At 41.4% G+C, this 221,041-nt stretch overlaps 1 protein-coding gene across 1 annotated transcript; it reads left to right on the top strand.

Annotated features, from left to right (window-relative positions):
* Positions 1–4,144: 4,144 nt before the first annotated feature.
* On the top strand, positions 4,145–148,530 carry LOC119654261 (sortilin-related receptor-like). Its single transcript, XM_038059526.1, has 9 exons — positions 4,145–4,643; positions 73,047–73,602; positions 94,002–94,398; positions 94,461–94,739; positions 94,802–95,940; positions 95,998–98,390; positions 98,445–98,922; positions 98,978–99,509; positions 147,591–148,530. The coding sequence occupies exons 1-9, from the start codon at positions 4,353–4,355 to the stop codon at positions 148,084–148,086; spliced, it is 6,561 nt and encodes a 2,186-aa protein (XP_037915454.1). The 5' UTR covers positions 4,145–4,352; the 3' UTR covers positions 148,087–148,530.
* The last annotated feature ends 72,511 nt before the right edge of the window (positions 148,531–221,041 follow it).

Below are 221,041 nucleotides of genomic sequence, written 5' to 3'. Positions count from 1 at the left end.
TGGCTGTGTCGGCTCCCGGAAGGCATCCAAGCGGTCCTCGCGTGTGTCTCAGGTTCCTTGGAGGCACTGGCAGCTGCGGCCGACAAAGTGCACGAGGTGCACGTACGCCCGACCATAGCGGCCAATTTAAGAACTTGTATTCTTTTCATCATCATCAACGCCGCAACAACCGGTATCCGGTCTAGGCCTGCCTTATTAAGGAACTCCAGACACTCCAGACTCCGGTTTTGCGCCGAGGTCCACCAATTCGATATCCCTAAAAGCTGTCTGGCGTTCTGACCTACGCAATCGCCCCATCTCAGGCAGGGTATGCCTCGTCTTCTTTTTCTACCATAGATATTGCCCTTATAGACTTTCCGGGTGGGATCATCCTCATCCATACGGATTAAGTGACCTGCCCACCGTAACCTATTGAGCCGGATTTTATCCACAACCTGACGGTCATGCTATCGCTCATAGATTTCGTCGTTATGTAGTCTGCGGAATCGTTCATCCTCATATAGGGGGTCAAAAATTCTTCGGAAGATTCTTCTCTCGAACGCGGCCAAGAGTTCGCAATTTTTCTTGCTAAGAACCCAAGTTTCCGAGGAATACATGAGGACTGGCAAGATCATTGTCTTGTACAGTAAGAGCTTTGACCCTATGGTGAGACGTTTCGAGCGGAACAGTTTTTTTAAGCTGAAATAGGCTTTGTTGGCTGACAACAACCGTACGCGGATTTCATCATGGTAGCTGTTATTGATTGTGATTTTCGACCCTAGATAGGAGAAATTATCAACGGTCTCAAAGTTGTATTCTCCTATCCTTATATATAAGGAACCGATTTGCAGATCCTAAATGTGGGTAATGGACCCACTGTCTTCAACATGGTCAGGCGAGAGGTCATCGACATCACGGTGGCATCTCCTGACATCGCGGCTCTGATCGGGGAGTGGAGAATATCAAACGATATCATACTCTCGGATCACAGACGCATCGATTTCGTTATGGGCATGGATCCACCTCCACCCACTCCATTTCGGAATCGGAAGACAGATTGGGTGATGTATCAAATAGAATTGAAATTGAAAATCAAATAGAAGACAACCCAGATGATCACAACTAGCACTCAAGATGCCAAAGAAGAGTAAAACACCATGGTGGAACTTGGATTTGGCAAAACAGAGGAGAACGACAAGGATGCTCCTTAATCGTGCTCTGAAGGGTGAATCAAGCACTAGCTGGAATCGCTATAAAGAGGCACAGAAGGCTCTAAAGAAGAGCATAAGATCGGCTAAGAGATGCTTTTGCGAAGAGACTAACTCTCTTGAGGCAACCGCAAAGCTGAAGCGGATTCTGGCCAAAGAACCTAGCCAGAAACTGGGCTATTTACGTTTACAGAATGGGAAGTACACAAAAAGCGATGAAGAAACGGCAAATCATTTGCTTGAAGTACACTTCCCAGGCAGCATCCAAAATCTAATCTCGGGGCCAACAGGTACATACAGCCCTCAACCGAGAAACCGGAATCTGGCATGCAAAGTAGTATCACTGGAGCGAGTGAAATGGGCATTTAACTCGTTCCATAGATACAAGTCTGCAGGTCCGGATGGCATCATCCCTGCGCTAGTAATAGAAAGAATGGATGCCCTGAGTCTACACATTCGGAACATATATCGTGTATGCCTAGCACACGTTTATATTCCAATTAAATGGCGGGATGTGAAGGCGTTGTTCATTCCCAAACCAGGAAAACCTTCCTACACAGACGCAAAAAGCTTTCGACCGATCAGCCTAACGTCCTTTCTGCTAAAAGGACTAGAAAGACTAGTAGATCGGTTCATAAGGGATACACACATTCCTAAGTGGCAACTTCACCAAGGACAACACGCCTACCAGAAAGGCAAATTCACGGAGACAGCACTCCATGAACTTACGGCAAAAATTGAAAAGGCGATGTCCGAAAAAAAATACGCTTTAGGAGCATTAATGGACATCGACGGTGCCTTCAATTATGCCTCATTTGCGGCAATTTGTGATGCGGCAAGACAGCATGGAATCGAACCGCTGCTAATCAGTTGGATCCTTCACATGCTAGAGTAGAGAAATATCCACATATCGGTCGGCCAGAAGTCTATTCAAGCAAGATGTCTCAGACACAGTATGTGACCGCTTGAATGCAACTCTGCATGTAATCCACAGCTGGTGCCTCCGCAATGGACTCACGGTGAACGCTAGGAAGATTGGACTAGTTATGTTCACTAGGAACGTCAGGTGGGGCAGCTATACGCTACTCACCTTAGCAGGGGCGGAAATCCAGCTGGCACAAACAGTCAAGTACTTAAGAGTACATTTTGACTCCAAATTAACGTGGAAGTATCATATCAAGGAACAATATCAGAAATCCTACAGATTGCTCTGGTGTTGTAGGAATGCGATAGGTAAGGCCTGGGGACTTTCACCTAAATGGATATACTGTATGTATGCATCCATAATAAAACCCATTTTGATGTATGCATGCATCGTCTGGTGGCCAAGGCTGAACTTTTCTAACAGCAGGAAGCTGCTAACGCAGATTCAGAGACTTGGTTACCTAAGTATTACTGGAGCAATGAGTACTACGCCGACTTCAGCACTTGAAGCCATCCTAAATTTACCCCCCATCCACTTGGAGGTGAAACGGAAAGCAGCCAACGACGCATATAGGCTCGATACCACTGGGGCGTGGAAAGACGGCCAATCAAACGGTCATGCGTCTATATAGAAATTCCTTGAAAAACATCCGGTAGCCCTGATGCCGACCGATCATATGGTTTCCAGATTCGTCTTTGAAAAGACATACACTGTCGTAATCACCGAAAGAGAAGAATGGTCGACAAGTGGCCATGAGTCTTTTCAGATTACAGACCTAATAATCTTCACCGACGGGTCAGTCACGGAGAATGGATCGGGTGCAGGCGTGTTCTCGGAGAATCTGATTATAGAACTGGCCCGACTCCTCGGAAAAATGACGACCACATTCCAGGCGGAGATACATGCCATTTCATTGGCATCAGAAGAATGTCTGCGACAGAAATGGAGGGGTCGTACCATTCGAATCTGTCCGACAGTCGGGTGGCATTATTAGCACTAAATGGCAACAACATATCAAGCCGGTTGGTATGGAGTTGTCATCAGGTGCTGCTGAAACTTGGCCGACTGAACGAAACATTCCTGATATGGGTGCCGGGGCACTCTAACATCGCCGGTAATGAGGAGGCTGACAGACTGGCGCGCCGAGGGTCTGGATCCACAATGGTGGGGCCAGAACCAGCTCTTGGAATTCGACCATCTACTGTCAAGTCGACTCTGAAGGGTGAAATTGCAAGGATTCACACAACCGAGTGGAGAAATTTGGACTCTTGCCGGCAAGCGAAAATCCTTGTATAGGAGCCTAGGGCTACTAGAGTGGCATTTTTGTTGTCCCTTAAGAAGTGGGACATGAAAACCCTAGTAGGGCTTTTGACGGGACACTGTCCCTTAAACTACCATATGGAAAAGATTGGGGTAGTGGTTTGGGCTGTGTGCAGCCAATATGAGGAGGAGGAGACGGCCCTGCACTTTTTATGCAGCTGCCCGGCATCCTCAGATCTCAGACGAAGACACCTTGGCAAGGGAAGGCGGGAAGCCATTGAATAGGTAACTTACGGCGATAGTACAACGGGGCTAACAATGGCATACGTGCTCGGAGCTGCGGCTCCCCCCAGTTAACTAAACTAACTAATTACAAATTGGCTTAAATCGACATATTTCGACTTAAGAAATAATTTTAAGTAGGGGTAAATCGATTTCAAATGATTTTTTTTTGTAATAATTTTTGATAAAATTGATTAAAATGTCCGTTCACATTTCTTTCAATTCGTTGTCATTTACACTATAATTTTCAATGCTCCCCGTCAAGTTTGAAACAAATATTTTCCTTATAAATTACGGAAAATCATGGTGTAATTTAGAATTATATGAAAATCGGCGTATTTTCGCGTGACTCGCGAGTGCCGTACGGAACGCAGTTTATGTAAATAAGTGCGGCTAGTTGCCATTCGGCTGCATCTAGTCATGATTTTGTTGTATGCGGTGATTACCGAACGCTGCCTAAGTAGGGTGGTTGAGAGAAAGTGGATTTCAATTGAAACTGTCAGTAAGTTCGCGACGTATGCTATCGGGGAAGTACAGCTGGTGGAGTAAATTAGTTGGTTAGCGATAACAAAGAATTGATTATAATTTCCCGTAGATTCCAATTCTTTAGTCATCCTTATAATTAATCGGGTCGAAAAGTGACGATTCAATATAGTAGTCGCAGTATTTATTTCGGCTACTATTCACGGAAATAAAAAATGTGTAGTCGGGCTGGATGCATTATTTTAGTATTTATATACTTTTGTGTGGTTGAATCAGAATCAAGCATTCGGTATGGCTTTCCATCAGATTATCTACATGTGAATTTAGAAATTGCGGATAAATTGCGGCAACCGAAAATCTTTAATCTTCATACTTCTGATTTGAACCGGCGGAGCCACATAGCTTCATCGCGACATAAAAGACATTTGAATATAACAACAAATTCGTTTCCAAAAGAAAGAAGCAAATCGGTAAATGATGACCAATCAACAAATATCACCGTAAAGGTAAAGGAGAAATGAGTTTTTTTTACTTAAATGCTTGTGTACTTCACATGAGTATTAATTTATATTTAAACTAATGCGCAAATCACCTCAAAACAAAGAGAGGAAAAATCGATACTTGGAGTTGTTGGTTTTTTCGAGCTTCAGATACATACATATTTATGTACTGAACTGCCATAGGAAAATACCGACTTGATATCGGGTGCATTATTTTGAATTGAATTGCGGGCATCTATATATATATATATATCGGAGCTTTTATTGAAAGTTTGAACGTGTATTTAGCGTTACTTTGCATATGAATTAGCCCAATTGTCATAAAGTAATCAACAATCCTTGCGGTACTAAGAACATTGTTTCATTATCTGCGGTTCTCGTTCCAAGTTAACGCTAATTCGAACATCTTTACTAAGGGTGAAGTGCCAAATGAACAAATCGGCAATATCCGCATTATATTTAGGTTTTGAGCTTTCTGATTCACACTTCAAATGGAATGACGCTGCGGGTTGAACAGTCAAGGCATGCTCACAAACTATAATCACTTCTATAATTTCGTCTCTTCCACAATCAGCCCTGAATTTTCACTCAAGACCATTTTCTTGACTCGCAATAAAACTTAGAGCGACGAATCAACAGCAAATTGCGAGCGAAGAACATTCATCAAATGGAACGCTGTTGAAGCCACGGTGAACGTTAAATGGGACGCAGGGTAATAGCCGCCTATTTAGCACTCACTACATCTCCGGGATCGTTCCACTTGACGATTGGGACTAGCCTCGGGTGCAGGTATATACTATGTAGCTACTTGGAATTCAAAACAATAAAAATCAAAGTATGCACGATTTCGGTATGTAATGCATGATCTACACGTTTGCGGAACCGCAACAAATCGTCGTAAATTCAAACATGTGGAGTCGATCCGATCGACTGCCGGATTTTTCGCACAAATCAAAGGATATTTTCCGCAACACTTGCCTGTCCGTCTTGCTTCCCTGTTCAGAGCACATTAGTTGTGAGGGGGGAAGTGTTTTACCCCTCAAATCCAGCCAAACTTTGTGAAGTTTTAAAGCAAAGTATATCTAATAGGCAGTGCTCACACTAAATGCTACGGACTTATGGCTTAATTAAAGAAGCTTATCAGTATACATCATAGACCTATACATCTAGCAGTATCTACATGTGATTTAGTGCCTGTGATGTATACGGATAAATTTCCCTAACACATTCGCCAGTGCGGCCTATTTAGATGGTCCTGTTCATAGAAGATCTAATAAATAGTACCCCCAGTTAATGGACGGGACTTGCGAACGTATTAGACAAACTTTTCCGTACACATTATAAGTATTAAACCACATGTAGATACTCCCAGATGTTGAGGGGTTATGATGTATATGGATAAGTTTCCTCAATACATTCCCATGTCCGGTGCATTGAGTGTGAGTACTGCCTATTAGATATACTGTGGTTTGAAGCACAGTGCATTTAATATGCAGGTCAGGTATTTTTAAGGTTTTGTGTGAAACAAAACCTTATTAGAATGATGACGGTGTCTGTCTGTCCGTCTGTCTGTCTGTCTGTCCGTCTGTCTGTCTGTCTGTCACACCCGATTTATTCGGAAACGGCTAGACCGATTGTCACGAAAATTGGGGAGAGTATGTAATCTGGTGATCCCTTTACATGCAGTAAGTGGCGCCATCTTGCGTTAAGTTTAAGGGGGGGCTCTCCGTACATGTGAATGGAGGGTGCAAATTTTTTTTTCACAGAATGTAGCCAAGTAGGGTATCAAATGAAAGGTCTCAATTAGTACTTTTCGAATCTGGTTCAATATTTGATATTAGATGAAACATAGGGGAGTAAGGGTTGAAAATATGACCCACAAAAAGTGTAACAGGTCTCGTTCTCAGAACCTATCCAACCGAAAAATCTGGAAAAAATCACAGCGGTGCATCTCTACGAAATCTAGGCCTCAAAATATATCCGGTTCCGATATCTGCACAAATAAAGTTAATAATAGTATATTTCCACATTTTAGAAATTTACCCGGCACCCCCCCCTTATGTTCATCCCAGAAATACAAAATTTGGCATGAGTGTAACGAAGAATATAATGCACAGTTTGGTCAAGTTTGAAGAAAATCCAACTATTATTAACAAAGTTATAGGGGGTTGAAACTTTACAATTTTTTGTGAATTTCGTGCACTCTACAACCCGCATGACGTCATCATCACATATCAATTCGTCAATACCACAACGAAATGAATTCTTATGAATTGGGTCGCAGACAATTATTTTCTTTTAGTTTTTTAGTTATTTGTCAACCAGACATGTGTATATATAGGTATATAATATATGCGTGCTAATGAACTTTGCGGGTAGTGCCCAATTCAGATAGATATAAGACGTAAATCGGAAATATGGGTACGATAAATTTAGATACGTGCATATATGTGTACAGCAGGTAATAGGCAGTTTGTTTGTTTAGGGTGAGCGTGATATCTATGGCTCTAATATGTACGTATGTCTCGTAGTTTGGAAAAATATGAAGGATTATGTTGGATTTGTAGCTATATACGGACAGAAAAATGTGCGTCTCTTACATAAGATGAACACAAAACCTTTATACCCAAAGCGCGAGCTTCCGGTATTCCGACTTGTTTTAATTTTTTTTGCCTAGTAGTGAGACTTTTGGCACAGTACACCAAGCAGCCAGTATCCACATATAATCCGTACATATCATATGTTTTATGGCTTTTGGTTCAGGTATTTAGTTTTCTTTTAATTTAACCTACTAGATCCACCACAAAATCAGTACCTAGCATATGATGATTTTAACGAAATTTCGCACAAAATATCGCAGAAAAAGGGAGATTTTTTATGTGTCCGGATAGTTGAGCGGTTAGAGCATAAAGCAGTCGTACGGAAGATCGCGATTCAAACCTCACTGGTGTCAGTGGGATTTGTATCGTGATATGACGTCGGATACTAGTCGACTCTGCTGTGAATGAGCACTTGAGGTTAATCAGAGTAATAATTTCGGGCGAACGGAATACTGACCACATTTCTTCCTATAGGGTGCTGTAACCCATTAGTGTACGGTTACAGTCTTCAATAAAGTGCTTTAAGGGGGCCATCCCGTTTTTTTTTGTTTAGAAATTTTTTGTGAAGAACTGAATAAAGATACAAGATTTTTCACCATAGATTTATCAATATCATGGGCGTACATAGTAATTTTTCCAGCCCGACCGCATAGTTGGTTATTGAAATAGAGAGCAATTTATACACCCATCTTCAAAAAAAGTGTTTTTATGTTGCCACGCTAGAGGCACTGTGATAATTATAAAGAAAAAAATAAACAGCATTTTAACGTACAGACTTAAATACAATCTTTGTTCTAATATGACCTGATTGTTTTAGATTAACTTTACGCGGTAATTAATGAATGCACTTTCGAATACTGAAGTACCGCGAGAATGTTAGAAGAAAGCAAAAAGACATCACACTAGAAACACACTTTTATTTTTAACATTGCATCAATATTAGAACTATTTTTAACATTGCATTAAAATTAGAATCTTTATTTTTTTTACATTTCATCAAAATTAGAACCTTTTTCATTGAAAAATTTTATGTCAAATCTAATTTCCTAACTTCAATTATTTTTTCTAACAAATCCAGGCCTATTCCGCCACGGAGAACCCTGGTGGTGGCAACTGTCAATCGAATTAACAACATTCGAAATAAATAAATTGTTAACCCCGCTGTGCCCTTGGTGAAACTGTGTTTCCCATCATTCGGCGAAGCGAACGCGACGTTGATTTAGGGCGCAAACGGGCCTGGATAAGGAAGCAGCCTTTTTATGTCCATCGATCTCGAGCTGGGAGATATGCTCTCTCCGCGGGGCGTGTGGCTTTAATGCGGCGAAGGTTGTCTTTCAGCAGGCGCAGCAATCCCGAATCTGTGAGATCCGATCTCTTGTCGAAGACCGGATCACTTGGGAGCCTTGGGTTCTCCTTGTGAACCAGCTCCGCGGGGTTAGCGGCAAATTTCTCCCGGCGAGTTGCTCGTAACCCGACTAGGACCAGAGGGAAGACTTGAGCCCAGGATGGATTGTCGCGTGCCATAATGGCGGCTTTTAGGACCCGGTGCCAACGTTCTAGCATCCTATTGAATTGCGGGTGGTAAGCCGTAGTTCGTTGGCGTTTGAATCCCAGGAGTTTGCCTAACTCCGAGAAAAGAGTGGACTCAAATAGCATTCCCTGGTCAGTGATGGTCACTGCAGGGACGCCAAGCCAAGGTATCCACTCTCGACAGAGGGCTTCTGCACAAGATTGCGCCGTAATGTCCTTCAGAGGTATTGCCTCAGGCCACCGCGTAAACCTGTCGATGATTGTAAGGCAATACTTGTAACCGTGCGAGTCTCGCAAAGGGCCTACGATGTCGAGGTGTATGGTGTGAAATCGTTTTGATAGTACGGGGAAATGAGCTCACTTCTTTTCTTACATGCCTGGTGACCTTACAGTTCTGGCATGCGATGCACTCTCTGGCCTACGAGCTGATGTTCTTCAGAAGTATTTCTCGGTGACTAACCGATTTGATGTTAACCTCGGAGACAGGAGACAAAGCGTAAGCAACTATGTTGTCCTTGCCGGACACGTGCTGTATGTCGGACGTGAATTGGCTTATAAAGCTCATGTGTAGAAGTTGACGAGGGGACGCTTTGTCGGGCTTCTGTTTCAAAGCATACGTTAGAGGCTTATGGTCCGTGAACACTGTGAATGGCCTGCCTTCTAAGGAGAAGTGGAAGTATCATACTTAATGCTCCAGTACTCGGCGAGCAGTTCTCGATCGTAGGTGCTGCTGTTCCGTGAACAGGGTTTAACTGTTTGGAGGAGAAGATCAACGGCTGCCAGACTTGATTCACTTTTTAGTGAAAAGCAGCACATACTGCGATGTCAGAGGCATCAACCAAAACGGCTAGGGGTGCATCTTGTCGAGGAAATGCCAAGAGTGTAACATCAGCCAGTTGTTGTCGGGATTTATCAAACGCGCGGACAGGCTCTTCAGACCACATAATCTCTCGGTCCTTTGTTTTGGGGCCTGACAAGTACGCGTTCAAAACGGACAGGTTTTGGGCGGCTTTGGGCAGGAAACGACGATAGAAGTTTAGCATGCCCAAGAACCTCCGCAAATCCTTCACAGTTTTCGGACGCGGAAAGCTTGTAATTGTTGGACCTTATCTGGGTCGAGTTGTATTCCGCCAGGGGAAATGAATTGGCCGAGGAATCTCACCTGTGTTTGGAGAAACTTGCATTTATCAACGTTTAGGACTAAATTAGCCTCAAGGAGACGTTGAAAAATGCACTCGAGATGGGCCAAGTGCTCAGACTGTGAGAAAGAAGCGACCAAAACATCATCCAAATATACAAAACAGAAGTCGAGGTATCGCAGCACCCAGTGGATGAACCTTTACAAGGTTTGCGCCGCATTGCGCAACCCGAAAGTCATCCGTGTGAACTCGAAGAGTAAAAAGGGTGTGCATATTGCCGTCTTTGGAATGTCTTCTGGAGCTACAGGGATTTGGTGATACACCTTGGTTAAATCCAAGGTCGAAAAGATGTAATTCCCACAGGGGCGCCATTCGCCATTTGTCTTAGGGACCATATAGAGTGAGGAAGACCAACAGCTCTCCGAAGGTCTGCAGATACCCTTTTGCATAAGTTGTTCAAACTCTTTCAGTGTAATAGCCAGCTTCTGGGGTGGTAGGGGATGCACTTTCGAGGCTGAATTTTTGGAGAAGTGCCGGAACACGAGAGTCAGTAATGTCCTCCAAAAGTACGGAAGAGATGAGATTTGGCCTGACGAATTAAGGTTAGTTGTGAAGTCTATAAGGGACCTGTTCTGCAAGTCCACCAGCAACCCATAGTGACACGAGAAGTCTGCGCTTAAAGTGGGGAAGCTGACATCCGCCCGGATCAATCGCCACGGGAACGTCCTACGCAAGCCAAGACTCACGCCCACTTGCCTGCACCCGTAGGTGTTAATGCGCGAGGAAATTGCTGCCGCCAGTTTCAACGGATGAGGAAATAGCCGATGGTGTCGGGGTACAGGAAGAACCTAAACCTCTGTACCAGTATCTACAAGATAACTGCGCCTAAATTGTTAGGAGACGTGGCGCTGCGTTCTGGATAGTCGTCGCCAGGACCCCCCGCGGACCTAGTTTTTTGAGGTTTAACTCGAAATCACACGGGATAGTAGATCTGGTGGCTTTTTCGCCAAATCTGCGATGGTACCAACAAATACTTCGGTCCGTAGGTTGTCATGACGAACTGCTATTCGATCGCACTTTTCGAGCAGAAGACCGCGAGCGAGCTCGCGACCTGGCGCCTGAACGCTGAGCATCCAGAGTCGCCCTCATTTCAGCCATACTGGCCACAAGCCTGGCCACCTCGCGCTTCAGTTCGCCAACTTCATCAGAAGGCTACTGAATGGCCGCTATTGTTGGACACGCGTGCACCTCATGCACCTTATCGGCCGCAGCCGCCACCGCCTCCAAAGAACTAGAGACGCACGCGAGGACCGCCTGGGTGCTCTTCGGAAGTTGTCGCAGCCAGAGCGACTTCCACAGATCGTCGTCGATCTTGCTCCCAACCAATTGCCTCATTTCGCGAAGCAATTGGCTGGGAGTTCGCTCGCCCAACGTCAAACGTGCCAGCAAGTGATCCAGCTTAGCTGATTCACTTACTTGATCAACTCTGTTTTCAATACCATGTAGGAGGTCGATTTTACTATGTCGGCCACCAGAAGAATGGATTCATCACCCAGGTCCACAATGGCGTAGTTAAATTTAGTCACGTTTGGATTTGCGTCTCCAGATGGACGGACCGCAATGCATTTACGCACACAGTGTTGGACTCCCGGTTCCGCACGTCGTCGGACTACCAACTAAACACCTCCCCATCACTTACTTCGGGCTAGTCCCCGAACTCTCCCGCCTTGCGGAGCATTCAAATCAGGGAATTCATTTCACCAACGGAAGGGGAGAGGAGGAAGGGAACTGTCAGTTCAAGGAACCCCCTGCCATTCAGTTCCTCCACCGGTCGAGCTCTATCTTCTTAGCAACGAGAAGGGCCTGAACGTAATGGGCAACACGGCTCCTTCGACAATGTGCTTAAATACAATTGCTGACGAACCCCATCCCACTTGCCACAAGAAAAAAAAAAGTGTGGTGGGCGTCGGCCACAACTCTATTGCAAAACACAATCCGGAGATCGCGCCTTTCCAATCTTCTACACGTAAGATTGAAAACTTCCATGCCCACTTAAAAATTGGGTAAGGAAATAGACAGTCTCATCATGTTTCCGATTCAGTCACGCACCTAAGTTGCCGATGAGCCGCGCAGTCCATCTGCCTCTAGTTTCATTCGAGCTGCCACTCGTCTAGAGTGCGTTGCCGTTCTTCGCGAGCAACCACCTCCCTTGTCTCATCTCCCTTGCGCTTGTATATGGCTTGACGCTTCCTAGCAAGAAGGGCAAGGGGATCATTCCTGCGATCACCATCACGATAGGTTCAGAGACAGTGCAGTACGAAGACTCCACCCGCAAAGCTCCTCGTCTCTGTACTTGCGCGAGGCATTTGCAACATACCTCCTTGTTAAGAGCGGCAGCCCATACCTCTGCGCTGTAGAGCAGCACAGACTGCGTTGAACTCATCAGGAGACGTCGCCTGCTAGACGTAGGACACCCAATGTTTGCCATTAGCCTAGTTAACGCCGAAACTCCAGCACCAGCCTTGTTCGCTGCTGCTTTAATTTGCTCAGAAAAGCTCATCTTTGAATCAAGAGTCAACCCGAGGTACTTTATCGCTGATTTTGACTCGATTATCGACTCACCGAACAATATGGGACGCAGGGTCGGAATTCTCTTTTTAGTTAGGATGACTATTTCGGTTTTTTCCAATGCAAGGTTGAAACCATGAGTAGTCATCCATCCGCTTACCCGTCGTTTGCGCCTGTTCGACAGTGCGTCCAGTAACAAGCGCTGCGACATCATCTGCATAGCCGACCAGGCGCGATTCTTCTGGCATGTCGAGTTTAAGTAGACTTTCATAGGTAGCGTTCCAGAGGTCCGGCCCTAGGATGGATCCCTGTTCTACCCCCGACGTGACCTCCATCCTCCTTGGACCCTTTAGTGCTTCATAGAGCAGGCAGCGGTTCCTCAGATAGTCCCCCAATATCCGCAAGAGATAGCTCGTCACGTTGAAAGTATTGTCTAATGTGCCTAGAATGTCTTCCTATCTTACGAAATTAAAGGCGATTCTGACGTCCCACCCGTCGAGTTCGGTGGCTATGTGCCTCTGCTCGTCGAACAGCGTCCACGGCTTGCATGACAGCATCTATTGTGGATCTCCCTGCTCTAAAACCAAACTGCCGGGGAGATAAATCTCCGGCAGCGCGTATCGCTTCAGCGAGTCTACTTCTGATGAGCTTTTCGTGCACTTTCCCAGCAGTGTCAAGCATACATAGTGGGCGGTATGCAGACGGCAATTCGGGGTCGCCTTTCTCTTTATGGATCAGCGCAAGCCTCGCCACCTTTCAGCGAGTAGTGAAAATGCCCTTTTTCAGGCAAGCGTTGAATGCGCCGAGCAGTGTGTCTCGCCGGTGTTGGAATACCAGTTTGTATACCTCTGCTGGAATACCATCGGGTTGTGGCGCCTGCTCGCTTAGAGAGGACTGCTTGTTCGAACACTTTTATAGAGAAAAGTGTCCTCTGCGTTCTATGCGCCTTACAATGCGGTCCATCTGTTCGGCTTTAAGTGAACAGGGTTTCCGCAGAGCCCCGATTTTTCGGGTTACCAGTTTGTAACCGAGTCCCTACAGATCCCCATTCACCTCATCGACCAGATCTTGCCAGCAGCGAGCTTTGCTCTTGTTTATTGCACTGTGGAGTCTCCTTTTGGCTGATTTGTACTCCGACATTATGGTACATGCCTCTTCCCGGTCGCCTAGACGTTGTGTTAAGCGGCGGAGCCTGTGACACTCCTTCCGAAGCTCTGCGGATTTCACTGTCCACCAATACATGGAAAGTTTGCCGCGCCTCGGTGCTTTCCTGGGCATGGAGGCTCCGCAGGTCGTCGTCATCAGGTTCATAACTGAATTTACGACAGTGTCAGCTGCGGCGCCACCACCCCCGGGAATACCCTCCAGCGTGGCCCCACCTGTTCCCAGAGTTTCGACAAACTTCCCGGTGTTCACTTTCGCGACGTTCCATGCACAGAAAGATCGCCGGGGTGGCGCACATAGAGAGTTTGTGTCCACCACTTCGAAACCAATGTATTGTTGGTCACTTGTCGAGAAGTCTTCCAGCACTCGCCACCCGTCCACCAGCGACACCAGTGATTCCGACGCGAAGGTTATGTCTGGAATGCTTCCCTCGCAGCCCGGGCGCCGGAACGTTGGGGTGGATCCGGTGTTTATAACTACCAGTCTTGTTCTCGCCGCCATTTCCAGAATTCGTTTTTCTTCGGAGTCTGTTTGGGTCATGCCTCATTCAAGTGCCCTAGCATTGAAGTCACCCCCGACCAGGATCCGCCCATCCGTGCCTAAGATAACGTCCTCCAAAGCATCAAGCCTCCGACAAGTCTGGCATCGTCTCATTCGGCTTAAGATAGACACTAAAAAAACGTTATCCCTGAACACCGAATCAAGACAAAGCGTCCCCTCGGCCTTGGGCAAGAATCCTCAGAAGGGTGCCGTCCCGAACCCAGATGGCAGCGGTAGCTGATATGTCAGGGTGCCATGAAACTGGGCCCTTGTTTTGATACTGCTCACTGATGAGTATTAAATCAGCTTTGGTCTCCACAGTGAAGTGCGCTAGCAACTCGTGAGCGGTTGCACTCCGGTGCATATTGATTTGCAGGATGCGAATCAGGCTGACCGTGTCCTAGCTCTTTCCAGTTCTGCTTTGAAAACTGGACACCGCCCCGATCCCGCAGTGTGCGCAACGCTCTCATCAGTCACGCCACGGCCCCTGCATAGGACCTTTGCTTTCCTTTTCAGTGTTCGCTTTATGGCCTGCCTGGCTACATTTAAGGCATGTTGGCCTTCTGTCAGGTCCCCGACAATTTGCAGATATGTGCCCATAATCCAAACATCTGTAACATTTGGTTGGGGCGACCCGGATTCGTATCCTACACACTACCCAACCAATTCTTATTTTCCCGCTGTTTAGAAGTTTCCTCGCGGATTGCTCGGCAACTTCCACCACAGCGAGTTTTTAGCATTGGGAGTTCGCAGAGTTGATAGCAATCCGGACATTCGCGTTTGATGGCCTCTTCTACCTCGTTCTTTTCTGTGAGACAATGAACAGTGACGTGGGTTCCAGGCTGGAAACCAAAGCTTTTTCTCCCAGAAGCCCCTTGACTGCTTCACAGAACGTGACTTTATTTATAGTCTTCGGGCCTAGAATTTCTGGCATAAGAAATTTACCAGCGTACACAGTCGGTTGGCACACAATATAAATAAGGTCATGAGTCGATCGAGGGAATTTCGACTCTTTCTCACTGCGGGAATTACCTACCTTATTCCTAAGAAGGACACGGTGCAGGACCCCTCAGACACAAGACCGATTACTTCCTTACCAACCCTCTACAAATTCATAATGTCCATTATTAGTGGAAGGGTCAATGCGCACCTCGAGACCAACAACATTCTGTTCGAGGAGCAGAAGGGCTGCCGAGTTGGGTCAAGGGCTTGCAAAGAGGAACTCATTATCGATTCGGTAACTAGAAGCCAAAGAAACCTCTTTAGTTCCTATATCGATTATGCCAAGGCTTTTGATAGTGTTCCGCATACCTGGCTCATCGATATCCTACATCTGTATCGCATTGATCCGAAACTAATAAAGTTTTTGGCGACAGTCATGGAAGGGTGGCTTACCACCTTTGTCGTGACCTCCACTTTCACTGTCCACTTCTTTTTAACACCCAAACTCTTTATTTCCGTTTCTAATGAAATTTTATTATTTATTACACTTAATTTCTTATTCATTACACTTAATTTACACTTTACACTTACATTTACGTTCCTTTACATTACTTGAACTTTTCCTACCTTGCGGGTTCGCTTTTAACATTTCCTTATGCTTATTCTAGACCTACCTTAACCTACTTTCCTATTCTCATTTGCCGACGCACGGTTACCTCAAAACATGTTTAAGAGGTCATTGCTGTTATGCAAACACTCAGCATTCTACAACACAATACTGACCGACAAGTATGTTCCGCATATTGTAATACGCACTTTCCAACACAATATCGGTTACACACTTCCAGGTCGTGCCCAATGAGTCACCTCATCCCTCCCACCTTAGATGAAGCTATCCCTGAGAGCGACCTCACAATTGCTCCGAGTTTTTCCCTGATAAAGCCTGGCTCGATGATGCTAACCCCTCTTGTTGTATGGTGCCTGTGTGTGTGTCCAACGGCAAAGGTGGTGGAATCGGAATTTTCACTGGACGGCTCCTTGACAGGTTGCTGCTCGATAAGGGTGTTTCTTTTCTTAATATATGTGCTTGCTGGCTGTCGGCCGAAGACGTCAATCGATTGATCTCGTCCTGCTGTTCTCCTCCACCTGACATATGCCATCAACGCCACTGCAGTGATAATAACGAACATAATGCCTAGTGTACCTGCTGATGTGTACATATGCAGTCTTCCCGCTGCCTGATGTTGTCGAACGAATTCCTCCTCCTCCTTAACTCGTCTTTCTAGCTCCTCCACCGCCCGACCTTCGCTGCGCCATCGCTCACCTAATACTTCAGCGCTCAGTACGTGCAAGGGCCTTGTTTCATTAAATGGCACGAGCTCACGAATCTCTTCTGGTAACGGTTGAACCACATCACAGCATTGACCTGTGTGAATGAAGACCTCTTTCTTTACCACATCTTGCGTCGTCAAGCGAAACCTGTCCGCCCGCAAAACGCACCGCTCTCCAAGTACCAACACTCCCATTCTGCTGAGGGTACTGTCGTCTCCTTGCCCATCTGAGCAGAGGAGCGTAACTGCCACTACCTTCCTCAGGATAAAGAGCCAGTAATTACGGCAGCCCTTATTACCAATTTTGGCAAAAATTCTGGTCACACACATCCTTTCAGCCGACACAATGATAGGCTCTTTCTTTTTACATGCGAAGCGTGTCTCATCAGCTGCCAACAACATCGGGGTACATTCGCTAATTCCCTTTTCACTCATCAGGGCGAAATGTTGGGCGGCACTACTAACAGCCAAATAGTCGGCTTCCAAATGGTAGTAATGAAACCCTCCATCCAGGGCCGCCGGAATAGCATACGCTCGGAAGATTTGAAACAATCGCTTCTCTAGCCATGGCACATCAAGTCGGAACAGCAGCTCGCGACCACTTTGCACCATTCGAACCTTCATCAATTGATCCAGCAATTGATGATCCAGACTCGAAGTCTCCACATTCAGAGGATCCCGATTTGGTAGCTGTTTCAAGAGTGCTAGGAGGTCCTGATTATGAAGTAGACCTGGGTGTAGCCTTCCATATTTCGCGCTCTCAATGATCCCTCTTAGAGTTCGTTACGGTCAAATCTGAATTTCCAACTGCGCTAATAAAAAGAGCTCGATTACATCACTCCGTCGCTCCTCGAAGTTCACCGCACTCGCTGTTGAATTCAAAGCTGCTGCTAAAGATGCATAGAGCAACACGATTCACTTTCGTTCTTTCGCTTCCTGCCCGCTCGTCTCGTCGTATAATTCGTAATTGGACTTCATCACGCTCACTTGTTCCTCTAGTAAATGGAAAGTCCGATTCTCCTTGGCATTCAACTCCCCCAGCCCGTCATTAATTCGCTTCTCATCTGTGGAATCCATAGTACCAAAGAGAGTCTTGCTAAGCCTCCCAATACCATCAAAGAAAGACCGCTTTCCACGCCGAGGGGTTTCTGTTACCACGTTTAGAAGCTGCCTCCTTTCGCTTTCCCCTGCATCCAGGGAGCAATTTATGGTTGCTGCCAGAGCTCCACACCTCGTTTCAATTCCATTCAGCTGTGCACATAGCCTGTCTGCATTCTTAGAGATGTTTGCCACCATTTCCCATGATTCGCTTGTATCTCCTAGTTGGATTTTCGTCAAGATAGACCATCGGTACGCGAAAAAATGCAAGCGCCCTATCTCTCAAAATAGGGCTCCTGTAGGTTCGACCTACTTCACCTGTAGCATTCCGCCGCAAACCAATGTCCACCACCACGGAACTAGCAGCAATGTGCATGTCGCCTTATTTCTAACAGTTGTTATTCCTAATTTTACAAATTTCATATTCTTCCCCACTACCATCTACCACTAACTATTATATAATTTTTTTTTTCTTTTCTTTTCCCTACTTATCTACTACTAACTACTGCAAATCTTACACTAATGGTGGGAGTAGCAGCAGCTGATGCCTGCAAAGAGAGAAAGAAACTCAATTCGGGCGCCTAAAGAGGGATTTATACAAATGGGAAACGATTATACTTATTCACCGCAATTACAGCACCCGTCGCCAGTCCACTTGCTTGCCTAGTTGAGAAAACTGTCCGTTCACCTAGTCAAGAAAACCACATTACTCATTTGACCTTCTAGGCATTAAAAATTCTCACTCTGTTCACGTGAACTCTTCGCAACTTCCCATTCACTAGAATTCACTAGATGAGAAAGGACATTGATAACCTTGTACGTGCCTCGGAAGATAGAATCCAGTTTACTAGATCTTCGCGTATCTTTCAGTAGGACACTATCAGCAATGTGTACCTGAATAGAATTCATCTTCCTATCGTACCCCCTCTTAGATACCCGCAGTTTCCTACGGAGCTGCTTATGGTACAGTTGGTCATTGTAAACCGGCTCAGGGGTTTTCTTGAGACTACTCGGTATATCTGACACAAACCCGAAAAGAGTTTCCATCGAATACAGCCCCGTTCCAGAGTGGGGCGTGTTATTGTAGGCGTAAGCTGCCGTCCTGAGGTATTCATCTCAATCTCCAGGTGCATCATCCACGAAACATCTCAAATAGTTCCCCAAGGTCGAATGCTGCCTTTCTACAGCATTAGACTGCGGATGATATGATGTCGTTTGCAACTTCTTCACATTCAAAAGTTTACATAAAGACTTGAAATCCTCACCTGTGAAATTTGCCCCTTGATCCGTCACAATGGACCGTGGTAAAGAATAGCGACTAATTATTTCATTAAATAACACCTTGGTCACTGTATTAGCTTCCTGGTCGGGCAGTGCAGCGAAATCCATAAACCTTGTCAAGTCGTCCACCATCGACAAAATGTACTTGTGACCCCTCGGGGTCTCAGGCAACGGTCCCACCAAATCGATATATATCTTATCGAATGGCCTATCCGATACCGAAGTAACCACCAACGGCATCCTCGTTTGCCGATGATTCTTGTTCTTCTGGCATTTGATACACTTGGCCACATGTCGCTGGAAGTCTTTTTTCATCCCTTTCCACCTGAAAAACCTTCTAGCGAAAGTTTTATTGGCCCCAAAGTGGCCTTCGAACCGTGAGTGATGATAGTCTGTAAGGACTAGCCGTACTTCCTCTGGACTCTTTTATTTCTTGCACGTCTTGCCTCTCTCGGACCTTAGGCTGCCCTAACTCTTCCTTACAAGTGCGCCTTTCATTTTCTACTTGCACCTGTCCTTTTGAACGCGTTACCACTAAGCAATCAGACCCCGGCTCTGCTGAGGCTTCTCGCTGTACCACCTTACTCAAAGCATCTGCATTGTCCATAGTACGGCCCGGCTTATATAGCAATTCGTAATCATACTCAGAAGTGTCCGGATAGCTGAGTGGTTAGAGCGCAAGGCTGTCGTGCGGAAGGTCGCGGTTCAAATCTCACTGGTGGCAGTGGAATTTGTATCGTGATTTGACGTCGGATACCAGTCGACTCAGCTGTGAATGAGTACCTGAGTCAAATCAGGGTAATAATCTCGGGCGAGCGCAATGCTGACCACATTGCCTCCTAGTGTACCGTTACGGTCTTGAATGAAGTGCTCTAACACACTTCAAGGCCCTGATCCAATATGGATTGTTGCGCCAACGATTATTATTATTATAATCATACTCAGAAAACTTCTGTTGAAGCCGAAGCATCCGGCTAGTGGTGTCTCAAGCCTTTAGCATTCCCTTCAACGGCTTGTGATCCGTGAATATTTTAAATGGCCTCCCCAGGAGGTAACAACCATAATTTTTTGTCACCCATGTCAGTGCCAAAAGTTCTCGCTCAAAAGTTGAGTAATTCCTCTCCGTTGGGTTCAGCATACGACTCACATACCCCACTGGCCGTCCCTCCTGTTCCAGTACCGCACCCAGAGCTTCTCCACTAGCATTTGTCACCAATGTAAATTCCTTATCGAATTGCGGATACACCAAGACGGGCGGCGAGATTAGTTCTTTCTTCAACCTCTCAAAAGCTTTCTCGCACCCTTCATCCCATTTAAATTACACGTTTTTCCTCACCAGGCGATTAAAAGGCGCCGCAATATTCGCAAAACCGGGTACAAATCTTCTATAGTAATTGGCCAACCCAAGGAAGGATTTTATCTGCTTGGGGGTTTTCGGCCGCGGAAAATCCCTGACTTTCTCTGTTAGTTTGGGATCGGGTCTAATTCCATCTTCTGAGCAAACGTGCCCCAAGTGTACTGACACTTCGCAGGCTGCAGCCTCAGCCTGGCTTCACGGAATCGTTGAAATATCGCCCTCAATTTTCGGTTGTGCTCGTCCAGGTTTTTGGCAAACACGACTACATCATACATACATACATACATATCAAGCATTTTATACCCTGTAAGCCTGACAAAACCTGGTTCAGCAAAGACTGGAAAAGTGCAGGAGCAGTTTTAATACCAAAAGGTACCCTCTTAAACTGCAGGTGCTGGTACAAGAAACTGAATGCAGTTTTACACCTATCCTCCTCACCGATAAGCACTTGGTGGTACCCTTGCGCCAAATCGAGTGTAGAGAAGCATTTTGAGTTCCCAAGTTCATCCAAGATATCCTCAATCCGTGGCAATGGATATGACATAGGTACCACTTTAGTGTTAAGGTCACGGAAATCTATACATAGGCGAAAAGTTTTTTCCCCGCCCTTTAGCTGCTTCTTCGGTACCAGAATGAATGGAGAGTTGTGCGGACTATTACTTGGCTCAATTATATCGTCCTCCAAAAGTTTATTTATCTGCCGATTACATTCATCCCGATGAGCCGGCGGTATCCGATACTGTGGCTTATTTGCAGGCACCGCGCCCGGCAACAGGTCCCTAGGCACAACTGAGTAATGCTATCTCTCTCTTCCTGATTAAAATTGTCCGATAACTCCAGTATCTCCTTTAACTGCTTAAGTCTATCGGTGTTCAGATGTCGGCTCGGTCCTTCCTCCGACCGCCAGAGTTTACAGTCAGACAAATACCCGAACTCAGGCCTAAGGTCCCTAAGCTTCACTTCCTTCTCATTCACGTTGATGAGCCCAATGAAAACCGTCCCATTTCGAGGTTTCACTACGGCATTACTTATAAATACACCCGGCACTACTTCCTGACGAAGACAAATTCGGGTCTCTTCAAATTCTACTCAACGATCCTTTCCTCCCTAGGACCTACCCTAATATTTTCTAGCTCTGCTTCCTCTCGTGTGGAACCTTTCCAGTGTTCAAGCTCCGACGCTACGCTGTTGCTGCTTTTTTCCGCCCTCTGCAGCTCTTCCATTGTTATTCCTGTATCCTCCGTCACAGCTTCCGCACTCCTACCGTGCAGCTGCTTCGAGTCTACTTGAACGTCCTCATTCCTTATTTCGCCACTTTGTACCGACGCAAAATTCCTTTCACAGTCTTCATCCAACAATGACCGAACTACTCTCCCCTCCAGTTCGTACTCGTCGGTTTCCTCGGTATATTTCTTCGTCCTCTGAGAAGAATCATGTGCTCCACGATGCGTATTAACCTGTCCGTAAGCCTTCCTTGGATACCGCTAAAATCCCTGAAATACAATCAATGATGGCGCGCCCCTGCAAGAAGTCCCTCCCCAAAATTCCATCATATAAGAGGGACTCCTGGTTCTCAACCACATTCAAATCACAATTGTGCCATTCCGAACCCAGTTTCACCCGACCTTTACATCTGCCAAGTGTTTTCCTTTCTTCCCCAAACAGTCGACTAATCCTAATTTGTTCTGTTATATCTAAACCTACTCCTTTTCTCACTACTGAATTTTTTATTAAGTTACACGCCGTTGTTCTAATTCCTATATCAACGGGGAGTTCAATCACTCCATCACAGTACACTTCAACTTCTGAAAAGTCCCCTTCCTGTACCTCACTCTTCGTCTCATCACCCCCAAGGACGGCTTCTACTCGTTTTTTGATTGGTTCTGTTCCGCCAGGTACTTGCACAAGCATTTCGAAGGGTCGTGATCCCGCGTAGCGCAAAAGTCGCAATACTGTGGCAACCCCTGCTCGCTAATATGTTGCGCCCTCTCATCGTCCTGTAATCCTACAAAGTTTACGCTATGTCGATCCTGCTGGGAAGACCGGGGAGATTTCTGTCGAGAGCATTGTATGTACGTACTTCCGGCAGTGAACGCAAAAAGGCTCAACCTATCTCTACACTCCCTTGCCCGGTGCTCCAATTTCCCACAATTGAAACAATCTACAATTTTCCCTTTCCTGCCAAGGGGTGGTCCTGAATTCGACGAAGGACATTGCCGGGGATCCTGTCCAGCCGAGGAGGAAGAAGTGTTATTGTGACTGCTGACATTATTAGAGACCGGCGGGTACTATGCAGATTCCAAAGGTGGCTTGTAGTTTCCCCCGGTCGTATATGACATAATCCCCAAAGGAACCCTGTAATGCCAAGAGTGGAAATAGGAGATCAGGTCGATCATCCTGAGTGGCCGATAACGACCTAGAGGGCAGAACTATCCCAAAAATCGAAACAAATTGGCTAAATTGACCGTGAAGGTCCGCCCACAAAGATTGAAGCTCCATCAAAGTGCTCGGTCGACACGTTCTCGCACGCCTGTGTGTCCTTTGAGCGCTTTGATCCCTCACGCTTCATTACTCAAAACAACGTGTCTATTCCGATGCGTGGGTCCGCACCGGATTCTAAAATAGATGTTCATTAGGATTTCGCGACGGCCTATCGAATGATAACCAGAACGCGAACTAAATCGGAAAATAGAAAAGAGAAAAAAAAACCGGCTTGACCGCGCGCGTGCAGCCGTAAGTCTCCGGACCCGAGTGCCGCGATCAAGGAGGGGAAGATCCACGACGGATCACCGTCTCAATTATCGTCTCTTCCGCCTCAGATCTTGTATGAGGCACGGCTTCTGAGGTTCCCACCCTTCCTCGACATCCTCAGGCCAGTTATTCACTTTGAGGATGTCCCTTATTAGAAATTCCGCGGGAAAAAGAAGGATACGAAAGGGAGGAAGTCCTCAAACTACGATTTGACTATTCACGTATCATTGTTCAGCCAACTTCATAACAATAATTATAACAAAAAATGAAAATAAAAATAAAGAATATATATAATTCAAAGAAGGAAAATAATAAAAAAAAAAAAAAATAGAAAAAATAAAAAAAAGAAAATAAAAACAATGATTCACCCAGGTCGTCACTCCGAGCTCAGATTGGCGTGTAGTTTGGCTTGACTCATTTTACTCCTTAAATATTTGAGTACTCAATGTAATAATTGCTTAATTAATTTCTTTATTATTTGTCGATATTCTTAAATTTATTTATTCAGAATGCAAAATGCATTCAATCAAATTTATATGGTACCGCCGTTTTTCCTCGAACAGCGACAGTATCCGATTCTACTACTCCAACGATATTGCAACGAAATGAAAGTGAACGAGTCAAATGAAAAATTAGTAACCGTTTTCTCAAATTTCATAATGCAGCAATCTAATCCATCCGCCCTTTATGATGAAGAAAAACGAAACGATCTCCTCTAACACGATTACGAAGTGAAATTAACCATTGTTAAAAAATAGAATAAAATTTCATTCCGTGATTGAAACCATGGGGTTCTGGTTTTCGATTCGCACATTTTTTTGTTAATCACTGTTAATTACAGCAGTTTTCGACCGTTGTAGAGATAATATTAAGAAATTCCCAAATGTAGTCCATTTTAATTAATGTAAACTCATTTGCATAGTTAAATCTTCCAGGAGTTTACTAGAACCGTCAGTCCTCTTCCACAGTCTCACTTCGCGGTTGTTCCCGGTGCTCATCCAACCTTCCACTCCTCCACCTTCCAAGCAAGCCAAACCAAAACTCCCCGTTCTTTTTTCCTGCATCGCTTCACTTCCCGCTACATAGCCTTTCTCACTCCTAGGCAATGTTGCGACAACATTCGCATGCGCCTGCGGATGCGGCAAATCATTCGCCTCTTGTCAAGATCAATTCGCCCGAATGCATTCAATAATGTGCAATCTGCGGCGAACATTAAGGCAATTGCACACTATTAAATGCATTGTTTAAGCAAATTAATTAAGAAAGAGCCGAATGAGATTCCGCTCCCGTCGCGCAGCCGCGGTCACTACAACCCTGCTGGTAGCCTCAAAGCTACTTCTCGGAAACTGTCGGAAGGGGCGATCACTGAAACGCGAATAACCTAAAAGCCTTCGGCAGTCGTCCTCATAACAAATGGCATCTGCTTTAGCTTGTTCCAATGTCGTGAAACTTCTACCCACCAGATGCCCTCTTGTACCATCATTCAATACACCTACCTTAAAAGCACCGATACAATCGCGCTCAAATTCTTTTTTAAGACCTTCATCACCCCCAGGATACGTTTTAGCAATAAGCTAACTCCCTCCGCATATTCCTCCAGTTCCTCTTCGGGCCGCTGTCTGCAGATTCTAAGTTCATCTCGAAGCTCATCTAATGATCTCTTTGGAACGTACGCATTGCTCAGAGTCAATTCCAAATCTCTGATTGTTCTACAGTCCGCCGTGGATATCAAATAATAGGCATCCAATGTCAGCCTGTATTTGATGCAACTAAACAGAACAACCTTTTGCTCTTCTGGTAATCGCTCATAAAGCTCCGTCACGCAGTCTCAAAATTTGGATAGTTCCGAAACGAAGAAGGGTGATCTTTCCCCCGAAAAAGAAGGAATAAACTTTATGACCATATCCATGACCCTATGATAGATATCATTCGCTACTGGAGCCATTTTGTTAATTTCGTTTCTGGACCTAGACGGCGTGGTCGCCACTCGAGCTTATAAAAAGCTCATCATGGAAGAACGGGTGGAGAACGACCAGTGCAGAATGTGTGGTTCTGCGTTAGAGACGTTGAACCATCTCATTTCTGGTTGTACTGTTATGGCACCGGCGCAATACATCACCAGGCATAATGCTGTATGTAAGGCTATCCATCAAAATGAAATCACGGGAACATGTCTGATTTATCGATATGAGCCGTAACCAGTACTTGATAGTTTTGCTTACAGCATGTATTGGGATCGGCAAGTTCTGACTGATTGCCATACTCTACATAACAAGCCTGACGTACTGTTAGTTGACAAGACGGGTCGCTCCGCGTATATAATTGATGTTGCTATCCCCCATAACAGCAAGAGTGAATGGAAATACGTGAAGAAAGTGAAGTATGAGCCACTGGCTCGGGAAATCAAAGAAATTTGGCAACTTGAGCGGGTGGTTGTAGCTCCCATAATATTGTCAGCTACAGGTATTGCACCTAAATCCCTCACGGCTTCCCTTGATGTCCTGGGACTTTCGCACAGTTTGGTTCAAACCATGCAGAAGTACACCATTCTGCATACGTGCTGGATGTTGCGGGGAGTACTCTCCCATTGACCTACCACCGGCCACTAACACCAGTGCTCCTTTAGTTTTTAAGTAGCTAGGATCGTCCGCGGCTAAATGCCTGGCACTTAGTGCTAGTATTAGGTAAAATCCGGCATCTGCCGAGATTGTGATAATTCGGATAATAACAATAAGTACTCAAAACTTGAGTTTTTCCTGCGGCGGCTTGCAGTGGCAGCGTTTTTCTTTTTTGAGGTTGGGGCTCCTGAGCGTGCGATTGATCCTTGACGGCGGCTCCGGCTCCATGCGGCGACGTCGTGGAAGTCAGTTTTCGCTTGTTAGAGGCTGGCGGCTCAATGGTCTGGAGAATGATTTCAGCACTAGACATCGAAGGCACACAAAAATCTACAGAATTTTTTGCGTCTCCCAGCGAAATAAACGGCACGATTTTTTCAGTCGGCGCTGTTACGGGACGTCCTCGGCAGAATTCAACTACGGGGCGGTCATGTCCCCGAAATTAGCGCCGCGCTTTGTTCCTTATGGGGCACGATTGTGTAAACACAAAACCTTATTAAAATCGGTTTACTGTCTTTCTGTCTGTCCGTCACACGCATTTTTCTCGGAGACGGTTATAGCGATTGACACCAAATTTAGAAAGGTGGGAACTGTGAACGCTCACGCATATAGTGAGTTACATCCTTTTATGACGAATACATGCAAAAGGGTGGTGTACATTTTTTTTCATCAAATATAGTCATGTGGGATATCAAGGTCTCGGTTAGTACTTTTCGAAGCCGGTCTTAGTTTTGAATTTCGTTGAAAAGGTGGGGAGTGCGGGGGGTTGAAAGTGGCCATTTGTTTAACGAATCCATTCTCAGGAACTGCCAAACCGAAAAATCTGAAAAAAATTAGGCGACTGCTACTATATGGTGCCTGGCCTCCGAAATACCCTCCATATCGATACCTGTTCAAATTAAGTTAATAGTATATTACTATAATTTTTAGTAATTGACAGGAAAACCCCCCTTAAGTTCACCCTAGAATCACAAAATTTTGCAGCAATGTAGGCTGTACAGTATAGAGCATGATCTTAACAAATTTGGTGAAAATCGCACTATTACTAACAAAGTTATACTAGGTTAAAGCTGTCGCTCCTCTGCAATTTCAAGACTATGAATGTCAATATCACTTGAAAGTGGCTATTTTCACATAATATATGCATATTTTACGTGCTACATGCTAATGGGACAAATACATATTCAAATCTCTTTATAAAAGAAATACACAAAACCTTTCATACCTGAAGCGTCTAGCTTCCGGTGTCCCGACTTGTTCCGCGTTCAAATCGGGCGGGTTCCTCGGGGTCACCACTTTGGTCTAATATGACCTGATTGTCCTAGATTCACTTTACGCGGTAATTAATGAATGCACTTTCGAATACTGAAGTACCGCGAGAATAGAAGAAAGCAAAAAGACATCGCACTATAAACACACTTTTATTTTTAACATTGCATCAATATTAGAACTTTTATTTTTAACATTGCATCAAAATTAGAATCTTTATTTTTTTTACATTGCATCAAAATTAGAATCTTTTTCATCGAAAAATTTTATTCCAAATCTAATTTCCTAACTTCAATTATTTTTTCGACCAAATCCAGGCCTACTCCGCCACGGAGAACACTGGCGGTGGCAACTGCCAATCGAATGTTAACCCCGCTGCACCACAAGTCCGCAAACTAGGATTATTAAAAAATATTAAAAGCCAAATTTTTAGTGCCGTGTTAAACTTTTTTTTGTGAATTTTGTAGTTTTTTCGCGGCTTCTTCAATGAATATAAAAAACTACTGAATGAATCACAATTATCCTAGTTTTCGGACCGTAGAAACATGTTCTGAATAAGTCGTGAAAATTTTTGTGTGAAACAAAACCTTATTAAAATCGGTTAGATGTCTGTCTATCTGTCTGTCACACTTGATTTACTCGGAAACCTTCCCTTTTTTGGCTTGTTTTAGTTATTTGCATAGTAGTGGCAATTATTCAATGTATACATGTGTATGTGCTAATCAACCTTGCGGGTAGTAACCAATCTAATAGACTTGCATGTACCTTGTTACCAGCGTATTTTTGTATTGTATTGTTTGTTTTTTTTCTCTGCGAAGTAAAGTGGAAATGCGTGAAGATGCGTGAGTTCAATTTAGATGGGCACATATATATAGTTAAAAAAGCCCACGGACCCTCTTCGCGCCCAACCGGACCGAGGGGCGACCAACCTAAGGATGGGCTGAAGGCAACATCCAAAGGCCCGCATCACAGCGATGATGCGTTTTAACGCAAAGTGTGTGCGACCATGCGAAAATGTATTACTACATCCCGATTGTCGCAAACACTTCAGCCAATGACGCGGAGGTTCTACACTACAGAGACATGGATCTTATATTGAAGACAGTGCGGATCAAGAGTGAAACCCATTAGGTCAGATTGTTACCGGACAGGACTCTTCGGACTATACCACAGGTTGCAAAGATAACTGCTTTTTGCATCTCCATGTATAGTCCAGCCCTAAGATCGAGCGTTTTCAGCACTTTATGTAAGTTCTGCGGGACTAATCCCGTCGCTGAAATTATTACTGGGATTACTTGGATCTTTTGTAGTCTCCAAGTCTGCTTCATATCGTCTGCCAAGGGGCCGTAGTTCCGGATTTTTTCGTGCTGTTTTTCAACAGTGTTCCGGTCCAACGGTACGGCTACATCGATTATAAAGCACGCTCGTTCTTCCTTCAGAAGCAGAACTAGATCGGGTCTGTTATGATTAACACTGTGGTCAGTGGCAATAGTGTTATCCCACAGTAGTTTGATCCGATCATTTTCCAAGATTCTCTGCGGAGTATACTTATAGTAAAGATGGTAGATTGCTACTAAGTTATACTTCAACGCAAGGTTTTGATGGAGAATCTTGGAGACGTAGTTATGACAATTGGTGTACTACAAATTTTTGATATGACCTCCGTGAATGGGTTTCTCTTTCCACATGTCGATCTTCTGTTGGACTGAAGTAACATTCGACATGGGATCCCATTCTCTGCTTCTCAAGTTCAAAGGAGATAATTTATTATCTGCTATGACGGTAGCCGGTATTTGGCTAGAGGATTGTTTCTCATAGAAAAACTCACGAAGAGAATGCCCTTGATTGTAGTGCAAAGTTTTTAAATCAAGTACCCCCCTTCCTCCCTGACGACGTGGGATAGTGATCCTGAATTTTTCGGCAGCTCTATTTGCATGTTGTTGTTTGCAAGAACTACCCTTACCCGTTTATTGACAGATTCTAAATCAGTATTATTCCACTGTATCACACCGAAAGTGTATAGAAGGACGGGAATGGCGAAGGTGTTGATTGCCATGATTTTATTTTTCCCGTACAGCTCCGTTTTAAGGACAAGATCCAGACGCCGTTCAAATTCCTCCAGCAACTTAGATTTAATTATTGCCACTGCAGGTATTGTTGCTTGCAATATGCCGAGGTATTTGTAGACGTCCGAATCCATACCCTCAATTTCCCCGAACAATTGTTTTTCCCGCCACATTTTTCCAAACCCAGCTGCATGCCGATATCCCTGTTGAACTGGATGGTGATGTCCAGCAAGGAGCGAAGTTGGTTCTCGTCTTTGGCATACAATTTGATGTCGTCAATGTACATTAAATGGCTTAATATACATTTCGACAATATGCCATGCTTGACGTGGAACCCATATTTGCTTTCATGCAAAAGAAGGGATAGCGGATTCAAAGCCAAACAAAACCACAGTGGGCTTAGAGAGTCGTCTTTGAAAATGTCACGCCTGATTGGTATCTCTCCTGATGTTTGTGAGGATAAAGATAGCTTCGTGCTCCAATTCTTCATTACTGTTCTCAGAAGAAGAACGACATTCGGGTTGATTTTATACAAGCGTAACACTTGTAGTAACCACGAATGTGATGTGGAGTCAAAGGCTGATTTATAATCGATGTAGGTTGTCGAGATATTTCGTTTCTGATGGACAGCCTGCTTTACAGCTACCGTATCGATTATAAGCTGTTCTTTGCAGCCTCGGGAGCCTTTTGCGCATCCTTTTTGCTCCTCAGCTATCAATTTATGAACATCAAGATGTTTTGAGATGTTCGCGCACAGAACTGAAGTGAAGACCTTGTAGATGGTAGGAAGACAAGTAATTGGTCGACATTTTGAAGGGCAAGAGGCACCCTGTTCCTTAGGGATGAGGAAAGTTATCCGCTTGGTGAAAAATTGTGGAACTAAATCAGGATCGGCAATCATCTCATTAAATTGATTTGCCAATATCCTGTGAGTGCTCTTGATCCGCTTCAGCCAGAAGTTGTGAATCTTATCAACTTCTGGCGCTTTCCAATTACCTGTCTTTTCAAGGGCTGTTTAGAAACACGACGACTTCAGTTACGTCAGGCATGGTCATTTCGGGGAGGGCTTCGCATGAACGTATAAGGTGTGGGAGCCACGCTGCTTCTAAATTGCAACGGCTGGATTCGCTCCAAACACTTCTCCAGAAGTCTTCTGCCTGATCCAGATTGAGGTTACTTTCCCTATCTGAGTTGGTGAGATTTTTGTAGAATCCCCGTTGGTTGGAAGAACAAGGTGTTGTCTGTCCTTCGCTGAAAGCTTTTCTGATACCTAAGGATGCGATTGGAGCATACCGCAAGTTTCTGCTTCAGCACCTCGAGGATTTCTTCTATTGGCATACCATTGGACAGATGGTAGTTTCCAATGATGTTCGTAATGCATCTGTGCACCCTTGGTGATGGATTTCCAAGGAGTGCTTGCGTGAAACGACCAATCTCCTTTCTCAAATTTTCGACTCCCAGAACGGTAAAGTCCTTCTGCGCATACCTCTGTTATTTGCTGTAAGATGTTGATTATGGAGACGAATAACCGTTGCAGCTGCAACGTAGGTCAGGCTGTGAACCTCTGTAGCAGTAATCTCGCTAGCCAAACGATCAGCCAAAATTCTGTCAACGGCAGCAATGATGTTAGTAGTTGCCGAAGTAAACTTCAGTTTTGGGATCTTTGGCCTAGCGTCTGGGAGAATTTCAGCATACTCTGTGAATGCGGTCAAAGCCTCATTATAAATTGGGTCGACATCCCCAGTTACTAAGCTTCCCCTGACTATTGGATTCATGGAGTGCCTTACAGGTGGAGTACTTGTGTTACTCCTTTGACTAGTCTGGTAATTTGATGACTCCAGTCCGAGCTCAAGTGAAACCTCTTGGAAGATTTGTTGCCTAGTTGGTAAGGCAACTCGGTTGTTATTCACTATCACCCGGTATTGATTGACAACGTTCTGCTCCGGAACATGACTGCGATAATGAATATTTGCTTATTTAGGATGAATGTAGTATTTATGTCGTTGATATGTATGTACATATGTGCATCTTGGAGTTTGGTAAAGTATAACGGAATATTTTGTGTTCTTAGCTATGTACGAATGGGAAATCGTGCATAGGGAGTTTCTCACGCAAAATGAACACAAAACCTTTACCCCTAAGCGCCCGGTATCCCGATTTGTCTACAGTTTTGGTGTTGCCGCAGAACAAAGCAGATGAGTTTGTGTGGCACACGGTTAAACACTGTCTCCAGATCCAGAAAGACCATATAAAGAGGACGATGTTTCTCTATGTGTAACCGTGCAGTGTGCATTTTCTCAGTAGTTCCGCAGTTCTTAAGGGGGTCATCCCGTGTGAAGGCCGTTTTTTTCGCCTTTTTTTTAGAAAATATACAAATACAAATTTTTCACCATACATTTATTAATATCTTGAGCGTGCATAGTAATGATGATAATGACCATTAATCTGCTATACCTAGTCCATAAACCTTCTGTAAGAAACGCATGTGCCGCCTTGGCTTCAATTCTTGTCCTTTTAGCGAAGTCATTCCAATATCATTCGAACCAATAAATACGAGCTTTTACGGGGATCGACATAAATCTGGCGTGTGACTGATCACGTGTTTAACACTATAATTTCCGAACGACTCCGAATATAAAAAAAATCACTTTGTCCATGTATTCTACAATATATCTAGATACAATTGTTGCCAAAAAAAAAGTTCGATTCCGCGGATCCGACACACGGGATGACCCCCTTAACAACTTGTGGAAGTTAAAGATGATTCTCGCCATCTCTCAGTCGGTAAGCAAAGTTGCGTTCTTGTCCGTAACGCAACAGAAGTATTGGTTATCCTGTGTGCGTTGGTGTCTCGTGGTACATCTTGAATGTTTAACGAATACCCAATTTCTCCACGCTGACATGAGGAGGAGGGTCAAATTTTTTTTTAACGAATATAGTCATGTTGGATATCAAATGAAAGCTCTCCATTAGTACTTAGATACCACTCTTAGTTTTGACATTCTTTGGAAAGGCGGGGAGTGTTGGGTGTCGGAAGTGATGATTTCTTGAACAGACCCTTTCGCAGAAACTACCCAACCGAAAAATCTGAAAAAAATCATGAAGCCTCTATGGACACTGTATATGTATATGTATGTATACTCTTCATATCGATATCTGGTCAAATTAAGTTAATAATAGTATATTACTATATTTTTGGAGAAATTGTGTCCTAGGGTTATACAACAGCAATATAGACTGTAGTATGATCAAAATCGTACTATTACTAAACAAAGTTACAGCAGCTCAACTTGGTCTTTACTATGTAATCTCATATTTGTCTTTGCCGTGTAAGGACTCCCGCAGTGGGACGTCGCCGTACAACCAACTAAACACCTCTCCATCGTGAGAGAGCTAGCCTGGAACCATTTCTCACATTACTTCCGACTAGCCCCTGAACTTTCCCGCCTTGCGGAGCATTCAAATCAGGGAATTCCTTTCGCCAACGGGAGAGAAGGAAGGGAACTGTCAGCAGCCATCCGGCTCCTTCATCGGTGGAGCTCTATTTTCTTTTCAACGAGAAGGACCCGAACGTAATGGGCAATACAAAACAAACAAACTGCCTATTTCCGAATACTGTACACATATATGCACGTATATAAATTCATCGTACCCATATTTCCGATTTACTTCGTGCACAAAAGCGTTCATATGTGCATATATAGTACGTATATTAAATACCGCTGGTTTAATGTACAAATATCTGAATTAGATACTACCCGCAAACTTCATTAGCACGCATATACTATATACCTACATACATACATCTCTGTTTGAAGTAATTGTGACCAAAAAACTAAAACAAGATAATTCTTTGCGATTCCATTCATAAAATGAATTGATATGTAATGATGACATCATACAGGTTGTAGAGTGCAAGAAATTCGCAAAAAATAGCAAAGTTTCACACCCTACAACTTTGTTAAGAATAGTTTGATTTTCTTCAAACTTGACCAAATTGTGCATTATGGTCTTCATTATAACCATGCCAAATTTTATAATTCTGGGATGAACATAAGGGGGGTTCCGGGTAAATTTCTAAACTGTGGAAATATACTATTATTAACTTTATTTGTGCAGATATTGGAACCGGATATATTTTGGGGCCTAGATTTCATAGAGATGTACCACTGTGATTTTTTTCAGATTTTTCGGTTGGATAGGTTCTGAGAACGAGACCTGTTTAACCTTTTTGGGGTCACATTTTGAACCCTCACTCCCCTATGTTTCACCTAATATCAAATATACAGTCAGTTTTGAAAAGTACTAATTGAGCCCTTTAATTTGATACTCCACATGCCCACATTTTATGAAAAAAATTTTGCTTTCTCCATTCACATGTATGGAGAGCCCCCCTTAAACTTAACACAAAATGGCGCCACATGCTGCATGTAAAGAGAACAACAGATCACACACACTTACTAATTTTCGTGACAATCGGTCCAGCCGTTTCCGAATAAATTGGCTGTGACAGACAGACAGACAGACATCGAATCGATTCTAACTAATAAGATTTTGTTTCACACAAAACCTTAAAAATATGATGTGTATCGTCCACAAAACACACAATCCAGAGATCGCGCCTTTCCAATCCTGTGCAGTTAAGACTGAAAACCTCCATGCCCGCTTAGAATTTGTGTATTCCAACGTGCGTTTGGTTCAGCCCCGGGTTTAAATTGTCTATGAACGCCGCAGTCCATTTGCCCCTCGGCTCACTTTGCCAAGAGAGTTACAACTCCATAAGTATGCGTTGCCCTTCTTCGCGAATAACCACCTCCCTTGGTTCTGCTCTAAAACCGAACTGCCGTCGAGATAAGTCTCCGGCAGCGCGTATCGCTTCAGCGAGTCTACGTCTGATGACCTTTTCGTGCACTTTTCCAGCAGTGTCAGGCGTTCTTCGCGGGGTGCCGGAGTGAGTGACGCATTTTCGTGGTGCGTATAAACGCAGCTAGCTCACTCTCCATTTCCACTATCTTCTCGTTCGAACCGAACTGCCGTCGAGATAAGTCCCCGACAGCGCGTATCGCTTCAGCGAGTCTACTTCTGATGAGCTTTTCGAGCACTTTTCCAGCAGTGTCAGGCGTCCTTCGCGAGGTGCCGGAGTGAGTGACGCATTTTCATGCTGCGTATAAACGCAGCTAGTTCACTCTCCATTTCCACTATCTCCTCGTTCTCTTTGTTTTTGCTCGCCATTTAAGTTTTTTACCAAAGCATAGTGTGCAAGAGAGCGGGTCGTAATAGTCAGGAACGGGTATACCCTCGGAGCAAAGCTCCTACCCCAGTTCCCTGAGGCCTGATCTAAGATTAGCTAATCTCGGAACTCATGGACGGATCAGCGCTCGCTCGGGCCACGCGGTCTACTATTACCGGTTCAATGCAAACTACCCGACCAGGGTCGTGAAGGGGTTGGCTCCTGATACACGCCACAACTACCACCTTGGCAAAGCTAGGCTCACATCACTCCATCGACGTCAACAAGGAGTTGTCGACGGCTCCGGGGACTCCCAGTGTGCCCCGGCGTGTATGGGTTACTAGCAGTTCGCTCTCCACCGAGAAACTTTCTCGAGGCTACTACCTACGACGCAAGTATTATGCCAGCTAGGGAGATCAAAACTAATTGCTCAGGTATCCCCCATATCGTACCCGACCCGTTAAGGATCGTTGTCGAGCCTGAGGCGAAGTGTGAAAGTGAAACAATAGACTCCCCGCGTTAGAAAATGACCATTTGTTTTTTTACTCCGAAATAGTAGTTTCACCTACCAAAATAACATGTCCGTTAAAAAAACCAATCCGGAACGCTCATTTGTTAATTATAATGTTTTAAAAATTAAATTCTCACAAGGCGGAAAAGAAAACTCGGTGACGTCATCGAGCGAGCAATATGAATATCTTCTATAATACGTGAAGGAAAGTGCAAAATGGATGCGTGAATAGACACTCCTTCAAGTTACTTTACGTTTTTGCAGTAATAGTAACAAGCTATATAACAAATTCTGACATTTTTACTTGATCCTACATTTCTGGAAGATTTACAGGCCACAACAAATGGAATTGAACTGAGCGGGACTAGAGCCTTGGGCACGTTGAATATTCGACGGTATCTCTTCTCTTGTGACTTGATTTGAATTTGAATAATGGTTTGTACCGTGTAACGCAATCGTATATTATCAATTAAGATTGGAGTTAAAGTTTAAGAAATGTTAATTCACATTGAAAGGATCCCCAGTATTTTAACCAGACTCCCAAGAAGCTGGATTCCGTCGGACGATGGCGATCCATTTCTTCCGAGAATCTCTTTTCGGAACAGCCAAAAAGCTTTCTGCGGGGTTTCTGTGAAGTTATTTGTGCAGCAAGGCACGAAACAATATTTCATCGTCCTCCTTAGCATTTCAGGCGGGAAATTAATTTTAACAGTAGTGAGTACCTGCCAGTTGCCGAGCTAGTGAAGTTTCTCGACTCGAGTTGTGACGTCAAACATAGTGCTGACTTTTCACTTAGTTTGAATTTTGTTTGAAATTTCAAATGCTGATTATTTCAAAAACAGTCTGAGATTGCACCATAGAAGTGATTTCCGTCATAAGTGAAAAAAGGCGGGCATTCTATTCTCGTTCTCAAAACCTATCCAACCGAAAAATTTGAAAAAACACAGTGGTACATCAATACCATAATACAGGCCTGAAAATAAATCCCATTCCTATATCTGCTCAAATAAAATTAACAATGCTTTGTTACTACTCTTCAAAAATTTACATGTAAAGTTCATCTTAGAAGTAAAAATTTTGACATCAATGTAGGGCATAAAGAGGTTTGAAGGACCCAATTATCATTAATAAAGGTATACAAGGTGAAAGTTTTCCATCTTATGTGAATTTATTGCATCCTAAGACATGTGTGACATCATCATATGTCAATTCATCAATACCACAATAAAGTGAGCTCATATGAGCAATTGGAACACTGCATTTCACCTTTTTAAAAACAAAACATTAGAATCAATTCGGTGTCTGTTTGTCTGTCACACCCGATTTATTTGAAAACGGCTTGACCGATTGGCACGAAAGTGGGTAAGAGTATGTGAGCTGTTGTTCATTTTACATACAACAAGCGGCTCCATTTTGTGTTAAGTTTAAAGGCGGGGCTCCCCATACATGTGGATGGAGGATGCAACATTTTTTTTCATAAAGTGTGGGCACTTGGGGTATCAAATTAAAGGGTTCATTAGTACTGGTTCGATATTTGATATTGGGGGAAACATAGGGGAGTGAGGGCTCAAAATATGACCCACATAAAAGTGTAATAGGTCTCGCTCTCAGAACCTATCCAACCGAAAAATCCAAAAAAATCACAGTGGTGCGTCTCTACGAAATCTAGGCCTCAAAATGCATTCGGTTCCGATATCTGTAAAAATCAATTGAATAATAGTATATTCCCACATTTTAGAAATTTATCCGGCAACCCCCTTATGTCCATTCTGGAAGTACAACATTTTGCATGGGTGTTAAATAAAATATTATTAACAAAATTATAAGGGGTGAAACTTTGCCATTTTTTGTGAATTTCGTGCATTCTACTACCTGTATGAGGTGGTGCGAAATGCAGTTTGTGAACGAATCATACTGACTTGAACGAACTTAGCCGACGTAGAATGTTCATTGAGTGGCAACTCACACCGCACTTTTCTAGGAGTTTGGAGTTTCCCAGCAGCAAAAAAAACAAGTCGGAATACCGGAAGCTCGCGCTTCGGGTATAAAGGTTTTGTGTTCATCATATGTAAGAAACTTCAACGCACATTTTTCTATCCCTATATAGCTACAAATCCAACCTATTCCTTCATATTTTTCCAAACTACAAGCAATACATACATATTACAGACATAGATACAATATTATCCTCGCCCTAAACAAACAAACTGCCTACTTCCGAATACTGTACATATATATAAATTGATACTGTACACGTATGATCGTATCCATATTACCGATGCACTTCGTGCACAAAAGCATAAATACACATATAGTACGTATATTAGATACGGCTGGTTTAAAGTACAGATATATCTATCTGAATTAGACACTACCCGCAAACTTCATTAGCACGCATATACTATATACCTACATATACACACGTCTGTTTGAAGTAATTGATATTCATATACAAATGACTAAAAAACTAAAACAAAATAATTCTTTGGGATTCCATTCATAAGAACTCATTTCGTTATGGTATTGATGAATTGAAATGTAATGGTGACGTCACACAGGTTGTAGAATGCTCGAAATTCACAAAAAATGACAAAGTTTAACCCCTTATAAATTTGTTAATAATAATTGGATTTTCTTCAAACTCGACCAACATGTGCAGTATGTTATTCGTTACAACTGCCAAATTTTTTACTTCTGTGATGAACATAAGGGGGGTTGCCGGGTAAATTTCTAATATATGGAAATATACTATTATTAATTTTATTTGCGCAGATATCGGCGCCGGATGTATTTTGAGACCTAGATCTAATAGAGATGCATTACTGAGTTTTTTTTTCAGATTTTTCGGTTGGGTCGGTTTTGGTCGGTTTCACACAAAACCCTAAAAATCTGCGCGGGGTTAAAAAACAATGCTTCGCTTAATTGCTTTAAAATTGAAATAATACAGATATACTTGTAAAATATAATATTTCCACTTACCCAATGAAGTCTATATTGATAATACCGCACTGTTGTACTTAGAACTTTCATTGGTTGCCACTACCCTTGAGTAAGTGGCTTAGATCAATCATCAATTTTCCAAAAAGTTCATGAGTGTAAAACAAAAACAAAAGAATGAAAATGTATATGCGCGTGTACTTCTACCAAGCTTCCTATAGAGGAGTTCTGAATCATCATTCGCTTGCAGATTCCTGGGTTGCGGCAAGCGGCAACCGTGTTGAGCCGGCTTAATACTAGCCACGTATGAGCAAACAAGTCGTCAAATAAGTTGTTGGTTGCAAGTTTTTACAGAAGTTGCGGTTTCAGCGAGATTGCACCTGTGTAGTTAAGTTGTTGTTGATCGATCAGGTTGCGGTAACCGCAACTTGCCCACACACATGCAATCTCGCGCTAACCAACAACTTCCTTGACAATTTGGTTGGACGTCTGTGGCTACGATGACGATGTTTATATGCAAAATCAAGGTAAATATCTGTTGAAGGTTTGGTGTTTACGGCAAGTAGTAAATGTCTGGACGCGGCATTATATTCTGAAAATTTATTACGAGCTCCCCTTAAGTTTATCCTAGATCTGTAAGATAGACTTTAATACGACTACTTTCTAAACTTTAGTAGGAAGCATCATACTGAAAAGTTTCGAGTAGAACATTTTTTGTAAGCTGAAATAGATTCTGTTGGCTGCCAGCAACCTTGCGCTAATTTCGTCATCGTAGCTGTTATCGATTGTGATTTTGGACCCTCGATATGAGAAGTTGTCAAGGGTCTCAAAGTTTTAGTCTCCTATCCTTATTATTCTCGTTAGACCAGTGCGATTTGATGTTGTTAGTTGGTTGGTATTTGGTGGTGCCTTCATTGAGGTGCAGCTCAAACTCTCGCCTGTTCGATCTGGGTGAAGGCAGTTTTTACGTCTCGGATCGTTCTTCCCATGATTTTGATATCTTCAGCATAGGCTAGTAGTTGGGTGGACTTAAAGAGGATGGTGCCTCTTGCATTCACCTCAACATCACGGATCACTTTTTCCAGGGCCAAGTTAAAAAGGATGCACGGTAGAGTATGCCCTTGTCTTAGATCGTTGTTGATGTTGAATGGTCTCGAGAGTGACCCTGGTGCTTTTATCTGGCCTCGAACATAGGTCAGGGTCAGTCTTATCAGTTTCATCGCTATATCGAATTATCTCATGGACTTCTGCAGTTTTACTCTGTCTATGCTATCATAGGCGGCATTAAAGTCGATGAAAAGATGGTGCAACTGATGTCCATGTTCCAACAGTTTTTCCATCGACTGCCGCAGAAAGAAAATCTGATCTGTTGCTAATTTGCCTCCAGCCTTTTTGGCATGGGTTAATAATGTTCTGGGCGTATGGGGCTATCGGACTTAGTAAGATAGTGGAGAATATCTTATAGATGGTGCTCCGCAACGTGATACCTCTATAATTGCTGCACTATATGATATATCCCTATTTATGTATAGGACAGATAATGCCTCGTTGCCAGTAGTCAGGCGCGTAGTCAACAGAGGACCTGGAGATGAAGCATCAACAAATGATCTTCACAACCACCTGAAGAACATTATCATTGATACGGGCCACAAACATACTTGGCCCCAGCCGCAAAAGGAGTCGGAGCGGCTGGTTTGACGATGAATGAAAGCTAGCAACGGAACGGAAGAATGCTGCATACGAGTAATGTTGCATTCTCAAAGAACGCGGGCACGCGCAGAGACTTATCACGAACTCTGGCGAGCGGAGAAGCGACTTCACAGACAAAAAAAGGAAGCCTGGGAGAACCAACAGGTCTGTGAACTCGAAAAGTACAGGGAGCAACCGCACCAGGCGCGGAAATTTTATCAACAATTCAGCAGAATGAAGCCTTATACACCTCGATGCTCATCCTGTCGAGACAAAGAAGCAAATCTGATTTGCGACAGAAACGGTATATTGGAGCGATGGGTTGAGTACTTTGATGCGCTACTAAACAACCAGAATATCGGCGAGTTGGAGGTCCCGCCAACTGGAGACGACGGACAAATACTGCCACCACCAAGTATAGGAGAAACAGTCCGGACAATTCATCGGCTACAAAATCATAAGTCGCCAGGAACCGATGGAATTACAGCCGAATTGGTTAAATATGGAGGCGAGCAGTTACACCAAGTGGTTCATCAAGTTGTGCTCAAGGTATTGGACAGCGAATCAATGCCTGACGATTGGCAACGAGGCATTATCTATCTATATATCACACAGTGCAGCAATTATGGAGGTATCACGTTGCTGAGTACCATCTATAAGATATTCTCCGCTATCTTGCTAGGCCGGATAGCCCCAGACGCCCAGAACATCTTTGGCCTATACCAAAGAGGCTTCACTCCAGGCAAATCAGCAACAGATCAGATTTTCTCTCTGCGGCAAACGATGGAAAAACTGTTGGAATATGGACAACAGTTGTACCATTTATTCATCGACTTTAAAGCCGCCTATGATATCATAGCCAGGGTGAAACTGTACACGGCCATGAGAGAATTCAGTATCCCGACGAAGTTAATAAGACTGACTAGGCTGACCCTGACCAATGTGCGAGGCGAGATAAGCAGCAGCAGGATCACTCTCAAAACCATTCGACCTCAACAACGGTCTACAACAAGGGGACGCCCCGGAGAAAGTGATCCGTGATGATGAGGTAAATCCAAGAGGTACGATCCTCTTTAAGTCTACCCAACTACTGGAAGAACCACCCGAGATGCACAAACTGCCTTCATCCAGATCGAGCAGGCGGCGCGAGATTTTGGGCTGCACATCATTGAAGGCAAAACAGAAAATTTAAAAAAATTCTTGCTTAATGTCTGCAGATGAGGAAACTTGTTAGCACTGATGAAGGGAACAAGTGGTTCCCGAAATATCGGTATTTGCATTTATTCTTGCACATCCACACCAACGAAAAAGAAACAACAAGTTTTTATTATTTAAATATCTGGCTGGTTAGCCGAATCATTTTTCAATCGATCATCGGCCGAACAGTCAAAATGAACAGAGCAAATGAATCCCTTTCACGTTACAGCCGCCGATCAAATGCCGACTATTGAGGCGTAACTAACCGATCGAACTGTATGTGGATGGCGGGATAAGTTTCGCCGTCCGCTTCAGTTGTCCTCCAGTTTTTAAGGTTTTGTATGAAACAAATGGCTGAATGGCTTGTAACGAAATTTGGTGTGAGTATGTGATCTGTGTGTTCCTTTATATGGTGCCATTTTGTGTTGAGTTTGAAGGGGCCTTCCCATCCAATCGAATGGGGGTGTAATTTTTTTTTTTACTGAATTTGTTCATGAGGGAATCAAATGAGGGTTCGATTAGTACATTCCGAAACTGATCTTATTTCTGATATTACATGAACCATTGGCGAGTGAGAGTTAAAATGTGATGATATAGGACAGAATTCTGGCAAAGTCACTTTATTGCATTTCATGTAAATTTATTTCATTCTGTGACGTGCATTACGTTGTGATGTTGTCAGTCCACTGATAGTTCCTCTTTACCTTACTTTCTTTCTAAATGAGTTCATGGAAAGTCGGAGCAGCTAAAATGCCAAACTCCAGACAAACGGGCTATGGGAGCAGCAATTGCTTGGACTCCACAGAATAAAACACGTACTGTGATTTTTGGAGCAGCAATTGCTTAAACTCCACAAGAAACACGTAGTGTGATCCTGGGAGCAGCAATTGCTGAACTCCACAAGAATTAAAACACGTCGTGATTACTTTTGATAGTTCTAACAAACTATGTATTTCTCAATTCGTGTTTCCTATTTTATACATAATTTACATATACTTAGTAGACCTGTACTTTTAGATACATATGAATATACAGTATATGGGAGAAAATATTACGTACTAAGCAATGATAATTTGGATAAGTTTTACAATATTTTACAACGTCATCATCACATGTATAAAGTGAACTTATATGAAAGGTGTGGCAGTGCAGCGGAGGCGCGAACCTGGGCGCCATTGTAAATTGGCCTCCGCCGCTGTGTTAATGGCCGCAGCAAAATCGATAGGTGGCGGTAAGCTAGCGGCTGGAAGAAATGTCAATTATGAGATATGTCAAAAGAAGAAAAGAAGTTCAGTTTATGTCCGTCGACCCGAGGAAACGACAAAGGCAAAACATGTGATATGTAAAAAATATGGAAGTGAAGAAAATAAAGTAAACATTGGAGTCTAGATAATTATGATTAGAGATAGACCTGTGGTGACGCCGAACGAAGGTGCTTACGGAAAGTAAAAGTGACATCATTCACCTCGAGCCGTTGTATAGTAACTATTTCAAAATCCGTGAGCAACAACAGTTCGTTCTCAAAAGCGCATAACCGAAGTGTCTTAAGATTCGAGAAGTCGGGCGTGCAATTTCCTCGGATTGTCTTTTTGTGGTGAAGTGAAACATGGTAATACGGTGCCAACGACGCTCATGCATATAGTGAGTTACACTATTCTACGTAAAATTTAGGGGGGGGGGGGGGGGGGGGGGTCCCATACATGGAAGAGGAGTGTCAATTTTTTTCACCAAATATAGTCATCAGGGGTATCAAATGAAAGGTGTCGATTAGTACTTTCCGCCGGTATTAGTTTTGAAATTTTTGGAAAGGTGGGGAGCGCGGAGGGTCAAAAGTAATCATTTCTTTAACAGGCCCATTTCCAGAAACTACCCAACCGAAAAATGTGAGAAAAATTACAAGGCTGCCACTATTTGGTGCCTAGGCTCCGAAAGATCCTCCATACCGATATCCTTTCAATGAAAGTTAATAATAGTATATTACTATATCTTTTAGTAATTGGCTGCAAAAACCCTCCTTAAGTTCATCCTAGCACAACAATGTAGTAATGGAGGCTATAATATGGAGCATGATCCTACCAAGTTTGATAGAAGGGGATACTCTCACATAATGGGACAAATGCACACTCAAATAATTTTAAATAAGAAATACACAAAACCTTTCATACCTGAAGCGTCCAGTTTCCCGACTTGTTTCATTTCATTTCCTTTATTTGTTATATATTATGTCAGTTGCTACGAGAAAGGAAGCAGCTGGGTGTGGATGAGGTCAGCTCTGGCTGCAACGACTCTTGGAGTGTACTTGCGGCAGCTTGGACTGCGCGGACTCGGGATTGTTGGAGGTGTTGTTCGCCACTGCCGACAAAGTACACGAAGTGTACACGTGCCCCATGGTCGCGGAAATTTCCCGAGACAACTCGGGAAATCGATGGTGACGACATTGGCCGACGCGGGCACCAAGCTCGCTGCGACGGTAGGTAGGTAGGTACGTTCGGGAGGAAGTCTCGGTCGCAATCACGGTCAAGGTCTGCTTTCCGAAAGGAGCGTTCGGGTAGTCGTACGCTGCGACCCTCATCGGCCTCGACGGTTTGCTGGTACCGTCGGAAATACGGAGCTCAAGCGACTAAATGTACCACCAGATGCACGTTTAGCGCACCAAAAAACTAAGCTCGCTGGGTGCCTCGACGACGTCTACCCGAAGCGCAGTACTACGTCGTCTTACAATCTTAAACCCCCTAAGCAGACGTTGCTTTCTGGTCAACACAGGCACTGAGGTGTCGGTTCTTCCTATACCTCGTCCGAACACGCTTATTCCACAAAATTTACGTTTTACGGCCGCGAACTCATCTCCCATCAGCAACTTTGGCTATAGGCAGGTGAACGTGAGTCTCGAACTCTGCCGAACGTTCTCGTGGCGTTTCATTTGAGCGGACACCAACATCCCCATATTAGTCGCAGACTTCCTGTGTCATTATGGGCTGCTGGTTGACTTTTAGAATAAGACCTTAATAGACCCCGCAACCTCGTTACAGGCGTCAGGGAAGATTTCCACCTGCCGACGTGACACTCTCTCGATAATTGTGGAGGATGTTGCGGATCATCGCATTCGCGCACTCCTCCGAAAGTTTTGCAACATCACTACGACAAGTAGTTTCCCCAAGTCAGTGAAGCACGATGCGGACTACCATATCAATACCACCAGCTCCAATCTTCTCAAAAGTGCATCCTCTTTCACCCAAAAGGCACACTGTTGCGAAGAGAGAGTTTGAAAATTTGATGAAACAGGGTATCGGGAGACTATCAAACAGTTGTTGGTCTGAACGCACATACCACTCATCCATGATTTCATGCACTCCCTATCGATTTGCCGTGTTTTTACGACCTTGGGTCTAACCAAGGCGTACCACTAAATCCCTGTAGTTCTCGAAAACATTCTGAAGGCGACTATTTGCACACCTTTCGGGTTTCGCCGACTTTCGACAGGTGCGAAGGTTCTTGGGCATATTAAATTTCTATCGTCGTTTCTTGGCCAGGGCCGCTCATCATCAAGTGATCCTGAACGCCTATTTGACTGGCCCTAAAACTAAAGACTTCAGGGAGGTTGCGTGGTCTGCAGAGGCCGTCCATGTGTTTGAGACAGTCAAACAACAGCTTGTTGAGGCAATCCTGCTGCCAATTCCTCAGCCAGATGCTCTCCCAGCTGTGTTCTTCGATGCCTCAGATACTGCGGTAAGCGCCGCACTTCACCAACGGGTGAATCAAATCTGGCAATCGTTGAGCTTCTTTTCAAAACAGCTCAACGCAACTAAAGCCCCTACGATCGTAAACTACTTGCCGTGTACCTCGCTATAAAATACTTCCGTTTCTCCCTTGAGGGCGGGTCGCTCACTGTGTTCACACAAACCCCTTACATTCGCGCTTAGACAAAAGCGCGGCAAAGCCCCTCCCCTCGTCAACTTAGGCACTTGGGTTACATCAGCCAATTTACTTCTGATATTCAACATGTGTTTGGTGAAGACAATGTCGTTGAAGACGATTTGTCTCGAATTTCGGAGGTCACAGGTTCGTCTCGGTCGAGACGACGCGGAGTTTCAGAGCTTGAAGGCAATTCCAAATATAAATTCAAGGAGTTTCCGATTTTCGGCTCAAACTCTTACTTTCTCTGCGAGACCTCAAATAAAGAACCCAGGCCATTCATTCCGACCAATTTTCGTAGGGAAGTATTCCACGCAATTCACGATCTTGCACACCCAGGCATCAGGACGACGAACCGGTTAGTCACTGAAAAATATTTATTTTAATATTAATTCAGCGGAGATAGTTTACGGGCAGAATCTACGCCTCCACGCCGATCCTGTTCTGGACATCAGAGCAGGGTTAAACGGCTCGGAAATACTTTGTCTGCTTAGGGAAGCGAGTTCGAAGATGCGACCGACTCCACCGTCCCGGCACGCGACATCGGAGATCAACACCTCCAGGGATCTCAAGACGTGTGACCAGGTCCTCATCAAGGTGAACGCCCCTCGGAAGCCGCTGCAACCACCATACGAGGGCCTGCTTTAAGGTACTTGATCGAAGCAAGCACTCATTCAAGCTCAACGTGCGGGGCTGGCCCAAGTGGGTCTCCCTGTTGAGGCTGAAGGCTTTCGTCGGACCAGCGACCGCTCCGAAAAAGCGCTCGCAAAGCGTCAGGTTCGCCCAGTGATTCCCATTGGCGGGATCGCGCGGACGGCTAGCTGCACTGAAACCGCGTGACACCATTGTGAATTGGCCTCCGCGGCTGTATTAATGGCCGAAGCAAAATCGATAGGTGGCCTGGTAGCGACTGGAAGAAAGCTCAGTTCACGTCCGCCGACCCGAGGAAATGGGAATGCAAAACATGTGATATGTAAAAAATAAGGAAGCGAAGATTAGAACACCCCAAACAGACGTGTGTGTATACGTATATGCTAGCAAAATTTGCGGGTAGTGTTCAATAATATGGTCGTGTGTGTACGTATGTATACTTTCGTGCACAGTGTAAAGTGGGAAAGTGAAGATGCGTTAGATAAATTTTGTGCACAATATATATGTGCATGCCTATTTTGTTTAGCAATATATGACGGAATATTTTGCACTTTTGTATGTATGTATGAATTGGAAAAGTTTCATAAAGAGTTTCTCACATTATATAAACGCGAAACCTTAATACCCGAACCGCCAAGCTTCAATGTCTGACTGTCCGGATCGTGCAACTCTGTCAGTTAGTTTTTTGAACCAGTAAAGGATGACATTTCCGTAGCCCTTTTTCAAGAACTAGGATCAACTTAACATCTCCTGGTTCGTTGAAGTATGGATCTGCAAGTTCTAATGACCGAATTGGACTAAGGTCATTCACAAAAATGGTTTCATCGGGCAGTGTTGAAGTCAGATTTGAAATAACCAAAGTTGCAACGAAAAGAGTGGGCCTTGAGGGGAACTTTGAAGTAATACGACTCGACGGCAATCTTGTATTGCAGCCGATTTAATAGCTCCAGCCACTAAGCTTATTGTAAGTGGGTGAAGCCTGTTGTTGTTTGATTGGAATAGAATCTGATGCAAATATCCCACGACCATTCCAGTTGATGATGGAAAGGGGTTTTGATATTCTCAATGGTTGTAGAAATCAGATTTTGGGGAAAAAGTTTGAGTTGAGAGGCAATTGTCAAAAAACACGGTTACTGATTGGCTGCAATGTTTATTTAAAATCATCATCATAATCATCAACGGCGCAACAACCGGTATCCGGTCTAGGCCTGCCTTAATAAGGAACTCCAGACATCTCGGTTTTGCGCTGAGGTCCACAAATTCGATATCCCTAAAAGCTGTCTGGCGTCCTGGCCTACGCCATCGCTCCATCTTAGGCAGGGTCTGTCTCGTTTTCTTTTTGTAACATAGATATTACCCTCATAGACTTTCCGGGTGGGACCATTCTCATCCATACGGATTAAGTGACCCGCCCACCGTAACCTATTGAGCCGGATTTTATCCGCAACCGGACGGTCATGATATCGCTTATAGATTTCGTCATTGCGTAGGCTACGGAATCGTCCATCATTATTTAAATAATACAAAATTCCTCATGAATCATATTCATGAGCAATTTTGTATTATTAATCCATTGCTATTTCAATTGTTCACGCATCATATTCCTAATGTAATTAATTTATAACGCAATTTATAGCAAAGAAATGTGTATTGACAATAATTGATTTTTCATTATTAATTGGTTACTTGTGTGTGTATGTGTCCGGATAGCTGAGTGGTTAGAGCACAAGGCTGATCTCACTGGCGGCAATGGAATTTGTATCTTGATTTGACGTCAGATACCAGTCCACTCAGCTGAGTCAAATCAGGGTAATAATCTCGTGCAAACGGAATGCTGACCACATTGCCTCCTACAGTGTACTGTAGTGTATCGTTACGGTCTTGAATGAAGTGTTCTAACACACTTCAAGGCCTTGATCCATTCGGATTGTTGCGCCAACGATTATTATTATAATTCCTTACTTGTGGAGAAAATATGTGATCGAATGCAACCGCAGGTGGTTGATTGATCTGCGGAAACAATGATGAGGTCACATATTTTGCTACACGGTCTCAGATTAAATCTGAATAAAACATGAAACAGGCACCGTCAATGGCAGTGATCTGCCCAGCACTGAACGATTTAGATAGCGCTCTCCAATGCAATGGAGAAGTCGGTTATAAAATTGCTTCACGCATTAGCGCAACACGATGGTTAAGCCGAAGGTTAAGGTCGAAACAATGGTGGCTTGGTATGCTGGACGGTGATTTGAAAGCCTCGCAACTGCATCTAGATACAAACTTTAATAGAACGAAATGGTGCAACCGATTACGACGAGCCAACCCCGCTTGTAAACGGGACAAAAGCCAAAAATCAAAACAAGTCGGCAAATAGGAAGTTCTGCGCTTCAGCTATGAAAAATTTTGTTAATTTTTTATGTAAGAATATTTGGCTGCGTTGAATATACTCGATATTCAATTTGATTTGATATTGATATTTTATCACTTAGGGAGTAGTAATTTGATGCGAAAGGGGTAAATTTGGCCTAATATGACTTTGTTAGCAATAGTATAATTTCCATCAAATTTTCCAGTATAATGGCTCTTATCAAAATCGATCTTATTGCAAAATTTTACGGATCTAGGATGAGCTCCTTTTAATTTCGCAGTACATTCCTAAAATATAATAATATATGTACGAGGTGGGCTGAAAAGTTCGTAAACTAACAGAAAATCATTTTTTTTTTTATAAAATTTGATTTTATTATCAAATCATATATAATATAGGTGCCTTGGCGAGCGATACAACGGTTGTAACGGTCTTACAACTTTTCGAAACCATTTCTATAGTACATTCTGTCTTCATCCTCAAAATGGGGCAATTATCTCTTCATCGGCGCTAAATTTCTTTTCAGCGAGCATCATCTTGAGGTTTGTGAACAAGTCGCTGGGGCTTCATGCAGTGTTGCCATTTGGTATATGAGAGATCCTAAGTCCACATCCACTTGATGCTGGACCGGACCAAAAGGAGAGTAACTTACTCCCACGTTTATTGGTTCACGGATCTTTCGTTTGGGACATAGCACCCAGGTATACAAAAGGAAAGATTAACGGTTTCGTCATTTATGTAAGTAAATGTAAGTAGTAATAAGGTAGATGTAAGTAAGTAAAACAAAACCTTCTCGCGTCATTAGTGCGGACGCAGTTTTGAAAATAGGTTAAGTAATGTTTTAATTAAATACAAAGTCAAGGAACGTTGTAAATTACAGTTTGTTTTTACACAATAAAGTTAATTACAGAGAAGGTCGGGTAGGCCAAACAATGTATAGCCACCCATTGTAATAATTCTAAGCTAGCTAAGCTAATTCGAAGCTACTTTTAAGCAAAATGTATCAGATGTAAGACATTAATTAGAAATAAATAAAATGAAAATGAAAACGGTTTCGTCCAGGAGTCCGTGGACCAAAAAAGGTGGGGGTAAATTCCGTTCTATTTGGTCCGATCCAATATAAAGTGGATGTGTACTTAGGATCCCTCATATCATGTAGGCTGTATGTAGATGTTACGGATGATATACACCAAAAAGATTTTATAAGTTGTACTACCACAGGTGCAGTCCTTAGGGAAGTAATTGACCTAACAATCTGCACTTCCAAAGTTGTTAGAGTTGATTAGAAAGGGTTGGGTGCTAGACAAAGTCTCACTGCAAGGAGTATTGGTTCACTGTGAGGGCGGCGGTTACCAATGAAAAAGTGAGACCTGTTATATTGTCCTTTGAACAAAAGCACCTGACATGGATGGCGTCTATCCAGGTATAGAGCAAATTCTGCGAAACATTAAAACTTTCAACTTCCGAACTCTTTCAGTCAAAGTCGATTGACAAGAAATTTGTAGTGGGGGTGGTATAAGAGACAAAAGTTATATAGGTGTGAATTTTTTTTGGAAATAATCACAGAAATCGATTAAATAGTCGATTCTTAGCAAAAAAATGTTTATTGAAAATTATTTGTACAAGTTTTAGTTTTTGAGTTGTTCATGTTCACACGTGTCGCTTTTTAATCGAAAAAAATGCATATTTTTCAATGGTTTTTCGCAAATCACTCGAAAACTATATATTTTATGTACAACTGATATGAAGCAGAAACAAAGCATATTAGATAAAAAAGAGAAAGGATCTTTTTATTTATTTTTTTCAGGTACAATATGGAGTTATGTTTCATCAAACGTAAATTCGTAATGTCTATAAAAAAAGTTAATATTTTCAAAGTCAAATAACACAAAATTAGTAACTTTTGGTTGATCTGAAGCTCTTTTAACGTGTTTAAGAAGGCCTGTAAAATAAGATAAGATAGAAGTTAGTGGAATAAATAATAACGGAGCTATGATCAAAACCAAAAATAACACTTTTTCCTCATTAGGCGGCTGGAGCGGCCTCCGAGGGGCAATCGTCCTAATTAGGACATGCGTAAAGGATTTGAGATCCTTGGGTACGTCAACCACGGTTTTCGCATGGTTGGTGGGTGATGGAGGCTTCAGCTTTGGCATTGTGTCGTTGAGCGGACGCAACAGACCGACAGCGTTGAGTCCCGACCTGGTATCGAGAACAGGGTCGCTGGGGAGTCTCAGGTTCTCTCCGTATACCAGCCCCGCGGGATTTATAGCAAATTCTTCTCGATTGGCTGTTCGGAGACCAAGTAGAACGAGTGGCAGGGCCTGCGACCAAGAAAGGTTATCTTGGGCCATTCTAGCCGCCTTAAGCGTCCTGTGCCGCCTTTCGTGCATCGCATTGGACTGCGGGTGGTACGCGGTTGTTCGGTGGCTTTTAAGGCCGAGAAGTTTGCCCAACTCTGAGACAGAGGGCCTCTGCACAAAATTGTGCAGTCTCGTAAAGGGCTAACGATGCCGAGGTGGATTGTGTGGAAACGCTTGGTAGACTGAGGGAACATTCCTACCTCTTTCCTCTCATACTTTGTAGTCTCGTACTTCTGGCACGCGATGCACTGTCTGGCCCAAAAATTAATGTCCTTGTTCATGGAAGGCTACAAATAATTCGCGGTAACTACCCGATTCGTTTTCCGAATGCCTGGGTGAGCCAGATCGTGAACGGCGCGGAATACTTCCTTTCGGAAATCGGCTGAAAAATATGGCGTTGGCCCCTTCTCTAAGGCTTCGCAGTAAATACTGGATGTTGAGCTGTGTATTTGTGTCGTCCTTCTGCACCTCAGCAATTGCCGGAAAATAGACGGTGGCAGGGATCGCTTGCACTTTGACTGGGCCTGGTTGGATTTCTTCAGAGGTAATCAGGTGGGTCACGAATCTCACCTGCGATTGTGGGAATTTGTATTTTTCAACGCTAAGTACTAGAACAAACTTAAAGACACGTTGGAAAATGTACTCGTGGTGTTCTAAACGCTCGGACTCAGAGGAAGTCGCGACGTCATTTAAACATACGAAACAGAAGTGGAGGTTTCGCAGCACATAGCAGATAAATCTCTGAAAGGTTTGCGTTTGCGCTGCACGGTCTGAAAGTCATCCTACTGAACTCGAAGACTCCGAAAGGTGTTCATATTGCCCTTTTCGAAATGACTTCGGGGGGTACAGGGATCCTTGTCTAAGTCCAAGGTCGCGATGAGTGGACAGGGGTTCCGGTATGGAACCATTTGAGCATTTAGACGTCTGTAGTTACACAAAGTCTCCATTCGCTCTTGAATTTAGGGACCATGTTAAGTGACGACCAACAACTGTCTGAGGGTCTGCAAATGTTCTGCTTAGGCAGCGGATTTCCTTCAAACTCCCCAGAGTTATGGCTTATCCCTTACACCATTACCAAATTCCGTACTTCTAGCCTGAACTTAAGGGGAGTTTTCGGCTATATATCTAAAATATGCTAATATATTATTATTATCTTTATTTGTGCAGATTTCGAGACGGAATTTATTTTGAGGACTAGATTTCGTTTGGATACACCACTGTGATTTTTTTCACAAGGTTCCGGTATTCCGAAGATGAACACAAAACTTTTATACCTGAAGCGCAAGGTTCCGGTATTCCGACTTGTTTCTTGGTGGCAATTATTTGTGCTCCTGTTCAAGTGCTGCCCATTTTTAATGCAGTTGTAGAAGATTGCAAGAAGGAACTTCATTGATGCCCTGGGAAGGTTTTTGATAACAATATTTGCTATGTCATCTGGCTCGGTCGATATTTTACCGGTAAGGTTTTTAGTTATGGCTGCGAGTTAAGTTAATTGGGTTTAGAATGATTCCGTGAGTACTCGCATTTTCCTAGCGTCGCTGCCGATTTTTTTTAAGGTTTTGTGTGAAACAAAACCTTATTAGAATCGAGACGGTGTCTGTCTGTTCGTCTGTCTGTCTGTCTGTCTGGCTGTCTGTCACACCCGATTTATTCGGAAACGACTAGACCGATTGTCACGAAAATTGGTGAGAGTATGTAATCTGGTGATCCCTTTACATGCAGTAAGTGGCGCCATCTTGTGTTAAGTTTAAGGGGGGGCTCCCCATACATGTGAATGGAGGGTGCAAATTTTTTTTTCACAGAATGTAGCCGTGTAGGGTATCAAATGAAAGGTCTCAATTAGTACTTTTCGAATCTGGTTCAATATTTGATATTAGATGAAACATAGGGGAGTGAGGGTTCAAAATATGACCCGCAAAAAGTGTAACAGGTCTCGTTCTCCGAACCTATCCAACCGAAAAATCTGAAAAAAATGACAGTGGTGCATCTCTACGAAGTCTAGGCCTCAAAATATATCCGGTTCCGATATCTGCACAAATAAAGTTAATAATAGTATATTTCCACATTTTAGAAATTTACCCGGCACCCCCCCTTATGTTCGTCCCGGAAGTACAAAATTTGGCATGCGTGTAATGAAGAACATAGTGCACAGTTTGGTCAAGTTTGAAGAAAATCCAACTATTACTAACAAAGTTATAGGGGGTGAAACTTTACAATTTTTTGTGAATTTCGTGGACTCTACGACCTGCATGACGTCATCGTCACATATCAATTCGTCAATACCACAACGAAATGAGTTCTTATGAATTGAGTCGCAGAGAATTATTTTGTTTTAGTTTTTTAGTTATTTGTCAGCCAGACATGTGTGTATGTAGGTATATAATATATGCGTGCTAATGAACTTTGCGGGTAGTGCCTAATTCAAATAGATATAAGAAGTAAATCGGAAATATGGGGACGATCAATTTATATACGTGCATATATGTGTACAGTATTCGGTAATAGGCAGTTTGTTTGTTTAGGGTGAGTGTGATATCTATGGCTGTAATATGTACGTATGTCTCGTAGTTTGGAAAAATATGAAGGATTATGTTGAATTTGTAGCTATATACGGACAGAAAAATGTGCGTTGAAGTTTCTCACATAAGATGAACACAAAACCTTTATACCCGAAGCGTGAGCTTCCGGTATTCCGACTTGTTTCAGATTTAGCTTTGGTAGTAATTCTAACCTGAGCTTATCCCAGTTAGTGCGGCCGAAGGATCTAATTTTATTTGTTGCTCGAATTTGCAACTACGAGGATAAAGAAAGTTTAAGCTCCACTGCAAAGTGTGGTCGAACATGCCTGCAGTGTTGCACGTTAATACCTGTAATGTGAGTCTGGTTTCTGCAGATAGCAGGAAGTAGTCAAGTATGGGTTGACTTTGAGTCCTTGTGGATGAATCAGGCAAGGACATCTTAAGCTGGTTTAATGGGTCTTGGTTTCTGATCCATTTGTCTGGGAAGTCGCTTCTTAGCTCGTCAAAATTCATGATAAGACTCCACGCTTGGCCATGTTCTTTGAAAATGAAACATTACCCGATACACAGCATTCTTCCTTCCCGTTACTAGCTTACATTTATCATCGAACCAGCCGTCCGTTTTTTTGCGACTGGGGCCAAGTATGTTTGTCGCCATATCAATGGTAACGTTCTTCAGGTGATTGTAAAGATCATTTGTTGATGCATCATCTTGAGGATCTCTGTTGACTATAGTTATTGCGGCATTCATTTCCCCCTTATAGGTGTTACGGAGGGCTGTGCTCTGGATGGATTCAATGTTAACACTCACTTGATTGTCAGAAGGGAATCTAAGCGGTGTTGTTATTCGAGTTCGTAGCACCATGCCAACGAGATAATAATTCGGGTCTATATTAGCAACCCCTATATGTTCTGACATTTAAAGTTGGTGGCGTTCATCAGCATAAATCAGGTACTTCCAACAATCACTTCGTGTGACACTGCTAATTGCATAATCTGCAGTCCGTGTAAGCTGTGGAAGCTAACATATCGCCTGAATATGGGCTCCGTCCCTACTTGGCTGTTAAAATCTCCAAGTATTATTTTGGTATCATATCTGGGACAGGGTTCGTTCTACTACGTCGTAGAAGGCATCCTTCTTCGATTCTGCACTCTCCTCTCTGGGGCGTCAACGTTAATGAGGCTTATATTTCTAAATTTGAATCACAAGCATAGAGCCCATAGCCTATTGTTTATGTTTTCGAAGCCGATAACAGCAAATTTCTTTTTTTGGCTGACTAGGAAACGTACTCTAAGCACATAGTTTACTGGATGGCCACTATAATATGTGGTGTAGTGCCACTTCATCAGGAAATCCATCTCTGTCCAGCGCATCTCTTGTAAGGCAGTTATATCAGCCTTATATTGGGACAGGGTATCGGCTAGCTGCTGGGCAGCATTCATTTGTAAATGGAGCGCACATCCCATAAGAAAATGCACAAATCGTTAGTCCGTTTCCGTTGTGTTGCCAGTCCATTCCGAGGCTCCTTTTGCGGCTTCGTAATCACTCTTGAGGACCAGTTGGCATAATTAGTCCCGTGTTTGTCACGAAATTTGGTGAGACGGTGTGGTCTTTGAATTCTTTACATATAGCAAGTGACGTCATTTTGTGTTGAGTTTAAGGGGGAGCTAACCATAAGCGTAAGTAAGGGGGTCTACATTTTTTGTCACAGAGTATGGTCGTGTGGGATATCAAATGAAAGGGATCAGTTAGAACTTTCCGAAATTGATGATATTTTTGACACTGGGTGAAACATAGTAGAGTGAAGGCTAAAAATGTCTGCCCTAAAAGTGAAACAGGTCTGGTTCTCAGAACCTACCCACAGAAAAATCATTCTGATGCAGCCATTTGAAATCTAGGCCTCAAAACCGATCCTATTCCGATATCTGCTTAAATAAAGTTAATAGCAGTATATTATCATAGTTTAAAAATATATACTCCACCCTCACGGAATTTCAACTCGTTATTGTGAGGTTAGGGGCTTTATTTGTAACTAAATAATGCTGTACAGCTTATCACTTGTTCAAACAATGACTATGAGAATTATTTTTTCTATCTGAATAGTGATAGGGAAATATTATGGAAAAAGAACAGTTTTTGGCTTGGTGCAAAATTGAGTCGATGTAGGTTCTAGTGTTCTGGAAGAAAGGGGGAGAGAAAGAAGGAAAGGCCTAGTTTTAAACCGAATGTGATGCTCCCACCTTATTAAATATGATAATAAACAAACTTTTCTGCTAACTTCAACACATGTACTATAATGAGGTGATCGTTATATTTTCAAACAGCATTGATTCATTTTGGCACCACACTATATGTATATATAATAATAATAATAACCGTTGACGGAACAATCCAATTGGAGCAGGGCCTTTTGGTAAGCATTGTGCTCGCCCAAGATTATTACCCTGACTCAGGTACTCATTTACCGCTGAGTCGACTGATATCTGACATCAAATCACGATACCAACCAATCCCACTGCCACCAGTGAGATATGAACCGCGACCTTCCGTAAGACAGCCTTGTGCTCTAACCACTCAGCTATCCGGACAAGGATAAATTAAACACACGGAATATGTTTTGTAGAAATCCCACTCATGTCCAAATAAATAATAATTGCCGACAATGACAACGAATTTGATGATAACGATAACCTTCATGACACATACCTCACAAAAATTTCGTTGAATACACATGGGAACCCCAACAACTTTAACATAAACAGTTGATAATTTTTACATAATCATATTCCCGTTTTGCAATATGGATAATTAAGGGGTTATGTATGCTTGGAATTTTCTCTATTTTTTTATTGGCTTGAAATACACTGAAACAAATACATAATCAAAGACGTTCTTGCATCATAACTACTTAAATGCTTACTAAATATTTTTAAAATTAATTTTTCTTGGATAACTCTAAAGAAGAAAACCGCATCCAAACCGCTAAAGATTTCCGCTATAGCAAAGAGGCTCGACGCAGCATTACATTGACCAGGAAAGTGCTGCTGGAACAAAACATCGCTGGGCTTGACCCCAATCCAATTGGAAAATCCTCTCTCAGATGATGATTATTAAGAGTCCAAAGAAAGGCATCCGTTTTGAGTGTGATAATTGGAGGGTACCTGCGTTGCAAAAATAATGGCTAAAACAATCCTGGAAAGCATCAAAGAACCTTTCGAAAGCTTAATCGAAAGAGAGTGGTCTCCTTTCCACTTGGGATCCTCCAGCATTGACCACATCGGATTTTGAAAAACAGCAAGTAGAGTTGCAATAAAGAATAAAAAAATAAGAAGAATAAAACCAAGGTCCTCCTCCTCCACCTCCTCAGGGGCCATCGTAACCTCCCTATTTGCGCATCAGCATCTGCTGACTATGACATCGAACAGTATATTGCTCGACGCAGTAATAGCGCTAAATTCGCTTTCCGTACCTTGTTTAAAATTTGGAAATGTGGTTATCTCAACCCCAAGACCAAGTCGAGTCTGTTCTGTACTAGTGTTCTTTCTGTGTTGCTATATGGAAGTCGCACTTGGAAAGTGACCACCACTCGAAAGCTCCAAGCCTTCGTGAACACCGACCTGCTACGTATCATCAGAATGCGCAGTCCACACAGTCGTGTGATAGTATTTTTTCTGTGTTGCTCAATGGGAGTAGCAAATGAAATGTGACCACAACTGTCACTCGAAAGCTCCAAATCTTAGTGGACGCCAGTCTACGACGCATCATTAGAATGAAAAACTTGGTCCGCGCATAGGCCTGGCACCGCTACGCCATGTGATGGGAAGCGGCAGTGGATAGGTAAAAAATTCCAGTGTCCAGATAGCTGAGTGGTTAGAGCACAAGGCTGTTGTACGGAAGGTCGCGGTTCAAATATCACTGGTAGCAGTGGAATTTGTATCGTGATTTGACGTCGGAAACCAGTCGACTTTTCAAGGAAATCTTGAGCTTTCCGCAAGTCTTTAATGCAACTCAATTCGTCAAACCGTTTCCTCAGGAGTACAGCTTGGTAGCGATAAATATGCCTTCGTTAGGACCACGCTTCTAGATTTCGCAAAAGCCCTTCTATAAAGTCTACAAACTACTGAAACGCAGAAGGAAATCAATCATAGAAACTTTATTCAATTTTATAATTTAAACAACTTTATTACATATAAAGTGGACGAGAAACTAAAAATTTTGTATATATTCTTTTCTTAATTGACATGTCAAAATTCATTCATTCATTCATTTAATCCAGGCTTAGCACTAGGCTGTCATACGGAAGGTCGCGGTTCAAATCTCACTGGTGGCAGTGGAATTTGCATCGTGATTTGACGTCGGATACCAGTCGACTCAGCTGTGAATGAGTAGCTGAGTCAAATCAGGGTAATAATCTCGGGCGAGCGCTATGCTGACCACATTGCCTCCTAGTGTACCGTTACGGTACGATTATTATTATTACGTTACGGTACGATTATTATTATTACTACTCCGGCACGGAGAACACCGGTGGTGGCAACTGTCAATCAAATTAACAACATTCGAAATAACGCCGTGCGCCACATCACTCCGCTCCCAGATGAAACCTAGGGGTTTCAGCGACTGAACTCGGAACTGCGTTCCCCATCATACGGCGAAGCGAACGCGACGTTGATTTGGGGCTCGAGCGGCCTGGATAAGGAGGCAGCCTTTCTATGTCCACCGATCTCGAGCTGGAAGAAATGCTCTCCCTGCTTGAGAACACGATATGGGCCTTCGTATGGAGGCTGCAGCGGCTTCCGGACAGCATCCGTCCTGACCAGGACGTGCGTGCACGTGTCCAGCTCCTTGGACGCGCAGGCAAATGCGGATGAGTGTCGTGTGGGAGGTGCTGCTTTAATGTAGCGAAAGTAGTGTTTCAGCAGGCGTAGCAATCCCGAATCTGTGAGACCCAATCTCTTGCCGAAGACCGGATCACTTGGGAGTCTTGGGTTCTCCCCGTATATCAGCTCCACGGGGCTAGCAGCAAATTCCTCTCGGCGGGTTGTTCGTAGGCCGAGTAGGACGAGAGGCAAGACCTGAGTCCAGGACGGATTATCGCCAGCCATAATAGCGGCTTTCAGCGTCCGGTGCCAACGCTCTAGGATCCCGGTAGTTCGCTGGCATTTGAATCCCAGGAGTTTGCCTAACTCCGAGAAAAGATTGGACTCAAATTGCATTCCCTGGTCAGTGATGGTCACTGCAGGGACACCAAAGCGAGGGATCCACTCTCGACATAGGGCTTCGGCACAAGATTGCGCTGCAATGTCCTTCAGAGGTATTGCCTCAGGCCACCGCGTAAACCTGCCGATCATTGTAAGGCAATACTACTCTTCAGACCACACAATCTCTTGTGTCCTTTGTTTTGGGGCCAGACAAGTACGCGTTCAAAACGGACTGGTGTTGGGCGGCCTTGGGCAGGAAACGACGATAGAAGTTTAACATGCCCAAGAACCTCCGCAAATCCTTCACAGTTTTCGGACGCGGAAAGCTAGTAATTGCTTGTACCTTGTCTGGGTCGGGCTGTATTCCGTCAGGGGAAATGAATTGGCCGAGGAATCTCACCTGTGTTTGGAGAAACTTGCATTTATCAACGTTTAGGACTAAATCAGCCTCAAGGAGACGTTGAGAAATGCACTCGAGATGGGCCAAGTGCTCAGACTGTGAAAAAGAAGCGACCAAAACATCATCCAAATATACAAAACAGAAGTCGAGATTTCGCAGCACCCAGTGAATGAACCTTTAAAAGCTTTGCCCCGCATTGCACAACCCGAAAGTCGTCCGTGTTAACTCGAAGAGTCCAAAGGGTGTGCATATTACCGTCTTTGGAATGTCTTCAGGAGCTACAGGAATTTGGTGATACGCCTTGGTTAAATCCAAGGTCGAAAAGATGCGGCAGTGTGCGAGATGACGCCCAAAGTCGTGGATGAGAGGAATAGGATATCGGTCTGGAACAGTTTGCGCGTTTAGCCTTCTGTAATCCCCACAGGGGCGCTGTTCGCCATTTGGCTTAGGGACGATATGGAATGGGGAAGACCCACAATGTCCGGAGGTGTGCAGATACTCTGTTGCATAAGTTGTTCAAATTCTTTCCGTGCAATAGCCAGCTTCTGGGGTGGTAGGGGACGCACCTTCGAGAAGATAGGGGAACCAGTAGTATTAATGTGGTGCTGCACATTGTGCTTCATGGCTTTAGAGAGACTACATTCGGTAGTAATCTGGCTGAATTTTTGGAAGAGTTGTTGTTGGGAAGAGATGAGATTTGGCCTGAGGAATTAAGGTTTGTTATGGAGTCTATAAGGAACCTGTTCTGCAAGTCCACCAGCAACCCATAGTGACACAAGTCTGCGCCTAGTATGGGGAAGCTGACATCCGCCAGGATGAATCGCCACGGGAACGTCCTACGCAAGCCAAGACTCACGTCCACTTGCCTGCACCCGTAGGTGTTAATGCGCGAACGGTTGAGGAAATAGCCGATGGTGTCGGGGTACAGGAACAACCGAAACGTCTGCACCAGTATCTACAAGATAATTGCGCCTGCTGAGAGGGCTATAAATTGTTAAGCGACGTGGCGCTGCGTTCTAGGTGGCCGTCGCCAGGACCCCCCGTACACCTAGTTTTTGAGGTTTTGTGTAAACACAAAGCCTTATTAAAATCGGTTTACTGTCTGTCTATCTGTCCGTCTGTCTGTCTGTCTGCCTGTCCGTCACACGCAGTTTTCTCGGAGACGGTTATAGCGATTGACACCAAATTTGGTAGAAAGATGGGAACTATGAACGCTCACGTACTTTTCGAAGCCGGTCTTAGTTTTGCCTTTTGTTGAAAAAGTGGGGAGTGCCGTGGGTTGAAAGATGTCATTTTTTTAACGAACCCATTGTCAGGAACTACCCAACCGAAATATCTGAAAAGAATCAGAGGGCTGCCACTATATAATGCCTAGACTCCGAAATACCCTCCATACCGATACCTGTTCAAATAAAGTTAATAATAGTATATTACTATAATTTTTAGTAATTGACAGGAAAACCCCCCTTAGGTTCACCCTAGAATCACAAAATTTTGCAGCAATGTAGGCCACGGTATAGAGCATGATCCTGCCAATTCTAGTGAAAATCGCACTATTACTAACAAACTTATACCAGGTCAAAACTGTCGCCCCTCTGCAAATTCAAGACTATGAATGTCAATATCACTTGAAAGTGGCTATTTTCACATAATATATGCATATTTTACGTGCTACATGCTAATGGGACAAACGCACATGCAAATCTATAAAAGAAATACACAAAACCTTTCATACCTGAAGCGTCTAGCTTCCGGTTTCTCAACTTGTTTCAGTTAGACGCGGAATGACACGGGATCGTACATCTGGTGGCTTTTTCGCCGAATACTTCGGTCCGTAGGTTGTCCTGACGAACTGATACTCGATCGCCCTTTTCGAGCAGAAGACCGCGAGCGATCTCGCGACCAGGCGCCTGAACGCTGAGCATCCAGCGTCGCCCTCATTTTAGCCATACTGGCCACTAGCGCGACTATTTAACGCTTCAGCTCGCCAACTTCATCAGAAGGCTGGTGAACGGCCGCTATTGTTGGACGCGCCTCCAAAGAACCGGAGACGCACGCGAGGACCCCCTGGGTGCTCTCCGGGTGTCATCGCAGCCAGAGTGATTTCAACAAGTCGTCGTCAATCTTGCTCCCACCCAATTACCTCATTTCGCGAAGCAATTGGCTGGCTGATCCAGCTTAGCTGACTCACTTACCGAGAGGCGCCTGATCAACTCGGTCTTCAACAGTGTGTAGGAGGCCGATTTCACAATGTCGGCTACTAGGAGGATGGATTCCTCATCCAAGCTTACAATCGCGTGGTTAAATTTGATCGCGTCTGCCGTTATTCCGGACATCTGGAACTGCGCTTCCAGATGGACGAACCACAGCTCCGGATTCCGTCGCCAAAATGGAAGGACGCGGACAGCGAGGGCAGTCACCTGAGGGTCCGATGGCAGACCGCACCCACAAATGCCCGCACGAGTGAAACGAAGACAATACAACGCACCCCGAAGCGGATGCGCAGACCAAAATGAAATCAAACTCGCCACAAGGGGGAAACTCCGCCGATGAATTTCTAAAAACGAATCAATGATGTGTCTTGCGGCAGTTTAAAATTATTTGTATAAAAAAAATAATGAAGGAACATAAATAACTTGTATAATAATAATAGTAATAAGCAAATGAAGTAATAAATACTCATATAAATATAATAGTAGAAATACTCAAAACTTAAATTTTTCTTTCGGTCACTTGCACTTAATCCGTATGGATGGGGATGATCCCAACCGGAAAGTCTATAAAGCAATATCTATGGTAGAAAAAGAAGACGAGGCAAACCCTGCCTAAGATGGAGCGATGGCGTAGGCCAGGACGCCAGACAGCTTTTAGGGATATCGAATTGGTGAACCTCGGCGCAAAACCGGTATCGAATGGTAGACCTTGGCGCAAAATCGGGATGTCTGAAGTTCCTTATTAAGGCAGGCCTAGACCGGATACCGGTTGTTGCGCCGTTGATGATGGTGACGACCGGACAGTCGTTCGAAATAAATTTCGAATGTTGTTAACCCCGCTGCGCCACAGTCTCCGCTGTGAATGAGTACCTGTGTCAAATCAGGGTAATAATCTCGGGCGAGCGCAATGCTAACCACATTGCCTCTTTCAGGGTACTGTAATCGTGTAGTGTACCGTTACGGTCTTGAATGAAGTGCTCTAACGCGCTTCAAGGCCCTGATTCAATTGGATTGTTGCGCCAACGATTATTATTATTAAACAAATCGGGAAACCGGAACCTTGACGTTTCAGGTATAAAAAGTTCTCCATTCTTCTTTTTCTTCAGCCTTTGTCCCGTTCCCAAGCGGGGTCGGCTCGTCGTCAAAAAGGATAAAATAAAACCCTTGCCGAGGGCGAAAATCAAAAGCTCTATTTTTCTACACAAAATTGAAATCCAGCCAGATATATAATATCGTAATATTGACATTAAAAACCCGAAAATATTTCAATACTCCATATGGAAACTATTAGCATCATGTTAGTTAGTTTAGTTAAATGGGGGGAGCCGCAGCTCCGAGCACTCAGGCCATTATTAGGCCCATTGTACTATCCCCGTAAGTTGCCTATTCAATGGCTTCCCGCCTACGGTGTTCACAGGCTTTAGCGAATCTGAGAACTTTCTCAAGAGGCAGAGAGTGTGCAGATTCTTCATTGAAGAAAACCTTGCCAAGGTGTCTTCGTCTGAGATCTGAGGATGCCGGGCAGCTGCATAAAAAGTGCAGGGCTGTCTCCTCCTCCTCCTCACATTGGCTGCACACAGGCGAAACCACTACCCCAATCTTTTCCATATGGTAGTTTAAGGGACAGTGTCCCGTCAAAAGCCCTACTAGGGTTTTCATGTCCCACTTCTTAAGGGACAACAAAAATGCCGCTCTAGTGGCCCTAGGCTCCTTCACAAGGATTTTCGTTTGCCGGCAAGAGTCCAAATTTCTCCACTCGGTTGCGTGAATCCTTGCAATTTCACCCTTCAGAGTAGACTTGACAGTAGATGGTCGAATTCCAAGAGCTGGTTCTGGGCCCACCATTGTGGATCCAGACCCTCGGCGGGCTAGTCTATCAGCCCCCTCATTACCGGCGATGTTAGAGTGCCCCGGCACCCATATCAGGAATGTTTCGTTCAGTCGGCCAAGTTTCAGCAGCACCTAATGACAACTCCACACCAACTGGCTTGATATGTTGTTGCCATTTAGTCCTGATAATGCCGCCTGAATGAAATGGCATATATCTCCGCCTGGAATATGGTCGTCATTTTTCCGAGGGCTCGGGCCAGTTCTATAATCGGATTCTCCGAGAACACGCCTGCACCCGATCCATTCTCCGTGACTGATCCGTCGGTGAAGATTATTAGGTCTGTAATCTGAAAAGACTCATGACCACTTGTCGACCATTCTTCTCTTTTGGTGATTACGACAGTGTATGTCTTTTCAAAGACGAATCTGGAAACCATATGATCGGTCGGCATCAGGGCTACCGGATGTTTTTCAAGGAATTTCCATATAGACGCATGCCCGTTGGATTGGCCGCTTTTCCACGCCCCAATGGTATCGAGCCTATATGCGTCGTTGGCTGCTTTCCGTTTCACCTCCAAGTGGATGGGGGGTAAATTTAGGATTCAAGTGCTGCAGTCGGCGTAGTACTCATTGCTCCAGTAATACTTAGGCAACCAAATCTCTGAATCAGCTTCCTGCTGTTAGCAAAATTCAGTCTTGGCCACCAGACGATGCATGCATACATCAAAATGGGTTTTAATATGGATGTACACATCCAATATATCCGTTTAGGTGAAAGTCCCCAGGTCTTACCTATCGCATTCCTACAGCACCAGAGCAATCTGTAGGATTTCTGGTATTGTTCCTGGATATGATGCTTCCACGTTAACTTGGAGTCGAAATGTACTCCTAAGTACTTGACTGTTTGTGCCAGCTGGATTTCCGCCCCTGCTAAGGTGGGTAGCGTATAGCTGCCCCACCTGACGTTCCTAGTGAACATAACTAGTCCAGTCTTCCTAGCGTTCACCGTGAGTCCATTGCGGAGGCACCAGCTGTGGATTACATGCAGAGTTGCATTCAAGGGGTCACATACTGTGTCCGCAAACTTGCCGGTAATTATTACGGCTAGGTCGTCCGCAAATGCTTGCGCGAAGACTTTTTTGTCCTCCAGCAGCCACAGCAGGGTATCCATCACCAAGAGCCATAACAGTGGAGAGAGAACCCCTCCCTGTGGGCAGCCCCTGAGACATCCTGCTTCAATAGACTTCTGGCCGACCGATATGTGGATTTTTCTCCACTCTAGCATGTGAAGGATCCAACTGATTAGCAGCGGTTCGATTCCATGCTGTCTTGCCGCATCACAAATTGCCGCAAATGAGGCGTAATTGAAGGCACCTTCGATGTCCATGAATACGCCTAAAGCGTATTTTTTTTCGGACATCGTCTTTTCAATTTTTGCCGTAAGTTCATGGAGTGCTGTCTCCGTGGATTTGCCTTTCTGGTAGGCGTGTTGCCTATGGTGAAGTGGCCATTTAGGAATGTGTGTATCCCTTATGAACCGATCTACTAATCTTTCTAGTCCTTTTAGCAGAAAGGACGTTAGGCTGATCGGTCGAAAGCTTTTTGCGTCTGTGTAGGTAGGTTTTCCTGGTTTGGGAATGAACAACACCTTCACATCCCGCCATTTAATTGGAATATAAACGTGTACTAGGCATGCACGATATATATTCCGAATGTGTAGACTCAAGGCATCCATTCCTTCTATTACTAGCGCAGGGATGATGCCATCCGGACCTGCATACTTATATCTATGGAACGAATTAAATGCCCATTTCACTCGCTCCAGTGATACTACTTTGCATGCCAGATTCGAATCTCTCGGTTGAGGGCTGTATGCACCTGTTGGCCCCGAGATTAGATTTTGGATGCTGCCTGGGAAGTGTTCTTCAAGCAAATGATTTGCCGTTTCTTTATCGCTTTATGTGTACTTCCCATTCTGTAAACGTAAGTAACCCAGTTTCTGGCTACGTTCTTTGACCAGAATCCGCTTCAGCTTTGCGGTTGCCTCAAGAGAGTTAGTCTCTTCGCAAAAGCATCTCCAAGATGATCGTTTAGCCGATCTTATGCTCTTCTTTAGAGCCTTCTGTGCCTCTTTATAGCGATTCCAGCTAGTGCTTGATTCACCCTTCAGAGCACGATTAAGGAGCATCCTTGTCGTTCTCCTCTGTTTTGCCAAATCCGAGTTCCACCATGGTGTTTTACCCTTCTTTGGCATCTTGAGTGGATAGCTTTCTTCGAAAGCTTCTCTCATGCTAGTTGTGATCATCTGGGTTGTCTTCTCAATTCCAGCAATGGATTTGATGCGCCTCCCAGGGATCGTGACTCGGGCGTTCAATTCTGTTTGATACATTACCCAATCTGTCTTCCTCGGATTCCGAGATGGAGTGGGTGGAGGTAGATCCATGCCTATAACGAAATCAATGCGTCTGTGATCCGAGAGTGTGTGAAATCCAGCCAGATATATAATATCGTAATATTGACATTAAAAACCCGAAAATATTTCAATACCCCATATGGAAACTATTAGCATCATGTAAATCGATTGGAGTATTCGGCTGGAATTTTTCTCCATTGTCCGAGAAACGTTCCATCAAGGATTTTTTGCTCGAAATGGCACCTTCGCCAAGTTTAGGGCCGAGATAATTCCGCAAGCTCTCACTAATATTGCAGTCCGGGGATTGTGGAGAGATTTTGAGTAGCTTCAGGCAATTACCCACACCGCTCCGTAACAGCCCCACACCATAATACTTCCCATTTTACTTTTCAGATTTTTCAGCTCCAATTTTGTGTTAGGTTTTCTCTACGCTACTTTTCCATCGGTAGAGAATACGTTAAATTTAGATTTGCGGGGGAGAGTACATGACCCCAAAACGTTTGATCTTTAAAAATAGCTTTACTTGACTGACTCGTTTAACAGAAGTTTTATTCTGTGCGATACGTGAAATGCATGGTGAGGGAAGTGTTATGGTGGGGTGACTGTTACGGGACGGACGGCGCGGGAAATGTGGTATTCATTCAGGGGAGTATAAATGCGAATACCGAAATTTAATAAAAACAAGTCGGAATACCGGAAGCTCGCGCTTCGGGTATAAAGGTTTTTTGTTCATCTTATGTAAGAGACGCACGTTTTTCTGTCCGTATGTAGCTACAAATCCAACATAATCTTTCATATTTTTCCAAACTACGAGACATACGTACATATTAGAGCCATAGATATCACGCTCACCCTAAACAAACAAACTGCCTATTACCTACTGTACACATATACGCACGTATCTAAATTTATCGTACCCATATTTCCGATTTACGTCTTATATCTATCTGAATTGGGCACTACCCGCAAAGTTCATTAGCACGCATATATTATATACCTACATACACACATGTCTGGTTGACAAATAACTAAAAAACTAAAAGAAAATAATTGTCTGCGACCCAATTCATAAGAATTCATTTCGTTGTGGTATTGACGAATTGATATGTGATGATGACGTCATGCGGGTTGTAGAGTGCACGAAATTCACAAAAAATTGTAAAGTTTCACCCCCTATAACTTTGTTAGTAATAGTTGGATTTTCTTCAAACTTGACCAAACTGTGCATTATATTCTTCATTACACGCATGCTTCTGGGATGAACATAAGGGGGGTTGCCGGGTAAATTTCTAAAATGTGGAAATATACTATTATTAACATTATTTATGCAGATATCGGAACCGGATATATTTTGAAGCCTAGATTTCGTAGAGATGCACCACTGTGATTTTTTTCAGATTTTTCGGTTGCATTGGTTCTGAGAACGAGACCTGTTACACTTTTTGCGGGTCATATTTTGAACCCTCACTCCCCTATGTTTCATCTAATGTCAAATACTGAACCAGATTCGAAAAGTAATAATTGAGACCTTTCATTTGATACCCTACTTGGCTACATTCTGTGAAAAAAAAATTTGCACCCTCCATTCACATGTACGGGGAGCCCCCCCTTAAACTTAACACAAGATGGCGCCAGTTACTGCATGTAAAGGGAACACCAGATTACATACTCTCACCAATTTTCGTGAAAATCGGTCTAGCCGTTTCCGAATAAATCGGGTGTGACAGACAGACAGACAGACGGACAGACAGACACCGTCTCGATTCTAATAAGGTTTTGTTTCACACAAAGCCTTAAAAAAGGCATTTAATCGCCGAGAGATTGGGTATTTGTCAAACATTTAAGTTATGTCGACACAGGGACGTCAAATCGCGATACAAATTTCACTGCAACCAGTGAGACTTTAACCGCAACCTTCCGTGCGATAGCCTTGCGTTCCAACTACTCGGCTATACGCAATAAGGTTCCTTCTCCCGTGGATGATGGTTAGTTGCCGTACCATGCGGATATGGTTTGTTTCTCCAATCAGAAGAGAAATCATTTCGGCAATCATCATCAGTGCACCCAAACGGAGTAAAGTCGCTGGACTTGACGGTCTCTCCGCAAAGTTATTTATTGCTACATTTGCAGATACTGTAGGCCTGCTGCTTCCACTCGTACGGAAATCTTGGGAAGCCGAGACCTTTTCCCGAAAGTAGAAGAAGGAGATAATCATTAAGATTGACAATTGGAGGAGGATCCGCATGCTCCCTGTTGTCGGAAAAATAGTGGCTAAAATAATCCCGGAACGCATAAAAGAACGTCTCGAAAGCTTGATCGAGAGAGAGCAGGCTGGTGTCTGCTTTGGATCCTCCTGCATTGACTACATCAACACCGTTTGGATCATTTAGGTACAGTGCGGGGAGTTTAGATCTTCGTTGCACCTGCTCTTCGTCAATTTCGAGGAAACTCTCGATAGAACAGACAGTGTACCCTCAGTTCTCTACGAAGCAGGGGCATTCCGGAGAAACTAAGTCATTATTAGAGCGACATATGATGGTGCAAAATGTCACGTGCTGCACCGAGGTAAAATTTCAGAGGAGGTTCAAAGCGAAGTTCGTCAGGGTTACATCTTGTCACCGATATTATTTCTTCTTGTTATCGATGACGTTCTTCATGCTACCTTGTCGAGAGGATGTCATCTGTTTGCTCTCTCATCACATCATGGGCCTTGACCAAATGGCTCTGAATTTGGAAAGAGAGGTAAGTAGAGTTGGACTGAAGATAAACACCAACAAAACCAAGATTCGAGCTGGATGTTATCCGACGCATTCACAGTACTAGATTCACTTTCGTTGCCCTATCTAAAATCTGGAAATGCAGTTATCTCAACACCAAGATCAAGTTGAGACTGTTCTGCTGTTATATGGGAGCAGCACACGAAAAGTGAATTCCTCTGTTACTCAAAAGCTCCAAACCTTCGTCAACAACTGTCTCCGTCGTATCATCGTAATACATTGGCCCAGCATTCGCATATCTCACCCAAGAACATGGTCGGCGCACAGGCCTGGCACTCGTATGCACTGTGATCGGAAGACAGAAGTCACACTTAGATGGAAGCTAAGTAAAATGCGAGAGTAATCCAAGCTCTGGGGTAACCTCTACTATTTTTGAAAACTGTATATGAAACTGGGAACTCTAGAAATATATAGGAAAAAATCTTACTATTAGTCAATATAAGCGATCTGAACGCAATTCAACTGGAATTTTTGCGACCAAATACAGGATCTCTCTAACAGTGCGTATCAGCATGCAGAACTTTAAGAGAACTTCGCAATATCAAGCTAGAAAATCAATACACAGATGTATGTAAATATGAGAAAAGCAGTCACATTTTTTAAGTCATAAATGAAATATTTAAATAATAACATTTAAAATTGTTTAATCGCTGCGATATTAAATGAAGTCTATTTGAATCTTAAATTTGAACACACCAAGTAAAGCGGCGTATCGTCCTGTCTGTCTTGTCTTTACATATTTTAGTCTGTAGAAGTCCAGTTTGAGCGTCATTATGTATTTCAGTCGTAGTAAGCTGTGGTGAATGATACACGTTTAACTAATGCTACACTGTTCGTTATTTGGCCCAATGTCTCTTTCAATGTTTGTAATCTAAAAATCTGATCTAGATGTATGTTGTTGTAAAATGATTTTTTTTTTCATTTGATGTAACTTATCCATAGGTTTTGCTTATTTGGTTTCTATCAGCTTATTATTATTTTTAGATGGTTTGTAGTGTCAATAATGTGGAAATTTTTTGTTTGTTTATTAATGTTATTGATCGCTTTTTCTTGATTTTTCTCTAAAATATCTGTGTGATCTTATTTTCTTTCTCTTTTCTTGGTTATGCCAATGATATTAAATAGTCTTCTTTCATGTCTAGGGTTCGGTTCTATTGTCTGCAATTTTGCATGAATATTTTCCAATTCTTTTAAAATTATTAGGTGATTTCTAATATTTGGTCTATTAATGTTGTCTTCTATTGCGTCAAGTCTTAATTTGAATTTCCGGGTATTGATTATGTGTAATATTGTTCTTGTGTCTCGTATTATTTTCAGTAGTATTGTATTGTCAATTTCGCTCACGCTGGCTGCATAAATTGCAATATTAGTATTAGATAGCTACCTGTAAAATTTATAGTATTGTTACATACTTGCTCTACGTAGATCCGTAGACAAAAATCGATCCTATAACTTCAATATAAACATTTACTTTATACTAAATTATACAACAGTATTGGTGTCCTTTATTACGATTTAAATTGACGTCACACATATTTTTCCCAAAGTAATTTTTGTCACATTACCCACAGCCTAAATTTGTTCGTCCCGACAAGAATTATCGCTATCTCCCTGGTGTTCGAATTGTGCCCATCTCTCCAGGTACTCCAATTTCACTTTCGTCCGGCTTTATCCACTTTGTCTAATCTAGTTACCGTCATATTTAATTTCCTTAATTTTCCAGCGACATTCTTCCGATTTCGATTGCAACTTTAGTGTTTTTCCCTTTTTGTACTGTAAACTCTGGAGCAATACCAAGTGTTCCTCAATGGAGCCAGCAGAACTAATTCTTATGTTGGATCTTGCTTGTCTCCTATTGCTTGAGAAGTGTAATTTTTCCTTAACATTCGCTAATAACGGCTTTGCCTCAACCATAAAATTCCGTTCTAATGTAGTCCTAATTTCACATATTAGCACACTTCTTCCACCTCGTACATTCAACTATTTTGTGAAGCCATGTTGTTCATATAACCTTACCGAATTGTATACAAAACATCTAGTCCAATAGAGCTGCCGCTTGGCCTTCGTTATAATTTCGGTGGCAACCTTGCTGTTTGCTTCGTCATGATGTCCCAAAATAATACTACGTGTCTTTGCTCGTAACACAACAATGAACATTTTACGACCTCACGACCTTCATTTTGCAAAACTTGGAACATGTATCTATTTACTAACTCAAGATTTCGCCGTCTTGATCCATAAACCTTAGCTCTCAAACTTTTGATCGTTAATTGACCCCAGTTTCGCCTTTGGTTCTGCTCCTCGAAATTAATCGTTACCTTCACCATTACCATTTTTCCAGAGCCTTGCCATACTTGCTCCAAAGTCATCTCTTCCTTCGCCTTAGCACTTAGACCACTCTTGGAAAGTGAATTCCCGTTGGCACGAATTACCTGACAATACCACCGAAGACGCCTCTCTCGCAATTTTTCCACGATCGGTGCAACCCCATATCGATCGCGGATATCCTCATTTCGGATGTGATCAAAACGTGTCACGCCACTAGTCCAACGCAACATCTTCGTCTCCACTACCGTAAGACGTCGTTCATTGTCTTTTATATTTGGTCAACACTCAGAACCATAGAGAGTGACAGGACCGACGACATTGCGGTAAATTTTAGATTTGAGACCTTGATATGAAAGAACACCAGGTGTGTAACCCCACTTCATCCAGGTTGCGTTAATGTGTGAAAAAAATCTCATAACGCAGTTCTCCATTGACTGATAGCATTGACCCGAGATATTTAAATCGCTAACGATAGGCCCACAGAGTCTATTTCAGCTTACAAAAACAGTTTCGCTCGAAGCATCTCACCATAGGGTTAAAGCTCTTACTGTACAAGGGCAGTCCTTCTGTATTCCTTAGAAACCTGGGCTCTTAGGAAAAAAAATTGGGAACTTATCACCGCGCTCGAGAGAAGAATCCTCCGAAGAATTTTTTGTCCCCTACACGAAGATGGACGATTCCGTAGCCTACATAACGACGAAATCTATGTGCGATACCACGACCGTCTGGTTGTGGATAAAATCGGGCTCAACAGATTGCGGTGGGCAGGTCATTTAATCCATGTGGATGAGGATGATCCAGCCCGGAAAGTCTATATCTATGGTACAAAAAGAAGACGAGGCAGACCCTGTCTGAGATGGACTGATGACGTAGGTCAGGACACCAGACAGCTGTTAGGAATATCGAATTGGTGGACCTCGCCGCAAAATGGAAGGGTCAGGAATTCCTTAATAAGGCAGGCCTAGACCAGATATCGGTTGTTGCGCCGTTGATGATGATGATTTACATAAATCGCTCAGTTCTGGGCAGGTCACTGCCACTGACAGTGATTGTGCCTATTACATGGCGATCGGTCGTCAAAAATTCAGTTTTATTCAGATTCAATCTGAGACCGTGTTGCATGAGGGAACATTCCATTTTTGGACAAGTTACTCTAAGAAAACCTCATCTGCCTAAAAGAGTGTGTAGGGCGTTGGGCGTTGGATATCCTGTGCGACAGTGTCCATAACAAAAACAAAGAGGATTGGTGAGCAGGCGCTTCGTTGATGAACACCAACAGAGACACGAGGCGATTTTGATACACCTACAAGACTTCGAACTTTACTTTTGGGAGCGCGGTAGATCAATTCAACCCAGTGCACGAGTTTTTGTGGCACTAAGTGTTGTTGTAGAGCATACTAGATGAGTTCGTGTGGTACACGGTCATATGCGTTCTCCAGATCCAGAAATGCAATGTAAAGAGGTCGATGCTTCTCATGCTGTTCTACTGACGCGGTTACAGTAATTTTAGAGTTCTTGACAAATTCGGCTTGATTCATGGTTATTTCAACGATTTCACGAATACGGTTGTCAAGAATGCGTTCAAAAATCTTCATGGAATGGGAAAGTAATCGGATCGGACGGTAATTTGAACACTCTGCTGGACTATCTTTCTGTTTCCATATTGGAACTGTGCTACTTTCTTGCCAGTCAGATGGTGTTCTGACTTCCTGAATGATCTGATTAAAGAATTCACTAAGCAGCTCCTCTCTTTCCAGGGCTCAGATACGATGTCATCAGGGCGTATGGCTTTCCCCGATTTCATTCGTTTTGTTGCTTCCTCGACTTCATTTGCGCAGATAGGCGTTCGTTTCGGCTTTTGACAAATCAATACAGGTCTCACTCGCAATCCCGAGTGTCCAGTTTGTCGTAAAAATTTTTGTAATGGGCTGCTCGGATGACAGCGATTGCTTTCTTTTCTTCACGGTTGGAGTTTTTCAAAATTAGCCAATTGAAGAGCGTTTTATCATCGAAAAACTTGTGATAAACGCGTTTCTTTTCAAGGACTTTCATTTCAACATCATCATTCCAAAGCCAATTATTTCAGTTGATGTATCGCTGACCTGGCTTGGTGATTCCGAGGGTTGCAGAGGCCACTTTGTGGATCGTGTCTTTCATTTGGTTCCACGATTCTTCCACATTCCTAATGGTTGGTAATCGCGTAAGTGAGATGATTTCTTCTTTATTCTCACGGCATCGCCACCAGGCGCGGCGGGCCAGTACGTTCCTCACACTGTTTTATCGGTGGCTTAATTTGCAGGACGGCAATCAAGGGGCGATGTTGAGGTTCGATGGTCTCATAGGGAATGGCTTCGCAATCAGTGACGGTGGTAAAGTGTGGACGTCTTATAAGAATATCGTCGATTTGCAGTAAAACACTGTTCCCACTATAAAATGTAGGAAAATGAGACAATCGTTTGATGAACCATTTATTCATAAGTTCAATGTCAGGGGTGTTCGCAAAATCGATTATACACTCGCCACCCTCATTGGGCGCTCCGAACCCCTTTCCCTCATGACACCTGTTATCGTCTTCACCCACATGACCATTAAGGTTGCCGGCAATGATGATATAGTCGTCAGCAGGCACGTGACAATTTTTTTTCATCGAGAAGTTGCCAGAAGACATCTTTCTCGGCATCAGGTCGACCTGTCTGTGGTGCGTATGCGGTGAAGAAGTGAGTAATGCGATGAGTTGATACAATGGTAAGCTTCATCAGTCGATCACCAAACCGTTCGCATCACGTAAACTCTCTGAGATGGCAATGCCAACACTATATTTAGCGTACCGAAATAAAGAAGTTTATAGCCATTTTTACCGCGTTCGCGTTCAATGTCGCAGCTTTTGACACCAGACCATCGGGTTTCTTGTAGAGCGCAGATATCAATGCGCCTTTTACGAAGGGCTCTTGCGAGTTCCTCGATCTTTCCAGTAAGGGCATTAACATTTAGCGCACAGACCCGTATTTGTTTTGTTCGGGCTGACGCCGTCCATGCGTCGAGAGCCCTTGCTCATTTCTTGGCAGGACCGGGCCCGTCCTGCCGCGTCGACTCAGGTGGACGCCCTAGCATTTCTCCGAGACTTGTGACTCAATCCAATGATCATGTTTGTAACGACATTGAATGGATTTTCTTGGTCCTCCTGTCGTGGTACCTGTCACTAAGAGAAATCATGTAGGATTTAGCATAGAGGAATAACTCCAACTGTACTTTATTTATCTCTTGCCCTGGTATCAGCATTTTATTTTTGTTTTTCCGGATTATAGTACAAAGTACGTTGCCTCAAACCCTCCTCCTTTATCGGGGCTTCGGACCAGCATAATATGTTAACAGCATGACGGAGTTCTAGGTCACAAATCTCTACCCCTTTTAATTGCCTTTTAGGGCGAACAGGGAATACTTTGACTGAATTCTAAACCTCGCGAGATGTTATATGGTCATTCAGAATATAGTGACTTTTCCCTTCTCCTCTCTCAAACTGACCGCCTATTACGAAGTACATTAATTGACATGTCTAAACAAAATTAATTGACATAACGGTAATCCAATAATATCTTTACTAATTTTTCTTTCTTGCAGGTGAATGCCTTGAATGATTCGCACGCCCAGCTGATGGTACACTGGCTCGGAGATGGGTCTGATATTATGATTTGCCTTGCACGTGATCCTCCACTTGGTCCACATGATGATGCTCAGAAACTACCAGAAGTGTCGCCATCATCCGTATATTTTTCATATGATTACGGCGATACATTTATAAATAAAACACATTTATTTAAAGTCCTCATAAACGGAACAGAATATAATTCAACTCTTGATCAATTTATGACTCATCCTAAATTCGATACAATAATTTTTACGGATTCTCGAAATAGAGCCATATTCTATGTACCAGACAAAGGGGAAATTATCGATAGGCACATGCTAGATTTCACTCCATCAGATGTATCATTCTATGAGAATGATGCTAAAACATTCCTGGTCTTAGATAAAGAGGACCTTGAACATAAGTTGTATTATACAACTGATGCTGGAGTTTCATTCATTTTATTAGAAACTCATGTAAAGTCTTATTCATGGAGTTCCGGCGAAGGATTGCCAACTCATCTATATGTAGAACGAAGGGAACCAACCAGTAAGTTTTTTGTTATGATTTTACTTTTAATTTCTTTATTGCTACGATGATGATACATTGGACTTGGGGTATTTTACCGGTCTAGCCGATCAAGGATCAATTTCTAAAAATTTATTAAATTTAAAAAGAAACTGGTTATATCGTTGTTAACTGGGCACGAAACAATAGGCAGCCGTTACCGGTTTCTTTTCGACTGCGTCGGCATGTTGGAACTTCACGATCCCTCAAGTGTACTTATACAGGGTGCGGCAGCATAACTTCCTTTTTGAAAATGCGCGCCACTCAGTTATTTGATGTCATAGCGGAGCGCTAGTGGTCTCGTTCAAGAGGGGATACTGTAAAGTTTTGTCCCGACACGGTTCAGTCGCCATCATGCGCCAGCGTGCATTTCGGAAACAAAACAAAACATGCGCTACTGGGCTGACAACAACCCTCGAGAGTCACAGTGTGGTGTGCCATTTCCTTAGCTGGAATTATTGGTCCCTGGTTTTTTGAGGAAAATGAGGTTACAGTGACAGTGGATTCGGACCGGTATGTAAACATGCTACAGAATTTTTTTTTCCCACGGCTAGAAAATTTGGATTTGGGGGACACTTGGTTCCAACAAGACGGTGTAACAGCACACACTTCAAGAGCATCGATGGCTGTTTTTAGAGAACACTTTCCAGAGCGCCTTATCTCAATTAGAGGCGATTTGGAATGGCCGGCACGCTCTCCCGATCTGTCCCCTTGTGATTTTTTTCTATGGGGTTTTTTGTAATCCCGTGTTTATGTGAACCGTCCAAGAACCCTACAAGATTTGAAGACCAACATCCAAGAAGAAATTGCCAACATAACACCTGCTATGCTAACAAGGGTCATGACAAAGGCCAGAAATCGGTTTACGCAATGTATGGAGAATGGGGGACGTCACCTAACAGATTTGATCTTCAAAACAATGTAAATAAAAACTTTAGACATGTACCTACATTATAAAAGATAAATAAATATTTTCCGATGCATACAATAGTTTTTATTGAGTTTTGAAAAAAGGAAGTTATGCTGCCGCACCCTGTATTTCTCGGTTCCCGAAATGTGATTGCAAATGCGTTCATTTATTTTATTTTTGTTTTTATAATTAAATTTAAGAACTCAAGAGTAATCCTTATAATAATTAATTTTTTAATTTAGTTAAAACTTCTAATAATTAATTCTTGTTCGTCCAGATTAAATTTTTTTTTTCATTATTGAAAATGACCTCAAACAATTTTTTTACTTATTTAACTTTCATTCTTTCGATAAATGAGTAAAGTTCTTTTTACATTACTTCAGTTTGGACTAATGTAAAAAGCACCAAATTGCCTGTAGTTGCCAGAAACCCCTTTGTGGGTCATAGCTCGTTAACCACACCTACGCGTCTTCGTTGATAGTTTCTGGAAATATATTTCTGTCACTCTCCCGGCGATGACGGGAATGGCGAAGGTGTTGATTGCCATGATTTTATTTTTTCTGAACAGCTCAGTTTTCAGCACGAAATCCAGACCCCGTTCAAATTCCCCCGGCAACTTATGATAGATTTCATTATTGCCACAGCAGATGTTGTTGCTTGAAATACGCCGAAGTATTTGTATACGGTGTGTGTTGAATGGTGATGTCAAGCAAGGAGCGAAGTTGGTTCTCCTCTTTGAAATACACTTTGATGCCGTCAATGTCCACTATATGTCTTTATGGGTAATTAAAATTTATTGCGTACTTATATATATATCTTAAATTATTTGTTAACGTATAAATTTATAGACAGGAGTCCTTCTCCTCCTCTATCGATTCGGTACTCAAACTAACACTGAAAAACAATTTTCGATGTCAAAAATTATTTTTCGATGTCATGGCACGAATCACACTTAATGTACATTTCGGCAATATGCCATGTTTAACTTGGAACCCGTATTTGCTTTTATGCAAAAGATAGGATAGCGGAATCAAAACCAAACGAAACCACACCGGGCTCATAGAGTTGCCTTGGGAGATGCCACCCCTTATTGGTATCTGTATTTGTGATGATATCAATAACTTGGTGCTCCAATTCTTTATCACTGTCCTCAGGAGAGGAACGACATTCGGGTTTAAGCGTAATACTTGTAGTATCCACAAATGTGATACCGACTCAAAGGCTGATTTATAATCGAAGTAGGCTTTTAATGCGTTTTTAATGGACAGCCCACTTTACGCTGCCGTATCGATTATAAGCTGTTCTTTACAGCCTTGGGATCCTTTTGCGCATTATTTCTGCTCCTCAGCTACCAATTTATGAACATCAAGATATTTGGAGATGTTCACGCACAGAACTGAAGTGAAAACCTTTTTTTGGGTAGGGAGGTTAAATGCATATATACTCAAAGTGTAGGACTCCTGTTTCAGACAGACTACCAGCTGAAACATCCCGCTGGAGCGTCTAAGACTCTGGCTTTTGCAGGTCACGCCTATTCAGTATAGGAGGATTCAGCAAGCCTCAGCTACCCTAGCATTTCTCCTATCCATCTCGCTGTCTTTCGTTTTAAGAATACCTTGAGGGTTACGTGCTCCTCGGCTCCACGTGTCCTCGCTTTGTAACATGATCTCATGGTATCAGGAAACGCAAGACACCCTTCCATAGAAAGGTGATGGCGTTCCCAACTTTTGGAAAAGAAAAGGGGGGGGGGGGGGGATGAGGATTATGGAGTGCACATCCCGATATTCAAATCAATATTCCGATAAATGAACCGATTTTACAGACGAAAGGAAATGATTTCGCAAAATTAATGGATAAAATAGATTTCATATTCTCACAGAGGTGGATTCAACGTTTTCATTTACATCACAGAATTGTTCCTGGAAAATTCATAGGAGAATTTGCTAGTGTAGTCAACCGAAGTGAAGGCTGACTGCGACCAAAGTTCTGCGAAAAGTTTTCAGATAACTAAATTTATAGCATTGATGAGCCCCTTGTGATAAAACTATCAAATTTAAAGAATAAAAAAGAATACCGGTTGGAAAATGAGCAAGGAGAGGATAACAGTTTTGTTCAGAGCAAGTATAACTTCAAAAACATTATGTCGTTTCCGCCACAATATGCGGTTAATCCAAGCGTTTGGATGATCTCTACTGTTTTTGGAAAATATATTCGAAATTGGGGACGGAGACTAGAAAAACAAGTTGGAATACCGGAACCTGGGTACTTCAGGTATAAAGATTTTATGTTCATCTATCTGAGATTGATGGTAGGGTGAAGGTGATCTTTTCACTATCAGCTATGACCAAAACCAGCTTTTTGCCCTCCTTTGTTTAATTCAAAACCTGACAAGGATATGAAAAATTTTTCGAAAGCGCCAAGTTTGCACCAAGACTGGTTTCAGCTGATGGGTAGTTTTAAGCCCGCCGGGGTTTGCAGGTAAATTTCTAAAATATATTAATATCATCATCAACCGCGCAACAACCGGTCTAGACCTGCCTTAATAAGGAACTCCAGACATCCTGGTTTTGCACCGAGGTCCACCAATTCGATATCCCTAAAAGCTGTCTGGCGTCCTAACCTACGCCATCGCTCCATCTCAGGCAAGGTCTGTCTCGTCTTCTTTTTCTACCATAGATATTGCCTTTACAGACTTTCCGGGCTAGATCATCCTCATCCATACGGATAAAGTGATCCGCCCACCGTAACATATTGACCCGGATTTTATCCACAACCTGACGGTCATGATATCGCTCATAGATTTCGTCGTTATGTAGACTACAGAATCGTCCATCCTCATGTAGGGGGCCAAAAATTCCTCGGAGGATTCTTCTCTCGAATGCGGCCAAGAGTTCGCAATTCTTCTTGCTAAGAACCCAAGTCTCCGAGGAATACATGAGGATTGGCAAGATCATTGTCTTGTGCAGTAAAAGCTTTGACCCTATGGTGAGACGTTTCGAGCATAACAGTTTTTGTAAGCTGAAATAGGCTCTGTTGGATGACAACAACCGTGCGCGGATTTCATCATCGTAGCTGATATCGGCTGTGATTTTCGAACGTAGATAGAAAAAATTACCAACGGTCTCAAAGTTGTATTCTTCTATTTTTATTCTTCCCGTTTGACCAGTGCGGTTTGATGTTGTTGGTTGGTTGGTTTTCGGTGCTGACATTGCCACCATATACTTCGTCTTGCCTTCATTGATGTGCAGCCCAAGATCTCGCGCCGCCTGCTCGATCTGGATGAATGCAGTTTGTACGTCTCGGGTGGTTCTTCCCATGATATCGACATCGTCAGCATAGGCCAGTAATTGGGTGGACTTAAAAAGGATCGTACCTCTTGCATTTACCTCAGCATCACGGATCATTTTCTCGAGGGTCAGGTTAAAAAGGACGCATGGTAGGGCATCCCCCTTGTTGTAGACCGTTGTTGATGTTGATTGGTCTTGAGAGTGACCCTGCTGCTTTTATCTGGCCTCGCGCATTGGTCAGGGTGAGCCTAGTCAGTCTTATCAGTTTCGTCGCGATACCGAATTCTCTCATGGCCGTGTACCGTTTTACCCTGGCTATGTTATCATAGCGGCGGCGGATTTAAAGTCGATGAATAGATGGTACAACTGGTGTCCATATTCCAACAATTTTTCTATCGCTTGCAGCACAGAGAAAATCTGATCTGTTGCTGATTTGCCTGGAGTGAAGCCTCTTTGGTATGGGCCAATGATGTTTTGGGCGTCTGGGGCTATCCGGCCTAGCAAGATAGCAGAGAATATCTTGGACTGTGTGATATCTCCTTTTTAAGGTTTTGTGTGAAACAAAACCTTATTAGAATCGAAACGGTGTCTGTCTGTCACACCCGATTTATTCGGAAACGACTAGACCGATTGTCACGAAAATTGGTGAGAGTATGTAATCTGGTGTTCCCTTTACATGCAGTAAGTGGCGCCATCTTGTGTTAAGTAAGGGGGGGCTCCCCATACATGTGAATGGAGGATGCAAATTTTTTTTTCATAGAACGTAGCCATGTGGGGTATCAAATGAAAGGTATCAATTAGTACTTTTCGAAACTGGTTCAATTTTTGATATTGAGTGAAACATAGGGGAGTGAGGGCTCAAAATATGACCCCCAAAAAGTGTAACAGGTCTCGTTCTCAGAGCCTATCCAACCGAAAAATCTGGAAAAAATCGCAGTGGTGCATCTCTACGAAATCTAGGCTTCAAAATATATCCGGTTCCGATATCTACACAAATAAAGTTAATATTAGTATATTTCGACATTTTAGAAATTTACCCGGCACGCCCCTTATGTTCATCCCGGAAGTACAAAATTTGACATGCGTATAATAAAGAGCATAATGCACAGTTTGATCGAGTTTGAAGAAAATCCAACTATTACTAGCAAAGTTATAGGGGGTAAAACTTTACAATTTTTTGTGAATTTCGTGCACTCTACAACCTGCATGACGTCATCATCACATATCAATTCGTCAATACCACAACGAAATGAGTTCTTATAAATTGGATCCCAGAGAATTATTTTGTTTTAGTTTTTTAGTTATTTGTCAACCAGACATGTGTGTATGTAGGTATATAATATATGTGTGCTAATGAACTTTGCAGGTAGTGCCAAATTCAAATAGATATAAGAAGTAAATCGGAAATATGGGTACGATCAATTTATATACGTGCATATATGTGTACAGTATTCGGAAATAGGCAGTTTGTTTGCTTAGGGTGAGCGTAATATCTATGGCTGTAATATGTATGTATGTATATGTAATATGTCTCGTAGTTTGGAAAAATATGAAGGATTATGTTGGATTTGTAGCTATATACGGATAGATGGCGAGAGTACTTCGAGCAGATTTCAACTGAAGAATTTGCTCATCCTCCACTTCCACAATCATTGCCGACATTTGGAGCAGTTCCACCAGTCAGCGCAACTGAAGTCGAGGAGGCAATAAAACAAATGAAATCGGGGAAAGCAACAGGACCTGACGACATCGCATCTGAGCTCTGGAAAGCGAAGAGCTGGGACCCAACACTGTGGCTCAGTGAATTATTTAACCGGGTTATTCAGGAAGGAAGAACACCATCTGACTGGCAAGAAAGTACCACTGTTCCAATATGGAAAAAGAAAGATAGCCCAGCAGATCCGATTACTTTCCCATACCATGAAGATTTTTGAACGCATTCTTGACAACCGTATTCGCGAAATCGTTGAAATAACCGTGAATCAAGCCGGATTTGTCAAGAACTGCGGAACTACTGACGCAATACACGCTGCGCGGTTACTCATGGAGAAACACCGTGAGAAGCATCGCCCTCTTTACATTGCCTTTCTGGATCTAGAGAAAGCGTTTGACCGTGTACCACACGAACTCATCTGGTATGCTTTACGACAACACTTCGTGCCAGAAGAACTCGTGCGCTGGGTTCAATTGCTCTACCACGATCCGAAAAGTAAAGTTCGAAGTATGGCGGGTGTATCAAAACCGCTTCGTGTCTCTGTTGGTGTTCATCAAGGAAGCGCCCTCTCACCACTCCTCTTTGTCCTTGTTATGGACACCGTTACACGGGATATCCAACGTCCAGCGCCCTACACACTGCTTTATGCAGATGATGTTTTCCTAGCATCTGATAGCAAAAATGATCTCGAGCAACTTGTTCAAAAATGGAATGATCGCCTCATGCAACACGGTCTCAGATTGAATTTAAACAAAACTGAATTTTTGAGGACCGATCCCCATGAAACAGGCACAATCACTGTCAGCGGCAGTGATCTGTCCAGAACTGAGCGATTTAAATACCTCCGGTCAACGCTATCAGCCAATGGAGAACTGCGTTATGAAATTGCTTCACGCATTAACGCAACCTGGATGAAGTGGCGTTCCACAACTGGTGTCCTTTGTGATCGACGTATCAACGAACGTCTCAAATCTAAAATTTACCGCAATGTCGTCCGTCCAGTCGCTCTCTATGGTTCTGAGTGTTGGCCGACCATAAAAGACAATGAACGGCGTCTTGCGGTAATGGAGACGAAGGTGCTACGTTGGACTAGTGGCGTCACACGTTTAGATCACATCCGAAATGAGGATATCCGCGATCGTTATGGGGTTGCACCGATCGTGGAAAAGTTGCGAGAGAGGCGTCTTCGATGGTATGGTCACGCAGTTCGTGCAAACGAGAATTCACTTGCCAAGATTGGTCTGAACATCGAAGTCGATGGTAAACGACCAAAAGGCAGACCTAAGCAACGGTGGCTTGATACGCTGGATGGGGATTTGAAAGCCTCGAGATTGCACCCAGATCAGGCATTCGATAGAGTCAAATGGCGAAGCCAATCACGACGAGCCGACCCCGCTTGTGAATGGGACAAAGGCTGAAGAAAAAGAAGAAGAATGTTTTGTTTCACACGTACCATGAAGTTTATGGTTGCAACAAACATCATCGAGTGATAATGTCTTTGATCCGGGCATTTACGGTAATTTTGCTCACGTTGACGACGAAGTGCTCACCTCTGAAATTTTGACGGGCAAGGAAATCATAAAGGCCATCAAATATGAAGTGTGTTGAGAGTGACGATATATTTTACTGAACAAAAGGAATATATTTTTTCTACGAATCGAACTGAAACAGTAGACAGCGAATCAGCCAACAGCTAGAGAAACTTTTCGGGCGGTCAACATTATGAAAATATTGGAGGGGTCTAGATCCTAAGGGCACGTGTTTTAAAATTGTCGAAAATGAGCTAAGCATGGTACTGGATAGCGCATTTTAAGCCTCATCGCATGGTATACAAACTTTCTTCCGTATTGCTCTCTTTCAAGATAACATTGGGCTATTTGCACCAGCTTTCAAACGCGATCATAATGTGATCGACTTTTGATAAAAACAACAGTCTTGGTCTTGGCCTCATGATCCAGCACATATTAAGGTGCTAAACCTCCCTGGGAAGCCGAAAACAAAAAACAAATCACCAACGACTTTTTTGGAACTTCCAAAATATAGTTTAAAAACCATGATCATCATCAACGGCGCAACAACCACAGTATCCGGTTTAGGCCTGCCTGAGTGAAGAACTTCAGACATCCCGATTTTGCGCCAAGGTCTACCATTCGATACCTCGAAATGCTGTCTGGCGTAATGGCCAACACCGTCGCCCCATCTGCGGTAGGGTCTGTCATGCCTTCTTTTTCTACCAAAGATATTGCCCTTATAGACTTTCCGGGCTGGATCATCCATCCAAGGGTCCCGCCTACCGTAATCTATTCAGTCGCATTTTATTCACAACCAGACGGTCGTGGTATGGCTCATAATTAATAGATAAAGCAGTAGCTATATCCAAACTACAATTTTTTATTGCTTGGGATATGGGGGATCCTAGATCCACATCCACATATTGGACCGGACCAAATAGGTTTTGCCGTATATATACATTGGGGGAGCGACAAACCTCCTTCTCCAGTACGAAAGCTACTAAAAATTATTGCGATTAGAATATATATATAATATACACTTTTACACTAATTACTTTTAAACTAATTACCGCGGCGAGTTTTATTAGTTTCGAGGGGCAGTTACCTGAATCCGTGTTTAATAATCGCGTGCGTTCTCCCTAAAAATTTCTTCTTTCTTCTTTTCCAATACGCGAAGGTCATCGTTCGGTTTGCATCACGTAATAGCTCCAGATTTTCCCGTTGACTTCTATGTCCTTCGACAATGTGTGCTGCAACCGATGATCTTATGCGGGACCTTTGCTTCCGTACACTACTTACCGCTTCTTTGATGTGCTAATTAAATGTAGTCGTTATCAGGCGTTTAGTCTATCCTATATTTATATAACTTATTAAAATTGTTGCACGTTATTCGATAGATACCGTTTTTTTAGCTCCGCTGCGAAACGGTCCTTGACACTACCCAGTAAATTCCGGAGGTGGAAGATCGACTGGAACCTACAATTTGCACTTGAAACTTTTTTATCCAATTCCTGATGTTGAATAAGTTTCGTAGTTATTTAGGCTACGCAATCGTTTATCCTCATATAGGGGCCCAAACATTTTTTGGAGGATTGTTTTCCCGAACGCGGCCAATAGTTCGCAATTTCTCTTGCTAAGAACCCAAGTCTCTGAGGAATGCATGAGGACTAGCAAGGTAATTGTCTTGTACAGTGAAAGCTGTTGAGACGTTTCAAGCGGAATAGTTTTTGAAAGTTTTCTCCCTTTTTTCCTTTAAGGGGGGAACCACATTAAAAGGCCTCTATGTTTTTGTTTTTTTAAGTAAGAAAAAATTTGTAGAATCTAATCAAATTTCGGAATTATATTAGTTATATTCCGAGCAACTGTTAAGATTTCTTTTGAAAAATTTGTGCCAAGAATAAAGATGTGACATTATTCCGGTTAAGGAGGTCATCCCGTGTGAAGGCCGTTTTTTGGCTTTTTTTTAGAAATTTTTTGTAAAGAACTGGATAAAGATACAAATACGAATTTTTCACCATAGATTTATTAATATCTTGAGTGTGCATAGTAATTTTCCCATCTTGATCGCATAGTCGGTTATTGAAATACAGTGCAATTTATACACCCATCTCCAAAAAAAGGTGTTTTTCTGCTACCACGCTAGAGGGCGCTGAGATTATTTTGGTGTTTTTTCACGGTTCCTCCAATGAATAAAAAAAAGTACTAAGCGAATCGCAATTATCCTAGTTTGCGGATCGTAGAAACATGTTCTACATAAGTCCTGAAAATTTCAAAGAATTCCGTTGGAGAGATTTTGGGCTGGTGGCAGCCGATTTTCAACATGTAGTTTCGAGAAAAACGCATTTAAAAAGTACTTCACACGGGATGACCCCCTTAAAGTCATACCTAGGGTTCTTCAACTTCGGGGCAAGTAGCGGTTCCAAATTTTACCAGACTCCAAAAAGCTTTGAATTTTCCATTATTAACTCATTGTCTAAAAATAGGAACCTCAATGTTGGTGAAAGTAATCAAAATTAATAAAATTGCACCCGTTGAAAAAACAATTTTTAATTTTCACGATTTTTTTTCACAAATAACGCAAAAAAAACATTTTTTAAAATATGATATCATCCAACATGTTGGTTCGTTTTCATTACTTTTCAGTTGAATTCCTCCAAATTTGGAAAAGGTTTGGCGGAAAGAACCATTTGAAAAAAAGTGTTTCTCTAGGATCTGAAGACATTTTTCACTCTTAATTACTAACGAAATACAGTTGCAACAAATCCAAATGCACTGGTAGAAAGGACTGACGCGAACTATTTATAAATACGCTATTTACATTGCACTAAAGATTGAGTAAGGACATAAAGCGACTTCATTCCAGGCATTCGAGCCTGAGCCTCTACCCGATAAACTCTCGGTTCTACGCTCATAAAATCGAAATTAACACGAATTTGGCTTTGAAATTTTATCAGAATATTCTGGAATGACTTGGAAAAATAAAAAAAAAAGCGCAGGATTTGATACCTAAAAGTTTTGCTGTGTAACAAGTTGTTTATTGACACTAAAATTTAGATACGACGCACTGGATTTCCCGGTCCCTTCAGCGCGCTATGACTGTATAAGCAGGGCATCCTGTTTATTGTTGGAGGAAAATTGGTCCATAGAATGAATAATCCATCTTTTACCGTTACAGAATTATAGCGTTTTTCTTGAATACCATCAAAAAGCCTGATCTTCCCAAAAAAATTATAATTTCCCACTCCTGCCCAGCCCTACTTACAACCATAGATATTATCCTCACTCTAAACAAAAAAACTACTCCGAATACTGCACAGATATTTGCACGTATATAAATTGATCGTACTCAAATTTCCGATTTACTTTGTGCAGAAAAGCATACATATTTACATGTATAGTACATATATTAAGTATGGCTGATTTAATGTACAAATATATCTATTTGAATTAGACACTACCCGAAAACTTCATTAGCGCGCATATACTACATACCTACATACACACATCTCTTTTTGGAGTAATTGACATTCATATACAAATGACTAAGAAACTAAAATAAAATAATTCTTACTTCGTTGTGGTATTGACGAATTGATGCTTGATAGTGACGAAATTCACAAAAAATGGCAAAGTTTCACCCCCTATAGATTTGTTTTGGCGTCATTGATATTTTTTTCTTGTTTGGGTTACGTTTTTTATCGATGGTGGTGAACCCTTGAACTCCTACTAAAAGAATCGATCAAACGCAATAAAAGGTCCTTCTCAGAATGTGTAGGATGGATTTTCCTGTACAACTGGTCCGCCACCTGGGGTAAGTTTTCCACTGTTTTGTTCCATTGCATATGGCTGGGTGCAATTTATACCTCTTGACAGGTTCATCGGCCTCTGTATTGGAGTGTACCCCGGGACGCCGCTCACGTTTCTTCATTACACGATGGTTCTCTCATGGTTATCCCGGAGGAGTGAGTCGACTTGATCCAGACAAGAACAAGGATCATCACTGGCCTTTGTCGAGTTAAAGGCTATCAGAAACTTTTTCTTTTGTGTTTGAAACGCGCGGCGGTTCTAAACTTCAGACGCATGATCTTAAATCGAAAACAGTATGAATCAAGACTGGAACCCCGTAGGCCAGACTATTACCAGACTGAACTCTTCGGACTATAGCACAGGTTGCAAGGATGACAGCTTTTTGCATCTCTCTTCTAGTGGATTGAAGTAACATTCGACATGCGATCCCATTCTCTGCTTTGCAAGTTCAAAGGAGACAATTTATCATCTGCCATGACGGTGCCTAATGTACTCGATTGTAGTGCAATGTTTTTAAATTAAGTACCCCCCTTCTCCCTGATGACGTGGGAGAGTGATCCTCAATTTTTCGGCAGCTCTATCGTGCATGTTGTTTGAAAGAACTACCATTACCCGTCTATTGACATATTCTGAATCGGTATTACTCCACTGTATCACACTGAAAGTATGTAGAAGGACGAGAATGGCGAAGGTTTTGATTGCTACGGTTTTATTTTTCCCAAAGAGCTTTGTTTTCGGAACAAGATCCAGACGCCGATAAAATTCTCCCCGCAATTTAGATTTCATTATTGCCTCACTGGTGTTGTTACTTCCAATAAGTCGACATATTTGTAGATGTCGTCCGAATCCACACCCTCAATTTAAATGTTATTTTCGGTATGTTTTCCCCAAAACAATTGTCCAAACCCAACTGCATGCCGACATCGCTGCTGAATTGAATGGTATTGGAAGGAACGAAGTTGATTTTCGTCAGTGGCATAAAATTCACCTTTTCCGTGATTAACTTAGGATTTTCATAATTAAAAAAAAAAACGATAATATTTAGTTCATGGCCTCAATTTTTCTGTTATTAATTCTTTAGAAATAAAATGAAAATTAAGCACTTCACTCCATTGTTATAAAGAAAAAACAAAAACGCAAAATAAACGCAAGCATTCGTCTCTGTGCATTTTCTCTTGAAATATTACCAAATAACCAGAAAACATTTTGGTGCGTAGTGAGTCGGCATTGCATTGTAGTCTATTTAGTGTTATATCTTAAAGGGATAGATTTCAACCGTTGTAAGTTAATAATTAAGGAATTACAATATGGGACGAAAAGATCGAGAAACAACTGCGGAATAGCAAAAAATTGTAAATAATTTATTTAAACAAAGTCGTACATTCACAGAAATAAGTGAAAGTGCCAACGGGCAAGTAATAACTATTAAAAGCATTGCCTATATGTATCTGAGAACAGAAAAGTGCGAAAAAGCCCAAGGATCTGGCGACCATAAAAATTAACCGGGAATGAAAATTGCAAATAGTGGAAACAATTCAAAAAAAATCCCAGGTAAAATGCACCAAAAATAGGGGCTGAGGTGAAGAAAGAGGTAGGGAAAATCTTATCGGTAGAAACTGTAGGGAATGTTATTCGTGAGAATGGATATGAGGAGGAGAGGGATCACTGCTGATATGGGGTTGTATGAGCACTAATGGAGTGAGTGATTTGCACATTTTCGATGGGAATAGGGACCAGAAGCGTCGAAAGTATGGGTCCATCTCAAGATTACATTTTTGGTCAAGATAACGACCCGAAACACGTAACACTAAATATAAAATTGTGGCCACTCTACAATACTCCAAAAAGGTCTGAAACTCCACCACAATTTCCAGATTGAAAAATAAAATCCCGGCCAGACATATTTAAAAACAAGTCGGGAAACCGGAAGCTTGACGCTGAAGCGCTGAAGGTATAAAAGGTTTTGTGTTTCCCTATGTGAGGAGCATAACGTAGTTCTCCATTGGCTTATAGCATTGACTCGAGATATTGAAATCGTTCAGTTCTGGGCAGGTTACTGCCATTGCCAGAACTGAGCGATTTAAGTATCTCGAACGGCAGGTTACTTCCATTGCCAGAACTCAGCCCTACTCCAAAAAAAACAAGTCGGGAAGCTGGACGCTTCAGGTATAAAAGGTTTTGTGTTTCCCTATGTGAGGAGCATAACGTAGTTCTCCATTGGGTATAGCATTGACCCGAGATATTTAAATCGCTCAGTTCTGGGCAGGTTACCACCATTGCCAGAACTCAGTGATTTAAATATCTGGAGGGGCAGATTACTGCCATTGAAAGAACTGAGCGATTTAAATATCCCGAGTCAACGCTATCAGCCAATGGAGAACTGCGTAATGAAATTGTTTCACGCATTAATGCAACCTGGATGAAGTGGCATTCCCCAACTGGTGTTCTTTGTGATCAACGTGTCAGTGCACGTCCCAATTCTAAAATTTACTGCAATATCGTCCGTCTGCCACTCTCTATAGTTCTGAGTGTTGGCCGACTATAAAGGACAATGAACGGCGTCTTGCGGCAATGGGGACGAAGATGTTGCATTGCACTGGTGGCGTGACACGTTTTGACTACGCCTGAAATGAGAATATCCGCGATCGATATGGGTTTGCACCGATCGTGGAAAAACTGCAAGAGAGGCGTTTTCGATGGTGTGGTCACGTAATTCACGCTAACGAGAATTCAACAGCCAGTATTGATCAGATTACATCCTGATGAGGCATTTGATAAAATAAAATGACGAAACCGATCATCACGAGCCGACCCCGCTTGTGAACCGAAGGCTGAAGAAAAAGAAAAAGATGTGAGGAGCGACGAGTGCACGACAGCTCCGTGTAATATAGCTAAAAATTCCATTGTCCTCCATTTTCTAGAAAGCGATTTAAATAAATCATTTGATGGAAAGCCCTGTGTTGATAATGGTCACTCCCATACGCTTCACGCTCTGAGTTTAATATAATATTAATAAAAAAGGGCTAGGGAGAATTAGATTCTTCTTGAATGGAATTTTAATATTTCACTGGAATTTCAATTATTCTCGTTAATTGTGACGTCAGCATCTTATTTGTATTGCTTAGGATGCTGTTAATTAGCACGAAAGTGATAAGTTTAGACTGCTATAACTTTCCCACTAATAGTTGGATTTTCATGAAACCTGGCATGTGTATGCACGAGGCTGTCCTCTATGTCGGTGCAAAATTTAGTACACTTAGGATGAACTTAAGGGGAGTTTTTTAGTCTATTTCTAAAAGTTGATAATATACTATTAGTAAATTTTTTGAGCAGATACCGGAATGGGACATCTCTCGAAGATTAGATTTCACATAAATGTTTTACACAAAACCTTAAAAAGGGCTGCAGATAAATAGATTCTTCATAAATGTGACTTTAATATTCCACGCGAATGTCAATTATTCCGGGTAATTATGACGTCAGCATCTGATTTGCATGGCTTTGGAAGCAGTAAACTCGCGCGAAATTGCTAAGTTTGAACTGCTATAACTTTGGCATTAATTGCCTGATTTCTATGAAGTTTAGCGCACATACACGAAATTTTGTCCTCTATACTGATACAGAATCCGGAAGTCCTAGGATGAATTTAAGGGGGGTTTTTCAGTAAATTTCTAAAAAGTAGTAATATACTATCAGTAAGTTTATTTGAGCAGATATCGGAATGGGACATATTTTGAGGCCTAGATTTCATCTAGGCGCACCACCCCGATTTTTTTCGGATTTTTAGATTGGGTAGTTTCCGAAAATGAGTCCTGTCTCACTTCAAATGCGTACATTTTGACTCCTTACTCACGCACTTTGCAATTTATGCCAAAACCAATGTCAGTTTCGGAAAGTAAAAATCGAGACCTTTCATTTGATACCCTACACAACTATATCTGGTGAAAAAAATTGTTGAATCCCCCCTTTGCATGTATGGGGAGTCCCCCTTTAAACTACACCTAAATTTATGCGTGGGATTTCATAGTTCCCATCTGTCCACCAAATTTCGTTTGGATCGGTTTAGCCGTTTTGGAGAAAAATGCGTGTGACAGACAGACAGACATTGAATCGATTTTAATAAGGTTTTGTTTTACACAAAACCTCAAAAAGCCTTAAAAAGGGCTGCAGATAAATAGATTCTTCATAAATGTGACTTTAATATTCCACGCGAATGTCAATTATTCCGGGTAATTATGACGTCAGCATCTGATTTGCATGGCTTTAGAAGCAGTAAACTCGCGCGAAATTGCTAAGTTTGAACTGCTATAACTTTGGCGTTAATTACCTGATTTCCATGAAATTTAGCACATATATACAAAATATTGTCCCGTATGCTGGTACAAAATTCGGAAGTCCTAGGATGAATTTAAGCGGGGTTTTCAGTAAATTTCTAAAAAGTAGTAATATACTATTAGTAAGTTTATTTGAGCAGATATCGGAATGGGACATATTTTGAGGCCTAGATTTCATCTAGGCGCACCACCCTGATTTTTTTTAGATTTTTAGGTTGGGTAGTTTCCGAAAATGAGTCCTGTCTCACTTCAAGTGCGTAGATTTTGACTCCTAACTCACGCAATTTATGCCAATACTAATGTCAGTTTCGGAAAGTACAAATCGAGACCTTTCATTTGATACCCTACATTTCATCTGGTGAAAAAAATGTTTGAATCCTCTTTTGCATGTATGGGGAGCCCCCCTTTAAACTCCACCTAAATTTATGCCACTCGCTGTATGCGTGGGATTTCATAGTTCCCATCTGACCACCAAATTTCGTTCGGATCGGTTTAGCCGTTTTGGAGAAAAATGCGTGTGACAGACAGGCAGACAGACATTGAATTGATTTTAATAAGGTTTTGTTTTACACAAAACAAAAAGGACTAACAAATTGCTCTTCAGGAAGAAAGGGGAACCATTTCAAAAGATACAACAGAAAATCTCGTCATTTCACTGGTAAGCGGGTTACAAGCTATTATTAACAATAAAAGAAGTACAACACAATGCCGACACACTATGCAAAAAAATGTTTTGGTAACTACAGTTATCTGATAATATTTCAAGAGAAAATGCAAAGAGACGGATACTAAGTTTTGTGTGAGAAAAAGCTTTATTAGAATAGAGTCGATGTCTGTCTGTTATACGTGATTTATTTGGAAACGGATAAACCGATTGTCATGAAAGTTGATGAGAAAGTGTGATCCGTGGATCCTTTTACACACAGCAAGTTTTGTCTGGGGGGGGGGGGGGGGGCTAATTCAGATAGATATATTTTTGGATCGAACAACCGGTATTCAATATACATATGTATCTTTTATACACGAAAGTATATAGGTGTACCATCAATTTATATACATGCATATATAAGTATAGTATTCGGTAATGGGCAATGTTTGTTTGTTTAGAGTGAACATAATATCTACGTCTAAAATATGGAATGTCTACGTCTAAATGATGGAATATTTTGGATTTTTAGCGACATATAAATGGAAAAATGTGCGTAGAAAAATCCTTACATAAGCTGAATACAAACCTTTATACCCGAAGCACAAGCTTCCGCTATTCCGACTTGTTTGATGTGTAATACTGGTATTTATTTTGTGCTTTTGTTTGATCTTTATAGCAATAGAGTGAAGTGCTTATTTTTCATTTTATTACTAAAGAATACATAATAGAGAAAAATTTAGGACATGAACTGGACATTGTCTTTTTTATTTAGTTTTGGAAATCCCACGTTAATAACGGAAAAGGTGAGCAGACGGGTACTTTTTTGGCACACTGCGATGTTTAACTTGGAGCCCATATTTACTTTCATGCAAAAGATGGGATAACGCATTCAAAGCCAAACAAAACCACAGTGGGCTTAGAGAGTCTGCTTGTAAAATATCACGCCTGATTGGTATCTCTCCTGATGTTTGTGAGGATACCGATAGCTTCGTGCTCCAATTAGGCTGTCGAGATATTTTGTTTTTGGTGTATCGATTATAAGCTGCTCGTTACAGCTTCGGGAGCCTTTGCGCATCGTTTTTGTTCTTCAACTATCGATTAATGAACATCAGGATATTTTGAGATGTTCGCGCACAGAACTGAAGTGAGGACGACACGATGCCTAAGTCTCACATCCCTGGTGGTTGACGGCATAACCGTCAAAACTTTTCGTCCTTAGATCTTTATGCCGTGTGGTTATGCCGTCAACCACCAGGAACGGAAGAGCTGAGCGTTATATGGTTTGGGCGAATGGGAGCGCATCAAGGTACAGACGTCGACTCTATGACGCGTTCATAATCCACTTTCTGGGACTAATTCATGTTCCGGAACAGAATGTCGTCAATTAATACTGTGAAAAACAATCGAGTTGCCCTACCGACTAGGCAACAAATTTTCCACAAAGTTTCACTTGAGCTCATCAACTTACCGGGGTGAACAAAGGGGCAACTCGAATGCTCCACCTATAAGGCCCAGTAATCAGGAGAAGCTTAGTAACTGAGGATGTCGACCCAATTTATAATGAGGCTTTGATCGCATTCCAGCTCGCATCCACAGAATATCCTGAGATTCTCCTAGACGCTAGGCCAAAGATTCCAAAAATAAAATTTACTTCCGCTACTGCGACTGAGATTCACAGCTTGATCTACATTGCGGCTGCCACGGTTATTCGTCTCCATAATCAACATCTTGAAGCGAATAACAGGTACGGAAAAGTTGAGAAAGGAAATTGGCCGTGTTACGCAAGCACTTCTTGAAAATCCATCACCAACGTACAGATGCATTGCAAACATCATTGGAAACTACCACTTGCCCAATGAGATGCCAATCGAACAAATCCTTGAGGTGTTGAAGCAGAAACGGTATGCTCCAATCGCATCCGTAGGTATCAAAAGAGCATTCACCGAAGTGTCTGTCCTTCCAGAACCAAAGAGAATTTTATAAAAATCTCACAAACTCAGTTCGGGAAAGTAACCTACACCTGGATCAGACAGAAGATATCCGGAGAGGTGTTTAGAGCGAACGCAACCGTTGCAATTTAGAAGCAGCGTGGCTCCCACTCCTTATGTGTTCATGCTAGGCCATTCTTAAAATGACCATGCCTGATGTAACTGAAGTCGACGTAGAAGCAGCCCTTTATAAGGCATGTAATTGGAAGACACCAGGAGTTGATAAAATTCACAGCTCCTGGCTAAAGTGGTTTAAAAGCACTCACAGGGTATCATATTAGCTTTTCATCAAGCAGATGACTTTTCTCATCTCCAAGGAACAGGGTGTCCCTTGCCCTTCAAAATGTGGACCAATTACTTGTCTTCCTACCATCTACAAAGCCTTCATTTCAGTTCTGTTCGTGAACATCTCAAAACATCTTGATATTTGTAAATTGATAGCTGAGGAGCAAAAAGGATGCACAAAGGCTTCCGAGGCTGTAAGGAACAGCTTATAATCGATACGGTCGCTGTAAAATAGGCTACCCACCAAAAAAGAAATATCTCGACAGTCTACATCGATTATAAATCAGCCTATGACTCCATATTGTATTACGCTTCTACAAAATCGACCCGAATGTCGTTCCTCTCCTGAGAACATGATGAAGAATTGAAGCAGAAGCCAGCGATATCCATACAAATCAGGTGTGGTATTTTTCAAGGCAATTCTCTACTGTGGTTTTGTTTGGCTTTGAATCCACTATCCCATCTTTTGCATGAAAGCACATACGGTTTCCAAATCAAACATGGCGTATTGTCGAAATGTATATTGAGTCATTGAATATATATTGACAACATCATATTGTATGTCAAAGACGGGGACCAACTTTGCTCCCTGCTAGAAATCACCATCTAGTTCAACAGGGAGATCGGCATGCAGTTTGGTTTGGAGAAATGTCGCATAAAAACAATTGTTCAGGGAAGATACACCGATAATGAAGGATACAGCCACAATAACATCCAAATTGAGAGTATAGATTTGGACGACATCAACAAATACCTCGGCATATTGCAAGCGACAACACCTGCTGTGGCAATCATAAAATCTAATTGCTGGGGGATTTTGAACGGCGTCTGGATCTTGTCCTATAAACTGAGCTGTTCGGGAAAAACAAAACCATGGCAATCAATACCTTCGCCATTCCCGTCCTTCTATACTATCGGTGTATAGTGGAGTAATGCTTATTTAGAATTTGTTATTAGACGGGTAAGGGTATTTCTTGGAAACAATAACAGGCACAATAAAGCTACCGAAAAATTGAGGATCACCACGTCATCAGGGATGAAGGGGGGTACTTGATTTAAAAATATTACACTACAATCAAGTGCATTCTCTTCGTGAATTTTTCTTCGAGAAAGAATCCCCTAGCCAATTACATCAGACTACCGTCATGGCATTTTCTCCTTTGAACTTGAAAAGCAGAGAATGGGATCTCATGCCAAATGTTACTTCAACTCAACAGAAGATCGACATGTGGGAAGAGAAACCCATTCACAGAAATCATATAAAGAATTTTTTGTTGCCAGGCATTGATATCGAGCCTCGAACAAATTATTTACGTATACTATTTTATGAGACCGAAGCATTCTCAACTTCAAGTCAGGATAATTCGCTTCCAATAAAAAACTACAAACGGTACATCCTTCATGACCCCTCAATCAACAACTCCATATGTAGGTTATGCAACTGTGAACAGAAGGTCATCTAACACATAACATCTGCGTGCATAAAGCACTCAAAACGCTCGATCTTAGGGCTGGACTACACATAGAGATGCAAAAACCGGTCATCCTTGCAACCCGTGCTATAGTCCGAACCACCGTGTTATTACTTGAAGAGTATGCGACAATTGGGGTTTAGCAATACATTTTCGCAAAGTCGAAAACACTTTGCGTTGAAACGCACCATCGCTGTGGTGCGGGCCTTTGGATGTTGCCTTCAGCCCATCCTAAGGCTGGTCGCCCCTGGGTCCGGTTGGTCGGGAAGAGGGTTCATGGGTTTTTCCAACTATATATGTATATACTGTACTACTAGCACAGCGTTTTGAACTATTTGAAATCCTTCTATAAGCACTGTTTGTTAAAAGTATGTAATATTAATACGGAGTTTCTTCCTTAGTTAATGTTCGTTTTCTCTCACAGATACCTCATCCGTCATTTTCATGAATGCATCTGATCTTTTAAAAATGGATAACAAGAAAAGATTCAATTTGTTAATTGAAAATGTACAAGACTTCCATATAAAAAAGGATTTTATGTTTGCAACGCGAAAGGTTCTAGATACCATTCAACTGTGGATCTGCTATCGCCGTGGAACTTTTGTAAAAGCTGACTTCCAGACAGAATTAAACATTATTGGATTTCATGTTGCAGACGTAGAGGATCGTCGAATTTTCATTTCGGTTGCTCATTCGCACATAACTTCACATTTATACATTTCCGAAAGCAGCAGCGATATGAAAGAAATTAAGTTTGTACGAAGCCTGGAAAATGTATTCACATATATTCCAAATATAATTTGGGCCTCGGGATGGTTATCGTAAGTTGCGCCATGCATCTTTTTTTTTTTGCGATGATTTCACGTTCGTGCTTCATTTTAAGGCAAACGGCTGATGAATCTTTTACAGAATTATATAAAGTTGAAGGCCTAACTGGGATTTATATAGCATCGAAATTAGCTAGAATTCCTACATTTGGATCTGGAATAGAAGCTCCTATTGGGCCAGAAAATTTGGTTTCTGTAATAACCTTCGACTTTGGAACAACATGGCGTCCCATAGCTGCACCTAAAGTGGACGATGAAGGACAGTTTATAAATTGTACCAAAGATTGTAGTCTGCACTTATCACAAAAATTTAGTCAACTGTATCCCGTTACAAGGTAAATTTACTCGCTTACAAATGTAGAAATGAAATCATTGTTTTTTTAAATTAATTTTTCAGATCCGTCTCAATCATGAGTTCTAAATTAGCGCCGGGGGTGATCATGGCGACAGGTGTTGTGGGGAAATCTATCAAAGGTCACCCAGGGGTGTATTTGTCGCGCGACGCTGGCCTCACTTGGAAACAAATTCTGAAAACTTATCACTTTTTTAACTTTGGGGATCATGGTGGTATCCTCATAGCTGTTAAATATTTCAAAACGAAAGGAGAAACTCGCGAAATTCTTTACTCTACCGATGAAGGAGAGAAATGGCATTCAAAGAAATTTCACAGTTCGGACTTGAAAGTATATGGACTTATGACTGAACCCAATTCAAACACAACCGTTTTTACTTTATTTGGTTCTGAAATTCAAGAACACAGATGGTTGATAATAAAAATTGATTTAAGGAATGCTTTTAGTTACAATTGTACACCAGACGATTATAAATTTTGGTCACCAAGTTCACAAAACGGAGAATCGTTGACTCCTTGTTTACTGGGAGCACAGAAATCTTACCAGAGGCGTGTGCCTCATACGAATTGTTACAATGGAAAAGATTATAATCGACCTACACGAACCGAGATATGTCAATGCAATCACTGGGATTTTACTTGCGATTATGGATTTAGTCGAGTTAATAATCATTCTCCTTGTATTTACAACAAAAGTATGACAACTGCAGACCCATACAAGATTCCAGACGATTGTAAACCTGGCAAATATTATTTTCGCACACGTGGGTACAAGAAAATCGAGGGGGACGTTTGTAATGCAGGTTTTGAAAGCCGCTATCTTCCACAAAAATTACCTTGTCCTTTCCATGAGTTGAGCAGCTTTATTCTTGTAGCGCAGCGCGATAGAATTTCCAGGATTAACCTTATGACGAATGAAAAGGAAGTTGTACCCATAGAAAATTTGAAAAATGTGATTGCACTTGATTTTGCTATGAAATATAATTGTATCTTTTACGCCGATATTATGTCTGACAAAATTATTAAGCATTGTTTAGATGGCAGGAAGAATGCGGAAGTATTGGTGGAAGCAGAACTTGCATCAGTGGAAGGAATGTCTTATGATTGGATTTCTGAAATGTTATACTTTGTAGATGGTACCCGTTCAAAGATTGAGGCAGTTCGAACGTCAAATGATTCATTAGGTAATTTCTTTTTAGTAATTGATTTGAGTTAATTATGATATAAAAGGTTTTCTTTAGCCCGAATTCGCATTACAATCATTGATTCCAACAAGCTAATAAAACCACGAGGTATTGTTGTTCATCCTATCGAAGGATATTTATTCTGGACAGAATGGAGCAATGCAAAGCCATCAATAACACGTGCAAATTTAGATGGGACAGATCTTAGAGTTCTATTCACAAAACCTGATGTTGTGTGGCCGAATGGGATAACTATTGATTATTTCGCCCAACGTGTCTATTGGGTCGATGCCAGCAAAGATTATATTGCCAGTTGTGATTTAAATGGCAAAACTTTCATTAAAATATTAGATCATGATTCTCGAGTTTCTCATCCGTTTGCAGTAGCGGTTTTCAAAGATCTTATGTACTGGGATGATTGGAAAATAAATTCAATTTTCTCCGCTGATAAAGACCATGGAATCATGATTAAAGCAATCACAAACCAAATGAACAACTTGATGGATATGAAAATCTATGCTCATTCATTGCAAGAAGGTACAAATGCTTGTTCCAAAGGGCATAATTGTACCCACATCTGTGTGGGTGCACCTAAGGGAGGATATACCTGCCTGTGTCCAGACGGAATGGTTAAGTCTTCGAAAACTCAAGAATGTATGTGCCCTGGTGGAATGAAACCAAATACTAACAAAACATGTCCTCAATTGGGGAATACCTGTGGTTCGGGGTACTTTACTTGCACATCCCGCATCTGCATTCCTGCGGTATACCGCTGCGACGGTGAAGACGATTGTGGTGATAATTCAGATGAAATCGAGTGTTCATCGGTGCATCCAGCTTGTCCCCCTCATATGTTCACTTGTAAATCTGATAATAAATGTATTCCTGAGTATTTCGCATGTGATTATGATTTGGATTGTGATGACGGAAGTGACGAAAAAGATTGCAAATTCAACGAATGCTTCAATAATGAATTTCGCTGTTCTAATGGACGTTGTATTAGCCAAAAATGGCATTGTGATGGGGAGGATGATTGTCGAGATGGATCTGATGAAGTAAATTGTCCAGAAAAGAATGTGACTGCAGTTACATGTAAACCGGATGAATTTCGATGTCCTTCTAATAAAATTTGTATTCCGAATCAATGGCGCTGTGACAGCGATTATGATTGTTCAGATGGTGCCGACGAAACTGATTGCAATACGAAAGTTTGTGAGCAATGGGAATATGATTGTGGTGATGGAAAATGTATTTACAAAAGCTGGAGGTGCGATGGAGATAAGGACTGCGCTAATGGTGCGGATGAAGAAAATTGTACGTCGACAATGTCTCCAAGCCGAAATATATTTTTTCCAACGAATGCATGTCATGATTGGATGTTCCGTTGCAATAATAACAAATGTATTCCTATGTGGTGGAAATGTGACAAAGTCAATGATTGTGGTGATCGATCAGACGAGATAGGCTGCAGCACTGAAAATAATGATACAACAATAACGCCAACTTTTACTGTAAGTACGATCGAGCCCAATTGCTCATCATTTCAGTTTGAATGCGATTCCGGAGCTTGTATTTCAAAGAGATATGTCTGCGATGGATCTGCAGATTGTGCAAATGGCGAAGATGAACGAAATTGTCCAATCGATAGTAACAGTTTTTGTGGTCCCGGAACATTTCAATGCCGCAGCAACCATGTTTGCTTGCCTATTTCGAAGCACTGTGATAAAGTTACCCACTGCGCTGATGGCAGCGATGAGGAAGATTGTTTCCAGATCGGGACTACAGACTCACACCCAAAACTTATTTGTGCGCCTGGTAAATTCGATTGTGATAGTACCTGTATTCCTCTAAGCTCGGTATGTGACAATAAACAAGATTGCTATGATGGAAGAGATGAAGAAAATTGTAAGAAATGGCGAAGAGTGTATCAGATAGAAAATATATCTGTTGTATCAGGCAGTATAAATGCCACTTCATTCAAAATATCGTATTGGGCAAAAGCACCAAGCGATATTCAACCCCAATTAGAATATCTACCATCTATAGGGATAGCTTCTACTGATGCTTGGCAGAATCATTCAGAATGGATCAAAGAAAAAACTCAACAATTTAATAACTTGAAGCCGTTCACATCTTATAACGTTACAGTGTATGTTCGCAAAGGCGAAGAAGACTCAACATATCCGATTGCCTTTAAAAATGTTTCAACCTTTGAGAGTGTGCCGAGCGAGCCCTTAAATGTTAATGTGACACAGTTGAATGGTTCACGAGTGCAAGTAAGCTGGAGTTCTCCGAAAGAAATAAATGGAATATTGCGCTATTACACAGTTTATTATCGGCCTCAGACCACAACGGTGGCAAGACCCGCACTATCGGTTAAAGTTTCTCCCCAAGAGCATTCAATCGTTTTAGAATCATATTTTAGAGGAAATATTACCTACGACTTTTGGGTATGTAAAACTTATTCATCACAGCATTTAGTTATTATCCGTTTACTTTTACAGGTGAGGGCACACAACACAAAATATGAAAGTGCAAATTCGAATATGGTTCATTTGGTTTTCGATGACGTTTCAAACATGGATTCACTTCATGGCCTTGCGGTTGATATTAAAAATAGTTTTATTGAATTATCTTGGCTACCGGTGAAAGGAGCGGAGGGGTACGTTATTCAGCCAAGTTTACAACAACCATATCCAAATATGCAACCACTGAGATCAAATAATACGAAAATAGAAATTAGGAACATGGTTGCTGGAGTACAATACACAATTCGAGTATCAGCGTTTGTTAAAAATTATGTAGGTCGCCCTCAAACGATTCAAGTAACACTTCCTGGAGAGCCTCTTCCAGAAGTCCCCCACATCACAATCCAAAATACTTATGATCAAATTAATTTGAAGTGGGAAACTCCGAAAACAAACTTTGAAAATATCACTTATGGCGTATATTATGGGACTTCTTTGGAAGAATTGTTTGAACGTGAGTCACTATTTCAATTTTTTAATTGATTTATATTCCAGCGTTCCCTTTTCAGAAAGTCGCATTGAAACTACATTTAACGAGGTCAATTTGACGGACTTCCTAATGCCATGTGAATATTACCTTATCAGTGTTGGTATAGTCAAACCAGTTGGGCCAGGTCCACTGGGTCGCAGCCCTATAACACTAGAAACAAACTTAAATGATAAAAAACCACCCAGACAATTATCAGCGAAGCTAGATATGGATAAGAAAATTATAACTTTGACCTGGCAGCATAATTGTCCTCAGACGCATATCTACCCTTCATATTTGATAACTGTGAAAGATCTGGTTCTCAACAAGACTAGGAAGTTTGAACTAAAACGGTCAACTAATACCACACTGACGCACTATTTTAATGATGTGACATGGGGAGCAATTTACAATATAAGTGTGCAAACAAATACAGATGATTCGGAACCGCTGACAGTAACAGTTAAAGCACCAGAACTCCATGGTCCCAGACAACTTAGAGTATGGCCGGAAAGGAATGGTACGTTTGTTGTTTATTGGAAAGAGCTGGACTCCACACCGCCTGGTATGAAGTAAGTGTAATCAGTAATTAAGTCTTAGAAAAACATTTTTCCAATTAAACATAACCAACAGGATACAAACCATTTTTTTATTAAGAGCAAGTCCTTTGAAATAGTGACTTTAAAAACGCTTTTAGAGGCTTTGTGAAAAACCTTATTAAAACCGATTCACTGCCTGTCTGTCTCCCACACCCACTTCTCTCAGAATCGTTTGCACCTATTGACACGAAATTTAGGGGGAAGCATGGAACTGTGAATCTACACACATGCGGTAAATTACATTGTTCCGCGTTGGGGGTCTCCATACACGTAGAAGAGCTTTGCAAATCTTTTTTCACCGGATATAGCCATGTGAGGTATCAAAAGAAAGGCCGTTGGTACTTTTCCAAGGAGATGCTAGTATTGACATTGGTATTGGCAAAGTGGAGGAGTGTGGGGTCCGAGAAAGTGTAATTACTTCAAAAGCCCGTTCTCTGGAAGTCGAATTGAAAAATCTAAAAAAAATATGGTGGTAGCATTTAGACTCCTAAAATATCCTCGAAAAAGTTATTTAGAATATATTTATATTTTGAAAATTTTGTGAAAATTCAACTGTTATTAAAAAAAGTTACAGTACTGGATGTTAAGTCGAAGATAGGAAACTCTCTAAATGTGCATTTGAGGTTGGTCCTCAAGAACTGTGCCGTCCTTTTGTGCCTTGGAGATTGCCGGAAAATCAACGGTGGTAGATCTCGACCCCTGAAACACGTGACAAAACGTCAACAGCAAAGTTATCTTTTCCAGACACGTGTTGAATGTTGGAAATGAACTAGCTGATAAGCCGAGATTGACGAGGGGATGCTTTGTCGGGCTTTTGTTCCAAAGCAAAAGTGATGACCTATGGTCCGTCAACAATGTGAGCGGCATGCCTACAAGGGAATAACGGAAGTAATTTCGAGGTACGCGGCCAATAACTCACGATCCTAGGTGTGATAGTTCCGTTGAACAGGATTCAGCGCTGTTTGGAATAGGAGCTCAACGGCTGCCAGATTCGGTTCACATTTTGGTAAAGAGCATCACAGCAGAAGTGGAGGTTTCGCGGCACAAAGTGGACGAATCTCTGAAAGGTTTGCGCCGCGTTGCACAGTCCAAAGGCATCTAGTGGACTCGAAGAGTCAGAAAGATGTGCATATTGTCGTTTTCGGAATGTCTTTGCGAGCTACAGGAAACTGATGGTATGCCTTGACTAGGTTTGCGATAAAGTGCGCAAAATCGTGAGTGGAATAGGGTAACGGTCAGAAGTCGTCTGAGAATTTAGACGTCTGTAGTCGCCACAAGATCTTTCGCCATTGGATTTAGGGACTATGTGAAGTGGCGAAGATCAACAACTGTCTGAAGGTCTCCAAATATCCTGCTTTAGAAGTTCTTCGAACTCTTTCGGTGCAACTGTGAACCCCTGCGGTGGTAATAGACGCACCTTAGAAAACATTTGTGAGCCAGTAGCGTTGATGTGGTGGTGAAGGTCATGTTTAATAGGCTCAAAGAGACTACGTTCGGTAGTGATGTTGCGGTATTTTTGAAGAAGTGCGCGAATATGTGCGTCGGTAAGGTTTTCAAAAGTGGTGGAAACAGTGCTCGGTGAGCAGGATGTCTTCCTGATGACCTAAAGGAAGTTGTGGGTCAATGAGGGATCTATTATGTATATCCACTAGTAATCCACAATGGCACAGGAAATCCACGGCTAAAATGGGTATCGTGATGTCCGTGATAATGGAGCACCAAGAAACCGATCGTCGAAATTCTAAACTCAAGTATACCTGCCTGTAATCATACGTGCGTATCAACGAAGAATTTGCTGCCGCGAGAGTTAACGATTGCGATATTAAATATGATGCCAAGATACGGGAGGAACCGAAACTTCAGCACCTGTATTGATTAGGTAGTTCACCCTACAAACCTACGATGATGCCAGCAGGTCCCGATGACCTACTATCCGCTCACCCATTTCGGGAGGCGGATCTAGACCTTGATCTAGTCCTACTTCTCGAACGCATATCACCGACGGTATCTGCCAACTCAAAGACGATAGTTGTTAATGTTGCCACCATCTGCTGCTGCTGAGCCACCTGGTTTGAGTTATCGCGAGACACCTCACCAAACATTAGTGGCACGTAGACGTCATGAATTTTATCCACGATGGCGGCCAACGTGTCCAGAGATAACCTGTGCGTGAATGAAACGAACGCTACCCACCTTTACGCCGGTCATAGCGAATTGGACCTCGAGCGGCCGGGCTCGTATAGCAAAACGACGGCACCCGTACGGCCGCGGTAGTTACTGAGGGACTTGTCTCTATTCCGGAGGTCATTGTTAACGGAAGCGAACAACCCAGAAGAGAAAAAAACACGCAAGTGGAATGAGTAGAGAAACGGGCAGAAAGAAAGAGTCGAGAAGAAATTGGTTCTGCGCCGTCTCTTGCGGCGTTTTTCTCTTTTAAATTTAAAGAGAAAAAGGTAGCGCCGTCTCTTGCGGCCTGGCGAGTTTTGTTTTTTACAAAGAATAATAATAATAACAAGTCGGGAAACCGGAAGCTTGACGCCTCAGGTATAAAAGGTTTTGTGTATATCTCGGATCAATGCTATCAGCCAATGGAGAACTGCATAATGAAATGGTTTCACGCTTAATGCGACCTTGATGGACTGGCGTTCCACAACTGGTGTTCTTTGTGATCGACGTATCAGCGAGGGTTTCAAATCTAAAATTTACCGCAATGTCGTCCGTCTGCCGCTCTCTATATTTCTGAGTGTTGGCCGACTATTAAAAACAATGAACGACGTCTTGCGGTAATGGAGACGAAAATGTTGCGTAGGATTAGTGGGGTGACACGTTTTGATCACATCCGAAATGAGGATATCCACAATCGTTATGGGGTTGCACCGATCGTGGAAAAATTGCGAGAGAGGCGTCTTCGATGGTATAGTTACGTAATTCGCGTTAACGAGAATTCTCTTACCAAGATTGGTCTGAAAATCGAAGTCGATGGTAAACGGCCGAAACAACGGTGGCTTGATACGCTAGATGGGTATTTAAAAGCCTCGAGATTGCGTCCTACAATTGGTCTAGCCGTTTGCGAATAAATCGGGTGTGACAGACAGACACCGACTCGATTCTAATAAGGGCACAAATCTTTAAAAAGGGCTAGGAAGAAGTAGATTCTTCATGAATGGAATTTTAATATTTCATTCAAATGTCAATTATTCTCGTTAATTATGACGTCAGCATCTTATTTATATGGCTTAGGATGCGGTAAATTCGCAGCAAATTGATAAGTTTGAACTGTTATGACTTTGACACTAATAGTCGAATTTCCATAAGATGTGGCATGTGCATCCACGAGACAGTCCTATGCCGATGCAGGATGAACTTAAGCGGCGTTCTTCGGTCAAAAGGTGGTAATATACTATTAGTGAGTTTATTTGAGTAGACATTGGAGTGGAACATATTTTGAAGCCTAGATTTCATCTAAGCGCACCATCCTAATTTTTTTCGGATTTTTGGGTTGGGTAATTTCCGAAAATAAGTCCTGTCTCCCTTTAAGTACGTACATTTTGACTTGGCAATTCACGCCAAAACTAATGTCAATTTCGGAAAGTTCTAAGCGAGACCTTTTCATTGATGCACCCTACACGACTATATCCGGTGAAATTTTTTTAAGCCCCCTTTTAAACTCCACCTAAATTTTTATGTATTTTGTTCGGATCGGTTTAGCCGTTTTGGAGAAAAGTACGTGAGACAGACTGACAGACGTTGAATCGATTTAAATAAGGTTTTGTTTTACACAAAACCTTAAAAACCAAATAAATAGTAACATGTAAAAAATGTAGACTGTTGCTGGAGTTGCGGGAAGTTCTTCGAAGTGTACTTGTTTCTTTTTTCTGTCCCTCTCTCCCTATGTGCACTGAATTTTTAGAATAATAACATGCTCATGCCACCCATTTGTGATTGTTCCTTCACAAAAATTTCGAAATATTGATATATGATAGTTATAGCCACCATTGTTTCTGCATACCTTTTAGTCGTTTACCATCGACTTCGATGTTCAGACCAATCTTGGTAAGTGAATTCTCGTTAGCGCGAATTGCGTGACTATACCATCGAAGACGGCTCTCTTGCAATTTTTCCACAATCGGTGTAATCCCATAACGATTGTGGATATCCTCATTTCGGATGTGATCAAAACGTTTCACGCCATTAATCCAACGCAACATCTTCGTCTCCATTACCGCAAGACGTCGTTCATTGTCTTTTATAGTCGGCCAACACTCAGAACTATAGAGAGCGGCAGACGGACGATATTGCGGTAAATTTTAGATTTGAGACGTTCGCTGATACGTCGATCACAACCCAAGTGGTGGAACGCCATTTCATAACGCAGTTCTCCATTCCCAAGGTATTTCAATGGCTCAGTTCTGGGCAGATTACTGCCGCTCACAGTGATTGTGCCTGTTTCATCTGTATAAAGCAGTGTATAGGGCGCTGGACATTGGATGTCCCGTGTAACGGTGTCCATAACAAGAACAAAGAGGATTGGTGAGTGGGCGCTTCCTTGATGAACACCAACAGAGATATGAAGCGGTTTTGATACACCTGCCACACTTCGAACTTTAATTTTGGTTCCACGATTCTTCCACATTCGTAATGGTCGGTAATCATGTGAGTGAGATCCTTTCTCCTTTCTTCTCACGAAATCGTCACCATTCAATGCGCGGCGGGCCAGTGCGTTCCTCACGCTGTTTTATCGGTGGCTTAATTCGCAGGACGGCAATCAGCGGCCGATATTGAGCTGTGATGGTCTCATAGGGAAAGGCTTTGCAATCAGTGACGGTGGTAAAATGTCGACGTCTTATGCGAATATAGTCGATTTGCGTTTTACTCTTCCCATTATAAAATGTAGGAAGATGAGACAATCGTTTGAGGAACCATGTATTCATAAGTACAAGGTCAATGGTGGCTGCAAAATCGATCATACACACGTCACCCTCATTGCGCGCCCTTTCCCCCATGGCACCTGTTACCGTCTGCCTTTTCACCCAACAGACCATTAAGGTTGCCGGCAATGATGATCCAGTCGTCAGCAGGCACGTGACAAGTCTTTTCACCGAGAAGTTGCCAGAAGACATCTTTCTCGGCATCAGGTCGACCTGTCTGCGGTGCGTACGCGGTGAAGAAGTGAATAGGGCGATGAGCTGATATAATGGTGAACTTCATCAGCCGATCATCAAATCGTTCCGACTTCTTTCGTGGCATTACGGACGCCCTCTGAGATGGCAATGCCAACACCATATTGAGTGTGTGGGGTACCAAAATAAAGAAGTTTATAGCCATTTTTCCGCGTTCGCGTTCAATGTCGCAGCTTTTGACACCAGACCATCGGGTTTCTTGTAGAGCGCAGATATCAATGGGCCTTTTCCGAAGGGTTCTTGCCAGTTCCCCGGTCTTTCCAGTTAGGGTACCAACATTTAGCGTGCAGACACGTATTTGTTTTGTTCGGACTTACTTACTTCCTGACGCTATCCATGCGTCAAGAACCCTTGCTATTTCTCGGCAGGACTGGGACCGTCCTGCCGCGTCGACTGAGGTGGACGCCATAGCATTTCTCCGAGGCTTGTGACTCAATCCGATCATCATATTTGTAATGACATTGTATGCATTTTCTTGGTCGGCCTGTCGCGGGACCCGTCACCAAGAGAGATTAGGTAGGATTTAGCATAGAGGAACAACTCCCAACTGTACTTTATTTATCTCTTGCCCTGATATCAACATTTTATTTTTGTTTTACTGAGTAAAGTACAAAGTACGTTGCCCCAAATCCTCCTCCTTTACCTGAGCTTGGGACCAACATGCTCTATGTAAACGACATGGAGCTCTCATCTTGAAGAATCCATGTGCTCAACTCCAAACCACTGACGGGTAAATTTCTGCTGATGAATTTGCTTCATCGTTCTTCGTTCAGACTGCCAGTAAACAAATAAAGGATACCGAAATCCCGCAAACGAAGGCCGCTGGCAAAAACGCTGGATATTTGGTTTTCGGCATATCGGCCATGCTTGCTTTTGGGTTCTCCATTCCCAAAAACATGATTTCATGATTCATGATTTCCTCTGCTATCTATTGGATTCATTTTTCAATATGTCTCGCTCAAAAAAGTCTTTGTCGTTGTAGTGCGATATCCGTAATGGAAGGCAGTCAGTCCTCGTTTTACTTTCGTCAAGCTTTCTTCTTTTTCTTTGCTTTAGTAAGTATTGAGCCCGACCCACCGTTACAGTAGGATTTCGCTCAAATATTCGATTGATTGCCATGTCTTCTGCTTCGATGGTTGATAGTCATAAACTTTGTGAGGGTAAATCAACAACCTAATACCTATTAATTTATTACGAACGATTCAATTCGTTTTTTTTTTTTTTCTAAATATCGCGTAGCTGCAATAACATTTTAACTGCGATTTGTCCGAAAGTCTTATTTGCAATGTGTATTAAAGAAAACTACAAACAATTAAAATATGTCATAATTCTTTATGATACATAAACTGATTTTGAGCTGACCCGCGGTCAAAATTCTTCTTAAGAAATCACAAAATATTTCATATCTCAATCGTTGGCTGCTTGACTAACCTGCAGAAAGCAAGTTGATTTCTGCTCCGGATCGTCCTGCATTGACCAGTACAGTGTACGGAGTTAGACCTTCGCTTCACTTGCTCTTCATGGTTTCAAAAAAGCTTTCGATAATATGAAAGTCGGTTTCAGATTCGATTCAGATTTCTCGTTTGGATTGGTTCTTAGAACGATGCCTCATTTACTTTTGTGAGCTGGCATTTTGAGCTCGCACTCCTCTATGTTTCGCACAATATCAAAAACAGAACTAGTTTGAAAAAATAATAACTTGATTTTAATAAAGTTTTGTTTCAAAAAAAAGGACATCACGGATGGCCTGCATTAGAAAATAATTATGTTTTTTACGACGAAAAACTAGTTCCACCTGCCGGATTAACATATCCGTTGAAAAAAAACAATCGGGGAGGCTACGTTTCTTCCAATGAAGTAATTAATAAGAAAGGAGGGAAGTGGTTACGTTATATATCAGGCTACCGTCATAACAGATAATAAATTATCTCCTTTGTAGCCGTACCGTTGCACTGGAACACTGTTGAAAAACAGCAAGAAAAAATCCGGAACTACGGCCCTTTGGCGGGCAATATGAAGCAGACTATAAAAACTGCGAATAAAGCGCTGAAAACGCTCGATCTAAGGGCCGGACTATACATGGAGATGCAAAAAGTGACAATCCTTGCAGAAGACCTGAGCGTCATGTCGTTTGGACGAACCAATCCAACGATTTTATCGTTCGCGCCTATTACCGTGTCACGGATTTGGAACGGAATCCACCAGGGTACAGACACCGACTCCATGAAGCGTTCATAATTCGCTTCCCGGAATTAAATCATATTCCGGAGCAGAACATCGGTAATTAGTACCGGGTGATAGTGAAAAATAATTGAGTTGCCCTACCAACCAGGCGACAAATTTTCCACGAAGTTTCACTTGAGCTCGGTCCGGAGTCACCAACTTACCGGATTTAACAAAGGAGAACCACCTATAAGGCACTCCATGAACCCAGTAATCAGGAGAAGCTAAGTGACAGACGCTAGGCCAAAGATCCCAAAACTGACGTTTACTTCGGCAACTACTAACATCATTGCTGCCGTTGACAGAATTTTGGTTGATCGTTTGGCTAACGAGATTACTGCTACAGAATTTCACAGTCTGATCTATTCGTTTCGGTTATTCGTCTCCATAATGAACATCTTTGAGCGAATAACAGAGGTATGCGCAGAAGGACTTTACCGTTCTGGGTATTTCCACTCAACAAAAGAGTCGAAAAGTTGAGAAAGGAGATTGGTCGTTTCACGCAAGCACTCCTTGGAAATCCATCACCAAGAGTGCACAGATGCGTTGCAAACATCATTGGAAACTACCATCTGTCCAATGATATGCCAATCGATGAAATCCTCGAGGTGCTGAAGCAGAAACTTGTGGTATGCTCCAACCGCATCCGTAGGTATCAAAAAAGCTTTCAGCGAAGGACAGACAACACCTTGTTCTTCCAGAACCAACGGGGATTCTAGAAGAATCTCACTAACTCAGATACGGAACGTAACGTCGATCTGGATCAGGCAAAAGACTTCTGGAGAAGTGTTTGGAGCGGATCCAGCCATTGCAATTTAGAAGCAGCGTGGCTCCCACACCTTATGCGTTCATGCGAGGCCCTCCCCGAAATGACCACGCCTGACGTAACTGAAATCGATGTAGAAACAGCCCTTGAAAAGACAGGTAATTGGAAAGCGCCAGGAGTTGATAAGATTCACAACTTCTGGCTGAAGCGGTTCAAGAGCACTCACAGGATATTGGCAAATCAATTTAATCAGATGATTGCCGATCCTGATTTAGTTTCACAATTTTTCACCAAGGGGATAATTTTCTTCATCCCCAAGGAACAGGCCCTTCAAAATGTCGACCAATTACTTGTCTTCCTACCATCTACAAGGTCTTCACTTCAGTTCTGTGCGCGAACATCTCAAAACATCTTGATGTTCATAAATTGATAGCTGAGGAGCAAAAAGCATGCGCAAAAGGCTCCCGAGGCTGCAAAGAACAGTTTATAATCGATACGGTAGCTGTAAAACAGGCTGTCCATCAGAAACGAAATATCTCGACAGCCTACATCGATTATAAATCAGCCTTTGATTCCACATCACATTCGTGGTTACTACAAGTGTTACGCTTGTATAAAATCAACCCGAATGTCGTTCTTCTTCTGAGAACAATGATGAAGAGCACGACGCTATCGGTATCCTCACAAACATCAGGAGAGATACTAATCAGGCGTGACATTTTTCAAGGTGATTCTCTAAGCCCGCTGTGAATTTGTTTGGCTTTGAATCCACTATCCCATCTTCTGCATGAAAGCAAGTGTAGGTTCCAAGTCAAACATGGCATTGCCGAAATGTACATTAAGCCGTTTAATGTATGCTGACGACATCAAATTGAATGCTAAAGACGAGAACCAGCTTCGCTCCATGCTGGACATCACCATCCAGTCCAGCAGGGATATAGGCATGCATTTGGGGTTGGAGAAATGTCACAGAAAAATAATTGTTCGGGGAAAACACATCGACAACGAAGGATACAGCCAGAATAACATCCGAATTGAGGGTATGAATTCGGACGACCTCGGCATATTGCAAGCAACAACATCTGCTCTGGCAATAATGAAAGCTAAGTTGCGGAGGGAATTTGAACGGCGTCTGGATTTTGTCCTGAAAACTGAGCTGTTCGGGAAAAATAAAACCATGGCAATCAATACCTTCGCCATTCCCGTCCTTCTATACTATCGATGTATAGTGGAGTAATGCTTATTTAGAATTTATTAGACGGGTAACGGTATTTCTTACAAACAATAACAGGCACAATAAAGCTACCGAAAAATTGAGGATCACCACGTCATCAGGGATTAAGGGAGGTACTTGATTTAAAAATATTGCACTACAATCAAGTGCATTCTCTTCGTGAGTTTCCCTTCGACAAAGAATCCCCTAGCCAATTACATCAGACTACCGTCATGGCATTTTCTCCTGTGAACTTGAAAAGCAGAGAATGGGATCCCATGTCGAATGTGACTTAAGTCCAACAGAAGATCGACATGTGGAAAGAGAAACCCATTCACGGAAGTCATATCAAACATTTGTTGTTGCCAGGCATTGACATCGAAGCCTCCAACAAATGGTTGACTAATGGTGTACCTTTCTATGAGACCGAAGCATTCCTAACTTCAATTCAGAATGCTTCGCTCCCAACAAAAAATTATAAACGGTACATTTTTCACGACTCCTCAATCACCAACTCCAATTGTAGGTTATGCAACTTTGAAGATGAGACCATCCAGCACATAACATCTGCGTGCAGGATGTTGAGCAGTACCGAGTACACCAATCGTCATAACTCCCTCTGCAAGATTCTCCATCAAAACCTTGCGTTGAAGTATAACTTAGTGGCAACATACCATCCTTATTATAAGTATACTCCGCAGAGAATATTGGAAAATGATCGGATCAAACTACTGTGGGATAACACTATTGCCACCGACCACAGTGTTAATCACAACAGACCCGATCTAGTTTTGCTTCTGAAGGAAGAACGAGCGTGCATCATAATCGATGTAGCCATACCGTTAGACCGGAACACTGGAAAAACCGCACGAAAAAATCCGGAACTACGGCCCCTTGGCGGATGATATGAAGCAGACTTGGAGACTACAAAAGATCGAAGTAGGCCCAGTAGTAATTTCAGCGACGGGATTAGTCCTGCAGAACTTACATAAAGCGCTGAAAACACTCGATCTTAGGGCTGGACTATACATGGAGATGCAAAACGCGGTTATCCTTGCAACCTGTACTATAGACCAAAGAGTCCTGTCCGGTAACAATCTAACCTAGCGGGTTTCAGTCTTGATCCGTTCTGTATTCGATTTAAGAACCATGTCTCTGTACACCACGTCATTGCTTGAAGTGTTATATCTTATATATGTCTATATATTTATAAAAAATTTTGTTCAGACACGGAGTTGGAAAATCTTAGAAAAACGCGTCCGTTCCACAAACCCCGGAGCTGCAGCGGGCGCGTGTTGGATTCGCACCTATTAAAGACCACCTCCGGTCTCTCCAAACTCAGCCCCGCGGGACCACCACTTACGTATTACCTCGCGGTGTAGGTTTGCCTTAGGCACTCGTCCTGCACCTCCTTCTTTGCTCCTTCAGCAACTCCTCCTGCATTTGCACGATTGCGGAGGAACCCGTATGCCAGTTCTCTTCGGACCTCGGTATCGCCGCGCTCACGCTCCTACCCAATATTTGGTTTAGGTTCCCCCTCTCCCTTGCAAATCTAGGGCAATGAAACATCACATGCTCCGGTATGTCACCGCATCTGGGACAATTCGGAGAATCATCCAACCTAAACCGGTGCAGATACTGCCTGTAGCAACCACCGTGTCCCGTGAGGAACTGGGTAATGTGGTAATTGGTCTCTCCATGTTTCCGCTCAAACCACACCCTAATCTTGAGAATGAGCCTGTGCATCCACCGAGCCTTCGTAGACTCGTCCCATCTGCGTTGCCAAAGATCATGCGATTCTGGCCTTGCCTTGGATAGAAGTCTATTGTAAATGACTCTCTCCATCATCTTCCCCATTTTCTCCAGCAGGCAGATAGGTGGCTTGCCGGATTTCAGAAGCAATACTAACGTTTGTTTTTAAGGTTTTGTGTGAAACAAAACCTTATTAGAATCGATTGGATCTCTGTCTGTCTGTCTGTTTGTCCGTCTGTCTGTCTGTCTGTCACAGCCGATTTATTCGGAAACGGATGGACCGATCGTCACGAAAATTGGTAAGAATATGTGATCTGCCGTTCCCTTTACATGCAGCAACTGACGCCATTTTGTGTTATGTTTAAGGGGGGGGCACCCCATACATGTGAAAGGAGGGTGCAAAATTTTTTTTCACAGAATATAGCCATGGGGGGTATCAAATGAAAGATCTCAATTAGTACTTTTCGAAACTGGTTCAATATTTGATATTGGATGAAACATAGGGGAGTGAGGGCTCAAAATATGACCATCAAAAAGTGTAACAGGTCTCGTTCTCAGAACCCATCCAACCGAAAAATCTGAAAAAAATCACAGTGTCGCACCTCTACGAAATCTAGGCCTCAAAATATATCCGGTTCCGATATCTGCACAAATAAAGTTAATAATAGTATATTTCCACATTTTAGAAATTTACCCGGCACCCCCCTTATGTTCATCCCAGAAGTACTAAATTTGGCATGCGTATAATGAAAAACATAATGCACAATTTGGTGAAGTTTGAAGAAAATCAAACTATTATTAACAAAGTTATAGGGGGTAAAACTTTACAATTTTTTATGAATTTCGTGCACTCTACAACCTGCATGACGTTATCATCACATATCAATTCGTCAATACTACAACGAAGTAAGTTTGTATGAATTGGGTGGAAAAGAATTATTTTGTCTTAGTTTTTTAATCATTTATATATGAATATCAATTATTCCAACGGGACATGCGTGTATGTAGGTATATAGTATATGCGTGCTAATGGACTTTGCGGGTGGTGCCTAATTCAGATAGATATAAGAAGTAAATCGGAAATATGGGTACGATCAATCTATATACGTGCCTATATGTGTACAGTATTCGAAAATAGGCAGTTTGTTTGTTTAGGGTGAACGTAACATCTACGGCTGTAATATGTACGTATGTCTCGTAGTTTTGTAGCTGTATACGGATAGAAAAATATGAGTTGAAATTTCTTAGATAAGATGAACAAAAAACCTTTATACCCGAAGCGCAAGCTTCCGGTATTCCGACTTGTTTCACTTTCTTTTAGGCACGCCTCGAAGGTGTTAGCGAAAAGGTCGGGTTTCATTGGCAGTTTCAAAGCTCGGTTTCGGATACCATCCAAATTTGAGGCCTCGTTGTCACCGATCCTACCACATATATCACGCATTTCCTCCACAGTTACTGTAGGTATTATGTCCTCATTTAGCTGGACAATCGTTTGCCTTCCCCTATTTGCGTGATGAGGGCGCAGAGTGATAACAATCTGTTTCACCAGGCACAGACAGGTCACCTGGGGTGATCTCCGCAGCCTTTTCATCACCACCCTGTCCTGGGCTCGTCTCAAGGGTTTATGTCAGCATGGTCACGCAGCTGTTTGAAGTAGTTCTTTTTGCTCCTCCGAATGGCTTCTTTTAAACGGCCACGCAATTGCCTGTGTGCCCGACCGTCGCCACCGGGCTATCCCTTGAGCCTCTGGCAAAGCCTCCTTGCCCGGAAACATGTGACTCACAAGCTTGCGATTTCGTTGTTCGACCAGTAGTTTGGTTGCCTACCCGGAAAACGTGTCCCCCTCAAAAGTTTCGCTGCCCAGCCGCTCATGCCACCACGGCATTGTGCGAGAACTCCTTTTCGAGCACGATCCGCCCTTGATTTCCAAATTGCCGAATGGCCGCTGTGAGTATAGTCTTCACTGACATGCCAAGCGACTCTACTGGCTAAGGTGGCACACACGTATGTCAGGTTCACTGTAGGCCTCTTCTCCGAAAAGTGTACGAGGCAACATTCGCCAGTACCACGTCTAGCTCCGCGAATGCTTCGCGGAAAACACGTCCTCTAATATTAGTTGTCCCGTTGCCCCTTTCAAGAGCCCACGTATTAAAATATAGCAGGCGATATTACGGTCGCCCTCTTGCATCCAAAACCAGAGCGGCAAGCATCTGCTCATACTCGGCAAGTGTAGCGCTGGGTGAAGCATAGCAGCTATAGATGTGGACGCCTTTCATCTTCGCTCTGGTGGGTACTATTATTATTATTTCCTCTCTACAAGCCCATAACGCTGCGTGGCCCGTTTGGTCTTTGACTCAAATACTACCACCGTGGTTTCGATATGGCTATTACCACATCGATGCTTTTCTCACGGATGGTTTGCGAGAGAAAATCTTGCGCCGCCACGCAGTGGTTGAGGTTGATTTGTATCAACCTCTTCTGCGATTTGTGTTAAGGACTCTTCTGTATTCCGGGCACCTGATACTGCCTGCAATGTCCACACTCTCCTTCCCTTTAAGTGTGTACATTTTGACTCCTTACTCGCGTATTTTACAATTCATGTCAAAGGTAATATCAGTTTCAGAAAGTATTAATCGAGACCTTTCATTTGACATCGCACACGGCTATATGCGAAGAACATTTTTTTAAATCCCCCCATTGCATATATGAGGAGACCCCCTTTAAACTCCATCTAAATTTATGCCACTCACTGTATGCATGGGATTTGATAGTTCCCATATGTCCACCAAATTTCGTTCGGATCGATTTAGCCGTTTTGGAGAACTGTGTGACAGACAGACAGTGAATCGATTTTAATAAGGGTTTGTTTTACACAAAACCTTAAAAATTCTAAAATTATACCGCTATTAACTTTATTTGAAAGGATATCGGTATGGGGGGTCTTTCGGAGCCTAGGCACCATATAGTGACAGCCTCCCGATTTTTTTCAGACTTTCCGGTTGGTTAGTTTAATTTTCGCTGTCAAAAATTGTTTTTCGATGTCAGGGCTCCTGCAATTCACACTTGCGTGTATCCGACACACAAGTTGCTCGCTCCGCCACACATTCGCGGAGCTAAACGTGGTACTCGCGCATGCACTTTTAAGGAAAGGACACTGGAATCTATAGTGGACTCGGGATACGTGAATGGCAAGTCAGTGAAAACTATACTGAGAGTGACCACCAGGCGACAATCTGCATGGGAATCAAGGGCGAATTGAGTTCGAAAAAGAGCTCTTGCAGAATTCCTTCTGGTTTGCCTATGGGGACGGCGGACAGGTTTTCGACGGCGCTTAAGCCCGATATATACCTCGATGATACGGCTAGAGAAAAGGTTACCCAAATTACCCGGCTGATGTCGGAAGCATGTGATGCTACTATTCCCAGAAGACGACTGCTACCCAGGCAACCCAACTATTGGTGGAACAACGAAATCGCAAGTTTGCGAGCCGCTTGTTTTCGGGCAAGGAGCCTTTACCTGGGACTGAGGGGTAAGTTCGGTAGCGACGGCCGAGAGGAGACACACACACAACTGCATGGGCGCCTAAAAGAAGCCATCCAAGTAAAATCTTGTTTTCGTCCGATTAGATGTTATTCGTTCTTTGGTTTTTGGTGCTGACATTGCCACCATGTACTTGGTCTTGCCTTCAGTAATGTGCAACCCGAGATCTCGCAAAGTCTGCTCGATCTGCATGAAGGTAGACTACATCTTGTTGTTCTTCCCATAATGTCAATATCGTCAGCGTAAGCCAGTAGTTGGGTGGACTTGACGAGGATGATGCCTCTTGCATTTACGTCTGCATCGCGAATCACTTTCTCCAGGGCCAGGTTGAAGAGAACGCATGATAGGGCATCCCCTTGCCTTAGAACGTTTTTGATGTTGAATGGTCTCAAGAGTGATCCTGATGTTTTTATCTGGCTTCACGCATTAGTCAGGGTCAGCCTAGTCAGTCTTATTAATTTCGTCGGAATACCGAATTCTCGCATGGCCATATACAGTTTTATTCTGGCTATGCTGTCATAGGCGGCTTTAACGTCGATAAGAAGATGGTGCTACTGATGTCCATATTCCAACAGTTTTTCCACCGCTTGCCGCAGGGAGAAAATTCGATCTGTTGCTGACTTGCCTGGAGTGAAACGTCTTTGGTATAGGCCAATGATGTTCTGAGTGTATGGGGCTATCCGGCCTAGCAAGATAGCGAAGAGTATTTTATAGATGGTACTCAGCAACATGATACCTCGATAATTGTTGTACTGTGTGATATCCCCCGTTTTATGTATGAGACAGATAATGCCTCTTTGCCAGTCGTCAGGCATTGATTCGCTGTTTCACACATTGAGCACAAGCTGAGGAACCATTTGGTATAATTGGCCGTCTCCATATTTAACCAATTCGGAAGTAATTCCATCTGGCGTTTCGCAGTGTTAAACCCGTATTGGAACGAGTCCACCCAAAGGTAGAGATTCCTATTCTTCTGGATGGAGCGTTGGGTCTCGTACTGGCGGGTGGAAGCTGTGGAGACCACGGAGGAACATGTTCACTGCCTACTCACACTTCGGTGTATATGGCGGCGTTTCTCCTATACTTGGTGGTGGCAGTATTTGTCCGTTGTCTTCAGTTGACGGGACCTCCGACTCGCCGATGTTCTGGTTATTCAGTAGTTCATCAAAGTACTCAACCCATCGCTCCAATATGCCCATTCTGCTGGAAATCAGATTTCCCTCTTTGTCTCGGCAGGATGAACATCGAGGTATATAAGGCTTGATCCTGCTGTAAAACTCCCTGTACTTTTCGAGTTCACAGTCCTGTTGATTCTCCCATGCTGCTTTTTTCCGTCTGTGAAGTCGCTTCTCCCCTCGCCGGAGTTCGTGATAAGTCTCCACGCGTGCCCGCGTCCTTTGAGAATGCAACATTACTCAGTATGCAGCTTATATTAATCGTCAAACCAGCCGTTCGGACTGTTTTTGCGGCTGGCGCCAAGTATGTCTGTGGCCGTATTTATGATAACGTTCTTCAGGTGATTGTGAAGATCATTTATTGATCCTTCATCTCCAGGATCTCTGTTGACTGCTCTTATAGGAGTTGCGGAGGGCTGTGTTGTGGATGGCTTCAGTGTTAGCTCTCATCTGATTATCAGAGGCGATTCTAGGCGGTGTTGTTATTCGAGCTCGGAGCACCATGCCATGACGCCGTTCGTTGAACACGTGGTCAATTTGGTTGAAAGTGTTCCTGTCTGGAGAGGCCCACGTTTGTTTATCGACCGCTTTCCGCGCAAACCAGATACTTCCAACAACTATTTCGTGTGACACTGCTAATTGAATAATCCGCAGTCCATTATCATTAGTATTTTGATGTAAGCTATGGGAGCCAACGTATCGCCTAAATACGGGTTCCGTCCCTACTTGGCTGTTAAAATCCCCAAGTATGATTTTGATATCATATCTGGGACAGGCTTCGTGGCTTCGTTCTACTGCCTCGTAGAATTTATCCTTCTACGACTCTGCGTTGTCCTCTGTAGGGGCGTGAACATACTTGGGACAGGCTTCGAGGGTCCACTCAACTGCCTCGTAGAAGGTATCCTTCTCCGACTCTGCAGTCTCCTCTGTAGGGGTGTGAACATTAATGAGGCTTTTATTTCTAAATTTGACTCGCAAACGCAGAGTGCATAGCCGTTCGCTTATGTTTTTAAAGCCAATAACAGCAGGTTTCATTTTTTGGCTGACTAGAAACCTACTCCGAGCACATGGTTTACTGGATGGCCGCTATAATATATGGTGTAGCGACTCTTCTCCAGGAAGCCGGCCCCTGTCCAACGCATCTCCTATAACGCTGTTATATCAGTCCCATATTGGGACAGGTAATCGGCTAGCTGCTTGGCAGCTCCATCTCTCCCTTTGACCACTTTACAATCTATGCTGCAATAAGAGAAAAAAAATCAATTCTGAAAACTAATGTATTATAGTTTCCCCCTTTAAATTTAGGAAACTAGCCGACGTTGTGCAGTATATTGTCAATTGTGCGAATGCGCAAACGAAGTTCAAAGTTAGCTTCATTGAAAAGTGCTTCCAAATACACCAACACGACAGAAAACATGAGACGGAAAAAACAAAGAGGCAAAAAAGTCAAATGGCACTGGTCGAATGAGAACAATAAAGATTGGAGAATACAACCATTGGTGGGGTGGTTCTGGGGATAGTAAGAGAGCTCTTGAATTAAGTCTCCATTCCCAGGAGTTGAAATCTGAAAAGAAATCATGATTATGTGTTTCACTTTTTAAGGTTTTGTGTAAAACAAAACCTTATTAAAATCGATTCAATGTCTGTCTGTCTGTCTGTCTGTCACACGCATTTTTCTCCAAAACGACTAAACCGATCCGAACGAAATTTGGTGGACAGATGGGAACTATGAAATCCCACGCATACAGCGAGTGGCATAAATTTAGGTGGATTTTAAAGGGGGGCTCCCCATACATGCAAAAGGGGGATTCAAAAATTTTTTCCACCGGATATAGCTGTGTAGGGTATCAAATGATTTGTACTTTCCGAAACTGACATTAGTTTTGGCATAAATTGCAAAGTGCGTGAGTAATGAGTCAAAATGCACGCACTTGAAGTGAGACAGGACTCATTTTCGGAAACTACCCAACCTAAAAATCCGGAAAAAATCGGAGTGGTGCGCCTGGATGAAATCTAGACCTCAAAATATGTCCCATTCCGATATCTGCTCAAATAAACTTACTAATAGTATATTACTAATTTTTAGAAATTTACTGAAAAACCCCCCTCAAATTCATCCTAGGACTTCCCAATTTTGTACCAGCATAGAGGACAATATTTCGTATACGCATGCAAAATTTCGTAGAAATCTGGCAATTAACGCCAAAGTTATAGCAGTTCAAACTTAGCAATTTCGCACGAATTTACCGCTTCCAAAGCCATGCAAATCAGATGCTGACGTCATAATTACCCGGAATAATTGACATTCGCGTGAAATATTAAAGTCGCATTTATGAAGAATCTATTTATCTGCAGCACTTTTTAAGATTTTGTGTAAAACACTTATGTGAAATCTAATCTTCGAGAGATGTCCTATTCCGGTATCTACTCAAAAAATTTACTAATAGTATATTATCAACTTTTAGAAATTGACTAAAAAACTGCCCGTAAATTACTCCTAAGTGTACTAAATTTTGCACCGGCATAGAGAACAGCCTCGTGCATACACATGCCAAGTTTCATGAAAATCCAACTATTATTGGGAAAGTTATAGCAGTTCAAACTTATCAATTTCGTGCTAATTAACAGCATCATAAGCCATACAAATAAGATGCTGATGTCATAATTAACGAGAATAATTGAAATCCCAGTGAAATATTAAAATTCCATTCAAGAAGAATCTAATTCTCCCTAGCCCTTTTTTATATTCGATGTTGGTTAAATTGTTGGCATTTGCTAATAATATTAAACTCAGAGTGTGAGGCGTATGAGGTTGACTATTTCAATACAGGGCTTTCCATCAAATGATTTGTTTAAATTACTTTCTAAAAAATAGATGCCAACAGAATTTTTAACTATGTGACACGAAACTGTCAGGCTCATCGCTCCTCAGATGTTCTTCTTTTTCTTCAGCCTTCAGTTCACAAGCGGGGTCGGCTCGTCGTGATCGGTTTCGTCATTTTATTTCATCAAATGCCTGATCAGGATGTAATCGCGAGACCTTCAAATCCCCATCCAGTGTATCATGCCACCATTGTTTTGGCCGGTTTTTTGGTTGCTTACCATTGATTTCGATGTTCTGACCAATACTGGTTGTTGAATTCTCGTTAGCGTGAATTACGTGACCACACCATCGAAAACGCCTCTCTTGCAGTTTTCCCACGATCGGTGCAAACCCATATCGATCGCGGATATTCTCATTTCAGACGTGATCAAAACGTGTGACGCCACCAGTGCAATGCAACATTTTCGTCCCCATTGCCGCAAGACGCCGTTCATTGTCCTTTATAGTCAACACTCAAACTATAGAGAGCGACAGACGGACGACATTGCAGTAAATTTTAGATTTGGGACGTGCGCTGATACGTCGATCACAAAGAACACCAGTTGCGGAATGTCACTTCATCCAGGTGGCGTTAATGCTTGAAACATTTCATTACGCAGTTCTCCATTGGCTGGTAGCATTGACTCGAGATATTTAAATCGCTCAGTTCTTTCAATGGCAGTAATCTGCCCCTCCAGATATTTAAATCACTGAGTTCTGGCAATGGTGGTAACCTGCCCAGAACTGAGCGATTTAAATATCTCGGGTCAATGCTATAGCCAATGGAGAACTACGTTATGCTCCTCACATAGGGAAACACAAAACCTTTTATACCTGAAGCGTCCAGCTTCCGGTTTCCCGACTTGTTTTTTTTGGAGTAGGGTAGGTGATTGCGTTTAAGCAGAGTTTTGGAGTCCAGCAACAGTACGCTGTCGGAGTACCAACTAAACACCTCCCTGTCATCAAAGAACTAGCCTGGAACCGCTTGACACATTACTTGTGGTTAGCCCTCCCGTTCTCCCGGCTTTGGAAGCCTTCAAGTCCCCTTGCCATCCAGTCATTCCGCCAGTCAAGTTCAATCTTCTTCGCAAAAAGAAGAGCCCGAACATAATACGCAACACAACAGCTGTTGCCAGCGCTCTTCAGCATCTCTCTGAAAACGTTGTCTGGCGAGAGCTCCCCTGTCTCTGCATATAGCTGTTCACGAAAGCCATCCCACCTTTCGCAAGAGAAAAAGGTATGTTCAGCGTCGTCCGCCGCTCCACTGCAGGCCATACAATCAGGAGATTGCGCCTTTCCAATCCTGTGCAGGTAAGACTGAAAACCTCCATGCCCGCTTAGAATTTGGGTAAGGTAGTAATCAAACTCACCGTGCGTTCGGTTCAGCCACGGGTCTAAATTGTCGATAAGCCGCGCAGTCCATCTGCTGCTTGGCTCATTTTGTCAAGAGAGTTGCCATCACTCTTAAGTTTTCGCCCTTACGGCAGTAGATACGTTCCTTGGCAAGGAAGGCAATGGGGATCACTCTCGCGATCACCATCACGGCCGGTCCGAAGACAATGCGATAAGCAGACGCCACTCGCAAAACGAGAGAGAGACAGGGATCTGCACCTGAGCAAGACCATTAGCTGACTCCGCCGCGACTCCAGCTGCAGCCCTGTCCGCTGCTGCTGTTGCTGTTCGACGAAGCTTATCTTCGAGTCGAGCATTAAATTAAGATATTTAACCGCTGGTTAGTCAAAGCATCAATAAATATGGGACCCGGGGTCGAAATTTTCTTTCTGGTCAAGATGACTACTTCGGTTTTTTCCAGCGCAAAACTGAAACCATGAGCAGTCATCTATCCGCTTACCCGTCGCATCAATGTGCCAAGTCTGCTTTGTGCCTGTTCAATAGTGCATCCGGTAACGTCATAACCGGCAAGGTGCGACTCTTCTGGAATATCGAGGAAGTGTTCCAGCGGTCCGGCCCTAGGATGTATCCCTGTGCTAATGCTGGCGTGATTTCCATCCTCCTCTGGCCCTCTAGCGTCTCATAGAGCAGGGAGCGCTCTTTTAAATAATCGCTTGGTACGTGAAATGAGTTTTCTAATGTGCCTAGCATATCTGCCCATCTTACGGAAATGAAGGCATTTCTGATATCAAGCGAGGAGTACTATCGGTCGAGATCGGCGGTCTGACCACCTTCCAGCGACAAGGAAAAATGCCCCGCCAAGAAAGCGTTGAACACCCCAAGTCTGGTCGTTGGCGGAACACCAGTTTGTAAACTTCCACCGGGATGTCATCAGGACCTAGCGCCTTCTTGTTTTCCATAGTGAGAACTGCTTCTTCGAGCTCTCTCATTGTGAAAAGGGGGCAATCTCCGACGATTTCCGCGCTACTGACATCAATCCGTACAGAATATCTGGAGAATAATGCCCGTATATTGCGGTCCGTCTGGTCGGTACTTAGTATGCAGGGCTTCCATAGAGCCCCGATTTTCCGGGCAATAAGCTTATAGCAAAGTCCCCAGGAGACCTCATTCACCTCGTTGACCAGGTTCTGCCAGCCGAGCTTTGTTTTTATTTATTGCAATGCGGAGTCTCCTTTTTGATGTCTCCTCCCGTCCACCAGTACATAAACGGCTTGTCGCAGCTGGCGCCCCTCAGGAACATGGGAGCCTCACAGGCCGTCATTATCAGGTTCATCGGTGAATTTTCGACGGTGTCAGCTGCGATGCTATCACCCTCCGGAGCGCCCTTCAGCGCGGCTCTGCCTGCTCAAAGAGCTTCGACGAACTTCCCGAACACCCTCGCGATATTCCACAGGCGAGAGGAGCCTCGTGTTAGTACTCGCCAAGTAACGCGTCAACCACTTCGAACACGATGTACTGGTGGTCACTTCCCCAGAAGTCTTCCAGAACTCGCCACCCGTCCATCAATGATGCCAGAGATTCCAACACAAAAGTGATGTCAGGAATGCTTCCTCCACAGCCTGAGGGCCGAAACAACACGAGATCTTGGGCTGCACATTAATGAAGGCAAGGCGAAATACATGGTGGCAACGTCAGCGCCAAAAACCAAAGAACGATGGCGTAGGTCAGGACGCCAGACAGCTTTTAGGGATATGGAATTGGTGGACCTCGGCGCAAAACCGGGATATCTGGATTTCCTTATCCGGTCTAGATCGGATACCGGTTGTTGCGCCGTCGATGATGATGATATGGGCTCTAGACTAGAAACAAGAACTTTCTCGGCCAATAACCCCTTGACTGCTTCGCAGAACGTACTCTTGCTAGTCGTCTTCGGGCTCAGTTCGACGAGGACTCCGCCACCCCTCGTTTTCCGAATAGAAGATATCTCTGCTCCGTTGTCTTCGGGTTTCATCCTGTAGCGGATTTCACTAAGGACTTCCGCAAATGTCTTGCCTTCCGTCGGCTTAATGAGCAGAGCCGACGGTCTAGTCCTTCGTTTCCACGTCTTCTCTGACTTTCGGTTTGCAGTCTCCTTGTCTTTGGACATACGGAATAGTGGTTTCCGTTTATCCTTCTACTCTTTTTTTTTTAGACTCTGGAAACTACTTTGATAAATTCTCCTTCAGGAACGTCGTCCTCTTTACGCTCTTTCCCCAGTTCGCTTTCTCTCTTTCTGATTTCCAATCGTCTTCCGCCGCTCTCCACGTTCGCCTGTAAAAGGAGATGCGATCCAATAGTTCCTCCAGTTCCATCAGTCCATTTTGGACGGCTTTCCTGGCATTCCTCTGGAGAAACGTTGCCGACCGCAGCCGCTTCACCACTGCCGCGCATTTACTGGTGAGCCTTTCCTCTTCGGGTCTAGCTAGGACGGTCGACTGCACTTCCACACTTGCTCAGGGCTAGCGATTTTGAATAGATTTTTTTTTCGGAACAGGGACACTACAGGGTATTGGAGTTGCCTTCCACGCACCGACAGTCGCGCTACTTGGTAAAACTTCCTCTTTATTTGGGGGTCCCGGTGTCATATCGGGTATGTCAGCCCTCGCTGCCTCTTTTGCTAATCACTGCGGTGAACGGCGCATTTTTGTGCTGCGCCCAAACGCACTCAGCTCTTTCTTCTTCTCTGCTATTTCGTCGATTTTTTGGTTGGTTTTGGGGCGGCAACAGTCAGGAACGGGTGTACCCTTGGGGACACAGACCCTACCCCAGTTCTTGAGGCTTGGCCTACGGTTAGCTGATCCCAAAATTCACGGACAAATCAGCGCTCGCTCGGGACAACGTACGGTCTACTAACACCGGTTCAATGCACACTACCCGACCAGGGTCCCGAAGGGGGCACATCATAACTACCACCTTAGCTCCGGGGATTCCCAACGTGTACCGACGTGTAAAGACCATTCGCGGTTTGCTCCTCACCGCGAGCCTTTTTTAAGGCTACTACCTAGGACACAGGTATACTGCCAGCTAGGTGGTCAGAACTACTTACTCGGGGACGTCACACTCAAAATACCACCACCTCCGTCTTTTCAAAAAATGTAAAAACTACGACGGGCTTCGGAAAGTACTTCTTGGCCTTTTATTTAATACGGAACATCACTATATTACATAATATACATCTATATATACACATGCAAATTTACACCCCGGTTTTGCATGTATGCATGAGGACCCCCCTTATACTCAACATAGAAACATGTAGCCTACATATGCAGTAATATGTAGGCATTAACAGTTCCGACTTTCTTATCGAAGTTCGTGCCAATCGGTTTCTGAAAAAAAGTGTGTGTGATAGACAGACAGACGGATAGGCAAACAAACAGACATTTTACCGACATTAATAAACTTTTGTTACAAACAAAGCCTTAAAGACTAATACTAAATTCATTTGGTTCCCCATCGCTTTTGATAATTAAGTTGGTAATTTTGGTTTGGACATTGATTGCTTTTTTCAACCCTTGTTTTAAAAATGGCGGCAATTTGCAAATGTCATGAGCGATGAGGTCTAACAGATTTTCTATTAGGTTTATGTCAGTAAAACTTGAAGACCAATCTTGTGCTTTATTAGCGGCAAGCTAGGCATGAAAATTAGTTTAGCTGTGCGAAACCACTCCAAATAAGGTGGCAAGTTATGGCGCGGAATTTTCTGGTAGCCTTCGGAATTGATTCGGCTGTCGGTGGATGTGATGAATGGATTCGCTATTGACTTGTCGAGTGCCAAAAACGCTTTCCAAGTTGTAACAAATTCGTTACCGAAATTGGATATTGCAAAATAGCGCATTTTTTTCCTCAAATCACGCAAATAACTAGTAAATCTGTCTGGACCGTGAAGGCAAACCATCTTTTATTGGACCAGTCAAGCATAAAAAAGTGAAATAAGGGTAAACATTCAGCCATAAGGTAAAATTGCTCCAAAAATGGAGAATGAATAAATTCTTCCGTTGCTCGAAATATTCTCATATATGTAAAGTACCGTTTTTCTCACAAGAAGTGTTCGATATCCTGGGTGCGTTGATGTCCGATTTCGACAAGTCGATACGAATAGAATGGGCATAATATTTATGTATTTGATATTTATACAGAACCGCTGTATTTTTTTTTCCAACTTATTATATAATTACCGCTAGAAATGTTTAATTACCTTACCTTATAGATAACTCATCTACTCCGAATTTGTTTTTAAATCTGTTATTCGTATTACTTACAGCATTAATTTATTTCGAATTTGTTATTTTATATTCATTTTATTTATCTTTTGACCTTTTTTATTGGATTCGAAATTAAGAAAGCAATAAGAAAAACTCATTTGAATATTGTCTTGTTTCTGATAGGTCCACTCGGTGATACACCGGGTCTTTCTCCTTGATCAGGTGAACACCTGCTCAAGTTAAAACCAAGTAAAGTTCGTTTTTCAACTCTGTCAGTATGTTCATTGGGTGAAACACCGAATGAGTCTGTCTTTCTTAATTGGGTGGAACACCGAATCAGTCCAGTCGAGTATATTTTTTTCAAATTTTCGAAGTCTCCAGCAGCCTCACTGGAGAAGAATAAAAGGCTTAGTTCTTCGGGACTTGAAAATACACTGAATTCTTGATTAATTGATCTCGCTTAAATGCTGATATCAAAAGTATACAAAATGCTTACTTGCTATGTAGAAAAATTACAAATTGCTTACATGTACGCGTGCATGCGATATCACCTTTGATATGCAAACATTCTTTGCATGCATTGGATGCGCGTGCAGATGGCTTTTTTTGACTGCTGCCTGAACATCCTCCCCTCCGTTAAGCGTTAGGTCAACCGTTATTCTGGATCGATCGCAATCGTGAAAACTGCGGTTGAAAGATTCCTAGGTAGAGGTATCGGTTTCGTACTAGTGTTACGAGAGGTCCTACATCTGTGTTTCCAATAAAGGTAAATTACTACTGTTAGAATACCACCGAGGCAAATGTAGACGACAGTGATATGGTGAACGTCCTTAGATAGTATGGTAGTCGCTGGATGCTCCCGTTGTTGCAAGTTGTATAAATCCATCTTCAGTTCTGTTAAATTTCTTAGAAGGGATTCCCCTATGCCTTCGTCGTTACTTAATTGCTATGTGGTGGCAAAACGATTTCGGTAAGATTCTGAATTGGTGTAAATGAAATGTTAATAATGCTTGGAAATACTTGATGTGCTTGGATAGTTAGTGATTCTTCTCTTATGGTGATACCTTCACGTAGTTCAATGATACCGCTTCCTGATAGAGTCATTTGAGTAACTGTTGTGCCACAGCCTATGTTTATCTCCTTGTCTTCGAAGAACGGTTGGTGTTTGGCAACTGGATTCATCGTGGTGGGTTGTCAAATTTGGACATTTTGCATCGTTCTTTGGAAGGAATGTGACTGATGAAGCTCATTTCACATGCATTCACTTTCGATCCTATCCGATATAGGGGATGCCGTTGTCTGGAGACGTAGTTCAACTTCTGAGTCCGATGGCAGTGCTCCACCTCCTGATCAGGCATCGGATAGTACTGGTCACAATCCGAATTAACGATTAGATAACGTAACGTTGTTGTGATTGCAGTGACGATTCCATTAGCAGATATAGGCACAGGAAGAATATAGAATAGCTTGAAACTTTTGACCGATATTAATGGTAGTTTTAATCGGAAGATAATATGCTCTGCAATGATGCGTCCTTCAATAGTCATGATATTATACAGCTCTAGTATATCGTTCGATTTAGTTAGCACCCGTAAATGTGGGGGTACTTCCTCCTTGATATTGGATAATTTCTGTTGTAGTTGTTGTGGTGCCAACAATTGCGGGTTAAATTTTCCATGATGTGTGTCAATAAGGACGTCTAGTAAACTTGTTTATACCTTTTGATAGTGGTTGACTGATAATAAGAGCTGCAAGGCTGCTGATGAAAAGGTCTGCATCACTTCTTGCTCCCACACTTGGCTATTTTGTTTGTGTGGCCTTATGGTTGAGAGCTGCATTTAGAGTTTGCATCGATTTGTGGGTTGATTTCTCCAAGTTCATCATAACATTGACCGTGGAGTCAACGATGGACGCCTGGTTTTTCATTAATTGCAGGAGATGTTCGTCGTTCCCCTTTAAGTTCTTTATAGTTTCTGCCATCTTTGTAGCAAAGTAAGAATCGAGTACTCCGGAGAGAGAGTTGGCAAGGTTACCAACGATATTTAGAGCTCCTCTTTTATGTCTCCGTGACATCTCGCTATTGAATGGCCGTAACAGTTCGTTATTAACTGCTATATCGCCTAAGAGATGGCTAAGCTGCATTGTGGTGGTTAAACAGGAGTTATTGTTGTGTAGTTGGTTGCAAATATTGTGAAGTCTCACAATTCCTGTTTGTAGGTTATCCATGTTCTTCCAGTATGATGTGAGGTTGTAATAGACTATCAAATTCCAATCGTTGAAGATCAAGTGGGCGGCTCCTAAATTTTCGAAGTAGATACCTGGTGCAGATTAGAAAGGGGTGATCCGTGCTGGGTTGGATAGAACGAGCACGATTAAACTAGTCCACCGTAGCAGGCTTACTGGGGAGTGCGAAATTCTCTTCTTCTTCGCTCTTGAACATCGAGTTGCTTCTGAGTTTGTGTGCTGGTATCTACAATCCGTTCCCTTGGTGGAACTGGGGGTTTTTGCTGCGAGGAGTCTTCGGTGTCGTTCGGTTCTACCGGTAACGGTGCTAAGTTATGAATTGCTCTCTGTAGGACTCCTGACGGTGTTTTGATCTCTACTATTCTTATTAGACCATCTCAACCTTTTATTCCCTTTATTATTCGCCCCAATTTCCACTGCAGAACAGGAATATTTTCTTTGATAGCCACCAATATTCCAGGTTTTACGTTTTCGCAACTCTGTTTCCATTTTTGACGCTGTTGCAGTTCCGACAAATATTCGCTTGACCATCTTTGCCAGAATTTATTCTTTATGTCGTTGATTTCCTTCCATCTTTGCGGTAGGACTGTTTGGGCGTGTACATCAACTGGGTTCGTTAGTGGTTCCCTAATTAAGAAATGGCCTGGGGTTAATGCCGCAAGGTCTCTGGCCTCGGATGATAGAGGTGTCAGTGGCCTTGAATTCAAAATAGCCTCGACTTCGATTATTAAAGTTGCCATTTCTTCATACGTAAGTTTTGCTGGGGACATGTTTCTGATTAAAAAGTGTTTGGCAGATTTTACTGCCGCCTCCCACAGGCCACCGAAATGTGGCGATCTTGGTGGGATAAAATGAAAATCAATACTCTTGGGTGTGCAAAAATTGATCAGTTGTTCCTGGGATTGTTCCCCGTATATGCTTTTGTTTAATTCTGCTAGTTGATTTTTGGCGACCACAAAGTTAGTTGCATTGTCGCAATATAGATTTCGACAATGTCCTCTACCCCCAATGAAACGTTTCAGTGCATTGATGAAGACTTATGTCGTTAGATTCGTCATTAGTTCCAGGTGCACCGCCTTTGTTGCAAAGCAACAAAAAACAGCAAGGTACGCCTTTTGTGGACGATTGCCTCTCCCCTTAAAGTGAATCCATAGAGGGCCGGCGAAGTCGATACCAGTATTCGTAAATGGTGTGGCTGGTTGTACTCGATGGGCGGGCAGGTTTCCCATGAGTTGCGTCATGAGTTTTGGTTTCGCCCTTGCGCATTTCATACAGTTCTGCACGATAGATCTGATGGCTGCTTTGCCCTTGATAGGCCAAAATCGTTGTCTCGCTATTGCCAATAAGGCTTGTGGTCCAGCATGAAGATGATTATGGTGCAGATCATTTAAAATCAATCGAGTTACGTAATGGCCGTAAGGAAGGATGATCGGGTGTTTGGTATCATAAGTTAAATTTGAAGCTTCGAGCCGCCGACTCTCAAAAGTCCGAATTCATCTAAGAATGGATGCAGACTGCTCAATGGATCGCTGTTGTTTAATTGCTGCATGGATTCTCGATACACATTCCATTGACCTTCCTTTACTATTACTCGCAAGGCTTCCTCCATTTCGCTTGCAGTTAAGAGCGATTTTTCTCGTTCCTTGTGGTTCGTTGTTCGTGCATTCCTAACGAACTGTAGTCATCTGCGCGTTGCAGTCGTTGAAAAGAGTTTTGATGGTCGATTTGATTGATAAGGGAAATTGAGTCCTTCACCATGGCCAATATCGTTTTTGAACGTTTTTTCTCCAAGTTGGTATCTACACTATGAAACCTTTCCGGCCAGCACTCTTCAGTCCCATGAAGAATTATAGGCCCATAGAACCAGAGGGCATAATTCTGCAGTTTTCCAGGAGCGACACCTCTCGATACCAAATCTGTGGATTTTCCTTTGAATGTATGTGCCTCCATTGCTTGCGTGAGGATTTTTGTTGTATAGCAGCGACTCGATTAGCCACCAACGTATAAAATGACAATGCTTCCGCATTGATCCAATTTAGGACAATTTCGGAGTCGGTCCAGTAAAAGGAATTATAGTCTGGAATTTCTATGTCCCGTTTAAGCCGATGAACGAGTTCAGCTGCTAACCTTACTGCACACAATTCCAATCTTGGTAGGGTCACTTGTTTTAATGGTGCCACCTTCGATTTTGCACATAAAAGACGAACTGTGCGAACCCCATCTGACTGAATAGCTCGTTAATATACTGCTGCACCATACGCCTTTTCCGAAGCGTCCGAAGAGACATGTAACTGTATTTTTTCAGGTACTTTCCCTCCAAATATGTGACGAGGTACCTTAATTTGATTCAGCCCGTGCAAGTCATTATAATATCTTGACCATTCCGCCTGTAGTTCTAAAGGAATTTCTTTATCCCAAACTATTTTGAGGCTCCACAGCCTTTGAAGGAAGATTTTAGCAGTAACTGTAACTGGTGCCATCAATCCTAGCGGATCGAACAGATGGGCGATATCTGATAGCGTTGATCTCTTTGTTACTTTCTTAGATTCCGTGTATGGGCATCTAATTTGAAATTCATCTGGCTTAGGAGTCCAAACTAATCCTAGTATCTTTACGTTTTCCTCCCTTTCTTGCGTTATGTCCAGTTGGAATGCCTCATCCTCAACAGGAATGTTGTTTAAAAGATTCTTGTTGTTTGCACCCCACTTTCGAAGCTTAAAGCCCGCCGATTGCAAGATTGTGCGAAGTTGATGTTCTGGGTTTCGTGCTAGTCTCCATTCTAATTTGAAAAGTCGCCTCTCTGCATTGTCCCTAGATTTGCTGAGTTTTGCTGGATCGACCTTTAAAGGCAGTTTCACAATGTTCCATTGTTCGTTCGTCTCATGGTTTGAGCAAAATGATTTTCACACTTTATTTCTTGTGTTGTCATGACATGGTTCTCTGTAGATTCTGGTTCCTCCAATTTCCAAAAACGCTCTATCTGCTCATGTAACCTCTTTCTGATAGGATGTTGCAACCCTTCCAACAATTATCCAGCCAAAGACCGTGTTTTGCAGTAATGGAATGTTCCTTGATAGCCGCATCCGCAATGTAGCTAATAGTTCGCAGTAGATGTCAGCTCCGAGAAGTAGATCAATACGCCCTTCCCGGTCAAAATGAGGATCGGCAAGCTGAATGTTGCCGGGTATTATATATATATGGTATATGTTTTGTCTTGATTGTTGGCGTCCATATGTAGTAGAGTGTTGTGCTTCTTGCCACATTTAAGGCAACTTCTAGCACTGCACTGTGCACTTGGATGTCCCTCGCGTAGACACTTCAAACATAACTTCAGCTGTTTGATTTTGGCTACTCGATCCCAGATGGACAATTTTTGAAGCCTTCACATGCGTAGATTCGATGGCTTCCCTTGCAGTTTTTACACTGTAAAGGTTGGCTGTCCTTTGTGAATATTAAAGCCGAGGTTCGGTTTGTAGGTTTGTTTTGAGTCATACTCCTCTTGTCGCCACACAAGGCCTCTAACGACTGAAAGCGCCTTCTCCAAAAACGCGAGAAATGCATCAACCGGCTGCAGTTCTCGTGGTGAAGTCAAAGTTTGTTCGTATAAGGCGTGCATAACCTTGTCTAACTTCTTCAGTAAAATATGTAATAAAATGGGATCCCAATTCGCTATATTGATATTAAAGTTCTTGAGTCCTGCTAGACATTCCTTCGTAACGTCATGAAGTTTTTTCACAGCACTGGAGGAGTCCGAAGTAATCATCGACTGCTGTGTGAGCCTATCCAATAGCGTGGCTACCATCAATCGTTGATTGCTGTAGCGGTTTGTTAGCGTTGTCCACGCAATGTCATAATGGCGGAATAAGTCGTGGACGGATTGCCATTGTGCATAATCGCCGTCAAAGGTAGGAGTTGTTACAAGTGGTAAGTCGATGCTTGGAAAGGCCCTTGTAGCCGGAGCTATGCTAGGTTCTTGCTTCGAACCGCATTCAGCGAGAAATATTAAGGTGTCTTGAATTCGCTCTTCGAGGTTGAGAAAATTCTCCTCGTTGTACCCTAACTCTTTTGCATCGCTGGAATATTGCCATATATTCTGATGGTCTTGACGCAACTCTTTCCAGTACTTTGATAAAGTAGCTGTCTTCAGTTCGTAGTATAATTTGGGTTGTGCTCGTTCAATTGTGTCGATGCCGCTAATGATATTTTCCACAGCCCATATTTTTGATTCCTGTTGCCTTATTAGTACCACGACATCGCTGGAAAGATTTTTCTGGGCATCGTTTACTGCCCTGGCGGCCCTTGTATCCAAGGCATCCGTGGTTGATTTACCAAAATCGATATTCATCTTGGACGTACCTTCCAAACCCTGAAGGCGTTCTGCTATGTCATCCTTGTACTTGGTGTACTCGCGCTGCATTGAAGAGAAATATTGTTTCTCGAAATATGGATGATCTGGAACATAATGCGCTAATTTTTTAAGCTCTTCATTTCTCTCCGAAAAGGCTGTCCAGAGATTTTCCAATTGTTCCAATCTCGTCGTGAGATATTCCTTTGTCTTACGAGCTACCGGATCCTTCCGGTAGTTACTTAAAAGACGCTGAATATCCTGGCCGGTCACATCTTGTTGGTGAGTGAGATTATTCACTTTTTCACGTATCGCCTCCATGATTGGCTAGGATAATTCGACAAAGTTGTTAACTCACCTCGTGTCCGTTTAATGCTATGATCGGCCGATCACGTTGGGGTCACCAAAAAAAGTTTTGTTTCTGATAGGTACACTCGGTGAGGTCACTTAACTTGAAGGATCGATCTTTCAAATGGGGTGGAGTCGAATCAATAGCGGATCGATATCTGAAGTCGAAGGCAATGCAGTAAACACATGAATTGTCATTGGCAGCCAGTTGTCCATTTGCAGTCGTCGAACAGATGGCTGTGTTCTGGGGAGCTCTTTGCTGAGACGGAGGAGTTCATGTGTGCCACTCAGGACAGCATGGTGGCCACCAGAGCTTATAAAAAGCTCATCATGAAAGAACGGGTGGAGAACGATCAGTGCAGAATGTGTGGCTCGGCTTTAGAGACTTTGGACTATCTAGTTTCTGGCTATACTGTTACGGCACCGAAGGGCAATACACCACCGGGCATAATGCTGTATGTACGATTATCCATGAAAACCTTGCATACAAGCATGGGCTGATCACGAGAACATGTCCGGTTTACCGATATGAGCCGCGAGCAGTACTTGATAGTTCTGCTTACAGCATATATTGGGACCGGCAAGTTCTGACTGATCGCCATATTCCCCATAACAAGCCTGACGTACTGTTAGTTTACAAGACTTTATTATTGATGTTGCTATCCCCCATAATAGCAAAATTGAACGGAAATACATGGAGAAAGTGAACTATGAGCCACTGGCTCGGGAAATCAAAGAAATTTGGCGACTCGAGCGGGTGGTTGTAGTTCCCATAATATTGTCAGCTACAGGTATTGTACCTAAATCCCTCGCCGCTTCCGTTGATGCTCTGGGACTTTCGCACAGTCTGGTTCAAACGATGCAGAAGTACATCGTTCTACATACGTGCTCGATGTTGCGGGGAGTTCTCGAAGGATTCTCCCATTGACCTACCACCGGCCACCACCACCAGTGTCACTTTAGTTTTTAAGTAAGTGTGGTCGTCCGAGCCTAAATGCTTAGCACTTAATGCTAGTATTAGGTAAAATCCGACATCTGCCGAGATTGTCACAACTCGGAAATAATCGTTGGCGCAACAATCCATATTGGATCAGGGCTTTGAAGTGTGTTAGAGCACTTCATTCAAGACCGTAACGGTACACTACAGAATTGCAGTATCCTGTAGGAGGCAATGTGGTCAGCATTGCGTTCGCCCGAAATCGTTATCCTGATTTGAATCACTGGCTGGTATCCGACATCAGATCACAATACAAATCCCACTGTCACTAGCGAGATTTGAACCGAGACCTTCCGAACGATAGCTTTGTGCTCTAGCCACTCAGGATAAGCACTTTATCAGTGACAAGTCAGTCTTTTGTAGACCGTGACGTATGGACTGCCGCTTTATCATGCATAAAGATTACCTTAGCCGATCGAAACCACTTCAGCTACGCAACAAATTTTGGCGCAATTTCGTTGGTAGCATCTTGAATTGATTCGGACACCGGTGAACGGCATAGCTATCAACTTTCCGAAAAAGCTTCCCAAATTATAACAGTCCCGTCACCGGAATTGGGCCTTTTTTCCTCAAATCATTCTAATAACTTTTTAATCCATTTGAACCGTGAAGGCAAACCGTCTTTTATCGGACCAGTTAATCTAAGCGCAAAAAATTTAAAATATATAGGATATATATTTGATCTTTTTTAATCTGGGAAATTTGCTTTAATTTTGTAATATTTCGGCTTTAACATTGGCGTTTTGAACTTTCTCATCTTGTAGAGATTTAGAGTTTTCCAAGCTGACACAGGTCCAACGTGAGGAGCAAATTCATTACGAAGTCTACGACACACCTTTGTTGCATTTGTATTGCATTTAAAAATTTTCGCCTTTTAATGATAACTTCGGACTTGCGGGTGACCGCCAAAAGTGAACAACTTCATAGTTGCCCTTTCTAAGAACAAATTTATTTGGTGCACTTTTTCTTCCCACTTTTTTTTTTTACAAAAGTCTACTGAAATATATTATAAACATGATTCCAAAATCTTCACATTAAAATTACACAAACAACTAAAATTGCCTTGTGTTCCTATCATTTATGAACGGTTGAAAAAAGGACACTTTGAAACTAATGAATCCTACATGATATTAACGGATTTAAAAAAAAAAATTGGATAAATGCATTTTCTATACAAGGTCTCATCATTTATGAACGCAATGTACATATGTTTGAATTTGGAAATGTATGAGGTCATATTTTGGGTCATATATTCCCTATAGAGGGAATATTTTGAATTTTACGAATGAAAACACGTGCATCAAGAGTTCCTTACATAAAGAAAGCACAAAACCGAAAACGATTTGTTGTCTTTTTTTCTTATTCTGCATCGCTTGTAGCAAGTCCCATTACAATCAGAGCATTAGAAGTAAGTGAATTTTATTTAAGTAGTTCTTTGGATAATGTTGATTTAGTCTTCAGACTACAAACTCATAATTTATGGCATCAGGCCGTCAGAACTTCTGTAATGCGAAATCGATAAATATTCCTGTTGGGCCAGCAAATTATACAGTATACAGCCGAAGGCAGCAGATCAGAGGATGGTACACCAACTGCATCAGCAATCGGAAACAATTAAATGGTTGAGGAAATCTATGTTACCATGGTATAATACAGCTTCCTTTTTAAACAACTGTTGACTACAAGGAAGTCCGCTATTCCAAGATTAAAATCTATAGTAACAGATCTGGTCCTTTGAGCGCTTTGATCGCTCACGCTTCATTACTACAAAATTAAGGGGGTCATCCCGTGTGAAGGTCGTCTTTTTTTGGCTTTTTTTGTGAAGAGCTGGATAAAGATACAAATACGAATTTTTCACCATAGATTTATTAATATCTTGAGCGTCCATAGTAATTTTTCCAGCCCGATCATATAGTTTGTTATTGAAATACAGACCAATTTATACACTCATCTCCAAAAAAGGTGTTTTTCTGCTGCCACGCTAGATGGCGCTGCGATCATCTTAGAGGAAAGAAGTAAACGACATTTAAGCGTACAGACTTAACTACAGTCCGCAAACTAGGATTATTAAAAAATATTAAAAACTAAATTGTTGGTGCTTTGTTAAACTTTTTTTTTGAATTTTGGTGTTTTTTAAGGCTTTTTCAATGAATAAAAAAAACTACTGAATGAATCGCAATTATCCTAGTTTGCGGACCGTAGAAATATAATGTTCTGAATAAGTGGTGAAAATTTCAAAGAATTTCGTTTGATAGATTTTGGGCTATGGTGGCGGCCGATTTTGAACATGCGGTTTTGAGAAAAACGCCTTTAAAAAGTAGAATGCGATTTTTAGCCATAAAACCTTAACTGACCATTAATCTACTATACCTAGTCCATAAACCTTAGGTTTCTTGAAGAAACACATGTACAGCTTGGCTTCAATTTTTGTCCTTTTTGTCTTCTTGTCTTTTTGTCCTCATTTGGACCGATAAATACGAGCTTTATTACGGCGACATAAATCTAGCATGTGACTTATCACGTGTTTAACACTATAATTTCCGAACGACTCCGAATATCAAAAAAACGCTTTGCCCATATATTCTACACTATATTTAGATACAATTGATGCAAAACAAAAATTCGATTCCGCGAATCCGACACACGGGATGACCCCCTTAACGTGTCTACTCCGATGCGTGGGTCCTAACCGGATTCTAAAATAGACAATACAAGGGAATTCGCGACGGCCTAACGAATAACGACTAGAACGCGAGCTAAAATTCAAAATAAAAAAAAACGGCTCAACCGCGCGCGTGTAGGTTAAGCCTCCGGACCCGAGTGCCGCGATCAAGGGGGGAAGATCCACAACGGATCACAGTCCCGATTATTGCCTCTTCCGCCTCAGATCTTGAATGAGGCGCGGCCCCTGAGGTTGCCACCCTTCCTTGACACCCTCAGGCCAGTTGTCTTTTTGAGGATGTCTCTGAACAGGTTCTGCGGGAACAAGCAGGAAGAAAGAGGGAGGAAGTCCTCAAATCACTCAAGAATTAATCAGAATCCATAATGTACTATTATTCACCAAAAAAATCAAATATATAAAAAAAATTATCATAAAAAAATAAAACAAAATTAAATTAAATTAAAAACCACAAAAAAGAAATTTAAAAAAAACTTTACACTTACATTTGCTATTAATACTCCGAGCTCGGCGTGGTGGCTGATTCTGTGGCGGGAAGAAAACTAAGAACATAAGGAATTGCTAAACAAAATTTACAATTGTTTATATTTTTCTTTTCTTTTTTTATAATAAAAAAGAAACCTCTTTGGGTTCGGTGATTTCTGCAAATTCTGTGCGCGGAGATTTTTCCGATCGGGCTGCGAAAACACACTACCGAATCCGGCTAGATGAATGGTTTGTCGCGGGTAAGCCTCCCCGAAAATGTTACATCAATTGCAGCCGCCTCTTCGCCTTTCTTCCGCTGTTTTCGTTGTAACAATTTGTTTCCACGTATGTTATAATTTTCTACCATCAATATTAATTTAAACCACAACATGGCTAGTTTTCGAGGTAGTCCCGCAGGTTTGTTTTGTCTGGAACGGAGACGACAAAGGGTTCGCGCTCTTCAAATTGCAGCCGCCTTTCTTCCACTGTTTTCTGTTGAAACAATTTATTTCCACGAATGTTATAATTTTCTGCCGTCAGTATTAATTTAAACCACAACACGGCTGGTTTTCGAGGTAGTCCCGGAGGTTTGTTTTGTCTGGAACGGAGACGACAAAGGGTTCGCGCTGTTCACGTCCTTTCACAATCCCCTTTAATTTTTTCTTTCCACAATCTCCTCGCCAACCAAAAAAATCCAATCACTCTTCTGGCCTTCGACTTCTTCCTCAACCCAGCACTACTTCACTTGCCGCTACATTGCCTTGAACTCTGTTCAGTTCATGTTGTGGCAACGCATGCGGATGCGGCAAATCATTCGCCTCTATCAAGATTATTTCACCCGAATGCATTCAATAATGTGCAATCTGCGGCGAACATTAGGGTAATTGCACATTATGAAATGCATTATTTAAGCAAATTAATTAAGAAAGAGCCGAATGAGATTCCGCTCCCGTCGCGAAGCCGCGGTTACTACATATGACACTAAATTTAAACATCATCCCACACTTTCAATTTACTATCTACCGCATGCCTACTAGACATTCAATCCTTCAACTTTGTTTGGCATCAAAGACTCACTTACCAAATGTTAATATCTTTCACTCTCTTCCGCAAATATGTATGCTTCTTCTGAGCTACGTGAAGAAAAGAAAACCACTGTGCTCTTCGAAGAGAATTTGCAATTAGTCAATTTCCATTTTGCATGATTACTTCTAGAAGTGTAAACTCCTCCTCCTCCTCAACCTCAGAACTGAGAAACAATCGTCTTTCGAGGAAAAACAAAATTCATAATAGAAATGAAATGCGACACAACCACAATTAAAAAAAAATCAGTCTACTATATATAATACCTGGATGCAAGTTTGAATGAAAAGTTTTTATCCATCTTTGTATACTTTTCCTAAAAACACAGCTGTAACTACCAGGTCATTTATCATATCTTCAACACATTCTCATCCATAGAATAGTGAGTGAAACAGTTTTGCTAATTACCCTCTGTTTATCTATCGAAAGACTCAGTGGACGCAAAAAGCAGCTGCTGAGATTATGCAGCAATCCGACAAATGATGTGCTTACGTACAATGAGCGCAATTTCTATATACGCAGTTACATTTTTCCTCTTTTTCTTAGAAAACGCATAGAATGCGAAGATTGTGTGCAACAATTGAAGGGAATATAAGTTCCTTAGTTTCCTGAGAATTGGTTATGACAGCGGCATATAGTTCAGCTGGAAAATGTTGATGATATTTTGCTTCTGGTCGAAAGCAATCATTTGCAAGGGCGCAATTTCTATAAACGCAGGTAGCTAAAACGTCTATAAAATTACTTTTTAAAAGCTTTTTTTGGAATAAGGTGTGACGTGTTCTGCGTAAAACAGTCCTTAACTTTAACTTTTTTAGCTTAGATTATAGCGATGAATCGTGGAAAAGTGTTAATCGAAGAAAAAAAGGCCAACTTCCCAGAATGGAAGATTCGGGCTGCACAATGAGAGCGATGTTGAAGCAAATCGGTAGATTCGACGGAGTTGTGCGGAATGTGTTTAGATTAAAGGTAAAATACGGTACAAAAAAGCATTCGCGTAGAAGTAAAAAAGTCGGGAAAAGAGAAATCGCCCTGATTAAGGAGGAAGCTACTAGAAATAAACTTTGGTTCGTTCCAGATCATGTCCAAATTACCTCTTCCTATTAAAAAGAGACGGGTGCGACAGATTTTCCATGCTTATAACAGCATTAAATATAAAAAGCTTGCTAAAGCTCCTCATTTAACGCCGGCAAATAATAAGGCTTGTCTCAAATTTGCTAGATTGTGGATGAAATGGGAAGATGAATGGAAGGCAGTAATTTTTTCGAATGAGAAGAAATTCAACCTTTATGGCTCAGCTGGATTTAGGGCATTTTGGCACGATCTAAAACAAGTCGGGAAACCGGAAGCTGGACGCTTCAGGCACGAAAGGTTTTGTGTATTTCTTAGTACGTAGCACGTAATATATGCATATGTCCACTTTCGGGTGATATTGACATTGATAGTCTTCAATTTTCAAAGAAGCAACAACTTCGACGTATTATAAATTTGTTAGTAATAGTGCGATTTCCATGAAACTTGGTATGATCATGCTCTACATTATAGCCTACATCACTGCAGAATTTCGTGCCGCTAGGATGAATTTAAGGGGGGTTTCCAGCCAACTACAAAAAATTATAGTAATATACTATTATTAACTTTCTTTGAACATATATCGGTATGAAAGGTATTTCGGAGCCAAGGCACCATATAGTGGCAGCCTCCTGATTTTTTTCAGATTTTTCGGTTTGGTAGTTTCTGAGAATGGCCCCTTTAAAGAAATGATCACTTTCAACCCCCCGCACTCCCCACGTTTCCAAGAAATGTCGAAAGTAAGACCGGCTTCGGAAAGTACTAACCGAGACCTTTAATTTGATATCCCACATGACTATATTTGATGAAAAAAAATTTTACACCCCCCTTTTGCATGTATGGGGACCCCCCCTTAAATTCAACGTAAAAGGATGTAACTCACTGTATGCGTGAGCGTTCACAGTTCCCATCTTTCTACCAAATGTGGTGTCAATCGCTATAACCGTCTCCGAGAAAAATGCGTGTGACGGACAGACAGACAGACAGACAGACGGTAAACCGATTTTAATAAGGTTTTGTGTTTACACAAAACCTTAAAAATGAAGCTCCTCGAATGAGTCGCAACTATGGAGGCGGCAGTGTTATGGTTTGGGGGGCATTTTCTTTTCCCGGTAACCTTCGACAGGGAATCATACCAACCAAAATGAACTCAGTAATTTATACTGAGCTTCTGGAAGCCATTTTGATGCCGCATTTAGATGAGAATAATTACATTGACTGGAATTTGCCAGATGACAACGCTTCGGTACACGCTTCTGCATACACGAAATCATTTTTAAATGACAAACAAATAAAAATTTTGTAGTGGTCACATCGAAATCCTGATCTTAACCCCATAGAAAATATATGGTGGATACTTTCAAGGAAAGTCCATGCGAATGGACGCCAATTTAGCTCCGTACTTGAGTTAGAGAAAAAAATTTTAGAATGCGGAGGCCAAATCGAAGAAAATACTTTAAAAATTTAATAGCCTCAACGCCAAATCGAATTTTCGAAGTCATAAGGTCCAATGCGGGCAAAACAAAATATTTGTAACTAATCAATATGCGATTATTTATTTCAACAAGCTTAAAAGTGCAAGTACGTATATAGAAATTTAAAATTTGAAAAAAATTAAAATGTAATTTGGTAATTTTTTTTTGTTATTCTAAACTTACTATCGTATAAACTTTATATTTCTCAAGGCTTCTATATAGTCACACACACTATATACTTTTTTTTTTTTTTTTTTTTTTTTTTTTGTGCGTACACGGAGGTGGAAAATCTTAGAAAGACACGTCCGCCGCAGCTCCGCCGCCCGAACGGCGGAACAACAGCGGGCGCGTGTGGGATTCACACCCACTAAAAATCACCCCCGGTCTCTCCAGCCCCAGCCCCGCGGGACCACCATTGAGGTACTTCGCGGGGTAGGTTTGCTCTTAGGCACTCATCCTTCTCCTATTTGCAGCTTTCCTCCTTCTTTGTTCTTTCAGCAACTCCTCCTGCATTTGGATGATTGCGGAGCTAACCGCAAGCCACTTCTCCTCGGACTCCAGCATCTCAGTAACTAAGCTCTCCGGGGTCCCGCTCCTGCCCAGCACCTGGTTTAAGCTCCTTCTCTCCATCGCAAATCGTGGGCAGTGAAACATCACATGCTTCGGATCCTCCGGTATGCCATCGCATCTGGGACAGTTCGGAAAATCATCCAACCCAAAGCGGTGCAGATACTGCCTGTAGCAACCACCGTGTCCCGTGAGGAACTGGGTAATGTGGTAGTTGGTCTCCCCATGTTTTCGCTCAAGCCACACCCTAATGTTGGGAATGAGCCTGTGCGTCCACCGACCTTTCGCAGACTCGTCCCATCTGCGTTGCCAGAGATCAAGCGACTCTGACCTTGCCGCATTTCTACGCTGTGCATGCCCCTCCATATGTCTTGCATTGTACAGGACACTCATTTCTTTGGCCAGAATGTCAACCGGGATCATGCCTGCCACCACCAATACTGCCTCATCTGATGTGGTTCTAAAAGCACTGCAAACCCTCAAAGCCATCCGCCGGTAAACCGAGTTCACCTGCTTCCGTCTCTGAGAGTTTGCAAGCGCCTCCGCCCACACAGGCGACGAGTAGAGCAGGATGGAGCGCACCACTCCGGCTAGCACCAACCTCCGGCAATGTTTCGGCCCACCAATATTTGGCAACATTTTTGCAAGTGCCGTGGTGGCACTGGCTGCCTTTTGGCACGCATACTCTAGGTGCTCCCTAAAACTCAATTTGGTGTCAATTATTACCCCCAGGTATTTGATAGCCGGCTTTGATACGACCGTATGTCCACCGACCTCCACTTTTACAGTATTATTTTTCCTGCGTTTCGTTATCAAGACCGCTTCCGTTTTCGCGTCCGCCAAGGTCAGCCCAGCCTTTTCTAGCCAGGACTTTACCGCTCTCACTGTTTCCGTTGCGTAAACCTCCACATCTTCTGGGTGTTTTGCTGCAACAACCACAGCTAGGTCATCAGCAAAGCCGACAATCGTAGTCCTCTCTGGGACGGGAAGAGCAAGCACCCCATTATACATGATATTCCACAACAGGGGACCAAGTACCGATCCCTGTGGTACCCCGGCTGTGACAATGTACTCTTTGGGGCCCTCATCCGTCCCATACCAGAGAGTCCTCTCTGAGAGGTAGTTTTCCACCAAATTCGCTAAGTATCCGGGGACACCTATGTCAGCCAACGCCCCTTTAATTCTATTCCAGTTGGCCGAGTTGAATGCGTTTTTGACATCCAACGCCACCACGGCACAGCAGCCGCCAGAAATCAGTGCACCTTTTGCCAGGTTTACCACCATGCCAATTGCGTCCACCGTAGAGTGGGCGCGTCGGAAACCAAACTGGCGTTCCGACAAACCATTGTTGGCTTCGACGATGGGCAGGAGTCTGTTGTAGATGACTCTCTCCATCATCTTCCCCATTGTATCCAACAGGCAGATAGGACGATACGACGCTGGGTTTCCAGGTTGCTTGCCAGGCTTCGGAAGCAACACCAACTTTTGCGTTTTCCACTGGGCAGGGAATATTCCTTCTTTTAGGCACGCTTCGAAGGTGTTGGCGAAAAGGTCGGGCCTAGTCTTCACTGCCAGTTTCAAAGCTCGGTTGGGGATGCCATCCAAACCTGGGGCCTTGTTGTCACCGAACCTACCACATATTTCCCGCAGCTCCTCCACAGTTACAGGCGGTATTATGCCGTCATTTGGTTGGACAAAAACTTGTCTTCCCCTATTTTCGTGGTGAGGGAACAGAGTGGTAACAATCTGTTTCAGGAGGCGCGGACAGGTCACCTGGGGTGATTTCTGCAGCCTTTTCATCACCACTCTGTAAGCCTCGCCCCAAGGGTTTATGTCGGCATGGTCGCACAGCTGTTTGAAGCAGTTCTTTTTGCTCCTCCGAATGGCTTCCTTTAGGCGGCCACGCAATTGCTTGTGTGCCTCCTCTCGACCGTCGCCACCGGGTTTTCCCCTGAGCCTCTGGCAAAGCCTCCTTGCCCGAAAACATGCGGCTCGCAAACTTGCGATTTCATTGTTCCACCAGTAGTTGGGTTGCCTACTGGGGAGCAATCGCCTTCTGGGCATAGTTGCATCGCATGCTTCCGTCACCCATCGAGTGATCTGGGTGGCTTTCTCTCCAGCCGTACCATTCAGGGATATGTCGGATTTGAGCACCGCGGAAAACGTGTCCCCCTCGAACGCTTTCACTGTCCAGCCAAGCATACCACCCGGCATTTTGCGAAAACTCTTTTTCGAGCTCGATCCGCCCTTGATCTCTATGCAGATTGCCTGGTGGTCGCTGTGAGTATAGTCCTCATTGACATGCCAAGCGATTCTACTGGCTAAAGTGGCACTCACGTATGTCAGGTCCACTATAGACCCCAGACCCCTTCCCCGGAAAGTGTACGAAGACCCAACATTCGCCAGTACCACGTCCAGCTCCGCGAATGCTTCGAGGAGAACACGTCCCCTCACATTAGTTATCCGGCTGCCCCATTCAAGAGCCCACGCATTGAAATCGCCTCCTATTATGATCGGCCAACGTCCTCTTGCATCCAAAACAAGAGCAGCAAGCATCCGCTCATACTCGACGAGTGTAGCGCTGGGTGGAGCATAGCAGCTGTAGATGTGGATGCCCTTCACCTTCGCTCTGATGAAGCCCTCCTCCGGGTGCTCCATTATTTCCTGGAAGGCTTGTTCTCCACAAGTCCACAGCGCTGCTTGGCCCGTCTGGTCTTTGACCCAAACGCTACCACCGCGGTTTCGGTATGGTTCACTTAGTATGGCCACATCGATGTTTTTCTCGCGGATAGTTTGCGCGAGTAGATCCTGCGCCGCCTCGCAGTGGTTGAGGTTGATTTGTATCAACCTCATCTGCGATTTGTGCTAAGGGTTCTCCTGTATTCCGGGCACCTGCTGCTGCCTGCAATGTGCCGATGGTCCACACCCTCCTTTCCTTTGCACAGTAGACAATTTGGGTCAGCTCCGCAGTCCTTGCTGATGTGGCCCTCCACTCCGCATCTCCTGCATTGCTTTGACCTGTCATTTGGGTTAGTGCATGACTTCGCAATGTGACCAAAGCCAAGGCATCTAAAGCACCGTTTTAACGCCACCTGTTCCCTAAGGCGACACATAACCCAGCCTATTCTCACTCTCCCTGCTGCTAACAGTTTGAGTGCGTTCTCCACTGGTAGGCTGATGATGGCGGTTTGTGTTCCCCCATAGGCTTTCCTTAGAGTTTTTACCGCTGACTCTTGTAGTCCGGCAAGATCGAACTGTTTCTCCAACGCTTCGCGAACCTCCTCCTTCGTCGTGATTTCATCTATATCTTTGCAGATTATAGTGATCTCCGGCCTGCTAGCTCTTATGTCAGCTTCCTGCCCTAAAGTCTTCCCGATTTGGCTTAAGAATTTGTCCGCGGTTACATCCTTGGATTTCTTAAGTTCCAACATAAGATCTCCCTTCTGCGACCGTCTAATACGGCTGACGTTGTCTCCCAAATTGGTGAGTTCGGGGTCTGCCTTCACTTTCCTGAGTATGTCGGCGTATGACCTTTCGCCTCGTTTGGAAATGAAAATCACCTCCGGTCTAATCTTCCTCCGATAGTTTCTTTTCCGCGGTGCTACCTTCCTCCAAGCTTCCGCATCCGCCTTTGAAGGTTCGATCCCTTTTCTCGAGGTAGCCACTGCAGTACTTTCCCTGGTAGCTTCAGACATAATTTTCATGAACTCCGCCTTTTTGGGAGTTGAGTCCTTTCTTCTTTTCGGGGTTTGCTGGCCTGTTGAGTCATTCAGCTTCTCGCGCAGCCTCTTCCCCGGTTTCTCCCCTTTTGTGTTTTGAACCGGCGTTACTTGAGTTGCCTGGTTCACTTTTCCAATCGGCGACTTCCCTACTCGTTCATCCTGGGCCTTGCCGTACGTCAAACGGATGCCTCTTATCATGGCCCTTATATTTTGGTGAATGTTCCTGCGCTCCTTTATGAACTCACACAGCTCCATGATCTTTTTACCGAGGGCAGTAAAGGCAGTTCCAGACTGATCATTGTCCAAAACATCGCTCGGGTGAATCGGCGTCAGCGATTCTTCCTCATCGAAGACTCCCGCTATACGCTTCCCACTGGGGGTAGCGAACGTGGGGGCTTGTGCCCGTGTGGGAGGGGATCTGCGAAAAATCGAGCTCCTTCTGAACGGATCCATCACTGGAGCCAGTTCAAGTTCCTCCCGCACGCTTGTAACATTAGATGCCACAGTAGCCAAGGTTCCCACTACTGAGGCACTGCGGTCGTTGGATATCGACGGCCGGGAGCCCGCTTGCTCACTCCCAAAAACCGCCGGCACTGGGTTTCCGAAGCCCTGCACCGTAACTTCATTCTTCTTCTGCTCCTCCATGTTTGGTTTTATTTCTGGGTATCCTTCCCATAGCCAATTTTTATCCACGGGTGGGCGTTTACTTCCCACCTACCCGGCCTGCGCATAAACATGCCCATACACGCACATCTCCGGATGCGTGCATGTGCATGGCCATGACACATTCGCCGAGCATTCCCTTATCCGCACGAAGGGACGCGCCTGATGGGAGATTTGGCAACTCCACACAGGACACACTATATATATAAACTTTATATTTCTCAAGGCTTCTATTATATATAGTCACACACACTATATACTACTATCGTATAAACTTTATATTTCTCAAGGCTTCTATATAGTCACAATGAGCAATATATGGTGTGCGTATCTAGAAATTGCGCGCACTGTACACTTTCTTTCAAGTTAACACATCTATGATGCAGGCAATACTAAATGCATTGATGTTACCCTAACCAACCTCCTCATTAAATTCCTCATATAATGTTGCACCCAGAAATAGCTTTCTCTTCTTTATACGCCTTCCTAATGAGGCAACATCGTTTTTTTCACGACTTTCCTCTGTAATTTTTTTTCAATAATATTTCATTTTACTTCAGAAAAAATACTAGACAATAAGCTAATCTTTGGAAAAAGTAAAATTATGTTAAGAATTAGTTCTATTAATAAGCGATTGGATTACTTCATGAAACTACAGAGTCAGTCCAGATGCAGAACCAGAAGGATACCGGTTGTTATAAATACGCCTCAAATTGCATCAAATGGTTTATTTTAGTTGTGCAATAAAGTTGTAATATTAACTGCGAAATAAAATATTATTATTAAAGTGGCATAACCAGTGTTGAGTGCTACGCAATCCAGTGATACGGATCCACGGAAATAGTGTGTGTAATTGTGTGTGTGTGTAAAATTACGTGTGAGGATTCCGATTACGAAAACCTCCGGTTTTCAACTGAAGGCGGTTTTCGAAGTTTCAAGTTTTTACGTAAACCAGTCCGAGTACGGACACTATCAACGAAATTGCGTCAAAACTTGTTGCCGTAGCTGAGGCAGTTTCGATCGGCTAAGGTAATCTTTATGCACGATAATGCGGCAGTCCATATGTCACGGTCTACAAATGACTGAGTTGTCACTGATAAAGTACCTATCCGGTGTCCGGATAACTGAGTGGTTAGAGCACATGGCTGTCGTACGGAAGATCGCGGTTCAAATTTCAGTGGTAGTAGTTTAATTTGTATCATAATTTGATGTCGGATACCAGTCGACTCTGCCGTAAATAAGTACCCGAGTCAAGTCAGGGTAATAATCTCGGTCGAGCGCAATGCCGTCGTCACACGGGACATCCAACGTCCAGCGGCCTATACATTGTTTTATGCTGAATTTTTCACGACCGATCCCCAAGAAATCGGCACAATCACTGTCAGCGGCAGTGTCCTGCCCAGAACTGAGCGATTTAAATACCTCGGGTCAATACTATCAGTCAATGGAGAACTGCGTTATGAAATTCTTCACGCATTAACGCAACCTGGATGAAATGATGTTCTGCAACTGGTGGTCTTCGTGATCGACGTATCAACGAACGTCTCAAATCTAGAATTTACCGCTATGTCGTCTGTCCTTTCGGTCTCTATGGTTTTGAGTGCTGGCCGATTATAAAAGACAATAAACGGCGTCTTGCGGTCATGGAGACGAGTATGTTCCGTGACATGCTTTGATTACATCTGAAATGAGGATGGGGTGCATCGATCGTGGAAAAATTGCGAGAGAGCCGTCTTCGATGGTATGTTCAGTTAATTCGCGCTAACGTGAATTCACTTGCCAAGATTGGTCTGAACATCGAAGTCGATGGTAAGCGATCAAAAGACCAGCCAAAACAACGGTGGTTTGATACGCTTGATGGGGATTTAAAAGCCTTGCGACTACATACAGATGAGGCATTTGATGGAACCAAATGGCGAGAACGATCACGACCAGCCAACCCAGCTTGTGAATGGGAAGAAAGTTTGATTCTTAAGAAAAGCACAAAAAGTGAAATCTTAATACTTTAACACTTTACCGCGGCGCGGACTCTCTTTTTAAGGTTTCGTTTGCAAAACAAAACCTTATTAAAATCGGTTCAATGTTTGTCTGTCTGCCTGTCTGTCCGTCTGTCTGTCCGTCTGTCTGTCCGTTTGTCTGTCACAGGCACTTTTCTCAGAAACGGCTACACCTATTGACACGAAATTTGGGGAGAAGGTGGGACCTGTGGACCCCCGAACATGCAGTGAGTGGTATCCTTCTACGTTGAGATTTAGGGGGAGTCCCCATACATGTAAAAGGGGGGTGTAAATTTTTTTCACCAAATATAGTCATGTGGGGTATCAAATGAAAGGTCTCGATTAGTACTTTTCGAAGCCGGTTTTGGTTTTGAGATTTAATTAAAAGACGGGGAGTGGGAGGGGTGGAAAGTGATGATTTCTTTAACGGACCCATTCTCAGAAACTACCCTACCGAAAAATCTGAAAAAAAAATCATGAAGCTGCCCAGGCCTCAAAATACTCTCCATATTGATATCTGTTCAAATTGAGTTAATAATAGTATATTACCATATTTTTGGTAAAATTGAGTAAAACCCTCCTTAAGTTTATCTCAGAGTTATAAAAGTCGGTAGTAGTATAAAATATAATATGAAGCATATTATCTTCAAGTTTGATCAAAATCATACTATTAGTAACAAAGTTACAGTAACTCAAAGTTGTCTTTACCGTGTAAACTTACAACCCGAAGTATTCAATCTGACATGCTAAATGCATATTCTTAACGGGCTACGTACAAATGGGATACTTCTACACTCAAATATACTCACACAAGAAGCAAACAAAACTTTTCATACCTGAAGCGCCCAGCTTCTGGTTTCCCGACTTCTTTGGCGTTGACTGTGTTTTGCATGATCAGACAATGTCCGCTTTCTATTATATTATTAGAGTTAACAGAATATATATTTTCATGATGTTAATGCTACATAATATACCAAACGAACTCATTTGGTATGCTCTGCGGCAATACTAGTACCAGAAAAACGCTGGGTTAAATCACTCTACCACGATCCGAAAAGTAAAGTTCGAATTATGGCGGATACCGCTTCGTGTCTCCGTTGGTGTTCGTCAAAGAAACCCTCTCTCACAACTCCTTTTTGGATACTATAGTCCGGATAGCTAAGTAGTCAGAGCACAAGGTTGTCGTACGGAAGGTTGGGGTTCAAATCTCAAATCAGGGTAATAACTTCGAGCGAATGCAATGCTGACCACATGTCCTCTTATAGGGTACTGTAATTCTGTAGTATTTCGTTACTGTCTTGAATGAAGTACTTTAACAAACTTCGAGGCCCTGATCCTAATCCCTGATTGGATTGTTGCGCCAATAATTATCATTATTATTAATATTCCAAAATAGATATATTGTTTGTTTATCCCCATGGCAACCATGCATAAGCGTCATTGATGAAAAACCGATTAATGGCCAACCGATCGGTAAGCGTCGGCGACAAAAAGCCTATTAATAAGCTTCCGGTCGGTAAAGTGTTAATCAGTCTCAAAGAAAAATTTATAAAGTGCCGAGAATTGAACGAAGAATGGAGAAAAGTACTTTTCTGTGATTAAAGAAACTTGAAAAACGAGACGAAGTCAGAATGAGGGTTGAATTTGCGACTAGTGGCATGAGTGAGGTTGGTTTGGTTCCAGTAACAATGAATTCGAAAAAGTATTACGAATTTCTAGAAATCTTAATGATTGAACACGTGGAACAATTATTCGTTGATGATTTTATTTTTCAGAAGAAAGCAAAAGAGTCCTTTCAAGAAAAAAGATTCCAATTCTTCAGTGGCTGGCAAACAGTTCAGTTCTCATCCCCGCTTAATAAGCCAGTGCGGCTAAAAAAGAAAATACTTTGGAGTTTTTTTGTACAGAATAGATGCGCGAGCATTTCTACGTTTACTTATTCGAAGGATTTTTGCATCATTTCAAATCAATTGATTCAAGCCAAATTGGGAAATCTAGGTTTATTAACAAAGTTACAATTGTAAATATGAGATTCTATGCATACATTATATATATTATATTAACATTATGTATCTTTTATTAACATTTCAGTTTCACATATGAACTCATCATTTACTCTGGATTATGGTCAAATCGTTCGACGGAGCCGCTGGACATCGTCAACAAGTTCTATGCAAGTACTCCACCTATTCTTGTTAATCCTGAACACCTAGGAGGTACAAGCGCTGCCGGCAAAGTCTTTACATTTGGCATGCGAATCAAAACATCAGATGGATATCAATCACAGATTTCTGAAACAGAAAGTGTAGAGATACAACCAGATGCTGCTTGGTTCTCCCGCACAATGCCATCATCATCATATAGTTGGATTTCAGTGCCACTAATAATCGTAATCATCCTCTTGGGCATCATTTTTTACCTGATACAACGTCATAAACGGTTACAAAACTCGTTTTCGCGGTTTGCCAATTCGCACTACGATACAAAAACTGGTGCAACGCGAATTGGAGATACTTTTGACGATGACGATCATCATCATCAAGAAGTACCTCGATTTGCAGACGACGAGCCACTTGTTATAGCGTAATTTCGAAGAGAAGTGTAAAAAGGCGTTTTAAAGTATGCAATCAAGTTTTTAGTAATGTTCATTTATGCGAGTTTAAAACCACGGTAGACTATCATAAATAAGGAGAGCTGGTGTATGGAAGTATTTATAATTTAAATAAACATGTGTATAGGTAAGACAAAAAGTTATCAGTGATATACCTAATGATTAATGTAATTTAACGATTGAGTTCCAAGTATAATGAAAAAAATAGTTTAATAAAAATTTAATTATTGCTAGGAATAAGGAAAAATCCTACTAGGCAGTAATTTTTGCTCTATCGTAATCATTGCCAAAAAAGTAACAGATATTCGCTAACGGAAAAAAGGTAGAATAATTGTATTATATTTAAGTTTTTATGAAGTGTGGACAAAATCTGTAATTTTCATAGATACCTACGAGTATAAAACCCTATTTGAAAAATTATTTTTTTCTTACTTTTTTGTTGTTGTTTTCTCCAGCCAGCCTAATGAAAACAAATCTGCCATAATCGACTTGCGCACTAAGCCTCTTCCGTCGTTAAATCACATGCTATGCAAATGGCCTTTTTGGACATATCGAGATTTGGGCAAAGTGATTTTTCAATATTCTGAGTCGTTCGGTAACTACAGTGTTAAACATAATTTTGTGCGAAAGGGGGGTGTACGTTTTTTCACAGAGTATGGTCATATCGGGCATCAAATGAAAGGGCTCGATTAGTACTTTCTAAAACAGCGAACTTATTTCTGATATTAGATGAAATATAGGGAATTGAGTTTTCAAAATTTGTGCTCCAAAAAGTGAAACAGGTCTTTTTCTCAGAATCTAACCAATCGAAAAATCTGAAAAAAAGTTACACTGATTCAACTAAACGAAATCTAGGTCTCAAAATACATTTCATTCCGATATCTGCACAAATAAAGATTATAATAGTATATTACCTTGTTTTAGAAATTTAACCCCCCTCAAGTTAATCCTAGAAACACAAAATTTGGCAGCAGTGTAGCTGATAATATAAGACATAATTCTGTAAGTTTGAACGCAATCCAATTATTATTAACAAAGTTATTGGAAGTCAAAATATTGGATTTCATGTAACTTTACTGCATTCTAGAGCGTGTATGACGTCATCATCATATGTATAAAGTGAACTGATAAGAAAGACGGAGTCCATGGTGACACTTTCGCTTTTCTTTTTAAGGTTTTTTATTTATTTGAATGGCGGTCAAAGGGTAGTATATAGGTACCAGGGCGAAACGTGGATTGGTATCCACGCCTACTGAACCAACACCAACACCTCTACTATCAAACTCTATCTCCCCCTCCACGTGGTGATCGCAGAGGGTTCTTTCTTTATGAAAAACTGCAGACGGAGAAGGATGAAGCCAAGTCTCCCGCGCCTAAAAATGAGACAAAATGTACCAACTGGTCCTCCAGGTTGGGGCTTGGGTAGGACTGACAACCCTACTTGGAAAACAACTTGTTACGAAGGCACGAAAGGATCCTCGGACAGGATGGATTTTACAACGACGAACCCGGCAATGACAACGGATTAACGATTTGCACATTTTCTCATAGAACGTGCGCTCTCTGTACATTCCGAATCTTGTTGAACAGCTAGCCGATACCCTGTCACAATATAAGGCTTATGTAACATCGTTGCAAGGGATGCATTGGACAGGGACTGGTTTCCTGGAGAAGAGCGGCTACACCATATATTATAGTGGTCATCCAGTAAACCATGTGCTCGGAGTAGGTTTCTTAATCAACAAAAAAATTAAAATGCGAAAGACTATGCACTCTGCGTTTGCGAGGCAAATTTAGAAATATAAGCCTCATTAACGTTCACGCCCCTACAGAGGAGACTGCAGATTCGGAGAAGGATACCTTCTAGGAGGCAGTTGAGCGGACCCTCGAACCCTGTCCCAAGTATGATATCAAAATCATACTTGGGGATTTCAGCGGTCAAGTAGGGACGGAGCCCGCATTCAGGCGATACGTCGGCTCCCATAGCTTACCTAGGGATACCAATGATAACGGACTGCGGATTATTCAGTTAGCAGTATCGCACGAAATGGTTGTTGGAAGTACCTGGCTTGCACGGAAAGTGATCCACAAACATACGTGGACCTCTACACACCGGACCACTTTCAACGAAATTGACCAGGTGCTGATTGAACGTCGCCACCCCTCAGCCTTGATGAATGTTAGGACATATAGGGGGGCCAATATAGACTCGGACTACTATCCCATTGGCATGGTGCTCCGAGCTCGAATTACGACACCACCTACAATCCCCTCTGACAGCCAGGTGAGAGTGAATACTGAAGCCATTCAGAACACAGCCCTCCGCGACACCTATAAGAGGCAAATGGATGCCGCAATAACCGCAGTCAACAGAGGTCCTGGAGATGAAGCATCAACCAATGATCTTCACAACCACCCGAAGAGCGTTATCAGTGATGCGACCACAAAGATACTTGGCCTCGGCCGCAAAAAAGGTCAGAACGGCTGGTTTGACGATGAATGTAAGCTAGATATGGAACGGAAGAATGCCGCATACCGAGTAATGGTCTATTCTCAAAGAACGCGGGCACGCGCAGAGACTTATCAAAAACTCCGTCGAGCGGAGAAGCCACTTCACAGACAGAAAAAGGAAGCCTGGGAGAAGCAACAAGTCTGTGAACTAGAAAATTACAGAGAGCAACTGCACCAGACATAGAAGGCGCAAGTTTTGCCAACAAGTCAGCAGGATCAAGCCTTATACACCTCGATGTTCATCCTGCCGAAACAAAGAGGGATATCTGATTTCCGACAGAATAGGCATATTGGAGCGATGGGGTGAGTACTTTGATGAGCTACTGAACAACCAGAACATCGGTGAGTTGGAGCTCCCGCCAACTGAAGACGACGGACAAATACTGCCACCACCAAGTTTAGGAGAAACAGTCCGTGCAATTCATCGGCTAAAAAATCATAAGTCGCCAGGAGCCGGTGGAATTACAGCCGAATTGGTTAAATATGGAGGCGACCAGTTACACCAAGTGGTTCATCAACTTGTGCTCAAGGTATGGGACAGCGAATCAATGCTGCATTATCTGTCTCATATATAAAAAGGGAGATATCACACAGTGCAGCAATTATAGAGGTATCATGTTGCTGAGTACCATCTATAAGATATTCTCCGCTATCTTGATAGGCCGGATACCCATACGCCCAGAACATCATTTGGCCATACCAAAGAGGCTTCACTCCAGGCTAATCAGCAACAGATCAGATTTTCTCTCTGCGGCAAGCGACGGAAAAACTATTGGAATATGGACAACAGTTGCACCGTCTATTCATCGACTTTAAAGCCGCCTATGATAGCATAGTCAGGGTAAAATTATACACGACCGTGAGAGAATTCGGCATCCCGATGAAATTGATAAGGCTAACTAGGCTGACCCTGACCAATGTGCGAGGCCAGACAAAAGCAGCAGGATCACTTTCAAGACCATTCGACATCAACAACGGTCTACGACAAGGGGATGCCCTATCATGCGCCCTCTTTAACCTGGCCCTCGAAAAAGTGATCCGTGATGCTGAAGTAAATCCAAGAGGTACGATCCCCTTTAAGTCCACCCAACTACTGACCTATGCTGACGATATCGACATCATAGGAAGAACCACCCGAGACGTACAAACTGCCTTCATCCAGATGGAGCAGGCGGTGCGAGATATTGGGCTGCACATCAATGAAGGCAAGACAAAACATATGGTGACAACGTCAGCACCGAAAATCAACCAACCAGCAACATCCAACCGCACAGGTCAAACGGGAATAATAAGGATAGGAGACTACAAATTTGAGACCGTTGATAATTTCTCCTACCCAGGGTCGAAAATCACAACCGATAACAGCTACGATGATGAAATCGGCGCAAGGGGGTTGGCAGCCAACAGAGCCTATTTCAACTTTCAAAAATTGTTATGCTCGAAACGTCTCACCATAGGATCATAGCTCTTACTATACAAGACAATTATCTTGCCAGTCCTCATGTATGTATTCTTAGCAAAAAAAATTGCGAACTCTTGGCCGCGTTCGAGTGAAGAATCCTCCGAAGAATTTTTGGCCCCCTACCTGAGGCTGGAGGATTCCGTAGCCTACATAACAACGAAATCTATGAGCGATACCATGACCGTCCGGTTGTGGATAAAATCTGGCTCAATAGGTTACGGTGGGCGGGTCACTAAATCCGTATAGATGAGGATGATCCAGCCCGGAAAGTGTATAAGGGCAATATCTATGGTAGAATAAGAAGACGAGGCAGACCCTGCCTGAGATGGAGCGATGGCGTAGGTCAGGATGCCAGACAGTTTGTAGGGATATCGAATTGGCGAACCTCGGCGTAAAACCGGGATGTCTGGAGTTTCTTATTAAGGCAAGCCTAGACCGGATACCGGTTGTTGCGCCGTTGATGTTGATTTATTTGAATATCAATATCAGTTACTGCAGACAGGCATGTGTGTACATACGTATATGTCGATGAAATTTGCGGATAGTGTTCAATCAAATGGACACAAACGTATGTATGCTTTGGTGCAGAGAATAATGTAGAAATGCGTGAAGATACGTTAGATCAATTTTGTGCATAATATATGACGCAATATGTTGGACTCTTGAATGCATGTATGAATGGAAAAACGTTCATAGAAAGTTGCTCACATCAGATGAATTCAATACCTTTATACCTGCAGCGCACCGCTCCCGGTATTCCCATTTTGTTTTTTTCATATGTGTTAAAGAAGCCGTGAAAAAACACCAAAATTTACAAAAAAAGTTTAACAAAGCACCAAAAATTTGTCTTTCAATGTTTTTTATTAATCCTAGTTTGTGGACTGTGGGTGTCCGGGGTTAAGTCCGCAGGTTAAAATGCGTTTTATTTTTTTTTTCTTTAAGGTAAGTACAGTGCTCTCTAGCGGGGCAGCAGAAAAACAACTTTTTTTGGAGATTGGTGTATAAATTGCTCTGTACCTCAATAACGAACTGTATATCGGGCTGGAAAAATTATTACGCATGGTCAAGATATTAATAACTATAGGGTGAATGAATAATCCGTATTTGTATCATTATCCAGTTCTTCACAAAAAATTTCCAAAGAAAGCGAAAAAACGGCCTTCACACGGTGTGGTGATGACTTCACGCTGGACTGATGAATGGAGACAATCGAATACTCCATCTGTACCGCACTCCATAAGCTCAGTAGTCAGGAGAAGCTTAGCAACTGGGAATGTCGACTAAACCTGCAAGGAAACCTTGACCGCATTCTAAGTCGCGTGCATAGAATATGCTGAATTCTCCCAGAAGCTAGGCCAAGGATCCCAAAACTAAAGTTTACCTTGGCAACTAACAACATCATGATTACTGTTGACAGAATTATGGGTAACCGTTTGGCTAGGGAGATCACTGTGAGAGAGATTCATAGCCTAATCTATGCTCCGGCTTCCACAATCCAAATCTTGGAGTGAATAACTGAGGTGTGCGCGCGAGGAATTTATCAATGCGTAACAGGACCGTTCTGGGTGTTTCTGCTCAAGAAGAGAGTCAAAAAGTTTATAATGGGGATGGGACGCGTCACGCAAGCATATTATATGTTGGAAATCCCTCCCCAAGAGTGCATAGGTGTGTTGCGCACATCATTGGAGACTGCAATCTCTCCAATGGAATGTCAATCACTGAAGCGCTCAAGCAAGGTCCTGAACATGTTCTAATCGCATCTGCAGGTATTAAAAGAGCTTTCACAGCGTATTGCCAAATCACTTTAGTCAGATGGTTACCGATCAAAACATAACTACACCATTCTTTATCATGGGGATAACTTATAAAAAAAATTTAGATTGGTCGGCCCCGGTTCGGTTGGGCGGAAATGTAGGATTTATATATGTATAGTATATTCGTGCTCTGAGCTCGAATTACAACACCACCTACAATCCCCTCTGACAATCAGGTGAGAGTCAATGATGAAGCCATTCACAACACAGCTCCCATAACACCTATAAGGGGGAAATGGATGCCGCAATAACCGTAGTTAACAAATGTCCTGTAGTTGAAGCATCAACAAATGATCTTCACCACCACGTGAAGAACGTTATCATTGATACCGTCACAAACATACTTGGCTAGCTACGGAACGGAAGAATGCTGCATACCGAGTAATGTTGCATTCTCAAAGAATGCGGGCATGCGCCGAAACTTATCACAAACTCCATCGAATGGAGAAGCGACTTCACAGACTGAAAAAGGAAGCCTAGGAGAACCAACAGGTCTGTGAACTGGAAAAGTACAGAGAGCAACCGCACCAGGCGCCTAAGTTTTACCAACAAGTCAGCAGTATGAAGCTTTATACACTTCGATGCTCATCCTGCCGAAACAAAGAGAGAAATCTGATTTACGATAGAATAGGGATATTGGAGCGATGGGTTGAGTAGTGTGAGAGAACAATCAGAATATTGGCAAGTTGGAGGTCCCGCCAACTGAAGACGACGGACAAATACTGCCACCACCAAGTATAGAAGAAACAGTCCATGCAATTCACCGGGTTAAAAACCATAAGCCGCCAGGAGCCGATGGAATTACAGCCGAATTGGTTAAATATGGAAACAACCAATTACATCGACTGATGCCCAAAATATGGGACAACGAATCAATGCCTAACGGCTGGTAACGAGACATTTTCTGTGAGTACCATTTATAGCCCCATACGCCCAGAACATTATTGGCCCATTTACCCCAGGCAAATCAGCAACAGATCAGATTTTCTCTCTGCGGACATGGAATATGGACATCAGTTGCACCATCTTTTCATTGACTTTAAAGCCGCCTATGATAACATAGCAAATCCACCCAAATACTGGCCTACGCTGACGATATTGACATCATGGGAAGGACAACCCGAGATGTACAGTCTACCTCCATCAAGATCCAGCAGGCGGCGCAAGATCTTGGGCTGCATATCAAGGAAGGCAAGGCAAGACGAAGCACATGGTAGGAAGGTCAGCAAAAACGAAAGAACGAGCAACATCGAATCACACTGGTCACACAAAAACAATAAAGATAGGAGACTAGAACTTTGAGACTTGAAAATTTCTCCTATCTAGGAACTGACAGCTATGACGATGAAATCCGCGCACGGTTGTTGGCCAACAGAGCCTATTTTAGCTTACAAAAACTTTTCGTTTGAAATGTCTCACCATAGGGTCAAAGCCCTTACTGTAGAAGACTATGATCTGGCCAGTCCTTATATATTCCTCGGAAACACGGGTTCTTAGCAAAAAAAATTGCGAACTCCCCGCGTTCGAGAAAAGCATCCTCCGAAGAATGTTTAACCCTTTACATAACAACGAAATCTATGAGCGATACCACAACCGTCTAGTTGTGGATAAAATCCGGCTCAACAAGTTGCAGTGGGCGTATCCGTATGGATGAGGATGATCCAGCCCGGAAAGTCTATAAGGGCAAAATTTGTGGTAGAAAAAGAAAACGAGGCAGACCCTGCCTGGGATGGAGCTATAGTTTTTGGGGATATCGAATTGGTGGACCTCGGCGAAAAACCGGGTTATCTGGAGTTGCTTACTAAGGCAGGCCTAGACCGGATAAAGATTGTTGTGCCGTTGATGATGATAATGATATTATATTCGTGCCGATACGATATTGTTCATTCTTTGTATATGACTATATTGAAGCTTCCGAAGTTTTATGGTGGCAAAGTTTTTGTTTTTTTTCTCATCTGCTAATATCACAGGATTTTGTTATTAAGTGCACGACTCACGTTTTGGAAACCATTTGATTTCAACATTGTTTGGGAAATAGCTCAATTAATATCTTCAATTTAAATTTTTGGTAATATTAGAGAGAATCCAAACTATTGCTCCGGCCGTGAATCTCCTGATCTGCGCCAGCAGGTCTCGCCTGGCTTCAGGACCTGTTGTTGTGGATCAGCAGTCGATGAGAACCTCCCTGGAAAACGCGGCTGAAGTACCGTTAAAATATGTACTTGCCAATGTTCTTCGGGTTTAAGCCTGCTGAGAGTGTAACACACTGCTGAAAATGATATGCACTTTTAATTCTACTTTAGGACTGCTTTATTTCACTAAGTATTAGACTAGTTTAATACAAATCCTTTTTTTGGTTCTGGCTCGTGCGCTCACAGAATTGCTTTCACCGGGTTCAGCTGCGATTTCACCTGTCTATTAGGCCGCATGAACTTTTATTATTTCCGATGGTATGTAAACATCATGTCGGAAGTAAATACACACAAGGTCGTTGATCGTCTCTGACGGAATGCGAAACTGTTATGTGCATGCTGTTTACTTACCCTGCTAGAATGATTCTTCACATATTGTGATCTTGCCGATATTGGCGTGCTGCAACTGGTCAGTTGCGTAATGCGCAGGAAAGAGTTTTATTTTAATTTCTTGAAAATATTCTCTCGCTTGAAGAAACTCTATGTTCGCCGTAAGTTCGACAATATTCCCTGATTACCGGGAAACTGTCGTTGGGAATTGCCAGTTGGCTTACATTAATAAGAGTTCATAGCGATGGGACAGCTACTTGTGAAGTGATGAGATAGTTGCTTGTGTCTCGTTGAGACAGCTGCTTGTGGAGTGAATTATACTAGTGACTAATTATACTTGTTACATTTTGCCAGACTCTATTTGGTTTTTGTACCCTGTCAAAAGCAATCCTTTATATTGAGCTGGGCACTAATTAATATCTCTTGTTTGAGCATCGCGACCTCTTGCTGTTCTAATACAGTATTAACCTGACCTTTCACTTGATAGTACTCAAATTACGTGATGTTAAGCATCAGGGACACTATTTTGGCCTACTGGTGCTGCATGGGCTCAATCTCTTTTCATCCTATTAGATCCCGAAAGTCCATATACGTATGTCACGGCACCTGTACCGAGAAGATACAGATACTTAACTCTGAGCTTCAATGCCTCGATAATGAACGGGATAATTGGAGCCCACTTAACGCGACTTTTTCTGTAAGAGGCTATCAGGTCCTGGCTTACTCTCGTGACCTGCTGGTCGTTTGCAATTTTGAGGTTATCACAATGTTTTAGTATTTCCTGCTTGCTTCATCTTGCACAAATTCCCCCCTACTGTTTTACCTGCTGCGAAATCACTTGCATCAGATTTACTGAAGTAACGACAGTAAACTTTAAATTGAATGCTTTAACCTGAAATTCGTTAATATTCATAAACACCGGATCAATTGACCACGAAGCTGCCTTGGGGCCAGAACGAAAGCACATAATACCACACGACTTGCGCAAACAGCCCTGACGGCGCTTTCGCCAGGGCTGGAATTCTCGTATGGGATGTAGCTCTTGGATTCAGCGTTGACTGTCGGAGGTTCCTACGGTTTATCGTACTATGGTCTCCCTCCTCCGGAAGGAGAGGAACCAGTTGGTGCACTACTCGATGAACCTCTCCCTACTCCCTGGTTTAAAATTGACCTGCTTCACAACACAACAACGCTCGAGAAAAAGTTTCAGTCACGTGAACCATTCTCCAGTTTCAGTCATTTTCTTTAATTAAAACCCTTGCCCAAGCTGTCGCCAGTCGAAGAAAATAGTTTTATTCCGACACCTTAATTTCTTTGCTACTGCGAATCCAAGCGAATACTCCGAATCGGTGGAATATCTCCCACATTCCTTCTTATGGCTTGATATATTTGTAATATCAGGACAACGCTTTCCAATTTCAATTTTGGAAGAGTGCAACCCCGGGACTCGTAGCTCAATCTGGGTTTCAATGGAGTAATACGACCCTTAACCACAAGTAAGCGCACGACATAATCGTTGCCTGTTTTGATGGGACTAAATATCATCGCTGCATATCCATCCCCTCATGCACCGTTGAGACCGACTAGTTCAGTAATGTCCTCCGGCCTTCTATAACTGGTCCACTTAGTCATGTGGATTAGGTTGAGACACTTCAGGGAGGAGAATATCTTGAGAAACCATGGGGTGCTTCTGAAATCTTTTCATCCCAATCCCCCCCCCCCCCTTTGCCACAGTTTCTGAATTTCCATTTGCAGTTTGATGATAACAGGAAACAGCTACCTAATGGGATGATATGGAAACACTTAACATCTTCCTTTTAGGGAGTTTTATAACATGGGTTATCTTTATCATATACTGGAATCGGTCCTCGCGAGGATTATAATACAATGGGAGAATCTTAAGATTACTCTCGGCCTTCTTTAATTGACGTAGGCATCCATATGACATGACTTATCTATACTCTCCAATAATTTCGTACAGCAAATCGTCCATATAAAAAGCTTTCCTAATCAGTCTCCTCGTCGACTATTATCCTCGGCTACTTAATAGAGTGGACTTATCGCCTGTCAGTGTGCAGAATCCATTCCGTATGTGACGGTTTTAGGAGAGTACTCTGTAATAGGTTCTTCTTCACATAATCCTTAGCTTGATTTGGTGCTCGGACCTAAGTAGAATTTAGCGATATATTTTATGATAGTTATATCGCTTGAGAAAACATACTGAAATTTTCGCATGAGTGTTATTATGACAAAAATCTGATTCTTCAAAAAGTGGCTCGCATTTTTCCTTCGGCAGTTTGTCTTTCTCACCGTTATCTAGTGGCATGTTCTAAAAGTTCCTTAAATACTGCTGAAACGCCTCCATAGACACATGATTGGTGGTGACATTGGAATAAGGGAACTCTTCCGTCAACGGCTTATACTCCCTCCAAAACAACTGTGTGCAGGATGGTTATATGTTGCCCATGGCATATATCACACTTCATTGCTTTGTGATTTTGGCATTCTACTCTTGGAATAAGGGAACTCTTCCGTCAACGGCTTATACTCCCTCCAAAACAACTGTGTGCAGGATGGTTATATGTTGCCCATGGCATATATCACACTTCATTGCTTTGTGATTTTGGCATTCTACTCTTTGCCTATATTTATGGAACACTCAAAACACACACAGAGCTTTTAATGACGCGAATTTCTACCTTGTTCTCGCTGTTCAAGAGCAAAACAAGTCGGAATACCAGAAGCTCGCGCTTCGAGTATAAAGGTTTTGTTTTCATCTTATGTAAGAAACTTCAACGCACATTTTTCTATCCGTATATAGCTACAAATCCAATATACTTGTTCATATTTTTCCAAACTACAAAACATATTACAGCCATAGATATTATCATTACCCTCAGCAAACAAACTGCCTATTTCCGAATACTGTAATATATGCACGTATATAAATTGATCGTACCCATATTTCCAATTTATTTCGTGCACAAAAGCATACATATGTACATATATAGTGCGTTTATTAAATACGGCTGGTTTAATGTGTAAATATTATATATCTATCTGAATTAGACACTACTCGAAAACTTCATTAGCACGCATATACTATATACGTACATACACACGTGTCTGTTTGGAGTAATTGATATTCATATACAAATGACTAAGAAACTAAAAGAAAATAATTCTTTCCAACCCCATTCATATGAACTTACTTCGTTGTGGTATTGACGAATTGGTATGTGATGATGACGTCATACAGGTTGTAGAATGCACGAAATTCACAAGAAATGGCAAAGTTTCACCCCCTATAACTGTGTTAATAATAATTGGATTTTCTTCAAACTTGACCAACTTGTGTATTATGTTCTTCATTACGCCCATGCCAAATTTTATAATGTGTATTATGTTCTTCATTACACCCTTGCCAAATTTTATAATTCTGGGGTGAACATAAGGGGGGTTGCCGGGTAAATTTTTAAAATGTGGAAATATACTATTAAGAACTTTATTTGTCTAGATATCGGAACACTATGTATTTTGAGGCCTAGATTTAGTAGGGATGCATTCAGATTTTTCGGTTGGATAGGTTCTGAGAACGAGATCTGTTACACTTTTGTGGGTCATATTTTGCCCCTATTTTTCACCTAATATCAAATATGGAAACAGGTTCGAAATGTACTAATTGAGGACTTTAATCTGATACTCCACATGACCACATTTTATGAAAAAAATGTAACATGTTTTTTATGTTTTATGTTTTGTTTCACACAAAACCTTAAAAAAGAAAAGTAGATCTCGTTTCGCGCCCCTACTTACGAGCGCATTTAAAAATAAGAAGGGAGAGTGGATCTTGAGACCACAGTAGATCTACTATAGGCAGTACTCTTACAAAAATGACCCCACTTGCAAATGTGCTTGCAGAAGCTTATTTGTACCCATCAGAGACGCTAAACAAGGAAAAGGCATAATCTTCGTCAAATCGTATTGGTAAGAGGGAGATCGGTGAGCTTTCGCTATTCTGGTACTATGGCGTGCTCACCCACATAGCAAAAAGTTGTTTCACGTATTCACTTATACATAAGCAAACACTTGCCAATCTCACCAATACATTGGCAAGTCCGGGCGGTATGTCAAACACAGCTGATCGGGTTTTCGATACATCTCGCTCATGCTCAAGGGCAAAACAATTTGAAATCGTGTGTACTCGCACTGATTTCCCCCCTTGAGGGGCAAGGGGGAGTGAGGTAGCTGTCTAGTATCTAACTGTGGTCGAGCGACGCGGAAGAGGTCAAGTCAGAGGCAGCAGAAGAGCATACATATGTGTCTATGGTGTTTTGTTTCTTTCGCGGCCGGATGTCCGTGGGAGGACGGACGATGCCAATTTGGAAACAAAATGATTTCAGGAAGTGTATAGTCGACGAAGTGGTCAACAACAGTTTAAGTTTAACTTAACTTTTGAGTTGGAAAGTTTCAATGATTAAATATATTCCAGATAGGTAACTATTATTTGCTGGCGTGTGTGCATCAACTCATTTTAGCAGAAGAGGAGGAGCTACAACCGAACGATATATTGTTTGTGAATCGTTGAATCGTTGAATCGTGCTGTCTCATAAAGTAGGCTGAATCGTGCGAGATTTTGTTGGTGCCAATTTTCTCGCAGATTGCATTTGTGGTGAAGTTCCTTCCACTATGTTGGATCCTTGCAGCGGCAACGGACTAAAAAAAAAAGGGAGTTCTGTGTTCAGGTCGTTCTCTCCTTTATGTATATATTGTTTATGTATGTTGACTCCTGTTAATTTTTTGTTCGACGTCGTATGATTTTGTGAATTTTTAGAAAAGGTTTGGTTAGCAGGGGTAACTGCTTCAAAATATCGTTTTCGACTGGATGGTAACCAGCCATACAATTCGTAATTAAATAACAATAGGATTTTACCTATTTACATATCAACACAGTTTTATTTAACTCTTATTTAAGCAGAGAGAACGATCCTGGATACCAACTTCAACTTATAATTTTTCTCTCTATTAATCTTGATATCTGTTTATATGCACACAAGCATAATAGTACGTTGTTGATGCATCCAAAAATCAAATCAATGGAAATTAAATCAACAATTTCGAACACATTCAACCCAAATGATCTATTAATCTACACATTTTCTGAAATTATAAATTAACACTTAAGAATGTTTCAAGTTTTTAGAAATTCAGCCGGGACCCTATTATCCCTATTTGTTTCATATTTCCATATTTGGTGCATTGAATATTTATCATTAAAGATGTTGGTGCCAATAATCCCATTGGATCAGATATCATTGAGATCTTACTTAACACCTTTCTGTTGATCATGGTAATAATAATTAGGAAAGCCAAAATACTCATACAAGACATTCCACGATGGCGCCTAGTACTTTTGGATGACTTTTTAATTTAAAATCCCATATGTGAAATGTTCTTTACTATTTCATAAGAGTTCAAAAATCACTTGTGTAATGGAAGTTTCTTTGGAATACTTTTTATTTTATTTTTTTTTTCGTTAATTTCTCCAAGAATATGCTTCTGCTGATAAATCGTCTATATAAGGACAAGAAATTATAATTTGCCGTTCTTGGGGGTATTTCTTTTTATTTGAATAGCAAGCGATTGTAAACGTTGCAACGCCCACGCTATCAAATGTAAATGTCAATAATTCAAAAATGTTGGGCCTAATGGCAAATAGTTATTCAAATCACTACTAGATGAAATGCAGGATGCATTAAAATCACCCCTAGATTTAATTGCTGCTGGAGGGTGCGATACTCCATGATGTGGCAAAGGATATTCAGTAATATCATTTTGATGCGATGCTAATCGCATTCGTTTTAAATTTAAATATTTCATTATTCATTCTAAATAACGCATATTCAATTCATTATTTGCTGGCAATCTTTGTTCTAATCTTAGCTGTTGAGTTGGTGACTCTTCACCAAATCAAACTGGCTCTTTGTGGTTAAAGAATATTGTGAAGCGCTTGGGCAGACTCCCCATCAGCTTTAAAATAGCAAAGTCTTGAGTACTTGAACAACATTAAACATTTACTTTGTTGAACATCACTTACATGTACAAATTTTCCTTACGTTGTAAAATTCTTAATTATGTTCATAAAAAATTCTGCATTGTGCCTTTGTCAAGGTTCTGTTCACACCAATTTTCCAAATGAGCAATATTGTATGAAAGAATATTAACCTTCATTATACAAAAGAATTTGAATAACTGGCGAATGAGGAACGGAATAGGAGAAGTCAATTTGTGATTGCAATATTCGCGAATTTCATTTGTTTACATGATTAAGTTTGATAACTTATATACAAATTGCTGTGAGTCAACTTTATACTATAGATGGTTTGGATACATTTCATAATTCCAAATACTAGTAATCTCCTTAAGGTGGGTCTGTAATTAATCAATTAATTTTTTCTTTTCATTGAAATAATGCTGAACAGTGGATCTGCCTTCAATTCAGTTAAAACTTCTAATTGATTTCTTTTAGTGCCTTAACATAACGAAGTGTAATTAAGCAGATAATAATTTGAAGTCTAACTCATGATCTGAAGATTTCATTATGTTTGGCTAATATTATTCCATTGAGTCGAATAAAATTCGAAGTATTGCAAAAATATATTTATATTAATAATATAGTGGCACTTTAATACTTCTAATCCTGACCAAAGGTACGAATATTCTACAAGCACAAGGCGAATCCAGCTGATTATATTAGTAGAGGTATGTTCCCAATAAAGAGAATTAAAAATAAAATGTGGTAGAATGGTCCAGATTTTTTGAAAGACTTTTCAGAGTCTTGGATTTTACATAAGGTGGTAAAATTTCGTAAAAGAAAAGTTGATTCACACTGAAAAAAAGAAGTTCAAGTTCAACAAAATTCAAATTGATAATTTAGAGTTTTTAAAGAAGTACTCTTTCTGAGATTTTTCATAGCTTTGAAAATGTCGATTTAATTTTTAATTTTGAGCAAGCTAAGAATCGTGGAAGTGAAACTAATAAAATACATGCAACAACAATTATTTTCGAACGTATTAAGTGAATTAGAAAAAGGAAAAGATCTTAAATCATTAAATAAAAACAAAACTAGGTAGCTTGCTCCTACTACAATATATTTTAATAGTTAGTAAATACCTGTTTCGAGAGCTACTTACTCTCTTCCTCAGTACTTAAGCTACCTTCGGAACGATAACTATCTTAAATCATTCTTTTTTACTTCTTTGTGATCAGAATAAAACAGTTAGAGTTCCAGGAAGGATATATGATTATATAGAGAATTTAAAGTTGAACTGAAAACTGAATCAAATCATGGGCAATTTGCTTGAAATCATGTAAGACCAAGTAGGATTTCCTCAGTTGTGAGTGTAAATCATCAAATTACTGATGCCTTTTTGCGGCATTCAAAGATTTATCGGTAACCGAGGATTCTCTTTGCGACTATATTGAACTAATGAAGCTAAATCTATACTATATATAACTATATACTATACTATAAATGAGATACCTTAAATGCATATAATACAATTCCCTAACTTTTGTATGAAATAGAATGAAATTTAATTCCCAAGCGGTGGGTTGTTGAAAAGAAAATATTAGACCGGTGAAAATGTATTTCAAAACAAGAAATATGATATGATCTGTTTGTTTATTCAACGCTAATTAAGCCATTTTGAACGGTTCAAACGAATTGACTATATTGACGCTATGTGTTTTTAATGAGTGATTTCCTAAAACTATATATGTACTTAAGTAGATGAAAATATTGAATACTCAGATCTATGTGCAACAATAAGTTAAATACGCAAAACCTTAAAAAAAATGAACAAATTGGCGAAAAGATATTTAATTTGAATAATTAAATTAAATTAAAAAAACAAAGTCAATATTGAATTAGATAATATCTCTATTGCAAAAGATCAATTCCCGCAGCAGTAAAAATAACAAATATAATATTCAATCAATTTTTCAAATGAATAGAGGCACTGCTACCCGGGGAATATGTTAAGTGGTGAAATCGAAATGTGTAAAAAGCTAAAACTGAGACAAAATATGAGCTCTATGTCTCTCACTTATTTCGTATTCGGAATATGCAATGAGAGTTAAAGTGTCTCCGACTCATTGATTATCAATGCGCAATCGGATGAAAACTATGTAATTACCTAATTGTCGTGGAAGAGGTTTAGTTAAACGTGTAGGACGAGCATGGTAACACGCAATTAGTAGACGTACTAACTTGTTGCCATAGCTTGCAATCCTACACAAATGAGAAAATTGGGAATAGATCTTGACGGAGATCTTCCAATAATACATGTGTGTGGTGAATATGTGTGTGTGAAAACAGGTTTAGCTTGAAACCCTTCCACTTGTCCAGTTTTACGCTTTAAGATAAGAAAGGATCTCAATCGGAGATACGCCGTGAAAGAGTTAGATAAAAGAAGATTATACAAGAGTAAAGATCTCGGTCGAATATCGAGCACGAAATAAAGACAATTTGACGGATTTCTTTTGTTTTAATATTTGTGCGTTTAAATACTTTACAATTGGCTTAGAGTATTGATGATGGTGCATAGCATGTGTCGGCATTGGTTGGTCGTGTTAGGGTCGTTGACGTAACTAATGGTCACGTTGGGGTCGTTGACGTAACTCCGGCAACGACACGAAACGGTTTTGATATTCCCGCCACACTTCGAACTTTACTTTGCAGATCGTGGCAGAGCAATTGAATCCAGCGAACGAGTTCTTCTGGCACTAAGAATCTAGAATCTAAAATTCAATGTATAGTGGTGTTTGTTTGAGCGATTTCCCACAAGTCATCGACCGGCTAAGTCCGCGTCAACATCATCAGCAATTACTACGTCGCAGACTGCTTCAATTTCAAAACAAACATTAGCAACCTTGTCCATGTGCTAATGTGCCACTTTGCAAGCGATTCCATATTCCGGCTTGCTTTTCAAGCTATATCGTCACCAGCACCATAGTACCGATGATGGACACACATGAGCATATTCTGACGACATCGCCCGTCGGCTGACTGTTGCAGTATTAAGAAGCAACAAACTTTGACATGGGCAATTGTTTAAGTTCCGGATTGCTGCAAGTGGTCTTCGTGACTGAGGCTACTTAAGTTGCGGCTAAGTACTGTGGAGGAAACCTTTTTGGAGGGAGTTTTGTTATCAGAAGAGTGACCAGTAGTGGAGTTTTGGAGTGTCTAGTGAACGGCTGAGAAGGAAGGAAAATTCTCATTTTTTGAGCAGTAGTGGAGTTTTTGAGTGTCTAGTGAACGGCAGAGAAGAAAGGAACATTCTCATCTTGTGATCAGAAGAGTGAGTAATAGAGGAGTAGGCTAAGGTAATCATAGCATTTTATTAACATAAGTAGAAGAAATTAATAAAATGTGTTAAATGTGTAAAAGAGTGTTGTTTGCTACTTTGAGAACGAAACACTCCCCGGTGCTAGAATTAAGGATTTTTTTCCACTGATGAATACTCAGCAGCGAGGGACAGGAGATCGTCACTCCCAAAGGAATAAGCACGCCTAGTAGAATACTAGGCTGGACTTGGGATGACCTGTGCCATATTTTTTAATATTCCCAAACAATGCTTTTCATGACGTTTCTCCATGAGTAATCGCGCAGCGTGTATTTCGTCGATAGTTCCGGATCGGACTGTAATTTGAACATTCTGTTTGACTACCTTTATTATTCCATATTGGAAATGTGGTTATTTCTTGGGAGTCAGGTGGTGTTCTACCTTTTTGAATAACCCGATTAAAGAATTCACTGCGCCGCAGTGTTGGGTTCCAACTCCTCGCTGGCTCCTGTTGTTTCCCTTATTTCATATGTTTTGGTGCTTCCTCGACTCGAGGAATTTCTCTTCACAAAACAATTTTTCAAACTTGGTATATTTTTGGAATTTATGTTACGAACATACTCTTTTGTCTACACGTACAACGCCCTTTAGTTTTCTTATTAGGTGCGCCTCCTCCCATACATAAATATTTTCAGATCATTAAGGGGATAGTATGCTTTATCAATTTCAAAAAACAAATTTTTTTAAATTTTCGATAGCAGGACGTGTTAAAAATGGAAAAGTTCCGAACGTTTTATAAAGACTATAGTTGATAGAGTGCGTTCGGTATGCTTATAGTCACGTACAGTCGCGCAGCTGCTCCGTCCTTCCTTTTAGCTTTATATAACTACAAGCATCTGTTCTTGTATACAATATATATTCAATTTTATAAGAACTTGTATTTTGAAAATTATTCTCACTTTGATTTCAGAGAAAAATCTTACTTCTTTGTGTGCTTTTGTAGTATCTAAGCGAATCCGCCTATCTGAACCGAAAAAGCGATAATTTTCAGGAAATCAATACACTGACGAAGCTAATACCAACTGCTGGTAAGTTGGCCGGGAAGCTTACACAATCAAATGATGGATCATTTGATGTGAGGTGTCAACAAAGATAATAATTTAATGTTTCTAAATTTGTTTAAAGTATTTTTTGGTAAAAAAATTGTTTAAATTACAATTCAGCTTGTGTTTTTCAAGAAGGATTTTCAACAATTTTAAAAATTATGGAGATCATGGACATACAAATTGGCCAATAATAGTGCAATACATCGGAAGCCGCGACGATCCACGCATAAACGAAGCTAATTGCGATAGTACTGAGGCTTCTAAAGAAGGGAGAACAATGCGGAAAAATGAGAGAACTCATGAAAACGAGATGTTTGAAGAAAATGAAGATATTTTATGTGGCATTACTGATTAGCAGTATTATTTTTTAATACTTTTCTTTAAATGGGTTCTTTTCAAAAACATTTGCTTTGATACCGTACCGGTGATTTTTTCAGATTCTGCACACTCATGGGTATCTCAGGAATCACAATCTTGAAAAAATATGGATTTTTTATATTTTTTCTAACCCAGAAATCACAACAATAGATCATTTTTCGAACATGTGTGTTTAACTATCCGCCATTTTCCTATTATAACATATATTATAATATGTTTGGTCCACACGATAGCTACCGTGATAACAAATAACTTTTTAAAAAAAAAATTTTCAGACTATTGTTGGCTCCAAAACCACCGGTACCGCCATTTTGAAAATTTTTTCATAAATAATTCAATAAAAAGTTATCAAAACACATCTCCCAAAAGTTTCTTAAGTTCTGCTCAAACTCCTCCAAGGCTGGGGTTTTGGGTGACCTTTAGCCGTGGAACCTCTTCCGAACGGGAAACCACTCAGCCTAGACGGGCGTTTTGGGCAAGGAACACGACAACTACTTCCACTCCTTCCAAAAACAACTGTGAGAGGATGTTTAGCCTCAGCAGCACTGGTACATCAGAGGCATGTACCATAATCGGATCAGTTAGCCGCTTGCCGGCGAAAAAGCTGCTGACTTTCGTGCTAAACGAGGGAAACCAGCTTTAGTCACTCGTCTTACAACAAATACCTATGTTTTCACTTTCGACCCGTCACACAGTGCGTCGTCCAGTGGATAAAAATAAAAAATTGCAATATAATTTGATGAGATTTTTACTATCTGGTATTTCGTAGTTCTTAAATCCGAATGTATCATTGCCTACATCTTTTATTAAGTCGCTAACAATGGCGAGAGTTAAGGAGTTATTCTTTCATCAGTTCTTCAGTTGCACTTTGTCTTTAGAGTGAAATGCCTCATATTATAAATAAAAACCCGTCCCCGAATTTGGAATATACTCGGCAAGATATGTACTTCCAAATAATATTTTTGAAATAAAATATTTCTGTCACGAAATTGTCCTGCTGTTCTGGGAAACCAATATAATTACCATTATTGAACTTTGGAAAAGTTTAAAGAAAAATCTACAAATCTCCTTTTGTACTTTTTGCATAGTTGGTTGCATCAAATATACACTTTAATATTCGGTGTATTTTGTGTACATCTGAATGGGACTTTTAAGGTTATACCATTTGCTAGGCGGACCAACCATAACAAAAGGACGACCGTTGGAGTTGTTTCCAACGAAGGAAGGATAACAAAATAAACATCGGTTATGGAAGACTATGTTCGATATGGAATTCTGATTAGTCAAGAGAAGAATTGCAAAGGAAAATCAGTAATATAAGTAGGTTATTTGGCCTAAAATTTGATAAAAAATTGGACGAAGTTCATAAAAATCGTAATGAATTTTCTCTGCACTAGGCTTTTCGGCTCCTACGATATGTGAAGTTGCTAATGGACCCTATAAGCAATACAACGTTGCCTGGGCCAGATGGATATTGCAGTAGACTTCAGATTTAATTTAGTTTTCCTAACTGAAAACGTGACTGAAGGAGCTAGATTTGTCTGAAAAAAGTATAAATTTTGCATAAAGACTGCTTTCGCAGATTATACTGATTAAATTTGAGGAAAAATGTTGCATATGAAATTTCCGCTTGCGCAGATTCTTTTACAACTTTTTCAATTGGAAGCGCTGAGAGTAGAATCCCGATAATTACGAACTAAACTTGCAATGGAATGCAGTGGAATCACGATAATAAGTTCATTGATCACTCTAATTTGCGTACCAACCATAGCCAGTATGTGGTCACCAATGACGCATCAACAATTTTCGAAAAACAACAATTTTTATTAAACCTATAAAAATATAATGCTAAATTAACCTAACTTAAGTACTACCTTAACAGCCTAGCTTAATCTAAGGTACAAACTATAGCTTAAACTAACTTATCGCTAAAGAATAATTGAAAAAAAATATATGAAATGATATCTGGAGGAAAAGTCGAAAAAAACCTCCATTAGATAAATTTTTTATAAAAGCGGGCGGGCGGGGAGGGAACTAGGATGTGGGATGGGATGGGGGGCATGCGGGAATGACGCATCAAGCACCGATGAACCGTTTCTTATAGCTATAGTGCCACTGAATTTGGTGGATAGGAGAACACCAAACATGTGGGTCAATCTACATCCATCGTCTAGTAATTACTGTCAGCCAATAAAATTTGTCTTCCAAAAAGAAAATGTAAACCTGATGAGAGTTCTGTGGTGTTGGTAATGTTTTGTCTGCCAGAAATCCCATTAGATGTAGATGAGAAGCAATCTTGTTTCGTGCACGGTTTGGAATAGGTTTTTTGAATGTACTCTACACATGAGGAAGGAACAAGATAGATAATTCTGTAGGCAAACATGAATTTTGATAAAAGCACCTAGTGTGTACATTTTTTATATTTCCTGTTAAATTTTGAATCTGAGATGTGAAACATTGATCCTTAAAATTAACTCCATATGGCAAAACCAATGCAAATTGACCAGAAGCTCGATCGTTTAAATTTTTGACGACATTGGCTGCGCCGCGTATGGCGCTCGCGAGTTTCGTGAAGCTCACGACAACAACCGCGGTGAATGTCGCGAGCTATGCGAACTTCACGGCAAGGAGCGCGGTGAATGTCATTCCTCTTGCTTCTAGCGTTTAACTGTTACAACGAATTTTCAGAATGTAATTATTTAGGAAATACTTTATGTAATACTATGCAATGTGATTTATTGGAGTATTCTCTTTGTTTCTCACAATCCTCCTACGCCTGTGTGATTGGGCGAATGCGAATTGCAATGGCCATAACATTGGACAACAATTTTTGATAACGAAAAAGTTTTCTATGGCTGCGCAGAATTAGAGTCAAGACAAAAAGGGAAATAATAAAAAGTTTTGATAAGATTTATAATTTTAAAATGAAAATCGTTTTCCAAATGTAATATTTTTCTGTTGGTTCAATATATTTTTCTTATTTTCTTTTCAGCAACATTTATCGTTTTGATTAGCATTTATGTCTTAAGACATTTTGGTTGGATTAATAATTATTTATTTGAAGTGGGAAACAAGTTGAAAATATTGCAAACTGAGTGTAACAGAAAAATAATCAAAATTAACAAGTGGTGACCTTAACGAAGAACTCGCCGCCGTCCAAAATAAATAAAAGTGATTGCTAATGTCGTGCTTAGTTGATTATGTTAATGAATAGAACAGTGAGACCTAGTTTTTAAGAAGCCGGTAAGTATTGAAAGAAGGTTGCTTCATTGTTTATGGTAATCCATACGGCCGGGCACCTCTTTGCCATGGGGGAAGTCAGTTGGAACAAACAACATTCGAAGTATTTGTGGCTTTCAGTTAGTAGAAGCGAAGAAGTCGCCCAGCTTTTGCGTCGCTTTCAACTTTTGAAATTGAATCGTTTCCGTTCAAATACACATTAGAGATACAAGAGTGAAGGTTTTTAAGGTTTTTTGTTTATTAGGTGGCCCCGTTTTATGTTGATTTTAACGAGTAGCTCCCCATACATGCGAAAGGGGGTGCAACATTTTTTGAACAGAATGTGACCATGTTGGATATTGAAAGGGGTTCAATTGGGAAACTGCTCCCATAATTGAAATCGGGTGAATGGTAGGAGTGAAGGACCAAAATATCTGAAATAAAATAACAGTGGTGTATCTAAACGAAATCTAGGCCTCAAAATACATTCCGTTCCGATATCCGCACAAATAAAGTTAATAATAGTATATTAGCATGCTTTATAAATTTGGCCGCAAACCCCCCCTGAGTTCTTGTTAGAAGTACAAAATTTGGCACTTACGTAAGGGATAACATAAGGCATGAGTTTGGAAAGTTTGAACTATTATTAACCAAGTTATAAAAGGTGAAACTTTTACATTTTATGTGAATTTTTTTTTGCATTTTGCAAGGTGTATGAGATCATCATAAAATATCAATTTATCAATACCACAACAGGGTGAGTGCATATGAATCGGGGGTCGCAGGGAAACATTTCTTTATATTCATTCATTCATATACCAATATCATTCACTGGAGACAGCCATATGTATGTCTTTACATGCATACATACGTATACTTTTATGCAGGAAGTAAATCGAAAATAGGTGATTAATATATATACATGTATATAGAATACAGTATATGTTCGTATATCTTGTAGTTTGGTAAAAAAATGATGGAATATTTTGGGTTTTTAGCCATATACGAACGGAAAAATATGCGTAGAAAGTTTCAATTATAAGAGGAACACACAACCTTTATACCCGAAATACCAGCTTCCAGTATTCCGACTTCAAATGTTGTGTGGGAGCCCCCCTTAAACTTAACAGAAAATGGCGCCTCTTGCTGTATCTAAAGGGAACAACAGATCACACGCTGTCACCAATTTTCGTGACAATTGTTCCAGCTATTTCCGAATAAATCGGGTGTGACACAGACATATTTTGAGCCCTCACTCGCCTACCTTTCACCCGAGATGAAATATGGGACCAGTTTCGGAAAGTTCTAATTAGGCCCTTTGATTTAATACCCCACATTTTGTGAAACAATTTGTACCCTCCTTTCGCATGTATGGGGAGTCCTCATTGGAATTTAATAAAAAATGGCACCACTTGCTATCTGTAAAGGGATCCATAGACCACACGCTCTCGCCAATTTTCGTGACAATCGGTCTTCGCTTCACACACGGCTAGATGAGGAGACAATTGAGCTTGACTAAGACGTTCTGGCGAACTGCTCTTACAAAAGACCAAAAGAGTAGCGCCTGCCAGTGAGTGAGACGGTTAAACTTAACCATTTGCTGACGGAGCTAACGCTAGTGACCGTGCGCTAAGTGAATTGCTGTGGGAAACGAAGTCAGCATTAAGTTGCTACAGCCTTTGGGGCTGTGCTCCCGGAGAGCACACAGGCTATTTTGACATGTTCCGGTTCGGGATCTCTGGAAAGGTTAACCGCGATCTATGGTTGGCGAGGTGTCTTGCGACAACTCAAGCCAGTTGGCTCAGCTACAGCAGATGGTGGCAGCATTAACAGCTACTGTCTCTGAGTTGGCAGAGGCCGTCGGTCCTTTGCATTCGGGAAGTACAATTAGACTAACAACTAATCCGCCTCCCGGAATAGGCGATCGGGTGGTAAGGTAGTAGTGGGATCGGCATCGTAGGTTCGCTGCAAAGACTAAGAAATGTACTAGTTTCTGCAATTTCTTAACCAAAAAACTAGACTTGCCGGGAGTCGTGGCGATTGCTACCCGAAATGCATGCAAATGACCTCTTGAGTCGGCACAACTCCCTGGTCGATACAGGCGTTGAAGTTTCGGTTCTTCCTGTATCCCGGCTTCATAATTTAATATGAAAATCGTTACACTTCTTCAAAAGTACCGCAACATCACTAACGAACGTAGTTTTTTTGAGCTCGTTAAGCATGATGTTCAGCACCACATCAACATTACTAGCACTTTTCTAAGGTACGTCCATTACCACCGCAAAAGTTGGAAGTTGCACAGAAAGAGTTCGAAGAACTTCTTAAGCAGAGTATTTTCAGACATTCAGACAGTTGTTGGTCTTTGCTACTTCACATGGTCCCTAAACACAATGACGAATGGAGACCTCGAGGCGACTACAGACATCTAAATGTTCAGACGTTTCCATACTCCACTTATCCACGATTTTGCGCACTCCATCACAAACTATCTTATTTTCTCGACCGTGGACTTAGTCAAGGCATATCATCAGGTCCCTGTAGTACCAGAAGACATTCCGAAAACAGTGTGTTATGGCATAGCGAACAACTTGCACGTCAAACGCTTGAAATGCGAATTGGGGTGTCTACGACATTGGAAAACAATTTTTGATAGCGAAAATTGCTTTTCGATTTCAGTGCAGAAATAGAGTCAGGACTTTTCTGCAGCATTTATCGTTTTGATTAGCATTTATGGAATGAGATATTTTAGTCAGAAGAATAATTATTTATTTGAAGTGAGAAACAAGCTTAAAAATATTGCAAAATGAGTGTAGCAGAAAAATAACCAAAATCAATACTTGAAATTTCAACATTAATTTTCGTTTTGAACCCACCTATCTTTTCTTGTTAATCTGGTTTGTGCTGTGGGGAGGATGGTATTGAAATGAGCCGCTAGCGTGGAATTTCCAGCATGGTTGGACGAACTGAGTAGCACTGTCCGTTTGAGTACTTCACTCCTTGCCTATATTTATGGGACGCACAGAAAATACACAACTTGTAATTTCGCAATATTTCTACCTTGTTTTCGCTGTTCAGTAATGTCGGGCACCGTAGACCTTTGTGAACTTCGATTCATATGAAGCAAGAGAAACATTTCTTATTACTTCCCTAAGTCTTCGGCGTTCTTCTCCTCCTCTCTCTTGCTAATTTTCCCCCTGAGTTATCTTCGCTTCGATAAGCGTTCTTTGCTGTCCGCCCCCAGCCCGGGGCCATTATGATGTAACGATTTTCGAAAAATTGGTTTACACGGTCCGTATTCACGGGTATTCAAAGATGAATCGGATTCTCTTCGAGTTGGGGTATATATCTTCCGGGAGACTATAAATGGTGTGGACGGGACTACTTCCTCACAGTTGAATCCAGCTTTTCTTAGATTCTGAGCGACCGATCTCATGGTGTCAATTGCCTTACTGATGGCGGTTGGAGCTTTTTGGATAACTATAGGAAGATCAAAGATAGCCTGAATCTCCTTCCCTGTGAGCACTCGGCGGTTATTGTAGCGTCCATCATGGAGCTCCCTTCTCGTAGTTTTTGCGAACGTTTTTATTATAGCTATAGTTGATTGAGCGCGTTCGGTATGCTTATAGTCACGTACAGTCGCGCAGCTGCTCCGTCCTTCCTTTTAGCTTTATATAACTACAAGCATCTGTTCTTGAATACAATATATATTCAATTTTATAAGAGCCTGTATTTTGAAAATTAGTCTCACTTTGATTTCAGAGAAAAATCTTATTTCGTTGTGTGCTTTTGTAGTATCTAAGCGAATCCGCCCATCTGAACCAAAAAAGGGATAATTTTCAGGAAATCAATACACTGACGAAGCTAATACCAACTACTGGTAAGTTGGCCGGGAAGCTTACACAATCAGATGATGGATCATTTGATGTGAGGTGTCAACAAAGATAATAATTTAATGTTTCTAAATTTGTTTAAAGTATTTTTTGGTTAAACAATTGTTTAAATTACAATTCAGCTTGTGTTTTTGAAGAAGGATTTTTAACAATTTTAAAAATTATGGAGATCATGGACATACAAATTGGCCAATAATAGTGCAATACATCGGAAGCCGCGATGATCTACGCATAAACAAAGCTAATTGCGATAGTACTGAGGCTTCTAAAGAAGGGAGAACAATGCTGGAAAATGAGAGAACTTATGAAAACGAAATGTTTGAAGAAAATGAAGATATTTTATGTGGCATTACTGATTAGCAGTATTATTTTTTAATATTTTTTTTTAAACGGGTTCTTTTCAAAAACATTTGCTTTGATACCGTACCGGTGATTTTTTCAGATTCTGCACACTCATGGGTATCTCAGGAATCACAATCTTGAAAAAATATGGATTTTTTATATTTTTTCTAACCCAGATATCACAACAATAGATCATTTTTCGAACATGTGTGTTTAACTATCCGCCATTTTCCTATTATAACACATGTTATAATATGTTTGGTCCACGCGGTAGCTACCGTGATAACAAAGAAATTTTTTATAAAAAAGTTTTTCAAATCATTGTTGGCTCCAAAACCACCGGTACTGTTTCACTTCGCATTTTTTGTATGGAAATATTGAAGCCGCCATTTTGAAACTTTTTTCATAAATAAATAAATATTCGGTGTATTCTGTGTACATCTGAATGGGACTTTTAAGGTTATACCATTTGCTAGGCGACCAACCATAACAAAAGGACGTCCGTTGGAGTTGTTTCCAACGAAGGAAGGATAACAAAATAAACATCGGTTATGGAAGACTATGTTCGATATGGAATACTGATTAGTCAAGAGAAGAATTGCAAAGGAAAATCAGTAATATAAGTAGGTTATTTGGCCTAAAATTTGATAAAAAATTGGACGAAGTTCATAAAAATCGCAATGAATTTCCTCTGCACTAGGCTTTTCGGCTCCTACGATATGTGAAGTTGCCAATCGACCCTATAAGCAATACAACGTTGCCTGGGCCAGATGGATTTTGCAGTAGACTTCAGATTTAATTTAGTTTTCCTAACTGAAAACGTGACTGAAGGAGCTAGATTTGTCTGAAAAAAGTATAAATTTTGCATAAAGACTGCTTTCGCAGATTATACTGATTAAATTTGAGGAAAAATGTTGCATATGAAATTTCCGCTTGCGCAGATTCTTTTACAACTTTTCCAATTGAAAGCGCTGAGAGTAGAATCCCGATAATTACGAACTAAACTTGCAATTCCCAATACAGTGGAATCACGATAATAAGTTCATTGATCACTCTTATTTGCGTACCAACCATAGCCAGTATGCGGTCACCAATGACGCATCAAGCACCGATGAACCGTTTCTTATAGCTATAGTGCCACTGAATTTGGTGGATAGGAGAACACCAAACATGTGGGTCAATCTACATCCATCGTCTAGTAATTACTGTCAGCCAATAAAATTTGTCTTCCAAAAAGAAAATGTAAACCTGATGAGAGTTCTGTGGTGTTGATAATGTTTTGACTGCCAGAAATCCCATTAGATGTAGATGAGAAGCAATCTTGTTTCATGCGCGGTTTGGAATAGGTTTTTTGAATGTACTCTACACATGAGGAAGGAACAAGATAGATAATTCTGTAGGCAAACATGAATTTTGATAAAAGCACCTAGTGTGTACATTTTTTATATTTCCTGTTAAATTTTGAATCTGAGATGTGAAACATTGATCCTTAAAATTAACTCCATATGGCAAAACCAATGCAAATTCACCAGAAGCTCGATCGTTTAAATTTTTGACGACATTGGCTGCGCCGCGTATGGCGCTCGCGAGTTTCGTGAAGCTCACGACAACAACCGCGGTGAATGTCGCGAGCTATGCGAACTTCACGGCAAGGAGCGCGGTGAATGTCATTCCTCTTGCTTCTAGCGTTTAACTGTTACAACGAATTTTCAGAATGTAATTATTTAGGAAATACTTTATGTAATACTATGCAATGTGATTTATTGGAGTATTCTCTTTGTTTCTCACAATCCTCCTACGCCTGTGTGATTGGGCGAATGCGAATCGCAATGGCCATAACATTGGACAACAATTTTTGATAACGAAAAAGTTTTCTATGGCTGCGCAGAATTAGAGTCAAGACAAAAAGGGAAATAATAAAAAGTTTTGATAAGATTTATAATTTTAAAATGAAAATCGTTTTCCAAATGTAATATTTTTCTGTTGGTTCAATATATTTTTCTTATTTTCTTTTCAGCAACATTTATCGTTTTGATTAGCATTTATGTCTTAAGACATTTTGGTTGGATTAATAATTATTTATTTGAAGTGGGAAACAAGTTGAAAATATTGCAAACTGAGTGTAACAGAAAAATAATCAAAATTAACAAGTGGTGACCTTAACGAAGAACTCGCCGCCGTCCAAAATAAATAAAAGTGATTGCTAATGTCGTGCTTAGTTGATTATGTTAATGAATAGAACAGGGAGACCTAGTTTTTAAGAAGCCGGTAAGTATTGAAAGAAGGTTGCTTCATTGTTTATGGTAATCCATACGGCCGGGCACCTCTTTGCCATGGGGGAAGTCAGTTGGAACAAACAACATTCGAAGTATTTGTGGCTTTCAGTTAGTAGAAGCGAAGAAGTCGCCGAGCTTTTGCGTCGCTTTCAACTTTTGAAATTGAATCGTTTCCGTTCAAATACACATTAGAGATACAAGAGTGAAGGTTTTTAAGGTTTTTTGTTTATTAGGTGGCCCCGTTTTATGTTGATTTTAACGAGTAGCTCCCCATACATGCGAAAGGGGGTGCAACATTTTTTGAACAGAATGTGACCATGTTGGATATTGAAAGGGGTTCAATTGGGAAACTGCTCCCATAATTGAAATCGGGTGAATGGTAGGAGTGAAGGACCAAAATATCTGAAATAAAATAACAGTGGTGTATCTAAACGAAATCTAGGCCTCAAAATACATTCCGTTCCGATATCCGCACAAATAAAGTTAATAATAGTATATTAGCATGCTTTATAAATTTGGCCGCAAACCCCCCCTGAGTTCTTGTTAGAAGTACAAAATTTGGCACTTACGTAAGGGATAACATAAGGCATGAGTTTGGAAAGTTTGAACTATTATTAACCAAGTTATAAAAGGTGAAACTTTTACATTTTATGTGAATTTTTTTTTGCATTTTGCAAGGTGTATGAGATCATCATAAAATATCAATTTATCAATACCACAACAGGGTGAGTGCATATGAATCGGGGGTCGCAGGGAAACATTTCTTTATATTCATTCATTCATATACCAATATCATTCACTGGAGACAGCCATATGTATGTCTTTACATGCATACATACGTATACTTTTATGCAGGAAGTAAATCGAAAATAGGTGATTAATATATATACATGTATATAGAATACAGTATATGTTCGTATATCTTGTAGTTTGGTAAAAAAATGATGGAATATTTTGGGTTTTTAGCCATATACGAACGGAAAAATATGCGTAGAAAGTTTCAATTATAAGAGGAACACACAACCTTTATACCCGAAATACCAGCTTCCAGTATTCCGACTTCAAATGTTGTGTGGGAGCCCCCCTTAAACTTAACAGAAAATGGCGCCTCTTGCTGTATCTAAAGGGAACAACAGATCACACGCTGTCACCAATTTTCGTGACAATTGTTCCAGCTATTTCCGAATAAATCGGGTGTGACACAGACATATTTTGAGCCCTCACTCGCCTACCTTTCACCCGAGATGAAATATGGGACCAGTTTCGGAAAGTACTAATTAGGCCCTTTGATTTAATACCCCACATTTTGTGAAAAAATTTGTACCCTCCTTTCGCATATATGGGGAGCCCTCATTGGAACTTAATGAAAAATGGCACCACTTGCTATCTGTAAAGGGATCCATAGACCACACGCTCTCGCCAATTTTCGTGACAATCGGTCTTCGCTTCACACACGGCTAGATGAGGAGACAATTGAACTTGACTAAGACGTTCTGGCGAACTGCTCTTACAAAAGACTAAAAGAGTAGCGCCTGCCAGTGAGTGAGACGGTTAAACTTAACCATTTGCTGACGGAGCTAACGCTAGTGACCGTGCGCTAAGTGAATTGCTGTGGGAAACGAAGTCAGCATTAAGTTGCTACAGCCTTTGGGGCTGTGCTCCCGGAGAGCACACAGGCTATTTTGACATGTTCCGGTTCGGGATCTCTGGAAAGGTTAACCGCGATCTATGGTTGGCGAGGTGTTTTGCGACAACTCAAGCCAGTTGGCTCAGCTACAGCAGATGGTGGCAGCATTAACAGCTACTGTCTCTGAGTTGGCAGAGGCCGTCGGTCTTTTGCGTTCGGGAAGTACAATTAGACTAACAACTATCCCGGAATAGGCGATCGGGTGGTAAGGTAGTAGTGGGATTGGCATCGTAGGTTCGCTGCAAAGACTAAGAAATGTACTAGTTTCTGCAATTTCTTAACCAAAAAACTAGACTTGCCGGGAGTCGTGGCGATTGCTACCCGAAATGCATGCAAATGACCTCTTGAGTCGGCACAACTCCCTGGTCGATACAGGCGTTGAAGTTTCGGTTCTTCCTGTATCCCGGCTTCATAATTTAATATGAAAATCGTTACACTTCTTCAAAAGTACCGCAACATCACTAACGAACGTAGTTTTTTTGAGCTCGTTAAGCATGATGTTCAGCACCACATCAACATTACTAGCACTTTTCTAAGGTACGTCCATTACCACCGCAAAAGTTGGAAGTTGCACAGAAAGAGTTCGAAGAACTTCTTAAGCAGAGTATTTTCAGACATTCAGACAGTTGTTGGTCTTTGCTACTTCACATGGTCCCTAAACACAATGACGAATGGAGACCTCGAGGCGACTACAGACATCTAAATGTTCAGACGTTTCCATACTCCACTTATCCACGATTTTGCGCACTCCATCACAAACTATCTTATTTTCTCGACCGTGGACTTAGTCAAGGCATATCATCAGGTCCCTGTAGTACCAGAAGACATTCCGAAAACAGTGTGTTATGGCATAGCGAACAACTTGCACGTCAAACGCTTGAAATGCGAATTGGGGTGTCTACGACATTGGAAAACAATTTTTGATAGCGAAAATTGCTTTTCGATTTCAGTGCAGAAATAGAGTCAGGACTTTTCTGCAGCATTTATCGTTTTGATTAGCATTTATGGAATGAGATATTTTAGTCAGAAGAATAATTATTTATTTGAAGTGAGAAACAAGCTTAAAAATATTGCAAAATGAGTGTAGCAGAAAAATAACCAAAATCAATACTTGAAATTTCAACATTAATTTTCGTTTTGAACCCACCTATCTTTTCTTGTTAATCTGGTTTGTGCTGTGGGGAGGATGGTATTGAAATGAGCCGCTAGCGTGGAATTTCCAGCATGGTTGGACGAACTGAGTAGCACTGTCCGTTTGAGTACTTCACTCCTTGCCTATATTTATGGGACGCACAGAAAATACACAACTTGTAATTTCGCAATATTTCTACCTTGTTTTCGCTGTTCAGTAATGTCGGGCACCGTAGACCTTTGTGAACTTCGATTCATATGAAGCAAGAGAAACATTTCTTATTACTTCCCTAAGTCTTCGGCGTTCTTCTCCTCCTCTCTCTTGCTAATTTTCCCCCTGAGTTATCTTCGCTTCGATAAGCGTTCTTTGCTGTCCGCCCCCAGCCCGGGGCCATTATGATGTAACGATTTTCGAAAAATTGGTTTACACGGTCCGTATTCACGGGTATTCAAAGATGAATCGGATTCTCTTCGAGTTGGGGTATATATCTTCCGGGAGACTATAAATGGTGTGGACGGGACTACTTCCTCACAGTTGAATCCAGCTTTTCTTAGATTCTGAGCGACCGATCTCATGGTGTCAATTGCCTTACTGATGGCGGTTGGAGCTTTTTGGATAACTATAGGAAGATCAAAGATAGCCTGAATCTCCTTCCCTGTGAGCACTCGGCGGTTATTGTAGCGTCCATCATGGAGCTCCCTTCTCGTAGTTTTTGCGAACGTTTTTATTATAGCTATAGTTGATTGAGCGCGTTCGGTATGCTTATAGTCACGTACAGTCGCGCAGCTGCTCCGTCCTTCCTTTTAGCTTTATATAACTACAAGCATCTGTTCTTGAATACAATATATATTCAATTTTATAAGAGCCTGTATTTTGAAAATTAGTCTCACTTTGATTTCAGAGAAAAATCTTATTTCGTTGTGTGCTTTTGTAGTATCTAAGCGAATCCGCCCATCTGAACCAAAAAAGGGATAATTTTCAGGAAATCAATACACTGACGAAGCTAATACCAACTACTGGTAAGTTGGCCGGGAAGCTTACACAATCAGATGATGGATCATTTGATGTGAGGTGTCAACAAAGATAATAATTTAATGTTTCTAAATTTGTTTAAAGTATTTTTTGGTTAAACAATTGTTTAAATTACAATTCAGCTTGTGTTTTTGAAGAAGGATTTTTAACAATTTTAAAAATTATGGAGATCATGGACATACAAATTGGCCAATAATAGTGCAATACATCGGAAGCCGCGATGATCTACGCATAAACAAAGCTAATTGCGATAGTACTGAGGCTTCTAAAGAAGGGAGAACAATGCTGGAAAATGAGAGAACTTATGAAAACGAAATGTTTGAAGAAAATGAAGATATTTTATGTGGCATTACTGATTAGCAGTATTATTTTTTAATATTTTTTTTTAAACGGGTTCTTTTCAAAAACATTTGCTTTGATACCGTACCGGTGATTTTTTCAGATTCTGCACACTCATGGGTATCTCAGGAATCACAATCTTGAAAAAATATGGATTTTTTATATTTTTTCTAACCCAGATATCACAACAATAGATCATTTTTCGAACATGTGTGTTTAACTATCCGCCATTTTCCTATTATAACACATGTTATAATATGTTTGGTCCACGCGGTAGCTACCGTGATAACAAAGAAATTTTTTATAAAAAAGTTTTTCAAATCATTGTTGGCTCCAAAACCACCGGTACTGTTTCACTTCGCATTTTTTGTATGGAAATATTGAAGCCGCCATTTTGAAACTTTTTTCATAAATAAATAAATATTCGGTGTATTCTGTGTACATCTGAATGGGACTTTTAAGGTTATACCATTTGCTAGGCGACCAACCATAACAAAAGGACGTCCGTTGGAGTTGTTTCCAACGAAGGAAGGATAACAAAATAAACATCGGTTATGGAAGACTATGTTCGATATGGAATACTGATTAGTCAAGAGAAGAATTGCAAAGGAAAATCAGTAATATAAGTAGGTTATTTGGCCTAAAATTTGATAAAAAATTGGACGAAGTTCATAAAAATCGCAATGAATTTCCTCTGCACTAGGCTTTTCGGCTCCTACGATATGTGAAGTTGCCAATCGACCCTATAAGCAATACAACGTTGCCTGGGCCAGATGGATTTTGCAGTAGACTTCAGATTTAATTTAGTTTTCCTAACTGAAAACGTGACTGAAGGAGCTAGATTTGTCTGAAAAAAGTATAAATTTTGCATAAAGACTGCTTTCGCAGATTATACTGATTAAATTTGAGGAAAAATGTTGCATATGAAATTTCCGCTTGCGCAGATTCTTTTACAACTTTTCCAATTGAAAGCGCTGAGAGTAGAATCCCGATAATTACGAACTAAACTTGCAATTCCCAATACAGTGGAATCACGATAATAAGTTCATTGATCACTCTTATTTGCGTACCAACCATAGCCAGTATGCGGTCACCAATGACGCATCAAGCACCGATGAACCGTTTCTTATAGCTATAGTGCCACTGAATTTGGTGGATAGGAGAACACCAAACATGTGGGTCAATCTACATCCATCGTCTAGTAATTACTGTCAGCCAATAAAATTTGTCTTCCAAAAAGAAAATGTAAACCTGATGAGAGTTCTGTGGTGTTGATAATGTTTTGACTGCCAGAAATCCCATTAGATGTAGATGAGAAGCAATCTTGTTTCATGCGCGGTTTGGAATAGGTTTTTTGAATGTACTCTACACATGAGGAAGGAACAAGATAGATAATTCTGTAGGCAAACATGAATTTTGATAAAAGCACCTAGTGTGTACATTTTTTATATTTCCTGTTAAATTTTGAATCTGAGATGTGAAACATTGATCCTTAAAATTAACTCCATATGGCAAAACCAATGCAAATTCACCAGAAGCTCGATCGTTTAAATTTTTGACGACATTGGCTGCGCCGCGTATGGCGCTCGCGAGTTTCGTGAAGCTCACGACAACAACCGCGGTGAATGTCGCGAGCTATGCGAACTTCACGGCAAGGAGCGCGGTGAATGTCATTCCTCTTGCTTCTAGCGTTTAACTGTTACAACGAATTTTCAGAATGTAATTATTTAGGAAATACTTTATGTAATACTATGCAATGTGATTTATTGGAGTATTCTCTTTGTTTCTCACAATCCTCCTACGCCTGTGTGATTGGGCGAATGCGAATCGCAATGGCCATAACATTGGACAACAATTTTTGATAACGAAAAAGTTTTCTATGGCTGCGCAGAATTAGAGTCAAGACAAAAAGGGAAATAATAAAAAGTTTTGATAAGATTTATAATTTTAAAATGAAAATCGTTTTCCAAATGTAATATTTTTCTGTTGGTTCAATATATTTTTCTTATTTTCTTTTCAGCAACATTTATCGTTTTGATTAGCATTTATGTCTTAAGACATTTTGGTTGGATTAATAATTATTTATTTGAAGTGGGAAACAAGTTGAAAATATTGCAAACTGAGTGTAACAGAAAAATAATCAAAATTAACAAGTGGTGACCTTAACGAAGAACTCGCCGCCGTCCAAAATAAATAAAAGTGATTGCTAATGTCGTGCTTAGTTGATTATGTTAATGAATAGAACAGGGAGACCTAGTTTTTAAGAAGCCGGTAAGTATTGAAAGAAGGTTGCTTCATTGTTTATGGTAATCCATACGGCCGGGCACCTCTTTGCCATGGGGGAAGTCAGTTGGAACAAACAACATTCGAAGTATTTGTGGCTTTCAGTTAGTAGAAGCGAAGAAGTCGCCGAGCTTTTGCGTCGCTTTCAACTTTTGAAATTGAATCGTTTCCGTTCAAATACACATTAGAGATACAAGAGTGAAGGTTTTTAAGGTTTTTTGTTTATTAGGTGGCCCCGTTTTATGTTGATTTTAACGAGTAGCTCCCCATACATGCGAAAGGGGGTGCAACATTTTTTGAACAGAATGTGACCATGTTGGATATTGAAAGGGGTTCAATTGGGAAACTGCTCCCATAATTGAAATCGGGTGAATGGTAGGAGTGAAGGACCAAAATATCTGAAATAAAATAACAGTGGTGTATCTAAACGAAATCTAGGCCTCAAAATACATTCCGTTCCGATATCCGCACAAATAAAGTTAATAATAGTATATTAGCATGCTTTATAAATTTGGCCGCAAACCCCCCCTGAGTTCTTGTTAGAAGTACAAAATTTGGCACTTACGTAAGGGATAACATAAGGCATGAGTTTGGAAAGTTTGAACTATTATTAACCAAGTTATAAAAGGTGAAACTTTTACATTTTATGTGAATTTTTTTTTGCATTTTGCAAGGTGTATGAGATCATCATAAAATATCAATTTATCAATACCACAACAGGGTGAGTGCATATGAATCGGGGGTCGCAGGGAAACATTTCTTTATATTCATTCATTCATATACCAATATCATTCACTGGAGACAGCCATATGTATGTCTTTACATGCATACATACGTATACTTTTATGCAGGAAGTAAATCGAAAATAGGTGATTAATATATATACATGTATATAGAATACAGTATATGTTCGTATATCTTGTAGTTTGGTAAAAAAATGATGGAATATTTTGGGTTTTTAGCCATATACGAACGGAAAAATATGCGTAGAAAGTTTCAATTATAAGAGGAACACACAACCTTTATACCCGAAATACCAGCTTCCAGTATTCCGACTTCAAATGTTGTGTGGGAGCCCCCCTTAAACTTAACAGAAAATGGCGCCTCTTGCTGTATCTAAAGGGAACAACAGATCACACGCTGTCACCAATTTTCGTGACAATTGTTCCAGCTATTTCCGAATAAATCGGGTGTGACACAGACATATTTTGAGCCCTCACTCGCCTACCTTTCACCCGAGATGAAATATGGGACCAGTTTCGGAAAGTTCTAATTAGGCCCTTTGATTTAATACCCCACATTTTGTGAAACAATTTGTACCCTCCTTTCGCATGTATGGGGAGTCCTCATTGGAATTTAATAAAAAATGGCACCACTTGCTATCTGTAAAGGGATCCATAGACCACACGCTCTCGCCAATTTTCGTGACAATCGGTCTTCGCTTCACACACGGCTAGATGAGGAGACAATTGAGCTTGACTAAGACGTTCTGGCGAACTGCTCTTACAAAAGACCAAAAGAGTAGCGCCTGCCAGTGAGTGAGACGGTTAAACTTAACCATTTGCTGACGGAGCTAACGCTAGTGACCGTGCGCTAAGTGAATTGCTGTGGGAAACGAAGTCAGCATTAAGTTGCTACAGCCTTTGGGGCTGTGCTCCCGGAGAGCACACAGGCTATTTTGACATGTTCCGGTTCGGGATCTCTGGAAAGGTTAACCGCGATCTATGGTTGGCGAGGTGTCTTGCGACAACTCAAGCCAGTTGGCTCAGCTACAGCAGATGGTGGCAGCATTAACAGCTACTGTCTCTGAGTTGGCAGAGGCCGTCGGTCCTTTGCATTCGGGAAGTACAATTAGACTAACAACTAATCCGCCTCCCGGAATAGGCGATCGGGTGGTAAGGTAGTAGTGGGATCGGCATCGTAGGTTCGCTGCAAAGACTAAGAAATGTACTAGTTTCTGCAATTTCTTAACCAAAAAACTAGACTTGCCGGGAGTCGTGGCGATTGCTACCCGAAATGCATGCAAATGACCTCTTGAGTCGGCACAACTCCCTGGTCGATACAGGCGTTGAAGTTTCGGTTCTTCCTGTATCCCGGCTTCATAATTTAATATGAAAATCGTTACACTTCTTCAAAAGTACCGCAACATCACTAACGAACGTAGTTTTTTTGAGCTCGTTAAGCATGATGTTCAGCACCACATCAACATTACTAGCACTTTTCTAAGGTACGTCCATTACCACCGCAAAAGTTGGAAGTTGCACAGAAAGAGTTCGAAGAACTTCTTAAGCAGAGTATTTTCAGACATTCAGACAGTTGTTGGTCTTTGCTACTTCACATGGTCCCTAAACACAATGACGAATGGAGACCTCGAGGCGACTACAGACATCTAAATGTTCAGACGTTTCCATACTCCACTTATCCACGATTTTGCGCACTCCATCACAAACTATCTTATTTTCTCGACCGTGGACTTAGTCAAGGCATATCATCAGGTCCCTGTAGTACCAGAAGACATTCCGAAAACAGTGTGTTATGGCATAGCGAACAACTTGCACGTCAAACGCTTGAAATGCGAATTGGGGTGTCTACGACATTGGAAAACAATTTTTGATAGCGAAAATTGCTTTTCGATTTCAGTGCAGAAATAGAGTCAGGACTTTTCTGCAGCATTTATCGTTTTGATTAGCATTTATGGAATGAGATATTTTAGTCAGAAGAATAATTATTTATTTGAAGTGAGAAACAAGCTTAAAAATATTGCAAAATGAGTGTAGCAGAAAAATAACCAAAATCAATACTTGAAATTTCAACATTAATTTTCGTTTTGAACCCACCTATCTTTTCTTGTTAATCTGGTTTGTGCTGTGGGGAGGATGGTATTGAAATGAGCCGCTAGCGTGGAATTTCCAGCATGGTTGGACGAACTGAGTAGCACTGTCCGTTTGAGTACTTCACTCCTTGCCTATATTTATGGGACGCACAGAAAATACACAACTTGTAATTTCGCAATATTTCTACCTTGTTTTCGCTGTTCAGTAATGTCGGGCACCGTAGACCTTTGTGAACTTCGATTCATATGAAGCAAGAGAAACATTTCTTATTACTTCCCTAAGTCTTCGGCGTTCTTCTCCTCCTCTCTCTTGCTAATTTTCCCCCTGAGTTATCTTCGCTTCGATAAGCGTTCTTTGCTGTCCGCCCCCAGCCCGGGGCCATTATGATGTAACGATTTTCGAAAAATTGGTTTACACGGTCCGTATTCACGGGTATTCAAAGATGAATCGGATTCTCTTCGAGTTGGGGTATATATCTTCCGGGAGACTATAAATGGTGTGGACGGGACTACTTCCTCACAGTTGAATCCAGCTTTTCTTAGATTCTGAGCGACCGATCTCATGGTGTCAATTGCCTTACTGATGGCGGTTGGAGCTTTTTGGATAACTATAGGAAGATCAAAGATAGCCTGAATCTCCTTCCCTGTGAGCACTCGGCGGTTATTGTAGCGTCCATCATGGAGCTCCCTTCTCGTAGTTTTTGCGAACGTTTTTATTATAGCTATAGTTGATTGAGCGCGTTCGGTATGCTTATAGTCACGTACAGTCGCGCAGCTGCTCCGTCCTTCCTTTTAGCTTTATATAACTACAAGCATCTGTTCTTGAATACAATATATATTCAATTTTATAAGAGCCTGTATTTTGAAAATTAGTCTCACTTTGATTTCAGAGAAAAATCTTATTTCGTTGTGTGCTTTTGTAGTATCTAAGCGAATCCGCCCATCTGAACCAAAAAAGGGATAATTTTCAGGAAATCAATACACTGACGAAGCTAATACCAACTACTGGTAAGTTGGCCGGGAAGCTTACACAATCAGATGATGGATCATTTGATGTGAGGTGTCAACAAAGATAATAATTTAATGTTTCTAAATTTGTTTAAAGTATTTTTTGGTTAAACAATTGTTTAAATTACAATTCAGCTTGTGTTTTTGAAGAAGGATTTTTAACAATTTTAAAAATTATGGAGATCATGGACATACAAATTGGCCAATAATAGTGCAATACATCGGAAGCCGCGATGATCTACGCATAAACAAAGCTAATTGCGATAGTACTGAGGCTTCTAAAGAAGGGAGAACAATGCTGGAAAATGAGAGAACTTATGAAAACGAAATGTTTGAAGAAAATGAAGATATTTTATGTGGCATTACTGATTAGCAGTATTATTTTTTAATATTTTTTTTTAAACGGGTTCTTTTCAAAAACATTTGCTTTGATACCGTACCGGTGATTTTTTCAGATTCTGCACACTCATGGGTATCTCAGGAATCACAATCTTGAAAAAATATGGATTTTTTATATTTTTTCTAACCCAGATATCACAACAATAGATCATTTTTCGAACATGTGTGTTTAACTATCCGCCATTTTCCTATTATAACACATGTTATAATATGTTTGGTCCACGCGGTAGCTACCGTGATAACAAAGAAATTTTTTATAAAAAAGTTTTTCAAATCATTGTTGGCTCCAAAACCACCGGTACTGTTTCACTTCGCATTTTTTGTATGGAAATATTGAAGCCGCCATTTTGAAACTTTTTTCATAAATAAATAAATATTCGGTGTATTCTGTGTACATCTGAATGGGACTTTTAAGGTTATACCATTTGCTAGGCGACCAACCATAACAAAAGGACGTCCGTTGGAGTTGTTTCCAACGAAGGAAGGATAACAAAATAAACATCGGTTATGGAAGACTATGTTCGATATGGAATACTGATTAGTCAAGAGAAGAATTGCAAAGGAAAATCAGTAATATAAGTAGGTTATTTGGCCTAAAATTTGATAAAAAATTGGACGAAGTTCATAAAAATCGCAATGAATTTCCTCTGCACTAGGCTTTTCGGCTCCTACGATATGTGAAGTTGCCAATCGACCCTATAAGCAATACAACGTTGCCTGGGCCAGATGGATTTTGCAGTAGACTTCAGATTTAATTTAGTTTTCCTAACTGAAAACGTGACTGAAGGAGCTAGATTTGTCTGAAAAAAGTATAAATTTTGCATAAAGACTGCTTTCGCAGATTATACTGATTAAATTTGAGGAAAAATGTTGCATATGAAATTTCCGCTTGCGCAGATTCTTTTACAACTTTTCCAATTGAAAGCGCTGAGAGTAGAATCCCGATAATTACGAACTAAACTTGCAATTCCCAATACAGTGGAATCACGATAATAAGTTCATTGATCACTCTTATTTGCGTACCAACCATAGCCAGTATGCGGTCACCAATGACGCATCAAGCACCGATGAACCGTTTCTTATAGCTATAGTGCCACTGAATTTGGTGGATAGGAGAACACCAAACATGTGGGTCAATCTACATCCATCGTCTAGTAATTACTGTCAGCCAATAAAATTTGTCTTCCAAAAAGAAAATGTAAACCTGATGAGAGTTCTGTGGTGTTGATAATGTTTTGACTGCCAGAAATCCCATTAGATGTAGATGAGAAGCAATCTTGTTTCATGCGCGGTTTGGAATAGGTTTTTTGAATGTACTCTACACATGAGGAAGGAACAAGATAGATAATTCTGTAGGCAAACATGAATTTTGATAAAAGCACCTAGTGTGTACATTTTTTATATTTCCTGTTAAATTTTGAATCTGAGATGTGAAACATTGATCCTTAAAATTAACTCCATATGGCAAAACCAATGCAAATTCACCAGAAGCTCGATCGTTTAAATTTTTGACGACATTGGCTGCGCCGCGTATGGCGCTCGCGAGTTTCGTGAAGCTCACGACAACAACCGCGGTGAATGTCGCGAGCTATGCGAACTTCACGGCAAGGAGCGCGGTGAATGTCATTCCTCTTGCTTCTAGCGTTTAACTGTTACAACGAATTTTCAGAATGTAATTATTTAGGAAATACTTTATGTAATACTATGCAATGTGATTTATTGGAGTATTCTCTTTGTTTCTCACAATCCTCCTACGCCTGTGTGATTGGGCGAATGCGAATCGCAATGGCCATAACATTGGACAACAATTTTTGATAACGAAAAAGTTTTCTATGGCTGCGCAGAATTAGAGTCAAGACAAAAAGGGAAATAATAAAAAGTTTTGATAAGATTTATAATTTTAAAATGAAAATCGTTTTCCAAATGTAATATTTTTCTGTTGGTTCAATATATTTTTCTTATTTTCTTTTCAGCAACATTTATCGTTTTGATTAGCATTTATGTCTTAAGACATTTTGGTTGGATTAATAATTATTTATTTGAAGTGGGAAACAAGTTGAAAATATTGCAAACTGAGTGTAACAGAAAAATAATCAAAATTAACAAGTGGTGACCTTAACGAAGAACTCGCCGCCGTCCAAAATAAATAAAAGTGATTGCTAATGTCGTGCTTAGTTGATTATGTTAATGAATAGAACAGGGAGACCTAGTTTTTAAGAAGCCGGTAAGTATTGAAAGAAGGTTGCTTCATTGTTTATGGTAATCCATACGGCCGGGCACCTCTTTGCCATGGGGGAAGTCAGTTGGAACAAACAACATTCGAAGTATTTGTGGCTTTCAGTTAGTAGAAGCGAAGAAGTCGCCGAGCTTTTGCGTCGCTTTCAACTTTTGAAATTGAATCGTTTCCGTTCAAATACACATTAGAGATACAAGAGTGAAGGTTTTTAAGGTTTTTTGTTTATTAGGTGGCCCCGTTTTATGTTGATTTTAACGAGTAGCTCCCCATACATGCGAAAGGGGGTGCAACATTTTTTGAACAGAATGTGACCATGTTGGATATTGAAAGGGGTTCAATTGGGAAACTGCTCCCATAATTGAAATCGGGTGAATGGTAGGAGTGAAGGACCAAAATATCTGAAATAAAATAACAGTGGTGTATCTAAACGAAATCTAGGCCTCAAAATACATTCCGTTCCGATATCCGCACAAATAAAGTTAATAATAGTATATTAGCATGCTTTATAAATTTGGCCGCAAACCCCCCCTGAGTTCTTGTTAGAAGTACAAAATTTGGCACTTACGTAAGGGATAACATAAGGCATGAGTTTGGAAAGTTTGAACTATTATTAACCAAGTTATAAAAGGTGAAACTTTTACATTTTATGTGAATTTTTTTTTGCATTTTGCAAGGTGTATGAGATCATCATAAAATATCAATTTATCAATACCACAACAGGGTGAGTGCATATGAATCGGGGGTCGCAGGGAAACATTTCTTTATATTCATTCATTCATATACCAATATCATTCACTGGAGACAGCCATATGTATGTCTTTACATGCATACATACGTATACTTTTATGCAGGAAGTAAATCGAAAATAGGTGATTAATATATATACATGTATATAGAATACAGTATATGTTCGTATATCTTGTAGTTTGGTAAAAAAATGATGGAATATTTTGGGTTTTTAGCCATATACGAACGGAAAAATATGCGTAGAAAGTTTCAATTATAAGAGGAACACACAACCTTTATACCCGAAATACCAGCTTCCAGTATTCCGACTTCAAATGTTGTGTGGGAGCCCCCCTTAAACTTAACAGAAAATGGCGCCTCTTGCTGTATCTAAAGGGAACAACAGATCACACGCTGTCACCAATTTTCGTGACAATTGTTCCAGCTATTTCCGAATAAATCGGGTGTGACACAGACATATTTTGAGCCCTCACTCGCCTACCTTTCACCCGAGATGAAATATGGGACCAGTTTCGGAAAGTACTAATTAGGCCCTTTGATTTAATACCCCACATTTTGTGAAAAAATTTGTACCCTCCTTTCGCATATATGGGGAGCCCTCATTGGAACTTAATGAAAAATGGCACCACTTGCTATCTGTAAAGGGATCCATAGACCACACGCTCTCGCCAATTTTCGTGACAATCGGTCTTCGCTTCACACACGGCTAGATGAGGAGACAATTGAACTTGACTAAGACGTTCTGGCGAACTGCTCTTACAAAAGACTAAAAGAGTAGCGCCTGCCAGTGAGTGAGACGGTTAAACTTAACCATTTGCTGACGGAGCTAACGCTAGTGACCGTGCGCTAAGTGAATTGCTGTGGGAAACGAAGTCAGCATTAAGTTGCTACAGCCTTTGGGGCTGTGCTCCCGGAGAGCACACAGGCTATTTTGACATGTTCCGGTTCGGGATCTCTGGAAAGGTTAACCGCGATCTATGGTTGGCGAGGTGTTTTGCGACAACTCAAGCCAGTTGGCTCAGCTACAGCAGATGGTGGCAGCATTAACAGCTACTGTCTCTGAGTTGGCAGAGGCCGTCGGTCTTTTGCGTTCGGGAAGTACAATTAGACTAACAACTATCCCGGAATAGGCGATCGGGTGGTAAGGTAGTAGTGGGATTGGCATCGTAGGTTCGCTGCAAAGACTAAGAAATGTACTAGTTTCTGCAATTTCTTAACCAAAAAACTAGACTTGCCGGGAGTCGTGGCGATTGCTACCCGAAATGCATGCAAATGACCTCTTGAGTCGGCACAACTCCCTGGTCGATACAGGCGTTGAAGTTTCGGTTCTTCCTGTATCCCGGCTTCATAATTTAATATGAAAATCGTTACACTTCTTCAAAAGTACCGCAACATCACTAACGAACGTAGTTTTTTTGAGCTCGTTAAGCATGATGTTCAGCACCACATCAACATTACTAGCACTTTTCTAAGGTACGTCCATTACCACCGCAAAAGTTGGAAGTTGCACAGAAAGAGTTCGAAGAACTTCTTAAGCAGAGTATTTTCAGACATTCAGACAGTTGTTGGTCTTTGCTACTTCACATGGTCCCTAAACACAATGACGAATGGAGACCTCGAGGCGACTACAGACATCTAAATGTTCAGACGTTTCCATACTCCACTTATCCACGATTTTGCGCACTCCATCACAAACTATCTTATTTTCTCGACCGTGGACTTAGTCAAGGCATATCATCAGGTCCCTGTAGTACCAGAAGACATTCCGAAAACAGTGTGTTATGGCATAGCGAACAACTTGCACGTCAAACGCTTGAAATGCGAATTGGGGTGTCTACGACATTGGAAAACAATTTTTGATAGCGAAAATTGCTTTTCGATTTCAGTGCAGAAATAGAGTCAGGACTTTTCTGCAGCATTTATCGTTTTGATTAGCATTTATGGAATGAGATATTTTAGTCAGAAGAATAATTATTTATTTGAAGTGAGAAACAAGCTTAAAAATATTGCAAAATGAGTGTAGCAGAAAAATAACCAAAATCAATACTTGAAATTTCAACATTAATTTTCGTTTTGAACCCACCTATCTTTTCTTGTTAATCTGGTTTGTGCTGTGGGGAGGATGGTATTGAAATGAGCCGCTAGCGTGGAATTTCCAGCATGGTTGGACGAACTGAGTAGCACTGTCCGTTTGAGTACTTCACTCCTTGCCTATATTTATGGGACGCACAGAAAATACACAACTTGTAATTTCGCAATATTTCTACCTTGTTTTCGCTGTTCAGTAATGTCGGGCACCGTAGACCTTTGTGAACTTCGATTCATATGAAGCAAGAGAAACATTTCTTATTACTTCCCTAAGTCTTCGGCGTTCTTCTCCTCCTCTCTCTTGCTAATTTTCCCCCTGAGTTATCTTCGCTTCGATAAGCGTTCTTTGCTGTCCGCCCCCAGCCCGGGGCCATTATGATGTAACGATTTTCGAAAAATTGGTTTACACGGTCCGTATTCACGGGTATTCAAAGATGAATCGGATTCTCTTCGAGTTGGGGTATATATCTTCCGGGAGACTATAAATGGTGTGGACGGGACTACTTCCTCACAGTTGAATCCAGCTTTTCTTAGATTCTGAGCGACCGATCTCATGGTGTCAATTGCCTTACTGATGGCGGTTGGAGCTTTTTGGATAACTATAGGAAGATCAAAGATAGCCTGAATCTCCTTCCCTGTGAGCACTCGGCGGTTATTGTAGCGTCCATCATGGAGCTCCCTTCTCGTAGTTTTTGCGAACGTTTTTATTATAGCTATAGTTGATTGAGCGCGTTCGGTATGCTTATAGTCACGTACAGTCGCGCAGCTGCTCCGTCCTTCCTTTTAGCTTTATATAACTACAAGCATCTGTTCTTGAATACAATATATATTCAATTTTATAAGAGCCTGTATTTTGAAAATTAGTCTCACTTTGATTTCAGAGAAAAATCTTATTTCGTTGTGTGCTTTTGTAGTATCTAAGCGAATCCGCCCATCTGAACCAAAAAAGGGATAATTTTCAGGAAATCAATACACTGACGAAGCTAATACCAACTACTGGTAAGTTGGCCGGGAAGCTTACACAATCAGATGATGGATCATTTGATGTGAGGTGTCAACAAAGATAATAATTTAATGTTTCTAAATTTGTTTAAAGTATTTTTTGGTTAAACAATTGTTTAAATTACAATTCAGCTTGTGTTTTTGAAGAAGGATTTTTAACAATTTTAAAAATTATGGAGATCATGGACATACAAATTGGCCAATAATAGTGCAATACATCGGAAGCCGCGATGATCTACGCATAAACAAAGCTAATTGCGATAGTACTGAGGCTTCTAAAGAAGGGAGAACAATGCTGGAAAATGAGAGAACTTATGAAAACGAAATGTTTGAAGAAAATGAAGATATTTTATGTGGCATTACTGATTAGCAGTATTATTTTTTAATATTTTTTTTTAAACGGGTTCTTTTCAAAAACATTTGCTTTGATACCGTACCGGTGATTTTTTCAGATTCTGCACACTCATGGGTATCTCAGGAATCACAATCTTGAAAAAATATGGATTTTTTATATTTTTTCTAACCCAGATATCACAACAATAGATCATTTTTCGAACATGTGTGTTTAACTATCCGCCATTTTCCTATTATAACACATGTTATAATATGTTTGGTCCACGCGGTAGCTACCGTGATAACAAAGAAATTTTTTATAAAAAAGTTTTTCAAATCATTGTTGGCTCCAAAACCACCGGTACTGTTTCACTTCGCATTTTTTGTATGGAAATATTGAAGCCGCCATTTTGAAACTTTTTTCATAAATAAATAAATATTCGGTGTATTCTGTGTACATCTGAATGGGACTTTTAAGGTTATACCATTTGCTAGGCGACCAACCATAACAAAAGGACGTCCGTTGGAGTTGTTTCCAACGAAGGAAGGATAACAAAATAAACATCGGTTATGGAAGACTATGTTCGATATGGAATACTGATTAGTCAAGAGAAGAATTGCAAAGGAAAATCAGTAATATAAGTAGGTTATTTGGCCTAAAATTTGATAAAAAATTGGACGAAGTTCATAAAAATCGCAATGAATTTCCTCTGCACTAGGCTTTTCGGCTCCTACGATATGTGAAGTTGCCAATCGACCCTATAAGCAATACAACGTTGCCTGGGCCAGATGGATTTTGCAGTAGACTTCAGATTTAATTTAGTTTTCCTAACTGAAAACGTGACTGAAGGAGCTAGATTTGTCTGAAAAAAGTATAAATTTTGCATAAAGACTGCTTTCGCAGATTATACTGATTAAATTTGAGGAAAAATGTTGCATATGAAATTTCCGCTTGCGCAGATTCTTTTACAACTTTTCCAATTGAAAGCGCTGAGAGTAGAATCCCGATAATTACGAACTAAACTTGCAATTCCCAATACAGTGGAATCACGATAATAAGTTCATTGATCACTCTTATTTGCGTACCAACCATAGCCAGTATGCGGTCACCAATGACGCATCAAGCACCGATGAACCGTTTCTTATAGCTATAGTGCCACTGAATTTGGTGGATAGGAGAACACCAAACATGTGGGTCAATCTACATCCATCGTCTAGTAATTACTGTCAGCCAATAAAATTTGTCTTCCAAAAAGAAAATGTAAACCTGATGAGAGTTCTGTGGTGTTGATAATGTTTTGACTGCCAGAAATCCCATTAGATGTAGATGAGAAGCAATCTTGTTTCATGCGCGGTTTGGAATAGGTTTTTTGAATGTACTCTACACATGAGGAAGGAACAAGATAGATAATTCTGTAGGCAAACATGAATTTTGATAAAAGCACCTAGTGTGTACATTTTTTATATTTCCTGTTAAATTTTGAATCTGAGATGTGAAACATTGATCCTTAAAATTAACTCCATATGGCAAAACCAATGCAAATTCACCAGAAGCTCGATCGTTTAAATTTTTGACGACATTGGCTGCGCCGCGTATGGCGCTCGCGAGTTTCGTGAAGCTCACGACAACAACCGCGGTGAATGTCGCGAGCTATGCGAACTTCACGGCAAGGAGCGCGGTGAATGTCATTCCTCTTGCTTCTAGCGTTTAACTGTTACAACGAATTTTCAGAATGTAATTATTTAGGAAATACTTTATGTAATACTATGCAATGTGATTTATTGGAGTATTCTCTTTGTTTCTCACAATCCTCCTACGCCTGTGTGATTGGGCGAATGCGAATCGCAATGGCCATAACATTGGACAACAATTTTTGATAACGAAAAAGTTTTCTATGGCTGCGCAGAATTAGAGTCAAGACAAAAAGGGAAATAATAAAAAGTTTTGATAAGATTTATAATTTTAAAATGAAAATCGTTTTCCAAATGTAATATTTTTCTGTTGGTTCAATATATTTTTCTTATTTTCTTTTCAGCAACATTTATCGTTTTGATTAGCATTTATGTCTTAAGACATTTTGGTTGGATTAATAATTATTTATTTGAAGTGGGAAACAAGTTGAAAATATTGCAAACTGAGTGTAACAGAAAAATAATCAAAATTAACAAGTGGTGACCTTAACGAAGAACTCGCCGCCGTCCAAAATAAATAAAAGTGATTGCTAATGTCGTGCTTAGTTGATTATGTTAATGAATAGAACAGGGAGACCTAGTTTTTAAGAAGCCGGTAAGTATTGAAAGAAGGTTGCTTCATTGTTTATGGTAATCCATACGGCCGGGCACCTCTTTGCCATGGGGGAAGTCAGTTGGAACAAACAACATTCGAAGTATTTGTGGCTTTCAGTTAGTAGAAGCGAAGAAGTCGCCGAGCTTTTGCGTCGCTTTCAACTTTTGAAATTGAATCGTTTCCGTTCAAATACACATTAGAGATACAAGAGTGAAGGTTTTTAAGGTTTTTTGTTTATTAGGTGGCCCCGTTTTATGTTGATTTTAACGAGTAGCTCCCCATACATGCGAAAGGGGGTGCAACATTTTTTGAACAGAATGTGACCATGTTGGATATTGAAAGGGGTTCAATTGGGAAACTGCTCCCATAATTGAAATCGGGTGAATGGTAGGAGTGAAGGACCAAAATATCTGAAATAAAATAACAGTGGTGTATCTAAACGAAATCTAGGCCTCAAAATACATTCCGTTCCGATATCCGCACAAATAAAGTTAATAATAGTATATTAGCATGCTTTATAAATTTGGCCGCAAACCCCCCCTGAGTTCTTGTTAGAAGTACAAAATTTGGCACTTACGTAAGGGATAACATAAGGCATGAGTTTGGAAAGTTTGAACTATTATTAACCAAGTTATAAAAGGTGAAACTTTTACATTTTATGTGAATTTTTTTTTGCATTTTGCAAGGTGTATGAGATCATCATAAAATATCAATTTATCAATACCACAACAGGGTGAGTGCATATGAATCGGGGGTCGCAGGGAAACATTTCTTTATATTCATTCATTCATATACCAATATCATTCACTGGAGACAGCCATATGTATGTCTTTACATGCATACATACGTATACTTTTATGCAGGAAGTAAATCGAAAATAGGTGATTAATATATATACATGTATATAGAATACAGTATATGTTCGTATATCTTGTAGTTTGGTAAAAAAATGATGGAATATTTTGGGTTTTTAGCCATATACGAACGGAAAAATATGCGTAGAAAGTTTCAATTATAAGAGGAACACACAACCTTTATACCCGAAATACCAGCTTCCAGTATTCCGACTTCAAATGTTGTGTGGGAGCCCCCCTTAAACTTAACAGAAAATGGCGCCTCTTGCTGTATCTAAAGGGAACAACAGATCACACGCTGTCACCAATTTTCGTGACAATTGTTCCAGCTATTTCCGAATAAATCGGGTGTGACACAGACATATTTTGAGCCCTCACTCGCCTACCTTTCACCCGAGATGAAATATGGGACCAGTTTCGGAAAGTTCTAATTAGGCCCTTTGATTTAATACCCCACATTTTGTGAAACAATTTGTACCCTCCTTTCGCATGTATGGGGAGTCCTCATTGGAATTTAATAAAAAATGGCACCACTTGCTATCTGTAAAGGGATCCATAGACCACACGCTCTCGCCAATTTTCGTGACAATCGGTCTTCGCTTCACACACGGCTAGATGAGGAGACAATTGAGCTTGACTAAGACGTTCTGGCGAACTGCTCTTACAAAAGACCAAAAGAGTAGCGCCTGCCAGTGAGTGAGACGGTTAAACTTAACCATTTGCTGACGGAGCTAACGCTAGTGACCGTGCGCTAAGTGAATTGCTGTGGGAAACGAAGTCAGCATTAAGTTGCTACAGCCTTTGGGGCTGTGCTCCCGGAGAGCACACAGGCTATTTTGACATGTTCCGGTTCGGGATCTCTGGAAAGGTTAACCGCGATCTATGGTTGGCGAGGTGTCTTGCGACAACTCAAGCCAGTTGGCTCAGCTACAGCAGATGGTGGCAGCATTAACAGCTACTGTCTCTGAGTTGGCAGAGGCCGTCGGTCCTTTGCATTCGGGAAGTACAATTAGACTAACAACTAATCCGCCTCCCGGAATAGGCGATCGGGTGGTAAGGTAGTAGTGGGATCGGCATCGTAGGTTCGCTGCAAAGACTAAGAAATGTACTAGTTTCTGCAATTTCTTAACCAAAAAACTAGACTTGCCGGGAGTCGTGGCGATTGCTACCCGAAATGCATGCAAATGACCTCTTGAGTCGGCACAACTCCCTGGTCGATACAGGCGTTGAAGTTTCGGTTCTTCCTGTATCCCGGCTTCATAATTTAATATGAAAATCGTTACACTTCTTCAAAAGTACCGCAACATCACTAACGAACGTAGTTTTTTTGAGCTCGTTAAGCATGATGTTCAGCACCACATCAACATTACTAGCACTTTTCTAAGGTACGTCCATTACCACCGCAAAAGTTGGAAGTTGCACAGAAAGAGTTCGAAGAACTTCTTAAGCAGAGTATTTTCAGACATTCAGACAGTTGTTGGTCTTTGCTACTTCACATGGTCCCTAAACACAATGACGAATGGAGACCTCGAGGCGACTACAGACATCTAAATGTTCAGACGTTTCCATACTCCACTTATCCACGATTTTGCGCACTCCATCACAAACTATCTTATTTTCTCGACCGTGGACTTAGTCAAGGCATATCATCAGGTCCCTGTAGTACCAGAAGACATTCCGAAAACAGTGTGTTATGGCATAGCGAACAACTTGCACGTCAAACGCTTGAAATGCGAATTGGGGTGTCTACGACATTGGAAAACAATTTTTGATAGCGAAAATTGCTTTTCGATTTCAGTGCAGAAATAGAGTCAGGACTTTTCTGCAGCATTTATCATCTTGATTAGCATTTATGGAATGAGATATTTTAGTCAGAAGAATAATTATTTATTTGAAGTGAGAAACAAGCTTAAAAATATTGCAAAATGAGTGTAGCAGAAAAATAACCAAAATCAATACTTGAAATTTCAACATTAATTTTCGTTTTGATCCACCATCTTTTCTTGTTAATCTGGTTTGTGCTGTCAAGTGCCTTACTGATGGCGGTTGGGGCTTTTTGGATAACTATAGGAAGATGAAAGATAGCCTGAATCTCCTTCCCAGTCAGCACTCGGCGGTTATTGTAGCGTCGATCATGGAGCTCCCTTTTCGTAGTTTTTGCGGACGTTTTTATTATAGCTATAGTTGATTGAGCGCGTTCGGTATGCTTATAGTCACGTACAGTCGCGCAGCTGCTCCGTCCTTCCTTTTAGCTTTATATAACTAGAAGCATCTGTTCTTGAATACAATATATATTCAATTTTATAAGAGCCTGTATTTTGAAAATTAGTCTCACTTTGATTTCAGAGAAAAATCTTATTTCGTTGTGTGCTTTTGTAGTATCTAAGCGAATCCGCCCATCTGAACCAAAAAAGGGATAATTTTCAGGAAATCAATACACTGACGAAGCTAATACCAACTACTGGTAAGTTGGCCGGAAAGCTTGCACAATCAAATGATGGATCATTTGATGTGAGGTGTCAACAAAGATAATATTTTAATGTTTCTAAATTTTTTTAAAGTATTTTTTGGTAAAAAAATTGTTTAAATTGCAATTTAGCTTGTGTTTTTGAAGAAGGATTTTCAACAATTTTAAAAATTATGGAGATCATGGACATACAAATTGGCCAATAATAGTGCAATACATCGGAAGCCGCGATGATCTACGCATAAACAAAGCTAATTGCGATAGTACTGAGGCTTCTAAAGAAGGGAGAACAATGCTGGAAAATGAGAGAACTTATGAAAACGAAATGTTTGAAGAAATGAAGATATTTTATGTGGCATTGCTGATTAGCAGTATTATTTTTTAATACTTTTTTTTAAAACGGGTTCTTTTCAAAAACATTTGCTTTGGTCCACACGATAGCTACCGTGATAACAAACAACTTTTTTATAAAAAGTTTTTCAAATCATTGTTGGCTCCAAAACCACCGGTATCGTTTCACTTCGCATTTTTTGTATGGAAATATTGAAGCCGCATTTTGAAACTTTTTTCATAAATAATTCAATAAAAAGTTATGGGAAGGCATGTCCCAAAAGTTTCATAAGTTCTGCTCAAACTCCTCCAAGGTTGGGGTTGGGGTGACCTTTGGCCGTGGAACATCTTCCGAACAGGAAACCACTCAGCCGAGATGGGTGTTTTGGGCAAGGAAGACGACAACGACTTCCACTCCCTCCAAAAACAACTGTGAGAGGATGTTCAACCTCAGCAGCACTAGTACATCCGAGGCATGCACTGTAATCGGATCAGTTAGCCTCTTCATCATCATCAACGGCGCAACAACCGGTATCCGGTCTTGCTCTGCCTTAATAAGGAACTCCAGACATCCCGGTTTTGCGCCGAGGTCCACCAATTCGATATCCCTAAAAGCTGTCTGGCGTCCTGACCTACGCCATCGTTCTATCTTAAGCAGGGTCTGCCTCGTCTTCTTTTTCTACCATAGATATTGCCCTTATACATTTTCCGGGCTGGATCATCCTCATCCATACGGATTAAGTGCCCCGCCCACCGTAGCTTATTGAGCCGGATTTTATCCACAACCGGACGGTCATGGTGTCGCTCATAGATTAACCCCTTACCGGCGAAAAAGCTGCTGACTTTCGAAAAGGGAGGGAGGGAAATCAGCTTTAGTCACCCGTCTTACAACAAATACCTTTGCTTTCACTTTCGACCCGTCACACAGTGCATGGTCCAGTGGATAAAAATAAAAAATTGCAATATAATTTGATGACATTTTTACTACTTGGTATTTCGTAGTCCTTAAATCCGAATTTATCATTGTCTACATCTTTTATTAAGTCGCTAACAATGGCGATAGTTAAGGAATTATTCTTTCATCAGTTTGCACTTTGTCTTTAGAGCGAAATGTCTCATATTTTAAATAAAAACCCGTCTTCGAATATGGAATATACTCAGCAAGATATGTACTCCCAAATAATATTTTTGAAATAAAATATTTCTGTCACGAAATTGTCCTGTTGTTCTGTGAAACCAATATAATTACCATTACTGAAGTACTCACTTTGGAGAAGTTTTTAAAAAATCTATAAATCTCCTTTTGTACTTTTTGCATAATTTGTTCCTTCAAATATACACTTTAATTTTCAGTGTATTTTGTGTACATCTGAATGGGACTTTTAAGGTTATACTATTTGCTAGGCGGACCAATCATAATAAAAGGACGTCCGTTGGAGTTGTTTCCAACGAAGGAAGGATAACAAAATAAATCTCAGTTAGGGAAGACTATGTTCGATATGGAATACTGATTAGTCAAGAGAAGAATTGCAAAGGAAAATCAGTAATATAAGTAGGTTATTTGGCCTAAATTTTGATAAAAAATTGGACGAAGTTCATAAAATCGCAATGAATTTCCTCTGCACTAGGCTTTTCGGCTCCTACGATATGTGAAGTTGCCAATGGACCCTATAAGCAATACAACGTTGCCTGGACCAGATGGACTTTGTAGAAGATTTCAGACTTCATTCAGTTTTGCTAACTGAAAACGTGACTGAAGGAGCTTTGTTGCAAATATGGCTAGTGATTAGCAGTCACCCTTAAATCCTCACTAGGCACCAGCTTTAAATATTGACTTAGATTTGTCTGAAAAAAGTATAAATTTTGCGTAAAGACTGCTTTCGCAGATTATACTGATTAAATTTGAAGAAAAATGCTTTGTTACCACAACAAAATGTTGCATATGAAATTTCCGCTTGCACAGATTCTTTTGCAACTTTTTTAATTGAAAGCGCTGAGAGTAGAATTCCGATAATTACGAACTAAACTTGCAATTCCCAATACAGTGGAATCACGATAATAAGTTCATTGATCACTCTTATTTGCGTACCAACCATAGCCAGTATGCAGTCACCAATGACGGATCAAGCACCGATGAACCGTTTCTTATAGCTATAGTGCCACTGAAATTGGTGGATAAGAGAACATCAAAACATATGGGCCAATCTGTATCCATCGTCTAGTAATTACTGTCAGCCAATAAAATTTGTCTTCCAAAAAGAAAATGTAAACCTGATGAGAGTTCTGTGGTGTTGGTAATGTTTTGTCTGCCAGAAATCCCATTAGATGTAGATGAGAAGCAATCTTGTTTCGTGCACGGTTTGGAATAGGTTTTTTGAATGTACTCTACACATAAGCTACCAACTGCCTACAAAAAAGTAGCAAGTTCAAAGGAGGAAGCAACAAGATAGATAATTCTGTAGGCAAACATGAATTTTGATAAAAACACCTAGTGTGTAAATTTTTTATATTTTCTGTTAAATTTTGAATCTGAAATGTGAAACATCGATCCTTAAAATTAACTCCATATGGCAAAACCAATGCAAATAGACCCCAAGCTGGATCGTTTAAATTTTTGACGACATTGGCTGCGCCGCGTATGGCGCCTGCGAGCTTCGTCAAGCTCACGATGAGAACCGCGGTGAATGTCATTCCTCTTGCTTCTAGCCTTTAACTGTTAAAACGAATTTTCAGAATGTAATTTTTTAGGAAATACCTAAAGTAATACTATGCAATGTGATTTATTGGAGTATTCTCTTTGTTTCTCACAATCCTCCTACGCCTGTGTGATTGGGCGAATGCGAAACGCAATGGCCATAACATTGAACAACAATTTTTGATAACGAAAATTGTTTTCTATGGCTGCGCAGAATTGGAGTCAAGACAAAAAGGGAAATAATAAAAAGTTTTGATAAGATTTATAATTTTGAAATGAAAATCGTTTTCCAAATGTAATAGTTTTCTGTTGGTTCAATATATTTTTCTTATTTTCTTTTCAGCAACATTTATCGTTTTGATTAGCATTCATGTCTTAAGACAATTTGGTTGGATTAAGAATTATTTATTTGAAGTGGGAAACAAGCTTGAAAATATTGCAAACTGAGTGTAATAGAAAAATAATCAAAATTAACAAGTGGTGACCTTAACGAAGAACTCGCCGCCGTCCAAAATAAATAAAAATGACTGCTAATGTCGCGCTTAGTCGATTATGTTAATGAATAGAACAGTGAGACCTAGTCTTTAAGAAGCCGGTAAGTATTGAAAGAAGGTTGCTTCACTGTTTATGGTAATCCATACGGCCGGGCACCTCTTCGCCAGGGTCGAAGTCAGTTGGAACAAAAAACATTCGACGTATTAGTGGCTTTCAGTTAGTAGAAGCGAAGAAGTCGCCGAGCTTTTGCGTCGTTTTCAACTTTTGAAATTGAATCGTTTCCGTTCAAATACACATTAGAGATACAAGAGTGAAAGTTTTTAAGGTTTTTTGTTTATTAGAATCGATTTCATGTCTGTCTGTCTGTCTGCCACATTCGATTAATTCGAAAACGGCGTGATCGATTATCATGAAATTTGGCGAGAATCTGCGGTTTGTCAATCCATTTACATATAGCAGGTGGCCCCGTTTTATATTGATTTTAACGAGTAGCTCCCCATAATGAAAATGAATATGAATAGGGGGTCGCAGGGAAACATTTCTTGATATTCCTTCATTTATATACCAATATCATTCATGTATGGCTTTATACGCATACATACGTATACTTTTATGCAGGAAGTAAATCGAAAATAGGTGATTAATATATATACATGCATATATATTGTAGTTTGGTAAAAAAATGATGGAATATTTTGGGTTTTTAGCCATATACGAACAGAAAAATATGCGTAGAAAGTTTCAATTATAAGAGGAACACACAACCTTTATACCCGAAGTACCAGCTTCCAATATTCCGACTTCAAATGTTGTGTGGGAGCCCCCCTTAAACTTAACAGAAAATGGCGCCCCTTGCTGTATCTAAAGGGAACAACAGATCACACGCTGTCACCAATTTTCGTGAGAATTGCTCCAGCCATTTCCGAATAAATCGGGTGTGACACACAGACATATTTTGAGCCCTCACTCGCCTACCTTTCACCAGAGATGAAATATGGGACCAGTTTCGGAAAGTACTAATTAGGCCCTTTGATTTGATACCCCACATTTTGTGAAAAAATTTGTACCCTCCTTTCGCATATATGGGGAGCCCTCCTTGGAACTTAATAAAAAATGGCACCACTTGCTAGCTGTAAAGGGATCCATAGACCACACGCTCTCGCCAATTTTCGTGGCAATCGGTCTAGCCGTGACAGACAGACAGATATTGACTCGATTTTTTGACTACTTGATCTCTTGTCGGTTGTTCGCTTCCGCTAACGATGTCCACCTGAATAGAGGCGGGTTCCTCGATAACTGTCATGGCCATACATACAAAAGACTAAAAGAGTAGCGCCTGCCAGTTAGTGAGACGGTTAAACTTAACCACTTGCTGACGGAGCTAACGCTAGGTGACCGTGCGCTAAGTGAATTGCTGTGGGAAATGAAGTCAGCATTAAGTTGCTATAGCCTTTGGGGCTGTGCTCCCGGAGAGCACATAGGCAATTTTGACATGTTCCGGTTCGGGATCTCTGGAAAGGTTAACCGCGATCCATGGTTGGCGAGGTGTCTTGCGGCAACTCAAGCCAGTTGACTCAGCCACAGCAGATGGTGGTAGCATTAACAGGTACCGTCTCTGAGTTGGCAGAGGCTGTCGGTGCTTTGGGTTCGGGAAGTACAATTAGACTAACAACAAATCCGCCTCCCGGAATAGGCGATCGGGTGGTAAGGTTGTAGTGGGATCGGCATCGTAGGTTCGCCGCAAAGACTAAGAAATGTACTAGTTTCTCCAATTTCTTAACCAAAAAACTAGACTTGCCGGGAGTTGTGGCGATTGCTATCCGAAATGCATGCAAATGACTGAGTCGGCACAACTACCTGGTCAATAAAGGTGTTGAAGTTTGGTTCCTCCTGAATCCCGGCATCATAATTTAATATTACAATCGTTAAAACTCACGGTAGCAAATTCTTCGTCGATTCGTACGTCTGATTATAGGTAGGTAGACTTGAGCTTAGGTCTTCAACGAGCGTTTTCCTGCCGTTTCTTTACCGTGGATATCAGCATTCCCATCTTTGGCATGGATTTCCTGTGTGACTATAGATTGCTAGTGGATATATAAGTTAATAAATCGAAAAGTCGAACGATTAAAAAAATACAATTTTTATTACAATCTGCCTTCGTAATTGATACAAAACTGAACTTACATTCCTAATACAATAACTGTTTAAAAAATTTTAAATTGCCTAATATGCATTTAGTATTTCACCTATTCCATAGTATGCAATTGTGCATTTTAATGTTAATTGATGGCGATGACCCAGATACCTGCTGACACAGGTGCGGTTGCGCGTGTAGCTTATTCCGGCTGATGTTTGACCTGAGTTCAATAATTTCGATCGCTCGTGTATGAAATGATATCGTGTGCGTGTAAGAAATGATATCGTATGCGATAACTCCTCCCTCGTTAGATGCTGACGTCCTCGTCAGTTTTTTTCATTTTCATTTTATTTGTTTCCAATTAGTGTCTTACAGCTGATACATTTTGCTTAAAAGTAGCTTAGCTAGCTTAGAATTATTACAATGGGTGGCTATACATTGTTTGGCCTACCCGACCTTCTCTGTAATTAACTTTATTGTGTAAAAAAAACTGTAATTTAAAACGTTCCTTAGCTTTATATTTAATTAAAACATTACTTAACCTATTTTCAAAACTGCGTCCGCACTAATGGCGCGAGAAGGTTTTGTTTTACTTACTTACATCTACCTTATTACTACTTATATTTACTTACATAAATACTTAATTCTACTATATACATATAATAGCACTTAATATTCATATAGTGTTCAGCCTCTTTTCACTCCTACCAGGCAAGGTGTGTCGAAGAGGCACAGGATTATTGGTTTTAGGTCAGGGTTCAGTATCTGGCACGGCCTAAGGAAAGTCGCTAGTGGGATTGTTTTGCCCTGCTCACGCAGTCTTTTAATTTTTGGGTTTGGATGGTTTTCAAATTTATTGAAAAACCGCTCCGTAATGTTGAGAATATATTCTCTAATGGGGTCTATATTGGCTCGCCGGTATACTATGGCGTTCCTGCCGCACTTCTTAGTCTTCCAATTGTAAGACAATCCAGTGCAATGTCTTAATACATGGCGTTCGAAAGACATGCATTTATCCATGGCTTTCGAAGAGCAAGTGATCCACGAAGGGGCTCCGTAGCATATGATGGGCCTGATGAGAGTTTTATATAGAATCAGCTTAGTTTTGATCCTTAGACCCACTTTTTTGCGAAGAAGAAAGTAGATCTTGCGCAATGCACCATTTGCTTTGCCAATGGCGATTTTAACATGGTCGTTAGGAATTCGTTGAAATTGATTCCTAGATATTTGATCGACTTCGACCCTCTTACTATTGCACTCCCAATTTCCAGTTTCAGGCGTTTAGCCTTCCTGTGGATGGATCTAGATCCCAAGTATCTAGATTTCCTCCTGAAGATACAGGCTTGTGTCTTGGTTGAGTTAATTTTAATACCCCAGCTCTGGTAGTAGTAGCAGAGGTCAACCAAGTAACCCTCTATATCGCTAACTGCCTTGTCTGCGCGAAAATTAGAGGAGTAGACGAGTGTGTCGTCGGCATACTGCATAAGTTCCGTACCGACCTTAGGGGAGGGGACATCAGCAGTAAAAATGTTGTATAAAGTAGGACCAGAAATGGATCCCTGCGGTACCCCAGAAATAACCGGCAAGAGATCGGAAATCTCATTCCCGACACTGACGTAAAAATGTCTATCCTCGAAGAAACTGATGGCAAGTCTAATCGTCGGGATTGGGAAATCGTATTTTATCAGTTTATAGATTAGCCCGTTTATCCAGACGGAATCAAAGGCCTTTACTAAATCCAGAGCGCAAGCTACCGTGGGTTTGTTATTGACGTTAAGTCTGCCGGTTACAGTATCGTGGAGGTAGCTCAGGGCGTGCTGTGTTCCGTGTTTAGCATGGAAACCGAACTGATGGTCTGGAATAATGTTGTTAAGATTGCTTCCTCAGGTTAGATAGAAGTGAAACGGGTCTGAAGTTACCAGGTTCACAGGAGACACCTCCTTTCCGAATGGTTATAATTTTGGCTATTTTCCAGGTGGATGGGAAGTAGCCATTATTAATACAATTATTAAAAACCGCAAGCAGGAACTTAATGGAGGCTACTGGAATATTTTTTAAGACGAAATTCGTAATTCCATCTGGGTCTGCTGACTTTTTACAGTTAAGGTTATGGGTAATAGCAGTGAGTTGTGATAAACTCAGAAATTTGCTCGAATCAGTAGGCTTGTTGGAAGGGTTCTGGGCAAACCTCGTCAGTTAAAAGTGGTTGTTGTAGGGATGTTGGACCATTGGAGGTTGGTTTTGCAGGTATTGAAGTATACTTGGAACTGAGATGTTGATCATATCTGGGGATGGTAAGTTTATTTGTGGTTGTTGTTCCTTTGGTTCAATTTCGATTTTTAGATGTGCTTTATCTCTGATTGCTGTTTTGGAATAGATTTTAAGAGATATTATGATAAATATATAAAAAAATTGTGGCCATAAGTCCGTAATTAGTCTATTTGACACGTTTGTTTTCAGCTTCTAATAGTCTTATTTCATCTGTATTCTGAATACTCAGCTCCTTCATCATTTCGAGAGATAGTATTTCCCGATATTGCTGTTCTCGTGGCGTTGGTTGTAAGATGGCCGGGAGAGCTTCAATGCTTGTTACTCCTTGAGATGAAAAGGATCGATTATTAATTGTTATATTAACGTTGCTAAATTTTATAACAAATGTAAAATTAAGTTCCCGGTTGGTTTGATCAATATTTAAGGTTCCTTTGAAATCATTTACCAAAATCTTATCTGGTGCGATTTGCTCGATAGTCGGTATGTGCTGATTACTAATCTTGTTACAATGTGAATTTAAACTTTGCAAAATTTTAGAGATGCAAGATGAATTACTTATGTCATTTACATATATTTGATTGCAAATTGCCAAATTATTAAAAGTTTTACATTTTTCTGAAATGCTATACATTTGGTTTTGATTCTTTAATACAAAATCTTGCGGTATCTTAACAATTACACTTTTTATTCTTGACAGGCTTTATTCTAATTTTTTCATATGTTTGTTCCGTCGTTATTGGAATGTTAACAATATACAAAAGTGAGGAGTGATTAGTTATAATTTTAACATTTGAAAATTCGAATGCTTCTTCTGGTGAAGCATATGGAAGTTTTTCTTTATCGAGGATTTGAGTAGCTAGTTTAATTTCTTTTTGCGAAAGCATTAACGTATTTATAGTTCCAATTTTTGCAAAACTAATGGCGTATTTAATATTTATAAGTTCTTCTTTGATTAGGTTCAATTTATATTGTAAACTACTCAAGTGTTCATTTCTAAAGTTTTCGTTTGTTTGTACAAATTTTTCTATCTTGTTTGATATTAAAGTAAGGTTGTTCAATCGATCAGTTAAAGATTTATTTATGATTACCTGCTGGTTGTTGTTTTTTAAGACACTGTTCATTTTATCTTGAATAGTTAGGAAGTCTTCGTGGTCGGGGTTACCAGCTACCCATTTCCAAGCCGTACCAATAAAATTTAAGGATCTTTTTTCTATTTTCGGTTTTAAATTGCTTAAAAGTTCCTGAGTTTGTAGTAGTTCATGGGAAAGGTAAGGATATAATGGATCGTTCTTAAATGCGTCAGTATTGAGAGTAGTTGCTATGTCCGAAGTCACTTTTTCATACTGGTCCAAGCCGACGTCATGAATGATTTTAAAATTTCCTGTTGTTATTTTTGCTAGTCCTTCCTTTATTGCTATTATTTGTGAGTTCGTATAGTCTAGTATTTGTACTTTGCCCAAAGCTAAGCCAAAGGTCAGTCTGGAAAGAGAATTAATTTTTTATATGACTTTTGTGAACAACCTTGCCAGATTCTGTTAATACAGTTGTGTGTCTATCTTCTTTCACTATCTCTTGTCGATATCGAGGAGTTAGCTTGGAACCTAATCTTTTGTTCATCTTAACATAAATACTTTCCCCAATTTCATAAGTTTTCATTGGTAGCCTCTTATTATGTTGTTCCTGTTTATTTTTCAATTTCTCTATATTGTTGGTACGAATTTTTTCTAAATCTTCAGGATTGGCTCGATTTATTTTGCCAAGGAATAACTCTGCGGGCTTCTTTCCCGTTGTGGAATGTATGGTCAGATTGTATTCATGCACTGCTTTTTCTAAAAGTTCTTGAAAGGATCGTGCAGGCTGCTCTTCTCTTAAGCATCTCATGATTTCGGTTAAGGTGGAATGTGGACGTTCAATTTGTCCATTAACTTCGCTTTTATATGGAGGTGTTTTATAAACTTTTATTTGTAACTCATCTTCCATCATGGTTGTTAAGGAAATAGATCTCAATGCGCCTTCGTTGTCTATGACAACATTTTCAGGAATACAAAATGAAAATAGAATGTCTCGAAGAGGTTGCTTGATATCCTGCGCTCATCTCGATTGTAAGATTTGAGTTTTAATGAACTTTGTTAATTTATCTATAGCCGCTAAAACCAAGTGTTTTTCGGTAGAGAAAATGTCTATATGAACGGTATGTCCTGGATAGTTCGGAATGGGAGTTGCATTTATGTGTGGTTTGTTAGGATGCCGATCATATTTATTTGCCTTGCAGATCGAGCATTGATTTACCAGTCTTTTGATTTTTGCGGACATTTTAGGGAAATTTTCTAATATTTGAAGGCGGTTCTCCTCAGCATTCCGATGAGCTCTTCGATGAGTGAGAATAATCTTTTCTTCTTGCTCAACCTCATTTGGAATGTCTTCAACAAATTTTTGTGTGTACCTAATTTTATAGCTATTAAAATGGTGCGGGTATATTTCTTGTATACGTCCCATAGTCCGTTCGTCACAGAGAAGTCCGTTAATGGTATTTGGATTGAGATATCTTTTAAAAATATTTATCAAATCCTGTTCAGTGTAATGTCGTTCTATAAATGTATGTCTTGTATAATTGTCAAATGGGTTATTAATTTGATAGCTCTGTTCATCCCCAATTTTCAGGATAAGCTGTGTTCTAAATGCATTAATTGGAGTCTCAACAGAAGGGGTTAAATTATGGGAAGAGTTTTCGTCACTGTGCTCAGTGGGTGTCATAGAATTAATTTCGGATAATTTAGGTGGTCTTGATAGGGAATCGGCGACAACGTTAGCCTTACCCGGTTTATATTGCAATTGGTAATTGTATTCACGTAATATCCATTTCCAGCGTTTTAACTTGCGTTAACGCATAAGTCAAGGGCTGATGATCCGTGTAGATCTTAATTTTTCGAGAACCGTATAAAAAGTTACGAAGGGATTTTAGAGACCAAATAATCGCTAGCATTTCTTTCTCATTAGTAGCGTAGCTTTCATCATCATCATCAACGACGCAACAACCGGTATCCGGTCTAGGCCTGCCTTAATAAGGAACTCCAGACATCCCGGTTTTGCGCCGAGGTCCACCAATTCGATATCCCTAAAAGCTGTCTGGCGTCCTGACCTACGCCATCGCTCCATCTTAGGCAGGGTCTGCCTCGTCTTTTTTTTCTACCATAGATATTGCCCTTATAGACTTTCCAGGTGGGATCATCTTCATCCATACGGATTAAGTGACCCGCCAACCGTAACCTATTGAGCCGGATTTTATCCACAACCGCACGGTCATGGTATCGCTCATAGATTTCGTCATTGTGTAGGCTACGGAATCGTCCATCCTCATGTAGGGGGCCAAAAATTCTTCGGACGATTCTTCTCTCGAACGCGGCCAAGAGTTCGCAATTTTTCTTGGTAAAAACCCAAGTTTCCGAGGAATACATGAGGACTGGCAAGATCATAGTCTTGTACAGTAAAAGTTTTGACCCTATGGTGAGACGTTTCGAGCGGAACAGTCTTTGTAAGCTGAAATAGGCTCTGTTGGCTGACAACAACCGTGCGCGGATTTCATCATCGTAGTTGTTATCGGTTGTGATTTTCGACCCTAGATAGGAGAAATTGTCAACGGTCTCAAAGTTGTATTCTCCTATCCTTATTCTTGTTCGTGTTTGTGTTTGACCAGTGCGGTTTGATGTTGTTGGTTGATTCGTCTTCGGTGTTGACGTTGCCACCATATATTTTGTCTTGCCTTCATTGATGTGCAGCCCAAGATCTCGCGCCGCCTGCTCGATCTGGATGAAGGCAGTTTGTACGTCTCGGGTGGTTCTTCCCATGATGTCGATATCGTCAGCATAGGCCAGTAGTTGGGTGGACTTGAAGAGGATCGTACCTCTTGCATTCACCTCAGCATCACGGATCACTTTCTCGAGGGCCAGGTTAAAGAGGACGCATGATAGCGCATCCTCTTGTCGTAGACCGCTGCTTTTATCTGGCCTCGCACATTGGTCAGGGTCAGCCTAGTCAGTCTTATTAATTTCGTCGGGATACCGAATTCTCTCATGGCCGTGTACAGTTTTACCCTGGCTATGCTATCATAGGCGGCTTTAAAGTCGATGAATAGATGGTGCAACTGTTGTCCATATTCTAACAGTTTTTCCATCGCCTGCCGCAGGGAGAAAATCTGATCTGTTGCTGATTTGCCTGGAGTGAAGCCTCTATGGTATGGGCCAATGATGTTCTGGGCGTATGGGGCTATCCAGCCTAGCAAGATAGCGGAGAATATCTTATAGATGGTACTCAGCAACGTGATACCTCTATAATTGCTGCACTGTGTGATATCTCCCGTAGCTTTCCTCAGTCTTATTAAGAGTTCTGGATAAAAATGAAACAGGTTTGCCATTTTGCGAGAGGACAGCTCCAATCGCGTAGTCAGATGCATCCGTTGTGAGTTCGAACCCTTTTTCGAAGTTCGGATGCGAGAGAATAACATCTTTTGATATAAGAGAGTTTTTAAGTTTATTAAAGGCTTCCATTGCGTTTCTATTAAGGGAAATTAATGTTTTTCTTGAAGAATTCTTAGATACTCGTCCATCCTCCCTTCTTAGGAGTGACGTTAGAGGTTTCGCTAACTTCGCATAATCTCTTATAAACCGTCGATAATATCCTGACATTCCCAGGAATGAACGGAGGTCTTTAAGAGTTTTGGGTGGTGAGAAATTTGCAATGGCTTCAACCTTCTTAGTATTGGTTTCAATACCCTCGGCGGTTACTATAAAACCTAAAAACTCAACTTTAGTTTTAAGGTAGTGCGGATTTCTCCCTTAACACCTGTTACGAATGTCAATTTATCATCTGGTCCTGAAAGGAGACCTTGATGTTTTCTCAAAATAGATTCTAGTCTAGTTTTCTGTCTTTCATTTAGATGGGATGTTCTTATATTATTCACTGATTCGGATACATATTGTTGAAGAGGAATTTTTACATTATTTTTTATGGTCATATACTTCTCATTCGTATGAATGACTGCTCCTAATGATTTTAGGCAGTCGTTTCCTATTATTCCTGCAAAGGTTTTAAGTATAGGTAAAATAAAGAATTTTAATTTTTCCATGTCATGACCAAATATATCGATAAATGCATGGTGTGTAATTCTCACTTTTCCTCCTACAGAGTTAGTAATGAACGCAATTTTGTTTTTAATGGGAGCTCTAATAAATTGAGGGCGAATGTAGTTCTTATTAGATCCCGTATCAACAAGAAATTTAAGTTTTTCCCCGCTCTTCGTCTCATGTTCAATGTATGGGAGCGAAGAGCTGCTTAATCTAAAAAACGATGTTGTACTATTTCTCCTTCCTCTAACTCGTTTTCATTGGGAACTTCAAGGGGTGCTGTGTCTTGGAAAGCTTCTGGAGGCGGGAAGGGTACGGTTTCTTCTAATGAGAGGTATTCGCGTAAAGCTTCATCTGAGCTCACACTATTATGGTACATGGTTTCCTCGAGCACTTCGGGCATTATATTAAAAGCTTGTGTATGATAGTTTCTTTGCTGTTTGTTCTTGAAATCTGGCTGCTGGCCTGATTCCCGTTTAACTGGAAATTGGTGACCAACGTTTGGTCTGTTCTGATAGTTTACAGCTCGACTTCTTATGGACTGGTCTACGTCCATAGGCTCATATCTACGTGGTTTTGGTGGTAGTTGCCAATAGTTCGGATATTGTGGTACATTTGGTCTTACTACCTGAGGACCTTGAGGCTGCTGTCGAGCAGTAAATTGGGGCATCTGGGAGGGTTGGGGGTCATGTAGTAAGGCAGGGTAGAATTCCCCTTTGGGATATCTATTGACCTGATGCTGGGGTAATGGGTGATTATTTCTCTTAGGAGGAATAGGTGGAGTTTGGAAGAAGTTTTTACGCATGGTACTTTGTGATCCATGAGCGTGTTGGGTACGATAGTTAACATTCTGCAACTTCTGGCAGAGCTTCAAGGCCTGTGGTAGGTCGGTTGGTCCGCTAATACTCAGAAGTGTTGGTAAATCACCATTCAATCCCCTTACAAATGTATCTAATGTCTTCCTGCGATAAGATTGCGTCATATTTTGCAAAGATTCTGGACCCATATCCATGCAGGATAATTTATTTAAAATAAGGGATAGGTGATGATAAACATTTTGGTAAAATTCGTGAATAGATTCGTTTTGAGAATGAAGGGGGTCCTAAGTCCGCATCAACTTAATGCAGGACCGGACCAACTGGGGAGCAACTTACTCCCTCTTTTCTGGTCCACGGACCCCTCGCTTAGGGCTTGCACCCAAACTTTTAAAAAAAGTCAAGCGACGACGGCTTTACGGTTTCTTACCAGGGCAGAGGCAAATCGTCAGACGCTGCCTTACCTCTGCCCTGGGAGCAGCGTGACCGTAGCGGCTCGCAGATGTTGAATGCTCATTTATATAATTCGTAGAACACGACATGCCTACGAATTATATTGAGCGCAAATCCGCCTTATTGACCAGAGCTTGGCCAGAGCTGAAATATTCGTTTTGAGAATGAAGGGGGTCCTAAGTCCGCATCAACTTAATGCAGGACCGGACCAACTCTCAATATAATTCGTAGGCATGTCGTGTTCTACGAATTATATAAATGAGCATTCAACATCTGCGAGCCGCTGCGGTCACGCTGCTCCCAGGGCAGAGGTGAGGCAGCGTCTGACGATTTGCCGCTGCCCTGGTAAGAAACCGTAAAGCCGTCGTCGCTTGACTTTTTTTCGTGAATAGGACTGTTCCCCTGGACAAGGGTTGTCATTTGGTACTCCAGCGTGCCTACGTCTCGTCTATCAGCATAGTGTAACTTAAAACACTTTGCAATTTTATCCCAGTTGAGGGGGGTGTTGTATGATTCAAGGGCTGTATCTGCCTCTTCTACAATTTTATTCCTTACCCTTCAGATGTTCATAAATTGCCAGAATACGTTCTACGCTCTTCTTCCAGGAACTGAATTCCCCTGCTTTCCCGGAGAAATCCTTCAGGCTTTTAACTATATCTAGGACCTTATCCATATCGGATAAATTGCCTTCATTATTTACGTTCACTGGTATGTCCACATCATTATTTATATCCCCACCAGGATTAATTATTTCATTTATTATATTTCTTCCCTCTGTTCGTAATGTCTTAATAACTAGCCTAGATACAAGGAGAGCTAAGTTGTCAGCGGGTATATTTACATTGGGTTGGGGGGGACTTGGGTTAGGTGGATTCGGTGGTGGGTGAGGAGGAACCATTTCCGCATTCTCATTCCCTTGTAATCGCGGAGGATGAATTAAATTGTTTCGATTTGCCATATTCTCGCGATTCCGGCGATTTCTAAAATTTCTTGGTGAGATCAGTTTAACATTTTTCGGAAAAACAAGAATAGCTGATATTCCCGATCACAAAGTTAACACCGACTTTAAAATAGGAAGCTGATAACTTTCACTTTGGTAAAAATTGATCTGATAAATTCAACTTTCTTGCTTTAAGCTTTGATACAAGTTAATAACTTTCAATTTCTTATTATTTTCTTTCTTTAGTATGAACTACCTGTTTCACTTTAAAATTTGATTTCCTCTAACAGATCATTTGGAATTATTCAATCTTGTTTTAAAACTTTACCTCTGATAAAATTCAAATATTCACTCTACTTTAGTAATCCTGGACTTACATAAAAAATTTCTAAGAATCATTCCAATAATCGACTTACATTGATATTATGATGGTCTGTATTGTTTTTCTATTCTGCCAAGATGAACTCAATTTGCACTTCACACCGATTAATTATCACTTTTTATTTCCTTGGTTTGGACCGCGATCTTGCGTTAAGGGTGGCTGCCAATATTCCAATTGACTCCGGTTTGCTCTCTTAGCTACTGCGGGGCCTCTTTTCCCTTAAAATACACTCCGAATACTCGATTTGGGTAAATCGCGATAGTTTTTAACGATTGGAAAATGGACCGACTTGATTATACTAAACAACTATCAATTTCGGATATGTCGCAACGCGGTCTCTGCTCGGGTGCCAGTTAATAAATCGAAAAGTCGAACGATTAAAAAAATACAATTTTTATTACAATCTGCCTTCGTAATTGATACAAAACTGAACTTACATTCCTGTAATAACTGTTTAAATAATTTTAAATTGCCTAATATGCATTTAGTATTTCACCTATTCGATAGTATGCAATCGTGCATTTTAATGTTAATTGATGGCGATGACCCAGATACCTGCTGACACAGGTGCGGTTTCGCGTGTAGCTTATTCCGGCTGATGTTTGACCTGAGTTTAATAACTTCGATCGCTCGTGTATGAAATGATATCGTGTGCGTGTACGAAATGATATCGTATGCGATAACTTATATAATAGGTTCCTCATTGACCCCACAACTTTCCTTAGGTTATCAGGGAAAATCTCATGTTGCTCAGCGAGCACTCTTTCCATCGTTGTTGAAGACTTTGCCGACGCACGTATTCGCACAATTCTTCAAAAATACCGGAAGATCACTAACGAGCGTAGTTTTTTGGAGCTTGTTAAGCATGATGTTCAGCACCACATTAACATTACTAGCCCTTTTCTAAGGTGCGTCCATTACCACCGCAGAAGTTCGAAGTTGCACAGAAAGGCTTCGAAGAACTTCTTAAGCAGAGTATTTGCAGGCATTCAGACAGTTGTTGGTCTATGCTACTTCACATGGTCCCTAAACACAATGACGAATGGAGACCTTGAGGCGACTATAGACATCTAAATGTTCAGACGTTTCCACACTGATACCCCATTCCACTCATCCACATTCTCGACCTTGGACTTAGTCAAGGCATATCAGCAGGTCCCTGTAGCTCCCGAAGACATTCCGAAAACGGTGTGTTATGGCATAGCAAAAAACTTGCACGTCAAACGCATGAAATGCGAACTGCGGTGTCTATGACATTGGAAAACAAACTACCCGGCTGTGTAGCACTGTCAGTTTGAGTTCTGCGTGGGGTGCAGGGTTATTATGTGTGGCCCATGCATATATCAAATATCATCAGTTTGCGCTTTTGGCACTTCACTTCTTGCCTATATTTATGGGACGCACAGAACACACACAACTTGTAATTTCGCAATATTTCTACCTTGTCCTCGCTGTTCAGTAATGTCGGACACCGTAGAACTTTGTGATCTTCCATTCATATGAAGCAAGGGAAACATTACTTCAGTAAGTCTTCGGCGTTCTTCTCCTCCTCTCTCTTGCTAATTTCCCCCCTGAGTTATCTTTCCCTCGATAAGCGTTCTTTTCTGTCCGCTTCCAGCCCGGGGCCATTATGATGTAACGATTTTCGAAAAATTGGACTACATGGTCCATGTTCATGGGTATTCAAAGATGAATCGGATTCTCTTCGAGTTGGGGTATATATCTTCCGGGAGACTATAAATGGTATGGACGGGACTACTTCCTTACAGTTGAATCCAGCTTTTCTTAGATTCTGAGCGACCGATCTCATGGTGTCAAGTGTCTTACTGATGGCGGTTGAGGCTTTTTGGATAACTATGGGAAGATCAAAGATAGCCTGAATCTCCTTCCCTGTCAGCACTCGGCGGTTATTGTAGCGTCGATCATGGAGCTCCCTTTTCGTAGTTTTTGCGAACGTTTTTATTATAGCTATAGTTGATTGAGCGCGTTCGGTATGCTTATAGTCACGTACAGTCGCGTAGCTGCTCCGTCCTTCCTTTTAGCTTTATATAACTAGAAGCATCTGTTCTTGAATACAATATATATTCAATTTTATAAGAACTTGTATTTTGAAAATTAGTCTCACTTTGATTTCAGTGAAAAATCTTATTTCGTTGTGTGCTTTTGTAGTATCTAAGCAAATCCACCCATCTGAACCGAAAAAGGGATAATTTTCAGGAAATCAATACACTGACGAAGTTAATACCAATTATTAGTAAGTTGGCCGGAACGCTTGCACAATCAAATGATGGATTATTTGATGTGAGGTGTCAACAAACATAATAATTTAATGTTCCTAAATTTTTTTAAAGTTTTTTTTTGGTAAAAAAATTGTTTAAATTACAATTCAGCTTGTGTTTTTGAAGTAGGATTTTCAACAATTTTAAAAATTATGGAGATCGTGGACATACAAATTGGCCAATAATAGTGCAATACATCGGAAGTCGCGATGATCTACGCATAAGCAAAGCTAATTGCGATAGCACTGAGGCTTTCAAAAAAGGGCGAACAATGCGGAAAAATGAGAGAACTTATGAAAACGAGATGTTTGAAGAAAATGAAGATATTTTATATGGCGTTGCTGATTGGCTGTATTATTTTTTAAATTTTTTTTTTAAACGGGTTCTTTTCAAAAACATTTGCTTTGATACCGTACCGGTGATTTTTTCCGATTCTGCACACTCATGGATATCTCAGGAATCACAATCTTGAAGAAATATAGATTTTTTATATTTTTTCTAACCCAGAAATCACAACAATAGATCATTTTTCGAACGTGTGTGTTTAACTATCCGCCATTTTCCTATTATAATATATTATAATATGTTTGGTCCACACGATAGCTACCGTGATAACAAACAACTTTTTAAAAAAAAATGTTCAGTTCATTGTTGGCTCCAAAACCACCGGTATCGTTTCACTTCGCATTTTTGTATAGAATTATTGAAGCCGCCATTTTGAAACTTTTTTCATAAATAATTCAATGAAAAGTTATCGGAAGACATGTCCCAAAAGTTTCTTAAGTTCTGCTCAAACTCCTCCAAGACTGGGATTGGGGTGACCTTTGGCCGTGGAACCTCTTGCGAACGGGAAACCACTTAGCCAAGATGGGTGTTTTGGGCAAGGAACACGACAACGACTTCCACTCCAGCCAAAAACAACTGTGAGAGGATGTTTAACCTCAGCAGTACTGGTACATGAGAGGCATGCACTGTAATTGGATCAGTTAACCTCTTCATCATCATCAACGGCGCAACATCCGGTATCCGGTCTAGGCCTGCCTTAATAAGGAACTCCAGACATCCCGGTTTTGCGCCGAGGTCCACCAATTCGATATCCCTAAAAGCTGTCTGGTGTCCTGACCTACGCCATCGCTCCATCTTAAGCAGGGTCTACCTTGTCTTTTTTTCTACCATAGATAATGCCTTATAGACTTTCCGGGTGGGATCAGCTTCATCCATATGGATTAAGTGACCCGCCCACCGTAACCTATTGAGCCGGATTTTCTCCACAACCGGACGGTCTTCGTATCACTCATAGATTTCGTTTTTATGTAGGCTACGGAATCGTCCATCCTCATATAGGGGGACAAAAATCCGGAGGATTCTTCTCTCGAACGCGGCCAAGGGTTCGCAATTTTTCTTGCTAAAAACCCAAGTTTCCGAGGAATATATGAGGACTGGCAAGATCATAGTCTTGTACAGTAAGAGCTTTGACCCTATGGTGAGACGTTTCGAGCGGAACAGTCTTCGTAAGCTGAACTAGGCACTGTTGGCAGTTAACCTCTTACCAGCGAAAAAGCTGCTGACTTTCGTGGTAAACGAGGGAAACCAGCTTTAGTCACTCGTCTTACAACAAATACCTTTGTTTTCACTTTCGACCCGTCACACAGTGCGTCGTCCAGTGGATAAAAATAAAAAATTGCAATATAATTTGATAAGATTTTTACTATTTGGTATTTCGTAGTTCTTAAATCCGAAGGTATCATTGCCTACATCTTTTATTAAGTCGCTAACAATGGCGAGAGTTAAGGAATTATTCTTTCATCAGTTCATCAGTTGCACTTTGTCTTTAGAGTGAAATGCCTCATATTATAAATAAAAACCCGTCTTCGAATATGGAATATACTCGGCAAGATATGTACTTCCAATTAAATATTTTGAAATAAAATATTTCTGTCACGAAATTGTCTGGATGTTCTGTAAAACCAATATAATTACCATTAATGAAGTAGTAACTTTGGAGAAGTTTTTAAAAAATCTACAAATCTCTTTTTGTACTTTTTGCATAATTTGTTGGGAGGATGGTATTGAAATGAGCCGCTAGCGTGGAATTTCCAGCATGGTTGGACGAACTACCCGGGTGAGTAGCACTGTCCGTTTGAGTTCTGCGTGGGGTGCAGGATTATTATGTGTGGCCCATGCATATATCAGATATCATCAGTTTGCGCTTTTGGCAATCCACTCCTTGCCTATATTTATGGGACGCACAGAACACACACAACTTGTAGTTTTGCAATAATTCTACCTTGTTCTCGCTGTTCAGTAATGTCGGACACCGTAGAACTTTGTGATCTTTCATTCATATGAAGCAAGGGAAACATCTCTTAGTACTTCCCTAAGTCTTCGGCGTTATTCCTCCTCCTCTCTCTTGCTAATTTTCCCCCTGAGTTATCTTTCCCTCGATAAGCGTTCTTTTCTGTCGGCTCCCAGCCCGGGGCCATTATGATGTAACGATTTTCGAAAAATTGGACTACATGGTCCATGTTCATGGGTATTCAAAGATGAATCGGATTCTCTTCGAGTTGGGGTATATATCTTCCGGGAGACTATAAATGGGATGGACGGGACTACTTCCTCACAGTTGAATCCAGATTTTCTTAGATTCTGAGCGACCGATCTCATGGTGTCAAGTGCCTTACTGATGGCGGTTGGGGCTTTTTGGATAACTATAGGAAGATCAAAGATAGCCTGAATCTCCTTCCCAGTCGGTACCCGGCGGTTGTTGCAGCGTCCATCATGGAGCTCCCCTCTCGTAGTTTTTGCGAACGTTTTTATTATAGCTATAGTTGATTGAGCGCGTTCAGTATACCTATAGTCACGTACAGTCGCGCAGCTGCTCCGTCCTTTCTTTTAGCTTTATATAACTACAAGCAACTGTTCTTGTATACAATATATATTCAATTTTATAAGAACATGCATTTTGAAAATTAGTCTCACTTTGATTTCAGAGAAAAATCCTATTTCGTTGTGTGCTTTTGTAGTATCTAAGCAAATCCGCCCATCTGAACCAGAAAAGGGATAATTTTCAGGAAATCAATACACTGACGAAGTTAATACCAATTACTAGTAAGTTGGCCGGGAAGCTTGCACAAGCAATGATGGATCATTTGATGATAATAATTTAATGTTTCTAAATTTTCTAAAAATATTTTCTGGTAAAAAAATTGTTTAAATTACAACTCAGCTTGTGTTTTTGAAGTAGGATTTTCAACAATTTTAAAAATTATGAAGATCATGGACATACAAATTGGGCAAAAATAGTGCAATACATCGGAAGCCGCAATGATCTACGCGTAAACAAAGCTAATTGCGATAGTACTGAGGCTTCTAAAGAAGGGAGAACAATACGGAAAAGTGAGAGAACTCATGAAAACGAGA

Source organism: Hermetia illucens, chromosome 4 (assembly GCF_905115235.1).
Source record: "Hermetia illucens chromosome 4, iHerIll2.2.curated.20191125, whole genome shotgun sequence".
NCBI classification, from domain to species: domain Eukaryota; kingdom Metazoa; phylum Arthropoda; class Insecta; order Diptera; family Stratiomyidae; genus Hermetia; species Hermetia illucens.
Note: the sequence above shows the minus strand (reverse complement) of the source record. Positions and strands in the feature narration are given on the sequence as shown.

What these genes read in the sequence shown, in the direction of transcription:
- LOC119654261 (XM_038059526.1), top strand. Translation starts at nt 4,353, where the DNA reads ATGTGTAGTCGGGCTGGATGCATTATTTTAGTATTTATATACTTTTGT. An exon ending in AACGTCAAATGATTCATTAG is followed by an intron (nt 95,941 to 95,997) that starts GTAATTTCTTTT and finishes GGTTTTCTTTAG; the next exon opens with CCCGAATTCGCATTACAATC. An exon ending in TTTGGAAGAATTGTTTGAAC is followed by an intron (nt 98,923 to 98,977) that starts GTGAGTCACTAT and finishes TTCCCTTTTCAG; the next exon opens with AAAGTCGCATTGAAACTACA.